At 41.1% G+C, this 288,358-nt stretch overlaps 2 protein-coding genes across 8 annotated transcripts in view; both read left to right on the top strand.

Annotated features, from left to right (window-relative positions):
* Positions 1-136,180, top strand: part of ITGB6 (integrin subunit beta 6) — a 142,353-nt gene extending 6,173 nt beyond the window's left edge. The window contains exons 2-18 of one of the 6 annotated variants that reach the window (XM_013969411.2): positions 50,436-50,487; positions 50,674-50,831; positions 51,012-51,087; positions 51,847-51,926; positions 54,528-54,732; positions 55,489-55,735; positions 66,381-66,546; positions 68,457-68,618; positions 72,574-72,669; positions 97,290-97,379; positions 103,676-103,810; positions 104,389-104,806; positions 110,087-110,309; positions 115,096-115,193; positions 121,842-121,961; positions 127,067-127,233; positions 134,030-136,180. In XM_013969411.2, the coding sequence (XP_013824865.1) occupies positions 51,027-51,087; positions 51,847-51,926; positions 54,528-54,732; positions 55,489-55,735; positions 66,381-66,546; positions 68,457-68,618; positions 72,574-72,669; positions 97,290-97,379; positions 103,676-103,810; positions 104,389-104,806; positions 110,087-110,309; positions 115,096-115,193; positions 121,842-121,961; positions 127,067-127,233; positions 134,030-134,128 (2,367 nt within the window). In that variant the 5' untranslated portion in view covers positions 50,436-50,487; positions 50,674-50,831; positions 51,012-51,026 and the 3' untranslated portion in view covers positions 134,129-136,180. 6 annotated transcript variants of the gene reach the window in all.
* On the top strand, positions 158,632-283,934 carry PLA2R1 (phospholipase A2 receptor 1). 2 transcript variants are annotated; one of them, XM_018063573.1, is made up of 30 exons: positions 158,852-159,269; positions 177,148-177,531; positions 181,554-181,727; positions 194,702-194,875; positions 199,849-199,962; positions 200,450-200,593; positions 203,945-204,139; positions 205,256-205,413; positions 208,734-208,832; positions 212,428-212,540; positions 220,997-221,166; positions 234,693-234,895; positions 237,055-237,200; positions 241,898-241,982; positions 245,058-245,190; positions 245,762-245,797; positions 246,428-246,585; positions 255,047-255,111; positions 255,386-255,492; positions 257,144-257,283; positions 267,508-267,625; positions 268,313-268,443; positions 268,771-268,915; positions 272,033-272,271; positions 274,386-274,554; positions 276,359-276,499; positions 277,373-277,489; positions 278,766-278,942; positions 281,708-281,740; positions 281,872-283,934. In XM_018063573.1, the coding sequence occupies exons 1-30, from the start codon at positions 159,167-159,169 to the stop codon at positions 282,084-282,086; spliced, it is 4,386 nt and encodes a 1,461-aa protein (XP_017919062.1). In that variant the 5' UTR covers positions 158,852-159,166; the 3' UTR covers positions 282,087-283,934. The 2 variants fall into 2 exon arrangements, with proteins under 2 accessions (XP_017919063.1, XP_017919062.1); XM_018063574.1 differs by lacking the exon at positions 281,708-281,740 and having other exon boundaries at positions 158,632-159,269.

The raw sequence follows: 288,358 nt of genomic DNA, 5'->3' as shown, positions 1-288,358 counted from the left end.
GAAGTGGGATTGCTGAATTGTATGGTAATTTGATTTTTAAGGTTTTTGGTCTTACTCATGCGTAACAGTGTGATTTCAGGCAAGTACCTGGGCCTCTCTGGGCCTTTCCTTCTTTATATCTAAAATTAAGAGACAGAGTTATTCAAGGAATAAATGAGAGAGCGTCTTTTAAAATAATTTTACTTATTGTTTGAGGCTGTGCTGGGTCTTCACTGCTGCATGGGCTTTCCTGTGGCTGCGGCGAGTGGGGGCCACTCTCTGGTTGCCGAGCACGGGCTTTGCTTGGCAGTGGCTTCCCTTGCCGCGGCGCCTGGGCTCTAGGATGCTGGAGCTTCAGTGGTCGCAGAGCCAGGTTCCAGAGCACAGGCGCAGTGGTTGTGGTGCACGGGCTTAGTTGCTCCACATGTGGGATCTTCCCGGACTGAGAATTGAACCCACGTCTCCTGCGTTGGCAGGTAGATTCTCTGCCACTGAGCCACCAGCAAGCCTAGATTTTTGTTTGTTTGTTTTTTTAAGTATTAAGAAAGTGGAGTTAGCCACCGTAGTGCAGGGAGATGAATGGCTCAAATCACTCCACTAGCAGCTGCAGAATCAAGACTGGAGTCTATGTTTCATGACCCAGAACTCAGCCTGGCAGCAGCTGGTTTGTTAACTGAATGCAGACATGTTTCCTTCTGAAGTCAGTCCCTCTGAGCTAAGGAAGGATTGATATGAGACACAAATTAAGTAGAGCATAAGAAATCAGATTTACCTAATTCCGGGGACCCTCATCCATGCAGACTACAACTCCTGCCAGGTTTACCTACCCCCTGGCAAGTCACAGACACACACAGGACTCAGCAGGCATTCCTTACTGGAAAGAATTTAGTGCAGGAATATCTATGATGGCCCCATGGTTGGGGAGCAGGAGTGAGGAGGGGACTCGGAAACAATCCATACAAAGAGCTACAATCCATAGATTTGGGCTCCATTGCAGCTCTCTGCCTAAACCTCCTGTCCTGGCCGGGGCCCTGTATCCTCAGGAGAGTTGCCTCTTCCTTGTGTGCCTACGAGCGCTCCCCCTCAGTCAGGTCACTACTGAATCACACAAAACACATCTCTCCCCTGCTGCACTCAGTCTCTAAAGAGCCCCCACTCTCTGTGGAGATAAAAGGAAAACTGAGATCCCTGGAGACAAAACACAGACCCCTCCCAGAAAAGCATCATTCTTGGCCAGACCCTCTCTAGCTTCCTATAGAAACCACTGAGAAAGTAAGAACACCTCAAGTAATACTTAACTCTGAGCCCACTGTTCTAATTATTAACATTTGGCAGCCAAAGGAAGCAAACAATAGCACTTCATCCAGACACTGAAGAAGGAAAAAGGAGCTTCTCATACCCTGGTCTTTGTAAGCTGCTTGAGCAATCACTTTGAATGAGCACATGCAGCCTCCACACATACCAGCAAATGCTCCAAAGTGGGATGATGAGTTCATTCACTCCGCAAATATTTACTGAACTCCACACACTTCCAGGTGCTAGGAATACACCAGAGAACAAATAGACAAGAATCCCTGTTCTTGTGGAGCTTATATTCTAGTGAGAGGTAGACGAGGCTTTTTTTTTTTTTTTGAATTATAGTTGTTTACAATACTGTATTAGTTTCACGTATTATAGCAAAGTGATATGTACATATATATATTTATGTATACACACACACACACACACACACACACATATACATATGTATATTGTTGTTGTTTAGTAGCTAAGTCATGTCTGAGTCTTTGCACCCCATGGACTGTGGCCTGCCAGGCTCCTCTGTCCATGGAATTTCCCAGGCAAGAATACTGGAGTGGGTTGCCATTTCCTTCTCCAGGGGATCGTCCCAACCCAGGGATCAAACTTGTGTCTTCTGCTTTGGCACGAGGATTCTCCACCACTGAGCCACTGGGAAGCCCATGTATGTGTATGTATATATACATATATTCTTTTTCAGATTCTTTTGTTATTACAAAATATATAAGATATTATAAGATACTGAATGTATTAGATATAGCTCCTTGTGCTATAGATTCTTATTCTTTATCTACTTTATACACAATAATGCCATCTATCAATCCCATTGTTGTTGTGTAGTCGCTCGGTTGTGCCCAACTCTTTACAACCCCACGGACTGCAGCACGCCAGGCTGCCCTGTCCTTCTTCATCTTCTAGAACTTGCTCAAACGCGTGTCCGTTGAGTCAGTGATGCCATCTAACCATTTCATCCTCTGTCATCCCCTTCTCCTCCTTTCCCAGCAGCAGGGTCTTTTCCAATGAGTCAGCTCTTTGTATCATGTGGCCAAAGTATTGGAGCTTACCCCAAATTAATCCTTCACCCCCTACCTTTCCCTTTTGATAATCATAAGTTTGTTTTCTAAGTCTGTGAGTCTATTTCTGTTTTGTAAATTAGTTCATTTGTATTAATTTCTTAGATTCCACATATAACTGATATCATAGGATAGATGTCTTTCTCTGTCTAACTTCATTTAGCGTGATAATCTCTAGGTCCATCCACATTGCTGGAAATGGCATCATTTTATTCTTTTTTATGGATGAGTAATATTTCATTGTGGGGGCTTCCCAGGTGGCTCAGTAGTAAAGAATCTGCCTGCTAGTGCAGGAGACTTGGGTTCAATCCCTGTGTCGGGAAGATCCTCTGGAGAAGGAAACGGCAACCCACTCCACTATTCTTGCCTGGGAAATCTCATGGACAGTGGAGCCTGGCAGTCATGGGGTCCCAAAGAGTTGGACATGACTAAATGACTAAATAACAATAAATATTCCACTGTATATTTATACCATGTCTTCTTTATCCATTCATCTTCTGATGGACATTTAGGTTGTTTCCATGTCTTGGCTATTGTAAATAGTTCTGGTATGAATATTGGAGTGCATGTGTCTTTTCAAATTAGAATTTTTATTTTTTCTGTATATATGCCCAGGAGTGGGATTGCTGGATGAAATGGTAGCTCTATTTTCACTTTCTTAAGGAACTGCAATATTGTTTCCCATATTGGCCACACCAACTTACATTCCCACCAACAGTGTTAGAAGGTTCTTTTTTCTCTTCACCCTCTTTAGCATTTATTATTTGTAGACATACAGGTGGCCAATAGGCAGGTGAAAAGATTCTCAACATTGCTAATGATTAGAGAAATGCAAATCAAAACTACAGTGAGGTATTACCTCACATTGATCAGAATGACCGTCAGCAAAAAGTCTACAAATAATAAATGCTGGAAAGGAGGCAAACATGTAACAACACAATAAATAAGGAAATGATATAGCATGTTAGGAGGTGAGGAAAAAATAGAGTAGGATAAGAGGAATGGGGATTGTTGGGGTCCTATTCTACATGGGGCAGTCAATGTTGACATTAATAAGAGGATAAACTTTAAACAGAGACCTAAAGGAAAAGAAGAATGTAGCCAAGTGGATTATCTGGAAAGCAAGGCTATACACAGAGCAGCCAGCGCAAAGATCCTGAGGTAGGAGCTAGAATGTTGGTGGAGCATTAAAGAAGCTGCTATGTCTGGAATGGAGCGGGTGTGAAATAGAAGAGAGGAAATGAGGTCACAGAGGAAACAGTGGACAGATAGGTGGAACTCTATGTGTGTTAGTCACTCGTGTCCAGCTCTTTGCGATCTCATGGACTAGCCTGCTGAGCTCCTCTGTTCATGGGATTTCCCAGGCAAGAATACTGGAGTGGGTTGCCTTGGAGAAGTATTTCCTTCTCCAAGGGAGCTTCCCGACCCAGAGATTGAACCTGGGTCTCCTGCATTGGCGGATGGACTCTTTACCATCGGAGCCACCCCGGGTGGAACTCTGTAGGCTCATACACAAGCTTTGCTTTCCTTTAGAGAGATAGACGCGCTGCTGCCTTTGGAGCAGGAGTATAACACCGCCTGCCTTGGGTTTTGATAGGAGCCCACTCTGGCTGCTGTGCGGTGTCTGTTAAATGCTCAGTTAAGGCCACAGGGAGAGGGCCTCGTACACTTTTACTTGTTTTCCTCAAAGATGTTCCAAGTTGATGGATTTCCATACTGACACACAACAGCATCCCCCACTGAACAGAACTTTCCCACATCCTCCATCATGAGTCCACACCCCCAGGAAGCATAGTCTCGGCCTCTTCCATCCCAGCATCACATGGAGATGGACAAAGAAAGGGAGGAATCTTCTCTTCCCCCTCTGTTTGCCAACTTCTCAATAATTCCAACTCCACCTAGCGAGATCCATTAGAGCTAATTAACGACCTTCTTTTCAGGAGGTGTCTCTTCACGATGATTAATTCTGGGTCAGAGACAGAAAGCTTGTTCCATTATAGCTCTTTTTAAAAAATTATTATTATTCAGGCTTCTAATACCGGCATGAACTGCGGGTGAATTTCTGAAGTCATGTTACTTAGCTGTCACAACTAGTAATAGAAAAATTCAATTTATAAAGAATTAGGAGAGGCAAGAGAGGCATGCTCTTCGGTTTAGAACAAAGGAGATCAATTCTGACACAATGGCAGCATGACATTCGTGGACTTTGAAGATTCTAGGCTTCCTCTTCATTAATTAGAGAGAATCAAGAGTTCTGGTGGTTAATTATTTGCAGAAATTGTGCTCTGCAAAAGCAGATGCCAACTCACTCCAGCCGCCTCCAGCTGCAGCTCTGCATGATAATTAAACTGCGTGTCAGTCCTAACCTCAGTCTGGATGGGTAAATAAACCCTCCGTTGGCCACTACCATCCTCCACCCCTCAGGTTTAGATGGGGTCATGTGACTTCCTGACACAGGGACCACAGGAGGCTGACACTGTTCTAAATGGATTACCCTGGAGAGGTAGTACTTTTAAATCCACATCCAGAAACATAAGATCGAAGTTACCTACAACCTGTCCCTACAAAGTACATGTTGGAGGGGTGGGTTGACAGCAATTTGCATCAAGGTCAGTTGGTGTACTTGGGTTGTTGCTGTTGTTACCATTGTTGTTACAGAGTTGAGTAATCGATTCTCTTTTTAAAAAACAACTTGAATTGTGCTTAATTTTTTATTTACAAAAGTAATATACATCCTTCATATGAAATTCAAGCTATGTAGAAGCGTGTGCATGAATGCTAAGTCGCTTCAGTCATGTCTGACTCTTTGCAATCCTATGGACTCTAGCCCTACTCCTCTGTCCATGGGATTCTCCAAGTAAGAATACTGGAGTGGGTTGCCATGCCCTGGGGGAGGGGAAACAGGACGCAGTACCGCTGTTCCAGAAATAGAAATGCAGCTAAAGTTAGCCCAGGGCCTCCTGTTCCCTCAGTAAGGCAGAAGGCAGAGCCTCATCTCTAATCTGCCCTTTCAGGCATCAATTTCTTGGGGGAGGTTTATCCAGAGGACTTCAGATCTCAAACTGAACAGAGCCTTGAGTGTCTGATTGGCATTCAGGAAGTGCCATGAGTGGCGAGACGAGAGTGCCTGCCTGGCAGGCCTTGCCCCAAATACCCAGTTTGCCTTGGGTGGTTTGACATTTACTGGCATTAAGATCCTTTGGCTGTTTCACAGTCCATTTATTTAAGGTATTTGAAACTCTCTCTGCAGAACAGTTAAGGTTATAATATTAGCCTGGCTGACATCAGACCCTCTCTCGGGTTACCAAGGTTATTCTGAACACTTAGAGGTTAGCCAACTTTAAAGAGCAGTAGCAAGTTTTGTCCACATCTTGATTACAGCATTTATTACACTCCATTGTAATTATTTGGCTACTCGACTGGCTCCCCAACTAGAGAGTTACCTCCTTAGGGCAATGAATGTGTTTTAAGCGTCTTGGTGCTGCCACCTCCTAGCTGGACATGGGATACAGGTTTCAGGCCAACCCTGTTTTACTGGGCTTTTATTATACAGTATTTGTTTGTTTGTTGGCAGGTTTTTTGGTGGTGGCCGTGGTTGTTTGTTTCAATGTACATAACTTGACACAGGATGGTCAGTTTTGTAGATCAACTTGCTACACTACAGTACCCAGTGGTTTAATTAGACACTAATCAGAGTATTTCTATGAAGATATTTGGTAGGTGGGATTATCCTTTACAACCAGTTGACTTTTTTATTCTCTTTCTTTTTTATTTTTTAAATTATGAAGGTATGCCTGGTGGGCTACAGTCTATGGGATTGCAAAGAGTTGGACATGACTGAGCTACTAACACACACATGATAACACATTTACAGGAGACTTGGAAAATACAGAAAAAGTTACATATAGTTCTGCTATATATTATAATTATTTTTAAGTAAATAAGTTAAGATTTTTAGTTGGTGTTTCAATATCAAGCTCTCAAAAATTAATGGAATGAATATACAGAGAAGTAGAAGGATATAGTAGACCTGAAAAGCACTGTGAACCAATTCAACATAATTAAGATAAACACAATTTTCACACAACAGCAGGATACAAATTCTATTCAAGTTCCCATAAACTATAAACTAGGAGACACTGGAACATCAGCTCAGTTCAGTTCAGTCGCTCAGTCGTGTCTGACTCTTTGTGACCCCATGAATCACAGCACACCAGGCCTCCCTGTCCATCACCAACTCCCAGAGTTCACTCAAACCCATGTCCATCAAGTCAGTGATGGCTCCAGCCATCTCATCCTCTGTCGTCCCCTTCTCCTCCTGCCCCCAATCCCTCCCAGCATCAGGGTCTTTTCCAATGAGTCAACTCTTTGCATGAGGCGGCCAAAGTACTGGAGTTTCAGCTTTAGCATCAGTCCTTCCAATGAACACCCAGGACTGATCTCCTTTAGGATAGACTGATTGGATCTCCTTGCAGTCCAAGGGACTGTCAAGAGTCTTCTCCAATACCACAGTTCAAAAGCATCAATTCTTCGGCGCTCAGCTTTCTTCACAGTCCAACTCTCACATCCATACATGACCACTGGAAAAACAATAGCCTTGACTACTGGAAAATACCCAGGGACATAAAACAAAATACAAAATTATCATGACCTAAAGAAATTGAAATCATACAGAGTCTGTTCTCTTACCACTGTGTAATTATGTTAGAAATCAATATCAAAAGATATTTAAAAATAACCCACATATTTTCAAGTGCAGTGTGACATTTACTAAGAGAAATCTTTGACTTAGCCATTGAAAGCCTCAATGAAGTTAGAAGACTGAGGAAAGACACAGAGTTATTGCAGAGAAGAAAGCATTTAAATGAGAAATTCATTTCAAAATGAGAAATTAATATCAAAGATACTTAAAAAACCTCACGTATTTGGAAAACAACCAGTTGATTTTAAATAAAAGAAATTACTTCCAATAGTGTGGATAGGCCTGACCAGCCAGTCTTAAGAGTAAAACTGAGATTTTCTGGAGAAGAAAGACTGACTCAAGCATACAGCTCTGCCTGAGTTTCCAGGCTGCCAGCCTGCCCTATGCATTTGGATTTGCCAGCCTCCACAACAGTGTGGTGCTGAAGACTCTTGAGAGTCCCTTGGACTGTAAGGAGATCAAACCAATCTTAAAGGAAATCAGCCCTGACTATTCATTGGAAGGATGATGCTGAAGCTGAAGCTCCAATACACTGACCACTTGATGGGAAGAACTGACTCATTGGAAAAGACCCTGATGCCGGAAAGGACTGAGGACAGGAGGAGAAGAGGGCAAGAAAGGATGAGATAGCTGAACGACATCACCAACTCAATGAACATGAGTTTGAGCAAACTCCAGTAGCTAGTAAATGACAGGGAAGCCTGCTATGCTGCAGTCTATGAGGTCACAAAGAGTTGGACACAACTGAGCAACTGAACTGGAGAAGGCAATGGCAACCCACTCCAGTATTCTTGCCTGGAAAATCCCATGGGTGGATGATCCTGGAAGGCTGCAGGCCATGGGGTAGCTGAGGGTTGGACACAACTGAGCGACTTCACTTTGACTTTTCACTTTCATGCATTGGAGAAGGAAATGGCAACCCACTCCAGTGTTCTTGCCAGGAGAATCCCAGGGACAGGGGAGCCTGGTGGGCTGCTGTCTATGGGTTCGCACAGAGTCGGACACAACTGAAGCGACTTAGCAGCAGCAGCAGCAGCAGCAGCAGAGCAACTGAACAACAACTGTGTGAGTCACTTCCTTAAAATGAGTACCTTTATATAAATAAATAAAATCTTCTGTTGTTTCTCCAGAGAACTCTGACTGATATACATAATGTGCAAAAATTTATGTAAAATACACCATTTATCTATCTACTGATTCTTCTATCTACTTATTTATTTGTCTGCTTTTTAATTTGGGTCACTCAACAGGTAGTTTTTGAGTGCCTGCCACACACCAGGTGTTGTGCTCAGTCCTAGCCCTAAATCTCAAAGAATGGCCTCCTTTAAGGCAAGTCCAGGGTCATATTGGAGGTTTCCTAAAGAAACACAGCCAGTCTAGAATTTGCAGGAACTATACTCAGACAGTGAATCACCTGCCGCCGCCATGGCCTGGGGCAGGGCCAGCCTGGGCTGGCACAGAGCCAAGAAGGAACAAAATGCATTTTCCCAGACATCTAGGGCCAAAAAGGAAAAAAAGAAAAGACACCAAGCTTGGGAGATGGAGAGATGTTCAGGGTGGATTTTCTTGTCACATGCAATCTTGAGGCTGGAAAAACTTTCCTTCTTGCAGACACCAATTGCCAACAATTTCCTTTCCTGGTGTGGTAGGATGACCTCACCATGACCTCACTTCCTCTCCAGGAGCCCTGAGGATTTCTCATCAGCCCAGAAGCTTCCAGAAGGGCTGGCTTCAGGCTCTGTCATCACACCTTTGGCCCAGAGAAGCAGCTAGGTGGGGGGGGCATGGCGAAGAGTAAGAAGAGCCTTGGCTCTTTGCAGTTTCTCCAAGAGTGGCACCATTTCAATGAACTTGACGAGACAATGCTGATCTTTGTAAGTCTCAGTGGGAAGATGTAGGAGAAGGCAGTGTGAGCACCAGCCAGAGGGTCCAAAGAGAAGGTCATCAGAGGTATGATAACATTTTGTGAAGCCAGGTCCTGCCCTGGCCAGGTATACACCCTGCCAGCCCCAGAGTTTTCTCTGCAGAGAGAATATGGCACATTTTCCTTCCTCTTCCTAGCAGGTGGTAGCAAGAAGTGAGCGGGAACCTCGGATTACGTGTCCCTGCCCCTGTGAGCAGTTTAGGGTTCAGGCAGTACTGGTAAGCCCACATGGCATTGTTTACAGATGAGAAAAAAAAATGTCACCTTTCTCAAGACACTTGACTGCTGTCTGCCATAAAATGGTCTTCATCAATATACATCTCCACGATGAAGCTATGGGCTCCCCTGGTGGCTCAGGTGGTAAAGAAATTGCCTGCAATGCCGTAGACCTGCATTCGATCCCTGGGTTGGAAAGATCCCCTAGAGGAAAGTGTGGCAACCCACTCCACTATTCTTGCCTGGAGAATCCCCATGGACAGAGGAAGCTGGTGAGCTACAGTCCATGGGGTCACAAAGGGTCAGACACAACTGAGCGACTAAGCACAGCACGATGAAGGGGACTGAAAGGTCGTCCTTGGAGTTCTGCAAGACACAACCTTTCTCGTGGCCCTGGGACTATCTGGGCTTCCTCTTGGGAGTGCCAGCCTCAAGCTGTTGCGGTTTCCTTTATCTCAGGGAGCTGCTGCCTTGTGGTCTTGCCCAATTTAACAGAGAGGCCTCTGTGAACCCAGATCTCCCCCTAAAGAAAACTTAATCCTCCTGGCTTTCCCTGAAGCTGGCAGAGCTACCTGCCTGGCAACTTGTGGGAGAATTTTCTAGGTTCCCACAATCATCTGACTCTTGTTTGCAAGTGCTTCTTCTATCTTCCCAGCATAGTTATTCATCTAAGACTCTCAAGAAATTTAACACTTCCTTAGCTGAAAAAGATGCTGCTAATTTTGATGGCACCGCATCAGTCCAGGGTGAAGCCTAGAAGGATGAGGGGGAGACTGGGTGTCCCCACTCCACTCTCTCTCCTGGGTTCATCTCAGGGATGCAAGTGGTGGGTGAGTCATGCTCCTGACCCGGCTCTGGCTGTAGACAGGCCACTCAGACTCCTCTTGCCTCCAGCAGCCTCAGTGCTGAGGACACACAGGCCCAGAGATACCCTCCTCTCAGCCTTGGCTTGACCAGCCTGGACTCTGCCACCGTTAATTATCATGTTGAGAGAGAAACAGGGTGCTCACCTGCTTCTGATCCCACACTCTGGTACAATGCCCACTTTGGTGGTTTGGGCTGGAGGAGGAGGCCTAGCACAGCTTGAGGAAGACTTGACTCCAGGTTAAGGGGTCCCTTTCTGGGGTCCTGCAGGCTGGTCAGGCACCAAACCCTTTCCTCTTTCCTGCTGAGGCTCTGGCTACCACAGTTCTTTCTCATATTGTCCGACGGACACTTTCTGTCTTCTATTCCTGGCCTGACAGGCTTGTGAGGAAAAGGAAAGCTACCTGGATGCATGTGCGTGCCCTTGGCAAAATGCTGCCGCCTTCTCTCTCCAAATACACAAGGCTGTTTTCTGTGCTTACAACTCATTCCCAGGAGGGGCCTTGTCCCGCAGGCTTCTGAAGGAATCGCTGCAAAGGAGTAAGCCATATGGAAGCCTTCACAAGTGACTGGGACAGCGCTCACGGGTTCTGGTATCATTTTTGATCATCCTCACAAACGGGAAGGCGACAGGGAAGTGAATGGCTCCCTAACTGGGCGATTGGAGATGATTTGAGATGTCGATCAATTCCTGCTTCATAACGTTTCTTGAGAACTTTTAATGAGATGAAGCGCATGAAGTGCTTGGTGCACAGTGAGTACAAAATGAGCACTGATTTCACGCTTACAAATGTTTCGTGTAAAGGTGAGCGACAGAGAGGCCTGTGTGACATGCATCACCAGAGTGAGGGCTAAAAGCAGGGACCCTGGGAACAGGACCCTGGGCTTGAAGCCCTCGTCTGCCGTTTCATGGCTGTATGGGTTCAACAGATCTCTCCACCTCTGTGTTCCCCTACCTGTGAGATGGGGCTGTTGATGAGAAAGCTTTTCTCACAGGACTTTTGCTGAGGATTAAGTGAATCCTAGAGCAGTGCCAGGTGTGGAAGGAGTATACACACATATTTTGATGGTTATTATGCTATGCTATTATGCTATGCCTATGCTAACTCGCTTCAGTTGTGTCTGACTCTTTGCGACCCCATGGACTGTAGCCCACCAGGCTCCTCCGTCCATGGGATTTCCCAGGCAACCCACCCAGGAGTGGGTTGCCATTTCCTCCTCCAGGAGATCTTCTCGACACACGGGTCGAACCCGGGTCTCTTACATCTCCGGCACTGGCCGGCGTGTTCTTCCCTAGCGCCCCCTGGGAAGCCCTGTTACTGTGCTACTGTTGATTATTCCATTTCTGCCTGTGGGCGAGTTGCCACGTCATCGCAGTTCATTCCTTAATTTATTTCACAAATATTCTTGCTCGCATCCAGGGTAACATCGTAAAATTCTGCACTGCAGGATTTAATTTTCCAGGGTATTAATAGGTGCTTTGTGGGGAAAGAAAGGTTCAGCAAAGAAATATGTGATTCCTTGGCTTAATGATGCTCAACAGGTATTTTTACTGCAGGATTTCACAGGACATTCAACATGCTGAACACACTGCAGGCAGAAGCCTTTTCCCCCTATAGTCCCTCCCAGGTCTGGGAAGTGCTGGCCTAGAATCAGGTAAAAAATAAGTCACTAAGCCTCTCTGGCTATCAGAATTGCAGAGAGGAGCATATGAACAGTGCTGGCAGGAATAGCAAAGTTGAAGAGTCAGGAACAGCCAGGCTGGCAGGAACTCAGCAGGACTAGCCTGGGAAGGATGAAAGTTACATTGCTGGGAGTTAGCGACACCCCTGAGACAAAGCAGGCTGTAGCTCAGAACAAGTAGAATATAAAAGTAAGGGGGAACAAGAAGGCTATGTTAGCTACCATTTCATTCTTTCTCCTAATGCTGAAGTATATACTATACCCCACACACACTGTCTTTGACAGGAATGCCCCATGTGCCTGGGAGGGCAGCACACTCACTAATGGGGCCAGCAGCAGAAAGACAGGGCTCTATGGGAAAAGCAGAGGATGAAGACCTTCAGGGGCTTGGCAGGAGACATGCTCCTGGCAGGGGCTGGAGAAAGGCCTCCAAGAGGATGTTCTTTAAGCTGAGTCTTTAAAAATGCTTATTACATTAGATGGAAATGATTAGAGGGGTGTTTTGGTATAAGAGGTCCTTTGAGCAAAAAGGAAACAGTATTGGTTAGAGCTGGGGACAGATGAACCGCAAACTTGGTTAGGGTGTATGGGGACAGGGCAGGGACAGCCACAAGTCCAGACAAGACTGTGGAGAGCCAAGAAGGCCATGCCTACGTGTGCCATTCTTTCATTCAACAAACATTTACTGAGCACTGATTATGCACCAGGCATCATACTAAGTGCTTAGGGATAGGGCAGGGACAGAACAAAGCTCCTGTTCTCATAAAGCTTATAATCCTGGCGTAGAGAAAAGCAGTAAACAAATAAATGCATATCACACTATCAGGTAGCAATAGGTGCTATAAAGCAAAGTAAAGCAGGGCTGGGAAATAGAGACTGAATGGGGTGCTATTTTAGATGGGGTGGCCAGGGGTGACTAAAAAGAGATAACACTTGAACAGAAAGCTGACTCAGTTCCTGAATAAAATGAGGGGGTCAGCCAAGCAAACGAGCAGAGAAATTATGTTCCCAGCAGAGGGGACAGTCAGCCTGGAGGTCTGGGGTGGTATGTACGTGGAGGGTTCTGGAGTGGGCTGTGGGAGGGGACAGGAGGGAAGGACATCTCTGAGGCCAGATGGGTCGCTGCAAGAACCCTGCATTTTATTCGAGGTGTAATGGGATCTGGAGGCTTATTTTGCTGGTGATCAGGGTATTGAAGGTCTCGGAGCAAAACGGTAACTGAGCAATACGATGCTGACATCGTATGTGTCAGGTACCAGTGGTTTTCCGAGACTTCATGAGCCGGATCAAGAAGCAATCTGACCCAGAGATGTCATACTACAGTCTGAAGGCAAGGGACACTCTGGCTGAAGTGGACATGGGAGTCCACAGCCCCAGCCCTTCCCTGCCTCCACGTACATACCACCCCAGACCTCCAGGCTGACTGTCCCCTCTGCTGGGAACATAATTTCTCTGCTCGTTTGCTTGGCTGACCCCCTCATTTTATTCAGGAACTGAGTCAGCTTTCTGTTCAAGTGTTATCTCTTTTTAGTCACCCCTGGCCACCCCATCTAAAATAGCACCCCATTCAGTCTCTATTTCCCAGCCCTGCTTTACTTTGCTTTATAGCACCTATTGCTACCTGATAGTGTGATATGCATTTATTTGTTTACTGCTTTTCTCTACGCCAGGATTATAAGCTTTATGAGAACAGGAGCTTTGTTCTGTCCCTGCCCTATCCCTAAGCACTTAGTATGATGCCTGGTGCATAATCAGTGCTCAGTAAATGTTTGTTGAATGAAAGAATGGCACACGTAGGCATGGCCTTCTTGGCTCTCCACAGTCTTGTCTGGACTTGTGGCTGTCCCTGCCTTGTCCCCATACACCATAACCAAGTTTGCGGTTCATCTGTCCCCAGCTCTAACCAATATTGTTTCCTTTTTGCTCAAGGGACCTCTTATACCCCAAACACCCCTCTAATCATTTCCATCTAACATAATAAGCATTTTTAAAGACTCAGCTTAAAGAACATCCTCTTGGAGGCCTTTCTCCAGCCCCTGCCTGGAGCATGTTCCCCCACCAAGCCCCTGAAGGTCTTCATCCTCTGCTTTTCCCATAGAGCCCTGTCTTCCTGCTGCTGGCCCCATTAGTGAGTGTGCCGCCCTCCCAGGCACGTGGGGCATTCCTGTCAAAGACAGTGTGTATGGGGTATAGTATATACTTCAGCATTAGGAGAAAGAATGAAATGGTAGCTAACATAGCCTTCTTGTTCCCCCTTACTTTTATATTCTACTTGTTCTGAGCTACAGTCTGCTTTGTCTCGGGGTGTCGCTCCCCTTGCCGTCCTCAGGGACACTGAGGGACCCTCAGGACTCAATATCAGTGAGGCGGCTGGGCCAGGGAAAGCCAGAGGAGAGAGGCTGGGAGCTTAGGCTGGGGTAAGCAGAGTAGAAATGGGGCAGAACTGAAGAAGCAGATCTGGTCTGTTCCACTTACCCTCTAGGCTAAGGAGCTGTGTATGCTGTGCGCCAGAAAGAGAGAAGCATGTTTCAGAGATATGCCAAGGGAGAGCTCTCTTTCGCACATGCCGAAGGGGTGGCCACCTTCCTCTAATGCTGTTTACTTAGTTGGCTGTGGCAGACCGTGGTGGCGGCCCTCAGGCTCATCGCTGTGGTATAGGGCCCTAGCTCGACAGGCTTACTCGCTCCACGCATGTGGGGTCTCATTAACAGTTCCTCAGACAGGGATCGAACTTGCATCTTCTGCATTGGAAGGCAGATTCTTAACCACTGGACCACCAGGGAAGTCCCCAGATGACCATCTTTAGGATTAAGCAGGGATGTGTTTTTTCTGGATAAGTGGTCTGCATAGAGATGAGAAAAACTTCTGAGTAATTTCTACCTGATGGCAGGATACTGTCAGATGTTTGGAATGAACTCTTCTTCCCTCTCCCCACATAAGACAAATGCATCTACTGTTCTTTCTGCCTTGGATGCTCCACATCAGATATCTGCATGGTGAGCCTTCACTGCCCCCGGGTTTCACTCGAACATCTCCTCTCAATGAGGGTTTTCATGTCCACGCTGCCTCCTTGACAGTTCCTAGCTCCCTTCCTTCTTTGTTTTCTTATTTCTTTGCACTTGTTACTATCTAATGAACTCTATATTTCAATTTCTCAATATCAGTTATTGTCTGTTTCCTCTCATTTAGGATAGAAGCTTTATGAGAGCAGGGACCTCTGCCTATTTCATGTCCCCAAGGCCAGCAGTGGTGTTTGGCATAATAGAGGCTTCATAGAGACTTATGGAGTGGACAAAGGATATTTTCCTTGTATGAGTAACTATCACAGGTCTAGGGTAATTTAGTACAAAGGATTTGTTCATATAAATATGTGTACATGTTCAGTTCAGTTCAGTTCAGTTCAGTTCAGTCACTCAGTCATGTCTGACTTTGCAACCCCATGAATTGCAGCACACCAGGCCTCCCTGTCCATCACCAACTCTTGGAGTTCACTCAAACTCACGTCTATCGAGTCGTGTATATGTGTGTAAATATATATTTATTTAAAGCAGCAAAGCACATTTATTGTAAGTCATGTGGTGATCTGAAAATGATTATTTATTCCCTGATTTGCTAAAAACATGAAACCCATGCTAAACAAGGGGTACATTAGTCCACATAAGGATGTGAGACTTCTTTTGATAAATACTTCCCCAGAAATTCCCAGTGGCCAGTACCATGCTAGGCACTGGGGTGCAGTGATGAGTGAATTTGGTAAAAAAATGCAGTTTCTTAAAGCAATTCTAAAATGCGTAACCTAAGTCCACAATTCACTCCCACAGAATCACTGTACTTACAACTTCCAACTGACAAACAGGTTGTGTTCTTAAGACTCATTTTAAATTCAGCTGATGGAACTTGGAATACACTGTCTTCTGTTCCCTGGGGAACATAGGAAGAGTTTCTCAGGCTCGGCTGGGCTACAAAGCACATTAAAGAATAATGCTGGACTTCCCTGGTGGTCTAATGGTTAAAAATCTGCCTGCCAATGCAGGAGACTCGTGTTCAATCCCTGGTTGGGGAACTAGGATCCCGCAGGCTGCTGGGTAACTGGGCCTGTGCAGCCAAAAATAAATAATTTTTTTAAAAGGAATAATGCATTTGATAAACCATAAATTCAAGATGAAAAACTATAGAAAAGAATATTGTTGGATAACAGAAAAAACTATAAATGGAGTTAGAAAGTGTGTTGTTATGTACATTAGGTGGCCACAGTTAAGAAAAGCATTCGAAGATGTTGAAAAAAAAAAAAAAACCTTTGGCTTCCTCAAGGGAAGCTGAACTCAGGATTTTAATTTGGTGACCTCACATTTAATGTCGCATCCTGAGCCAGTGCCCCTTTCCACCCTTTTCGTCCCTTCTCTTGACTTTTCCTCGGTCTTTTCTTGCCCCGTCCCTTGTGCTGGTTATGTGCATCTTTATCTACTCTGTCTTCTCTAACGGCTGATGCCTCTCCCCCCACTTTATAGAACATATGACCTTGCAAAATCACCTCCTTTCCCCCCCACCCTGAAATAGAAAAAGGGCCACAGGAAGAAAGCCTATCAAGACCACCTGTTTGGAAAGATGTGGACTTTCATCTGGATTCCTAGAGAGAAAGAGAGAAAATAAAATCGTCCCATGTTCTTCAAGAACTGTAGCAAATTCAATACACTGGCAGTCTTTGGTTGTTGTTTCTTGTTTCTTTGATTTGCTTTTTAAATTAATATTATAGGGGACTTTCCTGGTGGTCCAGTGGCTAAGACTTTGCCTTCCAGTGTAGGGAATGCAGGTTTGATCCCTGGTTGGTAAGATAAGACCCTAGGTGCATCGTGACCAAAAAAAAAACCCAAAACATAAAAAAGCCAGAAGCAGTATTGTAACAAATTTAATAAGAAACTTTAAAAATGATCCACTTCAGAAAATTAAAAATTGATACCAATTTTTGCATTAATTAATCAATATTACAAATAATCTCTATGCCTTAGATCAGGGGATAGAATCAATATGAGTGTGAAGGTCTACATTTCACCTGCAGAATGTCCAAAGCAATATAATAACATACTGAATTGTGATGGCTCTTCTCAGGCAGGAAAGCTAAAGATGTCTTAGGTCCTCACTGCTTCTGCTCTCAGAAAGAAACTTACACAGGAACCAGGAGACAGCTAGTCCTGTCATTATCTTGGTGAGTCACTGAGTCAGTTTTCTAGGACTCTGTTTCCTCATCTTTAAAATGTAGGCTGTAAATCTGTGCTTCTGATCTCATTAGACTGTTCACAGGAACACATAGCCCAGTAGAAATGAAATTTCTCTTAAGACTTAAAAGCCCTAGAAGTCATAGCCCTATAAATTATCAAAAGTTAACCCTGGCCATGTCTGCAATGATAAGATAAGCTGGGAAATTTGGAAAGTCTCGGTCTTTTCACCTCACCCAGGAAAGTCCCTGGAGAAGGCAATGGCACCCCACTCCAGTACTCTTGCCTGGAAAATCCCATGGACGGAGGACACTGGTAGGCTGCAGTCCATGGGGTCACTACGAGTCAGACACGACTAAGCAACTTCACTTTCATGCACTGGAGAAGGAAATGGTAACCTACCCCAGTGTTCTTGCCTGGAGAATCCCAGGGACGGGGAAGCCTGGTAGGCTACCATCTATGGGGTTGCACAACACTGGACACGACTGATGCCACTTAGCAGCAGCAGCAGCAGGAAAGTCCCAGGTTTTAAGAAAGAAGGGTTGAAATTACTCAGGATCTGATCTTTGTTTTGGAACCATTATCAATAACACAAACAAGCAGTTTAAGTCTTAATGCCATAAAATGTATTTGCAAAAGGAGAGACCAGGAAGAACAAACGCTGTGTTGAATGAATGCTAAATTTCACACCTGATTTTTTTCTACTAATTGGGTTGGGCCATTCCTACTTCAGAACTGGGAAGAGGGCATAAGCATTTAAAATATGGCCTAGGTGGAAATCTTCCTGTGTCAACTGCAGATTAAGGAGTCTTTCTCCCTGCTGGGGCCTGACTCAGGTGTTTAGAATGTATACTTGCTCATACATAACAGGATTATTCAGCATGGTGATTATTTTTCTCCACTGGGTTGTTTGGGGATTTCAGTTCACTCTGGGTAAATAGTCAGTGCGTGTCCTTGCAGAATAACCGCTATGACTTATGAGAGCACATCATTGGGACATGAGCCATTTGGACCATTCCCTAGCCAGCCAGAGACCAGTATGGGTATGGCATCTTTGAGCAAAAGCTCGAAGGCTCACTTACACATCTGGGAGAGTGTTTCAGCTCATCAAGGTCTTTTGTCGGAGGCAAATCTTGCAAAGGGCAGAGCATTAGGTAGAGCAGCTCTGTACAACAGAAGTATCATGTAAGCCACAAATGCAAGCCAGATATTCAACTGAACTGAAAAGTTTCTAGTAGCCACATTAGAAGGAAGTAAGAAGAAATAGGTGAAACATTTTACTGAATATACCCAAAGTATTTCCATTGCATCATGTAATCAATTTTTAAATTATTAATGAGAAGAACTTACTGTATAGTACAGGAAACTATACTCAATATCTTATAATAACCTATATTGGGAAAGCATCCTGAAAAGAATACATGTGTGTGTGTGTGTATATATATATATATATATATATATATATATACGTATAGCTGAATCACTTTTCTGTACACTTGAAACTAATGCAACAAGTAAATTAGCTATACTTCAATTAAAAATTATTAATGAGATATTTTACATATTTTTCACACTACGTCCGTGCAGCCCAGTGCATATTTTATTCTTGCACTACTTCTCCGTTCAGTCTAGCCACATTCCAAGTGCTCTACAGCCACATGCGGGAGTGGCCACCAGAGGGAACAGCACGGCAGTAGGGAACCCCCTTTCCAGTGCTGCCCAGCGCTCTTGCTAGCTACCAAATGCGATTCAAAAAGGAACCTCATTTATTTAGGGCTCACTATGCAGTATACAAAATACTAACACAGTTTGCTTTCCTTTGGTCTGTTTGTTTCACTAAAAAATGGAAGCTAGACCCAGGACAAATATCAGTTGCGGGCTTCCCTTGTAGCTCAGCTGGTAAAGAATCTGCCTGCAATGCAGGAGACCTGGGTTTGATTCCTGGGTTGGGAAGATCCCCTGAAGAAGGAAATGACAACCCACTCCCGTATTCTTGCATGGAGAATCACATGGACAGAGAAGCCTGGCAGGCTACAGTCCGGACCCCAGGGCAAATATCACTGAAGTGGTATTATAACTGGTACTCCTACCTAACATCTACCCTAACATCTACCTAACATCTCCTACCATTACATGTCCCCAGACTTAGTATTTTTTAGCTTCAGTTTTCTCATCCCTAAAGTTGGTAATAATTGTATTTACCTTAAAAGATGATATAAAAATTCACAAAATGCTTCACTAAAGTGTATAGGTTTAATAAGAAAAATACCTATATTTTATTGAATGCTAGCCTCTGTGCTAATACTTTGCACAACATCTTAATCTTTATAATACCTTTATCAAATGAAATTGTTAGGCATAGTTTAAAAGGAAGAAGCTAAAGCTTGTAGAAATTAAGTGCCTGTGCAAAGTCACACATGTAGTGAGTGGCAGAACCAACCATGGCTTTGAAAATATGCTGGCTTATACTCGTGGCTTTAGTCTAGTTAAAGAGCGAGTGGTGAGAGAGAGAATGAATCTTCCTATCACTTTCTGAGAACTTTGGTAAGTGTTTTAAAGGTGAAGAAACTGGGACTTTATATTCAGATGACACACATAGCAAATTAATATCCCCAGTAATTTAGAACTGGACAATCTCTGGAGTTGTCATTCTGGTTTTTAAGTCCATTGAATTCTCTGAGCCGAAGGACTCTCCTGATTATTGAGATTATGTTTAAGTGAAGAGCTAACCCTTTGAGGTGGAACCTCTTCACTGGAGGAAATGAATACACAGGCCCAGCAAGTAAATTCATTTCCTTCTGATGATTCTGCCCCTTCTTTGCTCAAGTAACTTCAACAATATCCATTTTACTACTTCTATAATGAAATGATTCACCGTCAACATTTCCAGCTCCGGCCTGACTCATGCAAACATTGATAAGAAAGATCACTTGGGATGCACTTCCTCCACAATTGCACAGACTCAGTGTAAACTGAGGCATTATTACCTCCAAAACGATACCGGTTTCATCACAGCAAAGGACACGACTGGAGTTGGTTTCCTTTTTTTTTCCCATTGTGTCCCCACCACACCTCACAAGGTGGGTCCTCCCGCTCCTGCTCCCACACGCTAATCTCTCCCAGTGCAGGCCCCCGGGATACACGCGCCCACTGCCTGGTGTGCCTCGTCCTTCGGTCTCTCCCATCCAAATCAGGTTTGTCCCTCAAGGTACACTCAGCTGAGGTCAGCAATCTGATGGTCTCTGGCTGCGTCGTTCCTGCGTCTTTCGCTTCCAAGCACAGATTGTCTGCACCTCTCATTTTAGCCTATCTCATGCTCCACTGTGCTTTGTCATTGAACTAGTTCGTGTGTTTTTACCCAATGAAATAAAGATTCTTTGAAGACAGGCCACTCGTATTTATGGTGTTTTACGCTTCAGCAGCACCTGAAATATTTTATTTACTAACCCTCTGAATATACTTATTCTGTATAATGGTGCTGGGCTTATAAAAAGATATGTAAGATCTGTTGAATTACATAAATTTTAGATTTGAAAACCACGTAGAATAATGAGTTCTTCCAGTGGTTACAAAGCTCTGCCATGATTTCAAGGTTCTTAATTGTCTCATTCTCCTTCCCTCTCTGCCCATCTCTTGAATGTGAGTTACTAAACCTTGCCGTATTTCCATTTTTTACATCTATTTAAGTGTACTTTGATAATGCTACTCCCCACTTACAGTATGTGTTAGTAATATCCTCCAGGAAATCTGAATTACCTAGTGAAGTGTATGATCAGAGTAACATGGAAAGCAATAAAACTGGTATGGACACAGAAAAACTTTGCTCCAGGTGAAGTGGAAAAACTAATTGAAAACTATGACTCAACCGTCTGCATTTTCCCTGGTTTTACAAAGCAGCACAGAATGTACAGTGGCCGTGGATAAACTCTTAATGCCTTTCCAGGTAATGAGTAACTGTGTGTGACTAAGACAGAATCAGGAGAAAGTCTCAGAACTTGGGAAAGAAACAAAGTTCCCCTGACTAGCTAGATAACTGGATTCTTCCGGTTCTGGGAAAAAGGATTTTATCAGAGGCTTTAGTGACATCAGTGTTCCTATTTGTCAATAAGAACCTGTAAGGAAGACTTCCTGTCTCTAATTGAAAAATAAGGACAGTGATAAAATTCAGGGATCTGTCAGTTCCTTGCGGTGCAGGGGGCCCTTATTTCACTTACCCTTTCATGGGGCTTTTCGCATTTTCATTAGGCTGTGTTGTGAAGTCAGCAAATACACACACAGTAAAGCTGAACGTTCCTTTCGGGTCTGGGTTTTCAGGTCCTTGGAGAATAGACAGAGTTGGCAGCCTTCATGAGAACAGGCACTCGGGTTTACCTTTTGAGTAACACAAATTAAATTCCAATGCTAAGACTGTTATCAGCAGTCCCTAAGCTCAGCCCAGCTCCTGAACTCTCCCTCTTGCCACCATGGATATTTCAACAGGTAAACAAAACCACTGGCTACTTGAATGCACTCTACCAGCCTTGGGCTGTGTTAAAGTTGTTTGACTTTCCAGCCGGTGGAATTGGGTCTTTGGTTTGCTTTCAAAAAAAACAAAACAAAACACCAAGTGATTTCTTCTAGCAGGTTCTCTTCATGTTTCTTCAGAACCTGTGCATGTCAGAGAAAGTGGGAGAGAGAGGGTGGGGTTTGCTGGTTCCCCTCGGTCCTCTAATAGCACCAGCCACCCTCCAGACCCTTTGACAACAACCTTAGTCCTATCTCTCCACACTCCATACTGGTGAGGGGCTTTCTTTATCAGTCTAGGGATCCTTCTTGTATTCCTGTTTTCCTCCCTCTCTCCATCCAGACCATCAGCCTGTCCTGTCAGCTCTGCCTCCAAAGATCCCAAGGTGACTGCTCTCTGACTCTGGGTCAGTCACTGGATCACTGTCTGATCCTGTCTGTCCTCCGCATCAGACCCTTCTTGCTCCCCTAAAATACAGCAGACCCCTGCTGCTCCCTCAGCAGCCTACGTGATCCCTTTAGAATAATCAGATTATGTGGCTCCCCTGTTTCGAACTGTAATTGTTCCCATTTTGCTTAAAGCAAAATACGAATGTCTCTCCTGCCTTGCAGAGCCGTCTGCCATCTGGATCCCCTAGTGCACACAGGACCAGCCTCTTCTGGCAGTACTGTCCACTCCCTAGGTTCTTTCCATCACCAGAGCCCACTGAGCTCGCCTCCACCACTTGCCTTTGCTGTTGCTCTGCCTGGAGTCCTCCTTCCACTGATCTCCACACTGATGGTTCATCCTTCACTTTCATCTCAATTTGCTGTCACCTCCTCAGGGAGGTCTGGTGTCCACTGTAACAGAAGCGCTTAGTCACCCTCTACCATATCATCCCAAAGCAATGCTCTGCAGAGCACCTATCACAATCTGATATTTTCTTATTTATTCTCTTAAATTTATTTACTGTTAATTATTTATTTACTGTTTTTTTTTACTGTTTATTTATCTTTCTCCATTAGGATATTTTCTCTTACTTACCTTTAGATCTCTAGTGTCTAGAAAAGAGCCTGTCACAGAGCAGGTGCTTAAAATACATTTTTTAAAAAATGAATGACTAGATAAATAGCTAGTGTCATGGCCCCAGAGCCACTCCGTACTGGTATCTATTGAGCATCTCCAGCAGGCAAGGTTGTAACCTTAAATTACACTGATGTGGCCAGTTGCAATTTAGGGATAACTTTTTCCACTGCCTGGCTTCCCTGATAGCTCAGTTGGTAAAGAATCTGCCTGCAGTGCAGGAGACCCTGGTTCGATCCCTGGGTCGGGAAGATCCTCTGGAGAAGGGATAGGCTACCCACTCCAGTATTCTGGCCTGGAGAATTCCGTGGACTGTATAGTCCATGGGGTCGCAAAGAGTCGGACACGACTGAGTGACTTTCACTTCACTTCTCCACATTATCTCATTTGATCCTTGTGGGACACTGTGAGGAAATTAATGAAAAGGAATCACAGGACCTTGGTGCCAAGGAGCTATAAGCTGCTTTCTAATGCCAGAAAAAGGAATAGGCATGTTAGACACCGGTGCTTGGCTTGTGCCCCTCAGGGCTGGCTGAGCCTACGTGGAGATCAGGCAGGTAGACCAGGACCCACACAGTGTCCAAGCTTTTATTTGCATGGTTGAGCTATATTATCTTGTTTCTTAGCTTAGGGAGCAGGTAAGATTTTAATGAATGAGGGATGGGTGCTGAGGGAGAAGTGGAAGGAAGAGGGAGGGTACACGAGGTGAGAGGAGGGAAGGAAGGAGGTTTAGCAGGGTTTGATCCCTGGGGAAGGGTGAGGCCAGAGCCAGAAGCTTGGGAGCTGTTTGCAGGAGAGGTTTGGATGCCTGCTAGGCTCCCCTGGCCATGGGATTTCCCAGGCAAGGATACTGGAGTGGTTTGTTATGCCCTGTTCCAGGGGATCTTCTGGAGCCAGGGATGGAACCCAGGTCTCCTGCATTGCAGGTGGATTCTTTTCCATCTGAATCACCAGGAAAGCCAGGCAGTTTGGATGCTCAAAGCAGCTCTGGGACTCAAAATATGAAAAACCACACGGGACGAGGTGAGGCTGTTTTCCCTACTTCTGCAAGGAGTGTAGCATTGCTTGAGGAGGACTCACAGGAGACACAGACCCAGGGATGCTTTGCAGGTAGGGCAGAGGCCAAGCTGCATCTTTGAGGTGCTGGAAGACCAGCTGGGGAGGGCAGCACCCCAGGAGCATCTCCATGGGCAACATCACTGGTGCTCCGCTCTGGAGAGCACCAGAGTCCCAAGTCCACTAAACACCTCCCCAAGACACCAATAAGGTCTGCACAGCCTCAGCCCCAAAGCTCAGGGAGCCCTCCCTGCCCCAGCAACTCAGCCCCTAGGATAGGTGAGGCCGAAGGGAGACTTGGACCCCTGGCAGAGGGGTTGGCACACAGGGCAGTAGCAGAGTGGCAGTTTCCAATGACCAACGAGCTGGGACCATCCACAAGCTGTAACCTGCTTTTAAGCATACTTGATACATCCTGTGGACTCTCTCCAAACAAACAGAGATTTTGAGAAAGGGGAGGCATGGAGGGCTGGCATTCTGAAGGCGGAGCACTCAGCTAGCAAAATTGGAGTGAAAATGTGACTTAATTGGCCCCCACAGGTTGATGAGGCCTGAGGACATTTGGTTACATCCCCGCCAGGGAGGCTCAGTAAACAGGTTCAGATCTACTCAGTTGGGAGGCAATTAAGTACCAGGGCCAAGGGGGAGCCAGGGCAAGGAGGAGCCAGAAGCAAGGATGGGCTGAACAACAGTCCTGCTGTGGCACCCGGCCCTCCGTGGGTGGCTCTGCTTCGGCACCTAAATAGCATAATTAATTAACAGGAGCTAATCATAATCACTTCTGCCCTAGGGCCACATTCTGCCTAAGTTTACAAACTATGGGAAGAGTTTCCTGCCCTGCAGGAAACTGTGACTCCCACAGGAAGTGCCCCAGATTGTCCAAGAGTTCCGTTCGGGTTGGGTCTGTGAAGTTATCTATTAAGGGGTTAACTATAAATTACGTGACTGTCTTCTACCTCACTAACAAAGAAACTCAGTTTTCTTCTTTGAGGGCAGAGGTGGGAACTTGTGCCTTTTTATTTATTTATTGAAATTTCAATTTCATATTGAAGTATAGGTGAACACCGTGTCAGTTTCAGGTGCACAGCAAAGTGATTCAGAATATATATATACATATATATATACATATTCTTTTTCCTTTTGGTTTATTATGGAAAGTGGAGCAGAATTCCCTGTGCTATACAGTAGGTCCTTGTTAGTTATCTGAGCACCTGTCACACGAAAGAAGCAAATGCCAGTAAGAATGGAATTGGAAGCTCACCTCCAGAGGTAAAGCCCTGGAGTGTCCAATGCAGGAGGCATGTTCCTAATGACACAGTCAGAACTAGGTCCTTTCCCATCAACACCCCAGGAAAAAGGGAACAGTGCTACTTAAACAGCTGAACTGTAAGTAAAACAAGAAGTTAGGGCAAGAACTCTACCTTTGGTGGTGATCTAGACGCCCCCACTCGAAAAGATTCCCACATTTTGGTTTCACACCACGGATGGGGAGCCTCTGAGCGTGCATCGTGGATATGGCCTGTGGGGAGTGTGCGCCTCTGCGTGTTTGTGTGTTAACAGAGGCCAGAAGTCAACACAGTCTGCAGCCGCAGTGGTGAGCCTTGCCAATGCCACTAAGACCATCAGTGGGCAGCATGGAGACTTAAAAGCTAGGCTAAGGCTTCCCTGGTGGCTCAGTGGTAAAGAATCCGCCTGCCAATGCCGGAGACGTGGATTTGATTCCTGGTGCAGGGAAGAATTCCTGGAGCAACTAAACCCGTGCAGCACCCATGCACCCTCTGCTCTAGAGCCTGCGCGGCAATACCTGAGCCCGCGCGCCGCAGCTACCAACGCCCAGCGCTCTAGGCCCAGGCTCTGCAACGAGAGGAGCCACCACAACGAAAAGTCCATTCCATAGCTAGAGAGAAGCCCCTGATGACCACAGCTAATGAAAAGCCCGTGGAGCAGTGAAGACCCGGCACAGCCAAAAATAAATAAATAAATAAGCAAAAGGATCCTTTTTTTGAAAAGCTAACCTGAAAGCAATGGGCTGTTACTGTGATTATGTAGCCCAGGGACCTTTGAATGGTCAGAAAAGAAAGCCCTGGGTCAGGATGGGGTAGAGGGGAGGGCTGATCATTGTGACCAACGAGGCGACCACGTCATAGAGTTGGAGATGTCTGCTGCGGCAGAGTAAGGAGCGCACAGCTACATCTCATTTACCCTCCTTAGCTGGGCCCCCTGGGGGTGCTCAGTAGACCAGCTGGTCACACGGCCCCACGGGGAACCCAGGCAGCGTGGCCACCAGCTCTGGGAGCTATCAGTTCTCTGCCTGTGTCAGAGTTGACTTCACAAATGGATCTCCCTGGGACTGTCGGGTGAAGGCCCTGGGACTGCAGCATCTCGGGGCTACGTGGTGCACTGCAACCATTACTGCTGGCTTCCCAGGTGGCACAGTGGTCGAGAATCCGCCTGCCAAGGCAGGAGAGGCAAGAGACACGGGTTCAATCCCTGGGTCGGGAAGATCTCCTGGAGGAGAAAATGGCAACCGGTTCCAATATTCTCGTCTGGAGAATGGGCAGAGGAGCCTGGTGGGCTACTGTCTGGGGTATGCACAGAGTCGGACATGGCTGGGCAACTGAGCACACACACAACCATTGCTGTTGCTTCACTACAGCTGCTGTTACCAGAAGGGCAAGTTTGCTTTAGGAATATATCAGTCCTATAGGGTAGCCCCCTATTTTAGAGAATTCAGGCTGCCCCCAGACCCTGACTTCAAATTCATATGACATAGTTCAGCCAAACATCCAGGTTTCCTAGATTACCCCCAGCCTCTGATATCCTGCTTCTTTGCAGGCTTGGTAGCCCTTGTATATGCTGGTGCGTCCCATGGGTTGGGAATGTATAACTGTCCTAGTCAGAGAGGAAAACAGAGGTTCTTTCCATCAACTGTTCTTTTTGAAATAACGGTGACTCATCTGTCTCCATTGCCTTCAGAGCTGAAGGTGAATCATTACAGAGTCTGGAGGTGGCTGTCCAGACCCTGAGGGCCTGGGTTTAGGAATGAGAAGAGCAAGTCTGTCACGACAGGAACAAGCCTGCCGTCCTTAGCCACCCTTTCCCCAAGCCAAGCCATGTTAAGATTTAAATAAACGTAATCCAGTGTTTCCCCCACCACTTTTCATATTTATTTATTACAGCCCATTGAGCCAGAAGCAGAATGGTCAAAACATTTCCACCGAAGCTGAATTTTCAGGGTATTTACAGTCAGCCTGGAAGCAGCAGGAACTGGGATTTATAGATTTGTATTACCAGGCAGGCAATCTCCCAAGCCTCAGCATTTGGACTTGTTTTAAATGTGCAGGCTTTAATGGGACTAGATCTCTGGCATCCTAAAGGGTCTTGCAATAAACTGAGATAAGATCCTTAGCCCAGAGGCATTTGCGGCCCCTAGAGAAGGCAGACAGGTGGGCGTTCCAGTAAGTGGGAAGGATGATTGCAGTGAGATAAATTCCTGGGAGGTCAGAAAGGACTTGGCAGGCATGGAAGGTGCTGTCACATCTACTATCAGGCTAGGAGGAGAAGGTTCTTGCAGCCTAACGAGCTTTTCAGCAGTGGAGAGGCAGAAGCCATTGGTGATGAAAAGCATGGCTCACTCTGCTTGGATTCAGACCCCAAATACTTCCATCAGCGGTCTCTGTAAGCAAACCTCAAAGGGCTGCTGATCTAAAAGCCTCATCTGCGTACATCAAACCACACATCACTCTTCTACTCAAAACCCTCTAATGCTTTCCAGCTCATTGAGAGGAAAATTCAAGTGCACTCTAGAACCTTCAAGGTCAGCCCCCTGCTAGCTCTCTGCCTCCACCTCCTTCACTCTCCCCAAACCCATGGCCCCAGACCACCCTATGGCCCTGGCACACAGAGCAACAACATGCTGCAGTCTCAAGAACTTTGAACTTGTTCTTTCCCCCTGAAATGGCCCCTACCCCCTGTACACTCCTCCTCTAGAGTCATTTAAGTCCAGACAATGTCAGGACTTCCCTGGCGATCCAGTGGTTAAGATTCTGTGCTTACAGCGCAGGGGGTGCAGATTTGATCCCCGGTCAGGGAAGTAAGATCCCACATGCTGTGTGTGCAGCCAAAAAACACAGTTTTTAAAATAAACAAACAAATACTAAGATACAATGTCACTTTCACAGAGAGGACTACCCTGACCAAGCTGGATAAAATAACCAATGAAACCTCCCCAACACTCCCTGAACATTTGATGAATGAAAAACAGCATCTCAGCCTCACCCAAAGGTCTCCCAGCTATGGCCAGGCGGAGAGACTTCTAAATCTGTGAGGTGTGTAGTTATGGCCACAAACAGAGCACCTCTCTCCCCCTGTCATTGTTCCTTGCTCACAAGCTATGGGCAAGCTTTCTGCCACCACCTATCCTGGGGTGGGCAGGGTTCCTGTCAAGGGTAGAGCCACCACCCAGTCCTGAGGCCTGCAGACCTCAGGGGCCAGGAGAGTCCTGGGCACCAGAAAAAGAGGAGTGGGTCTCTCCCAGCTGCTGTCGCTGGACCTGAGGTCGTTCACTGACCACACCTCACCTCCTAAGGCTTCCTGAGCAGGCTTTATCTACTTGGGCCATCTGCCCCATGACCAGAGTTCAGAGTCCTCCAATCAGGATGAGGGTAAGGAATGAACCCTTTCCCACCTCCAGCAGCTTCTTCTCCAATTTCCCTCCCCAAGAAGGAAGAAAAGAGGTCTGTGCGTCTGCTGTTTATAGCCACCAATAGACACAAACAGAAATCGAGAGCGATATACGTGTGTCAAGACGGGGGTGATCTGCGGAGACAAATAATACCCAACTGGTGGCTTTATTCGAGTTAGAAAATAAGATAACCCTTCCTCAAGACACTTTATGTCTATCTCTTAGAAAATGATCATGTTAAATAGACAAATCTACAATGTCAACAAGTGAACTGTGCTTCCTCACTGCCCCACCATTCAGGTTATCTGAATTAAGCAGGCACCTTCATCCAGGGCCTGAAACGCTGTAGGCAACCTTTGGAGTCTGCGATTATTCGTGTCCAACGACATCAGAGTACAGGCAACAACCTGGCCCTTCCCACAGTTCTCGGTCATCTGCAGATGACTGATCCTCCCAGCCTCCCTCTCTCCATCTGTGAAATGGGAGCAAGGACATTGTGAGGGGTGTGAGAGTCCTGCCTGCCCCCAGACCATCTCCAGCTACCTTCCAGATGTTAACCTGGCCATACACATGGAGTAGAAGGTAAAGGCTCAAGGTGCAGGGTAGGCCGGGTTTGGCCAGGTGCTAAGACTGGTGTCTTCCCTCTCCTCCAGGCTCTGGGAGGGGGCCATAGGACTGGGGCTCTCCTCCTCCCCCATCCCGCTAGGCCCAGCCTCACCCACAGCACAGGCCTCTATGTCAGACCCCAGGCCTGGAAGCTGGAAGCTGGGAGGAATGACTATTCTCATTGTTCTGCTCATTTGGTTTGAAGAAGGGCATTCCAGCTATGGAACTAAGCCAAACCACATCACCCAGGGCTGGCTTAATTCATGGAGGACTGAGATTTAAAGTCTCAGCTTCCTTCTCAAACACACAGGCCAAACACTGGGGAGCCCCTAGCAGATCCCACTGCCTGCTCACCCCCACTAGGTGAGCACCCCTCTTCCCTCAGGGCTCCCGGCTGTCCTGGCAGTACACTCTGGTGCTCCACTTCTCTTCACGTGCAGCAGAGAGAACTCTCAGGCAGGGTGGCCGAAAGCTTCCTGGGACGCCAGGTCCTGAACCCTTGACGTGGCAGGTGTGGGCACCAGCAGCAGCTGGACGGACCATCTCTCTGGTCCCAGACTGGGCTGCACCACCCACTTCCTGGGCCTGCCACCCTGCACCCAGAGTGGCCAGGGAATAAGGAAAGAGCAGCCTGCCTAGTGAGGGCACACAGGGATGCAAAGGAGAGAAGTGCGCAAAAAGCGAGTGAGAGAGTGAGGCCCAAAATGAGGCAGAGATGGGACAAGCTGTGACCTGGGCTCTGGAGCTAAAAGGGGGGTCTGAATCCTTATATGAATTCAATTACTATCAGCTTGACATTGGGCAAGCTACTTAATGGCTCTTGGCCAAGCCTCAGTTACCTTATTCATGAAATGGAAAGAAGACTATTCACCTCACTGTACCAGGAGGGATCCCAATAGGAGACAGAAACTACACGAGTTATTTCAACAGAAAGAACTCATTATAAGAAATTGCTGACTGTGTACAAAATTTCTACCTAGACATCTGAAAGGGTAAAGCGATACTCTGGTGTCACTGAGGTAGCAACTGCAGGAAGCGTCTACCACCCTTAGGACTGGGGAAAAAAGGGGGAGGGATCTGGAATTATTAATTTAGAAATTTAAGGAGGATTCTCACAGGGCCAAGACTCGGAGATCTGAGGAGGGGTGTTGCCAGGCTGGCACTGGGGTCTCTGAGTAAGTATGAGGAGGCTGGCGCTGTGAGTGCTGGAAAAACAGCAAACTGGATCAGACTGCCATGACTCCAGTGAACTCCACTGCCAGGGCGGCTTCGGAGACTCTGGAACAGGAATCAGACAAGCACCCGCAGGTCCCTCTCCCTCCCTCTGCCTTGCCGCCTCCCTCCACGGCCCCTGTTGACAGAACCTAACATGAAGCAGCTGGCAAAGCAGAACTGTGGTTTGCAGAGTCCCGAATTCAGCATTGCAGAGCAGGGTCTAGAGGGCTAAGTCTGGAACTCAGAGACATTCTACCAAGTGGCCCATTCACAGTTAGGATTAAATTTAAAATCTGTACAGTCATCCCACCTTATTCTCAGTTTTGCTTTCCGCAGCTTTGACCTGCTGTCAACCTCAGTCCAAACTATTAAACGCAAATTTCAGAATTAAGCAATTCCTAAGTTTTAAATTGTGCACTGTTCTGAGGAGTGTGATCAAATCTCACTCTGTCCCACTCTGTCCCATCTGGGATGTGAATCGCCCCTTTGTCCAGGGCATCCCAGCTGCTAGTCTTTTCCTAGTCATCTTGATTATCAGACCAGATCAGCTCTTGAGGGATCCCAGTGCTTGTGTTCAAGTAATGCTTATTTTACTCACTAATGGCCCCCAAAACTCAGGAGTAGTGATGCTGGCAATTCACAAAAACCAAAGAGAAACTGTAAAATGCTTCCTTTAAGTGAAAAGGTGAAAGCTCCCAACTTAATAAGGAGATTAAAAAAGTCATTGCCCGAGGTAGCTAAGATCTATGATAAAAAGGAATCTTCTATCCATGAAGTTGTGAAGAAGAAGAAAAACAAAACTGCGCTTGTTTTATTGTCTCACTTTAAACTGCAAAAGTTATGGCCACAGTGCTTAGTCAAGTCAGAAAAGGCATTATATTTGTACAAGATATTTTGAGAGAGAGACCGTATTCACACAACTTTTACTATAATATGTTGTTATAATTGTTCTACTTATTATTAGTTATTGTTGTTAATTCTTACTGTCTAATTATAAATTAAACTTTATCACAGGTATGTATGTCTATGAAAAAACAGTGTATATATAGGGTTCAGTACTATCCGTGGTTGCAGGCATCCACTGGCAGTCTTGAAACATATCCACTGTGGATAAGGAGGGCTACTGTACACAAGATGTTTAGCACAAGACCAGGCATAGCAGATGCTAAATCACTACTATTATCATTATTGTGATGATGATGGATAAGTGGGCTTGGCAATTAGATAGAAGATAAGGCAGACACTTGTGAGAGGCTGATTGTGAGAGTGGAGATAATTTTGGATTCCTTTTTAAAAGGTTCACTGATTTCAGGTGAAGTGTAAGGACACAAGTGATATCAAATAGTAGGAAGTCTGGAAATTAGACTTAGATCTTCAGATCTCTAAAATGCCCATCCCTCTTCGCTCACAGTTCTCTGAACTAGATCATATTTCCTAAGCCTCTTGCCCAGATTCATTAATGCCCCTCTCCCACCTCAGGTCCATCTCAATCATGGCCATGGGTCCAGTGGTCCTTCCTACCGCACCGCTGTTAACTCATGAGAGTCCCATTGCCTGCAGATGGAAGGCCAGATTCCTGTGTTGACATACGACACACTCAGTGATCCAGTGTAGGAGCCCCAGAAATGCTGCTTTCCGTTGGATCTAGCACTGCCCTCCCCATATCAGGGTCAAATTAGAAAAGTAAGGAGTGGGAAGGGAGTCAGGCTAGGCCTGACGCCTGAGGAATCTCCCTCTGGGTGCCCTAATTCAGAATGGCAGAGCAGGACAGTTTTAGTAAGCTCCTTGTCATGGCTGAGCTGACACCCTAACACCCAGAGCTCGTGAGGGGCTGCTCTCTTCTCCCTCGTTAAATTCAAAACTCCCTTCTCCCTGCGTTCTCTTTAATGGAGCCTTCTCTGTTTCCTACATCCTCAGTTCAGTTCAGTTCAGTTCAGTTACTCAGTCGTGTCCGACTCTTTGCGACCCCCATGAATAGCAGCACACCAGGCCTCCCTGTCCATCACCGACTCCCAGAGTTCACTCAGACTCACGTCCATCGAGTTGGTGATGCCATCCAGCCACCTCATCCTCTGTCGTCCCCTTCTCCTCCTGCCCTCAATCCCTCCCAGCATCAGAGTCTTTTCCAAATGAGTCAACTCTTCACATGAGGTGGCCAAAGTACTGGAGTTTCAGCTTTAGCATCATTCCTTCCAAAGAACACCCAGGGCTGATCTCCTTTAGAATGAACTGGTTGGATCTCCTTGCAGCCTCAGCTGAGGCTAAAATAAGCTGCGGTAACAGCAGCAATCTAGGCCGATGGACCAGGTCCTATGAGGAATGTTCCTAGTTTCATGGCAGAGGGAAAAGCAAGGCTAGTGGGACCTCATACTGAGCTCTTAAAGCTTCTGCTTGGAAGTAACATTCATCACTTCCACTCATATTTTATTAGTCAAAGAAAGCCACATGGCTTCTCCTGAGTTCAGTGCAAAGAGATGTATGGCACTCATTAAATAAGTTGCACTGCAAAGCATATGGCTAAGCTTGACATCAGTGGTCATGAATGCATAAAATGGATATTTTGATTTAAATAAATCTGGGGCTTCCCTGGTGGCTCAGTGGTAAAGAATCTGCCTGCCAGTGCAATAGACATGGGTTTGATCCCTGGTGCAGAAAGATCCCACATTTTGCAGAGCAACTAAGCCTGTGAGTCACAACTGTTGAACCTGTACCTTAGAGCCCGGGCGCCCCAATTACTGAGCCCTTGTCATACAACTACTAAAGCCCACAGGCCCCAGAGCCCATGCTCTGCAACAAGAGAAGCCACGACAACGAGAAGCTAGCACACAGCAACTAGAGAGAAGTACTCAAAACAACAAAGATCCAGCACAGTCAAATAAATAATCATATATATATTTAAATCTACCACACCATCCTAGTCAAGGATCCTGTCACCTCACACCTGAATTATTAAACCCGAGGGGATGAATTTTTTAAGGTTAACTTAATATATGTCCTACCAAGACGCAGTTCTTTCTCTTTTTTTCCCCTGTGCTATTTAGTAGGTTCTCATCAGTTATCTGTTTTGTCCCATCCACTGCCTGTTGTCAATGCATTTGTTCTCTACGTCTCTGTAATGCATTTCTGCAATATATTCCAGTATACAGTAAGTGCGGACAAACACTGCTTGACTCCACTTAGAGAAAGAGAGAGAGAACCTGGAAGAGTCAGATTCATAGAGACAGAGAGTATGCAGCTGCGGGTGGAGGGGTGGGTGGTGGGGAGAGAGAACAGGGACTTCGCGTTTAATGGAGAGAGAGTTTCAGTTTAGGGAGGTGAAAAATTCGGGAGGTCGATAATGGTGAGCATTGCAGAACAAGGTAAATGTACTTACTGCCACTGAACGGTACAGTTAAAATATGGTTAAAATAATATGCTTTATACTATGTGACTTTTAACACAATAAGAAAACACTAAAAAATAAAAGTATTCCCACAGATCTTTTTGGGTCTCCCTGCCTCTTAGTATGATCATATTGTCCAGTTCTCACTCCAAAAAAAAAGAAAAAGAAACAATTTACTTAAAAAATAAATACCACAATCTCAATATAGTTGAGGTTAACAAATCTCAAATGAGTAATATCTTCAAGACTATGGAAATTCATGTCAAGCAGGCATTGTGGCCAAGGTACTAAGAAAGAAATTGCACTTGAGCTTGGCAATTATGGGTGTACAGGATACATGTGATCTAAGCAGATATGGTGGATGAGTGCAAGCATTTACAAAAGGATAAGGGATTAAGCAGAAATTAGTAGAAATGGCTTGCTCAGAAATAGGGGGAAACCTATTTGGCAGAAACCATCATTTTCATAGGAGAGTCATGGACAATAAGTTCTAAAAATAGATTGGAGCAAAGTTATGGAAGGCTTTGAAAGCAAGATAATTGACTTATAAATGCAGTGTTTCAGATAGTTGTGTAATATATGAAGGGAGGAAAAAGGACTGGGAAATGAGAGATTACTTAAAGACAATGTAAAGTGAAGTAAGGGCTTCCCTGGTGGCTCAGAGGTACAGAACCTGCCTGCCAATGCAGGAGATGCAGGTTCGATCCCTGAGTCGGGAAGACCCCCTGGAGAGGGAAGGGGCAACCCACTCCAGTATTCTTGCCTGGGAAATCCCACAGACAGAGGAGCCTGGTGTCCATGGGGTCGCAGAAGAGTTGGACATGACTGAGCTACTGAGCACGCATGCACAGACTTCTTTACTAACACTTTATCAAGGCCCAGTGGCGGGTCTAATGACTACTATGATTTGGACACAATTGTCAGTGTTGACAACATTTTGAGGTCTCGGCAAAATCTATAAAGTGTACGTGTAATTCCTCTTGGTGAGAATTACAGGTACTGTTAGTCCTGGTTTGTTGTCTACATTTATAATGAAGGGAAATGTCTAATTTCAGTCTGGGATAGTGCAAATGAATATACAATTTATTTCCCCTTCCAAGGACATGGACTGCCTTCCCTGCCTGCAGGTGCTGTTGATAGAGCTCAGGTGAAGAACGCATACATTAAAGAATTATTTCTAAGTAACACATAAGTAGTTCAGATGATAAACAATCTGCCTGCCATGTAGGAGACCAGGTTCAATCCCTGGGTTGGGCAGATCCCCTGGAGAAGGGAATGGCTACCCACGCCAGTATTCTTGCCTGGAGAATTCCATGGACAGAGGAGCCTGGCAGGCTACAGTCCATGGGGTCGCAAAGAGTCGGACACGACTGAGCGGCGAAGCACATGAAACATAAGCTGTCAGTGCTCATGGGAGATTGTTTAGATACCTACTCAGGAATGTAGAGGTGACCCGCTGTCACTCTGGGAAGCTGCTCTGTAACTAACCCCTTGCATCATGCCTTACTCAGGGTAGATGCTCAGTGCAAATGCACTGATTGACTGAAGAAAGCGTTGGAGAGACAATGCAGTGGGTTAGACTTGGCTCTCTAAAGGCCCTTCCTGCTGCCGTAACATTCTGAGGCTCTATGTCTGTCTGACAAATGCAGGAGGAATTCAGTGAAGCCAGCTCATGGAATCCTGTGGCTGCCAGGAAGTGACCGCAGGAGACAGTGTCGGTGGGGATGGCAGGGGAGGGGGCAATGCAATGAGATGGGGGTGGAGTAGGGCGGGGGTTGAAAGCTCAGCACTGACTCGTAACTCTGTCCCCAGAGAGATAAAGAAAGAGGGGTTGCTGCATCCAGTGACCACAGAGGGCAACCAAAGACCAGAGAAACAGCTGAGGCTGCCCAGCTGCTTCTTCTGTTGCACGTCTATCAGCCTGGGCAACAGACAGGAAGTTCACTCATCCGGTGCCTGGCTCATAACTCTCTTGAAGAGAAGATCACTGATAGGGTGAAGTCCTTTTGCGTTTCTGACAAGTGTCATAGCTGAAAGTGTTGACTGAGGATTCCCTTCAGCCCTTAACACCTAGAAAAGGAATAAGAAAGGCTGAATTCAACCCAGTGATGTTCCTGGCAGGACTATGTGCTACCAACTAAGAAGACCATTGTTGTTGATGTTGTTGCTGTTAAGTCATTCGGTCATCTCCAACCCTTTTGCGATCTCACAGACTGTAGCCCACCAGGCTCCTCTGTCCATGGAAATCTCTACCCAAGAATACTGGAGTGGGTTGCCATTTCATTCTCCAGGGTGTCTTCCCCACCCAGGGATTGAACCTGAGTCTTCTGCATGAAGAGGTAGATTCTTTACCACTGAGCCACCAGGGAATCCCATTAAGAAGCCCATGGTATGAAGCAATTAATAAGGATAATAATAGTCATATAAACTAGACATTGATGAATGAATTTATTACCCAAGTCAACACTTCTGTACTGGGGGTCCTCATATTGTACAAAAGAGTAATAATAAAAATGGTAGTCATTTTTAAAAACATGCCTAAGCCAGCATAAGGTATACCTAGTGTAATTTTGTCTAATTTCATCCTCACAACAACCTGGTGTGTATTACCAACTTCTGTAGTGGGTTGAATGGTGGTCCCATCAAAAGACATGTGCACCCAGAATCTATGAATGTGATCTTATTCAGAAAAGGTCTTGGCAGATATAATTAAGTGAAGGATCTTGAGATGAGATTGTCTTGGATTATTTGGGTGGGATCTAAATCTAATGACAAGTGTCTTCATCAAAGGAGAAAAGACCCAGACAGAGAAGCAGAACACAGAGAGGAGGCCACGTGGAGACAAGGCATTGGAGTGCAGAGTCTATAGCCAAGGAATGCCAAGGGCTGCCAGCAGCCGCCAGCGGCGAGGAGAGGGGCACAGAATAGGTTCTCCTCCGCCAGAACCTCTAGAGTAAACTAACCCTGCCAACACCTTGACTCTGGACTGCCGGCCTTTTGAGCTGTGAGAGCATCCATTTCAGTTGTTTTAAGCCACCTGGCTTCCTCCGAGTTCTATCCACTCGAGGCACTGAGAATCAGGGGAGCTGTGGTTCTGTTACAGAAAATGTCCTCCTGACTATGGCCAATCCCTGACAGGGGTCATTTGGGTCAGCTTTGCTCATCTCTCTGCTGCCTGAACTGACAAATAACTTAAGAAATTCAGGTTGAAATACTACTACTAGGGTAACAACAGACAAAGGTTAACCAATGCCTGGAATCAGACTGCCTGGATTTGAGGCCCGTTTTTCCGCTTAGTAAATATGAGACTGTGGGTCTCTCTCTGGGCCACATTTTTTCCTTTTGTGTGATGGGGAGAACTCAAGAGGAGCCTGAGGAGACATGACCACAGTTGTATCATGGTTTCCTGGATGGGATTCTTTTTTTTTTTTTTTTCCAGAATCTTTTCCATTACAGATTGTTACAAGATATTGAGTATAGTTCCTGGTGCCATACAGTAAATACAGTAGGTCCCTGTTGTTTATGCCTGGATGGAATTTTTGAATCAAAAAAGGACATTAAGTAAAAACTAAGGAAATTTGGATAAAGTCTAGACTTTGGATAATAATAATGTATCAATATTGGTTTATCAACTGTAAGAAATGTGCTATACTAATGTAAGATGTTACTAATAGAGAAACTTAGGCAAGGCTAAGTGCGAGACATATGGGAACTCTCTATACTAATCTAAAACTATTCTAAAATATTAAATTAAATATTTTTAAAAAGGGGAAGTTTTAGTATTTCATCTCACAGTGTGATAAAAATGTGAAACAGTGCCTGGCACATTGTAAGAGCAATTACTATTTTATAGCTAGTATCAAGATCAAGGAATTATCAATAGTATTTGAAATTTTCCATGAAATAAGCTAAATAATTTTTTTAAGTAAGATGATGCTATTATTTTTAGTGTAAGGTTTTCCAAACTCTGCTACTAGATTCAATTTTTTAAAAACACCTACACTGTATTTCACCTTCTTTCTTTTGGAAAATCAAGCAGAATGAGTTACAACAGCTACTATTTTTGACAACCCACAAGGCAGACAAATTAAGTGTTTCTTATATATTCACTTGGGTTCCCAGCTCAGTGAAAGAAGAACACATTTACTGTTAAAGAAGGACATAAAGCTAACCATTGTAAGAAGCCAGGATTTTCAGGAGGGTGATGCTGTCAGGAGCAGAGATCCAGAGGCAAGGGATCATCCCCTCCTTGAGCCTGTCCTAAGGGTTTGAGAAAGCAGAAACAGAAACAAATTTATAACAAACTGCTGCATTTTGACAATTAAAGAGATTTGTTGTTCAGTTGCTAAGTTGTGTCCGACTCCTTGCAACCCCATGGACTGCAGCACTCCAGGCTTTCCTGTCCTTCACCGTCTCCCAGAGATTGCTCAAACTCATGTCAACTAAGTCAGTGATGGCATCCAACCATCTCATCTTCCCCTCCTTCTCCTTCAGCCCTCAATCTTTCCCAGCATCAGGGTCCTTTCCAATGAATCACCTCTTCACCTCAGGTGGCCAAAATATTGGAGCTTCAGCTTCAGCATCAGTCCTTCCAATGAGTTTCAGGGTTGATTTCCTTTAGGATTGACTGGTTTGATCTCCTTGCTGTCCAAGGGATTCTCAAAAGCCTTCAACACCACAATTCAAAAGCATCGATCCTTTGGCACTCAGCCTTCCTTTTGGTCCCACTCTCACATCTGTACATGAATACTGGAAAAACCATGGGTTTACCTAAAGGGATGGTTCCTACCAAAAAGAGAATGCTGTTGTCTTAAAGAAAGTACTCTTCTACAAGCAAGTTGGGTTGATTGAAAGACGGAGAGCTTGAAGATGAGCTGTTGCACCAAAAAGAAGCAGGCACAGGGCAGACTCAAGCAGCAGGGGGAGTCCTGCGCCCAGCTGAGAGTGAAACAGGAGGAAGGGGGCAGGGGACAACCTTTGAAAGAATGGCCTAACCCAAGGGCACTACATAAACTGATTAGAACCATGTGGGTCTGAGCTGGTGGATAAGCTGACTTCCACTAGACCTTGAACCTCTCAGCATATGCTCATTGGAACACATCAGTGAGCTAAATGACACTCCCACAGGCTCCATGACAACTCTAAGACTGACCATCAAAGAGCAAAATGTGAGTAGGGGCCCAATGGTTGGAAATCTCCACCCCTCCCCCCCCCACATAGTTTGAATAATCCTCCCCCACATTAGTCCATGAAATTACCCAGCCCATTAAAATTAACCATGCCATAGTCTGAGACCACTCTTTCACCTTCTGAGAGGGCTCACACTCTGCCTGTGGAGTGTGTTTCCCTCTAAATAAATTCACTTCTTTTGTATCACTTTCGTTCTCATTTAATTCTTTCTTTAATTAGAGATCAAGAATCTGAGCATCATGAAGTCCTGAAACCAGGTGTGTGATCTCAGTTAAAAGACTGTGGGTTCACGTCTCAGTCTAAAGAATATGGTTTCAAGAATCATCAGAAGACAGCAACATACAGCAGTGCTTGGAATCCATTTCACAAGGAAAACTAGCCTAGCTTCACTGTAACATTTGGCCGTTTTAAGTAACCACGGTCAGGGCCTAGGTCTCAGTGTAGGAATGAGTCATTATTGTTCCAAGTACTTTATCTGAACCATCATCTAAATGGACCCACCCTCTAGACTTCCCTCAGCAAAGGGAATTATCGTCAAGAAAGTCCATCTTGAGAAGTCTTTGAATTAAATAATACATTCAAAGTGCAGCAGAAAAGAATGAATTCACATCAGAGTTTTCTTCAGAAATCTGGCAACCATTTTTAAATTTGCTTCTGGGTCTCCTTGACAGCAGGAGGGTAAAATACCATAAAACTTTCATCACATCTGTGCTCTCTTCAAGCACCTCTGAAACTATAGTAGACGGGAATATTAATAAGTAGATGGAGTGGGGGGCGGGGGGAAGGCTTTTTCTCAAACACTTTTTGTTTAATTGTTAAACAAAGGTAAGCAATTTTCTTCACTGTGGGGCTTCTTAGGGTGTTCAATAGTGTAGTGTGTTTTGGCAATTTCTAATAGGGGAGATTTAATAGTCTATATTAACTGAACTCTAGGAACATTTTATTTTCAGGGCAAAGATTAACAGCTTTCTTCAGAATACAGTTTGTGAAATAATATTGATACCTGGTTATTATCTAAAGTCCATACTTAAAGGCTTCCCAGGTGGCACTGTTGGTAAAGAATGCATCTGCTAGTGCAGGAGATGCGAGAGACGTGGGTTCGATCCCTGGACTGGGAAGACCCGCTGCAGGAGGAAATGGCAGCCCACTCCAGGACTCTTGCCTGGAAAATGCCATGGACAGAGGAGCCTGGCGGGCTGCAGTCTGTGGGTCTCAACGAGTCAGACATGAATGAGCACACACACATACATTGCCCACACTCTATTCAGTGTTCTACCCCCAGAGACATACATGAAAACAAAGCATTCTGTCAGTTAACATTTCGGTCCTGTCTTCCTCACCCTTGATTGCCTAAAGTTTAGTCTCCAAACCATTCCAATAGATTACACGATGCAACAACTGGCCAATAATCCACTAAGGTCTGGACTGAGACCGGGGCTGACAGGTGCATTTTCCATGCTATTGGGCATGACTGTATTGATGTCCAGGCTTCCCTGGTGGCTCAGACGGTAAAGAATCCATCTGCAGTGGAGAGCTGGGTTCAATCCCTGGGTTGGAAAGATCACTTGGAGCAGGGCTTGGCACCCCACTCCAGTATTCTTGCCTAGAGAATCTCCATGGACAGAGGAATCTGGCGGGCTACAGTCACAGGGGTCACAAAGAGTCAGACATGACTGGGTGACTAAGCACAGCACAGTTATGGATGTTCAAGACATCATAGTTTCATACATGTGTAAGGAATATTTGCCCCTTAAAACCTCCCAAAATATTTGCAACTAACAGCAATTTTCTTCTATCAGAAATTTTTCACTATATATGTTTAGGCTGGAACTTCAAAATTTTGAACTTGATATGAAGAAAATTATTAATAAATGTTGAAACTCTGCTTGAGTGTCTCACTGTACCAGGGATGGCTTGACCTCCTGTCACTCTGCCATCAGCTACCTGGATTTGGGAAGGGGCCTCTGGAAGCACAGCATCACCCAGAGTGATGCTGAGACAAGTTGCAAGACAAACAGGTGGCTATCAAACAAACCTCTCACACCTGACAGCTCACTGAAGCCACTTTTGTCTGAAAGTAATCAGGCCCAATAATATATAGCTTCACCACTTCTGTTTAAAAACCCAACATACTTTCAATCAGATACCAGCAGAGTTTGCTTCAGAGAAGGCAATAGCACCCCACTCCAGTACTCTTGCCTAGAGAATCCCATGGGCAAAGGAGCCTGGTGGGCTGCAGTCCATGGGGTCGCTAAGAGTCAGACACGACTGAGCGACTTCACTTTCACTTTTCACTTTCATGCATTGGAGAAGGAAATGGCAACCCACTCAGTGTTCTTGCCTGGAAAATCCCAGGGACGGGGGAGCCTGGTGGGCTTCCGTCTATGGGGTCGCACAGAGTCGGACATGACTGGAGTGATTTAGCAGCAGCAGCAGAGTTTGCTTTTAAAGGCTTTTCTTCTTTCTCCTCTTCTAATCCTTGAGACATCACCCAGTTAATTTTGAACAGATTTTTAGAATGATTTATTGTTTAGCCTTTTTAATGATTAGGTTCTTTGCATCACACTCAGTCCTTTTCCCTATTTGACTTTGTGTAAATGTTGTTGTTGTTCAATTACCAAGGCCTGTCTGACTCTTTGTGACTCCATGGACTGCAGCATGCCAGACTTCCCTGCCTTTTGCTATCTCCTGCAGTTTGCTCAAATTCATGTCCATCAAGTCAGTAATGCCATCCAACCATCTCATCCTCTCCTGCCCCCTTCTCCTGCTGCCCTCAGTCTTTCCCAGCATCAGGGTCTTTTCCAATGAGTAGGCTCTTGGCATCAGGTGGTCAAAATATTGGAGCTTCAGCTTCAGCATCAGTCATTCCAATAAATATTCAGGGTTCATTTCCTTGAGGATTGACTGGATTGATCTCCTTGCAGTCCAATGGACTCTCAAGAGTCTTCTCCACCACAATTCAAAAGCATCAGTTCTTCAGTGCTCAGCTTTCTTTATGGTCCAACTCTCACGTCCATATATGACTACTGGAAAAACCATAGCTTTGACTATGTGGACCTTTGTCAGCAAAGTAAAGTCTCTGCTTTTTACTATATTCTTTAGCTTTGTCATAGGTTTCCTTTCAATGTGCAAGCGTCTTTTAATTTCATGGCTACAGTCACCATCTTCAGTGATTTTGGAGCCCAAGAAAATAAACTCTGCTACTGTTTCCTCTTTTCCCCCATCTATTTGCCATGAAGTGATAGGACTGGATGCCATTTGAATGATGCCATTTGCCTTTTTTTTTTTTTTAATGTTGAGCTTTAAGCCAACTTTTTCACTCTCCTCTTTCATCTTCATCAAGAGGCTCTTTAGTTCCTCTTTAGTTTCTGCCATTAGGGTGGTATCGTCTGCGTACCTGAGGCTGTTGATATTTTTCCTGGGAATCTGGATTCCAGCTTGTGCTTCATCCAGCATTTTGCATGATGTACTCTGCATAGAAGTTAAATAAGCAGGGTAATAACAAACAGCCTTGACACACTCCTTTCCTAATTTTGAACCAGTCCATTGTTCCATGTCCAGTTCTTTTTTTTTTTTTTTTCCATGTCCAGTTCTAACTGTAGCTTCTTGACCTGCATACAGGTGTTTCAAGAGATAGGTAAGGTGGTCTGGTATTCCCATCTCATTAAGGATTTTCCTCAGTTTGTTGTGATCCATACAGTCAAAGGCTTAGGGTAGTCAATGAAACAGATGTAGATATTTTTCTGGAATTCCCTTGCTTTTTCTATGATCCTAGAGGTGCTGGCAGCATGTATAAACATACTGACCTGATTCAATGAGTGGGCATCAGCAACCATCAGGGAGGTTCCTAAAGTGGCAGTTGAAATAAATCCTCCATGGACCTCCTTAAGTATATTCGTCAAACTTAATCATTGGTCACCATTTCCCCCAGCTTTTTAAAGAATAACCACCTTCTTTGATGTTGTAGCTGTTTAAATTGCACCTTTAAGATGAAAAGTAGTCTGAAATCTTACTTTGAAAGTTTTTTTTTAAGTAAAATATGTTCATCTCACCTGTCTTCCTATAGTGGCCTAATAAAGAATATGCTTTTTAAACATCTGTTGGGGCAGACTCTTTTGCTACTGAAAGTGAAATGAAAGTGAAGTCACGCAATCGTGTCCAATTCTTTGCAACCCAATGGATTGTAGCCTACTGGGCTCTTCCATCCATGGGATTTTCCAGGCAAGAGTACTGGAGTGAGTTGCCATTTCCTTCTCCAGAAGATCTTCCCGACTCAGGGACTGAATCCAGGTCTCCCGCATTGTGGGCAGACCCTTTACCGTCTGAACCGCCAGGGAAGTCCTTACTGAAGCTGATCCCAGTAGTCTCCGCATTTGCTAGAGACGGCTGCAGAACCATGGGGATATTGCAGGGTTTTGTTTGCTCCCTCAAAGCAAGTCATGGTGAATCCCAGAACAGAAGATGCCAGCTCATCGTACTTTCACTGGGCCGGAGGAATGCTGACGGCACAAGCACGTAGATGGTCTCACCGCAGAGCGTCGCCTGCATAGTCCTGGCCTTTCCTATTCAGCCACAGAGCGCCTTTTGCACAGTTTTGACTTCCCAGGTTACGAGAGTCACCTAGAGCTCACTGTGACTCTCACAGCGGGTACGTGCTAGATAGCACGTTCCGGAGAAACCTGTTTGTGGTGATGGTGGAGTTGCCACGTAGGTGTCTCCACTGCTCTTGGGGTCATCCTGGAGCCCTTGATCTTGCTCCTTTGCTACAAGCGATCCATTTGTAACCCCTGTCTTCCTCTAGAAGGACATCCAGAATTCAGCCACTTCTCAGAATCTTCCTCATCCAAACTTTCACATTTGGCCTCCAAAGCAGAAATGACCTCTGTTAGGTCTCCCTGCTTCCTCCTTGCTGCCTTTGTAGTCTGCTCAGAGTGGTCCTTTTAAAACATAAGCTACATCCTAATCCTCTAGAACTCCGTAAAAACTCCCTCACACTCAGAATGCAAAGCCAGAGTTCTGCCTTTGGCTCTGGGGCTCTCCCAACAGCTCTCCACTGTCCCCCCCGCCTCTATGGCCTGTCCCCCAGTACCTCCTTGTGCTCCCCTCCCCTGCCCTACGCTCCACTCCAGTGTCACCAGTCATCCTGACTTGCCTGTCCCCAGACACTCCTGCCGGCAGGGGAGGGGGTTGTACTAATGTCACCTTATCAGAGGCTTCCCTGGCCACCCCACCCTGCTCACTCTCTGACCTCTTACCATTCTTTCTTCATTCCAGCATTTATCACCATCTCACATCTTTATTTGTTTGGGTGTTTATTGCCTTTCTCTCCCACAGGAACACAAGCTCCACGAAGCAAAAACTTTGTTAGTTTTAATCAACACAGTGTTTCTAAAACAGTACCTAGCACATAGGATCTCAGTAGATACTTCCTTGAATGAGCGAGTGAATGAATCAGAGTTTATTTTTACTAATAATGCCCAGCCCATTGCAGCCTCAGAAGAGATGGAGCTCATCAGGGAAAAAGAAAAAAATTGTTTAAAACCAAGGAATCCTAACCTTGGGTTAGACTGCTTGAGTTATCTTTTAAAAGGAAAAAGAATGCTCAGCAGTTTTGCAAGACATGAATGAGTGAATTACTCTGCAGTCAAAGTTTCTGTCTGTTCATGTGGACTTCTTGCCCTCCTTACCATCGGCTTCACAGATGGGAAATAGGGGCATGAAGAGAGAGTTGTTCTGAGGGAATTTCATGGTGGTCCAGTGGTCAAGGCTTTGCCTTTCAATGCAGGGGGTGTGGGTTCCATCCCTGGTCAGCGAGCTAAGATCCCACATGTCTCAGAGCAAAATCAGAAACAAAATTATAACAAATTCAAATGTAAAGACTTTTAAAAAATGGTCCACATCAAAAAAATTAATTTAAAGAAAAGAGTCATTCTGAGAGTCAAATTAGATTAAATTTATATTCACTGTTATTTCATGGAAAATCCCATCTTTGGATTTATTCTACAAGTAGGAAACAGAAGGAGCTCAGTTCTTTTATGACTTCAAATAATTTCCCTAACCCAAGGAAAGTGATTTTCTCAAGCAGGTCTAACATACAAGACTGGCATCAGACTTGCCAAGTGAGAACTGTCTTCCTGTCACTAGTAGGGGACTGACTCCTGAGCTCCTGGGTAAGGTTCAAGGCAGCTGTGACAGAGCCCCAGGAGTTAATTAATCCTGAGCCATCTCCAGCCCACAGGAAATGCCAGTGACCGCCCTCTCCTGGACAGGGTGTCAGGCTCGGCTCTGTCACCTTCCCTTGAAGGGCAATGTGTCTTGTTTCCTTTTCTTTTAAGTAATCGTATGGGATTTAAGTCTAAGGAGGAATAAAGAAAAGGTTGTATAATCCAGGACCACCTTTCTGTCTCATTTTTGGTGGCAAATGATCCACAGGATGAACAACAAACAAACCAGAAAGGAGACACCTGGAAAGAGAGCTAGCGCTGGAACAAGGGGTCTGAGACGGAGAAAGAGACTTTTTGAAAGGTCCCCTGGAGAATTACATTTCTTGCTGACAGCTGCTTTAGCATTCTCTGAACATCTCATATCTACTAGGAGGCAGTTTGCACGGTGATGCAGACTTCAGGCTGGGGGAAGAAATCTGTCTCCAGGGCTTGCTGCCTGAGTGAGTTGAAACAGTGGGCAAGTTATGTAGCTACTCCTGCCTGTTTCCTCATCTGGTAAATGGAGATAAAATAGTTACTACTTCAAAGGGGAACTGTGAAAATGAAATAGGACAATACTAATAAAATATTGAACAGTACGTGACACATAGGTAGTGCCCAATAAAGCGGTTTACAATAAACACAAATCCTGAAAGAAGTCAGATGGGGATTTACCATAGATAGATGAAGCCTCAGGCCCAGCCCCTGGCTCACCCAGGTGGAAGGGCTGAGAGCTGTAGGTGACTCCAGGGGAGTGGGAAACCAGATGACCATCAGGAAGCTTTCTAGGTAAACATTTCCAGTTGATTGTCTAAAGTAATTTCAAGAAGAAAGGGCTTGGAATCTTTAAGGCTTCAGTAGTTTGTTGTCGTGTTTCTCTCTCTTTCTCATTTTTAAAGTAATACACATTCATTTCCAATTTATTTCTCATTTACATTCCTTTTCTTAAAAAGTGCCCCCTATATTATATAATCTTCAGGCCCCACAAAATCGAGATTCATCCCAGAATAATATAATTAAATATTTACCATAATCTTGAAAAGTGGATATTGTCACTATCTCACAGTCTGGAAACTAAAATCCTGAGAGATAAATGCTATTCCCAAGGAATACAGTAGGACCAGATTCAGATACTTGTTTACACCAATATTCATAACAGCATTATCCAAGATAGCCAAAAGGTGGAAACACCCCAAATGTCCAGGGACAGATGAATGGATACATAAAATGTGGTCTACACACACAATGGAATATTGTTTAGACTTACAAAGAAATGGAATTCGGATACACACTATAATGTAGATGAACCTGGAAAACATTTTGCTAAGTGAAATAAGCCAGACACAAAAGGCTTTATTGTATGATTCCACTTATACAAGGTACCTAGAACACTCAAATTCATAGAGGAATGGTAGCCTCTAGGGGCTAAAGGGAGGGGGAAATATGAATTATCGCTTAATGGGTACAGAGCTTTGGTTTGGAATGGTGAACATTTTCTGGAGATGGGTAGTTGTGAAGGTTGCATGGCAGTATAGATACTCCTGATGCCAATAATGACACACTTGAAGACAGGTATAACGGTAAATTTTATGTTATGTACATTTTACCAAATTGAAAAAGGAAACTCTGTACTAGAAGGTAAGACCTAGGCCACAACATTTTCTCTAGCACTTAGCATGTTTTGGGCATTGCACACAAAGGTGACAGGAAACTGCTACAAATCCTCCTTTAAAATAATTTTTCTGAAGGTCTTGAAATTTGAAATGAAGGTGTCCACTTCCAATTTCAGGCTTCCCTGGTGGCTCAGTGGTAGAGAACCCACCTACCAGTGCAGGAGATGCAAGTTCAATCCCTGATCGGAAAGATCCCCTGGAGGAGAGCATGGCAACCCACTCTAGTATGCTTGCCTGGAGAATCCCAAGGACAGAGGAGCCTGGCAGGTTACAGGCCATGGGGTCACAAAGGGTGGGACATGACTAAGTGACTGAGCATCAGCACTTCCAGATTCTGTGCTCCCCAGGTTACACACACCTGCAGGTCAGCCACAACCTTCTGTCAACAGCCCACCAGGCTGTGCGTCACACGCACAGTTACACCAGCACCAGACCCAAGAGCAAAGTCTCCACTTCCACTGTCTCCGTTCAGCTGTTCACTGTGAAACAGTTTCATAGAAAGACTACTGGAGGGAGATCTGTCTCTTGTCCTTGAAATAAAGCTGATAACACAGAGAGGCCATCCCATCCCAAGCGCTGGCAGTCATTACTAGGTCTCTAGAGTTCAGTTTGGCTCCCAGCCAGGTTTACTCAGTGTTTGTTCCCCCAGGAGTGTTTTGAGGTGCCCCAGGGCTGGCCTAGCCAGCCCCAGATTGTTATTGTCTGATGTGAATGAGGGGCTGGGTCCAGGCAAGATCCAAGCCAAACAGAGTGAGTCAGATGAGCTCACGTGACTTCCTGAGGTCAGGATTCCACTGAAGACAGTCTCAGAAGCAAAGGCAGTGAAGGAGTGGGGTGCAGGGGTCATTGTTTCCTTGGGCTGTGTGATGCTCTGCGACTCTACCCACACCTGGGCTCAGGTCTCTTGAAGAGGGTCAGACCCCCAGAGTCCTAGGCTGGGAGTCTGAGCACTTGGGCTGGTAGGCTTCTATCCTATGGGCCAAGCAGCATATCTGAAAATCTAGATGGTGTGACTTAGGATCTCTGGATCTTAAGGAATATGGAGACACTCTCAATCACCTCTAAGCAATGGGAATTTACTGAAGGGATGCACATTGTGCTAAAAGAGATAAGATCCTGGGGAAACTCAGGAAGGGCTGTGCCTGAGAAAGAGCCAGTCTGAAAGGGCATTTGGGATCATGGCCTGGGCCATGTTCCTTCCCCTTGACAAAGTGAGTGTGGGGGTCTAACTCTGCTGTTTTCCATTCACGTGACTCAGGCACCCTCCTCAGCTGTTTTTACTAGCGACATTTGCAACCTGTCCTCTTGTTGACTTATTAGAGTTCTCGTCTGCCTCCCTCATCTGTCTCCTCAGAGCTGCCGATTCCTCCCAACACTCCTGAAGCATCTTTTCCTGATGCAACCTGATGTCCTCTCTCTGCCAGTTTCAGCTTCCATTATCGAAGCCCTGATTTTTTTAGCCTGTATTTCCCAGTTTAAGTTCTATGTATATACAGCTGCTGCTGCTAAGTCATTTCAGTCGTGTCTGACTCTGTGCAACCCCATAGATGGCAGCCCACCAGGCTCCCCTGTCCCTGGGATTCTCCAGGCAAGAAAACTGGAGTGGGTTGCCATTTCCTTCTGCAGGGGATCTTTCCGAGCCAGGGGTCAGACCCCTGTCTCCTGCATTGGCAGGCCGATTCTTTACTGCTGAGTCACCAGGGAAGCAAGTTCAGGGAGCAGCTACAACTCCTTGCATCCCCACGGCCATGGTTAGGTACTTTTCAGGTGAGGCCTCCATGCACCAGATTTTCAGGAAGCAAGAATATTCTCCCTATGATGAATCATCCAGAGTGGATGGAGCTTTTCTTGTAGCATTGTTCTTTATATTTTCTCTTAAATTCTGCCCCTTTTCTCCACCCTGCATTTTAAGCCCTTTCACAGCCCGAGCAGGGAACGTCTTTCCCCACTTCTAACGGCATGCTGTGCCTTCTAAAACCATTTATTTGTTTATTTACTCACTGTTTGTGGAGTACCAGCTTTGTCACAGGTAAAATACTAGATAATGACAAGCTAAAAATTATCCATTTATTGATAAATATTGACTACTTACAAAGTATCTGGCTTTATGCTACTTTCTGGGAATATAAAGATCACTGAGACACAGTCACTGCCTGATACATAGTAAAGAATTCAATAAATACTTGTTGAATAGATCAATGCCTTAAAGAGCTTCACAGTCTACTGGGGGAGAGATGCAAGGATTTCAGCAATTATAAGAAGATTGGAAAGGGCCATCCTGGAAGGGAGGCCTGGTGAGACTCAAAATGTCTCTCTATGGGCACTGATGTCTGTGGGAGACGTGGACAGTGAGCTGAATCAGCCAAACGAGAGGAATGAGGAGGAGGCCCGTGCCTCCAGGCAGCGCAAATGGCGTGTGCAGAGGCTTGGAGGTGGGGGAGGACTGAAGATCAGAGAGGCTGCGACTGGGGACAGATGGTAAATAAAGCTGTGCAATTAGGACTTTAGGGGCAGGGTGGACGTCTGCACAGAGGATAGTAAAATAACACACCCTTCCTACTCCTCTTTCCTCCTACCCAGATTTATTATCATTTTTCATAGCCCCTTAGGACGGCCTGATTTTAAGAGTCTGTCTTCCCAGCCTGGAACATACACCTTACAGGCCAAGAGCTTGGCTTTGTTCACTGACATATCTTCTGCTTTTAGAACAATGCTTAACACAAAGTAGATGCTCAATGAATATTTGTTGAATAAATGGATAAATAAACCAATGAATGATGGCTAAGATGGGATACAAGTATTATCCAGAGACAGGGTGTATTAAAAAGCAGAGACATCACTTTGCCAACAAAGATCCATATCATCAAAGCTATAGTTTTTCCAGTAGTCATGTACAAATGTGAGATTTGGACCACAGAGCAGGCTGAGGGCCGAAGATTGGATGCTTTCAAATTGTGGTGCTGGAGAAGACTCTTGAGAGTCCCTGGGACAGCAAAGGGATCAAACCAGTCAATCCTAAAGGAAATCAACTCCGAATATTCATTGGAAGGACTGATCCTAAAGCTGAAGCTCCAATACTTTGGTACCTGATGCCAAGAGCCAACTCACTGGAAAAGACCCTGATGCACAAAAGAAGAAGGGGGCAGCAGAGGATGAATGGTTAGACAGCATCACCCACTCAAGGGACATGAATTTGAGCAAACTCTGAGAGATAATGGAGGACAGAGGAACCTGGCTTCTTTCTGCAGGCTTCTTGCCATGTTCTCTCCAGATTCCTGTGAATTCAAAATTGAACAAAGCCTTCTGAGAAGAACCTGAGCAGTCTATAATTAGTTTTCCTCTCTTCACACAGGTTTCACGCACTTGCCTAGAAATACACTTTTAAAAGATAGTCTCCCAGGACATAACTCCGGCCACAAAGAAGCCGGTCTAAGGTTAAGCAGTTTGGAGAGTTACAAAATGAATATTTGTTTACAATATCTATATACCCCAAACACTATCTTGAATACATGTGGAAACATTCATAATCAGACTCTTGAAATTGGTGATAGATTATATATATATTTAAATCTCTCTTTTGTCCAACAAATAAACATCTTCTGTGTGCCAAGTAGTAAGTTGGAAGCAGGGATGGTACACAAGAAAGAGAACTTGGTCACCATCTGGAAGGGAGGGGATCAAAAGCTTAGGCACCACTATTTTCTGTTTCGATTGTTGGTTGAGACTAATTTTGTTCTAATTTAATTTTAATATGTTATCGTTTTCTAATAATAGATTTAAATAGAAATTTGATATTTATGGGGAGAAATATCTTTCATCCAATTTAAGAAACAATGGAACATAGTATTTTGCTTTCCCTAGCCTGCCTTCTATTATAAATTGTAAAATAGTGATTTTTATTTTTCAGAGTTCATCTCAATTCTCTGAGAGGACTTAACAATGGAACATAAAAATCTCAGGTATTTGCCTTTAGCTCATTTTTTAAACCCTCCTGATACATAACTGACATATCCATGCTTTTATTTATCATCTTTACTGTTTACATTAAATTATAACTATTTTAGAAACAACTTTAGATCATATTTCAATTATTCTTTTGACATTTCATCAGTCATTATTTTACTAAAGGTATCAACTTCCTCTAGGATGCAGAGAGGCTAATAGAACCTACACAAAAATTTCTGCTGAATGAATTTCCCCACCTTCTTGGTGATTGTACACCTGCCTTCCTTATAAGGAGAACAAGGAAGTAAATCATGTTGGAGTTGCTCTTAAACACAGCTTTTCTTCTTTACCTGTCCAGGTAGCTTCTGTTTTCATTTCAGTCTTAATGAAAACTTTTTTATTTACATCTCAAGTTTCTTTTCAAAGCAGCGTAAGTAGTATTTACAACTTTACACTTCAAGAAAGAAAGACTTTTAACAGTGTTCAGCTTTGGTCCTGTAATGTTGAAGGTAATTCATTTTTTAATCTGTCTGCACAGCGAGAACTGAAACGGATGGGGATTGAACTGCTTTGCCTGTTCTTTCTATTTCTAGGAAGGAATGATCACGTACAAGGTAAGACTTTTACTTTCTCCGATATATTGCTTTTGCGGTACGCTTGACAAACCTGTCATGTGGCTCAGAAACTAGATCTGAAGTCATTTTTTACTTGAGCTGTTCAATTGCTCTTTACCACTGAACGAACACTTTAACAAATTATAGGCAGACGCAGGACTGTTCCCACAGTGAATGCTCCGGGCTTTAGGTAAATAAATACAAAGGTTGCATGGGCACCTTAATGAGAGAATTAAACAGCACTATGCGCAAGAGGATTTCTTAATACCCTTGTGACAACCATTTTGGTAACTTTTCTAGCTGTCTTATTGTACAACAAGGCCTTCCACTTGAGAGTGTGATAACCTTGAGACAGCAAAGGGATCTATCTTTTAAAATAAAGCTATAGTACATTTGAAAGAGAAGCATTCTTTAGTGGCTGTGAATAATTTTGAAAAATTGAAGGGGGGTGAGGCTGAATGAGGGTGATAAGTATGATGATCCTGTATTTGTGAACGCTGAGATACTTTCACATTTTAAGAAAGAGAAACAAGAGAGAGACTGCTTATTTTTGGCTGCTAAGACATGCATATTTTCAATGTCATAGATGTAAAATACGAACTTCACTGTGGCTTGCTAACATTTTGAGGACTGGTCTCCGAAGCCTGAAAAATGAACTTTGATACTGTCTTGTTCAAGTGCTTTAAGAGCTGTAGGTCTCACGAGTGGAGTGGCTGAGAGTGTACTGAATCCCTTGTGCCTTGCTGGGTTTGAACACAGGTGGCTGTGCTGTGGGGGGTGCGGAGACCTGTGAGGACTGCTTACTCATTGGACCCCAGTGTGCCTGGTGTTCTCAGGAGGTAAAACAAACGACCGCAGCGTGTTTGTAAAAAGTGCACTTACATTTACGGTAATTCGTCTGTGACTGTTCTCACAGTGTCCCGCTTTCCGTGGTGTTACAGGAGTGACACAAATCAGGAAGGGAAAACGTAAACATTAGTGATGCCAAGTGTTCTTCGTGTGATTACGTTCAAAAGCAATTTGAGAAAGGAGTGAATGTCAAATTATTTTGAAATATATGAACTCAAGATTCTTTCTTTGACCTGATGCCTCCTCTTATTGTAAGGCCATTTCTTCCTGCTCACATGTAAAATGTTGAGGCTCTGGGCAACCAGAGCTCATGGAGGTGATTTTTTCTCAAGTTAAACATACATTAAATTTCAGTATCATAGTTCTATTCCATCTGGGGACCAGCATCCTTTCTGAATCACTAACAGGATCCAAGAGAAGGCTTGGGGTAAACTTTACTGTTCAAACATTATCCAATTCTTTTAAAAATTACATCCGCTGGGTGACTGTGTACCACAATGATGACAAAACCTGAAGCAGACATCCCTATCTGATCAAGCTGAACACTATGTGAAAGTAGCAGGGGGGGTTGGGGAATGTGTAACAAGCCATCCTGAATCACGGCTTCCAGCGACACTACAGAGGAATCTGCAAATGATTCCTGGTAAGAAAGACCTGTATTAGCTCTTTCTGGATTGAAAACAGTTCTTTACTAAGTCTCATAAAGAGAATCTCAACACAAATCAACCTGTCAGATTCTTGCCAAATTCAGCAAGAACTGAGTAGCATGTTCAAGGGGAAAGAACCTGGTTGCCCAATTCAAAACCAGGCTGTGGCTATTAAAACTCCACATTTCAGTTACCTGTGTCCATGGAGGGAGGGCTCGCAGAGCAGAGCACAAACCCAATTCACTCCCTGACCTCTACTGAGAGGGTCAGGCAGAAGAGCAGTGACTTTGGGCTCATATATCAATGCAGGTTTGGGAATATACAGAGAGGGAAAGCCCACATTTTTTGACATTGACTCCCTGAAGAAGACAATGTTAGTTTCATGTCAGAGACATAAAACAACAGATCAGTCTAACAAAGTGCCCACCTCTAGAATTTTCATATAAAAAATTTTTTCTTTGCACCCATTGAAGAGAGCCTCTTAAGTTACACCTGATAGGTTTTCTGTGGCTAATACTCTGTAGTCAAATCTAGTCAAAAGGCCAGATTATTCTGAGAGATCACTCACTGATATAACTAATAGTAGAATTATTATTATCAATAGAGACAGTTGGAGCCAAAAGTAAATTAGGCTTCTGCTTAGAGCAGACAGAAAAATGGTTCCAGGGTTAACACCACCTCTGATCTTGTGGCAGACATAGTGATTATAGGTTGTATCAGAGACACAGTGTTAAGAAGGATTCTGAGGGCTTGTTAAGCCACCTTGTGCTTTGGATAAATCATAGGAAATTACAGAATTTGTTACCCCTCAGTAGGGACTCAAATGCACACAGGCCTGGCTGAAAGATAACAAATTATATTCTCAAAAGTCAACTTCGGGAGAAATGTAGCTTTCTTAGTTGGTGAAACAGCAGGAGTGGTTTAGAATTTCAGTGAATGAAGGAAAACAGTATGAACTTGGTTTGTTTCTCTCCAAGTCTGAGAGACAACAGGCCTGAAGTTCAACCTTGCCTAGAGCCTCACCAGCTCAAGAGCAGCCTTGGCTGGTGGGTAAGATGGGTGTTTATCTCTTGACTAAGTCTTTCTGTTTGGAGTGTTCCAGGGTTGGATGACTGTATCTCTGCCTGGGAACACCCATCTCCCTTCCTCTGGAAACTCAGGTGGATCAGAAGGGAATTGAGAAACTCCTGAGTCCTAAGCAGGAAAGCAATCTCTTACACCATTTCTCTTTCATTTTCCTTCCCCACATGCCAATGTTGGAGAAATTTCTAAAAGATCTTAAACTAGAATAACATCCCCAAGAGGTCAAGTTTGGTGAAGTAATACTGTAATATAAGAGTAATACATCCATAAATTAAACCAGGGCAGAGAATAGATAGGGCAATATCACAAACTTTGACCTTTGGGAAGCCATGGAAAAGACTCTTTGTCACTGGATTTAGCAATAGACACACTGAGAATTTGGACAGTCCCAGGATCGCATATACCTGCAGGTTATCCTCAATGATAATTCACTTGATGATGTCAGCTCTGTGACCCAGTTATTTCAAAGATCTGCTCACAGCGCAGGAGAAGCTTTTAAAAAGTGAGCATTAAAAAGAAAAATGAAAGAAAAGGGAAAAAAGGAAAAAATAAGTCAAGTGAATTCACTTGAATAAAATTAAAAAGAAAAATGAAAGAAAAGGGAAAAAAGGAAAAAATAAGTCAAGTGAATTCACTTGAATACAATTAAAAAGAAACTCCACTTTTACTCAGAATTTTACTGGCCGAATTCTCTGGTTATTTTGCTATAACTTTAGACCTACAGTCAATGTCAGGCATGTGGGGGTGTAATATATCAAGGGAAGATAACTAGCAAATATGCAAAAAATAATCTTATAAAAAATGTCTTCTTTTTCTTCTTTATTATTGTCTTTCTCTCTTTATTGTTTTTTTCTCTTTTAGAATTTTACCCACCTATCTGGAGTTGGAGAAAGATGTGATACCCCAGCAAATCTTTTAGCTAAAGGATGTCAACTAACTTTCATCGAAAACCCTGTCTCCCAAGTTGAAATACTTACAAATAAGCCTCTCAGCATAGGCAGACAGAAAAATAGCTCCAACATTGTTCAGATTTCACCTCAAAGCTTGGCACTTAAACTGAGACCAGGTATGTTAGGATTTACACAGTCACTGGCTCATCTAAGTAAATCAAATGTCATATATATGCTGTGCTGTGCTTAATCGCTCAGTCATGTCCAACTCCTTGTGGCCCCATGGACTGCAGCCCGCCAGGCTCCTCTGTTCATGGGGATTCTCCAGGCAAGAATACTGGAGTGGGTCACCATGCCCTCCTCCAGGAATGTCACATATAATAATACAGCTATTCCATGAATACATCTTGTACCATGTTACATGTCCTTGTTTATTACTACTCAGATTCCCCATTCTTAAGGAAATAGAGAATTGCTAGGCTAACACTTTTCTTTATTCACATTGGTCACTTTGTACTCCAAATGTGTTACCAAAAAAAGCCTCATCTAATAGTAACCGTTTGAATTACTCAAATGTTGTTAAGGCTAACCTCACATTTCTTCAAGGGTTGTAATGTAGCTTTAATCGCCTCTTTATTTTCTTCTTTTCTAAACCCACATACAAAAAAAAATAAGCTTATCTTCCATCTAAATGGATGCTAATTCTCCCCAGGAGATATAAAATATCCCAACTTTCACCTCCTTCAGTTGCTCTAAATTCTTGGGTGAAAGATTTTCATGGGTTGATTCCTTTATAAACTTTGCCACGTAGTATATGAATTGCAAGTATCTTTGGTAAGTTCTTATTGAAATGAAATAGCTAGTGACAGTCTAGTCACAACTAAGGCTCCATGGGTTTTTATGGATCATCTTTTCTTGCGAGGGTGTTACAGGCCTTGAACAGACCCTGCAAGTTCAAGTTCGCCAGACCGAGGATTACCCTGTGGACTTGTATTACCTCATGGACCTCTCGGCCTCCATGGACGATGACCTCAACACCATCAAAGAGCTGGGCTCCCTGCTCTCCAAGGAGATGTCTAAATTAACCAGCAACTTTAGACTGGGCTTCGGCTCTTTTGTGGAGAAACCCATCTCCCCTTTTATGAAAACAACACCAGAGGAAATCGCCAACCCTTGCAGGTAAGTAAATGATTTTCCGGGATCTTCAAACACTGATTTCCTATAGAGATAGGCTTGCTCTGAGCTGAGCTTGGCAGGAGCTTGCTGGTTCCTGGCAGTTCCCTCCCATCTGATTGGATGTCAGCAGCTCTCAGTTGCCCAGATTGTTCAGAACTAAAGGGACGTCATCCTTTTTTTTTTTAAGTAAACTATTATGTTTACTTAAAAGTTCATTTATTTTGTACTGGAGTAAAGCCAGTTAACAAAGCTGTGATAGTTTCAGGTGGACAGCAAAGGGACTCAACCATACATATACATGTTTCCATTCTCAAGCAGACACCACTGTAATACATATGTCCCCTACAAACAAACAAGTTCTGTTTTGAGAGTACATTCGCAAGTTCACTTTGTAAGTCCAACAAAGTTAGTCTAGGTACCCAACTAACACAATCATCTATCTAGTACTGTACTGTAATAGGTATATAAAACCTTTCACACAAACAACCCATAAAAAACTAACACACAAAATAAACATTTTTAATCTTATAGTAAAGTACCTTGAAAAGTACAGTAGTATAGTAAAAAGTGGGCATACAGGGGCATGTTTGCATCTTCAAAAGTTCATAACTTGAAGGTTTGTATGTACAGGATTTACTGTATCCAGTTCTAGCTCGGGTCTTAACAGCATTTGCCGTATTTGCCTCCCTTTGGAAGGCTGCTGCTGCTGCTAAGTCACTTCAGTCATGTCCGACTCTGTGCGACCCCATAGACGGCAGCCCACCAGGCTCCGCCGTCCCCGGGATTCTCCAGGCAACACTGGAGTGGGTTGCCATTTCCTTCTCCAATGCATGAAAGTGAAAAGTGAAAGTGAAGTCACTCAGTCATGTCTGACTCTTTGAGACCCCATGGACTGCAGCCTACCAGGCTCCTCTATCTGTGGGATTCTCCAGGCAAGAGTACTGGAGTGGGTTGCCATTGCCTTCTCCGCTTTGGAAGTCAGGCTGTGACAAATTTGTATTTGTACTCTGCAGACACAGGGACAGAATCTTTTACTGTAGGTTCCATTGGCCTGAGCCCATCCTCAGCCCCTCAGAGGCTTTCTATCCTCAATGACCACCACTCTCTGAGGCTATTGACAGCAAGTCACATTTTCTCAAGAGTATCTGTCTCCACTACAATGACTGCTGCCAAAATAACAGCTTTTGGAGTGATTTCTAATGTACTTTGGGAAATGTGACTTTCTCTTATTGCTTGGAAAATGGCTTTGTAGCCTTTACTGCTATCAAATTCAGTAGGAAATGAGGCAATGGATCCATTGTAATATGCTCTAATCAGTTACTAAAACCATGCATTATCTGGGTGATGGTCAAAGGTAAGTTGCTTTTTGATAGCTTACCTCTACATGTCAATGACATGGTCAAAATAAAAGTATTTGATATCCTTCTTTTGAAAAAGAACTTCCATTTGCTCTGTGCCAGACCCTATGCTGAAGGTTTTATGTGCATGACCTCATTCAGTCTTCATAATAACTTCAGGTCAAAGCAGGTTTCATCATCTCTATACTGACAGGAAGTAACAAAGGCTGTGAGAAGTTAGTAATTTACCTGTGGAAGCATAACTAATCAGTGATATACCAAGATCTGGGTTGGTCCAAAACCAAGCCTTTTACTACTCTGAATCTAGTATAGATGAAATGGCTTTCCAAACATATATTGACTTTTAACACTAGTTTACACCAACAAATTAGTCTCTGTAAAACAGTTTTTGCAGTATCATTTTAAGACATTTCAATGTGGTTCCAAACGAGAATCTGATGGCCAAAAGTGTTTTGACCGTGAAAAGAATTCATCACTGATTGCAACTCAAGAATTGTGTTCAGCTGTAGATATCAGAGATAATATTTGTCCCCAATCCCCCACTTCTTAAGGCATAATTGACATGTACTGAAATACACACAGCAGAAATGTTCAATTTCATGAGTTTTGACAGTTGAATATACCGCTGTGACCACCACTTAAAACATGACATAGACCAACTCCGCCACCTCAGAAAGTTTCCTAATGTTCCTTCATAGTCAGGTCTGCTTTCCCAGAGGCAACTGTTTTCTGATTTCTATGAGTTAAATTGATTTTGCCTGCCCTTGGATTTCACATGAATGGAAAATATGCTATACACCTTCTGTATCTAGCTTCTTTGCTCAACATCATGTTTTTGAGATTTATCCCTGATTTCATGTTTATCAGCAGTTTCTTCCCTTTTGTCCTAAGTAATAGTCCCTTGTACAGATTTATTATACTGTATCTGTCCATTGATGGACATTTGGGTTGTTTCCCAATTTCTGGCCATCATGAAGAAATATTGCTATGATCACTTGCATATAAGTCTCTTTGTGGATGTATATTTTTATTTCTCTTGGATAGATATCTAGAATTAGAATTGCTAAATTGCATGATTTCTTTTTATTTTGATGAAGCCCAATTTTTAATTGTATGATTAGTGTATTTTTTTTGGTCCTAAGACACCTTTGTTTATCCTAATGTCTCAAAGATTCCTATGTTTTCTTCTAGAAGCTTTGTGATCGAAGCACTTGCATTTAGGTCTATGATCTCAAATTAGTGTTTCTCTTTGGAATGAGGAAAAGTCTAGGTTTATCTTTTGTTTACACGCAACTATCCAATTGTTTTAGCACTATTTGTTAAGCAAGTTTCTCCTTTCCCCATTGAAATATCTTGATGCTTTTCTTAGAAAGCAATTATCTGTATGTGTAATTCTGGACATTCTGTTCCAAACCATTGATTCATTAAATATACTCATGTAACCATGTACCCACTCATCTACTCACTCATAATGTCACCTTAGGGGAACCACTCACTTCTCCAGACTTTAGTTTGGAATGACAATACCGATCACACTGAGGGGGTTGTAAGGAGTGTGTAAGATAATGAAAGGAAATGTTTGATACTGAGCTTGACCATGAAGCTCTCAGTGGGTGGTAGCTACTATCAACACCAGTAGAGTGGGTAAAGGGAGGCCTAGTTGCTGTTGTTCAGTCCCTCAGTCATGTACGCTCTTTGCAACCCCATGAACTGAAGCACCCCAGACTTCCCTGTCCTTCACCATCTCCCGGAGCTTGCTCAAACTCATGTCCTTTCAGCTGGTGATGCCATCCAACCATCTCATCCTCTGTTGTCCCCTTCTCCTCCTGCCTTCAATCTTTCCCAGCATCAGGGTCTTTTCCAATGAGTTGGTTCTTTGCATCAGGTGGCCAAAGTATTGGAGTTTCAGCTTCCATCATCAGTCCTTCCAATGAATATTCAGGGTTGATTTCCTTTAGGATTGACTGGTTTGATCTTGCAGTCCAAGGGACTCTCAAGAGTCTTCTCCAGCACCACAGTTCAAAAGCATTAATTCTTCAGCACTTGGCCTTCTTCATGATCCAACTCCCACATCCATACATGACTACGGGAAGTGAGGCCAGAGCCCTGCACAAATTACAGTGACTAGGAGCCTTAATGAGGACCACATATTTGAGCACTTGAAAGGTCAATGTTTTCCTATTTTCCAGAGGTGTTTCTCTTATTCTTATTGGCAAAATTTACCACTAGCTAAAGTTATAAATACTGAAAAAAATTTGCTGCAACATCAAATTTTTTCTTTTTAAATCATGTCCTTAATTCTCCAAGTTTCTCTGTCCAGATTCTACTCCCTATACATTTACACACCAAGAATTCAAACACCAAACTCAAAAGTCAATCCTTTGATCACTCCAAACCCTATAATTAAGAAATAAAATGTTCTTTAGTAAGAAGGCTAAGAGAAGTGAAAGGGAAAAACATGGAGTTTTCCAGACCTGGGCTTAAATCATAACCTTGGAATGCCAGTCTCTTTATTTATAAATGGGGATAATAATATTCACTTCCTGGGCTATCATGAGAACTGAGTAGGCTGGAACATAATAGACATTCAAACCAGTTTTAATGTCCTTCCTCTCATTAATGCTAATTTTCTCTAATTATTTTAATTTAACAGTCCTAAAACTTTTAGATCTCAGAAATTCTTACACTCCTAAAAATTAAGATCCTCAAAATATCAATATTCAGTGTCTTAGAGCATAAAACTAAGAAAATATTAAAATAATTAGTAGTCAATTTATTTGATAATTACAATAAAAAACACACTACATGTTGCTGTAATAACACACCTTTAGAAGAAATAACTACATTTTCCAAAATAGAACAACAGTTAACAAGAAAAGTGGCACTATTTTAATTTTTACAAATCTCTTAAAATATCTAATTTAAAAGAAGCCAACTGAATTTTCACATCTGCTTCTTCATTTAATCTCTGGTAGTATTTTGGTTGAATTCCATGACGGAAGTCAAACATCATTAGGTATATAGTTGAAAAAGGGGAAAGCAGTTCATAGATTTTTCCAATGACTGTAGACTTTCTTCTTTGATATTACATTCAAACTGGACAAGAGGTAAATTACGTTTCAGTGTGGAATCTGAAAAACATATCAGTGAACTTCCTATTTTTGTTACATTAAAAACCATTGATCTGCTTTGAACTTTGAATGGCTTTTGTTATTATTATTTTGGCTCTCTTGGGTCTTTGCTGCTGCACGCAGGCTTTCTCTAGTTGCAGAGAGCAGCGTAGCTCTCTGGCTGAGGTGTGTGGGCTTCTTGCTGCGCTGCCTTTGCTGTAGAACACAGGCTCTATCTCGGGTGCAGACTCAAGTAGCTGCGACGCACAGGCTTAGCTGCACTGTGGCATATGGGATCTTCCTGGAGCAGGGCTTGAACCTGGGTCCCCTGCTTTGGCAAGCAGATTCTTTACCTACTGGACCACCAGGAAAGAGCCTGAATGGTTCTTTCATTGGTGTGTGTGTGCATGTGGTTTTGTAATATAACGCTTTGGTCATTTGGAAAACGAAGTTTCAGTGAGTTACATAGATCTTAAAATTTCATGATAGAATATCCAAAAAATTATATTTGTTAATATTATCATTAATCCCATCAGGTAAGTCTTGAAGTACTTAGAAGCTGTTAATGGGTGGCAGATGAAAGTTCTGTGAAATTCGAATTTTCTAGTTATGTCAAATTTCATCATTGGCAACAAATCTTGATAGTTGTTTTCCTGAAAGTAACAGACTTACTTTCTTCATTTTAATCAAGATGTCTGCCAAAAACTTAAGTTGAAATGATGGCTTGGTTGTCAAGCATTTTTTCAGGTAAAAGTGCTTTTCCACTGTAAACATGTACTTCAGTGTACAGCAGTAACACTGTATGCATGTTTCCTATGTGGTCACACAGGAATAATTTTCAAAAAACACGTATCCAAGGGCATAGGCTTAATAAAATTACTGCAACCCACTCCAGTATTCTTGCCTGGAAAATCCCATGGACAGAGGAGCCTGGTGATCTACAGTCCATGGGGTCACAAAGAGTTGGACACAACTGAGTGACTAACACACACAGCTTCATCAAAGGCAATCAAGTATGAAAAGATGTTTGACATCACTCATTATCAGAGAAATGCACATCAAAACCACAATGAGGTACCATTTCACACCAGTCAGAATGGCTGCGATCCAAAAGTCTACAAGCAATAAATGCTGGAGAGGGTGTGGAGAAAAGGGAACCCTCTTACACTGTTGGTGGGAATGCAAACTAGTACAGCCACTATGGAGAACAGTATGGCGATTCCTTAAAAAACTGGAAATAGAACTGCCATATGACCCAGCAATCCCACTGCTGGGCATACACACTGAGGAAACCAGAATTGAAAGAGACACATGTACCCCACTGTTCATCGCAGCACTGTTTATAATAGCCAAGACATGGAAGCAGCCTAGATGTCCATCAGCAGACGAATGGATAAGAAAGCTGTGGTACATATACACAATGGAGTATTACTCAGCCATTAAAAAGAATACATTTGAATCAGTTCTAATGAGGTGGATGAAACTGGAGCCTACTATACAGGGTGAAGTAAGTTGGAATGAAAAAACCAATACAGTATACTAACACATATATATGGAATTTAGAAAGATGGTAACAATAACCCTGCATGTGAGACAGCAAAAGAGACACAGATGTATAGAACAATCTTATGGACTCTGTGGGAGAGGGAGAAGGGGAGATGATTTGGGAGAATGGCATTGAAACATGTATATTATCGTATGTGAAACAAATCGCCAGTCCAGGTTAGATTCATGATACAGGATGCTCAGAGCTAGTGCACTGGGACGACCCAGAGGGATGGTATGGGGAAAGAGGTGGGAGGGGGGTTCAGGATGGGGAACACGTGTACACCCGTGGCAGATTCATGTTGATGTATGGCAAAACCAATACAATATTGTAAAGTAATTAGCCTCCAATTAAAATTAATAAATTTCTATTTAAAAAAAAGAAAAGAAAACAAACAAAAAAAGGGTAATCAAGTGAAAGTAGCACTTTTTTTTTATTATTATGATGTATGTTTGATGGTAAAAAATATAAGGAATGCCAGGCAGTTTGGAGCCATTGCCTTGACCTGTGCTAAGACACCAGCAGTTTTACTTGCTCTTACTTGGCATCATCAGTGAAAATGTCAACAGTGAAGAAGACAAATATTATCTCTTATTATTATGAAGAACGTGTGATCTGAAAAACTCTCTTAAATGGTCTCAGGGACCTCTGTGGGTCTGCACACCACACTTTTAAAACCTTTAATCTAATCTCTAGTGCTTTTTGCAGTAGCTTGCTTTCTCTACCTTCATCAGATGGAAGTAAAATAAGTAAGTAAAGTCGCTCAGTTGTGTCCGACTCTTTGCAACCCCATGGACTGTAGCCTACCAGGCTCCTCCTTCCATAGGATTCTTCAGGCAAGAGTACTGGAGTGGGTTGCCATTGAAGGTCACTAAAAATTTCACCATGTAGGAAGCCTGAATGGTTTACATTTTTGAAAGAAGTTTCCCTTATGCTATTGTCTAAGACACAACAATAAAAATCATATTTTCTATATTTGTAATGAATTATAATATACACTTGAAAATATTTAACAGGACAAAGAAATTTTCTCCATCAAATATTTTGAGGGATTTTTTTGTAAAACATCATTTCACATTTAATTTGGTGTTTTGTTTTTGAAGACTTGAACCATGAGGAATTCATTGTAGTTTTGAAAAGCAGAAAACTCAACCATGAATGTTTAGACTTCCTATATGTACACACACAAAAATGAGTATATAATTTTAAATTTCAAAGGTAATAAGACCATGTGAAAATGCAGACATAAAGAAAAAAATGGAAATCATTTTTAATTCCACTAAAAATGATGGTGTTAACCTTTTGTTATATATCTTTATAGTCAGCAATAAGTAATTCCTTCAATTGCTATCTAAGAAAATAAAAACTAAATGTAAGCATTCTTTATAGGAAGAACTCTGACCAAAATGGGCAGTCTCCACTCAAAATTTCTTGATGTGACCCAGCTCTGACATTATACTTTGCTTAAGTTACATTCATCTCCCAGCAAATGAATATGTTTATTGAATTAATAAAAAATGTATTCTCCTTTTCAAAAGATTAGAGTTCTAGTAAGAACTACATAGCAAATAATTCTAACCAACAAAGATACAAATTTCTGACCAGACAATTGGAATTCTAGTTGTCTGACTCCAGAAGAGGCTTTAATGCCATTTTGATACAGTATGAACCAACAGCCCCCTATAAAATATTAAACAGTTTTCAAGACTAGCTTCCCTGGTGGCTCAGACAGTAAAGAATCTGTCTGTAATGCAGGGGACCAGAGTTCGATCCCTGGGTTGGGAAGATCCCCTGGAGAAGGGAATGGCTACCCACTATTGTATTCTTACCTGGAGAATTCCATAGACAGAGGAACCTGGAAGGCTATAGTCCATAGGATCACAAAGGGTAGGACAGAACTGAGCAACTAACACTTTCACTTTCAAGACTAGTTGGACTCCAGGGACAATGTAAACCTCAAAACACAGTTATATACTTTTTATAAAATATTTTTAATGTAATTTTCACAGCAACTTTAGAAGTAGCTATTATTAGCACCCTCATTTTACAGATGAGGACACTGAGGTCCAAGGGTAGATAACTATTCAGTCTTTTTATTCTAAATCTACACATTTTCTTCTACTCTATAGCTACTTTTGGAGAAGGCAATGGCACCCCACTCCAGTACTCTTGCCTGGAAAATCCCATGGACGGAGAAGCCTGGTAGGCTACAGTCCATGGGGTCGTGAAGAGTCAGACACGACTGAGTGACTTCACTTTCACTTTCCACTTTCATGCATTGGAGAAGGAAATGGCAACCCACTCCAGTGTTCTTGCCTGGAGAATCCCAGGGATGGAGGGAGCCTGGTGGGCTGCCGTCTGTGGGGTCGCACAAAGTCAGACACGACTGAAGCGACTTAGCAGCAGCAGCAGCAGCAGCATAGCTACTTTAAATATTACAGAGGCAGTTAATAAAAATGCTAAATTATTATCATTTTGTAGGTTAACTTTTTAAAAATTCTTCATTTCACATTTTAAAATACATTTCCTATTTGAAGGTGGGAAAAACTTGACTACATAAAAGGTTTTAAGGTATATGTATCCAAGAACATTGTAAACTGAATTTTACAACTACCAAGAAAAAATTTCATATATTTGAGAGGTAGAGTTCTTAAAATCATTAGAAAATTTAAAAAATACCTCATTAAGGAAATGGGACATCTCAGACTGTACCATTCGATGCTACGGAACTCAAACTCCCCTTGTACTGAAGCCTGAGAATACATCAGCTCATGGCTTGCTTTTTGTGAAAGTCTACTGACAGGAAGTAGATGATTATCCGTGCAGACACCAGCGTTCTGGTTCTGGCAGAGCTCCATTTCTCAGTGTAAATAAGTCTGTAATCATTTTGACTTGTCTATCTAGTTGATTGTCAACATTTACAGAAGTCTTGTTCTGTAAAGTCTCCTCACACCCTGCATTGGAGAATGCTGAGTATTGCTCCTAGGGGAAACACAGGGTTAGGTTCCTGCGAATCTCTGGTCACTTTTTCACCACTGAGCAATAACTTTTGTTTTCTGCATGTTCCTGTTTAAAGATGTCTTATTTAATAAATATTGCTGATTTGTTAGCATTGAAATCACAACCAAGAGCACTGTAACCCATGTCAGAACAAGGCTCACACATGTATTTTCCCCATAAGACACATCGCAGTCTTCCTGCACTTAGGAATACCAGACAGCCTTTCAGCACTACACTGGGGGGCAACTCTAAACAACAAAATCATCCAAAAGCACAAAAAAGCAAATACACATGTCACCAAATAGACCCTGAAAAGAATATTTCTTTACAGTATGGGTGATGAAGCAAGAAGTCAGAGTCGTATTTGACCTCCCCTGGAAACATGCATGTCACGTGACTCAATTTTTTCGTATACTCATTCATGTACATGAATGATTGAAGAAGTTCCCAAAGGATTGATTTGGGGGTCGCAAATACATTTTAGCAATATGAATTTTCAAAGATATGGAATCTGTGAATAACGAGAATTGACTCTATACCTCAAACAGATGAATTTGGTGAAAAAGAGCCGAATCCTGAAAGCTGCATCAGTTTTGTATGCTGACAAGGCAGGCTCTTGAACTTGCCAAGCTGCTCATGTAAGTCAACCAGCTCTTCCCAGGCAGCACACCACAACCTCATTGGTGGCTACTTCTTTTTGTCTCTGAGCTTCTCCACCAGTGTTTCTCAAACTTTGGAATGCATCAGGAATACTTGGTTCAACACAGGTCTCTCAACCCACTCCTACTAGTTCTGACTTAGCAGGTCTGTAGTCACACCCCAGATTTTGCATTTATAGCAAGTTCCCATGTGATGCTCATGCTGCTAGTCCAAGGACCACACTTTGAGAAGCTGCTGTATATTATTAGCTCCACTTCACAAAGGAAAACCCAAAGCTCAGAAGGGTTGAGTATTTGCTCAAAATCTCATGTACAACTACGAGCTGGCTTTCAGAATAAAATGTTACTGAATTTAGGATCAGCAATTTCTGTTCTACTGTGATGTCTTTAGGGCACATCTCATCCAAACATGGCATTTTCCCCAAATGTAAACTGTCTTTAGTAGTGGCTTTACCCCCAGACTGGCCCACATGGTCTGTTCTATCACAATAAAGTTGGGCTCCAGAATCAAGAGACTTAGTCTCTGATTTTCAGGCCCTGGGCAGGCAGGACTGAGCGGAAGAAGAAGGCAGATTTCTCTCTTAGTCTTGCTACAGGATGACATCCTTGATGACAATTTAAGCTATCAGAATACAAAAGAATTGTTGTCATCAGGTAAACTTAATGGTGGGCTTTGGTGGAGAGACAATAGAAGGTAGTGACTACATCCAAGGAGCATCTGATCACCTGATCTGTTTTCTGTGAACCAATGCAAGACACACAGCAAGCTCTTTGTGTTAGCTAATGTGACCCATTTGGAAGGGGTGGGTAGGAGATGATAAAACAACCTTAACAGTGAGATGCAGAGCCAAGTTATAGAGCCAGGCACTTTAGGAAATGCATCTTCATGGAAGGAAATGCTGTTAGGCTATTAAACCCATTCATTGTGTGTTCTATCATATTTCATCAAGAATATTTCACATCTTCCTTTTGCAGTAGTATTCCATACTTTTGTTTGCCTACGTTTGGATTCAAGCACATTTTGCCGTTGACAAATGATGCTGAAAGATTCAACGAAATTGTGAAGAATCAGAAAATTTCTGCTAATATTGACACTCCAGAAGGTGGATTTGATGCAATTATGCAAGCTGCTGTGTGTAAGGTATGCTGAGGTTGAGCAGTGTTTCATTCTGTTAATCCAAATTTCATCTCTTGTGAACAAATCTTTGAAAAGCTTAGCTAACTTTATCTTTCCTTTAGCCATCATATTTCTACAACAGATACTTTTCTTAAAACACACCATTTATTCCGTCTTGTTGAAATGAGGATAATTTTTATGCCTCATGTTCAAATCATCTAATAAAATTATAATACTGTTGGGGAAAATTGGCTAAAAGAAGTCATATATAAATAATTCTCAAAGATCAAGATCAGGAATTTCCCAGGCATTCTAGTAGCTAAGGCTGTGTTCCCACTGCAGCGGGTGTGTGTTCGATCCCTGGTTGTGGAACTAAGATCCCGCATGCTGTGTGGTGCAGCCAGAAAGATAACAAAAATGTAGGTTGTATTCGTTAGTTTTTGAACTAACCAATGTAGCAATTAATGAAAAAAGTAAAAATGCTCTGATTCACGGAGAAGGCAATGGCACCCAACTTCAGTACTCTTGCCTGGAAAACCCCATGGACGGAGGAGCCTGGTGGGCTGTAGTCTATGGGGTCGCAAAGAGTCGGACATGACTGACTTCACTTTCACTTTTCACTTTCATGCATTGGAGAAGGAAATAGCAACCCACTCCAGTGTTCTTGCCTGGAGAATCCCAGGGACGGCGGAGCCTGCCGGCTATGGGGTCGCACAGAGTCGGACGTGACTGAAGTGACTTAGCAGCAGCAGCTCTGATTCAGAATAAACTTCTACATATGATGAGCTAGCTATTGTTTTGAACCAACAAAATAAACATCAAAAGCCACAGTGTCTCTACAATAATGCTTGAATACCTCTCCTCCTTGACAATCAGACACATATCCATGGGAACAACTCGTCTGTTTTCAGATGACTTTCATGGAAAATATCAGGAAACAGATAGGACTGAGGGTCCTGGAACATAGGAGGACAAGGAATTAGGGAAGGAAGGAAAAAGATAAGGTACAGGGGGATAACTACAATGAACTTTTTCCTACTAGTTTCTGATGCAATGTTGGTGTGTGTAGTTTAGTCACTAAGTCATGTCTGACTCTTGTGACCCCGGTGGACTGTAGCCCACCAGGATCCTCTGTCCATGAGATTCTCCAGGCAAGAATACTGGAGTGGGTTGCCGCTTTCTCCTCCAGGGGATCTTCCTGACCCAGGGATTGAACCTGCGCCTCCTGCATTGCCAGCTGATTCTTTACTGCCGAGACACCAGAGAAGCTGACTAGTCATTGGACAAATCTTAATTAAAGGCAGAGCTGTATGAAGAAACAGACAACAGACCAACTTAATTAGCAGTTACAGTACTCTGCAGTCATACTTTGATAAGCAATTCTTATCCTTGTATTATGCTGATAATTTTTGGATGGTAACAGTAAAAAGAGAAATATGTCTTTTTTACTCAAAAAGAGAAATATTTCTTTTTCATAGAAATATGTCTACAGGTTGGGTGAAATCTTAGTAAAATAGGCTTACTTCAAGTCCATTCTGTATTTCACTCTTAACTAGATTTGCTTCAGCTTGGATTTGGGATAATCTACAGCCTCCCTCACTCCCTTCTCTCATTTTTCTGGTAAATTAAAAGCTGGACAGTAAAAATAATTAACTATGTAAAAATCAAGATCAACTGGATACTGATTGTAGTGAAACTATTTTTTTCTGAAGCCTAAATCATCTGAAAATGTAATCCAGGATAAAACAAATGTCGCATAATTTCATTTTTAATACATTAATATTACCAACTCACAATAGATTAAAAAAAAGTCTAAAATAGACTGACTAGCAATATATTTTTTGATAATCTGAATGTGTCCAAGCATAAGTGATTCACTTTCAATAAATACCTGCCTCTTTTCCATACAAGCCAAATGCTTTTTATCATTGTAGGAAAAAATTGGCTGGCGGAATGATTCCCTCCATCTCCTGGTCTTTGTGAGTGATGCCGACTCTCATTTTGGAATGGACAGCAGACTGGCCGGCATCGTCATTCCTAACGATGGGCTCTGTCACTTGGACAGCAAGAATGAATACTCCATGTCAACAATCTTGGTGTGTAACCTGTGCTCTGCATACACTGTTTTCAGGGCTGCAAGTAGGCGAATGAAGCAACAGTTGCTGTAACACACAGTGGAGTGACCCACACTTAGTAGAAGTAGTGTGCCTTTTCTGGTTCGAGGTTAACAGATTGGCCTTTCTCAATTCTCCTCGTCCTGAGAGGTTCCCATAGGAGCGCAGGGGGGCAGTGGGGATATGTGATAAGTCCAGATTTGCTATAACACGAATGATCCCAGAACCTCCCCGATTTTTCAAAGAGCCAGAGGGCAGCAAAATGCAATACAGTCAGTTCATTCTGTTTGAACCACAGCCCTAGAAAGGAAGGCTCAGGCTAACCCTAGGAGTGATGGTCCCAGAGTCATGTTCCCTCAGTAATTCCATGTTTTCATGGACCCTGGGGCTCCTTGGGAAATCACTAATCAGGTGCTGCTTGACTGGTGCCTATTAAATGTGGCTTATTTTTATCACTTAAAAAATTCTGGTGACATTCAAAGAAAAAAAAAAACTTGACTTTTGCAATACAAGGTAAAAATTTCAGAGCTCTTTTGGTGTATATGATCTGATTTGATCCTCACTAGAACCTTGAGTGTCTAATTGCTTCCCTTGAACAGACAATGAGGCTGTCATTCTGCTGCATGTTATTCCCTGTCTGAAATGCCCTTTCCCCCAAAGCTGCTGAGAAACTCTTAGTGATCTGTTAAAACCCAGCTCCATCGTGACTTCTCTTGTTTGACTTCTGCTGGGCCCCAAAGCAATCATCTCTCCCAAGGTCTTGTACACAGAGGGCTTCTTGGCCATCGCTAGATGGAAATGTGTTTGCTGGTATCTGTTTGCCTTTAGCATGCATCCTCAGTGCCAGAATTGGTTTACTATCCCTGTTTCCTGATAGCACAGTGCTTAGAACATGCTAAAATACAATTGAATTATGAAGTAGAAACCTGGAAAAAGTTATACTATCCTCATGTAATACTTGGTATTAAATTGTACAGAGAATTTAAGTGACTTTTTAAAATGACAATGCTACAGAGGTGTATGTAGGACATAGAAAGAAAAAGGAAAGAGAATGCAGAATTTTAATATCAGATTGGAAAAACCATTTTCTAAAAAACTTTTAGTGAGATAATGTATAGAAATGCTTACTATAGTATTGGCAATTAGTTTTTAAAAATCTGATGGTTCATTTGGCTTAAAGCTCAGCATTCAGAAAAATAAGATCATGGCATCCGGTCCCATCACTTCATGGCAAATAAATGGGGGAAACAGTGGAAATAGTGGCTGACTTTATTTTGGGGGGGCTCCAAAATCACTGCGGATGGTGACTGCAGCCATGAAATTAAAAGACGCTTATTCCTTGGAAGGAAAGTTATGACCAACCGAGATAGTATATTCAAAAGCACAGACATTACTTTGTCAACAAAGGTCTATCTAGTCAAGGCTATGGTTTTTCCAGTGGTCATGTATGGATGTGAGAGTTGGACTATAAAGAGAGCTGAGAGCCGAAGAATTGATGCTTTGGAACTGTGGTGTTGGAGAAGACTCTTGAAAGTCCCTTGGACTGCAAGGAGATCCAACCAGTCCATCCTAAAGGAGATCAGTCCTTTAGTGTTCATTGGAAGGACTGATGTTGAAGCTGAAACTCCAATACTTTGGCCACATGATACGAAGAGCTGACTCATTTGAAAAGCTCCTGATGCTGGGAAAGATTGAGGGCAGGAGGAGAAGGGGATGACACAGGATGAGATGGTTGGATGGTATCACCGACTCAATGGACATGAGTTTGTGTAAATTCCGGGAGTTGGTGATGAACAGGGAGGCCTGGCGTGCTGCTGTTCATGGGGTCGCAAAGAGTTGGACATGACTGAGCGACTGAACTGAACTGAACTGAATGGTTCATAAATTACCTGCTACCGTTTTCTTGACCTAAATCTCTAAACTTCAATGTGGATGTTTCTACCTAACTTTTGATCAATGTGCTTAGTCTCTCAATCATGTCCGACTCTTTGTGACAGCATGGACTGTAGCCCACCAGGCTCCTCTGTCCATGGGGATTCTCCAAGCAAGAATCCTGGAGTGGGTTGCTATGCCCTCCCTCCACGGGATCTTCCCAACCCAGGGACTGAACCCGGGTCTCCCACATTTGAGGCAGTTTCTTTACCATCTGAGTCACTAGGGAAGCCCAAATTTTGATCAGTAGCGTTCATCAAATTTATATATGTTTTAATCATGTAGGTTGTCCTTCCATATCATAAGTGAGGATAGCCATATTTTTGTATTTTGGCCAGTGAGGGGAAGAAACTGGTAAATAGATACTTTTCTTGTTATTTTTTTCCTTGCAAATCTTCAAATGCCCCATAATAGACATCTCAGAAAACACAGGATCACAGAAGCAAATAGTGTCTGTTACCTGATATGACCTTCTCCTCTAATACCTGTTCAAGTCATTCTTGCTGAGTAAGCTGCTACAGTGCACAGAGCCCTGGGCTAGTTCCTTGCCTGTAACATAGTCCCCAGGGCCTTTGAGCACCTCCTATGCACTCAACGCTGGGCCAGCCTTCTGGGGCCTCAAAATAACAGGACATGATCCCAGGTCTTGAGGAACTTACAATGTATCTGTGGGAGTTAAACCAGCATATCTGGACCAAATAGAAAATCATATTCACCTGCCTATGGAGGGCTACATGGTGCCATCCTGGCTACACAGGCACAGCGGTTGGATGGTTGAAGAACATATGGAGATAAGGAGAAACCAGCACCAGAGGAATTCAGGCTTAAGGGTGAAGGATACTTAATGTTTGGACAATTGAAACTCAGAGGAGGCTGAGAATGTCAGACTCACAAGCTTTATACTATCTGGATTCTACTGATATCCTGTAATTAAAAAAAATCCAAATGGGATAGAAAGTGTGCATTACACAGCCAGATTTGCAGTTAGGTAATTGACCTGAATATCTTAGGCAAAATTATACTTTTCTCTCAACTTGAATGAAGAACACGTTAGAAAAATATTCCTGAAGTGCTGAGAACATATGCAGTGAGCACATTCACGTACAAGAAGGCCTATTTGCCAGTGTTCCTGAGCTGTCTGCAGTCATAACTGACATGGTATTCTTAGTTGACTTGCTTGCAGACCACTCTCTAATGTGAGTTTCCCTTTTGTATATTATCCATATTTGGAGTCAGGCCAGGCAAATGGGCTTCATATTTTCTAGTCTTGGAAAGTAAAGGTCATCTGCCAATATGATAATGAGTGACTTTATTTTTTTAAATGCTCATATCACTCATGAATGAATGCCTCAATGAAACAGAAGTAAACTGAATGCAATGTGCTTTCAACTGTCCTGTAAAAATAATGGCAGCATCCCGTAAAACCAGTTCATGACATTAAAAAGGCAGTAAGAGCAAACCAGAGAAGTGCATAGGAACACCTCAAGTCAGAGGGATTTAGGAACTGCAGTGTGTCCTTCCTCAGCAGGCTCGCCCTTGCTCAACCCGCATCCCGGCCCATCCAGTTCCAGCCAGAGCTGCAAGAGTCCCCTTGGTCACATTCATCATAGTCTAACAGCTCCTCCCTCAGTTCTAACCTCCCCAACAATGTCAGCCTGCCGGCAAGTGGCACTTAGAAGAAGACATGCATCTCTACCCTTGAAAAGATGACACACTTTAAGTCTTTAAATAAAGTTAGTGATCTCCTTGGAAGTGACAGAGCATAATACTCCACATTGACAGGCACTGACTCTGAGGAATTAAATGGACTTACAAGATCTGAGAAACAGTCACTAAGCCAATTAAGAAAGTAATGCTAATTGTGTATTTGTTTACTTGGCATGATAGACACAATAACGCCTGTGAAAACTGAAATGCCAAACTCAGTAAGATATTTCTGAAAGAAATATTCCTTTATTTCATATACTTTTGTTAAGATACTTAAAATCTATGTGTTAAATTTTAGGAATATCCAACAATTGGACAACTCATTGATAAACTGGTGCAAAATAACGTGTTACTGATCTTTGCTGTAACCCAAGAACAAGTTCACTTGTATGAGGTAAGCAAACATAATTGGGGAAATTCCTTCAGGGAGATTATTTGACATGAAACTTTAACTCTGAGTTTAATACATGGGAGACCATTAGATAATTATTAACACATACCAGATATACTGGACACTGGCAAAGTGGATTCAGATACTGTTTGCAATTTAAATTATAAACACAGAGGTACAGCAAGGAGTGGGGGACAGATACAAAGGGAAGGGGAAGGGAGAGTTATAGAAATGAAAAGTTGGAAGACAGTACGAATTAGCATAGTTAAATAGGACTACCTATCTAATGGAAAATCAACCTATCTTTCCTTGAACTTTTCATCTGATGAGGAAACAGTTAACAGAAGGCAGAGAAAATTATGAGAATGGGAGGAGAATTTACTTAAACTCTGACCTTTGCAAATTCAATGTATAGAAAATACGCAAATGGAGAGATATAAGTTAAACTATTGAGACATGCAAAGTTGAAAGAAAAAGCTTGTTAAACTGGGCCCCCAAATAATTTCTCCTTTAAAGTATCTGGATTTGCAGTTCAAATGGAAACACCAATGGCAGAAAAGGAATTGTTTCACTAGGTGAGAAAAATGTTCATAAACCACTGCATCCACAGTAAAACACAAACTACAAAATGCAAGTGTTTTTTGTGGTCTCTTTCCAGCCTTAGGAAAACAATATGCCCAAATGCCATGAATTGGGCTACCAGCAAATGATTTATTCCTAATGCACATTTTCACTGAGAAGCAGGAACGTCTTTAGTCTGAGTCCTAGAAAAAGTAGAGAAAATAGGTGTCTGTTACATTGCTTGTACCTTCTATGCAGAAGCTTCAAATACTCCTAAATTCAAAGTCTGATCTCCCATTCCTTTGAAAGGACCTCTTAACTTGCTTGATAACTTCACAGAGCTCAGGAAATGCTGAGATTATTTCACAGAGGCTTTGATTAAATGCCACTCACTGCTAAGGACGATGCAGCCAGCTTCCAGCAGGTTCTGTAGAAAGGCTCCACGAGGAGATCCCATCTTGCATTTTTAATGAGAAGAGACCTTTGTACACCAGGTGAGACTGCCTTCTGCTGAAAACCAAGGAAGTCCCTTGCAATCAAGCTACATACCCGAGGGCTTTGTTCTACTCAAAGACTATGTGGGTTCACCTGATCTGGGTACTTTCTTAAGGCTATTTAGTATGCGATACTTGTTTTCAGCGGTTTTAAGCAGTAAAGTTGCAGTGAAAGTATTTTTTTTTTTTTTTAACTCCAAATACAATAGTGAGTCTATTCTACCTTTGATTCCTAAAGCTAGAGTGAGAGGACTCTGGGGGTCACCACACCTTTTCTAAAGTTGAGCTTCTGTTTAGAAAGAGGAGGGGGAATTGCACCATGTTCTTCAAAGGGGGGTCTGGGAAACACAACTGATAATCATGAGGACAGACCCCCATAACTCACTTTGGTAATAGTCTTTAAGACTCACAACTCATTTAAATGCCTCCTCAAGATTGCCATTAAAAAGACCCAGCAAGATGAAAAATAACGGTGGCAAAACAGAATCTGTCGGATTTAAACAGGTTGCATCCACCATTCCCCAGTTGCAAAGGAAATGATCATTTCCAAGGAAAACACCCGATTAGAGCCTGCCTCTAATGTAACAGCAGGATGTTTATTCGCCTGCCTACTAATCTCATTATGAGGTGAATTTATGTTCCATTGTGATCTGTGGTTTTTACCATCTAGGCTCCACTAAATTCAGAGGGACATTTTCAGGGAGCCATGCAGGGGACAGTCAGCAGCCCATTTTGTGACTCTAACCCTTTCATTATTTTATTTTTATTTTGATGGACTCATCATTTCCTCTTCAGGTAGTAGGCTGCAGCCTGATCTAGAGATAATGACAGCAACCCTGCACTTCCCTGAAGGCTTCACACAGCATGAAAATGCTGATCTCTTGTTTTATTGATAATGAATACGGAATAGACCAATAATGACTTGGGTTGCCTTTCCATTTAAATCTCTTAGAAGGAGCCCTGTGTGTGCAGGAGCCCTGCGTGACCTAATGTTTGGATAGCTGTGATAGCGGCAACGTAACTACCAAAGAATCATGGAAAAATAAGACCAGAGATAGGATAAATAAAAGAGCTAGGTGGTTGGGTCTAATGAAAATTCCAGGAGGCAATCTGTTTGCCCTTGTTGTGTTCAGCATAGTTGTGTGCACATACACCCCAGGAAGGGGCTGGGTCAGGTTCAATGGCACCCGTCTTGCAGAAAATAAAGATTTGTGTTGCCTATTCATGGAATGCAGGGGCAAAAATGGCTGTTTTTTCGATGATTTGTGTAAGATGCTTTGGACTGCCCAGGTGTGTAGTATCACTGTGCTTTGTGGAAATAGTGATGAGCAAACTGTGGGAAAGTATAGTAAGCAGTTCTGTCTTCAGATCAGTATGACTGCAGTGTGCACCCAGACTCCAGCAAACAGATGATTTTGAACAAACTTATTATTATGAATAGTTTTCTGTTTGTCCAATTACAGGGTTCAAAAGATAATGATAGATAATAGACTGAGCAGTAGGTAGTATATTACATTCTACTGCTAAATACCATTTTGAATTGGGATTCAATCACTCAAGCTTTAAAAAAAAATTTTTTTACCGCCTCTGTTGTTTTCAAATATTTACTGTTAATTTACATCAATTTAGCATCAGGCTACTAAACTCCAACTACCTAATTTGACTAGTCTTTGCTTCCTAATGAGATATTGAGAGAAAAGCAATTAAATTAGCATTTTTGACTACATCGTCAAATCCTGTTATTAATCACGTAGAATTATTTGCAAGACTTTAAAATGTTCCATTATCTTTCAAAACATCTACCTCTGACTGGAGAAGATGAGTTTTATAGTGCTAATTTTCATTATATATAACTATATGACCTGGTATTTATGATGTAATGTTGAAAAAGCAGTTAGAAAGTAAATAAGATGTATTGGTAAAAGACACTTTCAGTTCACCCACTAATATCTGAGGCCAGTAATTGACGTCCTTGTGGTTATTAGGACAGAGTGATGTGTTTAAAGGGCCTTCCCAATGGCTCAGCAGTAAGCAATCCACCTGCAATGCAGGAGATGTGGGTTCAATCCCTGGAAAATTCCCTGGAGAAGGAAATGGCAACCCACTCTGGTATTCTTGTGTGGAGAATCCCATGAACAGAGGAGCCTGGCAGGCTACAGTCCATGTTCAGTTCACTTCAGTTCAGTTCAGTTGCTCAGTCGTGTCTGACTCTTTGCGACCCCATGAATCACAGCACGCCAGGCCTCCCTGTCCATCACCAACTCCCGGAGTTCACTCAGACTCACGTCCATCAAGTCCGTGATGCCATCCAGCCATCTCATCCTCAGTTGTCCCCTTCTCCTCCTGCCCCCAATCCCTCCCAGCATCAGAGTCTTTTCCAATGAGTCAACTCTTTGCATGAGGTGGCCAAAGTACTGGAGCTTCAGCTTTAGCATCATTCCTTCCAAAGAAATCCCAGGGTTGATCTCCTTCAGAATGGATTGGTTGGATCTCCTTGCAGTCCAAGGGACTCGCAAGAGTCTTCGCCAACACCACAGTTCAAAAGCATCAATTCTTTGGCACTCAGCCTTCTTCATAGTCCAACTCTCACATCCATACATGACCACAGGAAAAACCATAGTCTTGACTAGATGGACCTTAGTCGGCAAAGTAATGTCTCTGCTTTTGAATATACTATCTAGGTTAGTCATAACTTTTCTTCCAAGGAGTAAGTGTCTTTTAATTTCATGGCTACAGTCACCATCTGCAGTGATTTTGGAGCCCCAAAAAATAAAGTCTGACACTGTTTCCACTGTTTCCCCATCTATTTCCCATGAAGTGATGGGACCGGATGCTATGATCTTCGTTTTCTGAATGTTGAGCTTTAAGCCAACTTTTTTGCTCTCCTCTTTCACTTTCATGAAGGGGCTCTTTAGCTCCTCTTCACTTTCTGCCATAAGGGTAGTGTCATCTGCATATCTGAGGTGATTGATATTTCTCCCGGCAATCTTGATTCCAGCTTGTGCTTCTTCCAGCTCAGCATTTCTCATGATGTACTCTGCATAGAAGTTAAATAAGCAGGGTGACAATATCCAGCCTTGATGTACTCCTTTTCCTATTTGGAACCAGTCTGTTGTTTCATGTCCAGTTCTAACTGTTGCTTCCTGATCTGCATACAGATTTCTCAAGAGGCAGGTTAGGTGGTCTGGTATTTCCATCTCTGTCCATGGGGTGGCAAAGAGTTGGACACGACTGAATGGCTAAGCATACATGATGTGTCTAAAGCATGAGAACAGGGACCCAAACAGGTTGTTTTACCACAAAAAGGCCCTTCCCTCTGCAGGTAAAAAAGCCTTCTATAATCAGCTCTGTAAAGAGCAGAATGGATCTTACCCATCTTTCTGTTTTGGCCAATTCTCAATACAAAGTAGATTCTCAGTAAATATTTGTTGAATGAATTTCTTTTTTAAAAAAACTGCAATGCAAGTACTTCATATTATCTCAAATAGGGTCAAAATTTCTAAATAGGGATGTGGAGTTTTGTGTGACAAATGTCTGTCAAGGTCAAGGGAACCCCTGTACAAGAGCAGGTGGGAGTGCCTGACCCATCACTGTGGTCATCTGCGGCTCTGGCTATTCTTTCTCCATCCTTCCACTTTGGATCCAGATGGTACCAGAGAGGGGAAGGAACACTCTGTCAGTCTTGGGACCACCTTGTAGAATAAGCTCCAGAGCCTTCTTGTGTGTGTGCTAAGTCACATCAGTCGTGTCTGACTCTGTGATTCCACGGACTGCAGCCCACCAGGCTCCTCTGTCCATGAGATTCTCCAGGCAAGAATAGTGGAGTGGGTTGCCATTTTCTTCTCCAGGGGATCTTCCCGACCCAGGAATTGAACTCGAGTCTCTTATATCTCTTGCATTGGCGGGTGGATTCTTTACCACTAGTACCACCTGGGAAGCCCCACCCCCATCCCCCAGCTTCTTTACTAGTCTGTGAAACCCCCTGAGTGATTAACCACTTGATAGTCACTAATCTAGAAACAAGCATGAAAGGTGCTGCAGTATGCTATGAGCCTGATATTTCAGAACTATGGCTTTTGAAACATATACAAGCTTCAGTTTGTCAGGAACCAAAAACTCAGTTTAAATTTCACTCTTTCTTTCTTCTTTTCCCTCATCTTTTGAGTGTTTCACCACAGTAAGGGAGTTGAAAGAAGGCAGAGAAATTAGGGAGGGAAATTAGGGTCAAACAAAAATTGACCCTTTGCCATTTGTTAGCCTGTTCTATCATTGTTTGGTTTCATAATATCCTCTGCTGAAAAAGATCGAAACAAATTTACTCCAATGAAAATCCCTATATCACTAGCCTCAGTTTTAACTAAACAAAAAGACTGGACCAGATGACCTCCAGCTTTGGCAGTCAATGACTCTGCACCTGGAGGTGGGGGGGATCACTACAAATTTCAATGATTTACACACAGATAAAGGACAGCTAATTGTAACATGGCTAATTTCAGGGAATGGTCTAAAACATTGTTCGTTATCTATCAACCCCATCCTGTAGTGGGGTATTCCAAGTTCATGCTTTTAGTAAAAATATAATCATCTAGGAATTAAAAAGATGACTTTCTGAATTATGAGTTGATAATTTGCTCTTAATTCAAGGGTAATAGAAAAGGGTCTTGATTTCTCTTTGTTCAATGGTGCATGCATGCTCGGTCACTTCAGTTGTGTCTGACTCTTTACGACCCAGTGGACTATAGCCTTCCCAACTCCTCTGTACACAGGATTCTCCAGGCAGGAATACCGGAGTGGGTTACCATGCCCTTCTCCAGGGGATCTTCCTGACCCAAAAACCTAACCCTGGTCTCCTGCATTAGCAGCTGGGTTCTTCATCACTAGCACAACTAGCCCTTGTTTGAAGGTACCTGGAAATAAAGACAAAGGAGAGCCAGTTGCCCACACTTTCCTCATTAATTAACACCCTCTCACAGAGGGAATATTTGGAAATAAAAACTCATGTCCTTGGATCAGGGTAAATTGGATAGAAGTATTTTACAGATTAATTAATAAGATAGAAACATGAAAAATCATCAGTAGTTACCCCCTAGATTACATAATTTTCTTCTGAAGAGCTCAAAGACTTATAATTCAGAAAACACACACACACACACACACACACACACACACACACACAGATACAGATTGAAAACCAAGGTTTTAATGAGATGCCCTCTTAGGCCCATCCATATAGAAATATGGAATTTCATCAATACAAGATCTAAATATATTAAAAGTACACAATACCCAGAATGTCTAACATTGAGAGAACCAACATGCTATTTACCATAGTCATTCATTCATTCATCAAACATCCAGGAGCCAGGCCAGGGCTGGTGACTAGAAAGAAAAAGACACAATGCCTGCCTCAAAAAGCCCTATAGAGCATTAACAAACTCATAGCCAATGATTTACCTAAAGAGCACAACATTTTAGAGACCCCCAAGGGAGAGTTTTTCTGAGGGGGCAGAGTTTCACATCAGTCAATGTTTTTAACTCTTTCCTAGTCACCATTTTTGTTAGGAGGGACAGCAAATTGATTGGCAAACATAAAACGACCTTTGATGTTAAGGGTACCATTGGAACTGAGGGCCAGAGAGGATCAGTAACTATGACCATGAGAATAAATGAGAAGGTTTGCTGAGGGCGTATTAGGTGGCTGCTGTGGGTCACTTTCATGCATTGGAGAAGGAAATGGCAACCCACTCCAGTGTTCTTGCCGGGAGAATCCCAGGGATGGGGGAGCCTGGTGGGCTGCCGTCTATGGGGTCGCACAGAGTTGGACACGACTGAAGCAACTTAGCAGCAGCAGCAGTGGTTAAGTATTTTAACTCACTTTATTATTTAATCTCCTTTTTACTGCTATGTTCTGTGTGCTGTGCCTTGTCACTCAGTCACATCTGACTCTTTGCAACCCTGTGGACTCTAGCCCACCAGGCTCTTCTGTCCATAGGATTCTCCAAGCAAGAACATGGAAGTGGGTTGCCATCCCTCCTCCAGGGTATCTTCCCAACCCAGGGATCAAACCCAGGTCTCCCAAATTGCAGGCGGATTCTTTACTGCCTGAGCCACCAGGGAAACCCAAGAATACTAGAGTGGGTAGCCTATCCCTTCTTCAGGGGAACTTCTTGACCCAGGAATCAAATCAGGGTCTCCTGAATTGCAGGTGGATTCTTTACCAGCTGAGCTACCTAGGAAATCCCTTTTTACTGCTATAGTACCCAAAATAATTCAAAAGCAAGTTGCATGTGAGAGCCAGGATTTGAACCCAGAGAATCTGAGTCAGCCTCAACCACTGAGGTAAGTCACAATTGAACCTCGGTTTTTGCAGCGAAAGAACACACCCATTCCTAGCTATCAGGCCAGGAGAGGAGCAGCCGTTTCCCACAGTAAACGACTTTGAAAGTCACTGAACTGTAAGAGCACAGAGCACAAGGAGACGGCAGAGCATTTCCTGCAAACAGCAGAGATCTTCAAGGCCAGGGAACTTTGGATTTTACTTACTGCTGCTGTTAACTTAGACAAATAGAGCAATCTGCAGATGTGTGGGCTTGAAAACAGAGACGCATTTGGATTCTGCCTTGTGTGTTATTTAAGCTCTGAGCAATAAGAATGGATCCCACAGCTAGAGAGTTTATGCCATTGGCCACCCCACCCAAAACACCTAGTCTCTAAGGTGACCACCATCAAGGTCCTGGCCTGATGGGGAAAAGCAGACACATGGTCTGACACAGGCTGTAGGTCTGTTATGACGATACCCTTCAAGTATATGGAAACAGAGTAACGCAATGAACACCCACATACCTACTGGCCAGCCTTCTTCAATCTTGACATTTTGCCACTATATTTGCTTCAGATATCTTACAGAAATAAAACATTCCAGGGGGCTTCCCAGGTTACACAGTGGTAAAGAATCTGCCTGCCAATGTAGGAGACACAGGAGATGCAGGTTCAATCCCTGGGTCAGGAAGATCCCCTGAAGGAGGAAACAGTAACCCACTGCAGTATTCTTGCCTGGGAAATCCTCTGTCCATGGGATCCATGGGGTCACAAAGAATCAGACAAGACTGGGCCCCTGAGCGCACACATACAAAACATTCCAGACCCAGTTGCCTGCTGCGTAATTACTAACTCTGACGCCACCTCCCTCTTTCCTTCCACAGGAGTCTCCAGCATCCTACACTTAGTGTTTATCATTTCCATGTTTATTTTGAGTACTATTAAAAACATATGTCTACCCGTAACTAATTACATAGTTTGGGCTCACAAGTTAAATTTCATCTATATATTATTTCTACAGTTAGCCTTTTGATTCAGTGTTATGCTTTGGTTTTTTAATTATGGTAAAACATACACAACATAAAATTTACCTTCTTATGGACTGAGTATGTAGTTCTACGGCATTAAGTACATTTACATTGTGATGCTCAATGTTACTTTTTGAGGCTTATTCATGGAGACACTAGAAGCTCTAGTTTACTCTGTTCTACTGTTTTATATATTCCACTGTGTGTATTTACTGCAATATGTTCATTTGCAACTGAGGGCTTCAGATCATTTCTAGTCCTGCAATTTACAGCGTTACACTTGTTGTAGCCACAGACACCCTTGCGGGCATGTTCTCTATTGAGGATGAACCTCTGAAAGTGAAGCCCCTGGGTCACAGGGGAGGGGCATCCTCAACCCTCCTGGGTGTATACAAGTTGTTTTCCAAGTGGTTTATCAGCTACTCTCCTGCCAGCAACATAGGAAGTAGAATTGTTAGTTGCGCAGTCGTGTCTGAGTATTTGTGACCCCATGGATTATAGACCACCAGGCTCCTCTGTCCATGGGCTTCTCCAGGCAAGAATCCTGGATTGGGTTGCTATTGCCTTCCCCAGGGGATCTTCCTAACCCAAGGATAGAACCTGGGTCTCCTGCATTGCAGGCAGATTCTTTACTATCTAAGCCACCAGGGAAAGCCTAACAATGTGGGAGTGTAGGGGGAAAAGAAACAGAAAAAAGAAAAAGACACACATTAAATTACTGTTTTTTTGATGATAAAATTAATATGTTGTTTTTTTAAAAGAAGGGCATAGAGAAAAGCACAGTGAAGAAACTAAAGATCACCCATAAACTCACTACTCGGACACAGCTAACCATTCTTGACATTTTAGAATAAGTCCTCTCTTGTCTTTACATACATTTACGTGCTTTAACAGAATTGGCATAAGACTGTATACATTATGTTCAAATTTTTAGAATGCATTTGTATATTTACAGTCTTATAAAAATTAGACTGCACTTAGTTGTATCAAACAACTGCTTTTATTAATAAGAAAAACATTAGATGAAATCAAGGTAATTCTACAAGATTTTGAATCAGTGACTGCCAGATTTAAAGGGTGTATGTTTTCAAATAAAAACGAACTTGCTCCCCACCCCTAGCAGCTCCAGAAGGTCCACAGTTACTACACTTTTACCTACAGAATATGTTTTTAAATATTCAAATGATTATCGCTGTTGTTCAGTTACTAAGTCATGTCTGACTCTTTGTGACCTCATGGACTACAGCCAGGCTTTCCTGTCCTTCACCATTTCCCAGAGTTTGCTCAAACTCATGTCCATTGAGTCTGTGAGGCTATCTAACCATCTCATCCTCTGCCCCCCTCTTCTACTTTGAATTCAAATGATACTTGGTTACTTCATTGAACATTCATGCAACATCTTTAATAGGAACAGCACATTATTTCTAGTACCTGTTTTCTTATCCCTGAAAGTGCCCTATCAATGAGGACATCCGTGAACAAACTCAGTTTCTTCATAGGCTCATCTCCAGACTGCCAAGTGCCTACCCTTGGCTGCGTGACTACCCTTCCATTTCTAGGAAGGCCCACAGCATGCAGGAACTCAGTTACCTATCTATCTCCTGTAGCCTTTTCTATAGCTGCAGGTGGCCACCCTGTCTGTGCTCATGTGCTCAGTTGCTTCAGATGTGTCCAGCTCTTTGTGACTCTATGGACTGTAGACTACCAGGCTCCTCTGTCCATGGAATTTTCCAGGCAAGAACACTGGAGTGAGTTGCCATGCCCTCCTTCAGGGGATTTTCCTGACCCAGGGATCAAACCCATGTCTTATGCATCTCCTGCATTGCAGGTGGATTCTTGACTGCTGAGCCACCAGAGAAGCCCCTGTGTCTGTGGGGCTGGCCCAAACTATAGTTATGCTGAAAGGAAGCTCACCCTGGCTTGCATCACCATGCAGATTTTAATTGCACCTGTGTTTTGCAGAGTTGGACACGACTGAGTGACTAAACTGACTGAACTGAACTGATACTCTCATGACACAGCCTTTTACACAATTATAGAGGACTTTAAGGCACAAGGGACAAATTAAATTGATATCTCCCAGGCATAAGAAAAGTTTGATAGTATTATATATTTTTAACATTATGGCTGATTATCTGAAAGAGCCCAAACTTTGCTACAAAGTGGCCACTATTTGTTACAACATAGTTCAGTGTTTTGTTGCCCTTACAGACTTGAATCTTCAAAATGTAAACAGAAAAAATTTTTAAAACAGAAAATTTTGTTGAGCTTGAACAGTTTGGACGCATTTTATTTACTTATTCAGGGGTTGGCATACTTTTTCTCGAGGATTGCCAGATTTCACACATAAAAATACAGGATGTCCAATCAAATTTGAATTTCAAATAAACAACAAATAATTTTTTTATGTTTTAGTATGTTCCATGCAATATCTGGGCTACATACTAAAAGTTTTAGAAGAATTACTAAAAGAAAAATGGAGAATTATGTACAGCATTGGGGAATAATGGAAGAGAAGAGTGTGGAACCTTACTTCTGTAGGATCTTCAGGGAATATCCTTTTTAAGAAATGATTACAAATAAAGCAGCAACCTGAAGGATTGTGTATACAAGCTCACAACCCAATGTGAGCTGAGGTGGAAGGGGATGGAGTAGGAAAGGTAGGCTAAAGCCAAACTCCTCAGTCTTGAAAGCCAAGGAAAGTAAGCATAGTGTTATTCCATGGGTAGGAGGCATTCGAAAACACCACTTTTGTTGTTGAGCAGAAAATAGATGTCACAGGTATATGTTAGATTGAGAATCCCATATGGATTATGTGTGTACAGTTTTAAAATCATGGCACCTTTATTTTCCAAATTGCCAAAGCTCTTCCTAGAAACCTTCTCCTGACAACAAGAATGATATGGACAGGCCATTCTATACCAGGCATTCTTAAACTTTAGCTCTCATTAGAATCACCTAAAAACTTTCTCAAAACCCAAGGTCTGGGCCACACTGTGATCCAATTAAATCAGTATCTTAGGAGACCCAAGCATCAGTATTTTTAAAAGTCTTTCTTGGTATCTCTAGTCACCCAGAGAGTCTGTTAAAATATAGAATTTTATTTAGGAAGTCTGGGCTGGGACTTAAGATTTTGCATTCTTTTGTTTCCTTTAAAAAAATGGCATGTAACTGACATATAACATTATATTAGTTTCAGATGTGTGATATAATTCAGTATTTGTATACACTGCCCACAGGGTTCACCACAATAAGTGTCGTTAACACCTGTCACCATACATAGTTACTAGTTTTTTTTTTTTCTTATGATGGAAAGTTTTTCGTTTTTTAAACTTTCTGTTTTGTATTGGAGTATAGCCAGTTCTGTCAAAAATGAACAGATCTCTGTTCATTTCCAAGGCAAACCATTCAATATCACAGTACTCCAAGTCTATGCCCCAATGAGTAATGCTGAAGAAGCTGAAGCTGAATGGTTCTATGAAGACCTAGGAGACCTTCTAGAACTAACATCAAACATAGATATCCTTTTCATTATAGGGGACTGGGATGCAAAAGTAGGAAGTCAAGAAACACTTGGAGTAACAGGAAAATTTGGCCATGGAGTACAGAATGAAGCAGGGCAAAGGCTAATAGAGTTTTGCCAAGAGAACGCACTGGTCATAGCAAACACCCTCTTCCAACAACACAAGAGAAGACTCTACATATGGACATCCCCAGATGGTCAACACTGAAATCAGATTGATTATATTCTTTGCAGCCAAAGATGGAGAAGCTCTATACAGTTAGCAAAAACAAGACCAGGAGCTGACTGTGGCTCAGAGCATGAACTCCTTATTGCCAAATTCAGATTTAAATTGAAGAAAGTAGGGAAAACTACTAGACCATTCAGGTATGACCTAAATCAAATCCCTTACGATTATACAGTGGAAATGAGAAATAGATTCAAGGGGTTAGATCTGATAGAGTGCATGATGAACTATGAACAAAGGTTCGTGATATTGTACAGGAGACAGGGATCAAGACCATCCCCAAGAAAAAGAAATGCAAAAGAGCAAAATGGCTGCCTGAGGAGGACTTACAAATAGCTGTGAAAAGAAGAGAAGCAAAAAGCAAAGGAGAAAAGGAAAAATATACCCATTTGAATGCAGAGTTCTTAAGAATAGCAAGTAGAGATAAGAAAGACTTCCTCACTGATCAGTGCAAAGAAATAGAGGAAAACAATAGAATGTGAAAGGCTAGAGATATCTTCAAGAAAATTAGAGATACCAAGGGAATATTTCATGCAAGGATAGGCTCAATAAAGGACAGAAATGGTATGGACTTAACATAAGCAGAAGACATTAAGAAGAGGTGGCAAGAATACACGGAAGAACTGTACAAGAAAGATCTCCACAACCCAGATAATCATGATGATGTGATCACTCACCTAGAGCCAGACATCCTGGAATGTGAAGTCAAGTGGGCCTTAGGAAGCATCACTACAAAGCTAGTGGAGGTAATGGAATTCCAGTTGAGTTACTTCAAATTCTAAAAGATGATGCTGTGAAAGTGCTGCAGTCAATATGCCAGCAAATTTGGCAAACTCAGCAGTGGCCACAGGACTAGAAAAGGTCAGTTTTCATTCTAATCGCAAAGAAAGGCAATGCCAAAGAATGCTCAAACTACTGAACAATTGCACTCATCTCACGTGCTAGCAAAGTAATGCTCAACATTCTCCGAGCTAGGCTTCAATAACATGTGAACTGTGAACTTCCAGATGTTTAAGCTGGATTTAGAAAAGGCAGAGGAACCAGAGAACAAATTGCCAACATCTGTTGGATCATCTAAAAAGCAAGAGAGTTCCAGAAAAACATCTACTTCTGCTTTATTGAGTATGCCAAAGTCTTTGACTGTGTGGATCACAAACTGTGGAAAATTCTGAAAAAGATAGAATACCAGACTACCTGACCTGCCTCTTGAGAAATCTGTATGCAGATCAGGAAGCAACAGTTAGAACTTGAAATGGAATAACTGACTGGTTCCAAATAGGAAAAAGGAGTATGTCAAGGCTGTATATTGTCACCCTGCTTATTTAACTTATATGCAGAGTACATCATGAGAAACGCTGGGCTGGAGGAAGCACAAGCTGGAATCAAGATTGCAGAAGAAATATGAATAACCTCAAACATGCAGATGACACCACCCTTATGGCAGAAAGTGAGAAAGAACTGAAGAGCCTCTTGATGAAGGTGAAAGAGGAAAGTGAAAAAGTTGGCTTAAAGCTCAACATTCAGAAAACTAAGGTCATGGCATCCGGTCCCATCACTTCATAGCAAATAGATGGGGAAACAGTGGAAACAGTGGCTGACTTTATTTTTCAGAGCTCCAAAATCACTGCAGATGGTGATTGCAGCCATGAACTTCAAAGACGCTTACTCCTTGGAAGGAAAATTATGACGAACCTAGATAGCATATTCAAAAGCAGAGACATTACTTTGCCAACAAAGGTATGTCTAGTCAAAGTTATGGTTTTTCTAGTAGTCATGTATGGATGTGAGAGTTGGACTATAAAGAAAGCTGAGAGCCAAATAATTGATGCTTTGGAACTGTGGTGTTGGAGAAGACTCTTGAGAGTCCCTTGGACTGCAAAGAGATCCAACCAGTCCATTCTAAAGGACATCAGTCCTGAATATTCATTGGAAGGACTGATGTTGAGGCTGGAGCTCCAATACTTTGGCCACCTGATGTGAAGAACTGACTTATTTGAAAAGACCCTGATGCTGGGATAGATTGAAGGCAGGAAGAGAAGGGGACGACAGAGGATGAGATGGCTGGATGGCATCACTGACTCAATGGATGTGAGTCTGAGTAAAGTCCAGGAGTTGGTGATGGACAGGGAGGCCTGGTGTGCTGCAGTCCATGGGGTCGCAAAGAGTCAGACATGACTGAGTGAGTGAACTGAACTTATAGCCAATTAACAATGTTGTGATAGTTTTAGGTGAACAGCAAATGGACTCAGCCATACACATACACGCATCTATTCTCCAAACTCCACTCCCATGACGGGAACGTTTAACATTTATTCTCTTAGCAACTTTCAAATATGCAATGTGAAATGAAAGTCGTTCAGTCATGTCCGACTCTTTGCAACCCCATTAACTATACAGTCCATGGAATTCTCCAGGCCAGAATACTCAAGTGGGTAGCCGTTCCCTTCTCCAGGGGAATCTTCCCAACCCAGGGATCTAACCCAGGTCTCCTACAGTGCAGGAGGATTCTTTACCATCTGAGCCACCAGGGAAACCCCAAGTATGCAATACAGTATTATTAACAATAGTTACCACACCATTTCTTACATCCCATCACTTATTTATTTCATAACTGAACGTTTCTAACTTTTGATTCCTTCACCTATTTCACCCACACCCCCTCCTTCTTCCTCTGGCAACCACCAGCCTGTCTCTGAATCTATGATTCTGGCTTTTTTGTTTGTTTTGATTTGATTTGTGTGTTTGTTTTAGATTCCATATTTGTAAATGAAATCATATGGTATTTGTCTTTTTCTGACTTGTTTAACTTAGCATAATGCCCTCAAGGTCCATTCATGTAGCTAATGGCAAGCTTCTTTTTTTTTAATTGCTGAGTAATATTCCATTGTATATGTATACAACATCTTCTTTATCCATTCATTCATTGATGGGCACTTAGGCTGCTTCCATATCTTAACTATTGTAATAATGCTGCAGTGAACGTGAGGTGCATGTGTCTTTTCAAATTAGTGTTTTTATTTTCTTTGGATAAATACCCATAAGTGGAACTGCTAGATCATATGGTAGAAATAACTCCATGCATGTGTGGTCAATCAATCTATGATGAAGGAGGCAAGCGTATGCAATGGGAAAAGGACAGTCTCTTCAATAAATGGTTCTGGGAAAACAGGATGTCCACATATGAAAGAATTAAAGTAGACCATTATCTTCTACTATACACAAAAATTAACTGAAGATGGATGAAAGACTTGAACGTGAAGACCTAAAACTGTAAAACTCCTAGAAGAAAATATAGGCAGTAAGCTACTCTTGAGATTAGTCTTGGCAGTAATCATTTGGACCTGACTTCAAAAGCAAAGGCAACGAAAGCAAAAGTGAAAGCAACGAAAAGTGAAAGCAACGAAAGCAAAAGTGGTACTACATCCACTAAAAGGCATCTACATAGCAATGGAAACCATCAGCAAAATGAAAGGCAACCAAAGAATTGAAGAAAAGTATCTGCAAACCATATTCCTGATAAAGGGTTAATATCCGAAATACATTTTAAAAACTCATACAATTCAATAGTTTTTTTAAAATCTGATTTTAAAATGGACAGGGGGCTTGAATACATGTATTTCCAAAGAAGATATGGCCAACAGGCACATGATAAGATACTCAACATCAGGAAATGCAAATTATCAGGAAAATGCAAATCTAAACATAATAAGATATTACCTCACACCTGTTAGAAATAGCTAACATTAAAAAGACAAGAAATAAGTATTGGTGAGGAGATGGAGAAAAGGGAACCCCTGTGCACTGTTGGGGAGAATGTAAACTGGTGCAGCCACTATGGAAAAAAGTATGGAGTTTTGCCCAAAAGTTTTTTAAGAAATGAGATTTTGCATCTCTCAGAAGCTTCCGATGCTACTGGTCTACCCCAACCCCCCTCTTTGAGGAGAGAGGGCCATTAGGTTTTTAGCAGTCCTCATCTACCCAGACACCTGCTTTCTATTTTTTGGTCCCTTCATTGTGTTCCTACCAGCCATCCTTCAAGTTCTATTACCTGCTTTTTGGTCTGCAAAGCACATAGGCTGCTAGCTACTGAGCCCAACGTGTCTTCCAGCTTTAAAAGAAGCTTTCCAAAGCTTTGGGATTTGCATGTGCAATCCCTCCAAAAAGCAGGCTATCTTATTAAGAGAAGGTCTGAAGTATCCTCAGGAACAAATACTCAGTGCGCCCCTTTGTTCTCCCCGCCTCCATTCTCCAGTGGCTCTCTGTGCGTGTGTTTGTCTCAGAACAGTCACGCATGGTGGGCCCATTCGTCTCCCCTTATCGCTCTGTGACTGCTGCCTAGCACTCGTTCAGCTGTGCACTGCAGCTTCTCGGCTGACAAGATAATTACATTCCTGGGCAGACCGGGAGAAAGAGTGGGAGTGCTCAAAAGTTCCGAAGCCAACTACCTAGTCATTGCTGGTGCAGACTTCAAGATCAAGCACCTGATCTAATTAGCACACCCCCATCCCTGCCGCCAGATTGTGGAAAGCTGACAATTAAAAGCCTAAAGGCAAAACAGGTATCGCGCAACTCAGAGATAGACATTCACGCTACCTTGTGCCAGAACGAATTACATATTCTTTTTGGAATCTTGGGTGTCCTAGTAACACAGTTGAGCCTTAGGGTAAACTTTTGCATAATACTGGGAGCCCTGTGTTTATAACAGAAAGACAAAATCTCACAAGAATGAAAGACCTCTTGGGAAGAAATCCTTCTGATTGCCTTCAGAAGGCCTTATTTCAGTCAAACCAGCTGGCCCCTAGCTCTGGGAGAAGCACACTGCCTGAAAAAGCAAGCCTCCATCCACAAAGAGCTGTTTTCCTTTGACCAGATAAATAGCACAATACAGTCTACAGGGAAAAAACATGTTTTTTGCCTCTATGGTTTCATGACTTCCTACATTTCTTTCAAATTGAAGATGTAGCCTTCAATTTGAAAGCGATTACAGCCACAACCCTTTCTCTTCCTTTCCCTCTACTTTGAGCAAGAAAGTGTTCTATAATCTCTAAGCCCCTATGTATATATATATATATATATATATATATATATATATATATATAAGTACCAGCCATTATTGTCTTAACTTTCTAATGAGACAGCCCCTTCATGGCTATTGGCATTTGCGCAGTGAGCAAGGGGAGCCAAGCGAGCAATGGCTTTGAAGTCAAGATCCGTTTCTACCATGTATTAGTTCTGTGACCAGGCAAGGTACCCACTTCTCCAGCTAAAATGAAGGCTTAAAATCTTCAAAGGTTAAAGAAATAAAAAGAGCCCTAGCAGAATGTTATGGGTTGAATTAGGCCCTACCCCCAACTCCCAAAATATGTTAAAGTCCTGATATCTAGTACCTCAATGTGACCTTGTTTGGAAATAGGGCCTTGTGGGTGTAATTAGTTAAGATGAGGCTATACCTGAGCAGGATGGATCCAGTAAGACTGGTGATCTTAGAGAGACGCAGAAGAGCAAGCACCAAGAGACGATGGAGGCAGATTTGGAGTAACAATCTACAAGTCAAGGAAAGCCATGAACTATCAACAACCACCAGGAGCTAGAAAGAGGCAAGGATAAGATTCTTCCCAACTGGTTACAGGGGCAGCATGAGGCACTTACTCTCAGACATCTGGCCTCTAGAACTGTGGAACAATTTTTGTTTGTTGTAAGTCACCAAGTTAGTGCTACTTAGTGACAGCAGCCCCAGGAAGCGAATGCATCCAGCTAATTTAGACTTATTCATTAACTTCTCTCTGGCTCACCAATGATGTCTCTAGACCAGGAGAACCATTTCCAGGCACATACTGTCAGTGGTCTGGTCAAGAGAGCTAACTCCAGGGCAGAGCATGACAGGTGGGTCTAACTTGACTACTTCCTGGCTGGTTGACCTTGGCCAAGTTAACTATACTCTCTGGGCCTCACTATCTTGGTATAATAATGGATATTATTACAGATAATAATGGTATCTAAGTACAGTAATAGAGCTTCTGTGGAAATCTAAATAGATGACACTGTCAGGTAGGAACGTCAAGGCCACTTATTCTATCTCAGATCATAGTAGTTCAGTGGATCAGGCAAATTCTGTTTCCTTTATCCCCCTCAGCACTGTATGCTCATCACTCCAGACCAGTGAGCCATGTGGATGGAACTGAGGAGACAAACAATAGGATCCCCTCCTCAGCGCTCCTGCAACTTCCGAGGCCCATCCAGAGTCCTCAAAACAACAGATTCTCCAGGAGTCTTGAGTTTCTGAGGATGCAGGCGCCAAAAAGCAGGAGGTGCTTGGAGATGTCAGGAAGCTAGCTAGGACCCCTCCATCCTTTCACGAGGCCCCCTGAATTGGTAACTGCAGCTCAGGAGGACTCTGTCCTGAAACCAACTCCTGTGAAATGTGTAAGGTTAACAAGCAAGTGCAGGCTGTTCTGTGAATGCTGAGGAGTTTGCCCAGTGTGCCCCTCCCTTAGGCCCACCCCCAGGCAGAAGGAATCCTGGTAGGAGCTAATTATTCCCTGTGACCAACACCCAAAAGGTCTGAGACTACTTCAGAATTACTGGCATTCTCTCCAGTTTAGGTGACATCTTGCTTCCCAGGTGGCGCCAGTGGTATAGAACCTGCCTGCCAATGCAGGAGACATGAAAGGTGCCAAATTCGATCCCTGGGTCGCGAAGATCACTTGGAGGGGAGCAGGGCAACCCGCTCCAGTATTCTTGTGTGAGAAATCCCATGGACAGAGGAGCCTGGCGGGCTATGGCTCATAGGGTCACAAAGAGTTGGATGCGACTGAAGTGACTTAGCATGCATGCGTTGATGACCACTGAGAAGCATCGTCTTGACAACAGAATGTCCACCTCTCTGCGGGTTTTCTCATCTCAGAACACCCATATACTATGGGTTTGTTTCTGCTGTGTGGATGTACCTAAGAGCAGAACTGCTAGGTCAAGTTCAGCCGTAGTAACTACCGCCAGTTTCCAAAGTGATGGCACCCGTTTAGGCTCCTGTGGGAAGCACGTGCGGGCACTGTCACTTTTTTCAATTGTAGCCATTGTGGTGCGTGCACCCTGGCATCTCACTGTGGTTTCCATTTGTAGGCAGACGCTGTACCCACTGAGCCACCAGGGAAGCCCCCATTTATATTTATCTAATGATTAATGATACTGAACACTTTTCACATATTCTTTTGCCTCTTACACACACACACACATATATATTATATATATATATATTTTGTTGTTGTTGTTTGTTTGTTTAAACTAAAAGAAGTCTTTTCCTTGCTGGTGTATAGTTGTTTGGACATTCTGGTGCCAAATCAGATTCATGTGTTATAGATACTTTCTCCCACTCAGCAGTTTCTTCTCATTCCCGTAAAGGCAACTTTTCAGAGCAGAAATTCTTTAATTTATTTATCTTTTCCTTTATGCTTTGGTGTAGGGCATGAAGTTATCTCCCCTGACTTCTATCTATAGTGAGAAAAGTCAAAACACTGGGTAGGCTTTTAGAGGAGGAGTAATGAGCTGATGGCTCAGATGGTAAAGAATCTGCCTGCAATGCAAGAGATGTGGGTTTGATCCCTGGATCAGGAAGATCCCTTAGAGAAAGGATTGGCAACCCACTCCAGTATTCTTGCCTGGAAAATCCCATGGAGAGAGGAGCCTGGTGGGCCACAGTCCATAGGGTCACAAAGAGCGACTAACACTGTTGCATTCTTTTTTTTTTTTTCACAATGACTGGGAGGTAGTTACTACAAGGGAGGATTCTAGGGGCTGATTGTGTTCTATTTCTTGATCTTGGTAGTTACACTTGCTTGTTTACTTTTTAACTATTCAGTGAACTATATACTTATTCCTCGTATGTTGTGTATAGATTATACTGCTACTAAAGTTGTGAGAGAAGGAGAGAGAAAATGTACAACAGAGATTTTGCACAAATAGAAAATGCACAAACAGAAAGAGATTTTAAGATAATGACAAAAAAAATACAGTGAAAGACTAGAGAAAATATTTGTAAACAGTATATATAAGCTCATAGATTCTTAATCTTATAAGCCGACCTTGTAATAAATATATTTTAGCAGGAAAACATTAAGTAGGTATAGTTAAAGAATGAGAACAGTGGCATTGGTTAATCCTATAATGTTGAAAATAAACAGGGCTGAGTGTAAAATCCCTCCGTATTAATGAGGCTCCACAGAAAGAGTTAAGCAAGCCTGAAGAGAAGCAGCAGGTTGCTCTAAATATTTGGTTTTACAAATTCTTTTTTTAAATGCTACTAGCAGAGAGATGGCAAGTTGACTTCTGGCTTCTCATCCTCTGCTATGTGCATGCTAAGTTACTTCAGCCGTGTCCGATTCTTTGCGACCCCATGGACTGTAGACTGCCAGGCTCCTCTGTCCATGGGATTCTCCAGGCGAGAATACTGGAGTGGGTTGCCATGACTTCCTCCAGGGGATCTTCCCAACCCAGGAATCGAACCTGCATCTCTTCTGCCTCCTACATTGGTAGAGGGTTCACTAGCACCAGTGGGGAAGCCCCCTTCCTCCACTAAGGAATATTATAGTCTGGTCTGTACAAAATGGTGCAGATGAGTCTGAGGTGGTGAGGAACCCAGGACACAACAGCAGAAATGTCACAAGAGAAGGATATACGGGTCCAGGAGAGTCACCACCAAAGGCAAAAACCCATCATGATGTCCAGCAAGGATAGAGCTAATAATAAACCATATCGAAGAACAGAGCCAGGCTCTGAACCTGAAGATGAGCGTTAACCCAACAGGAAGTGCCATCAAAGCGGTAGCGGCAGTCCCTTTGGGGGACGCCTCTCCCAAGGAGAGGACAGTAAGAGAGCGTCAAAAGCAGCCAAGGGGCAGCCAAGTCCTCAGCCCAAGTCTCCGAGGAGAATAACAACCCGATGGCCTATCCATGGTGACCTGGGGCGGCAGGTGTGTGGATCTGTGGTTCCTCTGCCCTCGGGCAACCACAAGACCGCACCTGATGGCCAGTTCTGGCAGTCAGACACCCAGAGGCCCTGAACTTAAAGACGCTCTCTGAGAGTATCCCGATCTGTGCAGGTGTGAACTCAGGCACGGTCCTCTGAAGGCTTTGATGCCTGCCAGCTAAATCACCCTTTGTCCTTGTCTTATCCTCTACCCTTGACAGACAGGCGATTTCCAGGGAGCAAATGGAGACTGTTGGACAAAAAAATTTTTTTCTGAGATGGGGGCAAAGTAAGCCAAAAAGAAAAAAGTAGGGCTTGATGAAGGAAGTCAAGAAAATGAAGGTGAGCAGAAAAAGCCAACCTTGCAAACACGAGTGAGAAAAGCAACCTCAGGAACTCATGGGTGGCATGGTGGTGAGGAAGGGGGGGAAATCCATAGTTAGGAAAATCCATGCACAGATAACAGGGATCACAAGCCCAGGAAATCAGGCCCAAGCAGAGAAGTCTGCATATCTAATCAGCTCATACAACCTTGTGTTTTCAGAGTTCACCATTTCTAATATCCAAGAGTTCTCTTTCCCAATCACACTGCTATAATTTTTCACATCCAGGCATGCAGTCACCCTTTTTCTAACATTAAACATGTTTAATCAGGACAATTTATAATAGCACTTTAGAGTCTTAGTAAAAGAGAGGCATTTGACACATGATATTTACAGTAATCATAATACTACAAGATTTAAAGTGTAATTTTTTTTACAGTGTTAGATCAGAAAGCCAAATTGCCCACATCCTTAGTTAGTTATTTGCATTGCTTTTACAGGGAATCAGCATCCAGAAATTAATTAATAGTCTTCCTCTCCACAATGATCAGTGTTATCCCTGGGTACTACTAGCTGCCAACTCCTTTGTACCCTCGCTCTGGTGGCAATCAGCAAATGCTATTAACGTTAAACCACTTGTCCTAACAGCCAAAAGTCAAATGTCATCCACAGGCAGGATCATAATAATGCTTTAGGAAGTGGATGGATTTGGCTTTGTTAACCAAGAATTAACTCCAAATCTGGAGGCCACTTGAACTAGTGCTTCTAGAAAATATTCATTATATATTGGCCTTGGGGAGGCCAGGACATTTTTCAAGGATAACAGCTTCGTGCAGAGCTAAAGGCCTTGGAATTCTTTGTCAAATGGCTCTAAACCTTTCTTTGACAAGCTCTAAAGATTACCTCCACCTTCTCTTCTGGGACCAGTCAAATTTACACACATTCCAGCTCCACTTGAGTGAAATCCAAGTTCCCATTTAGGTATTTTCTGCTAACCACAGTTCTCATGCTTCATGGCCCTTTTGACATGTGTTTATTTGAAAAGGTAAGTCGATGAACCGGTGCCTTCCTCATATTTGACAAGTTCTACCTGACTTGGGGAAACCAAAGGGGGTCCCATTCAACAAGCAGTGATGGAGAGACCCAACTTACCTGGATGATTACCCACAGCCGCCTCAATAATAAAATGCAGATCAAAACAGACGGACAACTGATACTCTTTTAAGAGTTCAGATTTCCATCCACTACAAACTTAAACACAATCACAAATGGTGAAATTAGTAGGACATGACAAAACCCACAAATTAAAACCAAAGCCCATTTTCCCGTATACACGGAGTAGAAGGTTTGGATTTAACCTGGGTGCCCACCTCTAGTGGGAGACCTCCCACCACTCCTTGGTGTTCCAACATCAGCTAGGCTTCATTTGTTCCTCTCTTTGATTCCTTTTGTCTTGATTGATTTATTTAGCATCATGATTATAATTAATAATAAAAATTAATGTAATTTGTGCTCAGTTACTTCAGTTGTGTCCAACTCTTTGCGACCCTATGGACTACATAGCCCACCAGGCTTCTCCATCCATGGGCTTTTCCAGGCAAGAATACTGGCATGGGTTGCCATGCCCTCCTCCAGGGGATCTTCTTAATCCAGGAATCAAACCCATGTCTTCTGTGTCTTCTGCATTGCACCAGATTCTTTACTGCTGAGCCACTGGGGAAGCCCCAATTCTAATTTAGTTTCGTGCATTTTTAAAACTACTTAAATGAGGTAGGGTGTTACTATGTTTGAACCATAGGAAATGCCCTAAATTCTTCACTCAAAGCTTATTTCTCTTTTTTCCCTACAATTATAATAAATTCAGTCATTTAATTTCACAGCACACAAATACTTTAGAAGAGAACAGCTGACAAAATGAGTGATTGTTTCTTCTTGATGTAGCACAGCATATTAAGCCTACTTAATAGATATTGCTGAATGCAATAGTAAATGAATGAATAACTTGGTAGGCAAGTGATACCTTACAGCTTAACAAGAAAACAGAAACTATTTAAAAACGAAAGAAACAAAAGCACAGAGAGTGGGGTCCATTTGTTAAGGGTGTGATCCATCTCTAAATTTTAGAAGTCTTTGATGATTGTAGAATTATAATTAATATTATAAGTATGACTAGTTAGTCAAGAAAAATGTCAAGGTATGCTTGAATGTCTTGATTTAAGAAGACAGAAGTCTGTCCTATATATTTTAAGAAAATTTTTGTTTGAAAATAGTTTTAAAGCAGAAACTTAAGAAAGGGATAATTTTCAGCAGTCTATAAAATTGCTTTCTTTGCAATGCTTCACTTCTTAGCCATGTTTGATACCTGAAGGGTTGAACTAATACAGTGAATTCTCCTCTGGTGGGAACGACATCTCAGGGGAAGGAATGGACATGGAGAATGCAGATGGTTTAGAGCTAAGTGCTGATTCACACAATCCTGACGTGTGAGGAGCGATTCCAACCCACTCCAGTACGGTGCTGACATCCCTAAAGGAGTACTCATTACTGCTAGGAAAGGAGGAGTTAACAGCAAGCATTCAAAAATTCACTCCTTTGCTCTACCGAGCAACTGACAATGACTGACAAGGAAGACCTCTGGGCTGATTGACCTGAGGGGTGGTCTGATGGCAGTGAGGGACTCAAGTGACCCCAACCTTAGTTTCTGCAATGCTACAGAAAAAAAAAAAGGAAGGCAGTTCCTGGTAGTGAGCTCAGAGCCCAACCTTAGTTTCTGGGATGCTACAGAAAAAAAAAAAAAAAAAAAAAAGGAAGACAGTTCCTAGTAGTGAGCTCAGAGCTTTTTAGAAAAAGGATGTTCCCCAAATCAAAAACATTATATACATGTTATTTCTATTTGAGACTTAACTCCTGTTGTGTTGTCAATTACAGCCCTAGACTAAGGCCGCCACAGACATTAGATTTCCCCGGCAGCAACTCTGGCCATTCATTTCCTTTCAGTTCCATTCACTTCCATTCAGGAAGCAGCACGAGGCACAACTAGAGTTTCAGGACAAACACTGTTTATTATCAGGAACCTGTTTCTCCCTGCCAGTTAAATAGAGGTGATCTCAACCATGGGTTGAACCTCATGCTTAATGCTTCTCAGTTACAGTGAGCAAAGATTGACTTATTTTGTTTGTTTGTTTACAGAATTATGCAAAACTCATTCCTGGAGCTACAGTAGGGGTACTTCAGAAGGACTCTGGAAACATTCTCCAGCTGATCATCTCAGCTTATGAAGTATGATATTTTACTGTTGGGGTCTTTTTGCATTTATTTGATGTTTAAAAACTACGTTTTAGGCGGTTAAATGCACTCTCCTTTGTTGGTAGAGATAGTTGGTAGAAAATCTCTCTGCATTAATGCAGCCAAAATGTAAATTTTGTTCACTTTATTTGCAGATATTTTTCCCAGAAGGTGGGGCAGAAGGTAGAAAACTCATAAACCTGATCATAAAGTTAAGGTTGTTTTTATAGTAATAACCAACAGCGGCATTGTCACCTGCAGAATTTTAATTCTACTGAAAAGGCTTCATGAGTCATACAATTAAGCTTTCCTCTTCTCTGCCTAAAAAAAAAAAAAAAATTGTTTAAATTGCCAATGAATAACAGCTATGAGAACTAACTCCACAGGCTTAATGAGACTCCATCATAACTCAGGGGAAAACACAGCAAGGCACATCAGGAACACTGCTTTGTAGAGTCCCTGCTTTGAGGAGTCAGGGAAATTTTCCATTAGTGTTATATCATATACATACATTTTTAACTTTCTTTCTTTTTTTGCCTTGTCTTTGTAAATTAGTGCCTGAGGACAGAATTCTTCCCTTAAAATAAGATACATACCTACAGTGTTGCTCTGTTTTCTCTCTTTGTCTCCATTTCATAACCCAATCAACAGTGGGTGGCCTGTTGCCAACTCTTTTTATTTTGGTTCCTAAATGTCACTATTAGCCCCTCTTTTGCTTTTCGTTACAAAGAAACACACATACAGACAAAAAGATGAAATTCTACATTAGGACAGGAATGAAAAAAATGACATTTTATAAAGCAGTAAAGCTCTCGTATTTGCTCCAAATGTCAGTTGCATAATAACAAATGAATAAAATGCTAATTTTTGATGTTTTAAAACTACAAATAAGTGATACACATGCACTGTATAACAATACTTAGCATATACAGAACCCGTGTTCCCTGACATTTAGAATCACCTGGAATGTTTTTTTAAAATAGGTGTGTCTAGATTCCTTTCACAAATGTCTTAGGAGAACTTCAAGGGGAGGAAGAGTGACATATTTTAAGAAACTCCACACCCTAGTTTTTTTTTTTTACATCACCCCACCAATTTTGAGACTCTAACAGGGGAAAGCAAGGTATTTTTTCTCAAAGACATTTTCTCAAAGAATAAAACACAGATGGTTCATTAAAGTTATGAGATGAGGGTGTTTTTAATTCATATCCTCAGAAACTTCAGTTTTCTTAGCTCACATCAAAAATTAATCACCAAGTTAGTTCATGCTTGAAATTCTTCCAGACAGGAAAGCTTGTCAACAAAATACTATAAAAACCTTCCTCCCTCTCAAACAATAAAGTTTTAATGTGTAGAATCAAATAAAATCACGTGGCAGACCTTCACTGTGTTAGAACACGCTCAATTTTCTTTAATTCAGGACTCTCAAAAATGCTGGCTACTAGCATCTTCACAGGAGGTAAGCAAATTATAAAACAGTGAATTGTCAAAAATATTTCCCCTCCCGTCTGACCAGCCCTGTCCGGGCCCCTGCTTGCTCTGTCAGAGTTTATGTCTCACTCTATGTCCCCAGTCACATAACTTACAGAGTAGTTGAAATCAAGACATCAAACATTTGAAGTGAATCTTGTGTTTTATTTTATTGTCTCAAAATTATGAACGGTCTATTATTCTTAAATCAAACAATTCTGCTCTGGAGTGATGGCTGAAACTCGATGAGTCGCTACGAGGCATGCAGCAAATCTTGGCACTAGTTCACCTTGTTTTCTATTGTGTAATTTTTAAATGTATCCAAAAAGGACATGACTGAGCGACTGAACCGAACTGAACTGAAACGGATTTTAAAACATGGGGACCCAAGGACTGGATTTCTTCCCAACCTAGAAAAAGAGAGAGAAGGAAAGAGACCATACTGAGAGAAAACATAAAATGCTTCTGACTTGTAGTGGGGCAGGGGCAAACAATTTGTGTTTATACTCAGTGACTACAAACTTCAGCTCAGTATTTTACACAAACATTAAAAAAAAAAAAACCTTAAATACCAGATGTGTATTCATCTGGCCATCATTTATTACTCTCTTTTCTTCTCTAATCACATAATAAAACTGTTGAAATATTAAAGCTCCCAAGGGTAAGCTCCCCGGTTGGCATTTAAGTTCTAGAAGAGAAGTGACTTGTTTTGTTTTGTCTAACTCATAGTACATGCTCAAAAAATGAGTGAATGAAAAGATGAAACCTACAGACATATATTTATGTCCTTGCTTTGGCAAATTCATATTCAAATATTCCTGGTGAAATCTGCAATAGGATGTATTATATCAATGCTGAGATTTCCTTCATTTTGGCTAGATTATGTTACTCACCACCCCTAACTGCTGTAATCTAGAGACTTTCAGGTTATATCCCTCATTTCTCATTTAGATCGCTGTGCCTCTATCTCCAGTGCTACTCCTATCCTATTTTTTGATGATTTCAGCCCATATATATGGTCCTTCCCATATCATGGGCTCTCAGTTTCTTGAACTCTGATTCTGAAATGACCTTGTTCCCTTCCCACTTAACTACTTCTTCATATCTTCACTCTCCTGTCATACCTTAAACCTTATCCTTGCCAATAAACACCTCCATAATATCAATTGTGTGCAATCAGTTGTCCACTTACCATTTCTAATCTTTTCACCTTATTCTTGCTAATTCCCCTAATGTTTTTTCCAGCCCCACTAGGATCTCTAATTAATTGACCATATCTTCTCTGTATAGTTCCTCATCCCCCTGATGTCTTCTCTCACCTGGTCCTCCAGTTTAAATTCAATTATTCTGGCCACTCCTTAGATATACTCTCAACTTCCCTGAACCTTATTGCTCCTTTGAGGTTTCTGGCCAACTGTAGTCCTGGTCAAATCCAGTCACTCTGCACAGCTGAATGGAAGTGGGAAAAACATACAGTCATGCTACCTGGTCTCACTTTAAATTCATGATCATGGACCTCAAGCAGGCCCTCCATGCTGCCTGGCAACCAGGATATATGTTTCTATTAAACATACAAATGGAGATATCTAGGAGTCAGTTGATATGTTAGTCTAGGTTATTCAGCAGAATAAGCTGGACTTTCCCGAACACACTTCACCAACAGTTTTCTCCTCCTCAACTAATGGTAATTTCCATTCTTCACATTGCTAGAGACAAAATGCTTGAAATTATCCTGACTCCTCTCTTTCTCTTACACTTTACATTTAATCCATCAGGAAATCTTGCAGACTCTACCCTCAGATTTATTTAGAATTTGGTCCAATCACTGTCATCCTGGTTGGAGCCACCCTCCTCATTCACCTGAATTATTGCAAAATTTCCTAAATGCTATGTCCTGTTTCTACTTCTGTTTTCCTGCATCTTGCTTTCAACAAAACAGCTAGAATTTTCATTAAAAATATTAACTCCTATCACTTTTCTCTGTGCATGCCTGCATGCCTGCCAAGTTGCTTCAGTTGTGTCTGACTCCTTGTTGCCCCATGGACCATAGCCCACCAGGCTCCTCTGTCTATGGAATTCTCCAGGCAAGAACACTGGAGTGGGTTGCCACACCCTTCTCCAGGGGATCTTCCTGACTCAAGGATCAAACTTGCCTCTCTTACATCTCCTGCGCTGGCAGGCAGGTTCCCATCACCCTTCTATAGGTAACCCCAATTGCTTTCTCATTTACGTAGAGTAAAAGTTGAAGTCTTTAAAACATTCCATGAGTACCCTACCAGGTCTGGTCCCCTCCACCCATTACCTCTGAACTCACCTTCTGTTAACTCTAGCTCTCTGCTCTAGGACAGTAACTCTGCCCTCCTTGCTGTTCTGCTTCCAGACATCATCCTGTCTTTGAGCCTTCACACTAGCTGCACCCTCTTCCTGAAACACATTTTCTCACATAAATACGCATGGCTAATTTTCTCTCACTTTCTTGAAACATCACCTTCTTAACAAATCCCACCCTGACCACTTTTAAAAGATCACAGCCTCTACCCCCTGCCCACACCATCTTAATCTTCATTATCCCACCCTAACTTTTTCCTGTAGCATTTATTACCTTCCGACGCTACATAATTCTCTTATGTATTGTGTGGTTTCCTTTCTGTCCTCCCACACTGGAGTATAAACTCAGTCAAGGGATCAGCTATTTTAGAGGTTTTAGAGAACAGTGCCCAGTACATAGTGGCCACTCAATAAATATTTTCTGAGTGAATAAATTGGAAATGTAACTAGCTAAGATAAAACAGATTTGCAGGGTTCATTTTAATGCTAAATTGGCAGAATTTGAAATCTTAAGACATGACGTGAATAATCTTTAGGACTGAGAAATGACACTTTAATCTCTGACAAAGACTATATTCTAAATAGTCGGCCTGTGTCTGTCAGTGGAAGGAGCGATCATGTGGAACAAATAACAAAGCAGGGAAGAGGAGGGACTTAGAATTTACAGTAAGCAATTTAGAATTACAAGGAAGGCGGGGTCCTCTTAACATGCAGTTGACAAAGTATACTTCAGGAAAGTTTGAATCTGAATATGCCTTTAAAATTCTATCAATGGAATGTGCATAGGAACTCCAATCCTTTTAGAGGAGGTATGACTTAATTCATAATATTTTACAATTTGTTTTTATTCTGTTTTTAAAAAATAATTTATTTTTGTCCCCCAAATACAGACTTCTCTTTTACGAAAGAAAGAGGAATCTTTTAACTTTTATCTAGTCTTCTCCTTTGCCTTTGTAGTCAACAATCCCATTCCTCATCATGCCTCAGGCAGGGGTGAATGCAGCCACATGCCAGCTTCCTTGACTCAAATTTTCCTATCCTCTCCTCTAGCCTGTCCTGCACACACCTTCCAGACAGCCTCCCTGCAGTGGTATTTTCAGTAAATCAGGCCCCTGTTTTAAAGCTTCAGGAAATGTTTCACACAGGTCTTAACTCATCTCTCCAAACTATAGGGCTTTCTGTGGTCGGGTATCTCCCCAGACAGCTGGGGTGCAGGCTTGGGCTGAGCCCCTCTTGTCTCCATTCTGAACCACTCCTGGCACAGAGTTTTCTCTTTTCTGGCCTCCTCACCTGAAATACCATTGTCATCCCCTCCAGCAATCTAAATCCAACATAGCCATTAAGGTCCAGTCTTCTAATACTCCAGCCTTCACTGACTACCCTCTTTTCTGAAGTCTCCCAAACCCTTATGTATTACACATTTTTTTTTTTCCTAATTTAATGGTACACTGACTGGCACTGTATGCTAACTGCTTCACTTGATTGCATCTTATTTTTTTTCAGCAAGACGATCATCTTGATGGCAGAAACCCTATCTTGTACGCATTCCCCCAGACCTGGCTCTATACTAAATGTACAAAAGGGACTCTATAAATTCGCATTGATTTCAAGGCACATTTTCTCTCACATTTTAGCATCTCTAACATTAGGATGCATTTTGATTGGTCATATCTTACCGATGCTTTCAGTAGAATGAAAGTCGCGATGTCGTGTTCATTGCCTGCACGTGTATAACTTGGCAGTAATTGAATGTGTTGTCACTTCAACTCATTATGTGCACTGTTGGTACTGTAAGTGTTGAGGACAATCACAATTTTTAAATATCTTCCAAGTTTTCACTATGATTTGATATTGAAAAGTTATTATCTATGTGGAAATGTACCAAAACAGAATAACGGGAGCAAATACTGCTATCAGCAAAGCAAGTATTCATTGTTGGAGGAATGATCTGTATACCTTTCAGAGTAACAACCAGCTGCTTTATGGGACCTAAAAAATGATGATACTTAAGGAGACAGGTAAAGGAAGCTATTGTTATATTTTGCTACTGAGATATAAGCAAAAGATTTGCCTTTTATATGCCATGCTTGGACTATGATTCATAAGACTGGACTGTAATCCAGTCCTTGCAATTCAGGACTAGAGAAATTTGCCAAACTCTCAAGATGAATAAAATAATTTTTAAATCAATGATGAACTGACAGGTTTAATTCATATGTAGTGCTGAACAATCTCGAAGTATTTTATCATAGTTTAATTGTCATAAAATAATGGTGAATCTTGTAATGGACGGCACCTTAGATTTGATATAATATGCTTGTGTGTGTGTATGTATTACTCGCTTTCTTGCTTGACTGGTCATCTGGTAAATTTCTTTTAGACCAAACTGAATTTTATTCATTTGCTGTGTAATGAACATGATCACAGATTCTTCTCTTCTGGCTCTGTGTTTTGGTTGTGATCTTGTTCAACTCTTTATGTCTCGTCTAAAGGAACTGCGGTCTGAGGTGGAGCTGGAAGTGTTGGGAGACACGGAAGGACTAAACCTGTCATTCACAGCCATCTGTAACAGCGGGGTCCCCTTTCCACACCAAAAGAAATGCTCTCACATGAAGGTGGGAGACACGGTAAGCAGAAATCAACAGGGCATCTGAAAAGTCATTCAGACGATCTCTCAGAAGCTATCTTAGTGCAGTAAAGCTGGGCTTTTCCTTTCAAGAATTTCAAAAGCAGTTTTCAAAGAGTTCCTAATAAACGCTTCCAGGAAAGCTGATCCCCATGGGCTCTGTATACTCCAGTGCATTTTGATGGCTTGTTGCTCTTGTCGTTTAGTCACTGAGTCATATCTGACTCTTTGGTGACCCCGTGGACTGTAGCCCACCAGGTTTCTCTGTCCATGGGGTTGCCTGGCAAGAATACTGGAGTGAATTGCCATTTCTTTCTCCAGAGGATCTTCCTGACCCAGGGATTGAGCCCACATCTCCTGCATTAGCAGGCAGAGTCTTTGCCATTGAGCCACGAGGGAAGATCATTTTGGTGACTGCTGCTGCTGCTAAGTCGCTTCAGTCGTGTCTGACTCTGTGCGACCCCATAGACAGCAGCCCGCCAGGCTCCGCCGTCCCTGGGATTCTCCAGGCAAGAACACTGGAGTGGGTTGCCATTATTTTGGTGATTAGAAGAAGATAATTAGTATTTTCTTTTCCAGGCTTCATTCAACGTGACTGTGAGTTTACCAAACTGTGAGAGAAGGAGCAGGCACGTTATCCTAAAGCCTGTGGGGCTGGGGGATGCTTTGGAAATCCTCGTCAGCCCGGAATGCAGCTGTGACTGCCAGAAAGAAGTGGAGGTGAACAGCTCCAAGTGCAGCAACGGCAACGGCTCCTTCCAGTGCGGGGTGTGTGCCTGCAACCCTGGCCACATGGGTCACCACTGTGAGTGCGGGGAGGACACGCTGAGCACCGAGTCCTGCAAAGAGGCCCCAGAGCTCCCCTCGTGCAGCGGGAGAGGCGACTGCTACTGCGGGCAGTGTGTCTGCCACCTGTCCCCCTATGGAAACATTTACGGGCCTTACTGCCAGTGTGACAACTTCTCCTGCGTGAGACACAAGGGGCTGCTCTGCGGAGGTAGGCTATGTCCAAATCCACCTTCCTGGGAGACTGTGCAGGTGTCAAGGAGGAGCTTTGCATCCTTGGCCCCTGCCACAGCCGCCTGGACGTAATAGGTGCTCAATAAATGTTTGCTGATCAACTGAACGTGTTCACCTTTAGACTAAGGTAACCGATCTTCACTTATATTTCTTCTGGCTCTGACATTTCCTAGGGGTGAGATCTCTGCCAACTGAACTTACATCTCTCTTATTATTTCCCTGGGGATAAAAGATTGCTTCTGTTTGGTTATTACTCAGATGCCACAAAACTGCATGTAATCCAATTCCATTATCTTCCAGACTATTCTAGTTCAGGCTCCTTGTATGTGACCCAACTCTTAAATGCCTATTACTTTGGGAAGATAAGAAGCCAGGCTGCTTTAGGGACACACGGCAAAGGACAAGGGACACAAAAATACTAAATGGTCTTTCAGGACCTTTGTTCACACCACACACATGTTATGTGATATACTAGGTTAGGCACTGGGTATAAGAAGCTCATTTGGACTTCCCAGGTGGTGCTAGTGGTAAAAAGCCTGCCTGCCAACGCAGGAGACATAAGAGACACAGGTTCAACCCCTGGGTTGGGAAGAGCCCCTGGAGGAAAGCATGGCAATCCACTCCAGTATTCTTGCCTGGAGAACTCCATGGACGGAGAAGCATGGTGGGCTACAGTCCATAGGGTTGCAAAGAGTTGGACACAACCGAAGCAGCTTGGCGTGCAGGCATGCATAACAAGACGAATAAGGACATATGTGAAAAAGGCCATGGAAAGGGTAAAAATGAACAATTGCTTGATTTTAGAGATTGAGAAAAACTATAAATAGCAGAAAAATTTACATTCTAGTATCCCTTCTAGATACAAAATCACTGTAGTTTAAGAATATATTACCTATTAAATTACTATGATAAAACCATTGAGAGATACACATATATAGTTAAGTACAGTCTAGTTAGACAAGAAATACAAATGTGTTCATATACTTTGAAATGATACAGATTTGTGTTATGATTTAAACAGTAACTGACTGCTAAATTTAAGCCCTCACATCTTTTTTTTTTTTTTCCCACAGTGTGTGAACAGATAGCTTTTCAAAACAGAAAGCCATTACCTTTAGAGAAAACCAAGCAAGTTATGTTTTTCAACCACAGTGTCAGGAACATATAAAAGAGACTGATTTTCAGAAGAAAAGGCCTGAGAAAAGAAGCCTCAGAGAATCCCAAGCTCTTTGAAAACCATCTGATACCCTTAGAAGGGCACCCCCGTTTCATTTCTTGGCTTCTGCTGCTGCAACAGATTCCTCTGAGGCTGCCTTCTTTCTTTCCCCTTGGAGAGTGAAAAGTTTAGTGTCTGTCCAGACTGAGACACATTTCTCGCCCCTTTCATTCAAAGGTGTTTTTCCTTATCTAATGGGTGTGTTTCCAAACCCACATGGGTCCTCTTTTCACAAGATGCAGCCAGAACACAGCCTGAAGCCAGAGACCATCACCACATCTCAGAAAGAATCTATTCAGCAGGACCTTAGATTGCAGTTCTAATAGAAATCTTTAATAAAATATGTGCTCAAGACGTTTGAAATTGCCTTTAAAAAAAAATCTGAAATGTAATCAAATACAGCATAACAGCAATACTGACCCCACCTATATTTTACCCTTTAAATCTGAAGTCAAAGAGATCTAAGGCTGTAGAAATCGTGGATTGTGTTCAACAACACAGTTCGTCCCAAGGTTTGATGGTCTTTCATTTTGTTTTATGTCATGCGTGCAGACAGATATAAATTCAAAGAGTCAATTTGATCTGTCCATTTGTAGTTCAGACAGTCTAACAATACTGCCTCTTTTTGTATCAGATACAGTGATCACTAAAGAAATTCTATATAGAAAATACAATAATTTCTGCAATTGGACTCAGAAAACTTTACCAATGCCTTTTTCCTTCATCTATTGGAGTATTTCCCCATCCTCAACCATGACTGTTTCTCAGAAGCAATCTTGTGTTTAGTAACATCTCAAATGATGTCACTCTGTAACTTTCTCTTGTAAAAGCACAATCAAGTACAAAAAAGTACAAAAGTAAATGAATAGTTTTGGCCTTAATCACCTAACTATTCTTAGCTTTCAATTCGAGAAAGAGTCATGGAATATGTACTATGTGCCTGGCATTGTGCTTAGTGTGGGGGTAAAACTGATCCTGGCCTGTGAACACACGTGCTCTTGATGCTGTTGCTTCCAACAGCAGCCTGACTATACTACAGCCTCACTTCTCGTGTGTGTGTGTGTGTGTGCTAAGTTGCTTCAGTCATGTCTGACTCTTTGTAATCCCATGGACTGTAGCCCAGCAGGCTCCTCTGGAATGTGACTGATAATTAAGAGCACAATGGTAGGAAGTTTTTTCTATAATGCTATTTGTCTGTAGGAGTTTCCAGTTTCTTAGAATCAATATTTTTAAAATATCAATATTTAAAATATTTTAAATATTTTCATGTCACAAAGAGTCAGACACCACTGAAGCGACTTAGCACAGCACAGCACAGCCCACCCTGCTTATTTATGGGCCAGGCACTGTTCTAAACACTGTTATGTCTTATCTTAGGTAATCTTCATAACAGTCCTATGAAGTAGTGCTATTAATAATTCCTCCTTACCAATGAGGAAACTGAGGCACAGAGGGGTTGAGTAATTTCCCCAACTTTGCCCAGGCAGAAGTACCAGAGCCAGGATCCAAACCTGTGCCACCAGCGTCTATGTCCATGCACTCGCACACTGTGTACCCATGAGCCACCACCACACCCATGTGTCTTTGGAATGTTGCCAAGAAGCAAAACTTGAGAGGCAATACCTGGGGCACACTTCTTTTTCTGAAGAAAAGTATGTTACAAAATTTGCAAGTAAGAGTTGCTTGTTTGGATCATCAAATGCCAGCTTAGAATCTTGGGCAAGGCAGGCAACCAAAACATACTATGCAAGAACACACAGGCCCATTCTCTGCAACACTGTATTTACCATTTTGTAGTAGTTCGTGCACTCCTCTGGCCAGCTCCTCAGGAACCTCTCTTACTCCTCTGGCTCTTCTATGACGATCTCTGGTTACATTATAAATGTTGATACTCTCCAGGGACTTACTCACTCTATCTGCTTGCCCCAGATAATCTCATCCCCATCAGCTTCAACTGCCACTTATCCCCAGTGGATTACAAAACCCAAACTTCAGGGCTGTATATACGTATCCAACCACCCACAGGTCTTTCAAACTCCACAGAACCAAAAATGAACTCATCGTCTTCCCTGTCCTAAGCTGCTCTTCCCCCTCTCCTTCAGAGCAATCTATTCACTTAAAAATTAGAAACTTTCTATGCCAGGCATTGGGGATAAGGCACAACATGAGTTACTTCCATTCGAGGGCAGTAAAAAGATGCCCCATCCAGCTAGCAGCCCAGTCTGGTCATCTGAAGAATTTCATCTTCTCTCTCCCTCCCCGTCTTCCCTGGGCATCTCATGCCTTGAATTTCATCCTTTTTCCTCTCCAAGCCCACAGACACTTCTCAGGACTCACAGCTTCTTATCTCTATTTCTGGGAGAAAAATAATATATAAACACATGCACACAGTTGATCCTTGAACAACACAGGTTTGAAGTGCATGGATCCACTTATATGCAGATTTTTTTCAATAAATATATTGGAAATACTTTTGGAGACTTGCAACAATTTGAAAATATTCACAGATGAAGTATGTAGCCAGACAGAGATACCAAAAAAGAAAATTTACGTATGTTGTAAATGCATAAAGTATATATATTTGTTGCTCTATTCTTACATAGGCATAAAGTAAGTGATATTTAATGTAAAATTAATAATGTGTTAGTTTTCTTACTGTTTGATAACTTTGCTTTCAAAGCATTATATTACTGCCTAGCATGCTTCTCTCATAATTGGAGAAACTGCATATCAGCCTACTATTAAAGGTAAGTGGTTTTTAAGAAAAGGGAATCATGTTTATAATATGAATATGTCCATAATACTATAGCCATAAATATTTTAACAATACATTCATTGGTGTATAGGCTAGGCTACTCTGAAGCAATGATACTAATTACACTGGGCTGCCATAAAGTAATCACATCATTGTCTCTTCATTCAGTTCAGTTCAGTTCAGTTCAGTCGCTCAGTCGTGTCCAACTCTTTACGACCCCATGAATTGCAGCATGCCAGGCCTCACCATCACCAACTCCCGGAGTTCATTCAGACTCACGTCCATTGAGTCAGTGATGCCATCCAGCCATCTCATCCTCTGTCGTCCCCTTTTCCTCCTGCCCCCAATCCCTCCCACCATCAGAGTCTTTTCCAATGAGTCAACTCTTCACATGAGGTGGCCAAAGTACTGGAGTTTCAGCTTTAGCATCATTCCTTCCAAAGAAATCCCAGGGCTGATCTCCTTCAGAATGGACTGGTTGGATCTCCTTGCAGTCCAAGGGACTCTCAAGAGTCTTCTTCAACACCACAGTTCAAAAGCATCAATTCTTCAGCACTCAGCCTTCTTCACAGTCCAGCTCTCACATCCATACATGACCACAGGAAAACCCATAGCCTTGACTAGACGGACCTTAGTCGGCAAAGTAATGTCTCTGCTTTTATCAATGCATCAATAGCTATATCTGTAAATAAACATGAATTTCTTTTTCACATTATCTTTTCAATTTTGATATCTAGTGTTAGTAATTTGCCTAATATCTACAGTATTATAAGGTGATTTTGATGTAGGTACTGCCAGATGATTCATCTAGTAAACTTACAGTATCGATAAATACAGTTAGTCACTCAGGGGTGTGCAACTCTTTGCAACCCCATGGAGCCTGCCAGGCTCCTCTGTCCATGGGGATTCTCCAGGCAAGAATACTAGAGTGGGTTGCAGTTTTCTTCTCCAGGGGATCTTCCCAACTCAGGGATTGAATCCTCATCTCTTGAGTCTCTTGCACTGGCAGGCAGATTCTTTACCACTGTGCCACCTGGGAAGCCAGCCCATAAATTCTATTTGATATAACATCAGGCAACCTAGTTGATCTTCAGTTAAGAGACCAAGTCAATAAATACACACCATTAGCAAAACACACTCCTATCTACACTCCTTCCCACCCCTGCACAGCACTCACTTTTTTCCCTCTTTTTTCCCTTCAGTCTGTTTAAAGGCAAAGAAAAGAGATGGTCCACAAAATCTGGAAGTGGTTTTAGCCCTAAGAAACCCAGAACTTTGTTTTGCAGATAACGGCGACTGTGACTGTGGCGAGTGCGTGTGCAGGAGCGGCTGGACAGGTGAGTACTGTAACTGCACCACCAGCACGGACCCCTGTGTCTCCGAAGACGGGATCCTCTGCAGCGGCCGAGGGGACTGTGTGTGCGGCAAGTGCATCTGCACGAATCCTGGAGCCTCGGGACCCACCTGTGAACGTTGTCCCACCTGCGGCGATCCCTGTAACTCTAAACGGTAATGTATCTACCATCTAACAAAAATGTCTCTTTGTCCCTAGGTTTCATGATGATCAAAGTTATAACGACATTTTATAAACTCAGACCTCAGACTGTCTTGCTGGCTTTGGTCTCCAAGCATCCATCAAAACACACAAACCCAAAGGGCCCCTGTGATCATCAGCCTGGAACATCGCCTCTCCATTACCTCCCAATGCTGATTATCCGGGACCACAAAGTCACATTTCTATGAGAGCCTATCAAGGAAGCCAAGCTGAGGTCCCACACTGATAACATCAGATAGCCTCTCCCTTACAATACCAGCCACACATCAGGAGTGCCCTGGTGGGGGAGACTGACACTCACTTTCAGTACTTTTTACAGGGAAACAGAGGAGCTTCTTATCGAGTTTATAGCCTGATCTTACTGATTCATTCCCATCTACAGCTCAAAAAGGCAAAGAAGCAGAAAGATGATCTTGGCTCTCAATTCCTCCCCTCTTTCTTACCACTCATGCTCTTTGGCGACTTTCTTTGGTTGCCATTCTACAGAGCTATTGTGAATTACTTTCTTTTTATCATCGAACAACAACAAAAAGCAATCTTTTTTTTTTTTTCCCAGTTAAAAAAAAACTTCTTCTTAGCTTGGCAGCTAACTTCTTGATGAAAAATTGAGGTCAAGAAAAGCAAATCTCCAAACTGGCTGTGTTATGACCTTGCAGGTTTAATGTATTATACAGCAAATGTGCTTCCGCAGTTCATATTTTCATTAACTTTGGTACCCACAGTGGGGACATGTGCATATCCAATGCGAACAAAGTAAGAAAATCAATATTACCAATATTCACTCAGTGTTTACTCACTATTCAGGTGTCAAAAATTCCCTGTCACTGTGCCTGAACAGATGCCAAGAGAAGCACTGGCACAAAGTTAGGCTTGTGTCTGTGCACGCTAAGTTGCTTCAGTTGTGTCCGACTTTGTGAGGCCCTAAGGACTTCACCCTGCCAGACTCCTCTGTCCATGGGATTTTCCAGGCAAGATTACTGGAGTGGGTTGCCATGCCCTCCTCCAGGGGATCTTCCCAAACCAGGGGTCGAACTTGTGTCTCTTACGTCTAACCTGCATTGGCAGGCGGATTCTTTACCACTAGCACACAACCTGGGAAGCCCAAAGTTAGGCTTCAGTTGAGTTCAGTTCAGTTCAGTCGCTCAGTCATGTCTGACTCTTTGCGACCCCATCAATTGCAGCACCCCAGGCCTCCCTGTCCATCACCAACTCCTGGAGTTCACTCAGACTCACGTCCATCGAGTCAGTGATGCCATCCAGCCATCTCATCCTCTGTCGTCTCCTTCTCCTCCTGTCCCCAATCCCTCCCAGCATCAGAGTCTTTTCCAATGAGTCAACTCTTCACGTGAGGTGCCCAAAGCACTGGAGTTTCAGCTTTAGCATCATTCCCTCCAAAGAAATCCCAGGGCTGATCTCCTTCAGAATGGACTGGTTGGATCTCCTTGCAGTCCAAGGGACTCTCAAGAGTCTTGTCCAACACCACAGTTCAAAAGCATCAATTCCTCGGCACTCAGCCTTCTTCACAGTCCAACTCTCACATCCATACATGACCACAGGAAAAACCATAGCCTTGACTAGATGGACCTTTGTTGGCAAAGTAATGTCTCTGCTTTTGAATATGCTATCTAGGTTGGTCATAACTTTTCTTCCAAGGAGTAAGTGTCTTTTAATTTCATGGCTGCAATCACCATCTGCAGTGATTTTGGAGCCCCCAAAAATGAAGTCTGACACTGTTTCCACTGTTTCCCCATCTATTTCCCATGAAGTGATGGGACCGGATGTCATGATCTTCATTTTCTGAATGGTGAGCTTTAAGCCAACTTTTTCACTCTCCTCTTTCACTTTCATCAAGAGGCTTTTTAGTTCCTCTTCACTTTCTGCCATAAGGGTGGTGTCATCTGCATATCTGAGGTTATTGATATTTCTTCCGGCAATCTTGAATACAATTTAATATTAAATGTTATTTGAAAGTATTTCTTCCATTATTTTTCTATTTTATCTTCTCTGTAAACCTGGTTTAGACTCTTTTGAAAAATAAACTTTATTTAACTATGGTTGATTTACAATATTGTGTTAGTTTTAGATGTTCTGCCTCAGAGCCTTTTTCATTATAGGTTATTATAAGATATTGAATATAGTTCCAGTGCTATACAGTAAATTCTTGTTTATTTTATATACAGTACTATGTGCATGTTAATTCCAACTTCCTCATTTATCCCCACCCTCTCCCCTTTCCCCTTTGGTAACCAGAGATTTGTTTCATCAGACATGTTTCGATCTTAGATCTGGTTTATGAGGTATGAAATTAATGGTCAAAGTAGTTTGAATTTGAGGAACTAAGTAGAGTGATCCACTTGGTATTTGTTAGTTTTGAGGTGAATCCATTCTTCCATTTATTCTTTCATGCACTTGTTTATTAAATAGGTGTTAAATACCTACTTACAGGCCAAAATCATGTTAAGTCATAGCATATAGTGATAGTGAAACAGCTATAGTTCCTGCTGTCACAGGTGCTAAGCATTTACTGGCAAAGACAGAACGTTTGAAAAGTAATTATAATGATATCTGGGCTGACAGTTATAATAGGGGATAAAGAGGGAACAATAGAATTCTCTGGCAGGAGATAAAGCTACCAGGCTAGCTTGGGCAGCTGTCAATGGGGTACACAAAGAGATAGAGGTTTTAAGGCTTCCACAATCTTCAGCAGCCCCCTACAAAACCACCCCAAGTAAATATATAACCTTGATAAGTGCAGTGTGCTTGCCGTGCAAAAGCAACTTCCAGATAAGATTCCTATCCCCACTCCGCAGAGAGTGCTGCTCCTAAGACCTTCCAGCAGAGGAATTCAGAGGCTTCCACTGCAAGGGAACTGATAAGGGCTAGGAAAGCTTGCCTAAGGAAGTGTGGTTTCGGCTGAGAGGTGATAAGGCATAAGTGGGAATGGGGAGTGTTTCCAGTGCTTCGAAGAGCGTACCTTTCCTGGGCCAGAGTAAGAGAGAGGCGGTATGATGAGTGCCCACAGTAAGAAAACTTTTGCAGCTTTGGATTACCCCAAACACTGTCTGTTTGTAAAGTGATTTTCAGCACAAGATTAATTCAGAATTTAAGTTTTACTTTTGCTGTATAGCCCTCACTCAGTCAGTTCAGTTCAGTCGCTCAGTTGTGTCTGACTCTTTGCGACCCCATGAATCGCAGCACACCACGCCTCCCTGTCCATCACCAACTCCTGGAGTTCACTCAGACTCACGTCCATCGAGTCAGTGATGCCATCCAGCCATCTCATCCTCGGTCATCCCCTTCTTCTCCTGCACCCAATCCCTCCCAGCATCAGAGTCTTTTCCAATGAGTCAACTCTTCTCATGAGGTGGCCAAAGTACTGGAGTTTCAGCTTTAGCATCATTCCCTCCAAAGAAATCCCAGGGCTGATCTCCTTGAGAATGGACTGGTTGGATCTCCTTGCAGTCCAAGGGACTCACAAGAGTCTTCGCCAACACCACAGTTCAAAAGCATCAATTCTTTGGCGCTCAGCCTTCTTCACAGTCCAGCCCTCACATCCATACATGACCACAGGAAAAACCATAGCCTTGACTAGACAGACCTTAGTCGGCAAAGTAATGTCTCTGCTTTTGAATATGCTATCTAGGTTGGTCATAACTTTTCTTCCAAGAAGTAAGTGTCTTTTAATTTCATGGCTGCAATCACCATCTGCAGTGATTTTGGAGCCGAAAAAAATGCAGTCTGACACTGTTTCCACTGTTTCCCCATCTATTTCCCATGAAGTGATGGGACCGGATGCCATGATCTTCGTTTTCTGAATGGTGAGCTTTAAGCCAACTTTTTCACTCTCCTCTTTCACTTTCATCAAGAGGCTTTTTAGTTCCTCTTCACTTTCTGCCATAAGGGTGGTGTCATCTGTATATCTGAGGTTATTGATATTTCTCCCAGCAATCTTGATTCCAGCTTGTGTTTCTTCCTAGGGTAGCTTAATTCCTGGGTTATGTTCTTGGAAATACACTTTTAAATAAGTAGCAATCCTTTATTTAAAAATCTGCATTAATGAGGATCCAGGCTGTAATCCTCGGCTTTTGAAAATACTCTTATCAAGGTTTGAACTCATTCAAAAGAGTTACAGAAAAGCGAATCTTTGAAACAGTTGTTCATGACATATGAGAATTTTTGGAATTCTTGTTAAAATACAGACCATTTCTGTTAAGAAATTCACACTTTATCTAGTCTCTAATCTTATTTTAGCAGCATAAACCCTTCCCAGGAAAATGTATAATGAAAATATAGCTAAATTAAAAACCAAAATAATTGGGATTTTTTTTGTTGGGGAAAATTTTTTTTTAATCTAGCCAATCAGAAGCAATCATTAACGATAATGAGGATAGCAGCTATTATCAAGGCTGGCTTGCTGCTGCTGCCGCTGCTAAGTCGCTTCAGTTGTGTCTGACTCTGTGCGACCCCATAGACGGCAGCCCACCAGGCTCCGCCGTCTCTGGGATTCTCCAGGCAAGAATACTGGAGTAGGGAGCATTGATTACTGAGTGGAATTCAAACTAAAGCAGTTTCCTCTTGGATATCACACAACCATCTTTTTGAAAGTGACAAAACACAACATCCTCTCTGAGACATTTCTATAGCTAGAATTACAGTAACAGCATGAAAGCAATATCCCAATTGCATATCCATTTTTACACCATCACAAAACTGATTAACTCTATTGACGAATGTTCACAGGAGCTGCATTGAATGCTACCTGTCTGCAGACGGCCAGGCCCAAGAAGAATGTGTTGATAAATGCAAGCTAGCTGGTGCGACCATCAATGAAGAAGAAGGTTCTACTTGTCTTAAATTGCTTTCCTTTCCTTTGCACAGTTTTAGAGAGGCAGAAACTCTGTGGAGGGGCTTTTCAGTAGCTCAACCTCATTTGTGCCGGGGGGTTAGTTCACTCGCATTCATTTTTAAGAGTAAATCCATTCCAGAAGGCTAAAGACTTGATGGTTTGGGATACAAGCAATTTAAAGTCCCAGCTTTTCTGTTTGACTTAGCTCTGTTGGCAGATTCATCTCTGCTAAACTCATGCAGCTGGAGAGAATTCCAGAATGCTGTAAATTTTTTTTGAATTAGAAAAGAGGAAAATTGAAGAAAGAGCAAAATATTAGCCCCCTAACTTGAAATCATCCTCTGTCGTCTGCCTGCCTTTTTTCATGATAGGAAGAAGTGAGGTGTCAAGTGGGTTTTTTGACAGCAGCGCTCAGGCATCCGGCAGTTTCTGGTTAATGGCCATTTTTCCTCCCCTTCCCTCAGTGTTTTCACTCCCAACTTTCCAAACATGGACATTACGTCGTCGTTTTTTTTTTTTCTAATTGAAGTACAGTTGCTCTACAATATTTAGTTTCTGCTGTACAATGAAATGATTCAGCCATGTGTAAGCATGTATCCCCCCAGTGTCACGGACCTCCCTCCCACCCTGCCCTCTCACATGGTCATCATTAATCCCCTGTGTCCTCAGTCCCAAACTCCAACAAAGGCCTGTTACCTTTGGGAGGTGCTTGCTTAGTACCTCAGTCATGTCCCACTCTTTATGACACTATGGACTGCAGCCCATCAGGCTCCTCTGGCCATGGGATTTCCTAGGTGAGAATACTGGAGTGGGTTGCCGTTTCCTCCTCCAGGGGAACTTCCCGGCCCAGGAACTGAACCTGCATCTCTTGCGTCTCCTGCATTGGCAGGCAGATTCTTTACCACTGTGCCACCTGGGAAGCCTTGTTACCTTTAACTGCTAAGCAAACTCTGCTCTTGCTTCCGTCTGCCATTTTTGAAGTGACTTACTTAAAATCAGATTCCTTCTAACAATGGCAAAAGGTTCTCTCAGATATGTAAATAGGTTGTATTTTAGCTGAGAAGGCATTTAAAAAATAATTTGTGATCTTTAAAAGAAAACTGATGACTGCCCCTCCTAAAGGGACTGTCTGCGGGGATTTGTTCTCCCATCATCACAAACCCGCCGTGAGGTAGGAACCGCTGCTCATGTCTACACGCCTTAGAGGTGCAGCTCCGATGTGTTTTGGGTGGAGTGAAATAACCAAGATGATAATTTATGACAATCTAGCATATGCGTCTTGAATAAGGAAACTAGAATACAGAAATTAATCCATTTCCAAAGTGATATGTTAATGATATTTCTATTGTTTTGAAAATTACCAACATTGTTTTAAAATTGAGGTTTCTGACTGTGCACAGTTAAATGACCCTATATGGAAGGGTGGGTTTAGTGCTCATGAAACCCCTTGCCTGTGCATTTCTGGTGCCTTAAGATAAATATGCCAAATAGCCATAAATTGGACAAGACGGTATGTACCTTACACTCATACTGAAGATGAGATGTGGTAAAAGCACTAAGTAAGACGGCGTTGTGGCCTGTCCACATTAGTGACAAGTCCACAATCTCAGCATATCCTTCTGGCTTCATTTCACAGCAAACAGTTGGTGTATTTACCATGTGTTTCAAAGAAATGACTAAAAATTGCAGAAAATGCCCTGCAAATGACTGGAACCACATTAACTAACAGCATGGGATATCTAATGTGCTGAGGGGAAAAAGAAATCAGCCTTGGAAACACGTAAATCACAAATAGGGAATGTATATATGCAGTTTTCTGAGTATGGTTAGTTAGTGTTAGTTGCTCAACCATGTCTGACTCTTTGAGCCCCCATAGATGGTAGCCTGCCATATTCCCAAGTCCATGGGATTCTCCAGGCAAGAATACTGGAGTGGGGTGCCATTTCCTTCTCCAGGGACTCTTCCTGACCCAGAGACCAAACCCGGGTCTCCCGCATCATGGGCAGATTGTTTATCATCTGAGCCACCGTGGAAATGCCTTTCTGAGTATAGATGATCATAAATGCCTGGATTTGAGAGGAAGATTATCTTCTCAAGCAGCCTATAAATTGTTTCATTATTCTTATGGTGTAATTGACTAAATTATCTTCCAAATAGGGGAATATAACTATTTCTAATTCAGAAATCAAAGTGATTGGTTGACTAATACCATTTACAGCAGTAATAGTGATGCACTTGAAAGAAAAAATATCTTTGTCAGCCTGAGGATTTAAAAGTCACTCTTCTAATGGGTTGTTGTTCTTGTTGTTATTAAGTTGCTAAGTCCTATCCAACTCTGCAGCCCCATGGACTGTAGCCTGCCAGGTTCCTCTGTCCATGGGATTTTCCAGGCAAGAGTACTGGAGTGGGTTGCCATTTTCTACTCCAAAGGATCTTCCTGACCCAGGGATCGAAACTATGTCTCTTGTGTCTCCTGCATTGGCAGGCAGATTCTTTTACCATGAGTACCACAAGCGTATGTATCTTCTAATGGTCCTTTTTAAAATAAGTCCTGTTTCAAATTACTCACCCAGTCATGTTATTGATCATATCATCTTGAAATTATCACTGCATATTTGCTTTTCCATGGGGTCTTTTATCAGCTCATCCTTCCCCTCACAAGGACATGAAGAGTAAAGTAAGCATAAACTTCATAATCTAATTAAATTATTCCTCAAATGTGCTATGATGACTTGTGTGAGCATTTCTAAGGCCATGTGGCTTAACTTTCATATTCCTTTTTGCTGAAATAGAAGTCTTGAATTTACCCCAACATTCATGTACTCAGAGCATTGTTACTCAAAGTATGTTCCATGAAACCCTAGTTCTGAAAATGTCACATGGACAAAAGCACCAATGGGCATATGAATTTTGCAAGTGGGAAATTAAGCTTTTTGTTTGCTTTGCAAGACTGAGAGCTGTCATGTACATTAAATTAAATGTGCATTGTGAAGCTTCAGGTGAGGCAAAAGGAAAAATTAGAGTAAGGAGGGATTCCCAAACTTATTTGACCCCAGAACCCTTTTTTTTTCCTTTCCTGGGAAACTGTTTTCTCTGAGAAGTACTGTCTATCCCCCAAAGGGGAGGTCTCAAATACATGGTTATCTTGAGTCAATGGTGCAGAGAGTTTGTATTTTCCACATCCTTCCCAGACCTTCCCAGACCCCGGCCTCTTCACCTCCATTCTCACATTTCTCCCTTTTCTCTGTATGATTTCATGGACTGCCTGAGATCTTATTTTCATTCTATTATTCTAAAACAGTGCTGCTAGCACTCATACAAGTGGGTAAAACAGAAAGGTCCATTTCTAATGAACAACAAAAGAAAACCTTAGCAGCTAATTATGCAAATCTCCAGCCCAAGCTGGACCTTTTCACTGCACATTCAATAATGCCATTTTAATACCCAAACACTACAAAACAGGCGAAATCCAGAGTCATAACAGTCATGAAAAGGAGTGGTGAAGTAATTAAAGCAAGAAGGGAGTCATGACTCAAAGGTCATGTTAGCAGTTCCATTAAAACTTTAAAAATCCTGGCCAAGTAAATTAAGCCTCCCTGTGCTTCGGTGTAGCTATTTAAGAGGAAATAAAAAAGCAGGATTAATATTACTGAAAGCAGTATTATAAGCTGTCCACATATTTTCTACCTGAGAATAAAATGTTCCATTAAGTAAGTTTTAGAAGAGCAGGGCAGGTGTGCACTGTCATGGCAAAGCAGGAATGGAAGGAAAGAAACACTCCAGCAAGAAAAAGCGCAGTCCATAAGAGTCCATGAGTCCTAGCTAACTGGAACGGTTTGGTAGGAGAATGCGTGGTGGAGGTCATCTGAAAATGACATAGTATGAATTATATATGTAGTGTTGTTGCTGTCAAACGCACGAAACAACACAGATTTCACTAATCAACTGTTGCCTGGAGGTGCCCAAACCTCTTCATCAGAATCACCTCTTTAAAGATACTACTAACAATTCACGAATATGCAAGCTCCTGTCCACGGACTTCTCAAATCAGAATAGCCAGCGTGAGTCCCTGGAATCCATCATTTCAAAACTCCTAGGTGATTTCCGTGTGGGCATGCTAAGTCACTTGAGTCGTGTCTGATTCCCCAGGCAAAAATACTGGAGTGGGTTGCCATGCCCTCCTCCAGAGGATCTTCTGGATCCAGGGATTGAACCTGTGTCTCCTATGTCTCCTGCCTTGGCAGGCGGGTTCTTTACCACTAGTGCTGCCTGGGAAACCTCCCAGGTGATTTAGATGATGGTAAACTGTTGGGAATGACCAGATGAGAATAATTTGTAATTAGATTTCTTAATATTCCTATGTAAATAAGATGCTTTTAATGGATTCGAAGGGGCTTCCCAGGTGGCTCAGTGGTAAAGAATCCACCTGCCAATGCAGGATATGCAGGTTTGATCTCTAGGTGGGGAAGATCCCCTAGAGAAGAATATAGCCACCCACTCCAGTATTCTTGCCTGGAAAATCCCATGGACAGAGGAGCCTGGGGGGCTACAGTCCATGGGGTCGTAAAATAGACACAACTTAGTGATTAAACAGCAGCAACAAATGGATTCAGAAACAGTTTGTTCACTTAAATTTATCCTCTGAAATCTTATTAATAATGCTAAAGACTTCCCTGATAGCTCAGTTGGTAAAGAATCTGCCTGCAATGCAGGAGATCCTGGTTTGATTTCTGGGTGGGGAAGATCCACTGGAGAAGGGGTAGGCTACCCACTCCAGTATTCTGGCCTGGAGAATTCCATGAACTGTATAGTCCACTGGGGTTGCAGAGAGTTGGACACAACTGAGCAACTTTCACTTTCAAATGTTTTACCAGTCTCAGTTGTTACGGATATACAGGCACACCTCTTATAAGACTTTGGCATGAGGCGCTTAATTTTATAAATTAAAGGCAAAAAAAAAAAATTTCTGTCTTTCTATGGCTATGGCATTGTGAAACCAAAAACAGATTATTGTTTAATTTTTCTTCATTAGAGTCAGAGGAACATAGCTAGATTCTGTTTTATTGAAGAAAATTTTATGTTGAAGCTAATGAGAAAAGTTACAGATCTAAAAAGACTACGTCCAAGATTATCAGAGACAGACAATCCCAGCTGTAGATTCTGACCCATTGTATTGTAAGATACTCGCTTTGGATCATATAGACTCCCCTGATAGCTCGGTTCGTCAAGAATTCGCCTGCAATGCAGGAGACCCCTAGTTGGATTCCTGGATGAGGAAGATCCACTGGAGAAGGGACAGGCTACCCACTCCAGTATTCTTGGGCTTCCCTTGTGGCTCGCTTGGCAAAGAATCCGCTTGCAATGTGGGAGACCTGGGTTGGGAAGATCCACTGGAGAAGAGAAAGGCTCCCCACTCCAGTATTCTGGCCCCGAGAATTCCATGAACTGTATAGTCTATGGGGTCACAGAGTCAGACACAACTGAGCGACTTTCACTTGGATCACATGTCTTAAAATTTGAAGATAAAAGCCAACAGTCATTCTATTTACAGGTTTACCAAAAAAAAAAAAAAAAGTGTAACAGTATCATTAAAAAGTCTCTAACTTAGAGGAGAATTTTAAGTAAGTTTTTTTCTTTTAATTAGAAAAACCTTACATAATTTTGGCATAGGTGCCAGACCACTAAAGTGTCTGATACATAGTATTGACATTATTGACCATTTTACTGTATTATCAATTTCTGTCGTGGCATTCATCCTCTGGTTCTTGAATAACCTCAAATTTTTTTTTATTTGAAAAAGATTTGAGGAATATTGAAAATTTTTTTAATTGAGAAAAGGGCTATATGAGTGGTAGGCCAGTGGGCGTCCTGTGTGTGTGTTTGTGTTAAATTGTTTCAGTCGTGTCCGATTCTTTGCAACTGTATGGACTGTAGCTAGCTAGGCTCCTCTGTCAAGGGGATTCTCCAGGGAAGAATACTGGAGTAGGTTGCCATTTCCTTCTCCAGGGGATCTTCCCAACCCAGGGATCAAACCCACATTTCTTAAGCCTCCTGCACTGGCAGGCAAGTTTCCTAGTCTCCTTTCATTCTGAGATTTACGTTTATCCTGTTGGTCCCTATACTATATAACGCTTCAATCTCTGTTAACTCGTATTGACTTATATTTACTGTTGTGAGCATGCATGTCCAGCAATCTGACTAGGACATGTGGAAAAGGCCCCTTTAGAAATACCACTATGTTTGAACTGTGTAGTCTCTCTCTGAAACGTAATCTAGGCTTCTTCCCAGTACTCTGAGCCAAAGAAACCATATGGCCTCCTCACTGGCATAATCTGAGCCATTCTATTCCCAATACAGTACCTGCCTTGAAGCACTTCACTCCATTGAAACTGTGCACCTCTCAGACTGATGGGTGCATCTGACGGTCAGTCCTGATTGACCACACCTGGAACTGTTCTTCTGGAACAGGAGTAGAAATTAAACCCTCAGTGGGTGGAGGAAAATCCCATCTTTCCTATTCCTATTCTGCAATGTTGGAAATTCCTATTTGCATAATAAAACTCAATACTACTTTGCTTTAAAAAAAAAAAACATCTTTTGGAAACTCATTTAACCTAATGAATGACTTCTTTATCTACAGATTTCTCAAAGGATAGCTCTGTTTCCTGTTCTCTACAAGGGGAAAATGAATGCCTTATTACATTCCTACTAACTACAGATAATGAAGGGAAAACCGTCATTCACAGTATCAACGAGAAAGGTGGGTGGCTTGCCTTCCCTTGTCAGTGATAAGAGATTCTACATGGGAAAGGAGAAAACAACCAGAAAGATACTCTGGGTAGCTTGCCAGGAAAGACATTTCCAAATTTTTGATTTCTCAGTGACTGAAAGATACCTATTGAAAGGTTTGGTATGTTCCAACGTCTCTTATTAAGACCAAATACAAGAGAAGAGTGTTCCAATCCAAAAAGGTGGCTGATGAATTATAGAAAGGTGGACCAATTAGATGTCAGCGAAAGGTATGGTTTTAGGAAAGACTAACAGGGAAGAGGAATACAACAGTCTAAGAGAGCAAGCTTTGAATCAGGCAGACCTTGGGCTCAGATCCTGCTCCACCACTTCAGTGACGTTTTGGAAGATACTTGCTCTGCACGTCTCTATTTCCTCATCTGTAAAACGGGAAAAACAACAGTACTTTCGTCTAAGGGTTGAGTCAAGGATTAAGTGAAAAAAATGCATGTAAAACATGTACTGGTTAATAACTTACCCAATGGGTCATTAAATGACAGCTGAGTCAGAAAAGGCATGAGTGACAAAGAAGGAGGGAAGTAATCTCTACAGGAAGTCAGAGTCCATCGCTTCTTATGAGTTTTCCTCCATACCAATCCATGGAGTCAGCTTCATTTTCAGTGAAGGAGAGAGAGAAGCGTATAGCCAGGGGAGAAGAAAATAGTGAGAAAAGCACTTTTGTTGCGACCTTCTTAAGTTTTAGTGAGTTTCACCTGGGGAGCTTGTTAGACTGCCCGTGTCCTGAGTCAGCGGGCCAGATATGGCCCAGGACTCTGCATTTTAACACTTCTGCAGGCAACTCTGATACAGCTGGCTTCTAGGCCTCTTCTGGGCGACTCTGACCCTCACAGGCCTGCCTGCCTGCTTGGACACTCACAGGTGCCTCCCCTTTTCTGTCTTCAGTTAATCATGTGCTCCTAGACCTTTGCAGCAGAACGAAAGCTGCATGAAATCAGACCTCTGGCTCTTGTCATCAGCCTCCTCTCCTTTCCCCCAAAAGCCTGGAGCCCAACTTCTGGCCCAGAAAATAGCAGCAAGGCAGGCTAGAAGGCCGAGGTGTTGTGTTGTGTGTGCTGGTCTATCAATGGGCTGACAAAGCACTGAGTCCTGAATGTGAACCCAAGAGCACCAAACTGCCATCGCTTGAGAGTGTGAAAAGCAATGATACCATTATCAAGAAGTAAGCTCAAAACGCTGTGAACTCACCAAGAAAACAAGATTAGAAGAGCACCACATTGCAGTGCTCAGGGTCAGGGAGAGGTAGAGGTCAGCACAATGCAAGATGCAGCTGTCTGATGGTGACCTTGCCGCTCAGATGGGCAGAGCACTCCTGGAGACTTGCTCTTGAATAGCTCCCGTAAATCAGCTTCTTTGAAACGCATACATATTGTCTACGGCCATACCACCCTGAACACACCCGATCTCGTGTGAAATGCATACATAAAGGGCACTGTAGAGGCCATTAGTTAAGGAAATTTAAGGGGATTCCTGCTGTACCAAGAAGAAATACTTCACAGTACAAACGCTTGCCTCCTCATTATCTGTTTTCTAAAGGCAAATTCTTTACCTACACCTCTGCCCTCTGTGACCATGGTAATGGCTTGAACTAGTTCTCCTGAAATCAAAGCCGCTCCTTATACTATTAACTCCATTGGAAAAGCAAGTTTCAAGCAAAAATGAAACTTTCCAGAATAGGTTCTGTCTTTAATTCAAGGACTTTTGTATCTAGTTGATTTTCTTTTTTTTTTTTTTTTTCTCTTGTGAAACTTGCCTTTGGTTGCTAAATGCTTCCTCATTACTGAACTGTTGGGTTTTTCTTCTTTTGTCCACACAATAGGGGTGGCACGTCAACATGCCATCCTTCAGAGAAGCCCTCAGCTGCCCTGATGTCTCTTTATTAAGGCTTTGTATTCCCTCTCTGCTTTTGTAGCAGGAAAAAGTGAGGGGGAAATGACCTCCCTAAAGTTTAACAGGAGTCCCCTGACAGCTTGAAGGGATGCTCCTTTCCTGGTAAATGTTCCCAGATAGAGCAGAACTTCCAGGGGCCCTGGAGTCTGTTGTTCCTTCTCACAGCTTTAAGACCAGAGAGCCCCAGGGCAGCTGGATGGAGGCACCCGGAGAAAAGAGGCAAAATGAGAGAGGAGGATGTGAAAGTTAAGGAGTCCCAGGGTTCTCCAACCAGATAGAAAAAGATAGCCAAGTGAAGAGTCACCATCAGTGTGTGTGTGAATCTTCACTCATCTATTTTCCAGAGACACTTTCAGCAGACAAGAGCCGCATCCGTGAGAACCACGGTGAATGACAGCTGGGGAGGCTTCCTGGCACAGATATGAGTGTGGATCTGACACCCACAGGTTCCACCTTGGAGATTCCAAGCCTTGAGGTCATGAGGACAGGAAGGGAGAAGGGCCTTCGTTGAGACACTGCTATTACTGCTACTAACAATAATGGCAGCTGTCACTCACCGAGCCCTTATTAACACCCTGTCACGTGTTATCCTGTATGTTCTACGTGTATTAATTTAACATTCTCAACAACCATGTAAAGCAGGTGTTGCTGTCATTTCCATCTTATGGGTAAGGAAATCGAGATGTTAATAATTTGCTAGGTCCTGCAGCAATTAAATCCTAGTGCTGGTTGGGATCCCAGTCTGGCTGGGCGCCCGTGCTCTTAACTACTGTGCTATAGTGCCTCCCACTGGCTGAACGAGCATAAAGAAATCTGAATCCTCTCCCATAGAAATGTTATGCAAACCACATTGTATTGTTAAAATTTCTAGTTAACCTTTGTGTAATTTTTAACTAGAGGATAATTGCTTTATAATGTTGTGTTGCTTTCTGCCATACAACACGAACCAGCCATAATTTTATCTATATCCCCTCCCTCTTGGAGCCATCCTCCTGCCTCCCATAAAAAGTATACAATAAATTAATTTTAATAATATGTTTTATTTAATCCATTACATCCAAAATCTTATGTCAGTGTACAGTCAATATAAAATTGTTAATGAGATATTGTACTTTTTTTCTTATCAAATTTTCAAAATCACTGTGCATTTCACACTTAACACAAAGTCTAATTCTGAAAAATCACATTTCTAGTGACTATTGAGCTATAGCCACACGTGACTGGGCTACCAGATTGGTAGTATTAGAAATTCAGCACCTTAGAATTAGGTGCCGCACTGATCTGGACTCAACAGACAAGCCTGGATGGCACACAGTGATAGAGAAAGCCTTTCCTCCTACCTACAACATGTCTTCAGTATGAGCATCTCAAGAGATACCAAAGAGAGTATGGAAAGTGGAGATTTCTTCTGTGTAATACCTGCTCTGGAGGCTGGGCCAAAATCCTCGCTTGAGAAATGTTTAATTCCCAGTGACTCTAAATGCTTAAAATTATTATCTCCACCAGGCCATGCCCGCTCCTCCTATATTTATTGCCTACCAGAAAGCCCTCCTAATTCATGTCTGGCTTCAGGGTCTCAGCGAGCTTCATTTTGCTTCGAGCAAGAACGTTCTATGCTCCACCCCAGACATTTCATAGTCAAAGATGTAGCCAGTATATATTCTCATGGACACAGGCTTGCCACTTTCTTTGCAGGAGTGTTGCTAACCTATTAGAAGCAGCCATGGTTCATTTGCTATTCTAGAAACTGTCTTTAGATCTTCGTACTGTAGTAGCTATTTCATTAACTCCTCTACTTCTTTCTGCCTAATCACCTTACATGGCTTTTTGGCTAAAGAACAAAACTGTGTAAAGCCAGGCGTCATGCTGTTAGAGGGTCATTAGTCCCGCTCAAATTCAGATCAGCTATAGATCTTACCTTGAAAGCAGCATGACTCGTCCTGTGTGTATAACTCTCCTTATTAAATATCTAAAAGCAATAAGAGTTAGGATAAACTAAGCATGATTCGTTTCCTCCAGAGATGCCATGAATTTGCCTCACTTCTTGCAGAGGGAGGCAGATATTTAATGATAATTTTTATGGGGATTTTTTTCCCATGGTAGCAGAGGGAGAGCTTAATTATAATGCTTCATTAAGAAATGTATCATCTCCCAGGCTTATTGCAAGTATTATTAGTCATTCTGCTGTCAATGAGAGAAGGTACTGTATAATTACAAAATTGTATCAGTATCATCAATAGAGTCAAAATAACATTTCATAGAATGTTTGAGTAGAAAGGACTATACAGAACACCTAATTTCTCAAACTTCCCTGGAGATAAGAATCACTTGGGATATTTTAATAATAAAGAGTCTGTGGCTTCATCCAAACCAACTGAATCAGAATCTCAGGGGATAGGTCTAGGAATGTCAGAGGTGGGTTTAATAAGCATGAGCACCTGGGCTTAATCTTATCAGGAAGGTAAGGGAACACTGAAGCCCCACACCTTGGTTTTACAGACGAGGGCACTGGGGCTCAGAGAGATGGAGAGATTTAATGGATTTCAGGCAGGTACTGTCCATCATATGGGAATGGAACCCACCTCTCCTGAACCCAATTCAGGAATTTTCCAAGACATCAGGGCACTGCATTAGAGTGAAAATAAAACTGAAAGTCATGACTACTTTCTGTCTATATGTTTTAAAAGGAAGAACAAGTAGTGTACTTCTCGGGGGTAGGTTGTATTTAATTTTGAGTGTAATCTCTTATACAATTCAAGAAAATCCATGAAAAAGTGTATATGTGTGTACACATTCCATTTCTAGTTTGTCTTATACTCAGAAGAGGTCATCTTTAGTAAACTACAGTCTTTTCACTGATCCTTTAAATACTCCATGTGTATTAATTGTCACTCTTTTGAATTTTAATTCTTTTTGAGTCAGTCGTTCAAGTGTATATCCATTTGCTTTGAATAATCAAGTTCTTACTTTATCTTTTGTTTTCTTTGAAGAAATAGGGGTATCCTTCAACAAGTAACTTGTTCTTTAAAATTCAGCAAAACAAAAGAGATTATTATCTTTCCTCTACTGGAGAAAAAGTATGGTTTGAAAATTTAATGAGAGGTGTTTTCTCTGCATCAGAACATTAATTGAACAATCTCCTTAATGTAATTTTCTTTGTTTTCACAGACTGTCCAAAACCTCCAAATATTCCCATGATCATGTTGGGGGTTTCGCTGGCTATTCTTCTTATTGGAGTCGTCCTGCTGTGCATTTGGAAGCTCCTGGTGTCTTTTCATGATAGGAAAGAAGTTGCCAAATTTGAAGCAGAAAGGTCAAAGGCCAAGTGGCAAACGGTATGCGCACACCTAAGGGCTAGCTGCTGCTTGTCCTGAGGGAAAGAAGGGGTGTTGGATTTCTTCTGCACTAAGAGTTAAACTGTCGCTTTCTTTCTCTGCTCCTCTCACCATGTCCCCAACAGCTGGTTTCTGTTCTGCTTTGGGGACAAAGGGACCTCTGTCCATTATCTGGAACTCAGTCCTCACAGCATTCATTTGTCTCTCATTGCAATGAAGATTTCCCCTAAAGAGTCTCATGAAACTGCTTATACTGTTAGCTACTTAGGAACATCAAGGCAACACATTTTATTCTTTACCACCAGAAGGTTCCTGCAGGCCCCATTTGACAAGCATACATGCTACATCTAAACATTTCCATAAATCGGCTGTTAGAGCTAATGGAATAATGTTCAGGAGTAGTATGACAGTTCATGCCAATTTCCGTGGAAATACTCATTACTCATAATAGGTTAAAAAAGTAAGGCAAGAAGACTTTTAAAATACCATCCTGTTAGCTTTTCTGAATAGCATCCATTTTAAACAGCTACCTGGGGAGGGGGGGAACACTCCAAAGTATCGACTTTTAAATATATGTACTCAGTAGATATAATTTATGTGTCTTCTCTTCACAGTGGGCAAACACAAAACAGGACTCCAATTTTCCGTGTTTCTTTTCCACAGGAGAGATAATTACATTTCTAGAGGCCCATAGAAACAATTTCATGGTTTTAATTTCATCTCTCTCTCTCTAATGGTGTGTCCAGCTATCTGATAGCAATTACCTTACACTGCTGATTCTTAAAACCATGATATCACTGGAGAAAATACAGGCAAATGCAATACTCCTTTGGGTTCATCTCCCCAAACAATTGATGTTAACGCTTTTTTCTCTAGTTCTGTAATGATATCTTCCGTACCTAAAGCAAATAGAATTTTCTGTTTTAGGTACATTTATCCTAATAAGGGATGTTATATCTTATGCAGTTATTTTGAAATAAATATAAGATATGGTGCAGGGCAATAGACCATGAAAATTTTATCTGCTTTATCTTCCCATTAAAAATACCTTTAGACGCAACAACCAAATGCAATGTATGGATCTTGTTTTGATCTTGATTTGAGCACTCTAATATATATTTTTTGACAACTGGAAAAAAGTATAGACCTGAGTATTAGACTGATAGCAAGAAATTATGGTTAATTCAGTTAGGTAGGAAAATGGCATGAGGCTTTGATAGAAAATAATTAAGGTTTACAGTAAAAAAGAAGTGAAAACTGGGTTTGCCCTTCAATAATTCAGCCAAAAGAGAGAGAGAGGAATAGCTGAAGTAACTGTGGCAAAATCCTGATAGCCCCTGAATCTGGGTGATGGGTCCACAGAGGTTCACGATACGACTTTCCTCTGCTTTTGTGTATGTGTGGACTTTTCCTAATTAAACAAAATCCTTAGTAATGTAAAATGAGGATTTGCAATGAAGATATAATGTTTCTATCTCTAATGAGGTAAAAATGTAACCTGACAAGTTAGTTTGGTGACTTAGAGCCCAGTACTATGAAGCCAAATTACTGAAGCAATTAACTTCACCTGACTCCCTGGCCATAAATGTTGTTTTTAACTCTCACCAACTGTCAAGAAAATGGCTGGAAGGGATCAGAAGGCAATTGGGTTAAACAATGTGACTAGTGTGTTCATGTCAATCTCAAACCCCCAATCCATCCCTTACCCACCCAACCCATTTCCGCGGTCACCATAGGTTCATACACACTACTATTGAAAAACAGGTAACCAACGAGGACCTATTGCATATAGCACGGGGAACTCGATTCAGTATCCTGTAATAACCTAAACGGGAAAAATTTTTGGAAAAGAAGCAAACAAGAGCATGATTAAGTTAGTACAAAATGCAACAGCAGTAGTTAGTTGAAAGACCACGAGCCCTAGGCAGCAGTCTTGATACTCCCATTTTTGAACGTAAGAAAATTGAGGCTCAGAAAGGATAAGAGATTTCCCAAATTGCTGCTTTATGATGGAGCTGAAATCCTAATTGCAGCCTTTTCTTCCAAGCACAGCCTTGACCGTCCTAGAAATAATAGGCAGGTGTTCTGAAAACAAGCACTTGGGCAATTATATGATGTGTATCTGCTAACCAGCACTTCTTCATGTTCTCCTACAAAGGCATGAATCCTGACAAATGATTAATATCTTTAAAATAACATTTTAATTAACAGTTAATTTCCCCCAAAACATGAATTGTTTTCCCTTAGGATGTAGAACATGACTGAAATTCAAATGCTGAATTTTTGTTGTCTCTTCACCGAAAGTGGAATTAAAATATGCATTAAACAGATAAAAGCATAAATGAAAAGTATTATTCCCTGTTAAAATGAGTTTCTTTGAATAACAAATGTTTGATGTTCTTGACTAGATAATGACTAGGTCATAATTATTCACTTGGATGCAAAAGAGGTTTAATTCAAATTATTCAATTCAAATTTCACTAATATGTCCTATTTGAAAAAAAAAAAAAGAAGAAGAATGCTGCTCCGTGCATCCATTTTGGGGTTTTTTGATTTGATTTTGTTTTTATCTAAGACCTTTTGCCTCTTGAAGAACTGAATTTGGTCTTCAAGCCCAGGGGATCTCAAGGGACAACAGTGGGATCTTCCAACCCCTAGGCCCCCATTAGACTCTAAAGGTGATAGAGCTCTGGATAAGAAAGAGCTTTGTTCTTGCCTCCTAAAATATTTCATTCATCAACTATAAAGAAAGGTTACCTCTTATTACACTTTTAGAAATGCCCCCCATCCATAGTCTTTATGAAAACACAAAGGGAAGATATTTAAATCCATTTTTGATTAGACATTTTTTCCTAGGATGACAAGTCATTAACTAAAGGCGAAGAACGTTCGGTCTGACATTCGTTACAGTCACGGATTGATTTTGCACTGTGCTAAGCAAATCAGGTCTACATTTGGCAGTTAGGCAGTCATTAAGGCAGCTGTGGGTCATGACAGACAGCTTTCTTATTACCACTTTTTCAAGCTTAAAAAATGTGCCATTATATTTGTAAAATCCACAGCCTAAATTAGCACCGCCCAGAACTCCTGGGGGAGTCAGCCTAGTGACTCCAGAGGGTTGGAGGAAACCTGACCTTGTTTAAACAGTGCAGGAGGGCAGATCCATTGGAAATGGAGCCAGACACAAGCCCGTGTCTCAGCTGGAAATCCTAGGCAGAGAGGCTGCCACTGGCACGGCACTAAAGGAGGCAGTGCTGGGCATCACCCCACTTCCTCCTGCCAACAACATTTTATTTGAACTCATCCTTCTGAGTTCTGATCATCGGCTGCGGCCAGCAAAAACTCTACTGGCCCGCATCAAATGTACTTGCTTTTACCCTAGCTTTAAGCTTCCACCTTACCCTTGTACTATGTTGGGATCTGCTTCGTCCACCACCCCTGTTGGCATGCCCAGACCCTATGACTACCTTTGCAAGAGACCTCCCCCCACCCGCCCCCGCCAAATATTGTAAACTTTAATAAACAAAGTTGCTTCAAAACATAGAAAGAAATTTGCGCAATCCAAATGAAACATTCAACAAAATATCTGCCAAATAGCATTGTGTATCCAGTCAATTGCAACTCAAGTCACCTCCTTTGTTGTGCGTATCAGCTGTGTTTAGTGTGAGATGTGGGATGCCTGACATGATCTGGGATGGGATCCACAAAAGAGCTCCTAGTCCTACAAGCTCTGCCCTGGCCCTACTCACAGCTTGTTTCCTCTTACACAGCGTCTGGTTTCCTAAGTCCCTCAGTTCCTCCAGGACAGTGCCCCACCCATTACTCCCAGCCTTCACATCTCATTTTCTCCCATCTTTCCTCTTCAGTCAAGTCCCTTATTCTTCTGTACCCAACTTAAACTTACTAGTTTGCAATTAAATTAATCTCTTAAATTTAATAGAATTCCACACATGAATTTCGTTTGTGAACAAGACTGCTTGCATCTAAGACCACATCCATCTGCCATATACCCTCCAAATCTCGAGTTCTTATTGCAGTAGGACTAAATAAGGACTGGAGAGTTCTCATGATTATCCAAGCTGACCTCAGGAGTAGAAGCAATATAGTGACTTGGCCTTCACTCGTCACCCACCACCAGGGAACCTCTTCTTTATTTGCCCTCATTACTGGGATAGCATCTCTCTGCAAAGGCACATGGACAAAGGTAACATGTTGCTCAGTCAGAGGTAGGCCACTGGCTCTGGGCAGCACAGAAACAGGTGCAGCTGTGATTCCTCTTCACAATGAAGATACTGCAGTGCATCCAAGGGAAACAAGAGGGAGAGGCCAGAGAATGGTTTTCAATTTTATTCAGTTCTTCTGAGAGCTGAGAGAAATGTACTGAGAAAGCAAATACAATTGCATTGTTGTTTGTTTTTTTTTTTTTTCAAATCTATGCCTAGAAAATGCTACTATCTCTGCCATTCGGGGGATAAGGAGACCAAAGTATAATAATTTGGAGGGTCAGAGGTGGCACCCAGACTCCATACATACTCAAAAATGGATTTGGAAATGCTGTGCTGATTCCCAAAGCCCAGAAATGGGGCATATTTTTAGCACCCTATCCAGGACCTTAAAAAAAGGAAATTCCAAATGCAAATAAGTTATATGTAAGTAGAACTGATGCTGAAGCTAAAGCTCCAATACTTTGGCCACCTGATGGGAAGAACTGACTCCTTGGAAAAGACCCTGGTGCTGGGAAAGACTGAAGGCAGAAGGAGAAGGGGACGACGGATGGTTGGATGGCATCACTGACTTGATGGACATGAGTTTGAGCAAGTTCTGGGAGTTGGTGATGGACAGGGAAGCCTGGTGTGCTGCAGTCCCTGGGGTCACAAAGAGTCAGACACGACTGAGCAACTGAATTGAACTGATGAGAAGCAGAATTTTTTGAGCATTTACTATGTGCCAGGTACCTGCTGAAGTACGGTCCTCATGGACCAGGTGGGCACTTTGGTAATCCCTCTTATGGACGAGAATACCAAGATTCAGAACTGCTTAAGTAAGGTTACATGGTAGAGCAGGGTTAGAACTGAGGCTTTCTGAAGCTAAAGTCTGCATGACCAACCTTGGGGAATGGGAGGGAAGGAAATGTTCCTTATCCAGACATTGCGTGCCTGCATGGAACAATGAAACTGAAGGAGAGAAGTTGGAGGCTCAAGTTGAGCATTTATTCAAACACCTAGAGAGCTTTGGGCTGTCTGGTCCCAGTGTTGGCCCCTGGGCACACATCTACAGTCCAGACAGAGCAACTGAATTATCCAGGCTTTGCACACAACCTTTCTACTGCCCTGGGGGCAATGCTGTTTTGCCCAATCCTCCTGGGGACCAGTACTCTGTCATGAGCCCGGCATCCCACATGCCCAGCTCTTGTGACTCTCTCCTTCCCACATTGTTATTCTCTAGCAAGGGAAAGCCACCAAATTCTTTTTACTGTGTACTAGCAGGTGTTGCCTGGAAAATCCCATGGACGGAGGAGCCTGGTAGGCTGCAGTTCATGGGGTCACGAAGAGTCAGACACGACTGAGCGACTTCACTTTGACTTTTCACTTTCATGCGTTGGAGAAGGAAATGGCAACCCACTCCAGTATTCTTGCCTAGAGAATCCCAGAGATTGGGGAGCCTGGTGGGCTGCCGTCTATGGGGTCGCAGAGTCGGACACGACTGAAGCGACTTAGCAGCAGCAGCAGCAGCAGCAGCAACAACAGCAGCAGCAGCAGGTGTTTGCTGTCCCAAGAAGCTAGTTGTAACTCCTTCTGAATTTTGGTTTCACTTTAGCAAGATTATTTGTGCCCTAGTTTGATGCTTCTCATCATCTCAATGCATTTCTTAAAGGTGGAATACTATGTCCATTTCTTAAAGGGGGATACTTTTATTTCTTTTTACCTTTTTGTTTTGTATCGGATTGCAGCCGATTAACAATGTTGGGATAGTTTCAGGTGCACAGCAAAGGAACTCAGCCATGCATATACATATATCCATTCTCCCTCAAACCCCTTCCCGTTCAGGCTGTTACATAACCTTGAGCGGAGTTCCCTGTGCTATACAGTAGGTCCTTGTTGGTTACCCGTTTTAAATATAGCAGTGTATGCTTGCCCATCCCAAACTCCGGACTATCCCTTACCCCAACCCTCCCCCCAGTAATCATAAATTGGTTCTCTAAGTCTGTGGGTCTGTTTCTGTTCGGTAAACAAGTTCATTTGTATCATTTCTTCCTAGATTCAGCATATTAGGGAGATCATACAATATTTCTCTTTCTCTGTCTGACTTCACTCAGTGCGTATGTCATTCATCTTTGTATGCTTCTAGCAGTTCACTTTTCCCATTTTTATCTTTCACATTTTACTTTTGGGTCACCTGTTGGTTCATTCTCTTCATTTGACAAATTCTGAGTGCCTGCTGTGGGCTAGTTGAACTGTTTTCAGCTCTGGTAAAACAGCAGCGAACAAAGCAGCCATTTTTTGTTCCTTGTGCATTTCCAAAAATCCAGGATTTAGTGCATTTCCAAAAAGGGTAAGATTTTTAGGATACAGAATTATTTTTCATAATAAAAAACAATGAAGTAAAGTATATATTTTTAAATGCTAAAAGTATGACATATCAAATTAATCAAAATTATTCAAATATCTTCCAAGATAAAGCCTAACTTTCTTTTTCTAATCTGTAATGTACACCGAAATTATTTAGATATATTAAAACGGTGTAGTAACAAAATATACACATACTTTCATTTGAACCATTTTTTTTTCTTTTTTAGGGAACAAATCCACTGTACAGAGGCTCCACCAGTACCTTTAAAAATGTAACCTATAAACACAAGGAAAAACCAAAGGTTGATCTTTCCATGGATGGATAGAACTACTTTATGCACAGACAAATTTTGTTTCACTGATATGAAATGTTATTGCACTATTTAATTTTTCTCTTTTTGTTGTTTTAAGGTTGGTTTAAGATAATAATAGGTCATTGGGAGATCAGTCATTTTCTGTGTGAAGGTTAGAGATGATGTTGACAGTTTCAAAATAAGAAGAGAGATATCCTTAGCATGGGGTGACTTTGGGGATCATTTCAAAAATACTAAGTCTGTTGCATTAATGCCTCAAAAAATCATCAGAATGATTTGTGAAGGCCTGATTTGCATTTGAAAAATGTTTGAAATTAGAATCTCATTTATTACAGAAATACAGCTACCTGAAGTCTTTGTCTCAGCAAAGTCACAAATCCATATGCCACATTATATAGTCAAATTTGCCAACGAATTCTAAACTTTTAGTAAATCTGCCCTTTCCTAAAGGAAGATTTTTTTCTTAACCAATGAAAAAATGAGATACTGACTTTTACTTAAGCTATAGGATATAGTTCTCCTAAAGATGCTCCTCATGTAAGAATGAAAATGAAGTATTAATAATTTCTACAGATTTGAATGTCCCTAAAAGTCAAATATTTTTTTGTTTTACAGATGAAGAAAAAGTAATTTATAGATTAGGTAGTCACCAGTAAAAAACAAAAATAACAGGCCTATCATTAGATTATGTTTAATGGCCTGAAAAATAAACTTCTACAATCAGTTTCCCTATTGACCCTGAGTTTTCAGACTTCCTCCTTCTGTATTTCTCAACCCATTTAACTCAGTTTCACAGTCATGTAAACCCTGTAAATTTCATATGAAAGTTTTAATTTCTTGTCAAAAATTTTAAATAGTGAGATAGCTTATTCAAATTGAGCTCCAATAACACAAAAGGACCATGCATTAAACAGAATAAAATTTTTAATGGTTTAAACCAAACATATCAAGAATACACAAGTCTCCTGTGAGTAATAGGCTTACCTAAATCTGTATTCTTTTTCCATTTGCATAACCCAGCTTGCATATTTCAGATGCATATGGTGAATATGCTACTTGAAAAAGTTGGATTTTACTTGCAAAATACATGTGGGTAATTAGGGATCCACAGGTTAATTGAAAAGATGAACTCCGTAGAATATTATTCCTTATAGTTAATACTGCTTCACAAAGCACTTTCATCTCATTGATCCTCAGAAGGAAACTAAGCCTCAGAGAGTGGGTGGAACTGGTCTGGAACTGAGATCTTCTAGCTCCAAGCTGCTGCTTCTTTCCACAGTGTGAGACTGACTCTTATCAGTAAAATGATAGAAAGATTTTGTTAGTTAAGTGATAATTGCCATTTGTTTGAAAATGTAGTGGCTAGACAAATAGCACTTAAACTACTGGAATGTAGATGAGGTCTTGTACTTTTGTGCAATGTTTATTACCTTTGAGAAAATTGTAATGTGAAGCCTTTTACTAGGTGAGTAGTTCATTAGGTAATGGAGGCTTCATGTTTCTCCACTGAACTGGCACAGAATAATCTATGATAAGTCTCTCCCATTCTGTCAGAGAGTTTGGTACACAATTTGCTCACTTAGAGACTTATTTTTTTTCAGGTTTCTAAATAACTCAGGTAAATTAGACACTTGGGGAGTATACAGTTATACTAAAAGAATTACTAAACAATCACTTGGGAAACCTGAAGGGCTGATGTACCCATGCATTCCTGACTGAAGCCCAGGGTTGGTGGGAAATCTCAAGCAATAAGGAAGTTGCGATTCCAATGACACAACGGTGGTATTCATCTCTACGTGTGATATTTTTGTATTACTACTAGAATGGATTTTAGGATATATAAATTTCCTTTGTGTGTATATTGGGGAAGGTAGAAAAAAATCTGCTATTTCTCTGCATCTTGTTTTGACCCAAGGCTGGACCTTGCAGAGGTCAAAACATTAACAGTAGTACTTCTGTTCACTGAAGAGTTATGTTACATGAAGATACAATGGTGTTTTTTTTGTAAGTTGCTTTATTGTATTTTGCATTGACATAAATAAACATCATAATTTAAACAATGAACCTTAGATGAATGATAATTCCTTTTCTTTACCTGGCACAAAACCCTCTTCTTGGATTTCTGTATTCCTGGGTGACCTGTTCTGACCACTTTGCTGGTCTCAGCCAAGGAGAAGAGCAGAAAGAGGCAGCCACTGAAGGCAGGAGACAGCAGAGTGTCAGCTGTAATCTGCTGCAAGTTTATAATACTGACATCACAAGGTTTTTAAGCAGGTCTGGACATTACCCCACATTGTGTAAAATCAAGTTCTTTAGAGTAAGTGTGTGTGCTGAATTGTGATTCTCGCCCCCAAATTCACAATCTGACGTCTTAATCAGAATATGGCTGCACTTGGAGCTAAGAAATTTAAAGAGCTGAGTTAAAATGAGGTCACTCTAAGCTGATATGATTGGGGAAAGTGAAGGTGAAGTCGTGTCCGACTCTGCGACCCCATGGACTGTAGCCCACCAGGCTTCTCCATCCACGGGATTCTCCAGGCAAGGATACTGGAGTGGGTTACCATTTCTTTCTCCAGGAGATCTTCCCGACCCAGGGATTGAACCCAGGTCTCCCGCATTGTAGGCAGACGCTTTACCGTCTGAGCCACCATGGCGCTCAGGAGAGGGGCCTTGGAAGAACCTGCCAACAGCTTGCTCTTGAACTTCTAGCCTCCAGAATTGTGAGAAAATTTCTTCTCTTTAGGCTCCCCAGTCTGTGGTACTTTGTTATGGAAGACCCAGCAAACTAACAAACAGTCAGGTAGTGCTGTCTTCCTGAGCATCCATCTGTAGACTTCATGGTGTGATGCTCATTTCTCAAATCAGAAAAATTAAGCAGAGAAGGACCAAATGCTCACAAAGGAAGTCAGCTTAGAAAAAGTCCTTTCTCTCAGAAAAAAGACCCCTTCTTTACAAAAAGACAAGGGAACTCAAGTTAAGCATGCTGATATTCAGAAACAAAACGCTTCTTGTAGACTAAAGGCCAGATGTCTGGAAATCTGGAAACTGTTCCCATTTTGAATAGTCCTGAGAAAGTCACTTTTCTGCTTAGTTTTTCCCATCTGTAAAATGGTAGCAGTGCCTGTCTCTTCTAGCACCTATAACAATCTCTGATACATGGTAGGGGCTCAATGAACTCATTCAATCAGTTTTGTTGAGTACCTAATGTATGCCAGACATATTTCTTATGATTATGGATTCAGCAATGAACAAAATAACCAGTCTCTATGCTCCCAAATCAGGAAGCATAGAGGAAAAAATATCAAATATATGTATTTCTTTATCCCAAACAAGTAAATATACACTATCAGGGTACTGATCCAGTTTATGTACACCCCAGAGCCACTTGGCTCTACCTGGACCCCCACGTCTAAACTGAGAGTCGCCCCAGCACCAACCCACACAGTCCTCTTGGGGGTAGAGCCACAGTTTTCCACTAACTCACCAGGGGTCAAGGGCCACAGCAAGTCTTGTGCCCAAGTCCAGAGTGGCAGCTGGACCTGGGAGAGAAAACAGAAACATTAAAAGAATGTAATAGTTGGTCGATCTGAACTGAGCTGTTAAGGGGAAGGGAGAGAGATGCTTTCCCGGCTAGGTTTGAGGAAGTGGCAGGAAATTTTGGGAAAGAGAGACAAAAAAGTCTTTGTGGAAAGTGACTATGTCTGGGCAATACTGAGAATGAAGTACATGGGGGTGGGAGCAGTTAGATATTCTTTTTTAATTGGAGGGAAATTGCTTTATACAGTTGTATCGGTTTCTGCCAACAACAACCTTTAAAAGTATTCGTCCTTTTGGGCCTGCTGCTCTCTTGATGAAGGCAGCCTGCAGGGCTCCAAGGCAGGAGCAAGAAGGCCCAGCTCCTTGAGAATCTCAGCAGAGTTTGCATGGTATGTAAATCTGGCCCATGTTTCCCCTTGTCAACACCAGAAACAATCGCCCCAAAATACTCCTGTGAAACCCACCAAATGGAAGACTCCGAATCCCCCAAAGCAACCAAGAGTCTTCTGAGTTGCTCTCTTCTTCGCCTCTCCATATCCATTTCTTGCAGAACTTCTTGAAGGGACAAGATACTAGAGAAGCAATCTCGCCAATATTAGTCTTTAACCGAGGGAGTAAGTTGATCTCTCCAAAGGGTAAGTATATTTAAATATTGCTCATTCATAATGATTTCATATCATCCTCATTTTATGGAAATTTAAACTCCTTATTCAGAAGGAATAAGAAATAGGAATTGAATGAAACATGGTAAATAGACAGTCTTATTAAATTTCACTGTACAGCAGCAGATTCAACACAGCTAAAAATCAAGGAAACTTAAGTGGCCGGGACCTCTTTTACTAGGTCAGCTGGGCTAGGATGCCCTGGTACTAAATGAGTGAAGTTTTGTATGAGGCTTCAGTAGTCAGAATAGTGGGCAGTGGTTGATAGTCCTGCTACCTGGACCAAGACATAAATTCTTCTGAGCTGTGGACTGTGGGCTGTTAAATGCTGCCTTTCTTGTGCTTGGGAGGCATTCAAATGTGAATCGCTCTAGGCTGAGTGAAGGTCAAATATCTGATCTTCAGTTCTCCCCCACTTGACTGCACAACCAATGAGAGAGGAGCATAAGCAACTCGTAAATTTTTCCTCCCTTTAGCTTGTCCTGAAGCCAGACCCTGGGAGGCACAAATGTGACTCACACACACTCTTTGGTGTCATGAACAACTTCAAGGCTTTACAAATCCCACCAAAGTCAGTTTGAAATTTCAATCTATTCCTTGTGATTTCTAAGTACACATTTAATGAGGAGACTGACTGCTCAAAAAGGATATGCTTTCTCAGCCTGAAATGTGTTTACATTCATGATCCTTGTGTCGTAGCCAACCTAGTTCCAACTCAACAACAAAAGACAGTGCATCATGAAACTCCATTGTCTGTCAATAACTGACTGGGGAAAAAGTCACTATGTATTTTTCCCTGTTTCAGCTGGCTTCACTAGACCTACTACTGATGCATGTGCCTGGAAAATCCCATGGACGGAGGAGCCTGGTAGGCTGCAGTCCATGGGGTCACAAAGACTCGGACACGACTGAACGACTTCCCTTTCACTTTTCACTTTCATGCACTGGAGAAGGAAATGGCAACCCACTCCAGTGTTCTTGCCTAGAGAATCCCAGGGATAGGGGAGCCTGGTGGACTGCCGTCTATGGGGTCGCACAGAGTCAGACACCACTGAAGTGACTTAGCAGCAGCATACATACATATATATTTCTTCTTTACTTTAATACATGTACCTTACCTGGCTTACAAGGCTTCCCTGGTGGTTCAGCAGTAAAGAATCCACTTACAGTGCAGGAGACATAGAAGACATGGGTTCGATCCCTGGGGTGGGAAAATCCCCTGGAGGAAAGCATGGCAACCCACTCCAGTATTCTTGCCTGGAGAATCACATGGACAGAGGAGCCTGGTGGGCTACAATCCATAGGGTCGCAAAGAATCAGACACAACTGAAGCAGCTGAGCACACACACGCAGGCACATCTTACCAGAAACATCTATTATTTTAATTGAGGTATTGTTTATTTCTTATTTTAATAGATGTAACTTACTAGCATTACATAATTTGTATTGTTATTAAAAATAGGTAATACCTACTGTTCCAAAAGTTTTACATAGGCTAACACATTCAGAGCCCACAATCATCCTATGGAATGGTATTACTAGTATCTCCTTTTTTGCAGATAGTAAGTAACTTGCCCAGGTCATGAACTTAGCAAGCTTTGAAGCCAGAATTTGAACGCTGGATTTGGAATCATGCTCTCCTGTCTTACAAATCCCGTAAGGACATAACGACAATGAAAGTCATCATTCATTGATTATTTACTATAACCAGCATTATGTAAAGTTTATTATGCATCTTACTGTGTCTAGTTCCTGAGAGGTTGTATTGTTTTCTCCACTTTACTAAGAGAGAAACAGCTGTTCAGAAAACTGAGGATTGCCCGGGGTTACTAAATTTATAAATGCTCAGGGCAGGGTTTGGACCTGAGATCATCTCACTCCAATGCTTCAGTCTTAAAACACCATACAATCCTGAAGGTCACTGACAGTGCTTACCTTGGGCTCAGCCCACTCCTCTGTCCTCCCAGTAAGTCACAGCTACTAATCCAAGCCTGGTAGGATAGGTCTCAGAGTTGCTTTCCCAGATGTAATCATGGATTTTCACTGAACTACGTAGGCTTACCTACAGGGTGATGATAAACCTAGCTGCAAAGTAAAGCGCTTTCTTGGGCATGGGGCTCTAACCTGCGAAGTTAGCAAGGCTGAGTGTCAATGTGAAGCACATAGAGCTCAGTTCTCCTTCCAGAGCCCTGCCTGCCACCTTTTAAGTCAGATGCCTCAGAGGTCTGCCACTGTGCACACGGAGGTGGCATCCACATCAGGAGTTCTGGAGGGAAAGTTTAGGTCTTGGAGGAGGGGTCTTAGCATGGCAAGGAAACTTCTGTCAGCAGCCAAGACTTCCGAGTCCGCAGGTGTGTTCCCTGAGAATGGCGGTGCTCCATGCGTAGGCGGACTTGCTTGTCTGACGGGAGGGCCCCGTCTTTCTCTAAGTCCTCGCTGAGCGCACGCACTACTGTTCTCACGGGCCCTGCTGCCCTTGGGGCTGTTCTGGAAGAAGTCAGCACCTTCAGAGCCCTTGTCCAGCATCCCCAAGGGCCCTGCCTCCTGGAGGAGACAGAGACTTAGAGGGGAAAGTGGCCAGTGCCTCCCTTTGCTAGCTAATTAGTTCCAAAGGAGAGGCAGAGGTGGAGATGGGGTGATGGAGGTGGCAGAAGTAGCCAGAAAATGATAATGCCTGCGACTCTCCAGTATGGGTAATTCTGAAGCTCTTGGCTTTTATTTTGTTTTGTTTTAAAGAAGCAAGTAGTGATACATGTTGTGATTAATCTTTTAAATATTAAAAATGATAACTACCATTTGCTTAAAATTTCTTTCAAGAGTTCTTCTTAGGTTACACCGTTTAAAGTGCTAGAATTCAAGTTGTAATCACCTTTATGAAATGTCTTACAAAAAAACACTTTAACACTATTTATAAACTTAACAGTTATTTCATAATTTTACTGTGTGATTAATAATTATTATTTCATACTTTTTAAAAATAAGAACTATGTCTTTTTGTCTTTGTTTATTTATCTCCTTTCGTAATAAATTACAATATTCTCCTATGTTCTCTGTGTGTGCATGCTAAGTCACTTCAGTCGCGTCTAACTCTACAACCCTATGGACTGTCACCCTCCAGGCTCCATGGGATTCTCCCACGTTCTCTACAGAATATTACTAGTTTTATAAACACCGCAATGGGAAATGAAATTTTAAATTAAGCAGACTATTAAACATATCTTGCATAGTTTTGGTATATTAAACATCTACTTCATGGATTTCAAGAAGTGTGTCAGATTTTGCAAACTCTTCTACTAAGAAGATAGACTTGGAGAAGAAAAATAGAAATAAAAGAAAATTAAAAGTACTGGGCATAATAAAAGATATGAATCTGTCATAGAGGCAAGAAAAATACACAAAGCTTTTCTTTCTGAAGCTTTCTTGGTCATGTTCATTGTTTGGCTTATCCAAATCTAGTTTTCATTTTAAGAGATAACCAACTTATGCCTTACTAAAATTCCATGATTCATTCAAAAACTTGAAAATGATTTCAGTTCCACGTGGACACAGGAAAGGATACACAGTAATTTTTATGTCACAGTTGCAAAACAACTTTCTAGGCACTCAGTGTTACCATTTACTATCCTATACTTAGATGTAGGCAGTAACGGGATGTGAACATTTACTTGTGTTTAACCTCACACACTTCGAGTCCACAGGGAAGAGACAACGATCTGACAGGTACTCCTGTCCTCACCCCGCTTCTGTTTATCACCACTGCGTGTATTCTTACCTATTTCCTGGAGTTGTTGTGAGAATTAACTGAAACAATACATTAAAGTAGTTGACATAGACACTCAATAAATGTGCAGTAAATGATAGCTGGATTCAGTCACTGAGTGCCTCCAATCATCACTTTCTGTCAAAAAGAACAGAATAGCCAAGGCCGAAGTCCAGGTATAATTAGGGAACTGAGGAAGGGAGGAGGCAAAACAGACAGCAAGTTTCCAGGAAAAACACATGAAGCACGTGAAAAAGAATAACATAGAAAAGTCTCTGATACCACGAGCTAGATAACGCAAAGCAAGTATCAGATTGTAACCAGAGAATGCTGGTTCTAGGCACATGACGGGGCAGCTTCTTAAGCCAGCTCTTGAAAGAATTCTGTGTAAGCTGAAGTCTGACCTGCTAAACCCTGAGGTCTATTGAGGGGGGCCCCTTTGAGAGGAGAAGATCACAGGAGCAGCCTCCAAATGCCAAAAGAAAGATGGGCCCTGTTGGTTGGGAAGGCAGAGCATCCAGCTATGGTGCAGAGGTGAGTGGATGCAGTGAAACAGTCTCGGTCAGGGCTGGGGCAGAGAGCAGAGCCAGGAGCCTGGCAGCAGGAGGGAGTGCAGGGGGTGATGAAAGCCTGGGGGGGGTGCCGGGGAGGGGTCTGGAGGCTCATACCCAGCTCAGGGGGTCGAGCTGGGGCAGTGTTCCAGGCCTGGGTGTGGTACCCTGCAGGCAATTGCCAGAAGGAGCCCCACTAAGCTGCCATGGGGCATGCAAGGTGCCCCCCTTCCCCGAGGATCCCCAGATACTAGAAGTGAATATGAGCCTCAGAAGAGGTCCCGTTAGTCTTCCAGACACCATGGTGAAGAATAGCACCTATGAAATTCGGGTCTGAATGTTAAGAAGACTTTACTCATAACCCACTGGGTGCTGACACTTGGAAGGTTTGGGACTCAAAGGACTGACATATCTGCTATGAAGGGAGAAAATGGAAAACATTTTCAAGCAACATTTCTCAGATTAACATTGCATACCCTTAGAGGTCATTGCTTAGTTCTGAAAATAATTTCACAGTGAGGTAGTCCTTTCCCTAGCCAGTCCCCAAAGAGGGACAGCCCAGAAAACAAATTGCAGGCTTTTCTGAGAAAAAAGCAGGCAGTGGGGAAGATGGAGGGTGTTGGGAGAAGAGGAATAATGTAGGTCATGAGGCCTTGCAGGCAAAATTAAGAATGCTAATAGAAATAACAAGGTCACAACTATTTATGATAAACAATGACCACAAGTGACAGATTTTCAGATTTTATTATTTTTTTTTTTTAAGAAACTCAAGCTAACAAGCCAGGACCAGTTCAGATCTGGGTTTAACCTTTCTTGAAAAATAATTGCTCTTACTAATAAACAGGAATTTGCCTGAATAGAAAGCACAAGTCAAAACATAGAAAGAAAGATGAGGTGGAAAGAGATGCAAATTTTCTATGGCTCACCTAGATGAGTCACACAACCCCCTCAGGGAGTACAATTACAGGCAGAGGACCAGAGAAAAACCAGAAGGCAGAGTGTTTCATCATGCTGGAGGGAGTGGAACTGTATAGAAAGTACAGTCAAGCTACCTGGCTGATCTGGTTTAAGCACAGCATCCCTTTATCTAACAACTGATATCCTTTAACACAGCAGAGGGCAACTGTGCCATCCCCAGAGGTGGAAGTTAAATTACTCTGGAAGTGAAACTAGCAAAAGTCTGCACAAATGATGATTAACCTCCTGTAGAAATCACCCAAGAGACCATATTTGAGTAAGTGACTCAGGAAAATGTAGACATTCACAGATAAAATTAGTAACTGGTTCAAGACAGTGACAGTACTTTCTCTTCTATGGTCTAAGCAATGCTGATGGAAGGCAAACAGTCTTCGTGAAGACTAGGAAAGAAGGGTGAAGGGTAGCCCTGGTCAGTGTTTTTCCTGTACTGCCTAAGGTGGATGGATGGACCAGAAGTGGTGGGCGCAGGCATGCATGGCCTGAAGAGGGGTGACTGCAGGAGTGCGGGGCCACTCATCGGGCTTCTTAGGATGAACGCCTAGTGCAGCCCCTTGTCCTTCAAATAGCATTACTGTGAAGCTGGATGAAAATCCGATATCCCAATGTCAGAATCATTCATAAAATAAGACTATCAGTCTGAAGTATTCTTCTTAAATAAAACACAGACATTGATTTTTCTTTAAATTTGTTATTGGAGTGTAGTTGATTCACAATGTTGTGTTAGCCTCAGGTATATAGCAAAGTGAATCAGTGATACATATGCATATGTATTCACTCTTTTTTAAAAGATTCTTTTCCCATAAAGGCTATTACAGAGTACTGAGTGAGGTTCCCTGTGCTATACAGCAAGTTCTCATCAATTATCTGTTCTATATATGGTAGTGTGTATATGTCAACCCCAGTCTCCAAATTCATCCCCTGGTAACCAAAACCCTGTCCTCCACATCTGTGACTCACTTCTGTTTTGTAAAGAAGTTCATTTGTACCCTTAAAAACAGATAGTTTAGCCCAGGCACAGTAATACGCTTCTAAGATTTTACATCTAACTTGGCTGCTCAGATTTGATTGGTTGGTGTTTTCTAAGTTTATTCATTGGTTTTGAAATCTACTCATTTTAGCTAACTGTGAAATACATTATATACTAATCACAAGCACACATACACAACCAATACTCCTTGGGAAAAAGCCAAACAGAGTTATGAGCCAGTGAAAAAAAATGTTACATACAGATTTCTAGACTTCTTCTGCTAGTCTTTTTTTCCTGTCTCCTCTTTCTCCTCCTCTAAAGCCAATTTAGAAAGTGAAGAGGGACTAAAGAGCCTCTTGATGAAAGCGAAAGAGGAGAGTGAAAAAGTTGGCTTAAAGCTCAACATTCAGAAAACGAAGATCATGGCATCTGGTCCCATCACTTCACGGGATATAGATGGGGAAACAGTGGAAACAGTGTCAGACTTTATTTTTTTGGGCTCCAAAATCACTGCAGATGGTGACTGCAGCCATGAAATTAAAAGACGCTTACTCCTTGGAAGGAAAGTTATGACCAACCTAGATAGCATATTCAAAAGCAGAGATATTATTCTGCCAACAAAGGTCCATCTAGTCAAAGCTATGGTTTTTCCAGTGGTCATGTATGGATGTGAGAGTTGGACTGTGAAAAAAGCTGAGCACCAAAGAATTGATGCCTTTGAACTATGGTGCTAGAGAAGACTCTTGCGAGTCCCTTGGACTGCAAGGAGATCTAACCAGTCCATAATAAAGGAGATCAGTCCTGGGTGTTCATTAGAAGGACTGATGCTGAGGCTGAAACTCCAGTACTTTGGCCACCTCATGTGAAGAGTTCACTCATTGGAAAAGACTCTGATGCTGGGAGGGATTGGGGGCAGGAGGAAAAGGGGATGACAGAGGATGAGATGGCTGGATGGCATCACTGACTCGATGCACATGAGTTTGAGTGAACTCCAAGAGTTGGTGATGGACAGAGAGGCCTGCCGTGTTACGATTCATGGGGTTGCAGAGTCGGACATGACTGAGCAACTGAACTGAACTGAAAGCCAATTTGGAGGTCAAATGTAAATGTGAGAAAAAATATCCCTTAAATTTTTTTTCTTTTACTTTCAAAAAAGATGGACTAACAGGGGCAAACCAGATTTACCTTCCCTCCTGCCAAAAAAAAAAAAAATTATATATATATATATGAAACTTGATTTTCAAGGCAATGGACCCTGGGCATTAAAGGATAGTTATCCCTGAGAGATAGGAAACAAGAAGGTGAGTCATTGTTGAGTTTGCAATCTCTGTATTTGCCTACCTCCAGACCAAAGAAAGAGCCTGGGTTAATGACAGAGACATCAGTGGTTTAACCGATGGGAGGAGTCTGACATGTCTGAAGCAAGGTCTTGGAGCAACACCCTCAACAAGTGCATCAGAAGGTGGACAAGACGAGGCGGCAGTCTTTGCCACCCCAGGGAGAGGGAAATTGACACCAGGTTGGCTCAGACAGACCAACAGGGGAGCATGCCTCTCACTGACCCTTTGATAAACCGTCATAGTAGAGAGAGCTCTCAAGTATGCAGGCAGTTTCTGACTAGACTTTAAGACTGAATGGAAAAGGACAGTCAGGGTGTAGGTAAGGCAGGGGATGTGTGAAGAGCAAGAGAACGGCCATCTTGGGTGGCCTGAAGTTACAGGCCTGCAGTTCTCCCGACTTACCTAATTGGCATTTGTAGAACACTCTACCCCATAACAGAAGAAAATGTGATCTTTTTAAGCACATATGAAATACTTAGCATAACGGGCAGCTACACATATGGACTTAGAGACTGTCATACTGAGTGGAGTCAGACAGAGAAAGACGAATATCATATTATATCACTTTTATGTGGAATCTAAAAAAAACGGACAAATGAACTTATTTACAAAATGGAAATAGAGTCATAGATTAGAAAACAAACACGGTTACCAAGAGAGAAAGGGGGTTGGGAGCTTGGGATTGACATATACACACTACTATATAGATAACCAATAAGAACCTACAGTAGGGCACAGGAAACTCTATGCAATGCTCTGCAATGACCTGCATTGGGAAAAGCCCCTATAAAAGCAGACATATGTACAAGTGTAACTGACTCACTTTGCTGTAGAGTAGAAATGAACATGGCATTATAAATCAACCACACTCCAATGAAAACTACTTTAAAAGTGAGGGACTTCCCCAGTGGCTCAGCAGGTGAAGCATCCACTCGCAACGCGTGAGGCACAGGAGACACTGGCTTGATTCCTGGGCCAGGAAGAGCCCCTGGAGTATGTGTGTGCTGTCGCTTCAGTTGTGTCCGACTCTGCAAACCTGTGGATTGTAGCCCACCAGGCTCCGCTATCCATGGGATTCTCCAGGCAAGAATACTGGAGTGGGTTGTCATGCCCTTCTCCAGGGGATCTTCCCAACCCAGGGATTGAACCTGTGTCTCTTATGTCTCCTGCACTGGCAGATGGGTTCTTTACCACTAGTGACACCTAGGAAGCATTCCCCTGGAATAGGAAATGGCAACCAACTCTAGTATTCTTGCCTGGAAAATCGCAAGGACAGAGGAGCCTGGGGGGCTACAGGGGTCCCGAAGAGTCAGCCATGACTGATGACTAACCACTCAGCACAGATGCTTACAACTGGTATGATATAAATAAATAAGATACTATGACTTTCAAAAAAAAAATTTAGCATAGTAAACCACACTCCTCCAGTCCTTAAAACAAATCTCAATAAATTTAAAAGGACTTATGTCATACAAAATGTGTTCTTCAACCAAAGAAATTCATTAGAAATTAATAGCAAAAAGATATCTGGACAATTCTCAAGTATTTGGAAAGTAAGTAACACTACTAAGTAACCCATGGGTTAAAGAACTTCGAATGAAAGTTAGAAAACATTTTGAACTGAATGAAAGTACAATATACCAGAATATTTAAGATGCCACCAGAGTAGTAAAGGGAGTACGTAGCAATAAGTGTATTAGAAAACAAGAAAGATCTCAGCCTCACCCTTCTACTTCAAGACACTGAAAAGAAGAAAAAAATAAAATCCAAGTAAGCAGAAGGAAAGAAATAATAAAGATGAAACTGAAATAGAAAATAGGAAAGCGATAGAGCAAATCAATGACACCAAAAGTTTCTTTAAGATAAATAAAACGGGAAAACTTTTAGCCAGATTGATGAGGAAAAGAAAAAGAGAAAACACAAGTTACCAATATCAGAAGGGAGAAGGCAATGGGACCCCACTCAGTACTTTTGGCTGGAAAATGCCATGGACGGAGGAGCCTGGTAGGCTGAAGTCCATGGAGTTGCTAAGAGTCGGACACGACTGAAGCAACTCAGCAGCAGCAGCAGCAGCAGCAGCAATATCAGAAAAGAGACTGGTGACATCACTTTAGATTACACAGATATTAAGTGCATAAATAAGGAACTATTATAAATGAGGAATTCAAGGTGGTACTAGTGGTAAAGAGCCCACCTAAGAGATCTGAGAGATGTGGGATGGATCCCTGGGTCAGGAAGATCCCCTGGAGGAGGGCATGGCAATCCACTCCAGTATTCTTGCCTGGAGAATCCCATGGACAGAGCAGCCTGGTAGGCTACAGTCCAAAGGGTTACAAAGAGTCAGACACGACTGAAGCAACTTAGAATTCGCGCATTATGAACAAACTTTATAAATTTGAAAGTTTATATAAAATGGAAGAATGAAAGACAAGAACTACCAAAGTTTGTTCAAGGAAAAAAGTAGGTAACTTGCCTTTCCTAGATCTCCAAAAGAAACTGAAATTGCAATTGAAAATCTTCTCACAAAGAAAACACCAGGCCCAGACAGCATTACAGATGAATTCTACCAAATGCTTAAAGAAGAAAAAATACCTACCAATTCTACACAAACTCTTCCAGAAAACTGAAGTGAATACTTACCAACACACATTCTTTGAGGCCAGCATTAATCTGGTACCAAGCCAGACAAAACATTACAAGAAAAGAGAACTAAAGACTAAAGAACCCCTCACGAGCACAGATGGAAAAAATTCTAAACGTAATGTTAGCAAACTGAATCCAACAATATTCAAAATTAAATACGGCTTATTCACATGTAAACAAATAAACTTCTCTACACAAAAAAATATTAACTCAAAATGGACCAAAGATCTAAAATTAAAGTCTTAAAATATAAAGCATTTAGAAGAAGTACAGAACATCATTGTGACCTTGGATTAGGCAAAGATACCTAGATTTCAAAAGTGTGATCCATAAAAGAATGAACTGATAAAGTGAACTTTACCAAAATCTAACATTTCTGCTCTTCAAAAGACACTATTAAGAGAATAAAAAAATAAGCTACAGACTGGGAAAAATATTTACAAATTACAGTGTACATTGATAAAGAACTTCTATCTACAAATTGTAAAAAACTCTCAAATCCCAGTAATAAGAAAACAAAAAATGAGCAAAATATTTGAGCAGATACTCTATCAAAGAAGATATATGGATATCAAATAAGTATATGAAAATATTTTCAACATGTCATTAGAGAAATGCAAATTTATTTGTTTTTAAATGAGGTAGAATTGAAAAATAAAACTGCATCCATTTAAAGTATACAACATGCATATACAATGTGAAATGATTACCATGATCTAGTTGACTATCATATCCATCATCTCCCTGAGTTACCATTTTTTTGGTGAGGACACAAGATCTACTCTCAGCAAATTTCAATACATAGCAATACATAACCTTATTAATGACATACAGCACCATGCTGTACGAGAAATGCAAATTTAAACCACAATGAAATACCACTGTACTTCTATTAGAATAGCTAAAATTTTAAAAACTGACCATACTCAATACTGTTAAGAATATTAGATTCCAAGGGCTGCCATAACAAAAGTACTACAAAGAAGGTGGTTTAAGAAACAAGATTTATTTTCTCACGTTTCTGAAGGCTAGAAACCCAAAAAAGTGTCAGAAGGTTGGTTCCTTCTGAAGGCTCTGAAAGAAAGACCTGTTCCATGCCCTTTTCCTGCCATGCCCTTTCCCTACCATGCCCTTTTCCTAGCTTCTGGGGATTTGCTGGCATTCTTTGGCGTCTCTTAGCTTGTAGATGGATCACAGCAATCTCTGCCTTCATCTTCACGTGGTGTTTTCTCTGTATGCATGCCTGTCTTGGTGTCCAAATGTCATGATGACCTCATCTTAACTTTCTCACATGTAATACCTTCATTTCCAAATTAGGCCACAAGTACTGAGGGTCAGGACTTTAACATCTTTAGGGAGGCTAGAACTCAACCCACAACAGCTAGGATATGGAGGAACTGAAATTTACATACTACTGGTGGGAGGGTAAAATGGTACAACCACTTCGGAAAACAATTTGGTAGCTTTTGAAAAAATTAAATGCATAACTACTCTCTTATCCAGTTATTCTTCTTATAGTTATTCACTTAAGAAAAATGAAAGGATATGTGTCCACATAAGGATTTATGCATGAATGTTCTTTGCAACTTTATTTATAATAGCACAGTACTAGAAACAACCCAAATATCTATCAGTAGGTAAATGGATAAAGAGATTGTGGTATATCCATACAATGGAAAAATCACTCAGAAATAAAAATAATTAAAATTATAATGTATGCAATGACATGGCTGTATTTCCAAATAACAATACTGAATGAAAGAAACCAGAACCCCCCCCAAAAAAGCATATGCTATATAATTTCATTTATATGAAATTCTGGAAATCTCAAGCTAGTCTATAGTGACAGAAAGCAGATCTGTAGTTGACTGGGGTCTGGGATAGGGAATAATGGAAGAAGGGGCTTTCCAAGGAACACAGTGGAATTAGTAAGGAGGATAGATATGTTCACTCTTTTGATTATGATAACAGTTTCAAGGGTGTATAGATTTGTCAAAAAATTTTAAACTGTATATTTTACACGTAGGTAGTTTACTGTTTGTCAATTTCATCTCAATTAAGCTACAACACCAGGGGGACTTCCCTGGTGGTCCAGCGGCTAAGACACTGTCCTTCCACCGCAGGGGATGTGGGTTTGATCCCTAGCTGAGAAACTACCACTATCCTGCATGCTCTGAGCCCAAGAAAGTAAAAAATTTTTAAATATACAGCAAAGGTCTTCTATAATTTTCTAATCCACTGGATTCACTAGGAATGTATTAAGAATGTTATTTCACCCATCAGTCTTAAAGGCTGAGGTTTCTGGCCAACAAATTGCTTTTTTCTAGTAATAAAATGAAAATGAAGCCATTATTCAGGAACAAAACTACATGTTGATTTATAAACATAATACAGGAAAAATTAAGTTAAATTGATGAAGTCCTGGTCATCTAACTACCAATATCATCTCCTTTTACAAAATCCATACTTTCAATAACGCTGTGATTTCTGTTTTAGCTTAGAAAAGTTGTTAAGGTGTGGAAAAACTAAGTAGCCTTCCTTGGAAGATTCTAGAATTCCAAGCAAAATAAAACAGGATTGCCAACTTATTAGTGCTCTATTCACTTATCTTTGCACACCTGCTTCTCAGAAAGCTACACTGAACTTTAATACTTAACCCATTTAACCTGAGAAGGGCAGATGAAGCTCTTTGTCTGCAAGTTTTTTTCCATAGCCCCATGACTAGCTCATGTCTAATCCTCTTTTTATCTTCCACCCTGAGCTTTAACATTTTGAATTGTCTTAGAAATGAGACTTGACAAGTCTCCAACCCTCTGGGCACATGTGAGAAGACAAGTATGAACACACCACAGGCTGTCTGTCCCTGATCCATCAGGATCATTTTCCCTCCCACAGAATGGCTTTGGGTCCCAGAGCATGGAGGAGGCCCTGCTAGAGCACGGCATTTGACTCAACATTATTTCTCATTTTATAACAACCTGCATGGTAGGTTTTTGTTCTACAAACAGAGAGGAAACTCAGCAAGATTATGTAATTTGACCAAAGTAACACAGCTAAGAAATAAAGGAAGAAGGATTTTTAACCCATCAACTCTACCCTGCTCTCTTTCTTCTCCTCCTCCTTTCACCTAATCCTTCAAGATGCAAACATGCCCACAGAACCTGTTTTGATTTACCAGAATTTCTTTAGGTGAAATCAAAAGGTGCAACCACCCCTCTATTTGGTTATTGTTTTTATTTTAAAAACAGCACTGGTGATTAAAAAAAAAAAAACTATCTTATGCACTTTTCTCAATACTAAATGGAATAGAATATCTAAATTACTAGAAAATGACAAATGTTAAAATAAATATTGATTGTTCCCCAGGGTTCCCATTAAGTTCTGGAAAGTTATAGCCTGCAGGGTAACAACAGGAGATGCAGGGCTGGAGAAGGCTCTCTCACAGTGCAAATTCTTAAATGGGGCCCCTAGAGCCAGGCGGTGCCGTTCGCCCATGCCAGCCATGCCAGGCTTCCCCACCTGCTGCCCACACCTGGCTCCCCTCTCCCTGTGTTAACACAGCAGTGGGAAATTTTACTTCTAAAACCAGCCTCTCTCCTTGAACTAAGAGGTTTCTTGTAGGTTTCCTTTCCTTTTCAAGTGCCAGACATTACCTTCTGCCCCTACCTACTCAGAACCCAAGAGAGGTTCATGGGAGAAACCAGAAATTCTCCGCCCCAGCTGCACATTACAATCACTTTAGAAGCTTAAAAAAAAAAACATACTGACACCTGGGTCCCACTCCCGATCATCTAAACCAGAATCACTGGGAGTTGGGGCCTCTGTGTTGGTGGTTTTTAAAAGCTGTTCCGGGGACTTTGACCATGGTGAGGGCTGAGCACTGCTGGACCAGCTAGGTTTCAGACAACACGTGTTGCTGGTGGTCATGCTCCCCAGAGGGGTTCCTGTTTCTTCTCCAGATGTGTGCCCCTTTGCCTACTTCGTCTGCACATCCTCTGCAAAGCTACATGTGGAAAACGGAAGGAGAACATGAGTGTGCAGAAATGAGATCACGCGCTGGCAGGGGAGACTTAAGATACCCTATGAAGACCAGTCAGAAGGAAATGGAAACCCACTCCAGTATTACTGCCTGGAGAATTCCATGGACAGAGGAGCCTGGTGGGCTGCTGTCCACAGGATCACACAGAGTCAGATATGAACGAAGCGACTTAGCATGCATGCATGCATTGGAGAAGGAAATGGCAACCCACTCCAGTGTTCTTGCCTGGAGAATCCCAGGGACAGAGAAGCCTGGTGGGCTGCCATCTATGGGGTCGCACAGAGTCAGACACGACTGAAGCAGCTTAGCAGCAGCAGCAGCGTGAAGACCAGTCAAGACAGAGGCTTAGCTGAAACTCCCAAGTGAGTGGAAATTTCTGGCTAAATACTGCATACTGGGAGAGCCATTAATTGAATTGAATTGATACAAATCCCTGCCTAGGCAGAGGTGAAAAACTAGTTCATTACCTCAGTACTGAAACTGGCCTTTAGCCCAATGAACTTTCAGTTGTTTTCACCCCTTAGTACTCCAGCCACTGTGGGTGTTATTAGTTAAAATACCACACTGCGGCTCGAGCACAACAGAAAGCAATATTCTGAACACACTCAGGAGTGTTTAATAAATGGCTCGGGGAAAGCTGCTGAAAATACATATTAAATAGGTTAGAAAATTCCTGTCTTACATAAACCAATATTCTCTTTTATCTAAGGTACGATTTCCTCTTAATGAGATAGCTTATTACATGAAGCTAATGGGTAGCTCAGGGCAGGGCTTTAACAATACGTCATTTAAGCTCTCAGTGTCCTCATCAGCATCTAATGACTGTAATGAGACCTACTTCACAGAATAACCAATGTGAGTATTATCTAATGATTGTGGTCACATTTCCTGAGTGCTCACTCCTGGCCAGTTATGGGTGTTTTCCACACTTTCCAACATGGCGTGGACACTTGTAGTGTTCCATTTTACAGAAAGAAAGCTGAGGCTGGGTGCGGTGCTATGACTTGGCATAGATCATAAAGCAGACTCCCACCCAGGCTGCCTTACCTCTTCACCACCATGGTGTTGATACAGCCAGCACTCCAGGCATGGCAGCTCCTGAGAAGAAACCAGGACCATTGTACGGCTTTTCTCTCCACCCAGCAAGAAACCAAATCACCTCTCATTCTTTGTTTGCCCCCCAAATATTTTCTTTATTTAAGTAATAACAATTAGTAATAAAACTACCTTGGTAGAGTGTTTACTCTGTGTCAGTCACTGTTCTAAGCCCCTTTCAGGTATAAACTCTTTAAATCTTAACAACAGGCCAATGAAACAGCACTATTATTATTATTGCAGTTTTGCAGATGAAACAACTAAGGCAGTGGAGGTAAAGCAACCCACTCCAGTCACAGAGCTAGCAAATGACAAACCCAGGGTCTGGAACTGGCAGTCTGGCCCCAGGGCCTCCTCTGGTTGCCTCCACTTGCCAACCTGTGATAATGCAGTTGAGTCCTGTGAGATTCCATCACCATCAATCATCAGCTTCTTTCTTGTCTTCAGTTTGCTGTCATTTGGACTGGGTGACATCAATCTGTATGAAGCCCAGTGTCCACCTTCTCCCTGCATGTACCTGGGCTAACACATATCATTAAGAAAAGACCATCTACTATGAAATCATGGTCCCTGATCACATCTGAGCCCTTGGTGTTGCCCAGATGTCTGGCCACATTTCCCCAGTAGCTCTGAGGACATCAGAGCCAGTCTCATCACCTCTCCTCAACACCTTTCTAGTCCAGATAAAAACCATCTCTTTATTCAAGATCCTGCTGCAGCCTCGTAACCCTTAGGAATTGCTTACCTCCAATCCGTTCTGCAAAATATGGCAGGAAAGTTCTTTTTAAAACATAGCACAGAAGTCTGGTCACAGTGAAACTTCTTAATGGCTTCCCCTTGGCTTTAGCACAAAGATTTTTAAACATGATTTTGGACCTAGCTTAAGCCTTTCCTATTCAGACGTCATGTTCCCAAAACCTCCCACCTCAATTTCTAGTCTCCCTGCTCAGAGAACTTCTCAAGCATATGATGCCCACCCTTGCCTCTATTCCTTCTGTCTGGTGCATTTTCCCACTCCCTGTTAGCTCAGTTAAGTCTCTCCTATCCCATCAGCCCTGCATTCCCATTCGCATTTCCAAGCAACAACTCACTTACTTTTTTGTACCACAGCTTAAGTTACATTTTCTAGAATTTTATAGAAATTGTATCACAAAGTATATACTCTTTTTTGTCTGGCTTCTTTCACTCAGCATAATTGTTTCAAGATGCAGCCATGCTGTTCCATGCATCAGTCATTCATTTCTTTTCATTGCTGAGTAGTATTCCATTGCATAGATAGACCTAAATCTATCTATTCATTCCTTGATGGGTATCTGAGTTGTTTCCAATTTGGAGCTATAACAATAAAACTGTTATGAACATTCGTGAACAAACCTTATATGGGCATTCTTGGGTAAATACTTAAGAGTGGAATGTCTGGATCATATGGTTGTTACACTAGATTGGAAAGTGTCCCCCTTAAATCACATCCACATGGAACCTCAGAATAAGACTTTATTTGGAAATAGGTGATTATTAAAATCAGGTCATACTGGATCACAGGTTGCTAAATGCAATACTGATGTTTTTATAAAAGAGATATAAAGGGAAGAAATCCATGTGATGATGTGGGTAGAGACTGCAAGCATATAATGAATTTTCTTCACCATTTTCACTCAACATAGTTCAGGTTTCTAATTGTTTTCCCAGTTTCAAATGACTCCAAGCACTATATCCCTTTCTACCTCTTTCCCTCCATTCACTCATTCAGCAGGGACATCCTGAGAATTTACTAAGTGTCAGAACAGCGCCACCCTGGAGATTCTAAGAGAAGGAAAAGGTAGTGGGCTCTTCAAGAAATTTACATTCAGGTGAAAGATATACATAAAGCAATAATTCTAATTCAAAGTTATAAACTGAGAGATGGAAGATGTACAAGGCATGCAGGCGCAGGCGTTCCAGGTGTGTGGGGTGCAGGGGTGAGGAGGAGACATCAGTTCAGCACAACAGAGCTCTTCGGGGTTCCCTCCTGAGCTCCCTTTGCTCCTCTTTTTGCAGCCCCACTCCCTCCTCCCATTTCCAAAGTTCCCATAAAAGGACACTGAAAATATGCCAGACTCTGTGCCAAGCACTACTTCATTTTATACAGCAGCACTATGAAGCAAATAGTACCATCTACCGCATTTTATACAGAAGGAACTTCCAGAGACTTCCCTGGTCTAGTGGCTAAGACTCCACGCTTCCAATGCAGGGGCCTAGGTTCCATCCCTGGTCAGAGAACTAGATCCCTAGTACCGTAACTAAGACCTGGTGTAGCCAAATATATAAGTTTAGAAAAGGGGGGTGGGGTGAGGAAACTGGGGCTAAGGAGACTAAGTAACCAGCTGATAGGTGACAAAGCTCTTAATCTAACCATCACACTACCCTGCCTCACAAATCTGAAACACAGGCAAGACCGTGAGATGGGGAAGGATCATTTTCTCAAAGGCTTAAAAGCTCTTTGCCACATTTCCCACCTCAAAGACACATGCAATACTTTCAGGAAGAGATGAAAACTAGCTCTTTAGGAGTCTTCTAATCATTGAATAGGAAATTTGGTGTCAGGAGGCCAGGAAGCTGTCATTACCATTCTTCGTTACACTAATTGCTTTGAAGATGAAATATGGCTTGTTTCCCTCTTTATCCTGCTCATATTCATAGCTCTGCTCCTTTGCAATATTATCTGCTGTGGGTCAGGGAAGGTTTTTTCCCCTCATTACATAGAGGATAAAACTGAAGCCACAGCAGGTGTATGTATCACCCAGATCCCACAGCCAGTGGGAGGTAGCCGAGTGTCCCAGTGACTGACCGTGCTTGTCAGGCTGCCCCAGTAGCTGCCCTTTGCTCCAGCAGGTCTGCCCACTCACTCTCTCCCATATAAGCAGTTCTCACGCCAACTTCTGTATTTTTTGGCACAGCTTCTTCCCATCCTAAAACAGCCTCTTCCTCCCAAATATTCTTCACTCGATCACAGCACATCTAACCCTGCACAGTCACTCTAGCACCTCCTGGCCTCTCCCACTTTTACTCCCACTGTACTGCACCTCACCAAGGATTAACATCAGGAGTGCACTTCTGTGGTTAATTGTCCCACTTGGATAACACTCAGCTATTGCAATAGATGCCAGCCCACTCAGACAGGGCTGAATCATCTACTTTGGAGTTTTCCCATAGCATGCAATGTAGTTCTGAGGCCACAGAAGAGACTGATAAATACATCATGCCTGAGGTCTATATACTCCTGTATGCTGAAAACATCCCTTTTCTACATGTTTCAGGCAGGGATGCTGACTTCTCCATAAAAGAATATTTATTGACTCAGTTAGTGGAAATGTTCACATTTTCTCAGCCCCATCTGTTTTGTTTGTTTGTTTGTTTGTTTGTTTGTTTTTCACTCCAGCAACAGCCAGCCCTACACAGCTTCCCTCTGGGGCAAGGTGACAGCACCTCACCTCTGCCCATGCCATGCACCTGTTGCTGCCTGCCCCAGGGCTGTCCCTGCTTCCCTATTTCACTCTGATCTCCAATTCCACCCCCTGCCAGGGATCTCATCCCAGGCTCTGCTTCCAGGGGATCTGGGCTAAGACAGTATGAATCCACTTGGGCTGACTCAAACAATGGAAACATATTTCTCAGTTTTGGAGGCTGGAGAGTCCAAAATCAAGTTCCTGAAGATCTGGGGGTTTGCTGAGTTCTCTGCCTGTTTCGTAGATGGCTACCTTCTGGCTGTGTGTCCTCACATGGCCTGTCCTTGGTGCCTGGGTGGAAAGATCTCTCTCTTCCTCTCCTTATAAGGTCGACCTTATCTAGGACCCCAGCCTTTAGACTCCATTTAAACTTAATTAACTCCTAAAATCCCTATATCCAAATACAACTTGGGGCGGGGGGGAACGGTTACGACTTTAACAAATGTCTGGGGTACTGGGGACACAATTCAGTCTATAGCTGACAGTATCATTCAAAATTATTGGTTGAGGGAGCTTCCCTGGCAGTTCAGTAGTTAAGACTCCAGGCTGCCAATGCAGGGAGCATGGGTTCAATCCCTGGTGGAGGGAGAAGGATCCCACATGGGGTAGGGTGGCAGTAGAGTACCCACCCACCCCACCCCACCCCCCCCCCGCAACACCCTGCCAAAAAATAATTGGTTTGGGTCAATAGGCAGCTAAGGAAAGCAAGCTTCTCCAAGATTCCACCACCTTCCTTTTATTTTTTAAAGCTCCATTTTGCTCTCTTCCCTCCTTTTATGTTTTAATGGCTAGCATCATAAACAATGTTTTTAATGACTAGGAAAGATACTATACTAGCCTGTTCTCATGAATATTAAACATTTCTAGTAGGCTGCCCTGCTAGTAGGCAGATGGTAAAGAATCTGTCAATCTGCCTGCAGTGTGAGAGACCGAGGTTCAATCCCTGCCTGAGGAAGATCCCCTGGAGAAAGGAATGGCAACCCGCTGCAGTATTCTTGCCTGGAGAATTCCACGGACAGATGAGCCTGGCGGGCTACAGTCCATGGGGCTGCAAAGAGTCGGACACAACTGAGCAACTCACACACACACACACAGTTCTGCTAGTTACCTGAAAGACTACATTCTAGTCACAGTTTTCCTAGTTTAGGGAGGAACTTTTGCCAACTTAAAGCGTAACCTCCTAGAGCAAATCACTTTGCTTTTCTGGACCTTTTTTGGGGGGGATAAAGTGGGACAAGAAGGTAACAGCTGTCACAGGGATAAGCCAGCTATTCTGCTGGGAGAATCTGAGGAGATGGAAGGGGGGGTGGTGGGTAGTTTGTAAAGGGGAAAGGAACTCAGCAAGGGAAGAAGCTTCAGGGTTCTCTGGAGTGAGTAGGGCGGGGACCCTGGCGCACCCCCGGGGACCTCTGGACTCCACATTCCAGGGGAGAGGGGGTCCAGAGCGTTCCCAGTGCGCCTGGGTCCTCGGAGCAGCTCGGTTTCCTCTAAGCTGCCTGCCGCCAAACCCGCAGTGTTTTCCAGAACCCGGGTGGTGTACAAACCCAGGTGTCAGACTTCCTGTCCCAGAGATTTTCAACTCGCTCACCCCCAACTCCTATTCGGCCTCCCCCAGGAAAGAGAGAGAAGACTGGAAGCAGGAGGAGCTAGCCCGGGGCAGCCTCCCCCCTCCCTCTCCACCCTGAAGGCAGGAATTTCTGGGACGGGCAGATTGTCCACCCCCTCTTCCTCCTGCCGCTCCAAGCCGCAAAGGGAGAACTTCCGCGACTTTCCGTCTTCCAGCCAGAGTCCCCCCACCGTGGCGACAGGGCTGACTGACGAAGTGGGTCTCGGGGCCGCAGGGGCGGCGAGGCCCCCGGGGAGGGGTGGAGCGCGGGGGAGGCTGAGGTCCTGCCCTCCCCCGCCCCACGCACCGCAGGGCTGGGCGCTGGGGCTGCGGCGCTGGCCCCCCGCGGGCGCTGCACCCGCAGACCCGCGGGCCAAGTGGTTAGCGATGCCGCTGCTGCCGCTGCTCCTGCTGCTGCTGCAGGTACCGGCGGGCTCCGCCGAGACCGCGGCGGGGGCAGTCACCCCCGAGCGGCTCCGCGAGTGGCAAGGTGAGTGTCCCCCGGGGCCAGAGAGGCCAGCGGGCACGTCGGGGGCGGTGGTGACCCAGAGGAGAAAGGGGCGAAGCAGCCGGGATTAGACCGTGGTCCGCGTCGGCAGCGCGGCGAGGGGTTGGTACCTGGGCTCGCGGGCCGTTTGACTCAACTGTGGCCGGGGGCGCGCTGAGCGTAGGCGGGTAGATATTTCAAAACGTAAACTTTTCGGGAGTGGTGTATTTGGGACGACCATCTCTGGGGAAAATGATGGCCAAAAGATGTCCCATCTTGTTCTTCCCCAAAGCAAGCGCTCTTGGCGCACGCTGCCACCCGTGGAGTGTCCCCAAGCCGGGCTTCTCCGTTCTGCGCCGCCGTCGGAAAAGAAAACAATCTTTATTAAAGCCTCTCCGGCCAGATCGGGAAGAGGAGCCTCTGTGGCTCTAAGGAACTTGTGAGCTGGAGCAAAATCAGCTCTCTGCTCTTCAGTTTCTTAACACTTTAAAATATAGAGGCTGTGACAGCCGTAGGGCACTGATCACAAAATGTGACCCCTTGCAAGGCACACAGCATGCCAGTGAGTGGGGAGTTTGGGGAGGTTACTGCCGCAGTATACACGTGTACTCACGGCTCAGTTCATCAAATATTTATTGAGCACCTACTATACGTAAGATACATAAAGGGACAGGTACAGAGATAGAAGGGCTCCCCAGGTGGCGCTAGTGGTAAAGAGCCAGCCTGCCCGTGCAGGAGACACAAGAGGCTGGTTTGAATCCCTGGGTCAGGAAAATCCCCTGGAGAAGGACATGACAACCCACTCCAGTATTCTTGCCTGGAGAATCCCCATGGACAGAGGAGCCTGGCGGGCTAGTCAGGCTCACAGGGTCTCAAAGAGTCAGACACAACTGAAGCCGCTGAGCACTCACACACACAGAGACAGAAAGAGAGATTGCCTGCGTTCCTGAATAACTGTATGGGCTGCCTCGGGGCAAAGCAGCCAGCATCCAAAAGCACAAGCCCAGGTGTGAGGGGAGGAAGGTGGCAGGTGGAAAACTAAATATACCAGGAGGCGCCTCCAGGCAGCCTCCATCCTCTCAGCCTTTGGGGAGAAGCTTGAACAGAAAGGGTAAGACAAGGTGTCACCAGTGTCTGGTTCCCTTCTCTGCATGTCTGTGTCTGGACTGTGTCCTCCTGCATTCCTAGGAGGCTTTCCCAAGGACTGATTGAGCAATTCTTATCCTGAAGCGGCCAAAGGTCAGAGACCTCTTATTTCTTCAGTGAAATGTTCAGTGAAAATGTTCCAGCAGATGGGCATGTGATCTGGTGGGTGACCCATCTCCACTAGCAGTGACTGTGCCGAGCTTATTCTTTTACATCTTAAAATGTGGATCTTGCCTGAGCGCTCATGTCTAACTAGAACAGGGCAGCAGCCCAGAGGAGAAGTTGGAAAGTAACCACACAGAGAGAATGCGTTGGTGATTCCCTGAGCCAGGGTTAGCACAGATGGGCTAATCCCTTCTATATGTAGCAGATACAAATCCTGGCTGAGATTGTTTCTAATCAGTGCCTTCTTTTTAATAGTCAAGGACACTATGAAGTTAGAATCGTCCACGACCTCTTGTACACTCATAGTTGGCACAGAGAGTCTTCAAATATGAAAATGGTGCTAGTGATTTCTAAAAGCACAGGGACTGTGGGGCACTGAATGCTCCAATAGTCACCCAGGCTCCCCTTCTTCTTGACTTCAAGCACTCATATCAGTGGAATTTCAAGTATAATCTAGGTGAGTTTAAATCAAGTTTTTCCTGTTTGTCCAAAGATGGAGAAACAAAATCTTCACGTTGGAAGGGACCTGAGACATTGTCTACTCCAGCCATACGTTTTTCAGACATAGAAGCTGAAATATGGCTGCTTTTTTTCAGTTGTTTGGGTGCTGAGGTTTACCACCGTGTTCACTGTCGTATACTGACTTACTTTTAGCCATGATTGACATCACCAGAGCAACCAGGAGAGAATACGCACCTGTGTCAGTTTCATATCCACTAATAAGGAATATGTAATAGTACAAAGTGGGGCTTCCCAGGTGGCACTAGTGGTAAAGAAACCACCTGCCAATGCAGGTCAGACCTAAGAGATACAGGTTCAATTCCTAGGTCGGAAAGATCCCCCAGAGGAGGGCACGGCACCCCACCGCAGTACTCTTGCCTGGAGAATCCCACAGACAGAGGAGCCTGGCAGGCTGCAGTCCATAGGGTCACACAGAGTCAGACACAACTAAAGCGACTTAGCATGCAGAATAATACAAGGCAGTTTATGCATGTTCTATTTTTAATCTGAAAATTTATTTGATATGTATTACTGATTGATTTCTTATTTATTGTAAGCATCCCAGCCTTGAGAGACAGATGATGGATGGTATTATGGTGACTGCTCAGATGTTCAGTCATGTCCAACTCTTTGCAACACTCTAGTATGTAGCCCCCCAGGCTCCCCTGTCTATGGGATTTCCCAGGCAGACTGAGTGGGTTGTCATTTCCTATTCCAGGGGATCTTCCCAACCCAGGGATCAAACCCACCTCTCCTGTCTCTCCTGCATTGGCAGGCAGATTCTTTACCACTGAGCCACCTGGGAAGCCCCATTTATCAATGAATTTGTATTAAAAAATTAGTAGATACAGTGTCATACAGTAGTTAAGTTAATGCACCCTGGAACCAGACTGTTTTCCTGAAGGAGAAGTAGGCAGTTGCCCCATGGAAGCAAGAACATTTGGGGAAAACACAGAATGTGTGCAAAGGCAGAGTCACGTATTGGGCAACAGAGTCCAGTGGGCTGAGAGTTCTGATCTGGGCTCTTTTGGATGGAGGAAAGAGAGCCACTGAAGGTCACAGGCAAATGCGGGCCTGGAGGGAAGGGCAGCAGGATCTCAAGGGGCCTCGTGGACAGGTCCTGTGCCACCGGGCCTCCTGGAGACAGAGACCTGGCCCCTGAGATGAAGCAACTTCTCTGTATCTCAGGGGCTGGTGGGTGGTCCCTGTTTGGCTCTCTTTCTATGGACTGGTTTCTTCTGCTTCTACTTGTAGGATCTTTCATAGATAGCTCCCACAGCATCCTCAGAAGTCTCTTAATTTCCTAAGAGAGGAATCTGGCCACACTGGTCACAGCAGACTGGCTGGTCCCTGTGCTCTGCCCATGAATCAGAGGCCTTCCCACGGCTAGGAGGCCAAGGTAGGGGTGGAAGGTACACACAGGGATGCGGTCTCACCGGGGGCTGTGGATGGAGTAGATCCCAGAATATAGTCGTGGCAGGACAAGACACTGGCACGTCTGTATTTAGAAGCATATGGAAGATGAGGAAATGAGTTTGTTCACAGACACTCTGCTCAAGGGAAAAAAACACTCTGGTTGAGTAAAGTGGGTACTGCTAAGAAAAGTCTTGTGAGTTTGGAAAAGGGAAACCAGAACCAGATCACACTTCGAAGTTTAGGACTGCCATAGTCAGTTTGGGATTTGAAGAGAGGAATTCTGAAGGGCAGCCAAGAAACCAACTAGAAGATTCAGGCAATTGCCCATAAGGGAGGAGGCTGATGACTTGAGCTAAGTCAGTTCTAATAGGAATATTAAGGAGCAGAAAATGTAGATTCAAGAAATAGGAGTTAAAAAGGAAAATAAAATAACAGGCAGTGAAAGTAAGATGAGAGAAATGGCAGAATAGGAAGGTAGTGATCATACAAGGAAATGATGAATTTTGGAGGTAGATCTGTTCTCAGTAGAGACCAGGTCCAAGATATGGTTGCAAGAGTGGTCACTAAAGTGAGAACAGGTGAACGAAGGTTCTCAGGGCAGAGGAGATCAAGGAACTGGGCGTCCTGAGCAGGGCAGACATATATTGATACACCTGCCACTTTTTATCATTAAAAGGCACCCTTACCTAGTATGCTGCACCGCCACTTTTCTCCTCTGTTTCATTCCATGCTGTTTTGCAATGCTGGTTGGGACACTCTAAATTTATTTTGTCACTTTTAATGGGCCACAACTTGAGTTAGATGAAACACTGGGCCAGAGTGTTAGGTCATCTGTACGGAAGGTAAAGGCCTTGAGGTAGGGAGGTTGATGGAGTACTGCTGGAGTCACATAGTGCGTGCAAGGAAGAAGTCCCAGGTGATGCACCCCGATATCAAGGAATGAAGAGAGGGTGCCACATAGAAGGGGCTTTTGAAAGAGGGTGACAGGAACCACCACCTGGAGGCAGCAGTGGGGAGAAGTCATGACCTTGAGATTTTCCCCTTAGCTTTCATTTCTAATATAAAGGTCAAAATGTCCCTCAGGCTGATCAGGCAGGTTCTGTTAATACACACTCTTCTTTTACAGAAGAAGAAGGGTTAAATAACTTGCACTTACAGGAACTTGTAGAGATTCAAACCAGTCCCTTAAGCACTAAATGCAAAAGACCCCTGGAGAGTTTTGCAACCTGATAAAATAGCCCATTCTGTGTCCTGCTGTTCGCTGGGAGATGCAACTTGATTTCGTGACTGGAGGATCAGGAGACCAGCCTCTTGCTCTCTTCAACTCCCCCTTTTCTAACCTGTATGATCACATGTAGAAGTGAATATTTTCACAAAGCAGAAATGTGCAAAGCCATTGATTTTTTTTTTCTCTAGGCAATTTTTTTATAGCCTTGAGTAATGAGCTATTCTGCTAATCTGGAGATCTGGAATTTAAGTAAAAGTATGATCAGATCCTGGTTTAGCCGCCCTGCCTGGTCGTCAGCCACTCCAGCCCTCAGGCTCTGTTTCTTCCATCTCCACCTATCATCTTTCAGAATCTCTTCCACTTTATACTTTTCTCATCCCAGTTTCTCTAACTGGCTCCTTTCCTCCCATGTCTTTGAGAGTCAGCAGAGACTCCCAGTTTTTCTGGTCCTTTTTACTCTTCCTCATTAAGTTCCTAACCTCTTTTCCTATTGTCGGTTGTCGCAGTAACTGATACTACACAGCATCGATTTCAAGCCAATTACCAGAAAGACTGAGACACACAGAGCTTGGTGGTGCCCTCGGCTTCCCTCCTTTGAGCTAACAATTTGCTTATTTATACCAGGGTTTCTGAAGAAACAGTCCCTTTGTTCTGCCTCTTCTGAATCCATCCCTATGTGATGAATCTTCATATGATCCATCAAAGTAATGTATCAGAGACATTTATAGACTCTTGTCTCCTTTTTCTTTTAGAAATTATCCTTGAAATCCTTTTATGAGATGTTCCAAAACAAAGCTAGGAACATAAATTATATTTTTTAATTGATCAGTGTGAAAAGAAATATTATAGCTCATAAAAGAAACAAACACAAGGACACCTTATAAACATTATAGTAAGCCAGTTAGGGTAGAATATTTTATAAAGTCACTCAAGAAAACCTGGAGGAACAACATTAGAATTTCTATAAGTTGGGTTGTGTGATACAGAGCTAAACAAAACGGACAAGAGTTTTCATATGTGGCCACATGACTTGTTAATTTACAATACTTCCCAGATTACTGCAGTTCCAAAGAAATATGCTAATAAAAGGCTTCATTATTTCTGGCTCTTCACATCTTGGTCTTGAGAACTTTCCCTTTCAATTATGAAAATATAAACAGAAAATTCAAAGTAATTATTTAACTGTAAACATTGCTGTCTTATTTTGCTGCTTTTTTTTCACTATCCATGTCCAAAGTTAGTATCTGTTTTTCTCTTATTATCATTTATAAAGGGGCCATAGTGACTGAGGTAATCCCTACCAGGATGCTATGAGGACAGCACTATTATTAAGATCATTGCGCAGATGGAGAAACCAAGGCAGATACTCTTAAGTTCAAGCATTTCTACCCTAAAAGAAGTGCTCAGTGGTTTGCCAGGGTCTTTTTCCCACAGTGTTAGCCTTGGTCAGTTAACAGGCATGTGACCAGAACAGTCTCATAGGACTCCACGCTCAGCAAGGCATTGTCCTTGCGGTTTAAATCTCTCTGGCTTGGGGTCTTGGAATTCTTAGTAACTTTTATTTCTGAATTTGTTCTTTGGGCATGAAATCCTGTGGAACAATGGAGCACAAGCCAGGAGTTTAAAATGAAAGTGTTAGTCACTCAGTCATGTCCCACTGTTTGTGACCCCATGGACTGTAGCCCACCAGGCTCCTCTGTCCATGGGGTTCTCCAGGCAAGAATACTCGAGTGGGTTGCCATTACCTTCTCCAGTGATCTACCCGATCCGAGGTTTGGACCTGGGTCTCCCACACTGCAGACAGATTCTGTACTGAGTCACCAAGCTCAGCCCCATTTCGTGTCACCTCCTTGTTGTGGTCTGTGCTAGATTTGGAAAAGCATTTCCAGACACAGAGTATTTCAGAAGAGAGGTTTACAAAGAGCAAGAAGGAGAGATAATGAGGGTGCTGCAATGGCAACCCGCTCCAGTACTCTTGCCTGGAAAACCCCATGGATGCTGGAGCCTGGTGGGCTACAGTCCACGGGGTCGCAAAGAGTCGGACATGACTGAACGACTTCCCTTTCACTTTTCACTTTCATGCACTGGAGAAGGAAATGGCAACCCACTCCAGTGTTCTTGCCTGGAGAATCCCAGGGACGGGAACCTGGTGGGCCGCTCATCTATGGGGCCCACCAGAGTCAGACACGACTGAGGTGACTTAGCAGCAGCAGCAGCAGCGAATGCAGCAGACCGGGGAGAGCCCACCAGACCCTGTTAGAATAGTGGGTCACCTCAAGGGAGAGCCAGTGCTTTTTGTGGGTTAGAAGCCAATGTCTGTAGCCTCATAACAAAGAAAATTCCTGCTAGAAAGGTGTCATTAGGTTATTGTTTAGGGCACTCTAGAGTGAATACTGGAGTGGGTATTTTTACCTCACATGGGCAAGGATCCTTACCTCACATGGCTGGCAAGGATCCTTACCTCACACGGCTGGTAAGGATCAGGGGGCTTTGGGCAACAATTACAATGGGACTTAGCCAGTTCCCAGAGATGACCTTGGTGCTGGCCTCCATATCTGTGGCCTTAGTATGAAGCTTTGCACCTGTTGGGATAGGGCTCCCTATTCCTCACCAAACTGGGGTGGTGTTCAGCCTCCTCTTCCACGCTTCTGTGCTCTGCCCACCATGGCAACCGGGTTGCACTGGGGCTGGGGAACCGGAGGCCCAGGGCCTGGAAGTGGACGGCCAGTGTTCTCCAGCGACAGGACAAGGCTGCTGTCCCCTCTGAGTGGCAGCACCACTGCAGGTTCCATGGGGACTGAGTGGGGACCTATCGTCTTTCCACAGTCCAGGGACTGAGTACATTCCCAGTGATTTCTACCTCAGAGGTTGCAGCCCCTCGTGGGCCTACGAGAAGTGGAGCCTGACTGGACCTCCCTGTCCCCGCCAGGGCCCCACCTTTTCATTTAACTCTGGGGTCTGCAAATTAGGTAGCTGAGTAAGAAGCATGGGGACTGTTTTGGGGTGAATTGTGTCCCTCTCAAAACTATGTTTAAGTTCTAACCCCCAAATACCTCAGAATGAGACCTTGTTTGGAGACAAGGTCATTTCAGATATAATCAAGTTATAACGAGGTGATTAGGGTGAGCCCTAATTTGACTGATGTCATCATAAGAAGAGATTTGGACCCAGAAATATGAATAAAGAGTAGATGATAGGAAGAGACACCGGGAGAAGACAGACATCTTCAAGCAAGGAAAGAGGCCTGGAACAGACCTTTCCCTCACAGGCCTCCAAGGAGCCAACCCAGCTGATACCTTGATTTTCGGCACGTAATCTCCAAATCTATAACACAGTCTGTTTCTGTTTAAGTCACTTAGTCAGTGACACTTTGTGACGGTAGCCTTAGCAAACAAATCCAAGGACTAACATTATGTCTACCGTTCGAAGTCTGGATTTGGTTTTGTTTTCATTTCTGTCTTTCACTTAAGGAAATCTGTATTTCTCTTCAGTGGGCAAATTCTCAAAGCAGAGCAGATAAAATGGAGAAAGTGAAAGTGTTAGTTGCTCAGTCATGTCTTACTCTTTGTGACCCCATGGACTGTAGCCCACCAGGTTCCTCTGTCCAAGGGATTCTCCAGGCTAGAATACTAGAGCGGGCAGCCATTGCCTTCCGGGATCTTCTAGACCCAGGGATCAAAGCCAGGTCTCCCACATTGCAGGCAGATTGTGTACTGTCTAAGCCACCAGGGAAGCTCAGCATCTACACTTTCGCTTTCAGTAACGTCACATCATTCCAGGGCCGTTCTGGTGTTGGTGGAGTTTTCTTTTTCCCTTTGTTTTGGTGACCCAGTCTTTGAATCGCATCCTCCCAGAGTTTCAACACAAAGACATTGTTGAGGGAAGTTTATGTCTTACTTGTCCTGTCTTACTATTTCTTGCCATAACATGCCTTTTTGTAACAAGGCTCCCTGGTGACTGAGATGGTATATTTTCAACACAGTCTATAAGATGATAACGGAGCCGCTGTGAATAGTGATTTTTACATAAGCAATGTCTGTTAGAGACTTCAGAGTTAAATAAAGACAGAAAAAATGGAAGAATAGATGAAAAGCTCAAAGGAAATGTTTTCAACTCAGCTGAAAATTTTACCTGTAGATACAGGATGCTTGGGGCTGGTGCACGGGGATGATCCAAAGAGATGATACGGGGCGGGAGGTGGGAGGGGGGTTCAGGATTGGGAACTCATGTTCACCCATGGCTGATTCATGTCAATGTATGACAAAACCAATACAGTATTGTACAGCAAAATAAAGTAACAATAAAAATTAAAAAAAATTTTTTTTTGCCTGTAAGATACACAGACACAGTGAAGAACTTTGAAAGAGAGAAGATTTTCTGTGAGGGTCAGCTACTGCTAAAGATGAGACGGATGGAAAGGGAGCAGGAGGGAGGGAATGAGAGTGGCCATGTAGCAGGGACAGTCTGGAAGGGTTAATCCACTTCACACAGAGGTTGGTGAAAGGCAGTTTGAGTCCTGACAAAGCTGGAGCACGATAGAGCTCATGAAGCCAGGTTTCATATCTCCTGCATGTGAGAAAGAGTATTGTATGCCTTGTGGAACTAAGTGACGATTTGGGGAGATCAGAAAGAAAGGGGAAGAGAACACATAAAAAGGTTTAGCAAGAGGGGTCCCACAGGCCTGTGGAGGTGATGATTACCCAGGTTCAGAAGCTTCAGCAGAATAAAGAAGGCTCAACGTCAAGGACGATGCCAGGGCAGGAAAAGAGAAGGAAGTTCTGAGACAGGACAAGGGGATATTTTAAAACGTGCTCAGCATCTTAGCTCATTTTATTAGGTTGACCCCAAAGTTCACTCGGGTTTTCCTGTTACATGTTATGGAAAAATCCAAATGAACTTTTTGGCCAGCCCAACAGAAACCAGTTGATAGGAAGCCGCTTGCTTTGTTAAGCGCTATCAGATTGTCAAGAGATAAACACCACATCTCAGATGATCTTGATAAAATGCAAATATTCATGCAGAGAGGGCCAGGAAGGACAGACACATTTTCCCTTGATTTTGTCTTTCAAGTACGGTACACAGGCTGCAAACATCAGAAATTCCTTGCTTACTGGTTTGGAAAGACATATTAAGAATTCAGCTTCCCTGCATCGTTCAGCCATGAACGGGACTTGATTCACTCACACACAGCATCCCTTCCTGCTACAGTCATCTGAGTAAGGGAAACAATCACATCTGAATCTGACTCACTGGACAGGACAAACCTGAATTTGTGTAGCTGGGAAATGTCGATACATCTCAAGAGAGAAATTGCTCACCTTTAGATTGGTTTCAGGGCAGTGATCTCCCTGCCCCGCATATCTCCCAGACCCTTTTCATGCTAAAATTGAGATAGTGTCAGAACAGCAAAGAACTGGACAGATTTAAGAGCTGATCCTGGGGCAGGAAGTGTGTGAGCTGTGTGGGCAGATGGATTGGAAGAGAGTTAAACCCAGGGGAATGGGGTCAGTTCAGTCAGTTCAGTTAAGTCGCTCAGTCGTGTCCGACTCTTTGCGACCCCATGAATTGCAGCACCCCAGGCCTCCCTGTCCATCACCAACTCCCAGAGTTCACTCAGGCTCATGTCCTTCGAGTCGGTGATGCCATCCAGCCATCTCATCCTCTGTCGTCCCCTTCTCCTCCTGCCCCCAATCCCTCCCAGCATCAGGGTCTTTTCCAATGAGTCAACTCTTCGCATGAGGTGGCCAGAGTACTGGAGTTTCAGCTTTAGCATCAGTCCTTCTAAAGAACACCCAGGACTGATCTCCTTTAGAATGGACTGGTTGGATCTCCTTGCAGTCCAAGGGACTCTCAAGAGTCTTCTCCAACACCACAGTTCAAAAGCATCAATTCTTCGGCGCTCAGCTTTCTTTGGATTGCAGTTGGCAAGCAGTGGCTTCCGAATAGCTTGTCTTAAGCATAGCACTTGACGTGAACCACGCATCTGAACTTCTCCTTCCACTTCCCTTTACATGACCAGCTTATACATCAATTGGCTTAGGTGCCACTGTCATGGTGTTATTTATTAAACACCAGAAAACCCTTTGCTTGCCTAAAATCCACCATAAAAGGAGGATTTTTTTTTTTCAATGAATTGTTTCATTGTTTTAAGGTGTTTTTTTTTTTTAATTGAAAGAACATACATCTCACTAAGGCTTACCATTTCAAATCATATTTATGTAACACTTCATACCTCAGCCTGTTCTAAGAGGAGCTGTTTAAAGTAGAAAGTGAAAGTGAAGTTGCTTAGTCATGTCTGACTCTTTGCGACCCCGTGGACTGTAGCCCACCAGGCTCCTCTGTCCATGGGATTCTCCAAGCAAGAATACTGGAGTGGGTTGCCATTTCCTTCTCCAGGGGATGTTCCCGACCCAGGGATCGAACCCATCTCTCCCGCATTGCAGGCAGACGCAGGCAGATGCTTTAACCTCTGAGCCAAGTAGAAGGGGACACTAAAAGGCAGGTGGAGGTGGGCAGAAGGGGTGCTGAGCATGAAGTGGAAGGGCCTCAAGAGGAACTTCCTGCAGGGACCCCCAGCTGGCACTTTTCCAACACTAATTACAGCCTGAGGCTTTAGACCCCAACCTCATGGTATGGTAGGAATCGGCAGGCAACTGACAGCCTAACATGTAGCTGAAGCCAGAAAACAAGTCGTTGCAACTCCCTTCTCCGGTTCTGTCAATCACCATATCCTGTCATTTCTTCCCTCCTTGAATTGTGTCTCAAGAGACTAGAGTCTAATCAGTCTCTTTCTTTTTCATCACCACCAGTTGAACTGATGGCTCTGTCTCTCTGCCGGATCAAAGCAGAAGTCTTCAGAATGTTCTCCATCCGGCACATGGGCTCATCCCAGCTAAGTGAGAACTCCAGGGCAGGAGCTTGGACATTTGTCTCACACCTACACTCTCCTAAAACAATTCTGAGCACACAAAAAGTGCTCAATAAATGTTTTTATCAAATGATTCACATTCCACACCATAGCCTCAGTCATGCCTTCTCTTGTTCCAAAAGCTCCTTTTCATCTGAATAAAATACAGATTTTTGAATAAAATTTAAGTTCCTCATAAAATGGTCCCAAACCACCTCTTTCCAACTTCATATTCTACAACCACCAAACACTTTTATATAGTGAGGCTCTCATCACCCTTAGAGCTGATTATTTTCATCGTCTCTGAGCTCTGGTAACTTTTGCTCCGTCCAGTTTCCCTGGTGTGACCCCTCACCTCTCCATCTATACTTTCTCTACTACCTGAACTCTGTCTCTGTAATGAGGATAGGCACCCATGGTGGTCTAGTTCACCAGTGTACCCCCATATGCAACACATATTGGGTCCCTAATAAATGTTGAATGAAAATGCCTCTTCTGTGTGTGTGTTCTTGTGAGACTGATTGACTTTTCTGATCTTCTAGACCAAACTGACACCTTTGAGATCCTGGTTTCCTCCTGTTGTGATTATACCTTTTATGTCAAAATATATTTTGGCATTAAGTTGTAGTTCTTCCTGTACATTTCATGATGCACTCCCAGGGAGAACATCAGTTTCTTGAGTGCAAACTCTGATATATGTATCCTATCTGCAGGGCTCCTCAGTTCAGTTCAGTCGCGCAGTCGTGTCCAACTCTTTGCGGCCCCGTGAACTGCAGCACACCGGCCTCCCTGTCCCTCAGCAGGGCTCCCAGCACACGCCACATTAGACCCTCCATTAATGTCTGTTTGAAATCTCAAGTCTCCCGCTTCCAGTTGGTGTTGTTCTGTCGCTCAGCCACATCCGACTCTTTGCAACCCCATGGGCCTGCATTATGCCAGGCTTCCCTGTCCTTCACCATCTCCCAGAGCTTGCTCAATTCATGTCCACTGAGTCAGTGATGCCATCCAACCATCTTGCCCTCTGTCGTCCCCTTCTCCAGCATCAGGGTCTTTTCTAATGAGTCAGCTCTTCATATCAGGTGGCCAAAGTATTAGAGCTTCAGCTTCAACATCCATCCTTCTAATGAATATTCAGTATTGATTTCCTTTAGATTTACTGGTTTGGTCTCCTTGTTGTCCAAGGGACTCTCAAGAGTCTTCTCCAAACCACAACTCAAAAGCTTCAAATCTTTGGCATTCAGGCTTCTGTATGGTCCAGCTCTCACATCCGTACATGACTACTGGAGAAACTATAGCTTTGACTAGACGGACCTTTGTCGGTAAAGTAATGTCTTTGCTTTTTAGCATGCTGTCTAGATTAGTCATAGCTTTCCTCCAAAGAGCAAGCGTCTTTCAATTTCATGGCTACAGTCACCATCTGCAGTGATTTTGGAGCCCCCAAAAATAAAGTCTGTCACTGTTTCCATTGTTTCCCCATCTATTTGCCATGAAGTGATGGGACTGGATGCCATCATCTTTGTTCTTTGAATGTTGAGTTTTAAGTCAGCTTTTTCACTCTCCTCTTTTACCTTCATCAAGAGGCTCTTGAGCTCCTCTTTGTTTTCTGCCATAAGGGTGGTGTCATCTGTATAAGGCTGTATATTGTCACCCTGCCTATTTAACTTATATGCAGAGTACATCATGCAAAATACCGGGCTGGATGAAGCACAAGCTGGAATCAAGATTGCCAGAAGAAATATCAATAACCTCAGATGACACCACTTCAAGTTATTTGGCAATAATCTACAGCAGTTCATTTTTTTCTGTCTAAGTTGCAAATAAATGCATGTAAATACAGCTAGACATGTGGTTCTCCCTAAGTATATGAATATAAAACTTCTAAGAAAAAAAATAGCATTTGGGGAAACAATAATAACATAAGGATGATTCAATTAAATGAGCTTTATGGTCTCATCCAGCGCTGAAGTTCATGCTCTGGGTTTATGGGTAGTTAGTTAGTTTCTGCCACGTCTATCTCCCTTCCAGTGCTGTTCTGCTGTCTCCTCCCTGGAAAATGGGCCAGTACATGTACACACACACTCTCCATCTAGAAAGGTCTGATGGGGTGGGGGGGGCATGTCCACCTCACTCATGTCATCACTTGAAGATCCAGTAAAGTGTTTTAAATTCTAGTCCTTTCCTTTTTCTTATTTTTCATCATTTGTTTTTAAAGGTTTATTTTATAATGTTTTCTTTGGAACTGATGAAACTCCCTTCTTTTCATTAACTGGGAGAATGTGCATGATTCCAGAACAAATAGATATAGTTTTAGAGAGCAAATATTCAAGCAAATGATTCTTCTGTCTATCTCTGGTACCCTACACAGTGTCTTCCACATAGTCAGCACCTAAGGAATGCTTGTTGAATGAAGAAATGAATGAATAAAGAAATTCTCCTTCCATTCCTTAGAAAAGTACATGTCATCCTGTGGGACCAAAGGGTGGATCTAAAATGATCTCCTTTCCAGAGGAACTCAGAAGTAGAAAGTAGAAACACTAGTTTCAATGGATTTTTTTTTTTTAAGGATGAAAATTAGTTTATAAGTTACTTCTAGTAAATCAATCCTTTTTCTCTTCCTAAACTTACAATTATGAAGGGATGTACAATAGCATTTGACTGCAAAGAGATTTAGTAATTCTGGCAGTAGTTCATTAATCACTTAATCAGTGTTCAAGCAGAACTGATGTCCTTGACATCTATAATCAATCTTGATTCCTCCCACATTTGATCTTCATCCTTTTTGAAATCTGTCTACAGACACTAAGGACTGGTGGCTTATTTTCGCGTCATGTTTTTGTTAGAGATGACTCTTATGCACATATGATAATAATCAGAATATTGCTACCTATATTGGGTCTCCTAGTAGTCTATTTGAAAACAGTTGCTTTCTCTCCAGTGAATTTATGGAGATTAATGGGGCTAGCACCAGATTCCATTATAGCTTAATGGGAAAATGGGATTGGGCCATTTTTTAGCTTCGTGTGACATACTATTCTTTTGGAGATGGCATGTTTATTGTTATTAGTAAGCCAGAGCTACTTGTTTATGATACATTCTGAAGAACTTTTCCAAAGCCACATCCTAAAGGCAGCTGGGTGTAGAAATGTGATAGCAACCTAAAACTGAGCAGCATGGAGTTCAGTTCAGTTCAGTTGCTCAGTCGTGTCTGACTCTTTGCGACCCCATGAATCGCAGCACACCAGGCCTCCCTGTCCATCACCATCTCCCGGAGTTCACTCAGACTCACATCCATCGAATCCGTGATGCCATCCAGCCATCTCATCCTCGGTCTTCTCCTTCTCCTCCTGCTCCCAATCCCTCCCAGCATCAGAGTCTTTTCCAATGAGTCAACTCTTCGCATGAGGTAGACAAAGTACTGGAGCTTCAGCTTTAGCATCATTCCTTCCAAAGAAATCCCAGGGCTGATCTCCTTCAGAATGGACTTGTTGGATCTCCTTGCAGTCCAAGGGACTCTCAAGAGTCTTCTCCAACACCACAGTTCAAAAGCATCAATTCTTTGGCACTCAGCTTTCTTCACAGTCCAACTCTCACATCCATACATGACCACTGGAAAAACCATAGCCTTGACTAGACGGACCTTAGTCGGCAAAGTAATGTCTCTGCTTTTGAATATACTGTCTAGGTTGGTCATAACTTTTCTTCCAAGGAGTAAGCATCTTTTAATTTCATGGCTGCAGTCACCATCTAGGATTGTCTAATATCTTCTGCTTTGGAAAGGTATTTTTATGATCACTGGTGGGACTGAGTTCTGATTCCCTCTCTCCTTTCCTCTTAACACTTCATAATTTGGATATTTTAAAACATTATTCCTCTAAGATTTTAGTGATATATAATTTTTATGTCCATGTACTTACAGACCACTCATTGACCCATCCATATACTGCTTGTCAACATCAAGTAGTTTTGTCTTTCTTGTCACAGAGTTGCAATATAGACTTTACAGTTAGATAGTGTGGAAGATGAACAGATGAAGACTCAGTTCATAATGACACATGCATTTAAACAACTGAGACAAAGACTTTGTCATCTGGCTGCTTGAGGAGCCTTTTTCCTTCATAAAAGTTGATAACATGGTATTTCAGGATTGTTTAAAAACTCTGCGCCCACCATGTGTTACAGAAGCAAACTAAGCTGGACTTTTGTGATACTGTTAGAAGTCTTGGGTGGCATGCTTACATTAGTATTCTACAAGTGTTCAACCAAACCTACAGCTGGATCTGCAGACCAAGAGGCCAGAAGGAGAATAATGACAATAATAACAACCTACATTTACTGAGGTCCTCCCGTGCAGAGGTAGTGTGTGATATACTCTGCATGAGCTATTTAATGAAATACTTTTAACATCCCTATGAGGTCAGTGGCATACATATTCCCAGTTCAAAGAGGAAAGGCAAGACTCACAGAGATCAGGAAATTTGCTCAGAGTTACAAGGCTGGTCTGTGGTGGGTATACCTGATTCCACAGCTCTTAACACCCAGTCAGGCAGTCTACCCACCTATCTTAGGTGCATGAACTGAGTCCCAGAGGGCTATGGTACAGCTAGTAAATTGCAGAGCTGGATATATTTGAACGTACATATTAGATAGAAGCTATAGAACAATTATAGTGAAATAATTATCCTTTTGTGAAAATTTAGTAGATTATAACAGAAATTAAGGTTAACATTTTACCCAGGCATGAAAAGGTGAATAGGAGAGTTGGAGAGAATGTTAATAATTATCAGAGTCTACATCGAATTGGCGAGAGGTAGATTTGATCTTGAATGACTATTACTAATAACCACACAGACAAGGGCTTCATTAGGAAAACAAATTTCCTGATCTAAATGAAATCTCCCTAAAACCATTTATTCTCTGCCTCCACCCCCTTCTCTTTTGCTCTGATGTATGGTGATCAAAGCAATTTTCTGACAACTAATTCAACTCCTCAAATATATGGTTATAAATAACACTATCAATTATTAAATGAAGTATAGCTTCCATTAATACATTGACAATCTTTTTTTAACAGTTTCTTAAGTGATTTTGATCACTGTAAATCAGTTCTTCTTGACCTGAGCAACTTTAGAAAAACCAAAAGAACTTTTATCGAAATGAAGCATTGTTCTCACATACCAATACATAAGAAGCTTCATTCTACACTGTTTGAAACCTCTAGAAGGCTCTGCCTGTGTTCCCTATGCCGCTGCCGCAGGACATGCCTGGCCCTAAACCACAGTTGTTTTAAGGGAACCTGATAATGTCCCTTTAGATTTTTGAAGAATGGACAGGAAGTAAGATGTTTAAGAGCAGAGCCTAGTGAACAGGAAAACAAAAGAACTCTTGGGCCCGCCCAGACGGTCGGAGCTAAGTAACCCAGCAACCATGAGCCTGGGTAAGCAGCACCCGCCAGTGTGTTTAACCAGCATCAAACAGTCACTGAACTTCAGCGATGTGCTCAGGACACTCTGAACTTACACTGAAGAAATCAAATGTGACTTCCATCTTCAAAAAACCTGTGGGAAGACGTATTCATAGTTATTGTGGGTAGGTGCCTTCCAGGCTGACAACTTGAAGTAAAGCCACGTAGTGAGTAGAGAGATACCCCATAAGCCCCGTCTGGGTCCAGGCAGCTTGTCCACAGGAAACTCATCCAGATCCTCTTTTCTGGATCCCTGGAGCTGGAGGCTCAGGGGTGTATCACGAAATGCCTACTCACTCCACGCCCCCAGTGGCCTGCGTGGTCTCCGTCCCATGCCCTTGTATCTTCTCGCGTGGCTAGGCGAGGGACCTCAGCTGGTGTCCTGGGCATCTGTGTGCTGCTGCCAGTCCCACCCAACAAGGACTCTCTCAGGAGGAGGCTGACCCCAGAGTAAATGTCCCTGTCTTTCTACTTCTGATGGGCCCAGCACGGAAAACAAATGTGGGGAAGCATTTTTACTCACAAGCACTGGGTCTCCTATCAAAACACAAAGAAGCCCTTGAATTCTATCCTTTGGGTGTCCTGCAGAAATTTGATGGGGAAAGTGTTAATTTCAGCGGCTCTTGATTGAGCTGCCATATTCTTAACATTCAGGCACTTGTCTGAAAAAAATATTTTAAAAAAAGTCACCATACCCCTGGGCACCCAGTGTGTCTCTCCTGTAGCCCTGAGTATTGTTAGCAGTCCTCTCCCTCCAGCTGTGGCGAGCTCCTTTTCTATCAGTGCTGTTCCCGAGTGGGTCCACAAGCAGTCCTTGTTACTGGGTCAGGGAGGGGGCCAATCCAGTCTTAGAGCAGAGGTTTGCCATTAGCTCCAGCAAGTCCATGTATGCCTCCTAAGAAACTCCTTTGATTTGTACAAATCAAGCCCGTATTGTGGGCCCTGCCCATTCAACTTCAGACCTGTTTGAGATGCAATAGCTGTTGGTGTGACATGTCACAGCTCAGACATGCACATTGGGATCCCCCTGAGATTCTCTTCTACTTTGCTGTTTCAGATAAAGGAATCTTCATTATCCAAAGTGAGAACCTCGAGAAATGTATTCAAGCCAGCAAATCTACACTGACCCTGGAGAACTGCAAACCATCCAACAAGTACATGCTGTGGAAGTGGGTTTCAAACCACCACCTATTTAACATCGGAGGCAGTGGCTGCCTGGGCCTGAATGTGTCTAGTCCAGAGCAGCCGCTGAGCATATATGAGTGTGATTCCACCCATGTTTCCTTGAAGTGGCACTGTAACAAGAAGACGATCACAGGCCCACTCCAGTACATGGTCCAGGTGAAGCAGGACAACACGCTTGTGGCCTCAAGGAAATATCTCCATAAGTGGGTTTCCTATATGTCTGGTGGTGGAGGCATTTGTGACTATCTGCACAAAGGTAAAAAATAATTTCAACCGAAGTACACATGAAGTGATATATTTAGAAAGGTTGCCCATAAATAAAGATTTGTAAAATATATGAAAGAGGTACACAGCACCTGGGACCTCACGGGACTTCTGCTAAATAGGTTTGAGTTGTTTACATGCTTATTGTAAAAAGATTGCCAGAGTCTTAGAACAGATTTGCTAAATTCTGCTAAAGAAGCAGAACTTTGAATTTAAAGGTATTAAGGGAGAAAACACTTAAATAACTTTGGGAATCAGTGGAAAGGAGAAAGAACAGAAAGATGAGGGAGAGAGAAAATCAAAGTAGAAGGAAAAGATTTTTGAAGTTAAAAGCCTTGTCAGGATAAATATAATAAGAGCCTCTCAGGCCAACGTTTCTTTTATTGTAGAAAGTCAGTTCCATGTATGAAGCATGTGTGCAGGGCACCTCAGTGTCTCCTAAGACCAGGCTGGCATCTGTGTGGTGGGCATGTTACAAGGCATTAAAGGCAGACTGTTGTCAGACGTTATTTGCTGTCTGTCAGGGGTGGGAGGGGTTTCCTGGGTGGCTCAGTGGTAATGAATCCACATGTTAACACAGGAGACGCAAGAGACACAGGTTTGATCCCTAGGTTGGGAAGATCCTCTGGAGAAGGAAATGGCAACCCACTCCAGTATTCTTGCCTGGAAATCCCGTGAACAGAGGAGCCTGGCAGGCTACATACAGTCCATGGGGTCGCAAAGAGTCAGACACCACTGAGTGACTAAACAACATCAACAACAAACAAGGGAGGAGGAAAGCATGGCTTGCTGGCCGGTAAGTGGAGGTGTTTTCATTTTCCATAGCTCTGTGATATCTGGGATTTTAAAACAGACAAAGAAAAAGAGACAAAGAAAGCAGCTTAGTTCTGAAATTCTGAAACCTCAAACCTGTTTGTCAGGTTTTGTGATGCAGCTCTGTTCAGTCATTCAATCATCCATTCAGCAGCCTTCACACACTCATGGAGCACGGACTGTTTCTGGGCTGGCATCTGATTTACAAAGGCCAGCGAGACCGGAATGGTCCCTGCCCTTCTGGTACTTTGTAGAATGATGCCTCATAAGAGCTTTGATTTCTAAAAACTGTAGGAAGCAGAGAAGGGAGCTCCTAAAATCTAAAACAAGACTTGAGAAATGAGTAAAGAGACACAGAGACAAGAGTAAGCCAGTTTTCAGGACTCACTGAAAAAAGGCAAGTGCTGCGAACCGGAGAACGCATCTCCAGTTCTAAGGAAGAATTTGGCTTTTTGCTTCATATGAACATTTCAGCCAAATACCCACACTCACAATGCATGCAGGGGAAGACTAGGTAGAAGGCAGAGGATGTGTCCTGAAATAGCAGCAGTTTCCAAACAGCTCAAACCTCTAGGACTAGCGATATGGGGTGAGCTCAGGCTAGTGCCACGCCCCAATCTGTATCACCCACCCCTACCCCTCCCAATTGTGAGAGAGGGTGGGAATCTCTACAGTCAGCCCTTTCACTCCAGGACCCACTGACTTAATTGACAGTGCCCTGATCCCCTTCTCATGGTAAAGAACCTCCTTTGAATCAGTTCTAATGAGGTGGATGAAACTGGAGCCTATTATACAGAGTGAAGTAAGTCAGAAAGAAAAACACCAATACAGTACATTGACTCATATATATGGAATTTAGAAAGACGGTAACGATGACCCTGTATGTGAGACAACAAAAGAGACACAGATATAAATAAAGAACAGACTTTTGGACTCTGTGGGAGAAGGCGAGGGTGGGATGATTGGAGAGAATAGCATTGAAACATGTATATTACCATATGTGAAATAGATCACCAGCCCAAGTTCAGTGCATGAAACAGGGCACTCAAAGCCGGTGCTTTGGGACAACCCTGAGGGACGGGATGGGTTCAGGATGGGGGACACATGTATACCCTTGGCTGATTCATGTCAATGTATGGCAGAAACCACCACAATATTGTAAAGTAATTAGCCTCCAATTAAAATAAATAAATTAATTTTTAAGAAAAGAAATATTAAAAAATATTAAGGGAAACAGGTCAAATGCCAAAAAAAGAGAAAGAACCTGCCTGCTAACTCAGGGGACATAAGAGACGTGAGTTGAATCCCTGGGTCGGGAAGATCCCCTGGAAGGTGGCATAGTAACCCACTCCAGTATTCTTGGAGGGAGACTCCCATGGACAGAGGACCCTGGAGGGCTACAGTCTATGAGTCGCAAAGAGTTGGACACGACTGAAGCAGCTAAGCACATACACACTGACACGCTTCACTATAGAAAGTCCCAGTTGATTCATGAAAAGTTGTTGCCTCCTGCTTAAGGCCAATGGCAACCCACTCCAGTGTTCTTGCCTGGAGAATCCCAGGGATGGGGGAGCCTGGTGGGCTGCTGTCTATGGGGTCGCACAGAGTCGGACACGACTGAAGTGACTTAGCAGGAGCAGCTTAAGGCCAAGGATGACCAATGATGATTGGAATACTCTGAGAAAGCAGCCAGCAGGCCGCTCAGCATGGCCATCTCTCCTACCCCCTCCCTGGGGGCCAATAGCCGGGCATCCACTTTGCCCTCTGTGTACAATCAGTTTGCCACATTGCACCATGTGTGTCTTTAAAAATGGAAATCTGATCATGTGATTTCCCATGCAATACCCTCTGATGACTGCCCATTGCCTTCAGAGTAAAAGCCGAAGTCCACGTCTTGGCAGAGCTGGCTCTCTGTGAGCCGACGCTCCAGTGCCTCTCTAGTTCCCTGCCCGCTGGGCTTCCCTGCTCTCCCCTGTTGACCCCACATGGTTCCTGATGCAGGTCCTGCATTCCTGCTGTTCCTTCTGCCAAAACAACTCTTGTCCAGAGGCCCGAACCTCACTTTCCCAAATTCTTATTCAGAGAGGCCCTCACTGACCATTTTATCAAAAATAGTGCCCCTTCAACCCTCACTCGAAGAAGGGAATGGCAACCCACTCCTGTATTCTTGCCTGGAGAATTCCATGGACAGAGGAGCCTGGCAACCTACAGTCCATGGGGTTGCAAAGAGTCGGACATGACTTAGTGGCTAAACCACAACCCCACCACATACACCCAGTCATTCTGTTCTTATCCTATTTTATTTTTCTTCATGGTTACTTCTCACTACTTGAAACTACAAGTTTATCTATATCTTTGTTTTCTCTCCCCCCCCTCCACTCAAACAGATGCTCCATATGAAAGGGAAATTTACTCATTTGGTCACTATTACATCATAATACCCAGTTCTGAACACATTAAATGCTCAACAGATATCTGTTGAGTGAATAAATTATAAATACTTATGAAACTCAAGATTCAGATGCTGCTGACTGATATACTTGGGGACTGGAAAATATTTTAAAGTGAAATCTTCAACTATATTCAGTATCTTCTAATAGCCTATACTGAAAAAAGATCTGAAGCTATATACCTGAAACTAAGACAATACTACAAAGCAATTATACTTAAATACAAATAATAATAATACATACTTTTTTTCTTCTTATCCATTCACAAATATGTATGCTACTGAAGCAGTGTTGGTCAGTCAGTCACGTCTGACTCCTTGCAACCCCATGGATTGTAGCCCGCCAGGCTCCTCTGTCCATGGGATTCTCCAGGTGAAGATACTGGAGTGGGTTGCCATTCCCTTCTTCAGAAGGGATCTTCCTGACCCACAGATCAAACCCGTGTCTCCTGCATTACAGGATTCTTTACCGCCTGAGCCATCACGGAAACACTGAAACAGTGCACCATAGTAAACAAACAAGGAGATAACTATACAAAACAAACCACTTATCAGCGTTTCCCTGAACACAGCACTCAGCCTTGTACTTTTCCACACACTAGACGTTGAGGTCTTAAGGGTTAACCGGGGTAAAGTAAGGGCCTTGCCGAATGTAGATTTTCGGTCAATAAAAAATGCATTCGCACTCTGACAGTTTCCAGAGATAAAGTTGCCATACTACTTATTTGACTTTGTCCTCTTTTTTCTCTTAGATTTGTACACAATCAAAGGGAATGCCCACGGGACTCCGTGCATGTTCCCCTTCCAGTACAATCAGCAGTGGCATCACGAATGTACCCGGGAAGGGCGGGAAGACAACTCACTGTGGTGTGCCACTACCAGCCGATACGAAAGAGACGAGAAGTGGGGATTTTGCCCAGATCCTAGTAAGAATAAAATCTAGTCTTCCCTATATGTCACGAATGAATCAAGGATGATTAGAAAGTTATTATAGCCAAAGAAAAGCACTGAGATTGATCTACTGAAGTCTGAATAAGCTTGCTGAATCCATTTAACCAGATTTTGATTTTGTTTGTTTTTGCCTTGAAAAGACAATTCTGATGTATATTGCTTTTCCTCCCCTAAGTTCAAAGATATTAATTAGTCATTCCTCACTAAGTTCAGTGCATAAATATGCTTTAACTGGAATCAAATTTTAATACTCTGGGATCTCATTAATCCCAGCTTCCAGGCAGGATATTTCAAAACAAAACTGAATGCATATAAAGTTTTGTTATGCTTCCATGCCACTCCTTCTTATGAGCTCCTTCACCTATCCATGTCCTGATTGCTTGTCCTGCTCATTGTCAAGTCCGAACATCAGCTGGCCCTTGATGATCTTTTTAAAATCACAGTTGCCCTCCCAGTATTTCTCAACAGTGAGTTGTCTTGATTCCCTTTCCTTATTACTCAGTTTCTAGCTATAAATTTAAAATCTTTTTCTCTACTTAACCTGATTTTCAAGGTGCAGTAATAGCTTCAATGTTCTAAATATTTTGTCAGTAAGTACTTTATTATTTTACTGTATTTTACTTTAGCTTAAAAGTTGCCAATGGTTCTTAAGTACTGGGGAATGTTTATATATATCTCCTATTTTCTTTCTTATTTATTGATTTTCGGCTCTGCTGAGTCTTCGTTGCTGCAAGGACTTTTTTCTTTTTCACTCTCTCTTTCACTTTCATCAAGAAGCTCTTTAGTTCTTCACTTTCTGCCGTAAGGACGGTGTCATCTGCATATCTGAGGTTATTGATACTTCTGGCAATCTTGATTCCAGCTTTTGCTTCATCTAGCCCAGCATTTCGCATGATGTTCTCTGTATATAAATAAGCAGGGTGACAATATACAGCCTTGACATACTCCTTTCCCGATTTAGAACCAGTATGTTGTTCCCTGTCTGGTTCTGTTGCTTCTTGACCTGCATACAGATTTCTCTGGAGGCAGGCAAGGTGGTCTGGTATTCCCATCTCTTGAAGAATTTTCCACAGTTTGTTGTGATCCACACAGTCAAAGGCTTTGGTATAGTTGATAAAGCAGAAGTAGATGTTTTTCTGGAACTCTCTTACTTTTTAGATGATCCGATGGATATTGACAATTTGACCTCTGGTTCCACTGCCTTTCTAAATCCAGCTTGAACATCTAGAAGTTTATGGTTCACGTACTGTTGAAGCCTGGCTTGGAGAATTTTGAGCATTACTTTGCTAGTGTGTGAGATGAGTGCAATTGAGCAGTAGTTTGAGCATTCTTTGGCATTGCCTTTCATTGGGATTGGAATGAAAACTGACCTTTTCCAGTCCTGTGGCCACTGCTGCATTTTCTAAATTTGCTGGCATATTGAGTGCAGTACTTTCACAGCAACATCTTTTAGGATTTGAAATAGCTCAGCTGGAATTCCATCACCTCCACTAGCTTTGTTCGTAGTGATGCTTCCTAAGGCCCACTTGACTTCACATTTCAGGATGTCTGGCTCTAGGTGAGTTATCACATCATCATGGTTATCTGGGTCATTAAGGTCTTTTTTGTACAGTTCTTCTGTGTATTCTTGCCACCTCTTCTTACTACCTTCTGCTTCTGTTAGGTCCATACCATTTCTGTCCTTTATTGTGCCTATTGTGCATGAAATATTCCCTTGGTATCTCTCATTTTCTTGAAGAGATCTCTAGTCTTTCCCATTCTATTGTTTTCCTCTATTTCTTTGCATTGATCACTGAGGAAGGCTTTCTAATCTCTCCTTGCTGTTCTTTGGAACTCTGCATTCAAATGGGTATATCTTTCCTTTTCTCCTTTGCCTTTAGCTTCTCTTCTTTTCTCAGCTATTTGTAAGGCCCCCTCAGACAACCATTTTGCCTTTTGCATTTCTTTTTCTTGGGAATGATCTTGATCACTGTCTCCTGTACAATGTCACGAACCTCCATCCATAGTTCTTCAGGCACTCTGTCTATCAGATCTAATCTCTTGAATATATTTGTCACTTCCACTGTATAATCATAAGGAATTTTATTTAGGTCATACCTGAATGGTCTAGTAATTTCCCCTACTTTCTTCAATTTAAGTCTGAATTTTGCAATAAGGAGTTCATGATCTGAGCCACAGACAAGTCAGCTTGTTTTTGCTGACTGTATAGAGCTTCTCCATCTTTGGCTGCAAAGAATATAATCGATCTGATTTTGGTATTGATCATCTGGTGATGTCCATGTACAGAGTCTTCTCTCATGTTGTTGGAATAGGGTGCTTGCTATGACCAGTGTGTTCTCTTGGCAAAACTCTGTTAGCCTTTGTCCAACTTCATTTTGTACCCCAAGGCCAAATTTCCCTGTTACTCCAGGTATTTCTTGACTTCCTACTTTTGCATTCCAGTCCCCTATAATGAAAAGGACATCTTTTTGGGGTGTTAGTTCTAGAAGGTCTTGTAGGTCTTCATAGAACTGTTCAGCTTCTTCAGCATTACTGGTTGGGGCATAGACTTGGATTACTGTGATATTGAATAGTTTGCCTTGGAAATGAAGAGATCATTCATCGTTTTTGAGACTGCATCCAAGCACTGCATTTGGACTCTTTTGTTGACTATGAGGGCTACTCCATTTCTTCTAAGGGATTCTTGCCCACAATAGTAGATATAATGGTCATCTGAGTTAAATTCACCCATTCTAGTCCATTTTAGTTCACTGATTCCTAACATGTTGACATTCACTCTTGCCATCTCCTGTTTGACCACTTCCAATTTACCTTGATTCATGGTGTTGGAGAAGACTCTTGACAGTCCCTTGGACTGCAAGGAGATCCAACCAGTCCATCCTAAGGGAGATCAGTCCTGGGTGTTCACTGAAAGAATTGATGTTGAAGCTGAAACTCCAATACTTTGGCCACCTCATGCGAAGAGCTGACTCGTTTGAAAAGACCCTGATGCTGGGAAAGATTGAGGGCAGGAGGAGACAGTGACAACAGAGGATGAGATGGTTGGATGGGATCACCGACTCAATGGACATGAGTTTAGGTAAACCCCGGGAGTTGGTGATGGACAGGGAGGCCTGGTGTGCTGCAGTTCATGGGGTCACAGAGTCGGACACGACTGAGTGACTGAACTGAACTGAACTGATGGACCTAACATTCCATCCCTATGCAATATTGTTCTTTATAGCATCAGACTTTACTTCCATCACCAGTCACATCCACAACTGGGTGTTGTTTTCGCTTTGGCTCCATCTCTTCACTCTTTCTGGAGTTATTTCTCCACTCTTCTCCAGTAGCATATTGGGCACCTACCGACCTGGGGAGTTCATCTTTCAGTGTCCTGTCTTTTTGCCTTTTCGTAACTGTTCATGGAGTTCTCAAGGCAAGAATACTGATGTGGTTTGCCATTTCCTTCTCCAGTGGGCCACGTTTTGTCAGAACTCTCCACCATGACCTGTCCGTTTTGAGTGGCCCCGCACGGCATGGCTCACAGTTTCACTGAGTTAGACAAGGCTGTGGTCCATGTGATCAGTTTCATTAGATCATGCATCTAAGCTACTTATCATAGTACCTGGTGCTCACCAGGATCACTACCACCATCATGTCCCATTAGATCTAACATCCTCTCAACATGTGCTTCTGAATCAATGATCCTCCCTCTTTATCGTCTTTGTCACCAGCACTACATTAAGCGTAGTGTTAGGACCTAGATCCCTCTCTCCAAAGAACTTGGCCCAGATGGAATACAGGACAGACTGATTTGTTCCATGCCTGGAAATGCAGACTACACTTGATAGGACGCTGTAGAATCATATAGTTTAAAATGTAGATCCTTGTCCGGTCCTGGAGATGCAATGAGTATTTGCATTTTTGACAAATGGCCCAGGTGATCCTGTGGCCCATAATTCTTCATCAGACAATTCACAACATGCAAGTAATTCCACATAACATCTATATACAGGGGTGATATTAAGACATTTAGCAACCAGTTTGGTATGGGCTATTGGCCAATTCAAGTGGAGACCTTGATATGGGGGCTTGGAGCCCTGGACACCCACTACTGGTATTAGCCCCTTATCTGCTGTAATGTGAGGGGATGCTGAGGCAGCAAGAGGCACTTGACGAGCTCAGGAGAGCAGCTCTTCACCGATCAGCATGAAAGTATTTCATTATTTATTAACTGTCAGATCACTAGCCTTCTCTATCTGAATCTGAATGTCTGTGTGGAGGAATATGTGCATGTAATCCCTATACTCCTTAGATCCTTGAGTCTGATGTCACATTCTTTACATCATCTTCTCTTTCCATTTCCATCTCCAATAGATGTCATTATTAAAAGTAAATAAACAGAGCCCTGGTTTGAGTTTCCTGAGTCATACAGCAAATTCCCACTGGCTATCTATTTTAGATATGTTAGTGTATCTGTTTCCACGCTACTCTCTCCATTAGCGGGAAGAAGGCTCAAGAGGGAGGGGATATATATATACGTATGACTGACCTATGTTGATGTGTGGCAGAAACCAGCACAATATTGTAACTCAAACATCTTACAATAAAAAATTTTTAGGAAAGTAAATAAGCAAATATTAATAAAAGTAAGATGTATTTCACATAGCCCTCATACTATTTTTTTAACTATACTAGTCTCCTTGATGGAGAAGGAAATGGCACCGCACTACAGTACTCTTGCCTGGAAAATCCCATGGACGGAGGAACCTGGTAGGCTGCAGTCCCTGGGGTTGCTAAGAGTTGGACACGACTGAGCGACTTCATTTTCACTTCTCACTTGCATGCATTGGAGAAGGAAATGGCAACCCACTCCAGTGTTCTTGCCTGGAGACTCCCAGGCACAGAGGAGCCTGGTGAGCTGCCGTCTATAGGGTCGCACAGACTCGGATAGGACTGATGCGACTTAGCAGCAGCAGCAGTCTCCTTGAGATTCTCCAAAGAGCACTGTCACCATCCTCTGTCACTTTTAGCCAATTATGGTTTCCCATGTGGAAGCCTGGGTTTAGTGGTGCCCAGGCTTTTAGATCCCTGGACTATCTATTTGTTCAGGTTCCTACAGTTCAGAGACATCCTCCACTTGACAGCCTGCCGGATTGCAGAGAGAATGTTTATTTGTACAGTGCTAAATTACAGTTCCAGTTTTCTTCCTTTCTTTTACTTTTGGTTCCTGGTGGCCAGCATAATAATGTGCCAGAGACTGGAATCTGAGCATGCTGATTGCTTTTTCCATGGGGTCAGGAAGTGGACAGGACAGAGAGATTAAAGCAAAGATTCATACTACTGTATCTCATCTTTCTTATTCAGAAATTTTTTACTATCTCAATGTATAATAATGCCTTTATTTTTAAAAAGTTGATTGTAAGTGAACATAGTGTAAACTTAGTCCCAATAAACACATACTAAAACACATGAGCAGGGAGGGATGTGATAAAATTTCTGTTGCTATAGATCTTCAGGAACAAGGATGACATAAAGGAATCTCTCTGGTTTTATTTAGAGGTGATTCTGAGTCATACTATATCTGTCCTGATTGTATATCTTACACAGCTGGAGAGTCAGGCTTAGTTAGTTTGAGATATTTTTAGGATACCAGCCTTTGGGTGAAAGCTTCCCCAGTGGCTCAGCATTTAAGAATCTGCCTGCAGTGCAGGAGACACAGGAAACACGAGTTTGACCCCTGGGTCAGGAAGATCCCCTGGAGGAGGAAATGGCAACCCACTCCAGTATTCTTGTCTGGAAAATCCCATGGATGGAGGAGCCTGGCAGGCTCATTGCTCTGGAACCTCATTCACCTGATACAGTTTTTATCAGTAATTTGAATCATAGAGCAGATTGGTACCAATTTAGATGTACGACTTCCAACCTCTGCTTCATCAGCAGTATTATTATATCTCTCTTCTCAAGCTTCTATCTCACTCCCCAAAGGGCCATATAAATCTTTTTTCTCCCCTGACTTTCTAACCTTGCCCTACATTCTCCTTCCAAACCCTTAAGGGCCAATTTCAAAGAAAATAGGATCCCTCAGAGGGGAAGTTTTGACAACTTCCTGCTCACAGGCCTGCTCTTTAAGCCTACCATGGTTTGGATCCATCTCTATTTTCTCCCTCCCAAGCAATAGTGGTCCTCCTCCTACTGAGGGTGAATCTCTCCACCTGGACTCTGGAGCCTCCCATCCAATCTTCTCCAACTTTATCTCAGTGTTTCTTAAAGCATGGTCCCTGTTCCAGATTGGACAGGGAGATGTAACACTATCTCTCTTTGCAGATGTCATGATCTTGGATATATAAAATTCCAAAGAATCCACTAAAAAACTACTATAATAAACTCATTCACAGGATACAAGAGCTATATACAAAAGTCAATTGTACTTTAATACATAGCGATGAACAATCCATAAGTTAGATTAAGAAAACAAATCAAAAAAAGAGAAAGAAGTCCATTTATCCTAACATCCAAAAGAATAAAATACTTGGGAAAAATTTAACAAATGACATGAAAAACTTACATCTAAAAACTACAAAACATTGAAAGAAATTGAAGAAAATTAAATAAATGGAAAGACATCCCATGTTCATGTGATCAGAAGGCTTTTTATTGGTAAGATGGCACTACTACAGCAATCTCTATCAAATCCTAGCTGACTCCTTTGCAGAAATTGACACTCTCTTCCTAAAATTCATATGGAAATTCAAAAGACCTAGAGGAGCCAAAATAATCATGAAAAAGAAGAAAAAAGTTGGAGGACTTAGATTTCTCAATTTCAAAACTTATGGAAAGCAACACTAATCAAGACAATCAAGACAACCGTCAAAATGGAATAAAACTGAGAGACCCACACTTATGATTAATTGATTTCTGACAAGGATCCCAAGACAATTCAATGGGGAGAGAATAGTCTTTTCAAAAAATGGTACAAGGAAACTGGATATTCACATTCAAAAGAATAAAACTGAACTTGTCTATCACCATATAAAAAACTAACTCAAGATAGATTTTGAAAACTTATATGGAAGAGATAAGACTATAAAACTGTTAGAAGAATCGGTCAGTCAGTTCAGTCATGTCTGACTCTTTACGACCCCATGGACTGCAGCACGCTAGGCTTCCCTGTCCATCACCAACTCCCAGAGCTTACTAAAACTCATTCTTCTTAGAAGAATACATAGGGGAAAGTTTTCATGAATTCTTAGATATGACATCAAAATGAAAGCAACAAAAGAAAAAAATAGATAAACTGAACTTCATCAAAATTAAAAATTCTGTATTTCAAAGGACACAATCAAGAATGTGAAAAGACAACCCACAAAATGGGATAAAATATTTGCAAATCAGATATCTAATAAAGGACTTATATCTAGAATATATAAAGAAAGCTTATAACTCAGTAAAAAGACAAAAGTCCCAATTTTAAAACGGGTAAAATTGTCTGAATAGACATTTCTCAAAAAAAAAAAAAAAAAAGATTGACAAATGGCCAATAACCAATGAAAAGCACTCAGTATCATGAGCTATTAGGGAAATTAAAACAAAAACCACAGTGAGATACCACTTTACATCTCACAGGATGGCTACAATCAAAAAGACAGACTAAAATAACAAGTGCTGATAAGGATGTAGAGAAATTGGAACTTTCATACACTGCTGGGAGGATTGTAAAAGGATGCAGCTGCTTTGGAAACAGTCTGTCAGTTCCTTAAAAGGGTAAATATTGGGTTACCATATGACCTGCAATTCTCCTAACTAATTATCCAGGAGAAATGAAAACACATGCCCACACAAAAACTTGCACACAAATACTTATAACAACATTATTTAATAGCCAAAAAATAGACACAACCCCATGTCTATCTACTGATGAATACATTAATAACACATAGTATACCCATACAATGGGATATTATTGGGCTATATAAAGAAATGAAGTACTGGTACATGCTACAACATGGATGGCCCTTGGACACATTACACTAAGAACCCAGTCACAGAAAGACCACAGTATAATTCCATTTATGTGAAATTTTCAGAATAAGCCAGTCTATAGAGACAGAAACTAGTTTAGCGGTTTTCTTGGGCTGGGAATAAGGGTGAGGACCGAGGGAAAAGTGGGGAGTGATTGCTAATGGAGACTGGGTTTCTACAAAAGTGTTCTAAACTTGATTGTGGTGATGGCTGCACAATGCTTTGAAGATACTAAAAACCATTGAACTATATACTTTAAATGGCATGTTAATTGTATCTCAGCAAAACTTTTTTTTTTTTTTTTAAGAGTAAATGGGAGATGAGAAATTGGAGACAGCATATGTATGAAACTATGTGATTAACAGGGGTAGAGAAAAGGCAGAGACTGGGATGGGGCAGCCAAGGGAAGGAGTTATTTTGTTTCTTGTCTTTTAAGGGTGACAGACACTAAGTCATCTTTGAGTGCATCTGGAAATGATCAAAGAGGAACAGGTTGAAGATGCAGGAAAGTGAAACAATTGGTGAAATAAACATGGTCTCTCAGAAGGCAGAGGAAGTAGGGTCCAGGTCCTGGATGGATGGACTAGCCTTTTATGGATGTAAAAACAGCTTCTCCGTAGGAGAGAAGAAAGATAATACAGGTCCAAGAAGGTCGATGGATTAAGTGATGGGGAATATGAGGAGTAACCAGTCCAGAGCTGTGGACTTGGAAGAAGGCATGAGAAGTTCGGACAACAGGAAAGGTGTGAAATGAACACAGTGGCTGCTGGGAGAGCAAGCTTACTAGAGAAAACTGGTCATGTCTCCAAGAAGTATCAGGGGTGGTTGATAATGAATCAATCAGATGACTTTTCTTGGCAGTGCTCATCAGTTGGATGCAGGCACAGAGCAGGCAAATGATTGGGTTAATCTGCTGAAACAGGCTTCAGAAAGTCACTAATGACTTAGTTCTCACTGTACTCCAAGATTCGACAATAAGTAACAAAACTGACATCATCTCTTTCCTTGGGTTTCTGGGGCCCATGCCTACTAGTTTTCTTCTTTCTTTTGTGGCCACCGCTTCTCATCTTCCTTTGATATCATAGTCTCCTTACCCAACTATCTTTAGGCACTGATGGCGAATAACATGAAAAAGATGGAACATGGTACTTCCTTTGATATCATAGTCTCCTTACCCAACTATCTTTAGGCACTGATGGCGAATAACATGAAAAAGATGGAACATGGTACTTGCTTTCCTGATACTTAATTTTATCAGGAGAAACAGACAATCAATAAGCAATCACATAATGCATCATTTAATTTCAACTGTGATCAGGGCTACCAAGGAGCATGTAAGTCACTGGGAGCAGGAAGTCCTGACTTGGTTCGGTGTCCCTTTTACAGGAGATTTACTACCAACACACTTTGCAGGAAACAGATATTCAGTAACTACATGCTGAGTATATGAAAGACCAAAGAGAGAGAAAATAGTAGCTTTGTAGCTTGGAGTTGCTCTAATAGTATGTGTTTTTTGTTTGTTTGTTTGTTTGCTTTGTAAGAATTCAACCATTTTTTAAAGTGGCAAGAAAGCGTACACCTGGGACAATGACAAAGCTGTATCCTTAGGGAAGACACAAAAAGCCATACTAGTAGAGAAGGAGAAATGGCTGCATCTCAGTCATAATCTATAATAAAATCAGTATTGACTTGAATACACTTCAGCTCATTAGAAGAGAGGTGTGTTTTGAAAAGGGGAAAAATCACCTATTTAGAGCATCTTGCAAAAAAGACTTTTGGCCATCTTTCTTCAATTAATAGGAGATACAAAGATATATATGACATAGTTGTTTCTTTCAAGGAGCTCATAATTTAGTGACAGAAGAGATGATATAAAGACAACCAAAGATGCAAAGAAATATGATGGTTTACGTTAGAATTTTTGGAGAAAAAGTAAGAATACCAGCCTTCAATCTTGTTTTCTCAGTGGCTTGAAAATAAAAATTAGTTATGAAGAAAGCAAGAGGGTTAAGAGTAAGCACATGCAGATGTCTCATGCCAGGATGGGAACCTCTGGAAGTAGTCTCAGAGGCCAAGATGAGCCTGCAGGAGGTCTCCTGGGGAGTAGTCTCAGGCTGGACGCATATGGAAAGGAAAGGAAGAAAGCAGAATTGCTCACGGCCTGTGATGCAGGACTGGCGGCCCCCACATTGACCCGCAAGGAGTTCTCAAGCTGTATTTGGCCCTGGTTGGAGGGAGAGTAGGGGTCTTATAGCTCTGTGGTGACCACCATGGTTTGCAAGCTGCTCCTGAGAAGGGAGAGTGACACAGGGCAATGAGCCTCGTCAGCCAAGGCGATCGTTGAAGGAGAGGTGTCTGCTGGCAGGTGGGGAAATAAAGCTTGGTCCTGAAGGGAGATCAGAAGAGCACATCACAGTGCCCAGGCCCAGGGTGGCACTTTCACTCCATTTGTTGCCATAAGATCCTCAAATAAGATTTGTGGAGTGATACGCAAGCCATCCAGAGGAGCAGAGAAAGGACTGACTGCATAGAAGTATACATTCTTATATTTAGTTCAAACCAAATTTCAGTGACAAATGGACTGACTTGTTAGAGGATTGGGGGTATTTGTTGCAAACATTTGAGACGTTCCTTTTGATTAACCTTAAGAATTAGAACAGATAATACCAAGCCAAGGAAAAACTAACAAACCTGAGCTGTGCAATTTCTGGCACAGACAGGATCACCTGCAAGCCTTTTATCTTAACTGTTTAAGGTATTGAATTCAGGCGTTGCTGTACAGAATTCAGGTTTCTGCCAAAGGCTGTGTTTATGTAGCTCAATCCATGTGCTGTTGAAAGGGTAGGACCTTTCCTTGCCAGTTTTCGGCAAAAATGGGAACAAGATTGACTGAAGCGTCATCAGGCCTTTTCTTATCCTGTCGTGGCTTATCCTGGAGGCTTATAGTTAGGACTCGTTATCGAATCTTTCCCCGAGTCAGGAGACAAGAGGCAGGTACCGTGCACCCAGATCTCTCCTTTGACATTCTCTCCAGTCTCGTCTTCTGACCTCCTATCATCCTCTGGTAGCCAGGGGCTATTTGTACCTGCTCTTCTTAGGAAGTGCTTCAGATGTTTTCTTTCAAGCCTGTGTTTCCCAGTATTTGCATTGTGGTCCGTCTGCATTAGAATGTGGACCCTCTGCATGAGGAATACGTTTGAAAGTCAGTTTTTTGAATCCCACCCCAGACCTACCCATTCAGAATCTCTGAGAACGAGAACCAGGAATCTGTGTTTTTTCAGAAGTCTGCTAAATGATTTTCATGCACAATGAAGCACCCGCCTGCTCCTCTCTCATGGACTCAGCTCTCACACAGGATTAATAGGGCTAAAATGAAGTCTGATAATGCTTAGCATGTTGTCCCATCTCACAGATCGCGTAGCTTTTTAACTGGAAATGGTCTCTAAGGACTCAGGCTCAATGTGGAAATTTCAAACATCAGAGCAAGATGATTACTAGAAGCATCCTCCTTCCCTTCTCCTCCTTTCCTACACATTTTCCTTGGTGATATAGACTTGTCTTCTGCCCTCCTTCAATCTTGGATTCTTCTATAAATACATGTGTAGGTCACGGAACTCGGTAGACAATCTCAGATTTAATATATTTATGTTTAATAACTTCTCATTCACTCACTCAGTACTGGGGAAGGCACATTGAAACCAGACATGAAAACAAACTTCTGCATTCCCAAGGGAGCCATCTAACTAAGCATTGTGTCAAAAAGAAAGCAAACAAAAAAGATTTCATATTGTCAAATAAGTTTGAAGTATAGTGAATTAAAAGCAAGCCTTTTCTTTACTAGAGAACTTCTCAGCGCCTTTAATATGCTAGTGTACATTATGAATTCCCCAGAGGAGGTTACATATGTACTACATCCCAGCTTCTCTTGGGGAGCTCTTGAAATTGTGATACTCTATGGATTGCACTTTGGGAAAGATTGTTCTAGATTTTAGCAGATTGCCTGACCATAAGTTACTCTCTTGCTCTTGCATGGTTCACACTATCTACATTCTGAAAATTTTTGGCTGAGTTTGATTTCAGGTAATTACTATGACTGCTTAGGTTCACCTTGGGCTTTGATTTAAAATTTCATCAAAAGTACTTTTACTTTTATTTTCTGTCATTTTAAGAAACTTCAGATTTCAGATCCATGTTTCATACTTTATTAAATTTACTTTTAAGCAAACTACTAAACGCTTGGCCAGTGTTTTGCAAGGGGATTTTGTTTCTCCTTCTTTTGATTGAATGAATTTTAAAACATTTTTTAAATTGAATTATTAGTAGAGAACAGAGGAGCCTGGCAGTCCATGGTGTCGCAAATACTCGGACACCATTTGCAACTGAACAACTACAGAAGTTAATTTACAGTGAAAGAACTTTCTAAAACTAAATAGCAATGTTCCTGTTTTCAGTGCTTATTTGAAAACTTCTGTTCATTAGAGACTCCTGTTTCTACTTTATCCCTTTTAGTCTGTCTAGTGTGTTAGTATTTGCGGGGAAAAGCCTCCTGAAAGACTATTTGCATCTATCTTATATAAATATTTCAATTCATACAGTTTTCAGTATAAAGTTCTGTCTGCTTTTTAAAGAATTCAGATGTTATTTTCACAAATACTTCACTTCTATTTACTTCTCTTAAAAATGGCTACTATCATTTTCCCAGAAAGGGTCAGAGCTTCTGTATTGATAATTTATTGAATTTCCTTTAAATCTTGAACAAGTTTTACCATAAAGTGCCAGTGGGAAAACAATACAGATTTTTGTCATAAAAACCTAATAAGAATAGATAAGAGCACTGAGGTTTTAGGAATTACAAGTTGGAATCATGCCATTCAAATTAATCTCAGAAGTATATCACTGTATAGATAAAATAAGGTTAAAACGTTCTAATGGATTTTGTTTTCAGCATCCGCAGAGGTGGGCTGCGATGCGGTCTGGGAGAAGAATCTCCATTCACGCATTTGCTACCAATTCAACCTGCTTTCCTCCCTGTCCTGGAGCGAGGCTCATTCTTCATGCCAGATGCAAGGAGGTGCTTTATTAAGTATTGCAGATGAAACTGAAGAAAATTTCATAAGGAGTAAGTAGGTGTATAATGCACATTGATGTTGGTACAGTTAAAATGATGTTGTTTACAGTTATGTCCATGTATGCCAAGATGTCTTCTGGAAAAAAAAAGTCCCTTGGAAAATATTCTTTTATTAACATGGTCCAAAGTCATACCCAGAAGTTTACCCTGAACCCTGGGCCATTCCATGTGACACCTGACCATTTCTCTCTCATGTTCTCCACCTCTGAAAAGACAAGTTGAGCTCAGAGCAAGGGACCTAGGAGAATCTGCAGCTCTAACAAGTGACTATGGGAGACTTCTGAAGTTAAGTCTGAATTCCTCCTTTGGTGATTATCTTAGCCATTCTGTTTCCTTTAATAAATATAGGCTGTTTACTAATTAAACAAAATCTTACCTGTCTGTCACTAGGTGCAGTATGTAGTAGGCTTTCCAGTGGATGCCAAAGAACTTAAAATTTGATTGGCAAAGCAAAGGTACACACATGTTAACTAACACTATAAAATAATAACATAAACTGTCAAAAGAGTGCTAATAATACACAATGGAGTATTACTCAGCCGTTAAAAAGAATTCATTTGAATCAGTTCTGATGAGATGGATGAAACTGGAGCCGATTGTACAGAGTGAAGTAAGCCAGAAAGAAAAACACCAATACAGTATACTAACACATATATATGGAATTTAGAAAGATGGCAATGACGACCCTGTATGCAAGACAGGAAAAAAGACACAGATGTGTATAACGGACTTTTAGACTCAGAGGGAGAGGGAGAGGGTGGGATGATTTGGGAAAATGGCATCCTAACATGTATACTATCATGTAAGAATTGAATCGCCAGTCTATGTCTGACGCAGGATACAGCATGCTTGGGGCTGGTGCATGGGGATGACCCACAGAGATGTTATGGGGAGGGAGGTGGGAGGGGGGGTTCATGTTTGGGAACACATGTAAGAATTAAAGATTTTAAAATTAAAAAAATAGAAAACTTAAAAAAAAAAAAAGAAAGAAACTAAGTAAAAAAAAAAAAAGAGTGCTAATAAGTTGGGTCTTGTTTTTTTTTTACCTCTCACCTAAACTCTCTTCTTATTTCTCTTTTATAGGTTAAATGTTTCTAGATATTTACATAGAGCAATTTCTATTTTTTGGGAAACATTTGAAAGTGTCACAAAATTAGCCACTTTCATTAAAAGTTTCTGACTTTTTTCAAATTATATTGCACATATTTATTCTAGAATAACAATAACAAAATTATTCTAGGATAATTTTTAAAGTTCAAGTATATGAAAGAAAAACAAAAGAAAAATCTCTCATAGTTCCACAATCCAAAGATAGCCATGTTTTTTTTTTTTTCCCGCAAAAAACTCACATAAATGCAGGTATGCATACATCCACAGTATCTATGGAAAATGATATTGAATAAAAACATGAGGCAGTTGTGCAGAGGTTGGGAGCTGGGACCAAAGAGCCACCTGTGTGGGTTTGAATCCCACCTCCATCACTTACTAGCAGGGCTAAAGAGATAACTTAACCTCTCTGTGCCTCAACTTCTCCCCTCCATCAAATGAAAATAATAACAATGCCTACTTTTTGGCAGTGTGGAGTACATGTTATAGTGCAGGTGAATTTTTAGAAAGGTATCTGGCACACACAACGAACGCTCAGTGTGTACTGACCACCGAACAGCAACTATGGGTACAAATGCTTATGTAATTTATGTGTATAATGAACATCTGTCCATGTCTAGAAATAAGGAGCTACATTATAAGCTTCAGTGGTTACATAGTGATTCAAGTTAGTGATAATATATTTAGCTAATCTCCAGTATTAGATAGGGATAGGTGGATAAAATTCTTTGTTTTTATTTATTTCTTTATCGCTATTGAAAACCATCCCTGCACATACCTTTTTTAGATCCGCAATTATTTCTCTGTAAGTTTGTAGTAGTGGCTTCACTGGGTGGATGGGGAAGCATATTTTAAGGCTTTTGAAAGTCATTAATACCTTCCAGAAGAATTGTTACAGATGTGTGAACAGTATATATCGGCCGCTTTCCCCACAGACACGCAAAAGTGGGAAATTATCACTGAAACTCAGCTTGAGTGAGTCATTGCAGGAAAACACCCATCTCCAGCATCAATATTAGCCTCTAATGGTATTCATAGAAAACTTTGTGCACTATTTATGAATGATAATTGTTATCTATTTTAACTGCTGGAATATCTAATAAGAGGGTTTGGACTTCCTCATCAAACTTGAATAAAGATGAAATAGATAAGATATGTCAGAGACTTTGATTTAAATACCACAGTTTTATGATTAGATTTTGGAGATTGTTTGGGAAAACAGAAGTCTTTTTATAAAGATGGAAACTTGTTTTGACTAAGGTATTTTTTAATGATGAGAATAGTCTACTGTTTCTTGTTAATTGCTGATGAACATTAGCCATGTTACAAGGAATTATTCAAGCTGCCACAAATGCCAAGAAATAGCCACAGAAATTTAAATTTGAATTTATTATAGAATTGTGAGCCCATTTACTTGTGAAGCTAAATAGACTATTTTTGTACTTCTAAACACAGTTTATAAATTACACAGTGATTTTCTATGTATTGTTAAAACAGAGAGGTTATTCAAAATAACTCTAAGATAAGAATAATTAATGCTTAAATATTTTAAGTAGGTTACTTGAAAGCATCACTTGGCACTTGCCCCAATATGAAATGTGGAAATGTCTCCATCTTATCAATCCATCTTCCATTTTCCCTCCTGTTATGATGACAGCAGATAGATGATTTAATCAAATGGTGGTCTTCCCAGGTGGCTCAGTGGTAAAGAATCCGCCTGCCAAGCAGGAGACTCAGGTTTAATCCCTGAGTTGGAAAGATCCCTTGGAGAAGGAAATGGCAACCCACTCCAGTATTTTTGCCTGGGAAATCCCATGAACAGAGGATCCTGGCAGGCTATTTCCGCAGGGCAGCAAAGAGTCAGACATGACTTAGCAACTAAACAACAACAACAAGGCTATTGGAAGGACGAACCAAACAGACTTTAAGAAGAGACTCATGTTTATGCCACAGAATCTTGGAAGGGCAGGGCCCATGAATGTTCTGCTGTGCAGTGATTTAGGGCATCTCCAAATGATAAAACACCGTTTTCTCTTTCCTTAAAGGTTTCGGTTCTGGTTTCCCACTGTTGTATTGAGATGCCCTGTCACAGAAGGCTCTGCAGCCTTGTGATGTGAATGCACTAATCTTTGCAACCTGGGTGGCCATGCAATTGCTCGTCCCAACTGAGACCCTTTCGAGAGTAAAGGGGGCTGCCATCAATACTTATTCCGGAACTACCAGCATAAGCCATGAGTTTCCCAGGCAAACTGGGACAGACAGGCACCCTATTTATAACTCTTATCTGTCAGGGTCTCAGCCTCAGGCAGGGCCCCTGCATCTGGCTCAGAAGAAATTGAGTTCTGAAGCAGATAATCATAAGGGATCAATGCCCTGCTTTACAGATGAAAAGATTAAATGGCAACATTTAAAAGTGTTGCAAAATTAGTTACTTTCACTACAGCCTCTGACACTAGTTTTTTTAACCCCAAATTTTATAGCACAAGTAGCCCGTGTTTATTCTAGAATAATTTTTAAAGTTCACATACACAGGAAGAAAAAATCAAAGAAAAATTTCCTCTAATTCTGTAATTTTGATAACCATATTTTTCTAGACAGGCATGTCAATGCACATGTTTCAATGTAGCATTTATAACAAAAACGGCATTGAATTGAAAAGGAGGAGCTGTGGCACAGTCGTTAGGAGCAGAGGCCACAGGGTTGGCCTGCCAAGGAGACATTCTCCCACCTCCAGCTGAAGAAGCATTTGCACAGCTCATGGCCCTACCTGCTGCTGATTGCTCTGGATACCATGGTCCCTGGGATGATACTCTCCTCTTGGCCAGACAGCTCCCACTTCTTAACTGGGGAGCCATCTCCCTGCTTGCTTCAGTTCAGCTCAGTTCAGTCCAGTTCAGTTCAGTCACTCAGTCGTGTCCGACTCTATGTGACCCCATGAATCACAGCACGCCAGGCCTCCCTGTCCATCACCAACTCCCAGAGTTCACTCAGACTCATGTCCATCGAGTCAGTGATGCCATCCAGCCATCTCATCCTCTGTTGTCCCCTTCTCCTCCTGTCCCCAATCCCTCCCAGCATCAGAGTCTTTTCCAATGAGTCAACTCTTCGCATGAGGTGGCCAAAGTACTGGAGTTTCAGCTTTAGCATCATTCCTTCCAAAGAAGTCCCAGGGCTGATCTCCTTCAGCATACCTTAAATTTGAAGACTGGCCTCCCAAAACTAATAATACTTAATCTGCTTTCCTCTCCCTTGCCAGATCCCTAAAAAACAAAAAAGGTCCCCTAAATTGTTCAATTTTTTAACTGTGAAATGTTTCAAGAGTGCAAAAATTATGAAAAGTGGAAAACTCATGTCTGTATACACATGTACCCATTATACAGATTTAATAGCATTTCTTCCTATTCCTCTTGTTCAAGGCCTGAGGTAGCATACTAGAGTCCTGAGCCTCCAGACTGAGGCCGCCAGACACACATAGCCAAAGAAGGAAGACAGAGGAGCACTTTCTAGGACTGGCCCTGGGCACTTTCTCCTTCACGCTCTAGAACCCTCAAGCGCCTGAGTCGGATGGTCTCAAATTTGTAACCATGAACTCGATGGATTGATGACCGCTGAGAGGCAGCATTCCTGGGGGCCTAGATTAAGCACTTCACAGCTGCTTCCGTGAGCCTTTAGGAAACTGCCGTGTTTCTTAGGCTGGCTTTTTTACTCTGAACCACCAGGGTGGGATTTAGTAGCACTCAAACCCCTTTCTAACACTGATGGAGTTAATTTATGAATCCATGCTCCAGGAACAGGAAAACAAGAAATAAGTGTAATGTTAATTTTGTTTTTGAAATTCCATATTTCTCTTATTTCAGACCACTTGGGCAGTGAAGCAGTGGAAGTATGGATGGGTCTGAATCAGCTGGATGAAGATGCTGGTTGGCAGTGGTCTGACAGAACACCACTCAACTATCTGAACTGGAACCCAGGTACCTGAAGTGTTTTGTATACCTTTGACTGAGGACTCATCACACAGCCTAAATAGCAATATTCCCCATGTACATATACAACATGTTATTGTGAAAGTGGCTTAAAAGTGTTTTTTAAAGCCTGATTGAATTTCTATAAGGCATGCTTTTCTGAACAAGAAATGGAGACCAAGAAGGTAAGCCATTTAGCCAAGCTTTCAGAAGGATTTGGGTCAAAGCCAAGATTCTAGTCAACTGTTTTAAAAATAGCAACAGATTGAAAAATCTTTCTCTACCTTAAAACAATAAAATCAGCTGTTTCTATCTTTGGGAAATCATTTCATTGTCATGCCTGAACTTCAACTGCAAACTCATAAATATACTATCTTACAGAATTTACTACATATGCCAAAGAGAAAGGTTGTTTCCTTGATGCTAAAACTACATTTCAGTATATATTAAACTGCTTTTGCTTCTAATAGTAAGTACACAAACATTGTGTTTTCAGAAATAAATTTTGAGCCATTTGTTGAATATCACTGTGGAACATTTAATGCATTTATGCCAAAGGCCTGGAAAAGTCGGGATTGTGAGTCTACCTTGCCCTACGTGTGTAAAAAACATCTAAATCCCACTGATCATGGAGTAGTTGGTGAGTGTTTCTATGTTGTTTTTGAGTTGTTTGCTTATCTTCTCAATATATTCAAAATCCTCTATTTTTTACTAATAATTTATAATTTAAACTTATCTAAAACTAGTCTTTATACAAATAAAAATATGTAATGAGATAAGATCTGTTATTCCCAAGGCACCATAAATTTAACAAATGCATTTAGGTTTTTACTAAAAACTAAAGCAAATAACATAAATATAGAAAATATCTTCTCCCTCTCTTTTTAAAAAATTGGCATTCTTACTCATTCTGCTTAGAAAAACGAGATATGGTTCCTTTTCTATTCTAGTTGAGTTTTATTTATGATTACCATAGAAATTAAACATATAAATTAGAATATAGTTCTATAAAATTCTTTACTTCATCGATCTCCTATCATATTCTGTATCTCTTATTAGTAATATTTCCTCCTCAAAATAACAAAGCTTTTAGGTGTACCTAAGAGTTAAATACCACATAATTACAATCTAGTACCTGAAGCCCAGTTACTTCCATTCTTAAGATCTATTACTTCTTTTTAATTTTATGGAATGAATGTCTTAACTCAGTAAGTAGAGCTAAAAATATAACCATTTTTAAAAGAATCATTACCAGCATAATTAGAAACAATTCTTTAAAAAAAATTTTTTTTGTCTTTAGAAACAACAGTTCTTTTTCAGATTCTTTTCCATTATAGGTCACAACAAAATACTGAATATAGTTCCCTGTTTTATACAGTAGGTCCTTGTTCTTTATCTACTTTATATATAGTAGTGTGTATCCGTTAATCCCAAATTTCTAATTTATCCCCTTTTCCCCCTTTAGTAATCATAAGTTTGTTTACAATGTCTGTGAGTCTGTTGTCAGTACGTTCATTTGCACCATTTTTTTAGGTTCCACATATAAGTGATATCACATGATACTTGTCTTTACCTGACTTACCTGACTTAGTATGATAATCTCTAGGTCCATCCGTGTTGCCACAAATGGCATCAGTTCATTCATGTTTATGGCTGAGTAGTATTCCATTATCATATGCCATCACCATATATATACACATACATACCACATCTTCTTTATCCACTCATCTGTTGATGGACATTTAGGCTTCTTCCATGTCCTGGCTATTGTAAATAGTGCTGCTATGAACACTGGGAAGCAGGTATCCTTCTTAATTAGAGCTTTTGTCTTTTTTGTATATATGTCCAGGAGTGGGATTACTGGATCAAGTGGTAGTTCCATTTTTAGTTTCGTAAGGAACCTCCACAATGTTCTCCATAGTGGCTGCACCATTCACATTCCCACCAACAGTGTGGAAGTGTTCCTTCTTCTCTACACCTCCTTACAATTAAGCTTTAACTTTTATTTTCCTTCAAGTAGCTAAATCTAAAGATATTATGGAATATAGGGGTGGGTAGAAGAAACACTTCATCATTTTTTTCTCTAGAGATTTTTTTCATCATGTCAAAAATGTGCTGACATTGCTATGGCTATTATCAACCTGTCCCTCCCTCTTTTCCTTTCACTTTCTTGCCTCAATTTCTTCTGCCTTGATTTTTCTTTTTCTTATGCCCTCCTGCACATTCTGCTGCTCTCCATCTTTTCTTCTATTTTATTTGCTCTCCTGATCTATTAATTGAGGTCAGAAGACCAGAAATAATGGCTTAAAAGTTAAGCTAAGTTTGTCTGGATTATTTGGTGCTGTTTCAAGTCCAACAAATACTTTTGATGATCTCATCTAGTATCTTCAGACTGTGTATCCAAGGTCCTCTGGTTCCTTACTTGTCTCCATCTTTGCATCAATCAGAGAAGTTCCCATGTTTTTATCTTCCTTTTAGAGTGAAATTTAGGTTCATTTTTTTAAGAGGGTTCTGTGATTATGTTTTTAGGTTGATATTATTGATCTACCTAAATGTTCTAACGTTCTTCCACTGTGATTCTAATCTCTGTTAGAGACCTAGAAGCAATTTTGAAAGAATGTCTTGTTTCCTAAATTAGCAGTGAAGTTGTTTCCAAGTTAGTGCTGAAGGGAAGCACCCAGTTGTAGGTAATGTGAGGTGAAAGTCATTCAGTCGTGTCCAACCCTTTGCAACCCCTTGGACTGTACAGTCCATGGAATTTTCCAGGCCAGACTACTGGAATGTGTAGCCTTTCTTTTCTCCAGGGTGTCTTCCCAACCCAGGGGTCAAACTCAGGTCTCCCACATTGCGGGCAGATTCTTTACCTGCTGAGCCACAAAGGAAGCAGTTGTAGGTAATAAAATTAAGTAAAAATGCCATCATCAGCCTGGGGGCAAGCTCCTGGAACAAGACAGTCACAGTGTGTACACACACAGCTGCCTTCCCTGGCAGTGTCAAAGCACCGTGGCATTGTTCTCCTGTAAGTCAAACCCAGAGTCCATCTGAGCCCAGAAAGACCCCAGAGGCACTCAGACTGACCCTCAAAATGAAAGCTGTCATCTCTGCTCTAGAGAAAGTGGCCAGAGAATTTTGAATTCTTTTCAACTGAGAATAAATGTCTATCCCTGCACCTAATACTGTATATAAAATCTTTTAAAAACCATTTGTGTTTCATAATACTCCTCTTTCAGTGTAAAAAGACTTAAATGGCAGCTCCAACTGCTAAATTTTATATATTTTTAATTTAATTATTTTTTCTTATTGAAGGATAATTGCTTTACAGAATTTTGTTGTTTTCTATCAAACCTCAGCATGAATCAGCCATAGGTACACATATATCCCCTCCGTTTTGAATCTTCCTCCCATCTCCCTTCCCATCCCACCCCTCTTGGTTGATACAGAGTCCCTGTTTGAGTTTCCTGAGCCATACAGCAAGTTCTCCTTGGTTATCTATTTTATATATAGTAATGTAAGTTTCCATGTTACTCTTTCCATACATCTCACCCTCTCCTCCCCTCTCCCAATGTCCATAAGTCTGTTTTCTATGTCTGTTTCTCCATTGCTGCCATATAAATAAATTCTTCAGTACCATTTTTCTAGATTCCATATATATGTGTTAAAATATGATATTTATCATACAACCTAAGCGAGAGTCAGGGTATTCTGACTCTCGCTTAGGTTGTAATATCTTACCAAGTCTGCTTAACCTCTTTGTGCCTTAGCTCATCTGGAAAATAAAGCCGAGATCCATTAGACCCTAGATCTAGATCACAGTTGGGATCGCTCTCAAGTCTGAAGACCTAGAAGGATATGGTTGATATGTTCTTGTATCATATGCTTCTGTTTTCAAGTTTAAAAAATAATCACATATTGATGGTGATTTATATTGTGGGTAATAAGTAATGTCAAAATAATTGTGGAAAGTGACTTTGTTTTTTGTTGGTTCAAAAAGAAAATGATGCTTGGAAATACTATGCAACCCACTGTGAGCCTGGCTGGAATCCCCACAATCGTAATTGCTATAAACTTCAGAAAGAAAAAAAGACCTGGAATGAGGCTTTGCAGTCTTGCCAGTCCAACAACAGTGCATTAATAGACATAACTTCGTTAGCAGAAGTGGAGTTTCTTGTAACCCTCCTTGGAGATGGTGAGTGCCAAGTGTCTTTGGTTTAAGAGGTATATACATAGTAACTCTCTTTATTAGTAAAGTTGACAAGAAATTAAACTATTTTAAAGTGATCCTTTATGACACATACATCTGAAATTTCCAAATAATATCCAGGCATGCAAACTCATTGAATTTTTACATAATGCATATAAATAAACTTTGTACTATCTCACATATGCCAGATAAATTTGATTTAGGGCTTTGGGGGTTTTCTTTAAAGAGGAAAGGTAATTTCCTGAAACTTCTAATTTAAAAAACTTGAACCTGTAACTTAGTATAGTGGGTACTAGAGAGCAGTAATGTGCCGTGGCCACGTAATCCAAGCAATAAAGGAAGTTCCTAACAAAACCACTGAAATCATCGAGTAAATTGTTTTAGCGGAAAGAATCCTCAGCATCTACTTGTATGGCCCTTTTAATGCTAGGTTTTAGTTTGGAGTGAAAACCAGACTGCTGTCATTGTTCCTCACTCTGCACTGGGATGAAAGAATCCTGTGGCTGCCTCCATCTCAACAAGTCACTGGACACTCTCCCAGCCACCAGTGGTCTTTTCAACCCACCTAGACTGGCAAGCTTTATTTTATTTACTTTTCCAGACACCCCATTTCTCCCATTCAATGCTTCTAAGAGTTTCTGCTCTTTTTTTTTTTCCTGGTCGAAAGGAAAAAACAAAAGTAAAGCTAGACATTATTAAAAGTTTTTTGTTTTTTTTTAAGTGCCTTTTCTTAATTCAATCAACATTCCTATTTTCTCTTTTTAGAGGTAGAAGAAAAACAAGACTTTTCAGATTTACTTTCCATACTGTAGCACGAACTAACTAATGTTCCAGGAATCTGACTAGCTTAAGCTTTGTCCTTGCACGACTTTCACTGTCAGTCTGCCTTGCTCATAAACCTATATTGAGCAGATACGGATAGATGAATGGGAGAAAAGTTTAAGCAGGTGTTTTATAGCAAAACTTTAAACAGGTTTCTTTCCATGAAGAAACAAAGGAGCAATCACATGCAAAGTGGTATATATTGGTAACAGCCCCTCTGTGTTACTGCGTTTGCAGATACTAGGATTCTTGTAAGTAATTTACGTTAATCTCTTGCAGAAAATGCATCAGAAACATGGATTGGTTTGAGCAGCCATAAAATTCCAGTTTCCTTTGAATGGTCTAATGGCTCCTCGGTCACCTTTACTAACTGGCACACACTTGAGCCCCACATTTTTCCAAATAGAAGCCAGTTGTGTGTCTCAGCAGAGCAATCTGTAAGTTGATTCATTGTTCAATGCTCACTTCGCCGAACTTGTATTGAGAGCCACCTGGGCCAGGGACGTGGGCTGTGGCAGAGATGAACACAGACACAACGCCTCCTCCTCCTGGGGCTTCCACACTAGGCAGTAAAACACACACACTGAGAACACATGCTGGCTATAGTTGTGATGATAGCTCTGAGGACATAGGTTCAAGAGAATGAGAAATGTGGGTTGGGACAGCTTCTTCAGACAGGACAGTCAACAAAAGTTCTCTGAAGAGGTGACATTTAATATAGGACCTGAAGAACAAAAAAGTCTCTTGAAGAGCAGGAGAACATTTCAGGCAGGGGGCCCTGAAGGCAGGCCAAGGCTTGCCTTGTCTGGTAATCCAAACAGAGACCTGGGTAGTACGGCAGTAGGAATGGTGAAAGGTGGTAGGAGATGGAGCAGGAAGAATGAGAAAATGTGAGGCTTACAGGCCTGGGACCCACTAAAGGGCTGCACGGAGATGAAGGCGTGATCTGATTTACATTGTTTTCTTTTTTTACAAAATTAAAAAGACTTTATTGCAAAATACAAATATTTGAATACATTTAAAATAAGTGTAGATTCATGACAATATTTCACAAATAACTGATTTTACTTAGTGGCTTATACCTAAGCCCTGGCTTTGCAGTCTTTGGTTTGAAGTATCATATATATGATACTTCATATATATCATATATATATATTTTTTTGGCTTGTGGATTCACCTCCTCAGTTGACATCACACTCTTTCTTTTTTTTTTTCAGTTTTATTTATTTTTTACTATACAATATTGTATTGGTTTTGCCATACATTGACATGAATCCGGCATGGGTATACATGTGTTCCCCATCCTGAACCCCCCTCCCACCTCCTTCCCCATGGTTTTCATTTTAAGAGTAACTGTGGCTGCTCCGCAGAGAACTGATTGGTGGTTTAGCCACTAAGTCGTGTCCGACTCTTGCGACCCCGTGGACTGTAGCCAGTCAGGTTCCTCTGTCCATGGAGTTCTCCAGGCAAGAATACTGCAGTGGGTTTCCATTTCCTTCTCCAAGAGATCTTCCTGACCCAGGGATTGAACCGGGTCTCCTGCACTGCAGTTTCTTTACCGTGGGAGCTACCAGGGAAGCCCCAGAGAACTGATCGGAGAAAGATAAAAGGGAAGAAGAAAGGCTGGTTTGGAGGCTCTTCTTGGGTTGAATTAGGGTAGTGAATGTGGAGACAAGAAGGCAGATTCAAGGATCCTCTGTAAGACAGGGATTGTTGCTAGAATAGATGTAGAGGTGAGAGAGAGGTAGGTTTTTGGCTTGAGCACCCACCGTTTTGGTGGATGGTAGCACCATTGACCACTGGGTGAAGATGAAGGGAAGAACCAGGGAGCCAGGAAATTACTCTGATGGTTTTTAAACTCCATTATCTTAACATAAAAGGGTTTCAACACTGTGTGTAACCTCTTTGAAAACTGTGAATTGATGGAAAAATCTTGCTCTTTTCCGCAACATGAATGAAATGGTCCCAGTGACCTTAACATCACACTTATCCTTACTCTAGTCTCTCATTTATCTAAAACCTCTGATTATACAGAATTCATTTAATCTCAAGCTATTTGACGGTGTTTTTCAAAGTATGTTTGGAATAGACTTAATCTCTTTAATCAGATGGCTGCTGAACTCACTGGTAGAGTTTTGGGAGGTAACTGGGATCTGAGCAGTTTATTAAATGTTACTTAAGTAGCTTGACAAAGTGACTGTGCCAGCCAAACATAGGAAATGCCTAAGCACTTATTCTTCTGACACATTCCATTGTTTTTACTTTCAAGGCTGTCACAAATACATGCAGTTACAACGACAGTACTCAGGCAGTGTTTCAGGGTCACGCTTGGTGGAGGCGATGACCTCTCTAAATGTTTGTCTTGGGTCTAACTCTCCTGAAAGCCACTATAGTATTTGAGGTTTTATTGGTTTATTAGTTTTGAGATAATTAAAGATGACCTTAATTTCCTATTGACATTCTCCTTTTTCATTTGACAGACGTGAGTATTTCACTTAGCATATTCACAGAACAGGAGCCCATTTGGACAGAGAAATTATTCTTAAGAGAGAAAAGATAGGTTCTAACATCACTGGATGTGTCAGGACCATGCTGCTGTAAGTGTGGTATTTTGTGGCACCGTTTTAGCAACTCAGTAGCTGCTAAAATAGTAGATACATAAAAAGTAACATTCATTTCTTTGAAGTTGAGCTCAATATGAATGTAATTATTATAATTAACTAGTTACTAAACGTGGCTGATACCTCAATTTGAATCTGCGAGCCTAGGAAACAATTCATTCATCTGTCCTTGAAACAGTTATTAAGCAACTACAGTGTGCCTGACACCATCTTAGAACTGAATGGTTTGCTGGAGACTCCATGGGAATGAGCTACAAAGCTGCTCTTATGGGTTAAGGTGTCGCCTTCCTACGTGGTATGTTTCTGAGGGTCATGGAAGAGGTGTCTATTCACCTAAATCCTTGCATGCCTGAGACACTAAAATTTCAACTGTGTGGTTTTAGTCTAAAGGTCTGATTGGTGTTAAAATAAAAAATCTCTTGACAGAATAAAATTTTAATCAGTTAGCAGTTATTGTATTTCATTATTAATGAAGGATATGAGAACAGCCTTCAGTAGAACTAAGAAAAGACATGCAGGCAGCAGGCTATTACTAAAAGAGGAAATGGAGTTGGGCTTTGGAAAATTCGTGCAGAAGGGTGTCCGGGGTTGAACATGAAGTTCAGCTATGATAATGTTCTCTAAAGTGATTCATGGTGCCTTCCAGGCATTTCCCCAGCATCAGGGAAGCCCCAAAGCATTCAGTTTAACACCTAGAAGTGATCAGAGAGAAGCAGCAGTATTATCAGTTGGTCAGGGAAATAGTTTCATCCAAGTGGTTCTCAAAGTGTGGCCCCCAGACCAGCAGCATCAATATCACCAAAAAACTTGTTAGAAATGCAGATTCTCAGGTCCCACCTAACTTACTGAATGAGACACATGGATCCCAATCATCTGTGTTTTAATAACCCAGGTAATTTTGGTGCACACAAAAGACTGAGAATCACTACCTATCCCATCTTTTAAAAACAAAAACTGAGATCAGCTTAATGTAAAAGCCAAACCTCCCTCTGACATGTCGGGAATCAACCCAAGATCCTAACACATTATGCCATGCTGAAACACGCATTAATCATCTTTTAATCCAAAACAATTAACACTGACTGTCGTCATCAGTAATGGAGCGCATTCATTCACCCTGTATCCTTTTCCCCCAGGAGGGACACTGGAAAGTTAAACATTGCGAAGAAACACTTTTTTACCTTTGTAAGAAAGCAGGCCTTGTCCTTTCTGACACTGAATCTGGCTGTCAAAAGGTAAGAGCTGTGAACACTGCAGGGACTTCATAACTGGAATGATTTCTCCACCATCAAATTAAAGTAAATCTCTTTTTCCTGCCTTGGCTCCCTTTTTCCTCTTTCCCCCTCTCCCTTCCTTCCTGCTTTTCTTCCCTCCTTTTTTTCTGAATGGGCTATTGCAACAAATCAGACAATTATCAGCTAGAACCACTCAAAAGATTTACAGCTCTGTGAAGGATTGTCTTAGCATCCTCTTCTACCCAAGACAAATTTTCTTTTGAGATAAGAAATGGAAATGATCTTGTTCTACCATCTTTACAAACAATGCTGTCATGGGATGCCCTGTCTCACACGTGGCTTTCATTGTCTTCCAATGAAGACTATCAGAGTGAAAGCAAAAGCATTCCTTTAAGTCAGAGTGACCTTCTGCACTCAGAGTCCAGCCTTCGTTTTCACTTTTCTTTAACTTGAATAATTGAATAAAATACAATAACAAAGAGAAATGTATGTTTGCAATTATTATTATAATATTATACATCACATTATATTATTAAAATATATTATTTACTACAAAATATAATATTTATAAACATTACAAATAATAGCTATATTAATAAATATGATAATTTATTAAAAATTTATTTATTATTTATTATTTAAATAATACATTTATTATTATTTATGTGTGTGCTCAGTCGTGTCCAACTTTTTGCAATCCCATGAACTGTAGCTCGCCAGGCTCCTCTGTCCATGGAATTTTCCAGGCAAGAATACTGGAGTGGGTTGCCATTTCCTACTCAAGGGGATCTTCCACCCAGGGCTCAAACTCATGTCTCTTGCATCTCCTGCATTGGCAGGTGTCTTCTTTAACACTGTGCCACTTGGGAAGCGCCCCCCCCTCCATATATTATTTAGGAAAAAGGTAAAAAATACTTTATTATTTTAAGTAATGAACTATTTTTGGTACTTGAACTGTTTTCAGTACTTAAAAAATAAAAACATACTTAATACTTTATGTTTAAACTTTAAAGACAGAAAATAAATGTTTAAACTGTTTTAAATTTCTTAAAGTACATTCAATATTCTGTAGTAAGGTACCAAAAATTTACCTATCAGTGTCCTTAGCACATGTGTTCTCTCTTCCTGTGTGTCTCTGTATCTCTGTCTCCCTCTCACATGCACACACACCTAAAAATTCTGAATTTAACTATTGGAAATTTTTATTCTGTGAATCTCAAAATGTTCACAAATATGGTTCTTATACAGTTCTCTTCTAATTATTTTCTCTTCTAATCCAATTCTAATTAAATGATGACCCATCTCTCCAGAAACTACATTTGATTCATTAATCAATGTATAAGTATATTAATCACTCTTCATACATTAGCTGAACAACACATGTGCCATAGCTGACATGTGACCAAACATTTGTCCTAATGACTACAATTCCTGAATTAGTTATAGCTGATCTCTAATCTCTATCTGATTAGAAATATTGAAAAAAAATCTGTTTTACAATGGCTTTCAAGGCAACTCAACTGTTTAATTTGTGTTAAAAGAGTGATTAACTTCTTACCCGGCAGAAACAATTGATGTTCTGTTTAAACTTTCATACATTGCTTTCCTCTTTCTGACCAACATTACCAATATTTAAGGATTCTGAGTTCAGAGCCAGTTTTTTAATTTTATGGCAAAATTTAATTAATTTCTTTATGTACCTGCCTACAAATACAGTTTTGAAAGTTCTTTTCTTTTAGCTAATTGCTTTAATGCAATTCTTTCAACAGTCAGCACATGCAAAATCACTCATAAAATAAGTCTCGATAATTTCAGAGCAGAAATTTAACGAGATTTTTATTCCCTTCTGAGTTACTTTTAGGGGACTCAGTAATAAAAGCAATTGTTTCAGTACTGTCAACATCATCGTTTCATTTAAAATAAAATGCCACCTCATGGACAAAGGATATTCACAAATACAATCAATTATTCTTCCCACTTTTATTGTGTGGACAAAGGCTTGTGGCAAAGAGTCTTTGTTTTTCTGGTTATTATTATGCCACATTCCACCCCCCTCTCATTTTCTTAGAGCCTGTTCAGTTCTTGGTTGTATTTTGGTTTGTTTATTTTGCTAAGCAGCCTGTGATCTAAAAACCACTAATGAATAAGGAGTACTTTGTCAGAAAGGTCAAATTGTCAGCCTTCCTCCTCCTGTCCTTCCAAATACAAAAGCAGTCTAACCTCCCTGCCCCCACTGGAGTGATCCATGGAGGGGTTCTGGCTGACGCTGTCAATTACTCACATGGATAAGACTGAGAAGTTAAGGGAATGAGTTCTGAGCACAACCTGGCCGGCTAGATGTGACACTGCTGTCTGATCCATACCTCATTTAATAATGTTTTGAACTAAAATAGCTTATTTCTAGAGTAAGATTTTTCCCTCATTTAATGCAAGATTGAGACCTTTACCAAGTAGTATGGCAGAAATCATTTTATATGTGGTTAATATCTGGCAAGCATTGGTGTGACACAGAATGAAGTGTATTTTAAAACTGGTGAATACATAAAAATAGATTGATAGAAGGGATGTGATTTTATAATATTGGAAGAAAATAACTGAAATAGCTTGGTTGAAATATAGAAGACTAATGAATCTGTGTCTCCTGTATCATATACTTTTAAAGAATAAGCCACCCTTCTTCACTCCCAGGACTGAGCCATACACCTTTGTCATTTTTGTCTGGGTGAAAACTTGTTTGCTTTCTCTGTAAATGGATAGCCAATTGATTTAGGAATAATCTTCACCAAAAATGTATTTTAGCCAATATCTATTTAGAAGCTTGATGACCCAGATAAGACCGTCCTGGATTGCACCAAAATTAGATTCCAAACCAGCTTATCCATTAGTCTGACTTTATTTGAGTCCCTAATCTCAGTGAATCTCAGTCGGATAACATAAAATAAGCAATATGCAAGAAACTTTAAAAAAAATACAGTACACTCTTATATAGATCATATGTCCTCTTTGCTCATACTGAGCTCCTGGCTCTATTCTAGGGTTTCTGCTGACTGTGCCTTCCTTTGATTCTCAGAACACCTCCATGGATACTATTATTATCCCTATTTATAGAGGGAAAAACTGAGACATGGAGAGATTAAATAAGGCCACATGGTGGTGGAACCAGAATTCAAATCTATGCATTTTGTCCTCAAAGCCAACACTTCCAACTTTTACCATGCCTCAGGAAATAATTACATGAAATCCTATAAGTCTGAACAGACTGTGTATGCGTGCGTGTGTGTGTGTGTGTGTGTGTGTGTGTGTGTTAGAGAGAGATCTCGCGTGAACGTCCTTTTATTTCCATTTGCTTTTAAGGTTTTGGGCATAAAGATTTTAAATCAGTTCATTAGGCTTTATGAATTAATTAAATAAATATAAAAGTGGCTGTAGCTAATGGCATTACCATTAGAAAGATATCAAAGACATCAAGACAAACATTCAAGTCTTAAGTTTTGAGAGGGTCAGAGAAAAAAGAGGTAAATGAGAATACACTGAAAAATATTTTACTTTTCAACTAAATCAGTTGTGTCTTTAATTTTCCTTTTTCTTGTTTAAGGGATGGGAGAGACACGGTAAATTCTGTTACAAAATTGACACAGTCCTTCGAAGCTTTGACCATGCCTCCAGTGGTTACTACTGTCCTCCTGCGCTTATAACCATTACAAACAGGTAAAATTGAAATTTTCTATCAGAAGCATACTGCTTTTTTGACATAAGGGCTCTTGGAATGATAGAATGTAATCACAATCAGTAACTTATGAAAATCTAAAAGGTACCATGCAATAGAATATTAAATTATTTAAATTATTGATTTAGATGAATTTAAACCATACAATGTTATTCTTAAATTGATTTTTGAGGAACAAATCTTTCCATGAAGATTTATTATCTAGCTTTGCTAATATATTCAGTTGTATGTATATTTTATCTAAGTCCCTATAATAGGCAAGAAATCTGTTATTTAAATATGAAGTATTTTTTAACATAATACATGTATCATGTGGAGTTTTTAATAACAAAAGTAAGTAAAACTGTAGAGGATTTTCAAATGCTTCTCCATTGCTTCTCTGGTCTGTGTTTGCTTAGATTTGGATTTCTCTGTGCACAGATGTCTGTGCAGAGACACTGTGCCCTTTTCACACTCCATACAGTTTGCAACATGCTGCAGAAGAGTAGCAGGAGATAAAAGTACCGACATCAGAAGTGACCTCAGTGTCACTATCAATGCCAGGAGGACAGTGAGAGCTGGGAGACTGACTCCTCCAGGCAGAAGACAGAAGCAAGGCAGAACTCTTCAGTGGTTCCACGGGAAACTATACCCACCAAGCTAGTTAACTTGCTTTTCTACCGAGGTCATTGCCTTTAAAAATATCCGTTGGAGACCAGGAAACAGAACAGCTGATGCTCTGGTTTTATCTAGAGACCCTTCATATGCAGGTCTAAACTCTAGGAGGAATTCTAGGTGCTTTCTCTGTTCACCCCACATGGGAAGTCAACATTCAAAGCCATTAGTCTTTTTTTTTTTCATCTTAAATATTTATTTATTTATTTGACTGCACTGGGTCTTAGTTGCAGCATGTGGGATCTAGTTTCCTGATTAGGGATCAAATCCAGCCCCCCTGCATTGACAGCACAGTCTTAGCTACTGGACCCACCAAGGAAGTCCTTTCTCCTCTCACCTCTTACCTTCTTTCCCAGTCTTCCCTCCAAACAAATGCACAAGAGTGCAGACACACACACACACACACACACACACACACACACACACACACAGCAACAGACTGACTGCATTTGGCAAAATTGCCTGATGAAACATCTGATACTCAGGAGACCCTTTCATGGGGTACAGCACCACCTCTGATGTATCTGTGTTGTTTTTAGTTCTGCTTTTCTCCTTCCCAGAATAGCTACCAAGGCAGAATGAAGTCTTATCCTTAGCCTTGTTCAATCCACCCACAAGTTTATGAGAGAGCCTTGGGCTGAAAGTCCTCCAGCCAGTAGGTCAGCACTGGGCTTTATTCAGGAGCTTGACCAATGAAGTTATGCTCTTTCAATAATTATAGTCAAATGTTTTTCACTGAAGAAAAAGGTCTAATTCTTTCACCTCTTTTTATATCTTATTCTTCCATTTTTGTATCTATCACACACCTGGCACTGTGTTAATTACTTTTCATATGTTATCTGACCATGCAAAAAGTCAACAGTCAAGAGTTTATTAGAAAATTACTTATTGACTATCTATATTAAACACCAGCATGCTATACAAAAACATAAGTAAAAATAAAAGGCACCACTTGCAGGCCAGCAGCTAAAGAGTTTGAACATAGATGCCTGAAACAAGTGAAGAAAGTGAAGTAACGCGATAAATGGATAAACTCAAAGTGAGATTACCGATAACTCACAGTGCTAAAGTAGCCCAAGTAAGGCACAAATCTGTTAGAATCCAAACACTTCATTTTGAATTGAACCTTTTGGGGACCTCATGCAAAGAGCAGAAAGTGTCTGGGAAAAAAACATACTCTGTTTCATTTCCTCCAAATCTGGATACAAGGGTATGCTGTGAATACTATAAATTTTTTCTTTGATAAACTGTATTGAATAGCCAAAGCTAATCTATAGTCCAACCCTAGAGCAGATTCAGATTTGGATGCATTTATTTCCATCCCCTCCTCGACCTCTTAGGCCCCTCATGTGACCTTTCACTGGCACGCCACTCAGTCACCAGTCCGCCCCCCACGTACTACATGTTCATTCCAATGAGCCAGGCCTCCCAGGTAGCTTGCGTGCATGTACACTGCCCTGCAAACGTGTCTATATCCAAAGCAGTGACTCCAACATGGGACATGGGAGTTGAGGAGAGAAAGGGAGGGCCTCATGCTCTTGATTTTTACTCACTGAGACCTTATCAGTTAAGAAATGAAGACCCACGCCACACCGTTCTTTAGTGTTGTTGCCGAGTCTTCGTGGCTGGTGGGCTTTCTCTCGCTGCAGATGGCTGGGGTCACTCTAGCTGCGGTGTGCTCTCCGGCTCTAGAGCGCTGGCTCAGTAGTTGTGATGCACGGGCTTAGTTGCCCTGCGGCCTGTAGGATATTCCCGGATCAGGGATCAAACTTTGTGTCTCCTGCACTGGAACACAGACTCATCCACTGAACCACCAGGGAAGTCCACCATACTGTTGTTTGAATAACAATACACCTTTGAATATTTTTCAACAGCATGTTTTGTCTGAGAAGGTTGGGCAGTAGATGGACTGTCTCCTCTGAGTATCCACTAGCAGCCTGGGTAATCATTTTCTTCCATTACTGATTTCCTGTTTGAGTTAAGACACTCCTGTCACTCACCGGTACCCAAGCTTGTAGTTGCTAATTGATTTTCCACTCTTCTGCACAATTGAGCGACAGATTTGATGGGCACAATTAGAACCACCTGCTACAAATTACGTATTTCTTTTGTTATCGGGCAACTGCTCCTGGTTTAGGACTTTTAACACTTTGTAGAATAGAGAGGGGAAGAAAAATGAATCCTTACTGATGAATAACAGAATTTTATTTGCTTGCTGTTAGAAAAATTTTTGAGGCCTGGCCACTTTGCTTTCAGACAGACCACAGATGCAAAACTTGAGTTCCAAAGTTACCCTGGATAATTGTCTAAATGCATATATATCTAAACCTTGAATCCGTCAGCCATGGAATATTTGTACAAAATAATCCCAAACACATTCGATTTTGAGAATTTTGCCCAAAGTGAGAAATGCTGCAATATCTCATTTTCTCCTAAATTTAAATATGCATTATTTGCAAGCATTTTTACAGTCCTGGCATATTCTTGCAACCACAATATCCTCCAAACACTTTTACAGTTAACTTTTGTGTGTGGCAAAATATACATAATATAAAGCTTTATCAATTTAACCATTTTAAGTGTATGGCTCAGTAGCGTTAAGTACATTCATTTTATTACAGAATCATCACCACCGTCCAGCTCCAGAATATTTTTCATCTTCCCAAACTGAAATTTTATATTCACTAAACACTAACTCCCCATTTCCCCTACCCCAGCCTTTAGCAACCACCATTCCACTTTCTGTCTCTATGAAGTTGACTGCTCTAGTTACCTCATAACTGGAACCACACAGCAGTTATTTTACTTAGCCTAATGCCCCCTGTTGTTGTTTAGTTGCTAAGCTGTGTCTGACTTAGTAACCCCATGGACTGTAGCCCACCAGGCTCCTCTGTCCATAGGATTTCCCAGACAAAGGTAGGAGTGGGTTGACATTTCCTTCTCCGGGGCATCTTCTCAACTCAGGGATCGAACCCATATCTTCTGCATTGCAGGCAGATTCTTAACCACTGAGCCACCAGGGAAACCCATAATGGCTTCTAGGTTGCTCCATATTACAGCACGTGTCAGAATTTTTTCTTTTTGAAGGCTGAAAAACATTCTCTAGTATGTATATTCTACATTTTGTTTGCCCATCCAACCACTGATAGAAAAGAGATGCTTCTATTTTTGACTACTGTCAACAACGCTGCTGTGAATATGGATGTCCAAGTATCACCTAAGTCCCTGCCTTTAATTACTTTGGGTGATACACCCAGAAGTGGGACTTCTGGATCATGTAATAATTCTATGTTTAAGTTTTTGAGGAATACCCATACTGTTTTCCATGGGAGCTTCATTTTACATTCCCACCAGCAATGCACAAGAATTCCAGTTCCTCTACATCCTGACAAAAACTTGTTATTTTCTGTTTTTACATAATAGTCATCCTAATGAGTGTGAAGTAGTATCTCATTGTGGTTTTGATTTGCATTTTCCTAATGATTAGTGATGCTGAGCATCTTTTCATGTGCTTACTGACAGTTTATATCTCCTTTGGAGAACCATCTATTCAAGTCTTTTATTAGTTTTTGAATTAGAGTGTTTGTTTTCTGTCACTGATTTGTAGTTCTTTATATACTCTGGATATTAATTGCTTATCAGATACATAATTTGCAAATTCTTTCTATTTGTGGGTTGCCTTTTAGTCTGTTGAATTGTCCTTTCATATCAAAAGTTTAAATTTTGACTAAGTCCAATTTATTCTTTCTCATTTAGTGGCCTGTGCTTTTCAGTGTTTTATCCAAGAAATTACTGCTATACTCCCTGTCATGAAAAAATTTCCCCTATGTTTTCTTCTAAGAATTTTAGTTTTAGCTCATATCTTTAGGTCTTTGATCTGCTATGTAAATGGTGTAGGCTGAGTCCAGGTACATTATTTTGTAGGTGGATACCCACTTTTCCTAACATTGTTATTGAAAAGACTGTCCTTTCCTCAATGAATGGTCTTGGCAACCTTGTGGAAAATCATTTGACCATACATGCAATGGTTTATTTCTAGATTCTCTATTCTGTTCCATTGCTCTATATGTCTATCTTTATGCCAGTATCACACTGTTTTGATTACTGTACTTTTTAGTAAGTTTTGAAATCAAGAAGTATAAGGTCTCCAACTTTGTTCTTCTTTTTCATGTTTGTTTTTGCTATTTGAAGAGACTGTGTTTGAGATTCTGTATGAATTTTAAGATGGATTTTCTACTTCTGTAAAAGATAAATCAGGATTTTGACAGGATTGCATTCAATCTATAGGTCACCTTGGGTAGAATGGCCATTTTAACAATAAGTCTTCCAAACCACGAAGATGGAATGTCTTTCCATTTATTTGTGTCTTCTTTAATTTTATCATTTTCAGTGTACAAGTCTTTTGCCTCCTTAGTCAAGTTCATTCCCAAATGTTTTATTATTTTTGATGCTGTTATAAATGGAATTGTTCTCCTTTCCATATTTTTCACTGTTAGTATCAATCAATAAAAATGCAACTGATTTTTGTGTGTTGACTTTGTATCCTGCAACTTGCTGAATTCATTGATTAATTTAACAGTTTTCTTTTTGGTAGAATGCAGTTCAATTTCTTTTAAAAAACACATTTTTGTGACTATTTTTTAAATTACACAATAGAAACATTCTCATTGCATTTTTAAATTAAAATTTAATGTTCAGCACCATGAACAACAGATTCTTCTCAAGGTGATGGAAATTTAAGATATACCTTTTTTTTCTTATTTTCATTGGAAATAAACATTTGATTTCTTGCTTTTTTAAGTGGTTGATGGTGAAATTTTGTTCTGATTTTAAGAAGTATTTGCCTACAAAACTTGATTTCATAATTAGGTATATACATAAGCAAAATATTTTATCATTGTCTTTCTAAAGAATAATAATTTTTACTGAATACTCTAAAGATAACTAGTTCAAAAAATATATAAAAATATGTGCACTTGGTTATTTTTTTCTTAAATCATAATATTTGAGTTAACCTCAGTGAAACCAGATAAAAAGTCCAAATATTATTAATCCTTGGAATATTCTCAAATGAAGAATTCTGAAAGAAAGGGCCAGAAAAGACTTTGAAAGGTCATCCACTCTATTACCTAAAGCTAGAGTTTTCACAACCCTGTAAGTGTTTGAAACCAAACAGTGAGTGATAAAGAATGTAAAATGATCTCTGTTTCTTTATCAGTTGGAAACAGACACTCAAGAGACTGCATGCTATTTTTCAGGGTTAATTTCTTAGAGTACATGGTTTAGGAAAAAGATATAGTTGCTGAATTTCCCTATTAACAATCCCATTTTCTAAATTGGACCAGAAAACTAGATTCCTGTTTTTATCTGAAGGTTATGGTGGCTCAGATGGTGAAGAATCTACCTGCAATGCAGGAGACCTGGCTTTGATCCTTGGGTCACTTCTGGTTCTTCCACAGCCTTACCTGGCCCCAGTCTTAGCACCATGGATTCTGGAAGCGGGGGTAAGGACAGAGGCTCGGCCGATAAATGGAGCCTCTTTGGACCAAGATCCTTCCAGAGGCCAATGGAAGTGATGCGCACACAAGCCACCCAAAGGGTCAAGGAGCCAGCAACTTTCAAGCCGCCCAAGATGGATATCCCAGTGATAGAAGGGACAAAACAGCTGCCACAGGCCCACAATCTCAAACCCCGGGACTTGAATGTTCTCACACCCACTGGCTTCTAGAGCTTTCTGTCCTGGGGACCCTGCATCAGGGTATCGAGCCCAGCTCCCTTTTACCTTGGCTCTTCCCTGGTGGCTCAGATGGGAAAAGCCTTTGCCTGCAATGTGGGAGACCTGGGTTCGATCCCTGGGTCAGGAAGATCCCCTGTAGAAGGAAATGGCAACCCACTCCAGTACTTTTGCCTGGATAATTCCATAGTTAGAGGAGCCTGATAGGCTACAGCCCATGGGGTCACAAAGAGCCAGACACAACTGAGCAAATAACACTACTATAGGATTTAATATATGAGTAGTATATGTAACTGCTTAAATGGTATATCTGCCAATTTAAAAAGCAAATTTGTATTGCTTTGAGCAATGATAAATTGTTGTAAAATAGCAAATCAGAGTAGACTAAATGAATCTAAAACAGGGGACCAAAGTAAAGTGTTGTCATCAATAATGATACCAGAGGCCAAGCTTGCAGATACCACTCTCTCTCTCTCTCCATTATCTGATAAATGCTGTGGTACAAGTTAATAGAAGCAGCAGCAATATTCCCTGGGTTTAGGACCAGCACAGTGACTAGTGGTCCTGACCGTAGCCTCCATGGTGCAGAGCCCTTCTGGCCTCCTAGCATTGCAGTTTCAGGCACCATCTGGCATGATAGTAATGCTAGTCTCCCTCGGAAGGGAGAAGGAAAAGCAGATCTTATGTTATGAGGGCATTAACTACTGAAAGTCTAGGAAAAATTACAACAGCATCTAGATGGTATTTACTTTTATATACCTTCTTTTTGAAGCGTATTTTATGTAAGTTTCTGCCACTGCAATCTGATTTAAAAAATAGCTTCAATAAATTCAAGTGTATGCCTTTTAGATTATCAATAGAGTAGCTGCAGAAAATACTAAAGGATACGGTTTGCAAGATGAGTGTCATGGATGCTTGAATCTCTGTTGCTGGTGATGCTTGTAAGGCAGTTAAAAAGTTTGCTTCTCTGTGTTCTTTTCTCTTTCCCTCCTGTTATTTCCCTTGAGACTCCTTTATTCCTGAATGACCCCACTAACTTCCCTTAGCAAGATAAAGATGCACCATAATGAAAAAAAATCTAAAACTGGATGAAAAAGCCTAATTTACTCTCTCCTTCGGTTTACCTTTGGTAATTTCATCAGGCCTTTCCTCTCCCATGACTTGACGGGTCTGGCCGAAAGTTACCATTGTTTGAAAGGTGTTTCCTCAAAACAATATGTGTATTTAAAGTTTTCAAGATAGTTTCCAATTTAGCTTAAAATTTCAATGCTGGTTAAATTTTAATCCATGTTTCTGTCAAGCATGTATACAAATTTTCTAGATTCCGCTCTTGATGCCTTCATGGTGAGGAGGGAGCGGTGCCATCAGTCAGTGAACACTAATTCATTCAGCTGTTTGGGGAAATATAGTGGGTGTACTTCTCTGGATTAGTTCCTAGTGTTTTAAATTTATCTTCAGTGAATAAGCACATCTGAACACATTTGAATAAGCCAATGACTCCATGCGCCTGTGCACAAACGGATTTGGGAGACATAATTGCTACTCCAATTTCTGTTCCATTCTTACCAGGCAAGTGTGGTGAGTGGGTGCAAGTGAACTCTATCAGCAGATGCTCATTCAGAAAAACAGAATATTCTTCCTTCTCCCCCTACCCCCGGAGCCAGCTCCCCACTTCATGCACATTTACAGTGGGTGTGTGCCGTGTGGCCTAATTACACCACAGGGCACAGGTCGCACCAAGAAATGCATTGCTAGCATTCTGGCCTTCCCAAGCCACACTATGAAGCTGGAACTGGACTCTGTTCCTTGAGAGAACTGAGCACCAGCTTTGAGGATCAGATTCTCCTCACTCGTGTATTTCTGGGAATTGCACTTCTGTTTGGCATTTATTAGCCATGTTCGGGGTCTTTGAGTATTTTTCTGTCCCATATTCTAAAGAATTCATGAGAAATGCTTACTCTGGTGCCATTCTGTGCACCTCATTATGTTTTAATGACATTTTTTATTGCCCAGAAACTTACTATAATCATTTCCTTTTCCCCCTTTAAGGTTTGAACAGGCTTTTATTACCAGTTTGATCAGTAGTGTGGTAAAAACGAAGGACACTTATTTTTGGATCGCTCTTCAAGATCAAAATAATACAGGAGAATACACTTGGAAGACGTCAGGGCAGAAGTTGGAGCCGGTCAAGTACACACACTGGAACACACGTCAGCCCCGTGAGTAGAGGGCACCGTCACACCACTTTTCCCTCCTGTTTTCTTTACCCCCGGATTCCATCCACCGTGTGGTCCACCTCCTCTGAGTCTTCCTTAGTGTTTTCTTAAGGCATAAATCAACTAAAACAATTACCACAGGTTCTCAGGGGGTGATATATGGCTGATCGTTTTTAGAAGTATAATCCATATGAGTCATTTGACAAGTTCAAGGTATAAATTCATTGCTCAAGATCACACATGCCTTTATTAGCAGAAGTCCAGTTTCTCCCTCCTAAAATCTCTTCTCCATCCGCCCTCATTGTCTAAGAATCTAGGGGCTTAATCAACCCAGAAAAGTCCTTTATACTTCAAACAGAGTGAATGGGCACATTTGAGCACATCTAATGCATTCACAGTCAATGCCAGGTGACTTTCTTGTGAAATGTTAGTTAGGTAACATTCTTGCTAGTCCATCTCCTCCATGGATTTCTGTGGTACCTCAGCTGGGATTTCAGTTACAGGTCTATTAATTCTTCACTTTCTTATGCTCAGCTCTGGATCCTAAAGTATGAAACTGTACCAGAGAAGCTAATGGTTTTAGCCATAATCTACACTAGAATCAGCCCCTGCAGACCAAGCTTTTAGGTCACTGTGTTAATCTTAGGCCACCAACCTAGATCCAACACACCTTTATCTCAGTGTGAGCCATTTGGATGCCTTGCTCCCTTTCTTGCCTGTGGATTTCCAACAAGCCTACCCCAGACAACAGGCAATAGGTTACCTTCAAATCTGTATCTGGAGGAAATGAGTTAGAGGCCTCAAGCTCTTCCCTGAGGAAAGATAACTATTATTATAATATTATAATAATTGCTATTATATATCAAATATGTAACAAAAATTAGTCAGAGGACTAAATACTAATTAAATGATATTTTTAGAGTGGTTCAAAAACTAAGATCCAAGTATGTTGTCTACAAAAATCCCACTTTAAATATAAAGACACATGTAGATTAAAAGTAAAGGGATAAAGATATTATGCTAACATTAATCAAAAGAAAGTAAAAATAGCTATATTAATTTAACACAGAGCAGACTTCAGAACAAGAAATGTTTCCAGGGATAAAAATGGACACTACATAAAGATAAAGGAGTCAGCACTAAAGAAGACATAACAGTCCTTAATGTGTATGTACTTAACAATAGAATAGCAAAATATATGAGGGAAAACTGATGAAACTGTAAGGAGAAATAGGTGAATCTACTATTATGGTTGGATATGTTAGCACCCCTCTGTTAGAAATGGATGGATCCAACAGACAGAAAATCAGTAAGGACAAAGTTGAAATGAACAGCACCATCAATCACCTAGATATGATTGATATCTATAGACTGCTTCATCCAACAACAGCAACAGCAGATTACACATTCTTCTTAAACTGACATGGAACGTTTGCTAAGACAGACTGCATTCTAGGCCATAAAACACATCTTAACAAATTTAAAAGAATAGAAGTTGTACAATGTCTCTTAGTTCACATGAAATTAAACTATAAACAAATAACAGAAAGGTATCTGAGAAAATTCCAAAATATTTGGAGATTAAGCAACACTTAATTAAATGAAAATACATTTGTGAGATGCAGAGAAAGCAGGGCTTAGAGAGAAATTTATAACACTGAATGAATATATCAGAAAAGAAGAAATATTTAAAATCAGTAACCTGATTTTCCACCTTAGGAAACTACAGAAAAAGAGCATATTAAATCCAAAGTAAGTAGAAGAACAGAAAAATAAGAATTAGAGCAGAAATCAATGAAATTGAATACAGAAAATCGATAAAATCAAAGAAACCTGATTCTTTGAAAATAACAATGAAATTTATAAGCCTCTAACCAGTTTCACTAAGCGAGAGGATACACAAATTACTAATGTCATAAATGAATAAAGGGACATCACTATAGATCCCACAGACATTAAAAGGATTTTAGAAAGGAATGTTGTGAGCAACTATATCCATAAATTTGACAACTTAGGTGAAATTTACCAATTCTTTTAAAGATATAATCTGCCAAAATCCACAAAAGAAGAAATGGACTATCTGAATAAGACTATATCTATTAAGAAATTGAATCAGTAATTCATAAACTTCCAAAACAGAAAGCAGCAGGCTCATATGGGCTCAGCTAGTGAATTCTACCAAACATTTTAAGTGAGAAATTATACCAGTTCTCTACAACCTCTTCTAGAAGTTAGAAGCAGAGAGACTACTCTATAACTCATTGTATGAGGTCAACATTACCCTACACCAAAGTCAGAAAAAGACACTACAAGAAAACTACAGACCAATGTATCTCATGAACGTAAACACAAAAATCTGTAACCAAATATTAACAAATTGACTTAAAAATGTATAAAGAGAATTCATACACTTCAATCAAGTGGAATTTATCCCAGGTATACAAAGCTGGTTCAACATTTAAAAACCTATTAATGTTTTCCATTGCATCAACAAAAGGAAAATCACATGATCATATCAACAGATGCAAAAAAAGCATCTGACAAAATTCAGTACCCATTCATGTTAAAAACTATTAGCAAACAAGGAATTGATGGGAACTTCTCCAACTCGATAAAGAACATCTACAGAAAACCCAGATATCATACTTAATGGTGAAAAACTAGAAGCTTCCCTACTAAGATCAAGAACAAGGCAAAGATGTCCCTTATCAACTCTCTTTTAAACATTGTACTAGAAGTTCTAACTAATGCAATAAGACAAGAAAAGCAAATGAAAGTATACAGACTGGAAAGAAGGAAATAAAACTTTGTTTACAGATGACATGATTGTTTATGTAGAAAATTAGGATTAAAAATTCCTCTAGCTAATAATCAATTATAGCAAGATTGCAGGATACAGGATTAACGTACAAAAGTCAATTGCTTTTCTGTATAGCAGCAGTGAAAAGAGGAATTTTAAATTAAAAACATATTACATTAGCACCCCTCAAAATGAAATTTCTAGGTATAAATCTAACAATATGTATAAGATCTATAGAGGAAAACTACAAACTTAATGACAGAAATCAAAAAGAAATTAGTAAATAGAGAGTCCATGTTCATAAACAGAAAGGCTCAATATTGTCACGATGTCAGTTCTACACAAATTGACCTATAGACTCAAGGCCGTTCCAATAAAAAAAGCAGCAAGTTATTTTGTGGGTACTGACAAACTGGTTCTAAAGTTTATATGGAGAGGCAAAACACCCAGAATAGCCAACTCAGTATTGAAGGAGAACAAAGTCAAACAATTGACACTATCTGACTTCAAAAGTTATTATAAATCTATAATAATTAAGACAATGTGTGTGTGTATGTTTAGTCACTGAGTCATGTCCAACTCTTTGTGACCCCATGAACTGTTGCTCTGCTGTCCATGAGAGTCTCCAGGCAAGAATACTGGAGTGGGTAGCCATTGTCTTCTCTAGGGGAGCTTCCTGACCCAGAGATCAAACCCAGGTCTCCTGCACTGCAGGCATGTTCTTTACCATCTGAGCCACCTGGAAAGCCCAATTAACACAATATAGTGTGGCAAAAAAAGAAATATAAATCAATAAAACAGGATAAAGAACTCAGAAATAGATTGACACAGAATAGTCAACTGATCTTTGAAGAAGAAGCAAAAACAATACAATGGGAAAAACTCTTTTTGACAAATGGTGCTTAGGCAGTTGGATATCCACATGTCAAAAAAAAAAAGAAAACATCTAGACACAGAGCTTACACCCTTAACAAAAATTAACTCAAAATAGATCATAGATCTAAATGTAAAACATAAAACTTTTACACTCCCAGATGATAACAAAAAAGAAAACCTACATGACCTTAGGTATGGTATGACTTTTTAGATACAACACCAAAAGCAAAAATCCATGAAATAAATAATTGATGAGCTAGATTCATTAAAACTAAAACTTCAGTAAAACTTGTGCTGTGAGAAAGATAATGTCAAGAGAATGAGAAGACAAGCCATAGACTGGGAGAAAATATTTGTAAAACAAATCACATCTGATAAAGGATTGTTATACAAAATATACAAAGTACTCTTAAAACTCAACAATAAACAAAAATCCCAATGTAAAATAGGACAAGAGATCTTAAACAAAGAAGATATATAGATCAAACGTAAGCAAATGAAAATATGTTCAACATTATATATCAATAAAGTGAAAGTAAAGTTGCTCAGTCGTGTCCGACTCTTTGCGACCCCATGGACTGTAGCCCGCCAGGCTCCTCTGTCCATGGGATTCTTCAGGCAAGAATATTGGAGTGGGTTGCCATTTCCTTCTCCAGGGGATCTTCCCAATCCAGAGATCTATATCAATAGGAAATTGCAAATTAAAACAATGAGATACTGCTACACACTTTTTGTTTGTTGTTGTTTAGTTGCTAAGTAATGTCCAACTCTTTTGCAACCCCATGGACTGCAGCCTGCCAGGCTCCTCGGTCCATGGGATTTCCCAGGCAAGAATACTGGAGTGGGTTGTCATTTCCTTCTCCAGGGGATCTTCCCCATCCAGGGATTGAACCCATGTATCCTGCATTGGCAGGTGAGTTCTTTACCACTGAGCCATCAGGGAAGCCCCTTCACACTTACTAGAATGACCAAAATCCAAAACACTGATGATACCAAATGCTGGTAGGGATTTGGAGCCACAGAAGAGCTCATACATTGCTGGCAGGAATGCAAAATGGTATAGCCACTTTCAAAGACAGGTTGCCAATTGCTTAAAAAGTAAACATACTTTTACACTCCTTGGTGTTTATCCAAATGAATTGAAAACTGATGTTAGCACAAAAAACTTGCATACAGATTTTTTTTTAATAGAAGCTTTATTCATACTTGGCAAAGCTTTCAAGCCATCAAGATGTCCTTTAGTAGATGAGTGAATAAATAAATTGTATTACATGCAGACAATGGAATATTATTCAGTGATAAAAAGAAAGGAGCTGTCAAGTCATGAAAAGACATGGAGAAAACTTAAATGCACATCACTAAGTGAAAGAAGCCAGTCTGTAAAGGCTGCATACTGTGTGATTACAACCATATGACATTCTGGAAAAGGCAAAACTATGGAGACAGTAAAAAGATTAGTGGTTTCCAGAGGCTTGGGGAAGGAGGAATTTATAGGCAGAGCACAGAGGATTTGTGATGGGGGTGGTGGGAGTGGTCAGTGAAACCATTCTATATCATACCACACTGGTGGACATATGTCATTATACATTTGTCCAAATCCAGAAAACATACAACAAGAGTGAACCCCAATGTAAACCATGGACTTCAGGTGATAACGATGTGTCAATGTAGATTTTAACAAATGTACCATTCTGGTGTGTGAGGGTAATAGTAGGTAGGATATATGGAGCATGGGGTATAAGAGAAGTCTTTACTTTCCACTAAAATTTTCTGTGACCTTAAAATGCTCTAAAAATATAGCTTATATTTTTAAATTATACTTTAAAAATAGGCATGTGAGGTGAAGGTAAGACAAATTAGATTCTTGTGTATAACATCACTTTAGGAAATTTGTATAGACACTGGTGACTGCATAGCTCGACACAAGAAACATCACAATTCATTCAATAAACAAACTTCTCATTCTACAAACTTATGAATGTTTTTTAAACTACAGAGAATAGTAAAGTTCCATGTCACACTATTATTGGAAAAAAAAAACCAGGTATCATTTCTAATATACCTTGGAATTTTGTTAGGAATGTCTATACCTGTCAAAATAAATTAATACATTTTGAGCAGACAAAATTCTTAGTTTTTAATGTTATCTTCCTTGGGGCATATTTGGATGTCTAAAATTTGGAATTGAAGCAGAACTCCTTGTCATTCGTAAGTTTCTGCTGTAATTTATTTGAGTGGCACTACTCTTTTTCTCTTTTCCCTGAAGCAAAAATAATATCGTGATGCTCAGTTTGGCTGCTCAGTCTGATTGACATTGAGTAAATTGTCTCTGAATAAGATGAAAATGTAAATCTTTTTTTGAAGAAAATAGCAATGTAAAAGCCCTGTGTTTCTTTTTTTTCTTTTAAATTGCTATTTGCAGAAACACCATCCTAAATCACATTTTTTTCTCCGCCTGTCACAAAAGAATCCATTAGCTTGGTCCTCATGTCAGAATCTTAATCCAGCCCAGACTGTCTATATAAATTGACCACTGAACAGGAAGCCTGTAGCTTTTTATAAACTCAACGAAGACTCTGTCCTTATGTCATATCATCAGAATATTCGATTTGTGGTGGAATCATAGTTCTGCCATTTTATCAACCTTGTATTATGCCCACCAAATAGCATAATGAACCACCATCTATACCCATGACCCAGTGTCATCAATTATCAACCCACGGTCAATCTTGTTTCATCTATATTCTCACCCACTCCTCCCATTTCCCATATTTTTTCATAGAAATCCCAGATATCATATTATTTCACCCATAAATATTTCAATATTAACTCTAAAAGATAAAGACTCCTTTTTTAGAAACATAATACATAATCATAAAACATAATACAATTATCACAGCTAAAAGTAATTAACTATAATTTCATAGCATCATAAATCTTCAGTTAATGCTTGAGTTTCTAAATGATTCATAACAATATACATATATAAAGTATATTATGGCTTGTTTGAATCAAGATCAAAAAAAGGGGCACACATTGTAATTAGCGGATAGATCTCCTAAAGTCTGTTTTCCTCTCTAGGTTTCCCTCTTCCTTGCCCCCTGTCATTTTTAAAAATTTTATTTGTTGATGCCAATGTGTTGCTTGTTCTGTAGTTTCCTGCAGTCTGGGCTTTTTATTGTATCCCCACAACGCGCTGAAATTGTGTTACTCTATTCATTTCTCATAAAATTAACATTTTTATTTTTAAAAAGTTAGAGTCAGAGACCTGATCCAAATCATAGATTCTTATTTTTTTAGAAAGACCATTTCATTTTCTCACTATTTGCAAGTTAGAAGCCATATGATTGATGCATCAATGAATCGATTGATTCATTAGGGGCTTCTTCATAGCTGGGATATTTCTATTAAGAAATAGTTTCTTGCTATCTTTACTAAAATAACCACAACAAAGTGACTATGGCATTCTGTATATTAAGAGAAGTAACCATTCAGGTAAAAACAGTTTTGATCCATACTAACTAGTACCACTGATGAAAGAGAAAGATGATAAATAGGGCCTTTGTCATTTAGGGAGAAGCTCATGCGTTAGAAACCTAAATGTACCTTGTATTTATATTAATGATTCAATATATATGGAGGTTGCTATAAATGATGAAAGGAAGCACGTTAATCTATCCTTTAAGGTATTCAAAAAAGCCTTTCAAATGCTATTAGAGTTTCACAGGTGTTTTATAGAAAAAAAAATAAACGGAAATCACAATTTTGCATCCATCCATAACTCAGGCTCTGTGAAAAAAGTTGTTTCTGTTTCTAGATACCACTGCAAGAAGGAGTGCTTCACTCACAGGATAACTCCGAAGTATTGCCCCCAGCTGTCTCAAGTCAATGCAAATCTTCTGTCAGTGATAAGGAGAATGGGATCGCAGTAGGGCAGGTCAGATCTATTTTCTTGAAAGTGCCCTATACATGGCAAGGGGGACCCTATCCATCCAACAGATAGATAATTATCCACTTTAAGTCTCATCAGAATCCTGAAATGAACCAACACCTAAATGAGAATGAACAGCCTAATTTCTGAGTACACTTTTGGTATTTCCATATCTTTTTATAAATATATCAGTAACTGTCATACACACTAAAATGTGATCTCAAGGAAATACTTTGGGTGCACAAAGGAGAGAAGTATGACCAGGGGAAAGAGAAGACTCCATGGAAATGGAGGAGCATAATTGGAGGGGAAGTTTCTGTTATTCATTCAACGGTTATTTACTGAATGTCCACCTCCTCTGCACCTTGACATTATTTCATGGTAGACTCAGTTAAATCTGGTTTCAAATTCCAGATCAACCCTATTGAAGTATTATGTGGCCCTAGGCAAGATACACTGCCAGGAGAAATATCAATAACCTCAGATATGCAGATGACACCACCCTTATGGCAGAGAGTGAAGAGGAGCTAAAGAGCCTCTTGATGAAAGTGAAAGAGGAGAGCGAAAAAGTTGGCTTAAAGCTCAACATTCAGAAAACGAAGATCATGGCATCTGGTCCCATCACTTCATGGGAAATAGATGGAGAAACAGTGGAAACAGTGTCAGACTTTATTTTTTGGGCTCCAAAATAACCGCAGATGGTGACTGCAGCCATGAAATTAAAAGACGCTTACTCCTTGGAAGAAAACTTATGACCAACCTAGATAGCATATTCAAAAGCTGAGACATTACTTTGCCGACTAAGGTCTGTCTAGTCAAGGCTATGGTTTTTCCTGTGGTCATGTATGGATGTGAGAGCTGGAGTGTGAAGAAGGCTGAGTGCTGAAGAATAGATGCTTTTGAACTGTGGTGTTGGCGAAGACTCTTGAGAGTCCCTTGGACTGCAAAGAGATCCAACTAGTCCATTCTGAAGGAGATCAACCCTGGGATTTCTTTGGAAGGAATGATGCTAAAGCTGAAACTCCAGTACTTTGGCCACCTCATGCAAAGAGTTGACTCATTGGAAAAGACTCTGATACTGGGAGGGATTGGGGGCAGGAGGAGAAGAGGACGACAGAGGGTGAGATGGCTGGATGGCATCACTGACTCGATGCACATAAGTTTGGGTGAACTCCGGGAGATGATGATGAACAGGGAGGCCTGGCGTGCTGCGATTCCTGGGGTCGCAAAGAGTCGGACATGACTGAGCGACTGAACTGAACTGAACTGAGACAAGATACTACACTTCTGAGCCTTGGTTTTTCCATTAGCTAACTGTAGACACTAATATCCACCTCAAAGAGGTTTTTCAAGTTAAATAGGGAAAAGACCACATAAAATGTCTAATGTGGTCTCAGGCAGATAAGCAGAACTCCATGAAAGCTCACCTTTCCTGACCCAAAAGCTTCACTTTTCTCCATGGAAAAGGGGAAGAGAGAGATGGAAGAAGGCAGAACAGAAGACTTGAGATTAAGGATGTTAAAGTGTTGCTGCAGGCAAGGGGAAATAAGCAGATAGGCACAAGTGAAATGATTGTCTAAAGGCCCAATTAGGGTTTCCTCCTGCCCCGAGGCCACACATAGATTTCGGTTTGTTTGTTTTCAGGTATTTGGCCAGAGAGGTGAAAGATGGAACTTTTCCCAGGTTGGTTCAATTTGCTATAAAGCTAGATAACTTTGCCAATTTGAAGAGACAAGAATAGTGAATTGGAATTTCTCAATTGACTGAAAGTGTTCCCATTTATGTTTGATGGAGAGAGTAAAAGCAGGTAGAGGGAGGCTAAGGCAAGTAAGGAGAATCAGCTCAAATGTGAGATTCACCACTAAGGGACAGAAGGAATGTTGCTCTTGCCCAATGGGAGATGAGTTACCAAATCTGAGAACAATTAGTCTGGGAGAAGAAACACCTGTGCTCTTTCCCACACCCTACCCTTGTTATTTGGCTTTACAAGCATCCTCACAACATGAGATTATAAATTTGGTTTATCTCTTTCTTAGCCCAGTTCAGTTCAGTCGCTCAGTCATGTCCAACTCTTTGCGACCCCATGAATTGCAGCATGCCAGGCCTCCTTGTCCATCACCAACTCCCAGAGTACACTCAAAGTCACATCCATCGAGTCGGTGATGCCATCCAGCCATCTCATCCTCTGTCGTCCCCTTCTCCTCCTGCCCACAATCCCTCCCACCATCAGAGTCTTTTCCAATGAGTCAACTCTTCACATGAGGTGGCTAAAGTATTGGAGTTTCAGCTTTAGCATCATTCCTTCCAAAGAAATCCCAGGGTTGATCTCCTTCAGAATGGACTGGTTGGATCTCCTTGCAGTCCAAGGGACTCTCAAGAGTCTTCTCCAACACCACAGTTCAAAAGCATCAATTCTTCGGCGCTCAGCCTTCTTCACAGTCCAGCCCTCACATCCATACATGACCACTGGAAAAACCATAGCCTTGACTAGACGGACCTTTGTTGGCAAAGTAATGTCTATGCTTTTGAATATGCTATCTAGGTTGGTCATAACTCTTCTTCCAAGGAGTAAGCATCTTTTAATTTCATGGCTGCAGTCACCATCTGCAGTGATTTTGGAGCCCCCAAAAATAAAGTCTGACACTGTTTCCACTGTTTCCCCATCTATTTCCCATGAAGTGATGGGACCAGATGCCAGTTCTTAGCCCAGTCTCCCCTTTTTATACCACTTCATTGCTTCTTTGGGGCTGAGACTCTAAAATTTAGGTCAAATGTTCCATTAAGTTAACTATTTTAGAATACCAATAAAACCCTGGCAGTACTTTTTATCCTCATAGCAGTTTGCAAACATCTCCTTCTTCACTAATGAAGAAAAGTTGAATATCTAGTGTCTAAAGCCAAAGCTATTTAATCACTGTCTGATGTGGGAAAGTAAGACAAAATGCAAGACCAACAAAAAAGTATATTGCATTTTAAACTTGCTGATTTGAGCTTTTAAAAATTCTTTGAAGACTCAGGCAGAACTTGTGCCACAAAAATTCCAGCTTTTGTAATGAAAACAGTCAAAATAAAAATAGAGGCAACATCCGAGGAATGGTTTTAGTCCTTTATATCTTTCACAGGGCTTCTTAATACATTATTTTATTTTATATTTATGAAAATCCATAAGAAGAAAAGGAATTATTGCCCTCGTGTTTTAGACACAGCCTTTTGTGTTTAATTAATCAGTTTGAGGTTTGAGTTACTAAATATTTGTGCTGGGACTAGAATCCCAGACTTTAGGCCCCAAGTCAAAGGCTGCTGAGAAGGAAGGAGGAGGAGTCAGGTGAGAGTGTGTGTTTCTCCTGCTCTTTCAACTAGAGCAATTCTCTCCATAGACATATTAGGTTTTCAGCTTTTATGTGGATTTCCACAATTCAATTTCATTGCACAGAGCAGGCAGCATCTCCACTATTGTTCATGACTCAGCTAAACTGTGAGCTGCATTCCCAAATTACGCTCAACAGGCCTCCAATGCTCCAGTCATGACAGGGGCAGTATGCTATACTCTGTCCCCTGCCTGGCCCCCCCACCCTCCATCCCGAACACTAACTAGTTCCTCTGCCCAGTGAAGTCAATTGATGGCCTTTATATGGACCAACTCTCTCTTGACTTCAGTTTCTTCTACTTGTCATACAATCGTGTTTACTTGTTTATGACTGGTCATTTTCACCTTTGTGGGTTTCTTTGACCATCACCATGTGTACATACGTAAGACTATGAGCTTCCTGCAGGGGCCTAACACAGGGTGTGCACCCGGGTATGACTGAAGACATAAACACTCATGCTTTAGCTTCCTTGCTCTTCCCTGTCTTTCACAAACACCTTCCCACTTCTCTAGGAGGTGCTCTTTGTACATCTTCCTCTGTCTTCCTTCTCATTCCACTTTTCATTATCCCTCTGTTTAGTCTTTTTTATTTGGAGAAGGCAATGGCACCCCACTCCAGTACTCCTGCCTGGAAAATCCCACGGACGGAGGAGCCTGGTAGGCTGCAGTCCATGAGGTCGCACAGAGTCGGACACGACTGAAGCGACTTAGCAGCAGCAGCAGTCTTTTTATTAGTGTGCATGTGTGTGCTAAGTCACTTCAGTCGTCTCCAACTCTGCAACCCCATGGACTATAGCCCATCAGGCTCCTCTGTCCATGGGATTTCCCAGGCAAGAATATTGGAGTGGGTTGCCATTCCATTCTCCAGGGGATCTTCCCAACCCAGGGATCAAACCCTTTATCTCTGCAAGAAGATTCGTTATTGCTGAGCCACTGGAGAAGCCCTTCTATCAGCATAAAACAACACAAACATGGTTGGCAAGGATAATGCCAATTACCCTGTATCTACAGAAATTGAAGCCATTACTTCTGAAGGGAAATTCAGCAAGACAAATATCTAGTACCAAGTAACTATACTTTTAAAAGTGCCTTTAGCTCAAGAATCATCACAAGTCTTCATATGCTTCATCTATAATCATTTACATTTTTACAAGCACCCCTTGAAAGCTCTTTTCTCCTTTTAACATCCTCCAAAATGCAGCTCAAATGTCTCTACTTGCAAATACTTTCCTGATGTCCTGAGGCAGACTCCATCACCCTTTCTGAGGTCTCCCCACAGAAATTTTAACACACACCGTTACTATAGCACTTCACACAGTATGTCTGCTACAATTAATCCTTTGTTTGTGTCTCACACTCAACTATAAGAATTGGGTTTTGTTTTGTCCTTCTATCTCAATCAGCTAATAATATACAGCCAAGTCTGGTATTTTCAGGTGGCTCAGTCAGTAAAGAATCCACCTGTGATGCGGGAGACATGGGTTCAATACCTGGACTGGGAAGATCCTCTGGAGAAGGAAATGGCAACCCACTCCAGTATTCTTGCCTGAGAAATCCCATGGACAGAGGAGCCTGGCAGACTGTAGTCCGCAGGGTCATAAGAGTGACTTAGTGACTAAACCATCACTGGTATGTAGATATAAGCAAACAATTTTGCTGTTGTTGCTGAATGTTGATTTAGTTCATTGAATGAGCACTACGGATTCAAGAAAAAAAAAGCCTCATTTTTACTCAATTTTTGTTCTATTTTTGGAAGAGATTTTCTACTATTCACTGAAATTTGAAGTGTATTTTTCAGCGACCATGAGTTGTATACATTTGATGACAAACTTGAGAATCTTAACATAGAAATTGTTTTTATGGGGAAATATACTTCATTTTGTGTATGTTCAAACATACACAAAAGAATAAAATGGGGCTTGCCCATAACAAGGTGGTTTTCCCTAATGTCTACTCCCACTGTCACCCCCAGAATTTCACCCCATTTGGAATATACTTCATTCTGCCATAGTGAGGTTTTCTGTTGTGTACCTCACACACTGCCTGAGTCCATCATCGATGTGTTTTTCCTGCTGAATCAATTTCTTAGAGGATCAGCACCATGCATTTCTCATTGCTAATTTTTCATAGTAGTGTTTGAAATCACAGTGTACAAGGTAGCTGCTCAATAAATTGTAAGTTAAGATTTCTTCTGCACAGTTAAAAAGCTCAATAATTCAAAGTAGAGGCATGTTGGCATTTGATGAGATAGGAGGGATATTTTCAGTCCCACATTGGAACAGCGCCGAATTGCCCATCATTTGCCATCTGAACTCAAAATGCCCAAATTTCAGGCTCCATATTCTCTCTTCTCTCACTTTTCGATCTACTATTCTTTTCTCCAGAGATGAAGAGAAATGAGATGATCATGCTGCTAAAGCATCCTTTTTCATCTTTATTGTTCTTGTCTGGGTGCTTCATTACAAGATGTCAATTACCCAACACTCCAAAGAGCTGTCTTCCAAGCACAAAATGTTCTCGTGGCCTGGCAGTACAGTGTTATTTTCTGCTTTTAGGCTACAGTGGTGGCTGTGTTGTCATGCGAGGGAGGAATCACCCTGGCCGCTGGGAAGTGAAGGACTGTAGACACTTTAAGGCGATGTCCCTGTGCAAGCAACCAGTGGAAAATCGGGAGAAAACCGAGCAAGAAGAAGGATGGCCCTTTCATCCCTGCTATTTGGATTGGGAGTCAGAGCCTGGCCTGGCCAGTTGCTTCAAGGTAATGTGGAAGTTACATGAGCATTCTCAATGGAAACAACATTATTTCAACTTTGTCCGTGTATCCTGAATTCCTTTATTCCAGAACAGTGCCTGGCAGACAGCAGACAATTAATATTTGTTGGCTGTCTCTATCCCCTCAGTTATATTCCAAAAAAATTTTTAGGTCAAAATGTTGACAGATCCTGGTGACACTGAGGCCTCCTCATGAGGACTGATATTAAGGCTCCAGTCAATATTATTCTTATTGCCTACAAATGGACAAGGCAGACACTCACTAGGTATGGAAATATTCCATATTGTCTGTAAGCCATGAATAAAGTCCTTATTATGGAATAATGCCATTCTGCTGCCAAGAATAGCTTTGGCAGCTTTTGATGATCAAAAGTTTACGTATATATGTTTTGTGTGAAGAAATGTCTTTTTGCAAATCATCTTCAGATTCTAGATTTAAGTCAGTGTCTCATCTTCTCAGAAATATATTTTTGAAATAATGATGTTCTTGTTTGGTGGCTTTATCTTTGGCTCATCATATAAAAAGAGATTTCTAAAATGCTGGGAAAAGGTTCTTCTCTGGCACATGGGCACATGGAGAGCAGAATGGAGACAGCCTCTGTCTCTAGAAATATTGCAGTCTCATAAATGGCTTGTGAATGCACTCAATTTACATGAATACATGTCTAATCCTGCATTAAATTCATGGAATAATGGGCCCAGGAGTAACCTCACAGAGCAATAAGTTAAACCTTGGAAATGAGTAAACTGCAGCATGCAGTGAGATGGGGTGATTTACCTAAGATCACAATTATTTATTGACAGAGTTAGAATAGATTCCTGGTCTTGGAACAACCAGTCCAGTGCTTTTCCTACTACACATTACCCTGATACATCAACAAATATATGGTGTGTTTGATAGGCGTAGCAGTAGGACTTATGAATTTAAAGTGATTCGAAAAAAGGTTCCCAGAGGAGGTGAGTTTTGACATATAATTTAAAAGACGGAAAGGCTGTGCTGTAGTTCATGGAACCGGGAAGGTCATTCATTCTGATCTCAGCAAATTAGAGGCTGGTGAAGCCTGGCTACAGGGTGCCCGCCTGGCATCAGAGACTTAAGTATAGCATCAGGCAGTTAAAAATGAGGAAAGTATAGAGGTCTGGGATCTGAAGCTCTGGGTCATTGGTTCCTCACACTTGACCTTAAATAAAGTCAAAAGCATACTTTCCATTTGACTGACTTCTTCATGCCACTGTGAGAACAGCTGAGAAACAACAATTTAGGTACAGCTAAGGAAATGGCAACCCACTCCAGTGTTCTTGCCTGGAGAATCCCAGGGACGGGGGAGCCTGGTGGGCTGCTGTCTATGGGGTCGCACAGAGTTGGACACGACTGAGCGACTTAGCAGCAGCAGCAGCAGCAAGACCCAAAGAGCCTAGAAATATAGGTGGCACTAGTGGTAAAGAACCTGCCTGCCAATGCAGGAGACATGAGAGATGCAGGCTCGATCCCTGGGTCAGGAAGATATCCTGCAGGAGAGAATGGCAACCCACGCCAGTGTTCTTGCCTGGAGAGTCCCATGGACAGAGGAGCCTGGTGGGCTATGGTCCATGGGGTCACAAAGAGTTGGACATGACTGAGCATAAAAAGAGCACACAAGACTCAAAGAACCCAGACATATACCTGCCTTAGGTTTCAGGTCTTATTTCTCATCTCTTCCCCTGAGTCAGCCAGATTCCTTCAGCCACGGAATACTGGGTCTAATCCTAGCTCTGCTAGTCTGTGGCTGTTTTGACCTGAAATTTGTTGACCTGAAATTGTAAATTTCTCTTAGCCTGACTCTCCTCATCTCTTGACAAACATTTCACTAAGGGACAAGCATATGCCAGTCATAGGATATTTAGGAGGGGGACAAAAAAACTCTTATGGAGGAAAAGAGTCCTCATCATATCCTCCGCACGTCTTTGTTTTGAGAATAAAATGAGATAATAGTTTTTAGACAAGTAGATACATTTTAGTTCAATAAATGTTATTTCTCCCTTCTCTATCAATCCTTTAATGTAGAATAATGACAACAATTATATTACTGTAAATCCTTTTGTCTAGAATTAAACAGCCTTATGTTATTTATGACTGTGTCAACCTTTTTCCCTTTTTCTATACAGGTATTTCATAGTGAAAAAGTCCTGATGAAAAGAACATGGAGAGAAGCTGAAGAATTTTGTGAAGAGTTTGGAGCTCATCTTGCAAGCTTTGCCCATATTGAGGAAGAGAATTTTGTGAATGAGCTCTTACATTCAAAATTTAATCGGTAAATACTTGTTAATTTTGAAAAATTGCAGTCAAATATTTTGTCTCCCAGTGATGACTTCTTAGGGATGAGTATTTCAAATATTTGGAGTGTTTGGGATATTCAAAACCTCAAGTGTTTAAGTTTAAAACCAACAAGCAACTGGTTGTGAGAGCAAAATGCATACTTATAGTTTTATATTTATATTGCACTAAGTTCTCATTCCATAAAACAATGAACATAGTGATGATTGTTTGGATACTTGAAATCTTTTCTGTGTGTCTCATAACAGAATTTTAGAGTTTTTCTGCCAAGCTCAGAAATTATCTAGCCCAGTGATTTTCCAAGTGCTATCTGAGGGTCTGGAGGGTCCTGAACCCCCAGAGCAGGAGAGGTCAAGTGGGCAGTCTCTTGTTCGCTGACTTGAGTCACCAGAGTAGGTCCAACCCACTTCACTTCTAGGTGTTTTGTATACATAAGGGATCCATGTGATATTTTGTTTGAAAAAAAGAAAGTCTCACTAATTTTTTTAAAAATTCCAATCCAATCTTCTAATTTTACATTTGAGGAAACAGGCATTCACTTATTTGCACCCATCTTGCAAGTTTACAGAACCTTCAATTCTGTGAAGTTAGAAAATCAATCAAATTTAAATTTGAAGAAACATAAGAGGTCTTGTGCTACCTCTAGTCCAGTATGGGAATTTCTTCTACCAAATGCCTATGACCGTCTACTGTCTACATAATTCTTTTCAGTTTCAAGGTGCTCCTTACTTGGGCTATAATCCATTCCATTGTTGTAGGCTAGTTTCAAAGATCAGCTTTGTAGTAAATCAGAGCAATACAGATCAAGTCTACTCAATTTTCAAATATTTGAAAACAGCCATCATGTCCTCTTTTAGCGAGCCGTCTCATTCCTTGGCCTCTTACTGTAGAATGTTCTGGTCAGTTAGCATGTATTTTGGGAATGTCTTCTGTGAAAGGGACACTACTATATGCATGAAAGTGAAAGTGATAGTCGCTCAGTCGTGTCTGACTCTTTGTGACCCCATGGACTGTAGCCTGCCAGGCTCCTCTGTCCATGCGATTCTGCAGGCAAGAATATTGGAGTGCATTGCCATGCCCTCCTCCAGGGGATTCTTCCCAACCCAGGGATCAAACCCAGGTCTCCTGCACTGCAGGCAGATTCTTTACCATCTGAGCCACTAGAGATGCATGGGTGGCAACCCAGGGATCAAACCCAGGTCTCCTGCACTGCAGGCGATTCTTTACCATCTGAGCCACCAGAGATGCATGGGTGGCTGGAAGATGAGACAGATGTGACACAGAATCCTGCCCCTGAGAATGCTGTGGTCTAAGGGGAGGAGGGGGGCACACGTTCATACGTTTATTTTAACGCAAACAAATATAATGCTGAGTACTGTGTTCCAAGCTCTGGAAATCTGAAGTCTCAGTGAAACACTTTTCTGAATCTCTGAGAAAATCCAGAACTACTTTTTGAGCAAAATCCTGGCCTACCCCATAAATGTCCTTTAGGACCCTCCCCTAAGAAGGATAATATGTAACACCATCAAATTATTCACCTCTAGCATCTATAAAAATGACCTTAAAGGTGGTAGTATCTCCCAATGTGTGTCTCATGGAGTACTCCAGGGGAAATAGGGGGATTCTGTGGTCAAATATGTTTGCAAAACAAGGTGCTATCTTGGAAATTTGCCATATACATTAGTATTACAAAGGCTTCTAGAAGTAAGCACTTTCTTTGACCACAAAACTTTTTATTTTTTTGACACCACTTATCTAAAATCCCATAGAACTGATAGGCCCTGCAGGAAATGCTGTCCTGAGACCATGGTTCCCAAACTTGGCTGATTCTCACACTCACTCGGGAAACTTGATGACAAGGCGCCCTCTAGTCTCATGCCAGGGCTGCTGAGTCAGATTCTCTGAGCCTGAGGAAAAGTTCAAGAAGCTTCCTGGTTTATTGGATTGCTAGTCAGGTATGGGGCCTCAGATCCAAGGGAAATGTGATCATCTCCACTGTTGTAAGTTGTAACTTGGCTTCATGACCTCAGTTCAGTTCAGTCACTCAGTCGTGTCCAACTTTTTGCGACCCCATGGACTGCAGCACGCCAGGCCTCCCTGTCCATCACCAACTCCCGGAGTTTGCTCAAACTCATGTCCATTGAGTTTTTGATGCCATCCAACCATCTCATCCTCTGTTGTCCCCTTCTCCTCCCGCCTTCAATCTTTCCCAGCATCAGGGTCTTTTCCATTGAATCAGTTCTTTGCATCAGGTAGCCAAAGTTTTGGAGTTTCAGCTTCAACATCAGTCCTTCCAATGAATATTCAGGACTGATTTCCTTTAGGATGGACTGGTTGGATCTCCTTACAGTCCAAGGGATTCTCAAGAGTCTTGTCCAACACCACAGTGTTGGACAAAAAAGCATCAAAAGCATCACTTCTTCGGCACTCAGCTTTCTTTATAGTCCAACTCTCACATCCATACATGACTACTGGAAAAACCATAGCTTTGACTAGACGGACCTTTGTTGGCAAAGTAATATCTCTGCTTTTTAATATGCTGTCTAGATTGGTCATAACTTTTTGATCATAACTTTTCTTCCAAGGAGCAAGCATCTTTTAATTTCATGGCTGCAGTCACCATCTGCAGTGATTTTGGAGCCCAAGAAAATAAAGTCTGACACTGTTTCCACTGTTTCCCCATCTATTTGCCATGAAGTGATGGGACCAGATGCCATGAGCTTAGTTTCTGAATGTTGAGTATTAAACCAACTTTTTCACTCTCCTCTTTCACTTTTATCAAGAGGCTCTTTAGTTCCTCTTCGCTCTCTGCCACAAGGGTGGTATCATCTGCATATCTGAGGTTACTGATATTTGTCTCAGCAATCTTGATTCAAGCTTGTGCTTCTTCCAGCCCAGCGTTTCTCATGATGTACTCTGCATGTAAGTTAAATAAGCAGGGTGACAATATACAGCCTTGATGTACCCCTTTTTCTATTTGGAACCAGTCTGTTGTTTCATGTCCAGTTCTAACTGCCGCTTCCTGACCTGCATACAGATTTCTCAAGAGGCAAGTCAGTTGGTCTGGTATTCCCATCTCTTTAAGAATTTTCCAGAGTTTGTTGTGGTCCACACAATCAAAGGCTCAGCCCCTTGTAAAACATCCTTTCACACTTGTGTATTGTAAGGTCTACCCTATGAAACAATACATGCAAACTGCCTCCAAGTTTGCTGTAACATCAAGTTTCATTATATCACTTCTGTTTATATAAATTCTCACACTTGGAATGTCTCACAGAATTTGGTGTCAAGTCAAGTATCTATCAAATTATTGATATTTAGCACCTAATCACAAAAGCTATATAATGTATATTCTACTTTTTGTCCAAGACTGCCAGGGAGTTCAGCCAAATCTCATGCTTAATTATACCAAATAAACCAATTCTCATCATTAGCATAGTGCTTCTTCTTCCTATGGCATTGTTTTTCTATTTTTTATTTTTATCATATAGTAACTAGTTAAAATTATACAACTTTAGGAAATTGTTGGAGAGAAAATAAATACCAGTTCATATTCTAGGAGTGAGTATATGGCAGGAAAAATGTAGAACTCTGAATTCAGTGAGAAAAAGAATAAAAACTTCTCAACACAGGGAGAGTGATGTGGGTTTTCAGCCTGGTCACTGAGATGAGTCTGCCTAGCTTAAGCTTAAGGCAGCATTCTCACCTTCCCACAACCTTAAATGTAAGTTATAATCATGGTAGTGACCAATGGGTCTCAGTGATGCTGGAATTTTCTAAGTCATATTTTACGTTCATTTGTATCATTCAAGAAAAAGAGCTCAAACATCTGAGAAGGAGATACTTCACAATAGGATTGCTTCTGTGCGCTAAGGAAAATAAAGCATCTGTCATGACTTCTCAATCCTTTAAATCTTTAATTCTTCAAAATTATCCTCAGAAAATTATCTTAGTGAGATGCTTCATTGTACTGTTAGCCTTTATTGCTTGCTGTATTGAATACTCTGTGGTTTAACATATTCGTCCACCACCTAACAGGAGGGAAGATGGTTCTCTGTGGGGCTTCTCATGAAGTCTAACCAGTGGTGATGGCTGAAGTTAATCTACCATGCCTCAGACTGATTCACCGTGGAATTATTTACACTGGGATATAGTTGGAGGAACCAAACCTGCTGTAAACCTTTTATTAAATGGTGATGGTGGTGATTAACCCTCAGAGAATACATGAACATTTGACAAAAGAACAACAAACATAGGAAAGTAATAGAAATATGCAGTAAAGTAGTAAATAAATAGGGAAAAGATGTTCCCAAATTCCTTACCAACTCACTTTCATGTATTCTGGTCCTAACTGAAAGGTCTTGCCATTCCTAACGACCATGAGAAAGCCATGTTCTCAATACGGATAGACTTTTCTCCCAGCTGCCCATCCCCAGTGAGCATACCATGCAAACCAAGAGAGGTAGGAGGTGAGATTAGTCCTTGCTCAGTTTATTTTATAGCTCTGGTTTTGCTTACAGGAAATGGTCAATAAATGCTTGCTCACTTGATCAATTCTGCTAGTCATGCCAGCTGTTTCCTGCATAACTAAATACTTCAAAGAATTTTTGAACCTGTTACATAATATTGTGAATTCAATGAAAAGGGCCAAGTTTTAGTTTCTTCTCTTCACAGGACAGAAGAAAGACAGTTCTGGATTGGATTTAATAAAAGAAACCCACTGAATGCTGGTTCTTGGGAATGGTCTGATGGAACTCCTGTAAGTCTTTCCAAGCTGGAGAAAAGGAGATGAATTTAAAGCAGGTGGCTCTTGAACCACTTGGTAAACCAACCAAGAGAACCTAGAAAGAACAGCCATGTTCCCTATGACTCAGACCTAAATCAAAAACTGCCCCCAGATCTTGGTATCAAAAGAGTCATTTCAGCAAGGTCTTGAGAAACCTTTGCTAGCCAGATACTTCCAAAGCTGGCTAAAAAATCTCATTCTAAAAGGAAATAAACATCTCTGAAAAAGCCCTGAAAACCATCTCCCATGTGAAGAATCTCCAGCAGAAATGCAACTATTCTTTAAAATAATACCATGCTTCCTTTTGGAGAAGGCGATGGCACCCCCACTCCAGTACTCTTGCCTGGAAAATCCCATGGACGGAGGAGCCTGGTGGGCTGCAGTCCACGGGGTCCCTGAGAGTCGGATGCGACTGAGTGACTTCACTTTCATTTTAATGCATTGGAGAAGGAAATGGCAACCCACTCCACTGTTCTTGCCTGGAGAATCCCAGGGACAGGGGAGCTTGGTGGGCTGCAGTCCATGGGGTCACAAAGAGTCAGACACAACTGAGCGACTTCACTTTCACTTTTCACTTTCATGCATTGGAGAAGGAAATGGCAACCCACTCCAGTGTTCTTGCCTGGAGAATCCCAGGGACGGGGGAGCCTGGTGGGCTGCCATCTATGGGGTCGCACAGAGTTGGACACAACTGAAGTGACTTAGCAGCAGCAGCAGCAGCATGCTTCCTTTGCCCCACCCTCCCTCTCCTGCATAGCACCTGATCATGTGAGGGTGAGACCCTTGTCTATGTCACAGTGAAAAGAAATATCTTCAGTTTCTCTCACTTTAAAAGAACAGAAATGCCAGGTTTAAGAAGCTGCACCTCCTTTGCAGTAAAAGAAAATTTTTTGGGAGGAAAAAAAATAATTGTTTCTCATTCAGTCTCACATGTGTAAAAACCTCATGAAGGAAAAAAGGAACTCACAATTACATTTTTTTTCAGACACAGTGAGGACTTCTGAGATCTTCCTCATGATAGGGAAAAAAAAAAACAGAAGCAGTAACCCAGATTAAAATGAGGTCCATCTCAAGGCACAAGAAAAATCAAATTATTTAGTTTCACCAGTGAACTGGGGTTAGCAACAGCCTGCAGTGAGCATTTAATACAGCTCCTATTCATTGAGCCCCAGTTAAGTTCTGAGCACTGAGTTGAGTGCAACCCTGCATGATCTCTTTTCATCACTACAGTGATTCAACATAGTGGGTATTAAAATGATTAAGTAGTTTGCCTAAAATAATACATAAGAGAGACAGCATTTGTATACAGGTTGTCTGCCTCCAAAGCCACAATGTCATAAAGTCTCCTCATTGGCAAAATAGCAGCAGCCAAATTTTGACACAGTAAAGATCAAAAGAGAAAAGGGATCTTTAGACCTGATACATAGATGGTGTTCAAATCTGTAGCAAGGAAATGGTTTGCAGAAAAACTATATGCTTAAGTGGGAATAAAAATAATGAGTGTGCTAGTTGGAAAAAAAAAAAAAAAAAACCAGTACTGTTTCTTTGAAAAAGGCATCAGGACCAGAGGTCATGAAGAGATCTTGGAGATGACCTAGCCTCACCCATCTACTCTGCTGATGAAGAAGCCAAGGCCCAGAGAGTGGAAGGAGCATAAAGCAGGGTTGGCCTGCCCCATTCATGGCAGCCACCACATAGCACAGTTGGGAGGTTAACGTCAATATGGCACTTGGAAAATAAAATGTGGTGCATAGAGGTCAACAATGTCTTTCAGTAAAACAAACAAACTTATTAGTAATAGGAGAGGCATAGACAGTTTGGTTCAGAGTCAATGAGATAAAGCCATGAAGCGGTGGACTGAGTCCCTCACCACTTCCCTCTGGATAGAATAGATATCAAACGCATGCCATTCTCTGAATCTGAACTTTATTTATATATATATAAATTAGATGAATTATTGCATGACTTTGTACATATTTGGAGGTGAGTATGTGGTGGTGGTTTAGTAGCTAAGTAGTGTCCAACTATTGTGACCTCGTGGACTATATAGCCTGCCAAGCTCCTCTGTCCATAGCATTTCCCAGGCAAGAATACTGGAGTGGGTTGCCATTTCCTTCTCCAGGGGATCTTCGCAACCCAAAGATCGAACCTGTGTCTCCTGCATTGCAGGGAGATTCTTCACCCCTAAGCTACCAGGGAAGCATAAATCGTTTCAAAACCCTCTCTTTTTTTTCAGATTTTTACCTGAGTCTTACTCATGGTCGATCCACATTTCTATCAAGTAGTCACTAAATCAGAGAAGGCGATGGCACCCCACTCCAGTACTCTTGCCTGGAAAATCCCATGGACGGAGGAGCCTGGTGGGCTGCAGTCCATGGGGTCGTGAAGGGTCGGATACAACTGAGCGACTTCACTTTCACTTTTTACTTTCATGCATTGGAGAAGGAAATGGCAGACCACTCCAGTGTTCTTGCCTGGAGAATCCCAGGGACGAGGGAGCCTGGTGGGCTGCCATCTATGGGGTCTCACAGAGTTGGACACGACTGAAGCAACTGAGCTGAGCAGTCACTAAATCATTGAGAAGTTTGAATCTCTAGTCAATACTCCTGTTGTGTGTTCATTCATAGAAATAGATAGTTTCTTGATTAAAGCTAGGGTTGACTTAGTATTAGAGACTAAAAGCAAAAGAATCTACATCAAAGATGAGATTCAATTCTGAAAGATCCTTGAGCCACTAAAAAGTTTACCCAAGATCCCAAAGCTAGCCTAACCTTAAGTGAGAAAACAGTGCAACTTCATCTGACTTATTCCTTCTGGAGAAAGGAGTAGCATGCCTCTTTTTAAAAAAAACAGAAAAAGAATCTTCAAGAAAAAATGCTAAAGTTTTCATTAGCTTGCTTTCCACAAATGTGGAACCACCTTTAACTGGCATCGTAACTTGCTTCCTCCAGAAGTCTATTGTGATTTTCTACAGGGATGCCTTTTTGGTCATTTGAAACCTTTTGTGGAGAATCAGTATTAAGGAATAATGAACTTCATCTGCTGCAGGTTGTCTCTTCATTTTTAGACAATTCTTATTTTGGAGAAGATGCAAGAAATTGCGCTGTTTATAAGGCAAATAAAACGTTGCTACCCTCATACTGTGGTTCCAAACGTGAATGGATATGCAAAATTCCAAGAGGTAAAAATATTAAGATTTTCACTGTTTGTTTGCTTTCTAACCATCTATAGCATTTTCCCAAGGCAACAGTTACAGAGGTCTAAAATTTAAGCAGCCTGGACCACAGTACCAACAACCTTCATGATGAACCAGATTGCACCATTTTAGCAAAAAAAAAAATGTGTATCATGGTGGAATGAGAAAAAATGACACCAGTGCAATATGCTAAGTTAGTGGGAAATGAAGATAACTCCCCATGTTCTGGAGTATTGTATTTTGCAAGTACAACCTGGAAGAAATGTCACTGTGACATTACAAACAAAATTACTTATCAGATTAAGTGAAAGCACCAGCACAGTGTGCAACACACAGTAGGCTCTCAGTAAGTGTTCACAACCTTTTTTCTTTAACCAGATTTCTCTCTTGAGCCTCCTCTTCAAGTAGGAGAACTGATCACTTTCCAAGCAACATCTGGTTCTCAATAATCTTTTAAAAACCAAAGTCCAAAATATTGTGTTTAGGCCTGAAGTAATTCAGAGATAGTACATCTGTAAATAAACATCATTCACACTGGCTTGCTTTTACTTTACAGATGTGAGACCCAAGGTTCCACCCTGGTATCAGTATGGTAAGAACTATTCCTGAATTTCTAACGTTATGCTACTTTATACCATTACTCTGTTGTTACATAGCACCAATGGAGTTACTCTTTTCTTGTGTTGATTGAGAACTAATTTGTTCAAATTAACCATTAATAAATAATCAAACTAAGGACTTCTTTTTTGGGCCAGTGAGTAAGACTCGATACTCCTAATACAAGAGACCCTGGTTTCATCCCTGGTCAGGGAGCTAGATTCCTCATGCCACAACTAATGATCCCGCATGCCACAACAGAGATGGAAGATCCCGCGTGACACAACTAAGACCCAGTGTAGCCAAATAAATAAATACATATTTTTAAAAATCAAAATGTCATTAAATATTACTAAAGAGTAATATCATAGCTTAACTCCATTTTTATGGCACATGATTTTAAAATATGCATCTAGCCCAGACTTCATGTTTCATATATGAAAGAGACCAGTGAAAATAAACTGTATACTTATGTATGTGTGGGAGTAGGTGTATTCACACACATTTTCTTAACGTTGAGTGACTAAAGTACACATGTGAGGTCAATCATAGCACACCCTATTTACGTTTGCATTACATTGCTCAATAATTGTTGTATCACTTCCATTGCTTATTTCTCTTCCAGATGCACCCTGGCTCTTTTATCAGGATGCAGAGTACCTTTTTCATATTTATGCCTCGGAATGGTCCTCCTTTGAGTTTGTCTGTGGCTGGCTGCGCAGTGATATTCTCACTATTCATTCTGCACATGAACAAGAATTCATCCACAGCAAAATAAGAGCGGTACTTAAATTTGATTAACTATGAGAAACTCAGAGCTTAACTCCTTCATCAGTCCTTGAGGGGTTTTGTTTTCAAAAGACTTCAGACATTAATTTGTTTCATTGAAAGTCTTAGATATTTAAGAATTGTTTTTCTTCCTGTTACAAAGATTTAGAGAAAATAATGGAAACACAGGTTTACTGTGCTCGTCGGTTATTTCACTTCTCATGCTTTTTTAGCAACAAAGATGACTGGGTAGGATTTTATTGTTTTGTGAGGTTCATTCCATCATTCAAAGCTTATTTATTCTGCATCTACTATTCTAGGGGCTGAGGTTTTATCAGTGCTTCCAGTAGACCAAAATCCCTGACCACCTGGAGCTTCTAGTCTAGTCTAGGAAGGAAAACTGCAAGCAATACAAGTAAATAGAACTAGGTAGTAGTTTAGAAAAAGATAAGTGGATAGATGCATGCAGGAAGATTAAGCACTGATGAGGGACAAGGACTACTGGGAGGCGCATGCTGTTTTAAAATTCCAAATTTTACTTATAAGAGTACAATATTTTTTAGACTCTATACAGAAAATGGTAAGAAGTGGTTCTACATTTCAACTTCAGATAAAGACTGGACTTAATCCTTTGAGAAGCTAGGCTAATTAGAAAGGAGCATGGAAAACCTATTAAATACGAAATAGACTACCAAGGAATAGTGTCAGGTTTTCCGTGTATTTCTTCAGTAAGCATTTATTGAGCATTAGCTTTGTCTCAGGCACTGTGGTATTTGTCAAGGACACAAAAATGTCAAGGACACAAAAATGAGATACAGTCAGCGTCTTTAAAAAGCTGGAAATAACACAATGTAGTAAGAGAAAAGAGAGCAGTCTGTACAAATTACCAAGGGGGCACCAGGGAGGAACAACCTCCTTCCTAATTTTCTCTAGGAAACTGTTAAAGGTAAGAGAGAGCCTTCTTTCTTTTTCCATAATTTAACATTATTTCATGGTCTCCAGGAATCCTTTATTGCTCTATCATCTTTTCATATGTTTGTAAGTTAACTGTCAAAATGAAGTTCTATGTTAAAGCACCCTTGACTTGTAAGAGAAATGTCTTCCCTCACATCTCATAGGGCTTTCCTGTCTCTGTAATTCTCTTTGAACACATACAGTGAGGAGGATGCAGGTTGGGTCCACTACTGGCTTTTGATGGAAAACCCAAGAACCAGAGGGGTTAGGTGACAACTGCACTGCCCCACAGAGACACAGTGGCAGACCACCCAGAACAGGCTATCCCCTAGTATCAGTTCATGCATTACATCACTACTCTTCATCTCCTACAAATGGAACACGTAAGTCAAAACCAGAACATTAAGTATCAACGAGTTATATATCACGACCTCAGAAAATGCATTTGTTTCTTTAGCTAGACGGCAGAGGCAGACTCCTTGCCCCAAGTGGCAGTAATAAGAGACCAGGTGAATGGCTGAAAACCAATCTATCAACATGTAAAGGGCACATCCCAAAAGGAAGTGATAACTGGCCAATACTTACTGTCACAGTGTCAAGCGCTGCGAAGCACTAATGTTTAATGGCATTCAGTCTTTCTAGGAACTCTCTGTGGGAAGTCTGTCAGCAGCAGATCTTACAGATGAGGAAGCTAAGCCTTTAAATGGGTGAAACAACTTTGTTACGCAGCAGCTTGGCAGTGGAATTTGGAAGTGAACCCAAGTCATCTGACTTACAAGGTCATTTTCAAAAACCGCTGTGGGCAGCAGAACAGCATGTGCATTATATTAAAACAATCCATCCTCCAAAAGGTAGCCCTTGTATATTGTTGGTGAGAATGTAAATTGGTGCAGCTACTATGGAAAACAACACAAAGATTCCTCAAAGAATCCAGCAATTCCACTCCTAGGTATATATCTGGAAAAAATAAATACACTAATTTTAAAAGATACATGCACCCCAATGTTCAGCAGTCAGCTCAGTTCAGTTGCTCGGTTCTGTCCGACTCTTTGCTACCCCACGGCCTGCAGCACGCCAGGCTTTCCTGTCCATCACCAACTCCCGGAGCTTGTTCAAACTCCTGTCCATTGAGTCGCTGATGCCATCCAACCATCTCATCCTCTGTTATCCCCTTCTCCTCCTGCCTTCAATCTGTCCCATCATCAGGTTCTTTTCAAATGAGTCAGTTCTTCACATCAATTGGCCAAAGTATTGGAGTTTCAGCTTCAGCATCAGTCCTTCCAATGAATATTCAGGACTGATTTCCTTTAGGATTGACAGGTTGGATCTCCTTGCAGTCCAAGGGACTCTCAAGAGTCTTCTCCAACACCACAGTTCAAAAGCATCAATTCTTCAGTGCTCAGCTTTCTTTATGGTCCAACTCTCACATCCATACATGACTACTAGAAAAACCATAGCTTTGACTAGATAGACCTTTAGGGGTAAAGTAAATGTCTCTGCTTTTTAATGTGCTGTCTAGGTTGGTCATAACTTTCCTTCCAAGGAGCAAGCGTCTTTTAATTTCATGGCTGCAGTCTCCATCTGCAGTGATTTTGGAGCCCAAGAAAATAAAGTCTGTCACTGCTTCCATTGTTTTCCCATCTATTTGCCATGAAGTGATGTGACCGGATGCCATGATCTAGTTTTGTGAATGTTGAATTTTAAGCCAGCTTTTTCACTCTCCTCTTTCACTTTCATCAAGAGGTTCTTTTGTTCCTTTTCGCTCTCTGCCATAAGGGTGGTGTCATCTGCATATCTGAGGTTATTGATATTTGTCCCGGCAGTCTTGATTCCAGCTTGTGCTTCATCCAGCCTGGCATTTTGCATGATGTACTCTGCATAGAAGTTAAATAAGCAGAGTGACAATATGCAGCCTTAACGTATCCTTTTCCCAATTTGGAACCAGTCCATTGTTCCATGTCCAGTTCTAACTGTTGCTTCTTGACCTGCATACAGATTTCTCAGGAGGAAGGTCAGGTGGTCTGGTATTCCCATCTCTTTTAGAATTTTCTAGTGTGTTGTGATTCACACAGTCAAAAGCTTTGGCATAGTCAATAAAGCAGAAATAGATGTTTTTCTGGAATTCTCTTGCGTTTTCTATGATCCAGCAGATGTTGGCAATTTGATCTCTGGTTGCTCTGCCTTTTCTAAATCCAGCTTGAACATCTGGAAGCTCTCAGTTCACATACTGTTGAAGCCTGGCTTGGAGAATTTTGAGCATTATTTTGCTAGCGTGTGAGATGAGTGCAATTGTGCAGCAGCTTGAACATTCTTTGGCATTGCCTTTCTTTGTAATTGTAATGAAAACTAACTTTTCCAGTCCTGTGGCCACTGCTGAGTTTTCCAAATTTGCTGGTGTATTGAGGGCAGCACTTTCACAGCATTGTCTTTTAGGATTTGAAATAGCTCAGCTGGAATTCCATCACCTCCACTAGCTTTGTTCATAGTGATGCTTCCTAAGGCCCACTTGACTCACACTCCAGGATGTCTGGCTCTAGGAGAGTGATCACAGCATCATAGTCATCTGGGTCATTAAGATCTTTTTGTATAGTTCTTGTGTGTATTCTCACCACCTCTTCTGAATATCTTCAGCTTCTGTTAGGTCCATACAATTTCTGTCTTTTACTGTGCCCATCTTTGTATGAAATGTTCCCTTGGTATCTCTAATTTTCTTGAAGAGATCTCTAGTCTTTCCCATTCTATTGCTTTCCTCTGTTTCTTTGCACTGATCACTTAGGAAGGCTTTCTTACCTCTCCTTGCTATTCTTTGGAACTCTGCATTCAAATGGGTATATCTCTCCTTTTCTCCTTGGCCCTTTAAATCTCTTCTTTTCTCAGCTATTTGTAAGGCCTCCTCAGACAACTATTTTGCCTTTTTGCATTTCTTTTTCTTGGGGATGGTTTTGATCACAGTTTCCTATCCAATGTTATGAACCTCCATCCATAGTTCTTCAGGCTCTCTATCAGATCTAATCCCTTGAATCTATTTGTCCCTTCCAGTGTATAATCGTAAGGGATTTGATTTAGGTCATACCTGAATGGTCTAGTGGTTTTCCCTACTTTTGTCAATTTAAGTCTGAATTTGGCAATAAGGAGTTCATGATCTGAGCCACAGTCAGCTCCCTGTCTTGTTTTTGCTGACTATGTATAGCTTCTCCATCTTTGGCTGAAAAGCAGATGATCAATCTGACTTTGGTATTGACCAATCTGGTGATGTCCATGTGTAAAGTCTTCTCTTGTGGTGTTGGAAGAGGGTAATTTGCTATGACCAGTGTGTTTTCTTGGCAAAATTCTGTTAGTCTTTGCCCTGCTTCATTTTGTACTCCAAGGCCAAACTAGCTTGTTACTCCAGGTATCTCTTGACTATGTACTTTTGCATTCCAGTCCCCTATGATGAAAAGGACATCTTTTTTTTTGGTGTTGGTTCTAGAAGGTCTTGTAGATCTTTATAGAACCATTCAACTTCAGCTTCTTTGGCATCAGTGATTGGGGCATAGACTTGGATTACTGTGATATTGAATGGTGTGCCTTGGAAACAAACAGAGATCATTCTGTCATTTTTGAGACTGCACCCAAGTACTGCATTTTGGACTCTTTTGTTGACTACGAGTCCTCCTACATTTCTTCCAAGGGATTCGTGCCCACAGTAGTAGATGTAATGGTCATCCGAATTAAACTTGCCCATTCCAGTCCGTTTTAATTCACTGATTCCCAAACTGTTGATGTTCACTCTTACCATCTCCTGTTTGACCACTTCCACTTTACCTTGATTCATGGACCTAACATTCCAGGTTCCTATGCAATATTGTTCTTTACAGCATCGGACTTTACTTCTGTCATCAATCACATCCACAGCTGGGTGTTGATTTTGCTTTAGCTCAGCCTCTTCATTCTTTACCGAGCCCTTCCCCAGTAGCATATTGAGCACCTACCAACCTGGGGAGTTCTTTCAGTGTCACATCTTTTTGCCTTTTTATATTGTTCATGGGGTTCTCAAGGCAAGAATAGTGAAGTGGTTTGCCATTCCCTTCTCCGGGGGACCACGTTTTGTCAATAGCCAAGATAGGAAAATAATCTAAGTGTCCATCAATAGATAAATGGATAAAGATGTGTCATATATATGCAGTGGAATATTAGTCATAAAAAGAATGAAAGTTGGCCATTTGCAACAACATGTATGGACCAAGAGAGTATTGTGCTTCATGAAGTAAGTCAGAGAAAGATAAATACTGTGCGTTATCACTTATATGTGGAATCTAAAAAATAAAACAAATGATGAATATAACAAAACAGAAATAAGCTCACAGATACAGAAAATGAACTAGTGATCATCAGTGGGGAGAAGAAAAGGGGAGGGGCAAGATAAGGGTAGAGGATTAAGAAGTATAACCTACTATGTATAAAATAAATAGGCTTCAAGGATATATTATGCAGCACAGGGAAATATAGCCATTATTTTACAATAAATTTAGTGGAGTATAATTTGTAGAAGATTTTGAATCGCTATGTTATACACATGAAACTAATATAATATTGTAAATGAACTATACCTCAATTTTTTAATTAATTAAAAATAAAATAATATAAAGTCCCTCTCCAAATGATAGCTGCCAGCTCTGTCTCAGACATGAACAGTGAAGGGCTTCTTTGATCCTTCCAGCAGAGCTTAGGTCTTTGGAGAACCTCTGTACCCTTCTCTCTTCACCTTTTCCATAATTCACTCTCTCAATCTTTGGTGGTTGGGAAGCCAGTGGGAATGGCAGAGTTAATACCGCTCATGGAATGGAATAGTAAAACCCCATGGGCTTACCATTTAAGAAGGCATAGCCAGTGCCATGATCTAGAGTTGAGGATTCGATCTAGTGATCCCAAGCCAGACAAACCCTGTGGTGTCTTAGATAGTAAAAGTGTTACCCAGCCTATGACCCGGTTGATACAGAATGTTCTTTCAGTGTCACAGGTGAGCGGCTGACTGATCCAACACCACAGTGTGCCACAGAGAGTAAAGGGTGGGGAGACACAGCATGGGGCAAGGGAGCCAAAGGGAATGGCATCAATTTAGAGAGAAGAATGCCGTGTCTTTCTAAAGCAGTTCTTCCTCCTGCATATTTGTACCTATTAGGCAATTTTTGTTCAAGATAGTGATAGTATTTATGGTGACCTACATTTCTTCGGTCAGTCCAGAAGTTCTGGATGAGGAACTAAACATGTAGAGGTCACACCACTCATTTTTGTGGCACACCCATCCTATAATTGCAGGAAGAATAGAAGTAATTAAATATTTTTAAAGTTACATATGTATTGTATAGCTTCTCTACAAAGAATAGTGACTCCGAAATACGAAAGACAAAAATATCATTCTTTGGGGGAGTAGAAGAACTAATTATTGAGAAAGAAAGCTGGATGCAGTTTTTTAAAAGTCTGAAGCAGAATTTTTTGAATAGAATGTTTCCATCTTGGAAAAGTGATGAGGCATAATTTCCTCTTTGACTAACAGAAGACCACAAGGGAATTTTTGAGAACAAATTTTTTGAGTCATCTTATTGGTCAGATCAATGCCAAAAAAATCTAAAAAATGAGCACTTTACGAGTTGTTTGACATGAACTAATATTGTTATGCTGTGTTGTGCAATAAATATTTGCATTTCAAAATTGCAGTTTACTCTTATTTTTTCAATTTTACTTAAAAAAATTTCTGACAAAAATATATCAAATCTATTAGTCATCCCCCAAAATCTGGTGTTTTAAATCCTTAAAATAATTTGGTTTTGCTATTTTTATGGAAACATTTTAAGAGATAACAGGTTGTTCTCCCTTACATTGCTTTGTAGATTAGTATATTGGATATTATTGTGGGTTATTTGTTTATGCTAAGTGTTCTTCCCATATGATGCTATCTATAATGAATACTTGTAACAAAACATAATTGATATTATGAAGTCCATGGCTGTATCACATTTTTTATACAAAAGAATACTAGTATCTTTTATTGTTGTGGTTTTACACCTAAAGTGAAATCCACAACATCTATTTTTCACATTGGATTTTTTACTCTGAGTGTCTTCTCACTTGACCTATGAAGTTCTGTCCCATGTCACAACAGGTTGTGATGTACCATGTGGAGGATTACCATGCTATAATTGAGGTGGTAATAAATATGCCACTTAAGATGTGGTAGTTGTAATTTGTCTTTACAGATCCTTAATTGGGGCAATGAACAAGCAGACCATGATTCCCACTATTGCTGCACACGAGACCTCTTTAGATTGAATGAAATGGTTGTGGTTCTCCCACTGAGTTCACAGCCAGTCTCCATGGACCCATTCCAGAGGCTGACAATAGGAGCCTAGATTCAGCGTGTAAGAACATGTCCATGAAACAGCACCTCCGGGAGCCAAAACTACAGTTGCTCCATCTTGCATTATTCACAAACTGCTGATGTGGCAGACAGCCACACTGGTTAAGGAGTAAAAATACTCGCGTATAAATCAGAATGTTAGAGAGCTATTAGGTTCTGTTGTATGATGACTTGAAATTCACATGGGAAAAAAAAATTTTTTTTTAAATGCATCTCCAAGTCTTTACAGAAGAAATGAAAGTGAAAATTTAAATGTATAATGCCTTCAAATTAACAGGGTTTCAGCATAAAAAATTAAGTTACATTTCACACACAGCACACACACAATAAACAATATTGATTTAGAGGCCTTAGAGAAATCCTTAATGCCTCTTCTCCCTTTATAGTTGAAGAGGGAATTTCAATTTCCTGGGTCATAAGTCCAGTATTACATCTGGTCTAACGTGTATATGCACATGCATGTCTATGATGTTTCAAGTTTATTCTTTATTGTACTGAGATTATGTGATAAATAATGGCATAAATTAATAAAATATAGAAAGGATAATTTTCTAGTTGTCAAGCACTGGAAATACTGCAGTATTCTTTTGTCCTATACTGTAGTTTCCTTTTGAATGGGGGAGAGTGCTCATACTTACAATCAGACTAATGCCTAAAATACAAGTTCTTTTTACTATTGAGGTCTTTATGCCTCAAATTGTTTTTCAAGTATTGTGGTTTTGCAGTAAATTTTTATAAATCATTGAGAGAATAAGTCACTAAACTTTTAGTTTACAAAGGAATTCACATTTTATTTCACTTTACAATATTACTTTATAAATCCCTACTATGAGAGTTAGAAAATTTATTTTCTCATATATAAGAAACATTGTAACAAAGTTATGTATGAAAGTAAAATTATTTTAAATATTTGATTCCAATTTTCTTCTATAATGAGGAGGGAGTAGTTTAGAAAAACGAAGTTTCAGGTTTTCTCAAGATGCTTGGCCTTAGTGTACTCTTCTTTAAATAACTGGGTAAAATACTGAAGAATAGAAAGCTATTAACAGCAACCCCATTAATCTTAATAGTGTAAAGGGAAAACAAGTAGAATAAATGCTGACAGTCTCTCTCTTTTTTAAATAGCTATCAAAGTATGGTGTAAATTGGTGGATTGGACTTCGAGAAGAAAGAGCCAATGATGAATTTCGGTATGGACCTAGATTAATTTGCATTTAACCCTGTTTGACAGGTTTTTTATTCGCAGAGTGATTGGACTAGATCTTAGTGGTTAATTTGTTGAATAGCTTTCAAACATTATCTTTAACTTATAAATTTTCATTTCCCTAACTAAAGACATGAGTATTTTTTTTAATTTAATAAAATAATTATGTCTCCAGTTCATACCCCAGAACTCCAAAAATGGTCTTAAAGACTGAATGTGCAGAATGAGAGAAGACTTTTAATTTCTTAATTTTCTTGCAGTTGGAGAGATGGATCACCAGTAATATATCAGAACTGGGACAAAGGAAAAGAAAGATCTATGGGCCTTAATGAGAGCCAGAGGTGTGGCTTCATTTCATCCATAACAGGTTATTTTATTAATCCATTTTTGGGTTTATAATGCAAGCATAATTTTCAGAAGACTTAATGTCTCCTTTTAATTGCATTAATTCAGTGAGAAGGTTCTGTTTGGTTACTTTGCTTTTCAACCATGTGTGTTTAATTTCATCAGTCTTAAGTTTCCTACAGCTTGTTCCATGCATTTATGTTCTTTAAAATAATTTACATCTAGATAAGTCCTTCATCTTGAACCAAAACTACCAAAAATGTGCCTACTGAAATGGGTCAAAAACTTGCCTAATACTGTTCTCTATGAAATTTGAATATGGACCCATTAAAAAAAATCTCTTTTTAGTATCCAGTGTATAATTGGCCAGAACTTTAACCTCTGAAATTTTTTTCCATTTATGAAAAATTTTCCCTGAATTCATTTTTTATTACACATTTGGCCTTAATTGCTGCTTGCCTTAGAACACCAACGCCCTGCCAGTTGGACTTAGAGGTACATGTATGTCTAAGCTGGGTTTTTTCATTCTGTGCATCAGTGCAGTGTTATTGGGGTTGATTGTCCACTCATATCCATTCCGCTTTCCATCCAATAAAAGGTAATGATGTTCCTAACAGATCCTCCCAAGTCAGGAGAAGTAAAACTATGGAAAGCCATCTCTGGCTTAAGGGCAACTGCGGAGAAAGGAGAGGAAAATCCATGTTGTTAATCAGCTCGCTTTTGCCAGCAGGTGTCACAACAGCCTACAGAAAGGCTGTTTGTGATTCTGGAAGAAGAGCAGCTAATCTGAATTGAAAATAGCATTCCAGCCCCTCCTTCAAAATGCCAATATCTTTTTGGCTCATACCCCTCACACTAGAAAGCAGAATCTTCCCCTGCAATTTACGTGCATCCTTGTCCTGTTCTGGAACTTATGACTTGAATGCTAATGAAATACATTCTATAATCTTTACTCTGAAAATAAAGACTTTCTAATTATTTTCTAAGAGACTGAGGACTTTGGGATACATCTTCCTGAGGGCATGTCTCTAATCAGTGTGTGTTTTGTTCAAGGGTCAGTGTTGAAAAGTGCTTCTTCCTTGGAAGTTCCTGGGTTATTTTTTTCTAAAAATGTTTTCTAAATTATTATATTTTTAAGAATTAGAGTAGAAATGATCGTCTATTATTTTAGAATCTTTTCCCTCTTTTTACCTTGAAGTGGAATACTTTAAAACAGAATATTTATTTATCTTAATCTTTCAAAAATTCATATTTTCTGGCTTTTATTAAACATTAGGAGATTTGGAAATAGCAGGTCCCCAGTCTCACATGGCAACAACTGATTAAAACTTGCACTCTTAGTAAAATAAAAATATTACTCTACAAAAATATCCTTTGTTAAACAAGTCAAATGTTCCTAAAACTTTCAACAGTGTTGTGATTTCATTTCCAATATTTGTTTGCATTTTTCTTGCATTTGCAAAATTTCTACAGTCTTAAATTAGAAATACTAATTTGACATTTTCCCCAGTAAGCTCTTGTCACAGAGAACTCTATAGTTAGTAGTTAAATATAGTTCAATTTCCAGATTTAAAAAAGTATGGTAAACCAAAGCAGTCACACAAAAAATTGACCGTTACAGAATTTCTACATCACCATTATTTTCTATTATTTCTAACCATTTTCTCCTCCAGGTCTCTGGGCTAGTGAAGAGTGTTCAATTTCTATGCCTAGCATCTGTAAGCGAAAAAAGGTTTGGGTCATAGAAAAAGAGAGAGAGATTCCAAAACAACATGGAACATGTCCCAAAGGATGGTTATATTTTGACTATAAGGTAAACTTGTTTTCAAAAAGTTGCTTTTGTTTTTCTTTTGTAGATGTTAATTTTAGAATGTAATCAAAAGTGGGCCTGGCTTTGAAAAACCATGAGTTGTCCATTGGACCTGGAATTTTTTTGTCACAATTTTCAAGGCATTTGAGAAGTTTTCTATTTAGCGACAGATCTCTTGAAATAAGATGGTTTTGTCAAAAACAGCTTTGACACCACCCTTCATTTGTATACTCAGTTTTTGCCACTGACATTGTCATTCATTGTGCTGTATGACTATTTCATTTAGGTGCGATGTGCGTGCATGCACACGTGTGCGTGTGTGTGTATCTAGGCCATGTTCCCAAATGAGCTGTCAACTCCAGAGGGCCCAGACTGTTTTCTTCTTTTGTGTCTTTCTGCCTGGAGCCCACATAGAGCTCTACACGCCTTGTGAATTGACCAACTAATAACGTAGCTCAGTCAACTTTGTCTTGAGCCTCATAAAGCTGGTGCTTCCATGAAGAATTGAATATTTTTTTAAATTTTTTAAAGTGGCCAGTGGGGATATTGTAAGCCAGATTTATTATTTCTGATACTGTCTCCAATTAAGGCCAAAATTTCCCCTCCATTCCTTGTTTTAAAATAAAATTACTTTATAGGCCTTAGGTGGAAGTAATTAAAATGCATCTCAAATTATAAATGTTTAACTCTTTGATAGTTAAAAAGCTCAAACTGTGTCATAATTTCATATACTAATATGAAATTGCTCCTCCAGCATAGGCAATTTTCAGTCTATATGTTCAGTTACATTGGCAGGGCATTCTCTCCCTTGTGATCTTCCTCTCATTGTTATGAGGTCATGTGTATTTAATACATATTTATTGAGCACATACATATTTGGGACTGATATTTTTAATTGTGGTAAAATTCACATAACATAGAATTTACCATCTTAATCATTTTTAGTGTTAAGTATATGCTTCCCTCATAGCTCAGTCGGTAAAGAATCTGCCTGCAATGCAGGAGACCTGGGTTCGATTCCTGGGTCGGGAAGATCCCCTGGAGAAAGAAATGGCAATCCACTCCAGTATTCTTGCCTGGAAAATCCCATGGAAGGGAAGCCTGGCGGGCTACAGTCCATGTGTTGCAAGAGTCAGACACGACTTGGCGACTTAAACCACCACCATATGCATGTTGCTGTGCAATGACTCTGCAGACCTTTTTCATCTTGTAAAACTGAAACTCTAAACCCATTAAACAACAGCCTCTCACTCTCCCTCTTCACAGCCTCTAGCAACCACTACTTTACTTTGTCTTTATTAATTTGACAGCTTCAGATACCAGACGTGAACGGAATCATATAGTACTTGTCCTTTTGTAACTGGCTTATTTCACTTAGAACAGTGTCCTCCACGCTCACCCATATTGTAGCAAGTGTCAGAATTTCCTTCCTCTTGAAGACTGAATAATACTTCATCAAATGTACATAACACATTTTGTTTTTCCACTTATCCATCAATGGACATTTGAGTTTCTCCCACCCTGTAGCTACTTCTGCTGGCAATTACATATATACATACATATATGTATGTGTGTGTGTGTATATCTTGTTTTATTGAATGTTTAAAATACACAGAACAGTTATACCATCTTACATATGAGAAGACTGAGGCTAATAATGTTGTGTAGGTTTTTTTTTGAAACTTACAGCAAATAAGTCTCAGGCTGAGAATCAACCTCAGATTTTCTGACCCTGAGTATTGTCCCCTTCCTACAGCTGCCACTTCATGTAAGTCCTTAAGAATTACCAAATCACCTTAGCTCTGGGATACAATCAGTCCAGCGGCAGTGTGAGATATTTTCTAAAATAATATAGTCGTTCTCTAAAATGTTATATAGTATAGAGATATACTGCTTTTAATAGTCGAGAGAATTCCCTGATGGTCCAATGGCTGACTCTACATTCCCAATGCAGAGGGCCTGACTTTGATCCCTGGTCAGGCAACTAGATCCCACATACCGCAACTAAGACCCAGTGCAGCCAAATATATGAATAAATAAATATCTTTAAAAAATAATTGAAACTTTCAGTGCTTCTTATTTCTAAAACTATAAAATATTTTTACCAGTTATGAATTACATATATATTTCAATATGACAAAATACCAAATATTCAATAGGATTTGAGTATTACTAAGTTTTTTATTAAAACCTTTGACAATTGTTTTTTAGGTTATTTTATTGTGGTAAAATATGTAATATAAAATATGCTATTTAAGCCATTTTTAAGTGTGCAGTTCATGGCATTAATTACATCCACAGTATAGTTCAGCCATCACTTCTGTTTCCAAAGCTTATCATCATCCCAGACAGAAACTCTGTAACTGGCTAAGCAATGCCTCCCAGTTCCCTTTCCCTTCCAGCCCATAAAGTGAAAGAAAGTGTTAGACGCTCAGTTGTGTCTAACTCTTTGCGACTCCATGGATTGCAGCCCACCAGGCTCCTCTGTCTATGGAATTCTCCAGGCAAGAACACTGGAGTGGGTTGCCATGCCCTTTTCCAGGTGATCTTGCTGACCCAGGGATCAAACCTGGGTCTCCCACATTGCAGGCAGATTCTTTACCATCTGAGCCACCACGGAAGTCCCCTCCAGCCCATGGTAAGCTCTAATCTATTCTCCATCTCTATGAGTTTGCCTATTCTAGACAATTGAGATAAATGAACTCATACAACGTTTGCCCTTTTGTGGCAGGCTTAGATAACTTAGCATAATGTTTTCAAGGTTCACCCATGTTATAGCATGCATCAGAACTTCATTCCTTTTATGACTTAATATTCCATATCACATTTTGTTTATCTATTCATTTGTTGATGGACTTCAGTTATTTCTACTTTTTAACTATTATGAATAAATCTGCTAGGAACATTGGCATACACAAGGATCTTCTGGAGTCCTGTTTTCACTTCTTTGTGGTATATACCTAGAAGTGAATTGCTACATCATATGCTAATTCTGTGTTTAACTTTTTGAAGAACCAGCAAACTGTTTTTCACAATGGTTGAACCATTTTATAATCCTGCCAATAGTGTATGCTAACAATTTTTCCACATCCTTGAAAACACTTGTTATTACCCATGTTTTTGATTACTGCCAATACTCAGTTCAGTTCAGTTCAGTTCAGTCGCTCAGTCGTGTCCGACTCTTTGCAACCCCATGAATTGCAGCATGCCAGGCCTTTCTGTCCCTCACCAACTCCCGGAGTTCACTCAAACTCACGTCCATCGAGTCGGTGATGCCATCCAGCCATCTCATCCTCTGTCGTCCCCTTCTCCTCCTGCCCCCAGTCCCTCCCAGCATCAGAGACTTTTCCAATGAGTCAACTCTTCACATGAGGTGGCCAAAGTACTGGAGTTTCAGCTTCAGCATTGTTCCTTCCAAAGAACACCCAGGACTGACCTCCTTTAGAATGGACTGGTTGGATCTCAAGAGTCTTCTCCAACACCACAGTTCAAAAGCATCAATTCTTCAGTGCTCAGCTTTCTTCACAGTCCAACTCTCACTTCCATACATGACCACTGGAAAAACCATAGCCTTGACTAAATGGACCTTTGGCAAAGGACCTGTTGGCAAAGTAATGTCTATGCCTCTTAATATGCTATCTAGGTTGGTCATAACTTTCCTTCCAAGGAGTAAGCGTCTTTTAATTTCATGGCTACAATCACCATCTGCCATGATTTTGGAGCCCAGAAAAATAAAGTCTGACACTGTTTCCACTGTTTCCCCATCTATTTCCCATGAAGTGATGGGACCAGATGCATGATCTTAGTTTTCTGAATGTTGAACTTTAAGCCAACGTTTTCACTCTCCTCTTTCACTTTCATCAAGAGGCTTTTTAATTCCTCTTCACTTTCTGCCATAAGGGTGGTGTCATCTGCATATCTGAGGTTATTGATATTTCTCCCGGCAATCTTGATTCCAGCTTGTGCTTCTTCCAGTCCAGCTTGTGCTTCTTCCAGTCCAGCATTTCTCATGATGTACTCTGCATATAAGTTAAATAAGCAGGGTGACAATATACAGCCTTGACGTCCTCCTTTTCCTATTTGGAACCAGTCTGTTGTTCTATGTCCAGTTCTAACTGTTGCTTCCTGACCTACATATAGGTTTCTCGAGAGACAGGTTAGGTGGTCTGGTATTCCCATCTCTTTCAGAATTTTCCACAGTTTATTGTGATCCACACAGTCAAAGGCTTTGGCATAGTCAATAAAGCAGAAATAGACTGCCAATACTAAGTCTAGTGTTATCTCATTGTCGTTTTGATTTGCATTTCTCTCATGACTAATGATGTTGGGCATCTTCTGCTGTGCTTATTGACCATTTATATATTGTCTTTGAAAAATGTCTGTTCAACTCTTTTGCCCACTTTTTATTTGGGTTGTTTTTTCGTTATGGAGTTGTAGGAGATCTTTATATAATCTAGATATAAAACCCTTATCAGATATATGTTTTGTAGGTATTTTCTCTCATTCTTTAGGTTGTCTTTTTACTTTATTGATAATGTCCTTTGATGTATACAAGTTTTTAATTTTAATGAAGTCCAATTTATCTGATTTTTTTTCTGTTGCTCACATTGTTGGTGTCATATCTAAGGGATATGTTGTTAAATCCAAGGTCACAAATATTTACCTTATGCTTTCTTCTAAAAGCTTTATAGTTTTAGCTTTTACATTTAGGTTTTAGTCCATTTTTAGTTAATTCTTACACCTGAAACTTTTTAACAACTATTAAAACAAGTATATAGTAGAGTGCTCTGAAGGGAGCCACCACAAAGGAATGCCTTTCTTGCCTCAGAGTCACAAAAGCATGAATAAAACTCTTCTAGCTACTAATCATAATCCCTCCCATATGTAAATAAAGAATATTTTAAGGCAAATCATAACAAGTCATATACTTGGCATTGCAGAAATAATTCTTAGAAGCTTACAATGGTAGTTTTTGGCCATTGTCCTTTTCCTAAACTTCTTATCTACACAGATTAGCTCTATTCCAAGTTTCCTTGAGTGTAAACATGAGGAATATATACACACACAGGCAAGGTACAGTAATGGTGCCACAGACCTAAGGCAAAAAAATAACTGAATGCTTCCTTTGAAAGAATACAAAGGTGCATGAGTAAAGCACAAACACAATCATGAGGGGAGAAGGGCTTTCTGAGGCTAACTGTGGAGCAGGATTAAAACACCCTTGTTTAGCTCAGGGGCTATTTTTAATCTTTATTGATAACTAATAGCTAGATTTGTGGTTTATAGCTCTGATTGAATACTTAGAATCACCGGGTAAGCTTTCTGAAAAGACTATGGTGCAGGTGACAGCAGAGAAGGCAGTGGCACCCCACTCCAGTACTCTTGCCTGGAAGATCCCATGGATGGAGGAGCCTGGTGGGCTGCAGCCCATGGGGTCACTAAGAGTCGGACACGACTGAGCGACTTCACTTACACTTTCATGCATTGGAGAAGGAAATGGCAACCCACTCCAGTGTTCTTGCTTGGAGAATCCCAGGGACGGCAGAGCCTGGTGGGCTGCCGTCTATGGGGTCGCACAGAGTTGGACACGACTGAAAGCAACTTAGCAGCAGCAGATGACATCCTAAAGATTCTGATTTAATTGATCTGCATGGATCCAGGCATTAGCATTTTTGAAAAGCTCCCTCGGTTATTCTAATGTGCAGCCAAATTTCCCCAGCAATGCAACAGTTGTACAGTTGAGTCTTGGAACCATTCAGAGGATTTGATTACTAAGGATATGATCACAGCAGGCTTCATGAGAAGTGACTTGTTACAGGATGAGGTTTCAGGGTCCCCAGGTGTGTCTTCCCACCCACAGTACCCTCCTCAGCATATTAATGGCTAAAATCCCACCACTAGAGTCTTATTCTTTTGCCTTAACACTTTCCTTTATGTTCTTTATGGGAAATATTTCTGAGGTTGCCTCATCTGTCACCTCCACTTCAGAATAAATGGGTTTATAAGATCATTAGAAAAGCTGGAAAGAGGAGAATTAATGGTTGAGAGGAGTGGAAAGCCCAGTGGGGATAGTTCTGAATAACAAAAAAGCTACAGAAGGAAAATTGAGACAGCAATGATAGACATTACTCACTTCAGAGTTCTAAATAAACATCAATATGTTTCACTAAACTTTGCTTCTTGCTTGTTAGTTCCTAGGACTAACTCTTATTGGTTATTTTTAAGGAAAAATATGCTATTTACCATTAAGAGTTTCAAAACTGAGACAGCAGAAGTTGTGGCTTTTCTCATGTCTCATACCTTATTTTCTTCATATTTGATAATGTAAAAGAGGTTTGACCAGGGATTATCCCAGGAAGAGTGAGTCATGTAAGAAATTTGGCACAGCAGAGCTGTGTATAAGAGGAAGACATTCTTTGTGTGTATGTGTGTATCAGACTAACTGTTGTGCTTCTACTTATATGTTTTATTCAAGGACCTGGATTTAGTAGTGATGGCTGCTTTGTACCATCTCAGTTCAGTTCAGTCGCTCAGTCGTGTCCGACTCTTTGCGACCCCACGGACTGCAGCATGCCAGGCTTCCCTGTCCATCGCCATCTCCCAGAGCTTACTCAAACTCATGTCCAATGAGTTGGTGATGCCATCCAACCATCTCATCCTCTGTCATACCCTTCTTCTCTTGCCTTCAATCTTTCCGAACATCAGGGTCTTTTCCCATGAGTCAGTTCTTCACATCAGGGGGCCAAAGTATTGGAGTTTCAGTTTTAGCATCAGTCCTTCCAATGAATATTCAAGACCATCTAGTTTTAGATTACCACCTAGTTTTAGATTAGCCAGTGTTTCATTTTATGCATAGCATAGTTCTTCCTTTAAAGAAAATGTTCTCCTTTTTTAAATTATTCAAATTCTAGCATGTTTTTCATTCATTCCATTTAACTGTGTTGCATATTGGCAACTCAGTGGTGAGGGAAAACAAATACAGTCCCTTCTCTCTTAGAGCTTATAGGCTAGAGGGGACAAAACATTAGTAAATCAATCAGGAAAATAACTCTAATTTATAGCTTTGGCATAAGTGATGGAGAGTTAGTTCCATGGAAGTATATAACAGGAAGACCTGACTGAGGCAGTCAGAAGGACAGGAAGCATCAAAAGGGAAACAACATGTGCTAAAGACCTGTGGTGAGAAGGAATGTGATATATTGAAGAAAATAAAAGCATAGAGAACTAGAATATAGAAAGTGAGACAAAAGAAGTAGGCAAGGGTGCTATTGTGTTTGAGTTCCTGGTTTTATCCTAAGAGCAGCGGGAAACCCCAAAGCGCAGTGCCCAAAGCATGTGACATGGCTGAGTGAGCACATGCGCATTCAGGCTGCAGTGCCAAAACTAGAGCCAAGAAAGGCAAGGCGGGGGCGGGGGTGGGGGGAGGAAGAGCTGTTAGGAGGCAATTGCACTCGTCCAGACAAGAGGTAAGTCCCTGGGGCTAAGATCATGGTGGGGCAGTGGGAACAGGAGACGGTGAAGGACTCAGAAATGGGATGTCCAGATGGTAGTACCGAAGGGGTGATGGAGGTGACTAAAGGGTCAGATGATCTCAGGTTTTAGACTTAACTGAAACTATAGCAGTTAAGCATAACTGACTATGCTATTCAACATCAGTAAGAACACTGAAAAAGGACCAAATTTGGGAGAAAGATCATGAATTCCATTTTCACATTTTGAGCTGGAAATGACTTGGAGAGCAAAAAAAGAGTTTTATATACAAAAGTTGTTTAGAATACAGTAAGGTATCCTTGCTGCTGCTGCTGCTGCTGCTGCTGCTAAGTCACTTCAGTCATATCCTTACTTCACATCAATAATCAGAGATGCATTAAACTCGATCACATTTTGGAAAGCAGTAAGTAAATAAACAATTTAAAATTAAGGCTGTTGTACTTCATTTGCTACTTTGCTTTAATTATTAATGACACAATTTCAAAGTGTGTTAGTAAACATGTTATATTTTTAGATACAATGAAGTTATGGTAATGGGAGGCTACACTCCTATAGTCAAGCTAGTCAAGCCTCAGTTGGCTGAAGCAAACAGGGCAGTGGTGAGGCTGGGTGGGAAGAGGGAGGGTATGTGTGTGTGTGTTTTCTGGAGAGATTTATTGAGCTAAATGAACCTGAGGTTCACTGGTATTTATGAATGGTTCATTAGTGTGACTATCTGAACACAAGGTGAATTTGCATTAAATGATAAGACTTCCTAATAATTAGTATGTGCCACTCTTTGGAATTCATAATTAGAGGAAAGAGACGGAATGAAAGGAAATAGATAAAAGGATAGTTGTTATAAAATTAAAATCCTTTAAAGCCAATTCCATTTCTTTGTGAAGCAAACAGGTAAAGAGGATCAGAAAAAGTGGAAATGTACTTCCTGTCTTGGTTGGCAGCTCAACTTCATGCTAGATCAGGGTTTCTGGGTTTTGTCCTAAGAACAGTGGAAAATCCCTGAAGGGTTTAAAGGGCGACATGTTCAGAACTGAGTTCTGAAAAGAATTACCTGTGCAGTATTGACATTAGGGTCTGGATAAGACTTCCCTGGTGGCTCAGATGGTAAAGTGTCTGTCTACAATGCGGGAGACCCGGGTTCGAGCCTTGGGTTGGGAAGCTCCCCTGGAGAAGGAAATGGCAATCCACTACAGTACTATTGCCTGGAGAATCCCATGGACAGAGGAGCCTGGTAAGCTAAGTCTACGGGGTCGTAAAGAGTCGGACACGACTGAGCGACTTCAGTTCAGTTCAGTTCATTTCAGGACACTGACCAGTGCGTTATGGAATGTTTAGCAGCATCCTTGGTCTCTACTCACTAGATGTCAATAGCAATGCTCCCCACCTGCCCAACCCTATCTGAACCATGACATCCAAATGTTTCCAGACATTATCAAAATATAATCTAAGGAGCAAAATGGTCTTGTTTGAGAACCACTGGATTAAATCTAGAATCTTCAGAATGTCACTTCACAATCATTTCAGGGTCTATTGGCTTTTATCTTGTTCCATAAATATTTATTGAAGACCTTCTTAGTTGTGATGTTCAAAGAGGAGGAACATTTAGTCTCTGCTTTTTAAGGGGTTTATGATGGTAGGAAAAAGATGAGGGACTGGTACATTTAGATATTAAAGAAGGATGGGGTAGGATCCTCTCTCAAGTGCAGGGTGCCACATTAACCTAGAATACCCTTGTAGCTGGGATTTTCTCAGTGGCAGATCTCACGCTCAGACTCGTCACTAGCGGGGATGGCTATGTTCGTTGATGAGAGAATAATCCACACGGAATATTTTTTGCAGAAAGTCTTTCCCGACTTCTCTGGAACTTTGCCTAAGGCTTTCTCTTCTACCTTTCTATCTCCTCTCCTCTGATTCCATATAGCTTGGCTATCATGGTTAAACTTCACAGAGTTCAGTGAGGAGGTGCTTTTCTTCACCTTGCCTACTCTGCCTAGCAGTTACCATTCCATACCTCTTGTTCCATAATGAGTAGCCCCTGCCATGCCACAGACGTGATTCTCTCCTGAGTAACAGGCAGCTCTCACTGCCAAGCCCCACAGCCTTCTTTCTGAGTTCCACTGGACACTGTTGTGCCCCTCCCTTCGGTTTCTCCTTCCTAGGCTTTCTTGGTCCTGCTTTTGCTTTTCTTCCCTTTGGCTCATTCTTTTCTTTTCCCGCTCTTCCTCACTGACTTTTGGACCACATGGCTGACTCCAAGTATTTAGGGACTTTAAATACCTGATGTGGTCTGCGTCCCCAGGATTCCTCTCTCACTGAAAAGTGAGAGAGTGTATTTGTAAATAAAATCAAATGAACATATTAACTGCCACCGAAAGAAATTTTTTTTTAGATGAAATCCTCCCCTGTCAACTCTGCAGTGAGGCTGGCTTCTTTTCAGAAGGAATCCTAGTTTTCACTGAGCAGAAGACATTGTTCTGACATCGTGCACGACAAAACACATCGCTGTCTCTGAGGCCGCCTGATGCAAATGCACGGAAGGCCTGACTCTCCCTGAAAGCTGGTCCTCTTGGTTTTGCTTTCACACCTTTGGAGTAGCTGGAAAAAAAAAAAAAAAGAGTCACTTCTGTCCAAGAAAATCATAGAGAATCTTCAAAGCTGATCCTTGGTGTGTTTAGGAAACTTTTAATTCACTTAGAAAAATATGGAAATGAATGCTTTTTTGGGACATTTTTATAGTGCCTTTTGCTGAAAATCCCTGAAGGCCCAAGTGACTGGAAGAACTGGACATCTGCTCAAGAGTTTTGTGCTGAAGAAGGGGGGACACTGGTTGCCATTGAAAATGAGGTGGAACAAGGTAGCGTACTCAATGTTCAATCAGGCAAAAGTCGCCGTTTTTACTGAAGTGTCTATTAAAACATTTCTCTGAAATACTAACCTTTCCAAACCAACATTTTAATTATTATGTTGCTGGTGACACTAACTTTTCAGTGTGACCTATATGGTTTATATCATGATATCTGTAAAAGTTAGTACACTCTATTGCTTAGAAGCTGCTGATTTTTCAGAGCTTTTTGTCTCACCAGGAGTAATGGAAAGAATAAAGACATACTTATGATCAGTATTTCAAAATAGCTAAAATAATCTGAGGTAAAGTCTATTATAATTGCATGGTATAGTTTTTCAGATTCTTTTAGATCCCTACATACTTTTATTTGCTATTTAGGCAATAATTGTATACTTTAGTTTAAGCATAAGCGATTAGCCCTTCTTTGCTTAGGAAGACATTGAATGAACATTGAAAATTGTTTTGTTAATGATATGATGAAATTCCAGGTTTAGCCAGCTAATTTCTGTCAATTTAAGCTGAATAAAAATGAAAGAGACTGTATTACCTTAATAAGGATAAAGTAATGAATTCCTACAATTGATTAGTAATTAAGTTTTGCTGTCATTTAAATAAAATCATAGCTATAAACAGAATGTGATGATTATCCACATGGTTTATGTGTATTAAATTTGCTAATGTATTCTTATTTTTCAGCTTTCATTACCATGAATCTTTTTGGCCATACCACTAATGTGTGGATAGGGTTACAAAATGATGATTATGAAAAATGGCTAAATGGAAGGCCTGTGTCATATTCTAATTGGTCTCCATTTGATACAATAAATGTAAGTTTTAAGAATTATTTTTTATCAGTCATTTTAGCAAGAGATCTTATTTGATCCTTGTTTACTGAAGTTTTATTTTTATTAGTTTGTTGTCAATATATTTTAATAATGTAATTTCATATAATTTTCATGCATTCCATAGATGTAATTACTCATCACAATATTTATTTATTTTGTGGGTTATAAAGTGATTTGTGAACAAGTTTATTAAGTGCAAATAAAGGAATAATAGTGTTTGAATTTTTAAAATTATGTTCTTAATAAAAATGTCAGGGTTATAATAATGTTATATGTTACCATTTTTTTAAACATGTATTTTTTTTGAAGATTCCAAATCACAACACCACTGAAGTTCAAAAACGCACTCCTCTCTGTGGCTTGCTGTCAAATAATCCTAATTTTCATTTCACTGGAAAATGGTATTTTGAAGACTGTAGAGAAGGTTATGGGTTTGTTTGTGAAAAAATGCAGGGTAAGAAATATTTGCTTTTTTATTCCTTTCATTTCCATGGCCCACTCTTCTCTTCCACATTTGTTTACACACTGTATAACTGATAGTTTCATAGCTAATAGCGCCAGCACTTATTCTTTGATCTTTACACAAATATGGTCATTTAATCTCCACTACCTCAGGGCTGTGCCCGCTAGTGGGGTTCTAAGGACTCCAGAGACCACTTGAGTGATGACCAAGTTTATGCATTCATTTCGGTCATTTTAAAAGGTTTTACTGCTTGCTGTAGGATTGGGTCTGTTCAGATTATTAACAAGACATTGAAAAATTATTGGAAAAGAGTCAAGGAAACAAGCCAACTCACTACCTAATTCCTTTTTAGGAATCCTAAAATGGTATCTGTGGCTAAACATGGCAAGCAGCACTTTTCTAGGTCTGATTATCAGAACGCCCAGTGACTTCCGGTATCAAATACCAGAGCTACAGTGCTACAAGCAGCCAGTAGGGACAGTGAGCAGTGTAGATGCACTCTAAGTGACCTTGAGCAATAAAAATAACAGTGAACAAGAGCTCACATCTCTTGCTTTTACCCAGTCCCAGGCTTCCCTAGAAGGCCATTGTCTGTGTCTAGAGCTGTGTGGAACTGTAGGCAGCCGAGGATATACATGCTTACTTGGAATGTGAATTATACCTCTTAGTGTTACATACATGCAAACTCTTTGATGCTACTAAGTATCAACCATCCTCATAAAAGCAGTTTCAGGAAAACCCTATTTCCTAGTTCATAGTTATCACTTAAGCATAGTAGTGGTTAGGAACTGAAAGAAGATATCAGATCAGTTATAGGAAGAGTATTATGAGAAGAGCAGAGCCTTGTAGGAATAAAATAATATCAGTATATCATTACTTGCACACTTATGATGCACCCATAAAACTGTGCCTTCGTTTTATAAGTAGTATGCCATAAAATCCTCACAACAATTCTATGAAGTAGGTAAAAGCCTCTCCCTTTTACAGATGAGGACCTTGAGGCTTAGGAAAAATAAGGAACGTATTCAAGTTCTCTTGGTTAAATACAATGATTCTCTTCTATTCTAAGAATAGAATTGTCATATTTATTATAGGAATAGAATCATTGTATTTAACAATAATGTTGACGTTTTTAGTACTCTCTGAACCACTTTCTCGCTTTGATATTTCTGGAACTAAGAATATATATGATTTTTTGGAGACAGTATAGAGCAGTGGTGGTGGAGTTCAAATACCACCTGGGTTCCTACCCCATCTCTGTAAATAAACTGTCAGTAAAGTTTGTCATCTTCTCTGAATCTTCATTTCTGCATCTGTAAAATGGAATAATAATTATTTCATGGATTACATATATACAATGTTTAGCAAGTTCCAGCATATGTTTAAGAAAGTTATTGTTTTCCTTATTACTGTTTTTATTATATTACTATTCAACTACATTAAGTTCTTGTGGTCTACAAATTCTGACTATCCAAATTCTGGCTCCTCTTCTTTATTTGTCATATGAATACGTGTTTGCCTTCGGTTTAGAACCTAAAGAGTTTGATTTGCCCAAAAGAATAAAGATATCTAAATGAAAAGAGAGACAAGGGCTAAATCAAGACCCCCCAATTTTGAATTTGGTTTCCAGGGGACCTAGCTTTCTCAGGGAAGCAGATGCATATTGTAGTGTTCAAAATCACTTATGTTTTGAAATGATGAAATCAATAACATAGCGAGAAATTCATATATGTGAAAATACAGGTGCATGACAGTGGGGAGAGTCAATTAAAATGGCACGAAATCACACATACAAAGAATTTCAGTTACTTTAGTTTTAATAACTGTTATTAAATAGCTACTTTGGTGTTATATTAGTGTTATATAAATAACGTTTAGACTTGGTACATCAGCTGGTAAACAAACTTCTACAAAGAAAAACAGATGATGAAAGTGTGGTCCATCAAAATTTAGTTGGTAAAAAAATATTTTAGTTGGTGAATAGATTTGTTTCACTTTGGTTTTACAATATGTATTACTGCTACACTGAGGTAACAGAGTCAGGAAAAGTCAAGTCCCCACTCTGCCATTTTTATTTGGGAGAGTATGACAAGAATAGGAGAGGAGAGCAAGAAGTAGCACTTACTGAGTGCCTGCTGAGTTCCACATCCTATAGCAAGTGCTCCACATAAACATCTCCTTGAATTTTACCCTTGTACTTCTAACAAAGGCTTTAGTGATCTCTCGCAGACCAGAAGTTTGAAGTTTAGAGAGACTGACTAATTTGGCCAAGGTCTCTAAGCCATTTAGGGTCAGGTCTGCGATTGAGTCCCAGGGCTTTGGGTCTATCTACATCTCCCCGTGCTCCTTTTCACCCCAAATGTGATAAAACCAGTATACAGAGAGAAATCCCAGCTACTTTAGACCAGACAGTTCAGAAATAACCCTGTCTTTGTGTTCTAGAATTCCTAAATTTAGCCTGAATATAGGACAGAACAAAATGGCAAATGTGTGTATCAAAGAGGAAACATCTTTGTATAACACACGAGCTTGGTTTCCACTTGATCACAGCCACTCATGAACACAAAGAACCAAGTATCATGTGTGGGAAAACCTAGTCTTTTCATTTATAAATCTTGACTCTGACAGGGGGTGACGTATTAATAATAATGGTTTATAAGAACTATAATGTATTTCTAAGCATTTATTAACTTATTTTTAACTTCTTTTTAGAAATTATATTAATATTAAACAGGATAGCAACTATGAGTCTCAAAAGTTTAATAGTGTTATATTTTAGAATTAAACCTGCCTAATGAGGTCACTATCAGTTTCACCAAAGAGTGGTCAGTTTGACAAGGGATTATCAAAAACAGGAAATCGAGAAATGATTCAGTATATGTTTATATATGTTTAAAAACTCATTCATTAAATTTTCTAAGTGTTTTTGTCCTTTAGCGCCACCTATACTTACAGATACTGTCTTCAGTTTGAAGTAGTCAGTTCTGGGAAGAAAAACTCTGATGTTAACAATAGTATGGATCATTGTACTGGGATCCATGCTAAGCTTTGCCTCCCCTATTCTCATCCAGATGCTATAAATAATTTTTGTTTCTGTTCTTGTTCTAGATGCTTCTGGACACAGTATAAATACATCTGATATGTATCCAATCCCTAATACCTTAGAATATGGAAACAGAACTTACAAAATAATTAATGCAAATATGACTTGGTATACAGCACTAAAAACCTGCCTGATGCATGGAGCAGAACTGGCCAGCATTACAGACCAGTACCACCAGTCTTTCCTCACTGTTATCCTTAACCGGGTGGGATATGCCCACTGGATTGGACTGTTCACTGAAGATGTAGGTTCCCTAAAATCCCTTAAGTTTCACATCTACCTCTTTAGTGAGATAGCCACTGACATTACCACAGAAAAACAGAGTCACGAAATAACAGTAAATGTAACATTTGAGTAATTGGATTATACAATAATTATTGACCAACCCTATGAACAATGGAGAAGTAAATGGCAACCCATTCCATTATTTTTGCCTGGAGAATTCCATGGACAGAGCAGCCTGGCGGGCTATAGTCCATGGGGTCACAAAGTGTCGGACATGACTGAGCAGCTAATACTATGAGCATACAATAACTATTGACCAACCTTATGAGCAGCATATGACTATAAAATAAAGGTGTCCCTTTTTAGAGGAAATAACTACTTGCCTAATTTCTGGAAATTAATACCCTTCAAAGGTTCTCTGAAGATGTCTGAGAAATTTCAGGATACTGCCTCATATGTGCACGAGAATACATCCTGAACTCAAACACCTGAATTCGGGTAATTTGCTGCAATTAAAGAATCCCCAAGAAAAATGAATCATGCCTCCTGCCTAGAAATTTGGTCATTAATTAATTCAGTACTCCTTGTAATTTAAAATGTATGTTATTTTTCCCCTCTAGTGATATGGTTTGGAAAACAATATTTTTTAAATGAAAGTGGTTACTCAAATAATGAAAAGTAAACCTATTCAATCCTGACCTCTAGTTCCACTCCTCAAAGTCAATCACTGTAAACAGTTTCTTGTATGTCATTTACAAATTTTCTGTGTATGCATATATATGTAATATATTAAAAGGTATACTCTTTTTTAAATATAAGTGAGCTCATACTATATATATACTGTCCTTAACCTTGCCTTTTTATTAATATAGGTTGTACAGCTTTCTGTGTCAGCTCATAAAAGTCTGATACAGTCTTTGAGACAGCAGCATATACTGATATGCCACAATTTATAGAACCATTCTCCTGTGAATGGACTTTTGGGTTCTTCCTAGTTCTCACAGTTCCAAACAAGGCACAACAAATATCCTTGTACAAGTAGGGTAAATCCCCAGAAGTGAAGTACACTTTAAATTTTAACAAGCAATGGTGCCAAATTGCCCTCCAAAAGTTTGTGACAATTTACATGCTAACAACAGTATATGATAACGTCTAGTTTTTCACATCCTTGTCAACACTGGGTATGTCAAAATTTTAATCCTTGCCAGTAGGATAGCTGAAAGGATGGTGTTTCATGGCTGTTTGTTGCATTTATTGTTGTTGTTGTTGTTTTCCTTATCGTATTTTTGTATTACAGAATGTGTTCACTTTCTGTAGGCAATTTTGCTTTATGGTCTCTGGATTATTTTATCAGACATGGAAAGACTTTTCCCATGTTAAGAGCATAAACTATTTAGCCAAGTTTTCTTTGGCACTTTTATGTTTTCAACTACATGCATGAACCTGTAGATGCTGTTGTTGTTTAGCTGCTAAGTCATATCTGACTCTTTCACAAGCCCATGGACTATGGCCCGCCAGGCTCCTCTGTCCATGGGATTTCCTATATAAGAATACCAGAGTGGGTTGTTGTTTCCTTCTCCAGGGGATCTTCCTGACCCAGGGACTGAACCTGTGGCTCAATCTTAAATTTCTTTTGGTGTAAAGAATGAGATGGGCTTCCCTGGTAGCTCAGTGGTAGAGAATTCACCTGCCAATTCAAGAGACACGTGTTTGATCCCTGGGTTGGGAAGATCCCCTAAAGAAGGAAATGGCAACCCGCTTCAGTATTCTTGCCTGGGAAATCTTGTGGACAGAGGAGCCTGGCGGGCTACAGTCCACGGGGTCACAAAAGAGTTGGACACAACTTAGCGACTGAACAACAATAAAGAACAAGATACAGAACAGCTTCACTTTGACTGCTTACTGGGGAATTGGATGGACAGGAACCAAGGATTCCCCAAAACTAAAAAAGATACTGCTTGTGTCAGAGAGTCCTTTTTGTCAGGCCATACTCACAAGCTGTCCTAGGCTTCCTAAAATATGTCTAGAAGTGGAAATAAAAATCCATGTGTGAATTCAGGGCTGCTCAGACAGCACTGGCCGACGCCACCAGCATTCACAGCAAGGAAATGATGGTCCAATTTCTCTCCACAGAACGGTCTTAATTTTTACTGGTCAGATGGTACCAAATCCTCCTTCACTTTTTGGAAAGACGATGAATCATCCTTCCTTGGTGACTGTGTTTTTGCTGACGCCCATGGACGCTGGAGTAGCACAGCCTGCGAGTCGTATCTGCAAGGAGCCATTTGTCAAGTGCCCACTAGTAGGTTCTATTCAACTCAAGAAATATGTGCTGTGAACCTGTACTATGCAAGGCACTGTGCTAAGCAGGAGCTTTGAGGGAAAGTAGAAAGAATTCTCTGCCTTCAAGAAGGATTTGGTCTGGTAGGTGATATACAGACAAACAACTGTTACAGGAGGCAGGCTACCAAATGATACAAGAACCATAGCAAGCATTGTGGGGGTTAGCAAGAAAGTGGACACATTAGATTCACTTGGGGAAAAGTAAAAAGGTTTCTTGAAGGACATGACTTTGGAGATTGGTCTTGATGAATGGGTACAATCAGGAAACTCTGGGGCATGGCAAGGCATTCTGAGCAGAAAGGCCTGGGCACACATGGAAGGAAGAAAGGATTGGACATGTATAAGTAAAGCTGGTGTTGGGATTTTCCTGCATGGCAGGTTTATGGTGAGAGAAGTAAGAAATCAAGCTAGAACCATGGATTAGGAGCAGGTGTGGAGGATCTTGAATACTGAGGACTTGTTTAAGTCCAAGACTAATAAGATGCTAGAACCATCATCATCATAGTAATAATATTCATACTTATATGCAAATATAAAACATGGTAATAATGACAATAAATCTCATTACACTTAAAAGTCACCTTGTCCAACCAGGTGAACTTTAAAAATTAAACTTAAACTCAGAGCATTAGATAGCTTCCTGAAGATCTCATAGATGTCTAACAACTACTTCTTGGAGCAGAAGCCAAGTTTCCTTGATCTCTGATGTCATATCTATCCCATTAAATCAGGGCCCTTTTCTTTTGATTGCTTTGGCATATAAAAAGAGAGTTCCTTAACACTAACTGGCTTCTTTTTAAATCTCTCATTTAGTAAGCGTGCATGTATTTACTTATACTCCGGATGCTGTAAGTCAAATAGCACACATATTACATAACTTCAGATCAAAACAATTCAGGACAAAAATGTAAATGATAGTCATATATATTGGGAAAGCCAATTCTCCTTCTAAAACACTGTAAAATTATCCTTGTTTTCTCAATAACACTGCATTTACTGAGTGCTTAAGTTGTTAGACACTAGCCCACCTAAACTTCTTAAGTTATAGGAAGGATGTTATTGTTAACTCTCTTTTATGTGTGTGGGAGTGTGGGGAAGATGGTAACATACCCACAGCCACACACCTAGGATCTCAGCGTGGATGTGTCTGACTCTCATGCTTGCCCTCTGAAGCTAAGACCATCCCAAATTTTACTTAGTTATATGTGGTGTTATGTTATGTCATGTTATATCATGATATGATATGTTATGATATGATATGTTACTTTGTTATGATGTTATATTATGATGTGTTATGCTGTGCTATGTTATGACACTTTATTGAATGATTTATTTTCTCTCATAAGTTAACTAGCAGGCAAGGATTTACTAAATCTTCACCACTGAATGGAACACATTTTGTTCATTTGAAGTGCCTTTTTGTCAACTTCATTCAGCTGCTAGTATTTCTATGAATCTCATTCCCCAGTTTTTCCAATCATTTTTCCAATCCTAATTGTAAATATGAAAGATAGCACCCAAACTAAGCCTATGAAGCTATGCATTAATATACCCTGTTATGTATAGGTAAAGATTATTTCTGTCAGACATGCTATAAGCCATTTTAGTTTTGTGATCATTTACATTAAACCCCCTCTTTCAGAGTATTATCATGAAAATCTCATTACATATATTTATCTTGGTCTTTCATAGAGTAATACAATGTTTATCTCAATAAATGAACCCAGTTACCACCCTGAAATCATAACTGATTTTGTTCATAGAAACAAGATTGTCTGGACACCTAGAGTTGTGCTCAGAAGCATCAATTCCCTGGATAAAATTCAAAAGTAATTGCTACAGTTTTTCTACAGTCCTAGACAGTACAAGTTTTGAGGCTGCTCATGAATTTTGCAAAAAGAAAGGTAATTCTTTTGTGGTGGTAAAATGCTTTCAATGTGTTCCTTCTTGACATTTCAGTAAACAATGTCATTTCTTCATTTGTCTGATAATTCAGTGACTTTAGGAGCAAAACAAAAATAATTGAAATAGTACCCTCTTTTAAAAGCACTCAGTGGGCCTTTTGCTAATGACCCGCTGAGCTGTCAAGAAAGGGCAGAGTGAAAACATCGCTTTTGGGTGAAGTGGCAGCATGTTGTGTTGTTTTGCTTCAATCGGTAGTGTGACAAGGTGGGGAAAAAAAATTGAAAAAGTAAATATTATTGAATTTACAGCTAATATGTCCAGAATACAATGAAAAACCCAAGGTGATGTCTCAGGATACTGCACATTCCCAAAAAAGTGTTTCCTTTGAATGTATCTGAATATGAATCTTAACTGTTCTCCCAAATTAACATTCTATGCTTTAAGTACCAGTTTGCATCTTCTAATGTGTCATATTACCTTTAAATTTTTAATCAAAAATTACTTATTTACAATGGAAATTTTCACTTTTCAAAACCTGAGCTTTTTTTAAATTGAAGTATAGTTGATTTACAATGTGTTAGTTTCTGGTATACAGCGTTTTTCTCTCTTTCGCTTTAGGAGTCTGACCTAAGAAAATACTGCTATGATTTATGTCAGAAAATATTTTGCTTATGCTTTCCTCTAGCAGTTTAGTGGTGTTACATCTTACCTTCAAGTCTTTAAAACATTTTGAGTTTACTTTTGTGTATGGTGTTTGAGGGAGTGCTCTACCATTGATTAAATGTGTCAAAGGCTGAGGTTTATGAATTATTTTAATTATATTTACATATATACACAAATACTTATTCATTTGCTACTTGTCTCTTTTATAGGCTCTAATCTTTTAACAATCAAAGATGAAGCTGAAAACTCTTTTCTTCTAGAAGAGCTTTTAGCTTTCCGTTCTTCAGTCCAGATGATTTGGCTGAATGCTCAGTTTGATGGTGACAGTAAGTAACATGGGTAGAAAAGAGGAGAGGGCATAAATAAATACACAGTGGTCAAGGTTGATGCAAATGACATCTGCAAACCAGAAAGCTCTCCTTGGGCCCATTTGCTGTGAAAAAATATCATAAATCCTAAAGCCATTTCTTCCAAAGACAGCGTTGCTAACCTTTTTTTATACCCTCTTGGTCTCTGAAATAATCCCAGAAAACCAAAAATGAAAACAAACAACAAGTTTATTTTATACTTAATCTCACATTATGAAGATGTTTGACTGGAACTTTGTGTTCACAGACTTAGTCATAAGACATCAAAGCCATATTTACTTTAAAATATCCTGGGTTCCCAAATGTCATATAAGAGTACAATAGAGTTATGGAAACATCCCAGTGATAAACAGTGCTAATAGAATTGTTATTTGCTACTCATAAAAGCCAGAGTTTGTAATTAGATGAGAGTATGATTTTTTTTCTTTACGTTATTGATGGTTATTGAAAGTACTTGTATCAGAAGAAAGGGGACGTATGTATACCTGTGGCTGATTCACGCTGATATATGACAGAAACAAACACAACATTGTAAAGCAATAATCCTCCAATTAAAAATAAATAAATTAAACAAAGAAAGTACTTGTAAGGAAAATTACTTTAAACTGGAATGGAGAACTTGTCACAGGGGTATACCAAGGTGGAGGATGGGTCCACACTGGGAAAGAAAAGTATTTCAATCACAGATATTGCTTAAAACTTCTAGCACAGGGTGATAATAAAAAAGCTGACAGACGTATGCTTAGTTATACTGCTTGTTCTAAATCCTTTTCATACAAGGCACCTCCTTATCACTTACACACAGATAGATTCTACCAGCATCTTCACCCTTTGGTACACCACTGGCTTGCTTTTTTAAAGAAGCTCACTGTAAAATTCTTTTAAAAAGTGAGCTCTTTTGTAATGATATAGATGTTAGGACTTCAGATGATTTCTTCAAGTTGGTTATAATGATAAAGAACTTTTAAAATTCAAACTGTTATATTAAGAAACATGATATCTCAAATGAACTACATTAGAACCTCGTATCTACCATAAAGAGAGTTGTTCACGAGACAGCTTTACTAACACCTACCTCTTGATGATGAGCTCATGATTGCACCTACTGAATTGAATGCTTCAGATAAGGAGAGTCTCATTAAATTTAGGGGCCGCTTTCTATGGTTTATTCAACACTTAGTATGTTTGATAACCAGGCACGTAATTCATAATAAGTTAGCGTTTTTTTCCACAGATGAAACCATAAAGTGGTTTGATGGAACTCCCACAGATCAATCAAACTGGGGTATTCGGAAGCCAGAGGTGGACCACTTCAAACCCCATCTGTGTGTTGCCCTGAAGATTCCTGAAGGAGTGTGGCAATTATCCTCGTGTCAAGACAAAAAGGGATTTATATGTAAAATGGAAGCAGGTAGGTAAAGTTAAAAGGTAAATCCTCATTTGATTCCACCCTGACTAAAGCTGACCCACCTCTTTACACTTAAAACTTTTAAAATTCAGGTATTCAGAGAGTATTCAAACAGACTCTGACATTATTGTCTTGTTTTACATCAAATAATTTATAGAACATACCAGCTTTCTCTCATATGCAGAGAAAAATCATTATAAATCAACTCAAAGACTATGACTTTCTTGTGTCATCTGGCTGTTATATTAATGGGCAGAAAAGCAGTTTTACCTCAAGCAAATAGAGCTGGAAATGTAAACAAGCAACTCTCATTCTGGCAACTGCAACTCAGAATTTTAAAGTATCATTTTTGGTCACAGGAAATATAATTCAGGCCTAGGTATCCTTACTGTGGATAAGTAGATGTGTTTTTCTACTGCAAGGCATAGTATATTATAAATCATATTTTAACTTCATCTTTGTGGTGAAAAAAATTTAGAAATATAAGCCAGAAAATTCTAGTCAGTTGCAAATGATACAGATTTCTAAGACAGTAAGGATTATTGACAGTGGAAGATGTTTATAATATTCACAACAGTTTCCAGATGCCAGTATTATAAAGAACAGGGGATTGATGTGGTCTGGGCTCCTGAAGAAGACTTTAGAGAGGGGATGAGGCTTTCGAATAGTAAAAGATAAAGAGAATAGAGAAGGGAAAGAATACTGGAGAAACGTTTCAGTAAGACGAAAGACAGAAATAGAGAATGAACTTAAGGCTAGTCCACATTAGGTGGTGATGGGGGTAAAAGCATATTTCTGTAGGTTCCATCCACAGGGAGTGCTGGGTTAAAGAGCTGAACTTCATGGTGAAGGACACGCGGAACCCCTAAGTACTCTGTCGATACCTACAGTGGATGTAAGGGAGATGGTTGTAATTTGAGCCCTAGAACCAGAACAAAAATGGAGGGAGGAAATGGAAAAGAGAATCATCAGTCTTTAGTGACTGATTAGATATTGGCAATGAAAAAGCAGAAACTGGTAGGTATAGGAACCAAAGTTTGAGGTTCCAAAAGTGTGGGTATCGGCTCTGTGTGGAAAACATAGCTAACCTAATAGTGTGCCCAAGCAACCACCAGCATTCAGCTACCAAGAACAAATTAGAAACACCTCATGTCTGTTCAAATCTTTAAGGTTTCCTGTACTACACAGGACACCTCTTTCATCCTTCACGGCAAGTTTTCAAGGCAGTGAAACAGATAGAACATTCCCATGTTACAAATGAGAAAAGTACTTGTCCAAACTGAGGCCACAGGGAGGAGTACCCAAATTTTCTGACTCCATGTGTCCCTTCTACACCTGCCCACTGCCTCCATCCTGAGAATGAATACCCATTCATCAGTCTTTCTTTGATAAGTATCCTTCAGTTCAGTTCAGTTCAGTTCAGTTGCTCAGTCGTGTCCGACTCTTTGCGACCTCATGAATCGCAGCACGCCAGGCCTCCCTGTCCATCACCAACTCCCGGAGTTCACTCAGACTCATGTCCATCGAGTCAGTGATGCCGTCCAGCCATCTCATCCTCTGTCGTCCCCTTCTCCTCCTGCCCCCAATCCCTCCCAGCATCAGTCTTTTCCAATGAGTCAACTCTTCACATGAGGTGGCCAAAGTACTGGAGTTTCAGCTTTAGCATCATTCCTTCCAAAGAAATCCCAGGGCTGGTCTCCTTCAGAATGGACTGGTTGGATCTCCTTGCAGTCCAAGGGACTCTCAAGAGCCTTCTCCAACACCACAGTTCAAAAGCATCAGTTTTTTGGCGCTCAGCCTTCTTCACAGTCCAACTCTCACATCCATACGTGACCACTGGAAAAACCATTGCCTTGACTAGATGGACCTTAGTTGGCAAAGTAATATCTCTGCTTTTGAATGTGCTATCTAGGTTGGCCATAACTTTTCTACACACAATACTACATTTTCAATAATATTATGTAAAATCATACAGTATTGTTTTTAAATTGCAAAATCAAGGTTTTATACATATATATAAGTGTGTTTTTGTTACTGGTAACAATGTTGACATTTCTTCATGGGTCTTAGGTAGTGCACCAAGTAGTCCTCCACTGACAAGTCCTTTACTGCTCTTTCTCTGGGTCATTCCCTGTATAATTCTCTGGATCTTTGCCTAGATCAAAAATAGCAGAGTTCAAATTCTGATATAGAGTCTACTTGGAAAAGATATATTCTTTCAGTAGAAGATCCTCAAACAGGAACCCTCAAACTTTTTGAATGGAAGAGCTATTACTCATTTCCCCAGATTCCTGAGACATGAGAAGGTGCTCATTTTTAAATCTGCAAAAAGCCAGGGAGGTTATCATCACTGGACCAGCTCCACATCAGATCCCAACAAAACTGAGTTCCTTGTAGGCAGGGACTATATTTCACTCATATTTTTATTGCAGCACTGTGCTGAGACTGGATGAGGATTCTTGAGCTTAAAAAAGGCAGTATATGTCTTTGTGAGCACTAATATTGATGATTAAATAAATCAGGGGTCAGCAAATTTTTCTTGTAAAGGATTAAATAGTAAATATTTCAGGATATAGGAGCCATATGGTCTCTGTCACACTTCAACTGTAGCAAAAAAACCACCAAAGACGACAGAGTTCTAATTAAACATTACTTATAAAAACATGTGCTCAGATTTGATCCATGGGCCATCATTTTTTGAAGTAATGACATAACTTTGCTGAATTAAAAGGAAAATTTCATCTCAATATCTTTGTATTTGATTTTAGATATTCACACAGTAAAGAAGCATCCAGGAAAAGGTAGGTTTGGAACAGTAGAGAACATTTTGATTTTTCATAGAAATAAAATAGAAATAAAATAGAAAGTAACATGTGAAAGTAACCATCTGACTTCATTGTCACTGAAGTTTTCTTTTTTCATCTCCTTGCAGGACCAAGTCACAGCATTATACCTCTTACAGTAGCACTGACACTGATAGTGATTCTGGCAATTTCCACACTTTCTTTCTGCATGTACAAGCGCAAGAACATTATCTTCAGGAGACTTGCTCAGCTTAGAAATCCTTACTATCCTTCAACCAACTTTAGTACAGTACATTTAGAAGAAAATATTCTCATTTCTGATCTTGAGAAGAATGACCAATAATAATGAAGTGAGAGAACGTCCCGGCGGTGAGAATGAGCAAAGAAGAGTATTTTCCTTTACAGACCAGATGCCACTATAATGTGAATCGTGTCACCATCTTCATTATTCTTAAAATGATTACTGGTTTTGAATTGTAACCAAATCAGATAGGTGTTGATTTATTTATTTCCTCAAACTGTGATCTATTCTTACAAGGGGGAAATTTTACAGTGCTTATTATTCAGAAAATAAGAACTATTAAAAGAAACTCCCAAATGAGACCCCTCAAACTAACATGAATAATGGTTTTTGCATTAATATGCTTTTACCGAAAATTCTGGGGAATTTTTAAGCTAATTTGATATCTATTCAGATGTTTACCAATACTCATTCCATGAAAAGAGAGGGGGATGGGAAGCAAAACTAATTTTAAAGTCCTCCACTCGTAGAAGAAAGAGAAAAAGCTTCTGAGAGGATTCTTGTTTGGTTTTTATTCAGTCAGTTTAACAGCAGGGTTTGCAAAACACTAATATCTCAGCTTAATACTCACAGGTTCTGGACTCTCTACTAATATTTAGGGTGACATTCATTTTTATTAGTTCTGTCTTCTCAAACTAAAGGAAAAGAAAAATAACCTTTCTTTAAATAGTAAAAATCTTTTAGTAGCACACTTTCACAAGCAGCCATGCAATGTGACCTAAAATCATCAATTACTAAATGATAACAAAGTTAGTTTTTAAAAAAAAAACATATAGATAAGCTCAAAGGAATATATTGAGATCTTAATACTTTTAAAATTTATGAGCTTTATTTAAGACTAAAGATATAAAGTGTATACCACTCCTAACAACCAAAAGATATAAAATGTAACTTGAATTTAAAGGGGAAAAGTTAAAGATCTGAATTACAGTTTCATTAGAATGAGACTAGAGGATGTGATGAGAAGTACTAAAAAATTACTCTCCAGAGTAATCTAGATATCTTTGCTGTATAGAGTTTATTTAGTAAATTATGGTTTGGGGGAACCACCTCCATTTGCATTAGACTAGTTAGTGTGGTCAGTAAAAAATAAAAGCATGATACTAATCCATAAATTAAAAATCACAGACTTGGTCTTCCTTCATTCATTTCTTATAAACAAAAAAGACTTCATAATCAATATTCAAAACTTCACTCATTACATAAATGTTTATCAAGTTCCTGTTAAGAACCAAGAGCCATTTTAGAAACTGGAGGTACTGGGGTAAGCACTTAGTTTCTAATGAAGGAAAACCAACAGTAAAGCAGTCAAGAAACAGAATAAAATAGCAGGTGGGTATGAAAACTAAGTAAGGGCCTACGATAGAGAGAAACTGGGAGAGTCTCCCTAGAGTGTGCATTTTCATTATTACAGCTGCCTCAAAACTGGTGGAAAACAGCCACAAGATGAAGCTAAGAGAAAGTAGGAATAAGCCTCTACATGGAAAACTGTCATCATTAGAAACACAATTTGAAGCACGTGTCCTAAGAATGAAGTCTTTGTGGCCTGAAACATTAATACAGAGTCCAAAAGCAGCTGTTTGCTACTGCTGTGTCATTACATGCTGAGACAATCTACTTCTATAATTTTGCTTGTTCAGGGACTTTTTTAAAAGATATTACATTATGTGGCAGTTGCATGTTTATGACTCAAAAGAAGAACTGGCCTGGACTAGCCAGATGTTTAGCCCAATTTAATCATCTGTCAAGTGAAATTAAAGTTCTGTTCTTGTCCGTTGTCTTGCTAAAAACTGCTAATCAACTATCCTTCCAGTCAAGGTATATTGAAGCGAATAGTCAGTCACACATAAAAATTTGACAAAGTATGTCATTAGTAAAGTGATTTTGCAGGAAAAAACTGTACTGTGCATCAGTGCTCTGTACTTTGATATTTAGTATTAAACCACATCCCCATGGACAGGTCGCACACTACTTACCATTAATGAAAGTACAGAAATAAGTACTGAGATAATCTGCTTTATTCATATATGTGCACTTTAAAAACACTTTCTTCCACAACTATTTTTAATCTGAGCTAGACTTCATAGCTATACAAGAAAAGAAACAAAATAGCAGGGTCACAAACTCAGTTCAGTTCAGTCGCTCAGTCATCTCCAACACTGTGACCGCATGGACTACAGCCCACCAGGCTTCCCTGTCCATCACCAACTCCTGGAGCTTGCTCAAACTCACGTCCAATGAGTCAGTCATGCCATCCAACCATCTCATCCTCTGTCATCCCCTTCTCCTCCTGCCTTCAATCTGTCCCAGCATCCGGGTCTTTTCCAGTGAGCCAGTTCTTCGCATCAGGTGGCCAAAGTATTGGAGCTTCAGCTTCGTCATCGGTACTTCCAATGAATATTCAGGACTGATCTCCTTTAGGATGGACTGGTTGGATCTCCTTGCAGTCCAAGGGACTCTCAAGAGTCTTCTCCAACACCACAGTTCAAAAGCATCAATTCTTCAGTGCTCAGCTTTCTTTATGGTCCAACTCTCACATCCATACATGACTACTGGAAAAACCATACCTTTGACAAGATGGACCTTTGTTGACTAAGTAATGTCTCTGCTTTTTAATATGCTGTCTAGGTTGGTCTTAGCTTTTCTTCCAAGGAGCAAGCATCTTTTAATTTCATGGCTGCAATCACCATCTGCAGTGATTTTGGAGCCCCCAAAAATAAAGTCTGTCACTGCTTCCATTGTTTCCCCATCTATTTGCCATGAAGTGATGGGACTGGATAATTAATATGCCCCCTCCAAAAAGAGTCAATTATTTTCTATAGCTCTGAGTGATGGGAAATTTTAAAGATCTTTCCAACTGAAGATATCTTGGGTTCTTCCAATTTCAACTGTCTCAGTTTAAATGTTTCTTCTATTGAAATTTCCACTTCCTATCAAGGGTGCATTACCTGGTCTCATTAGATAAACATTCAGTCTTCTAGAGTTGACATTCCCTTCTCAAAATGGTGATTGGATATATGAAACTCATTGTGTCCTTGCAGTGGGGGCTTCCCTGATAGCTCAGCTGGTAAACAATCCGCCTGCAATGCAAGAGACCCCGGTTCAATTCCTGGGTCAGCAAGATCCACTGGAGAAGGGATAGGCTACCCACTCCAGTATTCTTGGACTTCCCTTATAGCTCAGTTGGTAAAGAATCTTCCTGCAGTGTGGGAGATCTGGGTTCAATCCCTGGGTTGGGAAGATTCCCTGGAGAAGGGAAAAGCTACCCATTCCAGTATTCTAGCCTGGAGAATTCCATGGACTGTATAGTCCAAAGGGTCACAAAGCGTCGGACACGACTGAGTGACATTCACCTTCACTTGTGTCCTTGTGGCACGGCGGCGGTGGCGGGGGGGGGGAGTAGGAGTAGGTGATAACTGACTTGGGAGTCCTGCTGGCATCTTTATGGAGTCTGTATTTGGTGTAACGTGTAGTCTAGTCTCTTGATTTGGCCCCATCCTGGCTTTCCCTGGCACTGCCTCTCCCTAGAGAATTGTCTGTGATTCCCATTCAATTCCCTACCTGGATATTACAATTCTAGACAATAAAGCCATGTCACACCTGAAGTAGCGTCATCAGCTACTCTCTTAGTCAGGAGGCTTAATACTATAGCAAACAATCCCCAAATCTCATTGACTTAGTACAACAAAGGTTTATTTCTCATCCACACCAACTTTGATCTATTCAGTTATTCATGGGTCCAGGCTCCTCCTAAATATCCATAGTAGGACCTCTATCTCCAAAAGCTTTGGTTGCCTCAGAGGTCCCTTACCTCTGCCTCACAGAAGTTAAAGATCTCCTTGAGTAATTATGTAGTTTCCATGGGCTATTGAAATACATTCTCCATATTAACAGTCTTTAACTTGAGAACATGTACCCTATGGGTACATAAAGACTTCCAAGGGATACAGGGGCAGGGATATTGCTGGGGAGCTCAGTTTCAAGATTCTTTAACCTTTAAATATATTCTTTCTTAGAAGTTACTTGCCTGAGATCAAGGTGTCATGCTAGTTCTTCTTTCCCATCTCTTTTAGCAGAAATGTCTATCTCTACCTCGAAAAAAATAAAAGACATGGCTTTTACTCAAAATATGATGATGATGCCTTATCTTGGTAAAGTCCTCCATGGACCAAAGACAGAAAAAATTTCAAAATAATGATGTCACTGAAATTTCTTTTAATAAAGGAATTCTTAAAGCCACATATATTCTCATGTCTTTCCCTCTTTTCATACATTTTTCTGTTAGGATGAAGTGATAAATTAGAAATGGGTTATTTTGCCCATGTTGGGATAGTCTAACTTAATATGCATTTCATATACATATATATAAACAGCAGGAGTGATAACTACCTTCCTTTGAGACTTCATCTCATCCAGCCCCTGTCTATTATGAAAGACTGTATCCGGAGAGAATATCTCAGAAAAGCAAAGTAAAGACAGTGCAACTGTTGATAAGACCCTGAAGTGTCACTTTATAAGCTCATGGCAAGGCTCTGTGTTTTATTTATCTTAGATTTCTAACTGAACTTTGGGGAAGAGTATTATCATGCTTATTTGAACTGAAAAATGAAATCATAATTTTTTTGAACATTGTCTTATTTGGCTCATTTGACAATAAAGACTGGCTTTACCAATTAGGTTTTATGATGAAAATTTTCATTAAATTGGATGAACTATACATGCAAATCAAGTGTTGATTAAAGCATGTATAAAATAAAGACATTTAATAGAAAATTAGTATTGACCAAAGTATGATAAAATTAGCAATATTTTATTTTTCCCAACCTTTGTATGCCAGGCAAAACAAGGTGCCCATAAGTGAAAGAGTAATAGGCATAACTGATAGTCATTTTAAGAAGGAGCAGAGAACTCTGAAGTTTCTGGGTCTAGAAGCATAACATGGCACATCTTCTCATGTACCACTGGCCAGAATTAGTCACAGGGTCCAATGTAACTGCAGGGAAGTCTGGGAGGTCTCCCAGTGTGCTCAGCAAGGAGAGGATAATGGACAGTAGTGAGCACCAAAAACCTCTGCCAGCTTTCTCAGCACATATAGCTACAAAAGAAAGGGGCTGGGGAGAATAGAATTCATGCTGAATCTTGATTCATGCTAGCAATTTTTAATTAATATTAATTAATTTCATCTATGGTACATCCATTTCAGTAAGAGATGAAATATAACATTTTATTTTTATATATACTAATTATTTATCAACCATTGTAATATATTCATATCTGTAGATAATAATTGTAATAATAGTCATTGTAATGGCAACTCAATACAGAAGAAAATGTTTATTTAACACAGCCTATGTTCACAGGGAAATTAAAAAAAATAATTTTAACTTATCTTTTTATTGTAGGCAAATATGACAAGGAAATTAATAAAATAGTTTCAAGAATAAAAATATATTACATTAGGATAAAATTCATAGGGGGATTGGAATGGAAATACAAGACTAAACAGAAAAAGAAACAAGAATCTTTGACTGCTAAAAGTTTGTATTTCTATTTTTAAATAGACTATGATAGAATTCAACTGTTATGGTATTACCAATCAAAAGAATTAGGGCTTCTTGGTGAAGTGATTGGTTTCAGGTCTGGGGCAGGAAAAATACAAGATGAAACTGGAATATCTTGTAATGCCAGAAAGTAAGGAAATGCTCACAAAAAGATGAGATCATGTCCAAAGGACACAGGACCAAACTGAAGGAGCTCCCAATGGTCAAAATTGAAACACTGAGTAACAAAATAATAATAGTATTGGATTTTAAGCATAGAATATCTACGAGTTCATATTAATGAAAATAAATAAGTAAGTAAATCAAGGAGAAGCAGCAGTTCTTTTCTACAGAAGAATTCCAATTAAAAATGTAGAAGGAATGAGAGAGACAAAAATCACCATTAGGAAAACACAACAGTAATAATTGTTACAGCAAGATCCGCTAGTGGGTTCTAAAATTCGTGGGTGAACATTTAAGAAGAAACAGGAAATTTTCATACCCTTAATATATTGCCTCCAAAATAGTCATAAATTATAAGTGGAATTCCATTAATTCTGGTTAATTATAACTGGAATTCCACTTCCATTACACCTGGAAAGTACTAACTTTATAAGAGAAACCTCAGGGTTAAGATAAGCAGTAATGAGCCGCAGCAGCATCCGGTGTCCTCTAGCATCATGCCCTAAGAAGGGCACATGACCTTTTTGGTGTCTACCCAAATAATGCGTAATCCCGACTTAATAATAAAAAACATCAGACAAATTCAAACTG

This window comes from Capra hircus, chromosome 2 (assembly GCF_001704415.2).
Source record: "Capra hircus breed San Clemente chromosome 2, ASM170441v1, whole genome shotgun sequence".
Taxonomy (NCBI): domain Eukaryota; kingdom Metazoa; phylum Chordata; class Mammalia; order Artiodactyla; family Bovidae; genus Capra; species Capra hircus.
This window is presented reverse-complemented; position numbering and strand designations above follow the sequence as displayed.

Coding starts and splice junctions, on each gene's coding strand:
- PLA2R1 (XM_018063573.1), top strand. CDS start 159,167: ATGCCGCTGCTGCCGCTGCTCCTGCTGCTGCTGCAGGTACCGGCGGGC. Junction 204,140..205,255: donor TGTAACCCTCCTTGGAGATG/GTGAGTGCCAAG, acceptor AATCTCTTGCAG/AAAATGCATCAGAAACATGG. Junction 234,896..237,054: donor GCCTGGCCAGTTGCTTCAAG/GTAATGTGGAAG, acceptor TTTTCTATACAG/GTATTTCATAGTGAAAAAGT.